Here is a 228,632-nt window from a genome sequence, read left to right as displayed (position 1 = left end):
ACAAAGGGAACATATTATCTTCCATAGACTTGAGTTGTTTAAATGTGACTTTGATTAAGAAATTTAAATTAATGGACATAAACTATAGAGATTGAGATAGAAAGTAAAAAAAACCATTCTACAAAGTAGAAATTTAATCCAATCTAGAAGCATTCTTTTTCTCCCTTCAACTCTTCTGGATAAATTAATTTTCCCATGTAAACCCTAAACCAGTCCAGTTTCTTCTTCCTTCCAAAGGATAAAACCATGGATTCTTTTGACTCTTGAGCTACCTTGAAAGTTTTCCCAAATTTTACTAAATTTTAGCCAATCGCAGACTTGGCCAAATCAAAGTTTTCCATTTAATTCTTCTCCTCCAGAAGCTCCAAGATCCTCGTCCTTGATCCAGCTTCTAAACGTGAATCTCAACATGGCTGAGTCTGACTTCTAGAATCCGAGTCACGATTCCAATACCATAGGTTAAAAAAATCATTTCCGACATTCTGCTCTCACTAAAAGCCGAGTCCAGACTTCGAAGTCGACTTTGTCCATACTCTTTCCTTTCGATTCAGCCATTGAATAAAGTCAAATCGGAGAGGACGGGTTGTTTTGACTCAGAGCTGCCTCGGAAGGAAAAAAATTTCTGCCCAATCACGGACATGGCCAACTCAAAATTCTCCGCGCGCTTGTTTAGCTCTAGAAGATGCAGATTTTCCCAGCTTTTTCCGGCGTTTCATTTTCCGCCGGCGAACCTTTCCATCTAACATGCACCCGGAGGTACTAAAGAGAAGGGAGGATCCCCTCCACCTATCTAACTCTTTTGTGTTTTTCTCAAAGACAATGACAAGGGGTGCTTTCCCTTTGCCTCCTTTTTTGACTACTAAAGAAATGGCAAGCCCCCCCCCCCCCCCCCTAAGAGTTATGCTTAAACTCTAAACTCCAAACCCTTAAACCGATCATGCCCCACAACATGAATGTAACAAAATATCCTTATTATAGAACATATGTCTCTTACAAATAACTAAATATACATTCAAAATAAGGGTATATAGGTAATTTTGATGATTATGTCACCGACGCGATTATTTTAAAACCTAGAAGTATATAAGATAAGATAATAATGTGACAATTAGCTTAGTTTTTTATTGCTTAGTAACATTCATACCAAGGGACATAAATTCAAAGCTTCCTTAAATCTTCCAAGACTATTCATGCAGTGGCCAAATCAAAGTTTTCTATCCTTCCCTCTAGAAACTCAAATGGTTTCTCTTCTTTGTGCACCAAAGAAAGGGGTCAGACTAAAATGCACCTGGAACCCATGGATTTGGCTTGGAAGCAGCTTTTGTAGGAAGGCGATGAGGACTGCTTTTCAGGAGCACTGATTGATTGAGATCAAACAAAAGGTCCGAGTCAAGGTGAGTCAAGTTGGCAATGTTGATTGATTGCAAGGTTTTGATCATTTTATTTAATAACTAATTTTTTTATTATTCAAATAAAGAGATGGATAATTTTTTTCTAGCTTAATTTAATGGGTATTTAATTAAATATCAATTGATTATATGCTTAAAAATATTTTTTTTTTATTTATGATAATTTTAGATGTTACTTTTTAAGTATTTTATTCACTTGTAGGTAATCAAGTTGTAAAAAAGGGGGAAAAAACAAGTTCTGATCATATCCAGTAAAACGAAGTTCGATCGATTTTTCGGGAAAATAGGGTTCGATGACAAGGCCAAACTCGAATTGCTCGAGTCAAGTATGGATTGCCTAAGTCAAGCTCGTGTTGACAAAATTAGATCCCTTGAACCGAATTTACCCACAATAACATTCTAATTAAAGGAATAAGTAGGGATTTAACTATAATTAAATAACTATTTTCTTCTCATTATTATTCAATTGAAAAAAAAAGCATAAAAATATATTTCACTTGAAAATATCTTATTGGGGGTACTTGTACATTTAAGACCAAGTGCAACCATTTTGGTAGGTGGCTTGCAATATCACATTCATTTTTCACATAATAATTGTGATGGTTGCATTAGGTGAGCATTTGGTGATGGTGTATAAAAGCATTGAAGAGTAGTTGTTTTTGAGTGGAGAAAATGATCAATTTGTTGTTGTTTTTTTAAATATCACCTTATTTATTGGATTAATTTTTACTTTTAATTTGTTCATAATTATTTTATTTTAACAATTTTTAAATATAAAATACCAAAAATTTCATATAATTTTTTATTTTATATATCTTTTTCTCACTTATATATTAACTAAAATAAAATTTATTTAAATTATAATAGGGTAATTGGTTAATCAAATATGAAATAACTTTTACTTATTTTTATTTAAATTATTTAAAATTATATAATTTTATTTTAAAAATTAAATAAACCAATAAAATTCGTGATGATTTTAAGTAATGGCATAAGCCAAGAGCCCCATGAAATGGCTTTTGCTAAAGAAGGAGAATATAAGACTCAGGATTTGAATAAGAGGGACCCAAGACACAATAAGGCCTGTTCACCATTAGTTGGAGACACTGATAAGCACATAAAAACCAGACCCACAGGTCACAACATCTTAAGTGACCACTTAATGCCAACCCCACCAACCACATTGACCAAAACAAGTATACCGTTTTATTTATCTCAACATAGTAAATATATTAAATTTATATTTGTATTTTTTACTTAATTTTTATTCAATTATATTTTATCAAATATTATTAAAACTAAAACGACCATCCGACCAGTAAAATGATCGATTTGGTCTATTATGTTTGATTTATTTGAACCGAAATAAGATGTCATCGTAGTTTTAGGGTGTTTATTTTATAATTTCAAACCCGACTGATCTAATGGGTCTAATCTATGGTTAAATCGAACTAATTAATCCGGTCTTGAGTTTTAAGAATCAAAATTATTTATTTATTTTTAATATTATTTTATTATTTTTTATGTTAATTTTTAAGTCTCTTTTTTATTTTATGTAAATTTTTAATGTAATTTTCCTATTTTATTACTATTTAAATAGATTATAATAACTATTCATTTATTTACTTATGGACTTCAACTATGTCTAAAGTTGATTTCATTAGTTTGGTAGCACCCGGCGCATGGTAGCAAAACCGGGAATTCTACTTTTTCCGTCGGTCACGTCCTGGGAAAATTCTGCAAGAATCCGCTGTATGAAAGCACGTGTGCGACCGGACGCACGGCTGAGATTTCATCTCTTAACGAACGCAGAAAATGACACACGAGCGCGGGTAACTGAGCTGGAAATCGCAGAATTTTACTTGAAAAACAGATATTTCGTAACAATAGCGTATCGCACTACTACGTGCCTCGTCAGCGCTGGCTTTGGTTACCGGGTGAGGAGGGTTTCTTTATCCGTGTCTGGCTGCCCTTTTATAAAACGACACCACCGCACAGACGCTCGCCTCTCAACAACCGCTGTTAGCTATCTCTCGTCTTCGTTTCCCTCTTTTACTGTCTCGCCAAGCAGAGCGATTGGATTCGCCATATCTGTGAGCTTCGGATTGTAGTTCGGGAGCCTGTTCGGGAGCCTGTTCGTGACAGTGGTGTGTGGAATTATCCGGATTATTGTCCGTTTCTCTCATCGGTGAGTTTTTTTATCAGAATTGAAAATCTTCGATGCGTTTCTCGCCCTCTTTTTTTTTTTTTTTTTTGTGCTTGCTTGATTTGATTTGATTTGTTAGGTTTGTTTCTGCTGCGAATTGTGTTGTTTTTAATTTTGTGAGAAGGAGACGGATGGATCTTGTGTGGTTTTTTTGTTCTGTTCTGTTCACGGACTGGTTGTGGTGGAAAGATTGTTTGTTAAGGGCCGGATTTGTCGATTTAGGATTCGGAGAGGTTTGGAAGGCAGGTCTTGTTTCTTGTGATTCGTTTGCGAGTTTTTTTTCTTCCGGAATTGTCTTTTTCTAGATGATTCTGAGTTGATTTTGGAGCTGAGACTTAATCTGTGTGCTGTTAGTGTCTAAATATGGGTTTTTATTCTTTTGAAATCTTTGCTTGTTTTGGTAACATCAGAAATTTTTGCTTGGAAATAATATTTTTTGGAGAAATTTGATTCGACTTCATATACCGTCCCGTCCATTTCTCTGTTGATCATTTCTCATTCGTGACTCAAATCTGCTTCTTATGCATCTTTCTTTGTGGCCATGGAGTTTGCTTATCTATATTGACCTAAAAATGTTCTTATTGAATCTACGACTTTCCTTCTTTCTTGCTTGGTCACCAGTTGGAGGAAAATTACGACTTGTTTTACCTCAATCTTTGAATCAACAGAAAATAGATAAACAAAAAGATTAAGATCAACGAATTTGCTTTCTTGATTTCGTGATTTATGATTCTTCACTATAGCCGAAGATTAGATTTTTATGTTTTCTTTTTGTTGTTTTATATTCTTGGCGTGGAAACTTTGCAAAGATGGTTCTTATGAAGTTATTTCTACCGAAAATGACAAAATAAAATATTAAGATTTGATCGGATGATTTCGATCATAGCAATAGAGGTTTCCGCGACTTTTCTTCTCATCGTCTTCCGCGTCTGGTTCTTTCAGTTTTTAAGGACAGCTCACGCACATCGAAACTGAGCCAAAACTGCCTTCTACTCCCGATTTCAGTCTGGTTTCCCACCAGAGTAGGATTAGGTCAGCCTAAAAATAGAGAACTTTACTGAACATCTGTAGAAAGCGAGAAATAGTTAGGAGGTAAATGGTAAAAAACTAAATGGGAAGAAACTTAAAAGCTGTTTTTTTCCTTTTTTAATCTAACTATTTTCCATAAAAAATTCTATTGTTGGTTACTGGCCTTCAAATTATTATATAATATAGTCTTCGGTGTATGAGATTTCTTGTGGGCTACAGCTGATTGGAAATAACCTTGTCAGTGAGTCATAGGTTTCAGTCTTAGGCTGCTAATTTAATGGCTGAAAGCATTGGATGTTGTGCTTTTGTGAAGTATTGTAGCCCGTGTCACCGAATAATCAAGGGACTGTAGCAGTGCATGGGAGCTGACGAACATCCGGCAGGGTTTAGTAAGTACTAGTTCGCTGTATCGGATATCCTGGTTTTATTGAGAACAACAAGTGAAATTTTTTTTATTATATCAAAACAAGGATTTTTCTTTTCTTTCTTGTTTTTGCTGAACGGAAGAGCCTTCCAGCGGGAGCTTAGCTGTTTTTTGTTAGCATTTTTATTGGAACTTTTTTCCGTTGGTTAGATAAAATTCTTCTTTACTTCAGCGATTTGTTACGACCGTTACGAAAACGGACGGCAAAAATGAGGTAAGCCATGAGGCGGCCTTGTCATCACATAATTGGTGATTCTGGTTCTCATGAGGTAAGCCACCTCTTTAGGATGCAACCAGGGGAGAGATATGTTTGCTGCGTTTCAAGCTTTTGGTGGATTCCCATAGTGGGAGAGCTACAGGTTTGAATGCTTTGTCCGGTTGCCTAAGCGATGCTTCGTGGTTTCTGAAGATGCTCAGCCTGTGTCTTTGTCCTTCTTTTCCTTTTGTTGAGAGGACTCGTGGCAGATGCCTCGTCTCAAAACGTGCGGTAAAATGAAAATGTCATACAAGGTCATCCCCACCGCTGAAATTAGCAGATTTTCTGGCAATTGTTTTATCCCTGTTGGCGTGACTTGTTGCTTGATGGCCATTCTTGTGTGTTTTTTTATTGCAATTCCATGCTGCACGGCTTTTGATTTTTCAATTTTTTTTTTTTTGCTAATCTAAGACACCACTTGTGAATATTGTCTATATTATCGGCGACTTGATCAGATGAGGTTGATTACGATTTACAATCTTATCCGCCACATTCCCAGTCCCAGAGACTCACGGCCTCTTATCCATACTAGTCTCTAATTCCTGTTCTGTTTTACAGAGCTTTGAGTACCCATTTCCTTTCATGGAGCAATACCTGCGAGAAATGTTCAACGGTTCACATCATCGGCCCAGTCAAGAGCAGCTCTCCAAGAAATGCAACCCCGACGTCGGCACGGTGACTGCTCCCGATTCGGCGACCGGTTGCTTCGACTGCAACATATGTCTGGACTTCGCCAACGACCCCGTGGTCACACTCTGCGGCCACCTCTACTGCTGGCCATGCATCTACAAATGGCTCACCCACGACCCCTCCACCACACAACAGTGCCCCGTTTGCAAGGGCCCCCTCTCCCAGACAGCCCTCGTCCCCCTGTACGGCCGCGGCAGCGACCCCGCCGGCAAGTCTAAAGCATCCAAAACAACAGCCCTCGACATCCCGCACCGCCCACCCGCCTACCGCACTAACCCCCAGATAAACACCTCCCAGCCCCCGAGCCCTACCAGGCAATCCCAACACCACCACTTGCCGCCGCACCAACACTACCACTACCACCCTCAGTCTCACTACTTATCATCATCCTCCTCCCCTCTGCCCTTCAGAGGTACCTCGCGGGTCCTCCACCCCACGAACGGGGGCATGGCCTACGCGTTGCTACCCTGGGTGCTGAGCTTGTTCTTCGGCTGCCCGGAATCGGGGCTCTACTACACGGATTCATCGTACTATCTGATGAGGAACGAGGAGGGCATGAGGACTCGCCGGCGAGAACTAGAGGCAGGTAGATCACTCAGCAGAATCTCTGTCTTTCTGCTCTGTTGTGTGGTCTTGTGCCTCTTCCTATTCTGATGATAAAAAGACTGTTGGCTCCCCTCTTTGCTTGTACATAGAGATTGGTTAGGCAACGAAGGGGGCATTTAGTGTGTATCGATTACATAGAAGGATTAATGTGTAAACTACTCAGAGACCTGTAACATTAATAGAGAAGAATGAGATATAAAATATGGGAAAAGATTATTGCCTTCCATTTCACGAGTCTTACCCATTTTTTTATCTTCTTCGAGATAAGGATGCTCGCCGATTGTTTTTTTTTTTTTTCTTTTTTCCTCTCTCTCGTTGCTTTTTCCTCCCTTTTGCCTCCCTCTCTCCCACACTCGCTTTCTCATCGGCCTACGCCCCATACGTCGTGTCTGCTCCCTCTCGTTTTAGGCCTCCGTCTCTCGGCTGTCGTTTACACTAACACTCAATTTCGAAGATTTTGAACATGAACTTGTCTACACTAACACCTATTTCGAAGATAAAGATTATGTAGATGCATGAGATCCCCCCCCCCCCCCCCCCAATCTTTATTGGACTCTCATAAAATAAAAATTACAAAAAAATCCAAATCATTACTTGCTTTTGTGAGTGGTCGGAATGGTTTCACATAGATAATTATTAAGAAAATTGCTTGATTATTGTTTAATTTATATAATTATAATTAGAGTAGTAGACACCAATTACAATTAAACTACTCTTGTTCCAATTATACCCAAATTCTAATACTTAAAAATAAGTCATATCATAATTAAATAACTCAACATAACTAAAACACTTTTAAACTGAAACTCTTCTATGGGACCTCATTCCATAATAATTTTGGATTTGTAAGACTTCTTATTGTGAGAGTCAAGTAAGAGGCTTTCATATTTTTTTTTCAAAACTCCCCATAACTGGAGTTTATAACTCTATCTTGCAATGAAAATAATTTTTGGTCTTCAATTTTTTTTCTTGCAAAATTTTCTTCATAAATGCAAAAACTTCAACTTTGTGCTCCCTCTTTCTTGAATATTTTTGTCACATTAAAATTATCACAACATGTGGAATAAAATACATTTTTTTTGTATTTCTTCTTCTACTTCTCCCCCTTAAGTTGGGAGGTAATGGGAATGATCTCAGCTTGAACCAAATAGCATAGCTCCTCCATCATGGTGTACTAACCCGGGCACTGACTCTCAAAGGTAGAAATGGGTGATAAGTGGGTATAGAACTTCATAATCGAGTTGGACCGAGTTGACTCAGTATTGCTAGTGCGGCTCAGTTCGTTGGGTGATTGGTGTGGGTCACTCAATGAGACTCGGCTGAACCAACGCTAGATCAATTGTTTTCCTAAGTTAGGAAAATTAAATTTGCCAATAGTGCCTACCTCTTCCCCACGACACCGAATAGCGATGGAAAAGAGAATGTTTCTTCTTCCTCCCCTTCTCCAAAAGTTGTAATGGACTCGGTGATGCAGAGAACTCGGTGGAAACAAGGTTTTCGGCGGAGGAAATAATCCACCGAGCATAAACAAAAAATAGGACTCGACAGTCTCTTAGCATAGTTGTCTTCTTCGACGACTCTAGCTCCCAAACAAATTGGGATAGCAGGCTCAATAGAGAGGGAGAAAACTTCCCGAATGAAAAATCAATCCAGTAAAGAGTTTCTGAAATGGCAACGACTGCAGGAAATTAAACATCTGTAATGGACTGTAACGAAGCTGGTGTTAACAAGTAATGGAGACGAGCCAGAAAGTTTCTCGTAATAAGAAACCAAAGATGCGCAATGGAGGAGTTTCCAAAACACAACTCTCGGTAAATCAACAACTTGATGAAGCCTGAATAATAGAGATTAATCTAGCCATAGAGACGTCCAAAAAACTGCAATAGATATCTTCACATGGCAGGTAATAATTCAAAAGATCATTTAATCCATAAGCCGAGAAATCAGTAGCGTTGATAAATTTCTATTTGCATATTTATTGTCGACAGAGGGCAGTATTGTAGCAACAGTGTAGAGGTTGGTTTTTGAAACATGATAATAGCTAGACATCAGAAGATTCTCTAGAGTGCATCAGATTGATTCGATCCAGCATAGAGATAAATTCGTCAGCAATGCATTTTTGGAATATTTGACAAAGTTGGAGGGAAGCAATGCCAGGGAAGACAAGAGTGCCTCCCCTCTTCGCTCACGCCTCAACTCTTAGCTCAGTATAGAGGTGACAACGTAAAGCAAACAATGGGTATAGGGACTCAAAAGAGAAAAAAAAAAAATAGATACAAACCTAAACTGCTAGAGATAACAGATCAGAAAAAGATCACAGTCCTTGCATAATTAAATAACTCAACATAAATAGAAGACTAGCATAACTAAAACACCTTTAAATTGAAACTCTTCAATAAAACCTCATTCCATAATAATTTTGGCTTTGTAAGACTTCTTATTATGAGAGTCATGTAAGAGGTTTTCATATTTTCTTTTCAACAATTCTTACTGGAGAAAAGATCTTATAACTTCAAATAATTATTCTATTTGAAAAGAGCCGAACTAGCTTCATACCGGAAAGAACACAACCTCTACCTTGTAGGAGTTGAGATTATACATCGAGGTACGGAGTCCATGACCAATTGGAGTTAGTTATTAATTTATTTTTTAAATATTTATATTGATTTATTATTATTATCATTATTAATCAAACTAACAAAACTAATTTTTATCTTTTTTTACAGTGGCAATATCTGAAAATAACGATAATATGTTAAATAATGCCTGTAACGCCTCTAAAATAACGTAACGCTGACATGCCCACTCATGGAGAGAGACCTCTGGTTGCTCAAGACCCAGAACTGGGCCAGACGTGGTTCATCAAATTCAAGCTTCAGTCCAGAAAAGTCCAAGACAAGGCCCGGCCTGGTTTGAAGTTTCACTGTAGCTAGTTTACTGATAGAGCCCAGTACGAGGTGGATGAGTTTCTTCTAATTCGGGTTCACAAAATGGGAACCCAACCCCGGCTTAAAAACCCAGAGACGTGGTCATGGGGTGAGAACCGTGAAGCTTCTCGCCACCTTCGCGGCCTCCCACGTTATCGAAGATGGCAAAACACCCGGTGAAGTCCCATGCAAAGTCATGATCAGGCATAGGACGCTCACGTCCTCTTGCCTCCTCTCCGGGAACCCTTACCATTAACCTCCACATGCATGGATGCTTCCTCGGTGGTTCCGCCCCTGTAGGACGGTGCAGACTGGCCCCACCTTAAAAACCAGTGGGCTCCATTCCCTCGTGGAGTACCTATCTTTTGCCATACATTTGGTGGGGTCCAACCTGATACCTGTGGGCCCGACTGCCCTGCCGTACAGTTTGTGGGGTTATATCTTAAGTGGACCCTAGTGCGCCGGACCCGTCTCAATAAACATGAAAGGCTTTGAGACTGACTTCTCGTCAACTCTCTCTCTCTCTTTTGTATCCTTAAAAAGTAAAAACTACCCAACGACCGTACAGGCCGCCGTACCATCTCGGGTACCACTTCGAGACAACCGCGTCGAGTTGCAGAGAACTGACGCAGAGGATGAGAATTCTGGATTTGTTTAAATTGAACAGTCCACCGACAACCGCGTACTATCGGTATATAAATTCAGATGATCAGTTTAAGGGGACATATACGGAATCCGATTCCAGACGAGCTTCTCTCCTGTGATCTCTTATCAGTTTCCGAGTTCGAAAATGGCGGCAGTCGAGCTTCTCTTCTGTCTGTGCTTCGTTCTTGAAGCTGCAACCGCAGCTTACGCCAGCAGCGGCTGGCTTTCTGCCCATGCCACCTTCTACGGCGCGAACCAGAACCCCTCCACCCTGGGTAAGCTTCAGATTCATGTGCATACTCGCTGTAGGGATCTAACGGGGCCGCGCAACTCAAGTATTTGATTTTATTCGGTGTGAACTGCAGGAGGGGCGTGTGGGTACGACAACACGGTGCATGCTGGGTTCGGGGTGAACACGGCGGCGCTGAGTGGAGCGCTGTTCAGGGGAGGAGAGGCCTGTGGAGCATGCTTTCTGCTCACTTGTGACGCGAAGATGGACCCCAAATGGTGTCTCCGGCGGACGTCGGTAGTCGTCACGGCCACAAACTTCTGCCCGCCGAACAACCACGGTGGATGGTGCGATCCCCCTCGCCGGCATTTCGATATGTCGTTGCCGGGTTTCTCTCGCATTGCCAGAGTTGGCAGCGAGGGGATCATCCCTGTGCTCTACAGAAGGTATACTGGATGATCTGCACCTTCCAACTGGCTTTTCTTCTTCATCCCTGTGCTCTACAGAATGCTCTTAAGCTCTGCATATACTGCAGTTTTAGAGAATTTAAATCCCACGATCATGCAATTTATAAATCATACTTAACTTTAACTTAGAAACGGATCGAATCAAGTAAGATTATTTTCTTTTTTTTAATCTTGCACTCACCGTTCATGACTAGTTGGCGATTTAAATTGCCAGAAATTAGTTATCTCTTGTCAATTTTAAATTGCGATTTGTATCCGAATCCAGAGATTTCCTTCACCAAGCTATCGAGGGGATCTGGGTTATGCTTTTCATTTGATGATGTATTTATCCGTTTGAGGATTTGATGCAGGGTTTCATGCACAAGGAGAGGTGGAGTCAGATTCACCATGAAAGGCCAGCAGAACTTCAACCTGGTGATGATCTCCAACGTGGGAGGAAGCGGCGACGTGAAAGCTGCATGGATGAGGGGTTCAAGGACGGGAACCTGGGCTCCCATGCAGAGAAACTGGGGCTCTAACTGGCAGAGCACCATTGATTTCCGCAACCAAGGTTTGTCCTTCAGAGTCACCTTGGTTGACGGCAAAACCCTAGAATTCTCTAACGTTGCTCCTCCCAGATGGAGCTTCGGACAGACTTTTGCTTCAAAGCTTCAGTTCCGCTAGAACAAGAAAGAATAAGAAGAAGAAGATGACAGCCGCGTCAGCTCTGACCAGAAATCTGTCTGAGCTAGATTAACTATTAAATTCATTTGTGTTTCTGAAGTTTTTTTTTTCTTTTTTTTTTTGATTGATGATGATTAGTTTGTTGCAGAGAAGACCCGGAAGGAATTAAGCTCTGGTGATTCGTCTTCTGTATTCATTCGATTGCATTTGATGAAGTGTTTGATTATGTGATAAGAAATTGAAGATATGTCACTATTCATTTATGTAATTTGTTCAATGTGGGTTTTCCTTATAAAAAATCCAATATTTATTAATCCCATCATAAGAGTACAAGTGTTGTACTAATGGTAACTCCAAGAGTTCCTCTCTAACTCGGGACTCATGAAAACCCTAACCCTAAGTTGGGTCGAGTCTGTGAGTTTAAAGCCAAACTCAGGGAGAGTTAATCAACTCGGCCGATAATTATTATTGTTTAAAATTCTTCAAAAATCTCACTGAAATTTTAAAATCAAGGTTTTACGACCTATGATCGGGAATTAACTTAGGTTTTTCAAAACTCGGGGTTGGGTCAGCCGGCTGAATTGGGTCGGTTTATTTTAAGTAGGGGGGAGTAAGGGAAGTTTGCCCAAAAACACAATTAAATTATGTAAGTGGTTGAAGAATTTGCTTTGTAATAGAAGAAGTCTCACTTATTCCTTTCTTCAATTGTTTTTCCTTTTGTTTTTCTAAAAAAAATCCATCTAACTCGGCTCGAGATATCTGACTTGAACCCCACATTCAATTTTAGGTTGCCTGAGTTGGGTCAAATCTCTAAGTTTAGAACTCGAACTTTAGGTGAATCAAAGCTGATTGATTCAAGTCTATGAAAAATTTCTTAAAATTCTTCAAAATCCAAGTTAAATTCATGCATACGAAAATATGTGTTAGCCTGTATTGATGACATTTGGGGGACATATCGGTATCATGTATTATACTAGAACCCTTAAATATAATAAAAATCGTGTATTGGATCATATCCCCTTGTCTTGAATTACTTTATAAATAATTTATTTGTTTATTTATTTATTTGCTTCCCATTTTGTATTTCTCATTATCATTTGATATCCACTCTCCAACCAAATGATTTAAATAGTCCTCCTCTTTAAACCTGTTTAGTCAAAAATAATTACATGCACATTAGAACAATTGAATCACATTTACTAGTAAACTAACACCACATTTGTAGACCATACAACCCTGGTTTCAAATACCCCAAAATCAAAAAAATATCGGCCAATACCAATATTTTTGGGCGTATTTTAGGGTTTTACTCGATATTTTAATTTTTTTAAATTATGGTATAGAATTCAGATATGTTAATTTGTATGGACTTTTTACCTCTATTTAATATCTTATTATTTGTAAATTTTATTACTATTTTTAAGTGTAAATATAGGCACAAAAATTAAATTTCCTTTGTAGTGACTACTCAATAAAACCAGGGTTTTTTATTTGAACTCTAAACCTAACTATAAAACATGAAAACGACCAAAATAGAAGAAGGGGATTCGACTCCCCTGGTAAAAAATCTGATACGATTCGTCCAAATTGTGAGTCAACTTGACAAGTTGGATTTTTTTTAATAAAACTAGTTAAAATTTATGTTATAGTAAAAATTTATTAATAAATAATCAGTAAAAATAATTTTTTATCATTTTATTTTTTATATTACCCAAATAGACCCTAAAGTAATTCCATATCGGGCCAAGAATTTATCTTAGCCCGTTTCTCAATGGGCCGGGCCGTAACCCCTAGACCTCGGAGGGTCCACTCTACTTGAGCAGCCGTCCACCTCGAACCGGAAAAGTGTTTCTAATTTTCCATTACTTTCTAAAACCCTAAACCCCACCGAAGCACCCTGTCTTGAAATCTGCAGTTCCCGGTGTAATTCTCAGAAGCTCGAAATCCGCCATGGGCACTTCGTTGTTCTCGATCACTAATCGTCTTCGTAAAACCCTCGGACCGAACTGCACTTATGCTATCAGATGTTACAGGGCTGAGCGAGGACAGGACAGGCTCCATACCAGGCTCAGTCCTCTGGGAGCGCTTAACACCATATTGCCTGAGCTTGATCAGTGGGTCGGATCTGGGAAGAATATTTGCGCAGGAGACCTTTGTTATATCATTCGTGATCTACGGAAGCGCCACCGGTATAGACATGCGTTGCAGGTGATTTGGCTCTCCCTGGACTTTCTTTGTTTGACTGTAGTTTGGAATGGATATCTGGTGAGTCAGGAAGCTAATGGACTTTGGTGGATTGTTTGTTGTATGGATGTCGGTGGATGTGATTACTCTGATAGGGAAGGCTTTTTTTTTTTTGGCATCTTCGATGGTTTGTTTTCGTTTTATGTGCTTCAATTTGCTTTTTATTCAACTTTTTTTTCATTTCTTATTCTTTTATGCCCACTCTGTGGCGTGGCGAAACTTGGTAAGTCAACTTAAAGTGAATGCAGCCAAACCGAGAGAGAAACCCTTCCATATTATTTTATGTTGTTTCTAAGGGAACCTTGACGATTAGAGAAAGCATCTAGAGAGTTCTGGAAAAGAAGCTAGTCTTATTAGCAGCTTTTCGAATAAGGCTTTTGATAAATTTGACAATAATTAGGGTTCAGGTTTGTCTGTCTGTGACTGGGAGGAATTATTTTCAGATTTCATGTATTATGCTACAGAGTTGCTATAACTGCTCTTGCTATAACATGGAGTTTTTTTTATTTTGATGGTGCCATATGCATCATCCTCTCCTAGATACTTCTATGTTGTTGTTATAGTCTTGTAATTGAACAGAGATTTATTTGGGTTGTAAGATTTAGGTATCTGGTGCAGATTGGTTCACCAATTTCTATTATGGGAAAACACTCGGGAGATGAAGTCTGGACAAGCATTATTTGCAGGAAATGCAACTTTCTGTGGGGTAATTGTTACTAGAAAAAGAGGAATATCATGAATCCTGCAGTTCTGTTTGTTGTTCTATGAAACTATGATACTACTCTAATTTGGAATGGCAGTTTCCATTTTCCGAGGTGGCGTTTGTTGCACGCACTGAGAACTCTAGCCTTGAAAGAAATGAGGGAGAAAAATATTTGAAATTGTTAAAATACTTTTCTGAAAGAGATTCACCAAACATTCTATGGTAAAACTTTCTAAAAAAATAAAAATTTTATAGTAAAAGATGTCCAAATATTGAATTAAAAAAAAAAGATGTCCTAATTTATGGGTTCAGCTAAACTACTCAGAGTAGCTGCAACAAAAACACTACTTCTAAGTGGCTAATGAATGTGCCAGGAATGTAAACATGGTTTGCCATGTTGGCATCCAGTTCATATCAGGTACCATGAGTTCAAGTTGGTCAGCACACCTGTTTTAGGCTCTGATATTACAGCATGTCTTAGTGATAGGGCAAACCCTGATATGAAGTGCTGATTCTGTTCCATAATTGTGGAATTACATGGGAATTTATGTGGGATCTAGAAGGTATGGGAAGGAACAAGCTGCTTGTCTTGTAATTGTTTTTCGTCATAAATTTACTGAGATTTTGGGTAAATTTTACAAATGCTAGCAACTTTGCAATTTGGTTAAGTATTATCCCATGACATTTTATTCCAATTGTTTCATGTGTATGTTAAGAGTGTGAAGGGCTGTTATTGCTGCATTCAGTCTATCTGTAATTAAACCTGAAAACAATTAAACATTTCAAGCTTGCAGGTTTTTCATATTTCATGGATTATATGATATATGAATGGTGCCATTGGTAGAGTTTCTTTGAAATTCAGGATTTCTCTTCTAATGTAGTCCATATCTGGTCTCATGTTCCTCAGTCTGCTAATGAGTTGGATGACTCTTTAGCTAAAGCAGGAGTTTTCCTTAAATCTTTCATCGTAGGGGATCCCCCTCTTTGATGTATTTTCTTGCATTTGGGTTTTGTTAATAAATCGTATCTTTCTAAAAAAAAATGATATATGAATGGCTTTTCAATGCAGGCTACTGAGTGGATGTGCTCCAAAGACATTTATAAAATAACTCCAAGTGAACATGCCTTGAGGTTGGATCTGATTGGTGAGGTCCATGGGTCAGGGTCTGCAGAAACCTACTTCAATAGTCTGGAGGAGAAGGACAAAAATGAAAAAACTTATTGTGCTCTGTTGAACTGTTATGTCCGAGAAAAATTAACTGACAAATCCCTCGCTCAGATGCAGAAGATGAAACAGTTAGGCTTTGCTTCAACTTCTGTACCATATGATAACATTATGTGCCTCTATAATAAAACAGGCCAGTATGAAAAGGTACCCGAAGTGCTTGCCGATATGAAGAACGGTCAAGTTGTACCTTACAATTTCAGCTATAGAATCTGCATAAATTCTTATGGTGAAAGATCTGATATAGAAGGGATGGAGAAGGTTTTAGAGGAGATGAAAGCTCAGGATCATATCACCATGGATTGGAACACATATGCTGCTGTAGCAAACATATACCTAAAAGCTGGTCTTACTGATAAGGCTACTTCAACCGTTAAAAAAACAGAAAGGATGGTGCGTAAAGAATCACAAAGAGATGGCTATAACCGTTTGATTTCAATGTACGGTTCTCTTGGAAATAAATCTGCAGTGAATCGGATGTGGAAGCATCTCAAGTCTTCATGTAAGAAGATTATTAACAAGGAATACATGACCATGCTTGGCTTGTTAGTAAAACTTAATGAGCTTGAGAAGGCTGAATCTCTGTTGAAAGATTGGGAAACTTGTGGGAACGACTTCGATTTCCGGATACCAAACATTCTTCTTAGTGCATACTGTCAAAAGGGTATGTTGCAGAAAGCAGAATCCATGCTGGAAAATTATGAAAAGAAAGAAAGGGTTCCCAGATCGAGCTCTTATTTAATTTTGGCAGAGGCTTTTGAAAAGAATGGTGAGACAGGAAAGGCATCAGAGTACAGGAAGAAGGCAGAAGAAACAAATGAGACGAAGGAGGAAGCTTAAGCCGAGGATTAGAATGCTCTTGGTTGCTTGAAAGATGAATGGAGATCATATCTTAGAAGGGGAATGAACACAACATTGAAGAGTGGAAGTCTTCGAGAGTTTTCTGAACAGATGTTTTCTACAGGCAGGAAATGTATCAGTGGATCTTGAAGATATGCTTTGTATCATTTTTTGTGCACCATATGGCAGCTTAACCTGTGTAGCTTTCTGTATTTTTCACTTGGAAAAACCAAATGACCAACTTCAATTTCTATGTTCAAAAAGCCAAAAGTGACTGATTTTTTCATTTTCATTTGATTACTTTTTTTTCTTGTGACTTTTTCTTATGTACTGTTAGTGTCTTTTCCAGGAAAGGCTAGAAAGGCATTTGTAGTGGAAATACATTTTTAGGAACCATTAGTGCCTTATGTTTTCTGGAAAAAAATTTTTAGCTAGAAATTCTTATTAGGAAAATCATATAATTTTTCAGGTAAAATTTTCCAGCCAAGATGGGCCGGAAAACCTTATGGAAATTTTTTGAATAAGTATTTGATAATTGATGATGTAATACTTTCAGCACAAGGCAATGTTTTATGGCAATTTTGTATTTAAAAATTTATTTTATTGAAAATTTATCAGATAAGTATGATAATGTATGAGATTTATTATTAATTTTCATTTATTTTCCTCGAAAAGGTACCAACAGGTCTATTTAATTTTCTGTGGAAAATTTTAAAATATTTCATATAATTGCCTAGTAAATGAAAGTTTCTTGGAAATGTGTATCCTAGGAAAAAACATTTCTAGTTTTTCCTGGGATATAAAATTCTAACTAGGGGCACTAACGAAACCTTTATTACTAAGAAATATTATGTTAGTTACAGATGTGATTCCTGATCTTCTTAAGGGTGAGTTCATTTGGTAAACATGATGTGTTATTGTTTAATGATAGATAAATCATAAGTCTCATAGCTTGAAACTAATTTTATAACTACAAGTATGACCCAAATAACTCCATTGGTGAGAACACCATTATGTCCATTGAGTCCCACTGGGACCCACCACATTGTTGTTATTATTTATTTTTATAATTTTTTTTCTTGATTTTACATATTTGTTGTAGATTTATTCAGTTATAAATTTTATCCGTTTTTTAATTTAGAATTTGTGGATAACACAAATCTGTGAATATATGTATGGACCTGCTAAAACTATTGGTGACACTAGGATGGATACTTTCAATTGTTGATCATTTGATTTTTTTCAGGAAAAGTTGGTGTTCATAGGTGGTTGGTTATCACCAAAGATCCATCATCCATTCCTGATGCAGTGGCTAAAGCTGGTCTGATGCTACAATTAGGTAGGTCTGTTTTGTGTGTTCATACTTGTTCTGCCTATGGTCATGAAATGTTTGCTCTCTTTCTTCCTTGTTATGCAAAAAGTTTTGCTCACTTTGGATGGTTTTTGAACTCTTACTTGACACTTGAAATCATTGGTTGTTTTAATATATAAAAGAGACTCCTTTGGTAATATGTTAATATACTCCTTTGGTTTAATGTTGGATGAATTTACTTATATATTTTCGAATGTACAGAAAGTTTCAGTTAATAATATAAGTTTTACAAGAATAGGAGGACAGAGGCCTGCTAAAATTTCCTTGGAATTAGTATGAAGTACGCCAGTTTGTGCTTAGATCTTTGATAGTTTGCATGTAGGTAAATGACTGTTTTGCCTTGAGGAGCAAAACATCTGCAATAATATTAAAAATTTGATGTGGCCAATTTTTCTACATATATCACCAGATTTTACAATAGAGATTATAGATCTATTGTGCTCTGACGGAGGGCAGTTTTTGTCTTTTCCTGCTTTGATCGATTGGCGCCTCTTGGAAATAGCAACCTAAAAATCATGAGTTGTAGTGTGGATTATTTTCTCCCTTTTGTTTATCTAATTACCCTTCTGATATTCTGTGCCGATTTTGCCTCTAGAGAAAGCTATGAATGGTCACAGGGTTCTATTCCTCTGTTGCAGAACTTGGCTTAGTTAGGAGGCATACACTGATGGATGGCCTTTTGAGGGGATTATGGCAGAAAGTCAGATCCATCATCCCCCAAGCAGCCTTGGACATCTCCAGTCTCCTATTTTGTTTCTTTGTTGTTTTAACCTGATTGATGCCTCTTGCATAACTGGAAGTGGTAGAAAGCAATCCCACTTGCATTTAGTTCAGACGGAGGCGCGTATTAAGGCTGAGGTACAATCGGCGGACCTTCCTCCAGAATCGTTTGAGGGTAAGAAACAATTTACTTTATCAACACCTTTCCTAAATAGTTCCGAAACTTGATTTTTTTTATTTCTTTTCATAAAAACAATCCCCTAAAAGAAGGGTGATTTAGATTTTTGGATTTGGATGTTATTTGAATCTGGGTATTATCCGACTGATTGGATTCAGATATCCAAATTCAGACAATTCTTTGGATATTCTGATTTTGGATATCTAAATATTTGTGAGTGGACCAGATCTGGATTTTCAATATCCGGACAAATCTGGTAGTTTACAGCCCTACAATCCTCGTTGGATGAATTTTCTGTGCTATTGTGTTCATTTTTTTATGGATGCTCTTATTTGTTTATTTCTTGTGTGGATGCCTGTGATGAGTGCACTAGAGTTCATATATGCATATCATTTAGGTGGGGTTTGGGCCATGAGATCATCCGACTAGTTCATGATTGACAGGAGGATGCCTATCACCAACCATTGTCAATTTTTTACTGGATACGTATTGTGTTACAATCCCCCCAACAAATTATTTATGAAAAGCTGTATGTGGAAGACTTTATCAAAAAAAAAAAAAAAAAAAAAGAAAAAAAAGATGTGTGTGGAAGAGGTAAGAAAAGAGTGAACATGTGGCCATGGTGATGAAAGCTATTTCATGTCTGCACCCAAGCAAATCTGGCACTCAATTACTGGGTACAAAGTCCACTTGGTGCTTGTGACTTGTCTAGTTGAATTCATTTTGGAATGTACAGAAAGTTTCAGTTTATGATATAAGGTTTACAAGAATAGGAGGATAGCGACTTACTAAAATTTCCTTGGAATTAGTATGAAGTCTAGTGGTTTGTGCTTAGATCTTTGATAGTATGCATGTAGGTAAATGACTAGTTTGCCCTGTGGATAAAAAACCTACAAAATAATAAAATTTGACCTGGCCAATTTTTTCACATATATCACTAGATTTTTACAGTTTAGATTATAGATCTATTGTACTCTGACGTAAGGCAGTTTTTTTTCTTGTGTGATTGATTGGCGCCTCTGGGAGAGCTGCAACCTGAAAATCATGAGTTGTAATGCAGATTAATTTCTCCTTTTGTTTATCTAATTTCCCTTCTGATTTTCATTGCCAACTTTGCCTCTAGAGAAAGCTATGAATGGTCACAGGGTTCTATTCCTCTGTTGCAGAACATGGCTTAGTTAGGTGGCATACACTGATAGAAGGCCTTTTGAGGGGAATATGGCAGAAAGTCGGATCCATTATCCCCAAGCAGCCTTGGACATCTCCTTTCTTCTATTTTGTTTTCTTCATGGTTTTAACCTGATTGACTCCTCTTGAATAACCAAAACTGGTTGAAAACCATCCCATCACAATCGTTTGAGTGGAAGGAGCTATTTCTTTATCAGCACCTTTCCTAGATAGTTCCAGGAACTTGGGAATTTTTTACTTCTCGTCATAAAAAAAATAAAAAATAAAAAATAAAAATGCCAAAGAGGATTTTTTCAGTTTTTGGATTTGGATGTTATCTGATTTTAGGCATTATCCGACGGATTGGATTGGTCATCAAGATTCAGTTAATTCTTTGGATATTCCAATTTTGAATTTCTAGATTTTTACCAGCGGATTGGATCCAGAATTTCAATAACCAGACTAAGTCTGAAACATTTACAGCCCTACAATCCTCATTGGATGAACTTTCTGTGCTATTGTGTTCATTTTTATGTGGATGCTCTTATTTGTTAGTTTCTTGGGTGCATGCCTGTGATGAATGCACTAAGAATTCATATATGCATATCATTTAAGTGGGTTTGGACCATGAGAACATCCAACAAGGTACTAGTTCACAAGAGGAGGCCTATCAGTCTTCAAAATCTTATTGGATAGAATCCCTCTAACAAATTGTTTATGAAAAGTTCAGTGAATAAGGGGTTAAAAAAATGAGAATCCGTGGCCATGGTAATAAAAGCAGTTTCATGTCTGCACCCAAGCAAATGTGGCACTCAATCACTGGGTACTAAGTCCACTGTGGGTGCTTGTGACTTGCATAGTTGAATTCATTTTGGAAGGTGCAAAAGTTTTCAGTTAATAATATGAGGTTTACAAGAATAAGATGACAGGGGCCCGCTAAAATTTTATTTGAATTAGTATGAAGTCTATTGGTCTTATATTTTTAATAGTCTGCATGTGGGTAAATGACTTTTTTGCCTAAGGAGCAAAACATCTGCAAAAATATTACAAAATTTATGTAGCTAATTTTTTCTACTTATATGACTAGATTTTTGCAGTAAAGGTTATAGATCTACTGTACTCTGAGGTAAGGCAGTTTTTTTCTTTTTCTTTTTCCTACCTCTTGGAAAACTGTAACCTGAAAATCATGTGTCTTTATGTGGCTTATTTATCCCTTTTCGTTATCTAATTTTCCTTCTGATTTTTTGCGCCGATTTTGCCTCTAGAGAAAGCTATGCATGGTCGCAGGGTTCTATTCCTTTGTTGCAGATCTTGTCTTAGTTAGGAGGTATACACTGACAAAAGGCCTTTTGAAGGGATTATGGCAGAAAGTCAGATCCGTCATCCCCCAAGTAGCCTTGGCATCTCTTGTCTTCTATTTTGTTTTCTTTATGGTTTTAACTTGACTAACGTCTATTGATTAATAGGAAGTGGTAGAAAACAATCCTATTTGCATTCGGTTCAGACGGAGGCCCATATTTAGGTGGAGGTACAATTGACAGACCTCCATCTGGAGTTGTTTGAGGGGAAGGAGCTATTTCTTTATCAGCACCTTTCTGAGAGAGTTTCAGAAACTATAAATTGTTTACATCTCCCCCAAAAGAAGGGTGCTTTAGGTTTTTTGGAGAATCTTGGGTATTAATGACGGATTAGATTCGGATATCCAAATTCAGATGATTCTTTGGATATTTGGATTTCAGATATCTGAATATTTGTGAACATACTTGATCCAGAGCTTTGATATCCGGTACATTTACAGCCCTACAATCCTTGTTGGATGAATTTGCTGTGCTATTTTGTTCATTGTTGTGTGGATGTTCTTATTTGTTAGTTACTTGTATCATGTCTATGACGAATGCCCTCAGAGTTCATATATGCATATCATTTAAGTGGGTTTGGGCCATGAGATCACCCAACATTTTACTGGTTCATTGACAAGAGGATGCCTATCACTGACCATTGTCTTCAAAAGCTTATTGGATAGGTATTGTTATACAATCCCCCTTACAAATTGTTTATGAAAAGCTCAATGAAAAGAGGTAAAAAAAGCTGAAAACGTGTGGCCATGGTAATGAAAGTAATTCTACGTCTGCACCCAAGCAAATTTGGCACTCAATTACTGGGTACGTAGTCCACTTTGGTGCTTGTGACTTGCCTGGCTGAATTCTTTTTGAAATGTGCACAAAATTTCAGTTAATATATAAGGTTTACAAGAATAGGAGGATAAAGGCCTCCTAAAATTTCATTGGAATTAGTATGAAGTCTACCAGTTTGTGCTTTAGATCTTTGATAGTTTCCATGTAGTTAAATGATTATTTTAACCTTAGGAGTAAAACATCCACAAAGATATTACAAATTTGACCTGGTCAATTTTTCCAAATATATCACTAGATTTTTACTGTAGACGTTAGAGATTTACTGTTCTCCAATATAAGGTAGTTTTTTTTCCTCGATTAACTGATTTGCACCTCTTGGAACTGAAAATTATGAGTCGTAATTCGGATTATTTTCTCCCTTTTTTAATCTAATTTCCTTTCTGATTTTGTGTTGACTTTTCGTGTAGAGAAAGCTATGTATGGTCTCGTGATTCTATTCCTCTGTTGCTGAAAATGTCTTAATTAGGACTCATACACAGCTGAAAGTCTTTTGAGGGGATTATTTCAGAAAGTCAGGTACATCATACCCCAAGCAGCCTTGGACGTCTCTCATTTTCTATTTTATTTTCTTTGTGGTTTTAACCTGATTGCCGCTTCTTGAATAACCGGATGTGGTAGAAAACCATTCCATCTGCATTTGGTTCAGACGGAGGCGCAGATTAAAGCGGAGGTACGATCGATGGACCTCCATTTGGAATCTTTTGAAGGGAAGATGCAATTTCTTTGTCAGCAACTTTCCTAGATAGTTCCGGAAACTTGAATTTTTTTACTTGTTTTCATTAAAAAAAAAATCCTCCAAATGAAGGTTGGTTTAGGTTTTTAGATTTGGATGTTATTTGAATCTGGTTATTAGCCAATGGATTGAATTCAGTTATCAAAATTCAGATAATTCTTTGGATATTTGGATTTTGGATCTTTGAATATTTGTTTGCGGACTGGATCTGGAATTGCAATATCCAGATCAAGTCCGATACGTTTACAGCCCTATAGTTATTGGATGAATTTTCTGTGTTATTGTGTTCTTTTTTGTGTGATGCTCTAATTTGTTAGTTATGCTTTTGATGGATGCACTTAGAGTTCATATATGCATATCATTTAAGTAGGGTGTGAGCCATGAGAACATCCAATATCATACTAGTTCATTGTTGACAAGAGAGTGCCTATCACTGACCATTTTCTTCAGAATTTTATTGGATAGGTATTGTGATACAATAGCCCTAAACCCCCCCTAAACCCTAAACTCTGAACTCTAAAGCTCATTGGAGAAGAGGTAAAAAAGGTGAGAACATGTGGCCACGGTAATGAAAGCAAATCTGGCACTCAATTACTGGGTACAAAGCCCACTTTGGGTGCTTGTGACTTGCCTAGTTGAATTCATTTTGCAATATCCAAAAAATTTCAGTTAATAGTATAAGGTTTACAGGAAGATAGTCGCCTGCAGAAATTTCTATAGAATTAGTATGAAGTCTGCCTTTAGATCTTTGATAGTCTGCATGTTGGTAAATGACTGTTTTGCCCAGAAGAGCAAAAACATCTGAAAAATATTAAAAAATTGACATGGCCAATTTTTTCACTTACATAACTAGATTTTTGCACTAGAGACTATAGATCTACTGTACTCTGATGTATGACAATTTTTTTCTTTTTTTTCCTGCTTGATCAATTGGTGCCTTTGGGTAGATCACAGCCTGAAACTCATGAGACGTAATGAGGATTATTTTCTTCCTTTGTTTATCTAATTTCCCTTCTAATTTTCTCTGCCAACTTTACCTCCAGAGAAAGCTATGAATGGTCACAAGGTTCTATTCCTCTGTTGCAAAACATGGCTTAGTTAGGAGGTATACACTGATGGAAGGCCTTTTGAGGGGATTATGGCAGATAGTCAGATCCATTGTCCTCTAAGCAACCTTGGACATCATCTGTTTCATATTTTGTTTTCTTCGTTGTTTTAACCTGGTTGATGCCTCTTGAATAACTGGAAGTGGTAGAAGACAATCTCATTTGCATTCGGTTCAGATGGAGGAACATATTATTACGGAGGTACGATTGACTGACCTTCCTTTGGAATCATTTGAGAGGGAGCGATTTTTCTATTAGCACCTTTTCTTGATAGTTCCAAAAACTTGAATTTTTTACTTTTCTTTGTTAAAAAAATCTGTTTTAGGTTTTTGGATTTGCATGTTATCCGAATTTGGGTATTTATCCGATGGATTGGATTGGAATATCCAAATTTAGATAATTCTTTGGATAATCAGATTATGGTAGTCTGGATATTCGTGAATGGACTGGATCTGGGATTTCAATATCTGGACAAAGTCTTGGACATTTAAGCTCTACAATCGTCTTTGGATGAATTTGCTGTGCTATTATGTTCATTGTTGTGTGGATGATCTAATTCGTTGGTTTTGTGTGCATGCCTGTGATGATTGCACTTGGGGTTCACATATTCATATCATTTAAGTGGGGTTTGGGCGTGAGATCATCTAACATTATACCCGTTATTTGGTTGTCTGCAAGCAGACAAATGACTGTGGCCAATTTTTTCGCTTATATCACTAGATTTTTGTAGTAGAGATTATAGATGTACTGTACTCTGACATAAGGCAGTTTTTTTTCTTTCTTTTCCTGCTTGATTGATTAGTGCCTTTGGGAAGACTGCAACCTGGAAATCATGAGTCATAATGCGGTATTTTCTCTATTTTATTTATCGAATTTCCCTTCTGAATTTTTTGGCCGACTTTGCCTCTAGAGAAAGCTATGAATGGTCACAGTGTTCTATTTCTCTGTTGCAGAGCATGGCTTAGTTAAGAGGCATACACTGATGGAAAGCCTTTTGAGGGGATTATGGCAGAAAGTCAGATCCATTATCCCCCTAGCAGCTTTAGACATCACTCGCCTTCTATTTTGTTTTTTACGTGATTTTAACGTTATTAACGCTTCTTGAATAACCGGAAGTAGTAAAAAACAATCCCATCTACATTCGGTTCAGACGGAAGCGCAGATTAAGGCGGAGTTACGATTGACGGATCTCCCTCCGCAATCCTTTGAACGGAAGGAGCAATTTCTTTATCAGCTTCTTTCCTAGATAGCTCCGGAAATTTGAATTTTTTTAATTCTATTCGTCTTAAGAAAAAGGAATCCCCTGAAAGAAGGGTGGTTTAGGTTTTTTGATTCAGATGTTATTCGAATCTTGGTATTATTTGAGGGATTGGATTTGGATATCCAAATCCAAATAATTCTTTGGGTATTTGGATTTTGGTTATCTGGATATTTGTGAATGGTCCAGATCCGGACCAAATCCAGTACGTATACAGGATTACATTCCTCATTGGCTGAATTTGCTGTGCTATTGTGTTCATTTTTGTGTATAATGGTCTTATTTGTTAGTTTCTTGTGTGCATTCCTGTGATGAATGCAGTTGGAGTTAATATATGGATATCATTTAAGTGGGGTTTGGGATCATGAGAGCATCCAACAATATACCAGTCCATTATTGACAAGAGGAGGCCTAACACCAACCAAGTCTTCAATTTTTTATTGGATAGGTAGTATTATACAATTCCCCTAACAAATTGTTTATGAAAAGCTCAGTGGAAAAAAGGTAAACAAAGTGAGAATTAAAGGAGTTTCATGTCTGCACCCATGCAAATCTGCCACTCAACTACTGGGTACTTTGTCCACTTTTGGGTGCTTGTGACTTGCCTTGGTTAATTCATTTTGGAATGTGCAAAAAGTTTCAGTTTATAACATAGAGTTTACAAGAATATGAGGACAGAGGCCTTCTAAAATTTCCTTGAACTTAGTATGAAATATGCCAGTTTGTGCTTAGAATCTTTGATAGTCTGCATGGAGGTAAATGACTATTGTGGCCTAGGCAGCAAAACATCTGCCAAAATATTACAAATTTGACCTGGGCAATTTTTCCACATATACAACTAGATCTCAAGCACTTGCATAACATTAATATATATCACACGGACAAAATGAAACTCTAATTTTTTATGTAAAAGTAACAGAATGATGTTCTGGAATTAGTTATGTTTCTTCTTTAAATGGTCTCGATATGTGAGAAGTAGTCTACCCTACTAATGGTATCATGGTCATAGTCTATTTGGCCCGTCTCTGCAGATGCACAGCATCATTGTGTTGAGTGGAAAGCAGTGTCTGAGCTCTTTGTCTCTGTTAAAAACGTTTTGATTGTGCTGCCTACAATTTGAGTTTTTCTTTTCAAATATCTTGCTCTGGAGCTGCATCTCTGCACATCTCATAGAAGTCATTCAACTAGATTTGCTGTTGGTTTGGATTGAATCTCCCAGTTGTTGAGAGAAGCGGTTGAGATATTGTGGGTTCGGAAATCTCACTGCAATCTTGTATGGAGTTCTACATTGTAGCCTCATGCAGCTGAAAATTTATGAACTCTTTGAATGTTTTCTCTAGCTTTCATTTTGACAATACCAATCTTTTTTGGTAATTTGCTCATATTAGTATCTACTTTGTCCAGTGATATTTTTTAAAGAAAAAATTGTTAATTAGTCTGTATTGGCTAAAACTTTGTTTCAGTTTTGTGGATGGAAGTGCAAAGTCATATGAATTATCTCTTGCTTATGACCACTATCACCATCAAAACTTGAGCCTCCCTTGGTTCTTCAAGAATTTGTCAACCATTTCAAGCATGAAAAAATTAATATAGGAGGGAGGACTGTGCAATTGGAAATTAAGGCAGGTAAAGGTCTTTTAGTTTCACTATCTTTTGTCACCAAGTTTATCCTCAGAATGCTTCTTCTTAAATGCATATTGAGCATGCAAAATCCTTCTCTCCTGAATACAACTAAGTCCTGTATAAGCAAATGAACAGATTTGAAGGTAAATAAGACCAAAACAGATTTCTTGAGGAGAAGAAAACCTTTTCATTAATTTGATACTTGTGTACAATTACAAGAACTAATCACGATAGAGAATACAATAGATTACAGGAAACACTAGTCTTTCCATGTGTATTATGTACAAATTAATACGGGTTCAGTTATGCTCATCAGAGAGGGCACCACCACCTGAAACAATTCAAAAGATTGGTCACATGCCCATCAAACAAACTTTAAATTTCCTCCTGGAGAAAAAGGAAAACATTAAAATTAATCACACAAGACCATTCCAAATGAAAAAAAATATTTGATGTAATTAAAGGGCTTAGAGATATTTTCTTTATAAGTGCCTTGAGGTGTAATATGTATAATTAGCTGTGTGGAGTTGTATACCACTTGTATTGTTTTTGTTAAAAAGTATAGTTTTACATACATTAGTGAGTATAAAGATTTTGTATTTATAAGTTGGAAAAAAATATTTCTTAAGTGGTTAGTCATTTTGGGATAGGGTCTTCGACCTAATTTAACATGGTATTAGAACAAAGTTCTTATATGTGGGCATCCATCCAAAATTATCTACGTACCTATATATGAAGAGGAGTGTTAAAAGATAGTTTCATATATATTAGTGAGTATAAAGATCTTGTATTTATTAGTTGGGAGAAAAGGTTTCTTAAGTGGCTAGTTATTTTGGTTTCTATTTCATTGAGAAATTTTGTGGTATCCAATCTGAAAAACGTGGGTTTGGATTTGTAATTTCACCCCATGGTTTGGGGATTGGGCAAGAAAAAAATCCGTCGGAGTTCGGGTCGGGACAGGTTTTTAAAATTTGACCTGAACCCAACTCATATATGAAACAGATATAAAATGGGGTTTAGACGGGTTGGGGATGGGGTTACAAGCATGGTGATCGGTTCGGGTTCGGGTTTGATAAATCCGTGTTTTTTTTACGGGTAGGGGATTAGGTTCGAGTTAGGATTTTGGTAAATCCGACCCTTATCGAACTCCGATCAGACCCACCATACTGGTGGCAACTATGGTTAATTGTCCAAATCGTTAAACCCTACTAGGAGCCTAAACCCCTCTTGGCTTCCTTTGAGAACTTGTCCGGAAGCCTGGACAGGACGAAGGCAGCTACAGAATCCCCCAGAAACCCCAAATGTCTTCTTCTCTTTTCTCGACCATGAATCGTCTCCGCAGAACTCTCCAGTGGAGCGGTTTCTCTCCCACTAGATTATACGCGTCCAAGCGAGGCGGTCAGAATACTCTCTATGCCAAACTCAGTCCTCTGGGGAACCCGAACATCAGCCTTGTTCCTGAGCTTGATAGATGGGCGTATAAAGGGACGAAAGTTAGCACGGCGGAGCTGAATCGAATCATTCGGGATCTACGAATGCGCCGTCGCTATAAGCAGGCTTTAGAGGTGCAGTTTTTTTTTTTTTTTTTCTCTACTTTTGAACATAATCTCTCATTACTCTCTTGTTGATTCTCTGCGGTGTTTGGTCATTATAGCAGATGTTATGTGCCTTCTTTAATCGAATCTGTTTCTATTTTATTATTCCCCTTGGTAGCGGGAAATATTGAATGAAACACTGGTTGGGAGGGGAGGTTGTTGATTAGTTGGTTTTCTGTATTGAGTTCAATGGGAGGACTGAAAATGAAAACGGTGCAGCTTATCTTTCTCAAAATTGAGCACTGCAACCGCACTTCTCGCTCTTCTCGTTGTTGATGAGTGCTCTATGGAAGGAACACGAGTCCTGAAGAACAGTTTTCTGGATATTCGGAGTATGTCACGAAAGTTTTACTTGGATTGTGGTACTAACACAGCAAAACAAGTCGTTCTGTCTCTCTGTTGAAAAATTTGTTTGGCTGATACTTTAGGAGAATAAGCGGTAAAGAGAGTAATTCTGTGACAGGCTGGTTAAAGCATATGCCAGAGTAGCCGAGTCAATTGTGCACATTGAAATTCTTTTATGTCTATAAGCCTTCATGAAACCAATAAAGGGTCTAGCTATAGAGTAGATAATGGGAAAGACACCCCCCTGTCATTGCACTTGATCTGTACATTTGAGAGGTAATCTTATATGTGGCTGGCTCTCTTTGGATGCAGGTCTCTGAGTGGATGGGTGTCAAATGCAGTCTAAGATCAAGTGATCATGCTGTGCAATTGGATCTGATTGGTAGAGTCCATGGATTGGATTCTGCAGAAACGTACTTCAATAATTTGAACGAGAAGGACCTAAATGAGAAGACCTATGGAGCGTTATTGAACTGTTATGTAAGAGAAAAATTAACTGAAAGATCTCTTTCTCATATGCAAAAAATGAAAGAGTTGGGTTTTGCCTCATCGGCTTTACCCTATAATGATCTCATGTGCCTCTACACTAATACAGGTCAGTATGAGAGGATACCCGAATTGCTGGCCGAGATGAAGGAAAACAAGGTTGTGCCTGACAATTTCAGCTACAGAATTTGCATTAATTCTTATGGTGAAAGATCTGATATTGAAGGGATGGAAAAAGTTTTGGAAGAAATGGAGGGTCAAGCACATATAGTTATGGATTGGAACACTTACGCTGCTGTGGCAAATGCATACCGAAAAGCTGGTCTAACTGATAAGGCTGTTTCAGCCCTGAAGGAATCAGAAAAGAAGCTGGAAGGAGAAACCAAGGCAGAAGGTTATAACTTTTTGATTACACTGCATGGCTCTCTTGGAAACAAATTGGAGGTGGAGAGGCTATGGAAGTGTAAAAAGGCATCTAAGAAAGTGATCAACAAGGATTACATTTCAATGCTAGGCGCTTTGGTAAAACTTAATGAGTTTGAAGATGCAAAATCTTTGTTGAAGGAGTGGGAGACTTGTGCAAACAATTTCGATTTCCGAGTGCCAAATGTTCTCCTCATTGGGTATTGTCAAAGGGGCATGCTGGAGAAGGCTGAGGCCATGCTTGAAGAGATCATGAAGAAAGGAAAAGTTCCAATACCTAATAGTTTTGGGATCTTAGCTGCTGCATTTGTAGAGAAGGGTGACATGGGAAAGGCCTTTGAGTATATGAAGAAGGCGATATCGTCATACCCCGGAAATGAAGGCTGGAGGCCTACACCTACAGTGATAAAGAAACTATTGCAATGGTTGGGAGAGGAAGGTAGGGTTGAAGAGGTTGAGGGTTTTGTTGGGTTGCTATCTGCTGTAATCCCAATGGACAGAGGCATGTATCATACCCTGATCAAGGCAAATATTAGAGAGGGGAAAGAGTATAAAGAGATTTTGGAGAGCATGGAGGCCAATAATATAAAGCCTGATGAGGTGACCAAAGAGATTTTGGGATCAAGGCATGAGTAAGTGCCTACTGCTTACTGGTAATATATATGGATGAGCTCTGCTGTGGGTACACACCCTGCATGGCTGGTTCACTAAACCTTACTGACCTGTGATTATCATTCCATAGTTTTTCCTGTATGGCCTTAAATGGATCGAATTTTCCTGGAGGCTAACAGGGCCTGTATTGGGTTCATATCGGTTTTCTTTCCCCCAATATTTCTCAGGTACCCCTATGGTGAATCTTGGTCATTTCAACTGATATGCAGTAAATTCTATGCATTGTTCAAGTCGATGTGTTTGACTAGTTGGTTAATTGGCTAAAGCTTGTTGGCAATGGGAAGTTTCGGATGATTTGTTGATAACAGTGGTTTTGGAGGTAATCATCTATCAGATTCTATTTTTCCTTGCCTAAAACCTTCACAAATACTATAAAATTTCAACCAGATGAATAAATTTGCTTGACAATAATCATGATTCATGAGTAGCCACCTATAAGGTGATACAATGATATCTTAATACCAAGTTTTAAGAAAAAAAATTTGAAACAAGTTTTAAGATATTATTCATATCTTATCTAAATAAAATTAAAAAAAATGTAGCTCATTTATGAACATAAATGAAAATTTAATTGCAACTTGAATGATATTATATCTTATTTTAAGAAATAATATATTAATCTTTTTACTTTAATTCACAAAAAAATGTTCTTCCAACTTGAATAATTACCAATTTTAATTCCATTTAAAAGATACCCAAGTGTGTAGGGGTGGCATGGATAGTAAATAAAGACAATTTTTATAGATATAGGATAAAATTGTAATTATGCAAGTTAGTGTTTGTCCTCTTATATCTTTTTTCTTTTGTAGCATGTAACTTTAATGGCATTGGGTATTAGGGTTTAGGCTCATAACTTCTCTTTATTTTCCAATCTTATTTTTCTCCTTAGAGAAATAATTTGATAGAATTTGAACTCTGTGATCTGGCCAAACTATTTGAGTATGAACCCTCGCAGTTTGATAGTAGAGATTTATTTATTATGCTTATTTTCATTTTAGAACAGAGAAAAATGAATGAGAATGATCATTAATTGGTTATTTGGGTAGCTCTTTAAAGAATCCATGGTGTCATCTCCAATCCTGATTTATTGATCCAGCTCTTCAAGAGGAGCCTCTTCTTCGATTGCAGCTCTCCAGTCTCTGCTGTAACAGTAACAACATGACAACGAGATTGATGAACCAAAACAACGAAGCTGAGCAGCTTCTGGCTTCGAGCAGAACTGTTGAGTGGAAACTGTGAAACATTAAAAGAGAATCAAACTGTCGAACTGTTTTTAGAGAAGAAAAAAGGGCTGAGAGAGAGGATGGAGGACGATGACAGAAGGCCCCTCTACCAAAGAGATCGAACCAAACCAGAATGTAAACGGTACTAACAGAGATCGAAATGGTAAAGAGAACACGATGAAGTAAACTTACCCGGTGAAGAAAGAAATCAAACTTGCAGCAAACAGAGAAGGAAATGAGACATTTTTAAGGGATTTTGCTTTCGCAACGGATTCGTTTTCCATTCCTCTAAAACTACATGTACCATCAGAATCACTCAAATCCGCAGTCCAAGGAAGGTTAATGATTGAATGAACGAAACGCGATTCGTTTTTCATTCCGTCTTCTACAATCAATGAAATCAGTGGATAATCAAACTAATCAACGAGGCAGCTTTTCAAAACTTCAATGTGTCCGGATTTTCATAGTGTGGAAGTTTTTCAATGACAAACTTTTCTGTTAGACGCATAGAGAGGCCATCCAAGTAAACAAATAAAGACTAAAACCCTCTCGTGTCCGGAAGCTTGCGGAGAGCAAAGGCATTAGCAGACTCCCTCGTGTCTCCCTCTCTCTTCTCGACAATGAATCGTCTCCAACAGACCTTCCAGTGGAGCCGTTTCTCTGCGGTTAGACCATACGCGTCGAGGCGACGTGTTCAGAACACTCTCTACAACCAACTCTCTCCTCTAGGGAACCCGAACATCAGCCTCGTTCCTGAGCTCGATAGACGGGCGGATAAAGGGGAGATAGTTAGCAGGGGGGAGCTTACTTGGATCATTCGAGATCTACGAATGCGCCGTCGGTATACGCAGGCGTTAGAGGTGCATTTTTTTTCCTTCCGTTTGAACAAATCCTTCATTACTTATTGAGTTCAGTCATTACAACAGATGTCATGCATCATCTTGAACCGAATCTATTTCGATTTGACTATTCCCCCTGGTCGTGGGAGAGGTTGAATGAACCTATGTAATGGCATTGGTACAGATTCATTTTTGGAAGTGGTTGATTTCGTTCCACTGATTAGAAGTTGTTGAGTAGTTGGTTTTCTGTGCTGAATTCAACGATGGACTGAAAATGATGACGGTCTCTGAAAATTGAGGACTGCAACCACTCCTTCTCTTCGTTGATGAGTGCTTTTGACTGTGGCAGGAACATGATTCCTGAAGAACAGTTTCTGGGTTTTAGGTATATATCTCGAAAGTTCACCTGGACTATGGTAGTAACAGAATGAAACAACGGTTTATTTTCTTCTTTCCAAAATGTTGTGTGGCTGATACTTTAGGAGAATAAGTGAGAATGAGAGTAATTCTTAAAACAAATGTCAGAGTAGCCGAGTAAATTGAAACCTGAAAACAACTTTTGGAGAGTTAAGCTCATGCTGAATTCCCTTCTTATTGTGCACACTGTAAATCTTTTTATGTCTATGGACCTTCATGGAACCGATAATGGATTTGTTATACAGTAAAAGCCTTCTGTATTTGTATTTGATTTTACATTTTGGTGGTATAGTTGTATGCGGCTTGCTCTTTGGATGCAGGTCTCCGAGTGGATGGGCGTCAATTGCAGTCTAAAATCAACTGATCGTGCCGTGCAATTGGATCTGATTGGCAGAGTTCGTGGATTGGAGTCTGTAGAAACCTACTTCAATAATTTGAACGAAAATGACCTAAATCAGAAGACTTACAAAGCGCTGTTGGACTGTTATGTAAGAGAAAAATTAACTGAGAGATCTCTTTCTCATATGCAGAAAATGATAGAGTTGGGTTTTGGTTCATCGGCTTCACCTTATAATGAACTCATGGGCCTCTATGCTAATACAGGTCAGTATGAGAAGATCCCCGAATTGCTGGCTCAGATGAAGGAAAACAAGGTGGTGCCTGACACTTTCAGCTACAGAATCTGCATTAATTCTTATGGTAAAAGATCTGATGTTGAAGGGATGGAGAAAATTTTAGAAGAAGTGGAGGGTCAAGCTCACTTAATGGATTGGAACTTTTACGCTGATGTAGCAAATGTGTACATAAAAGCTGGTCTAACTGATAAGGCTGTTTCAGCCCTGAAGAAATCAGAAGAGAAGCTGAAAGGAAGATCCAAGGCAGAAGGTTATAACATTTTGATTACACTGAATGGCTCTCTTGGAAACAAATTGGAGGTGGACAGGCTATGGAAGTGTAGAAAGGCACGTATGAAAGTGATTAACAAGGATTACATTTCAATGCTAGGTGCTTTGGTAGAACTTAACGAGTTTGAAGATGCAAAATCTTTGTTGAAGGAGTGGGAGACTTGTACAAACAATTTCGATTTCCGAGTGCCAAATGTGCTCCTCATTGGGTATTGTCAAAAGGGCATGCTGGAGAAGGCTGAGGCCATGCTTGAAGAGATCATGAAGAAAGGAAAAGTTCCAATACCTAATAGTTTCGGGATTTTAGCTGCTGCATTTGGAGAGAAGGATGACATGGGAAAGGCCTTTGAGTATATGAAGAAGGCGATATCGTCATACCCCGGAAATGAAGGCTGGAGGCCTAGGCCTACAGTGATTAAGAAACTATTGCGATGGTTGGGAGAGGAAGGGAGGGTTGAAGAGGTTGAGGGTTTTGTTGGGTTGCTATCTGCTGTAATCCCAATGGACAGAGGCATGTATCATACCCTGATCAAGGCAAATATTAGAGAGGGGAAAGAGTATAAAGAGATTTTGGAGAGCATGGAGATTAATAATATAAAGCCTGACAAGGTGACCAAAGAGATTTTGGGATCATGGCATGAGTAAGTGCCTACTGCTTACTGGTAATATAAATGGATGAGTTCTGCTGTGGGTACACACCCTGCATGGCTAGTTCACTAAACCTTACTGACCTGTGATTATCATTCCATAGTTTTTCCTGTATGGCCTTAAATGGATCGAATTTGGTGTCTGGATAATGAAAATGCTTGGGAATTTTTAGAGATGGTTTGAAGTGGTTCTTGTCCTTCTATCAAAAGTTTGTCTATGCTTGCTAGATTTTCCACAGGCCTGTAACAGTGCCTTATTGTCCATCTCTTCTCTCATACACTAGTCATTCTTATTGTGACAGGTTAATGAATTAAAAGGAATGAATAGTAAAATATGGTAGGAAGGCATTTGTTATTAAGAATGGATTATGAAAGCATATACTGGTATGGATATACTCTTCAGGAAACAGAGAGGTGCTTTGTAATTTACTTCGGATTTCTGATTTCATCTAAATCCCAAGAAGTTGCAAATGACAGTTGACATAGTTGTACAAAAGAAAGTGTAACTGACATAACTAATAGCCTTGATAACCTCTTAATAGAGGAGTCTTGTTCTTGTTTGAGAAACCGTTTTGCTTGTATATAGTATTGATGTATTGGTGTACTTTTTTCAATGCATGGCAAAAGTCTTGATTATTATCATAATGTAAAGGCATCTTCTAACTTCATACATGTGGGACATGTGGAGTTTTAAAGCACATGATGAGTCGGGCTTTGTGGCCAGTTTAGCGTTTTACATTTCTTTTCTTTCTATGAAGTCGATCTTTATGTCTTCATTTTTTCTTCAATTTTGCATCCCTGTCGTTTGTTTATCTTCTTTCCCTTTTTCAGTATTTTCCTTGTTTGTTACAGTGATTTGTCGATAAGATGATTCTGGTGACTCAAGTGAGAAGGGAATAATGATATAAGAGGGGAAGAGGGAGAAATTCATAGAGCAGAGGAGAGATGAAATGGGACTCGTGGGAGAAGATGAGGGAGAGGTAAAAGAAAGAATATGTTAATAAAGAAATTTTCATAATGACATGCCAATGTTCATAAATGATTATGAACCGGACCTAAAGACCATATGAATGAGTAAATGCCAAGTCGTTGAACTGTTACAACGAATCACGTCTCATGTTATATATATTATTTGTTCTTACATCTATTGAATGTCCATTCTTATTTCTATCAACTGATATGGATGTCCTGACAGTTTGTTTGTTACTCTGTTCAGTGTAAGCTTTGGTACTGGAATGTCCAGGCGACTTAGTAGGTAAAACTGTGCCATTGCTATCATGTCACCATTTAGATTCTTCGTGTTAAACAAGGCCATCCATGTTACTCAACAACGAGATGTACGATCTCAACGGAGATGATAAAACACATTAAAGTGAGTATTATCCAAGATGTTCAAACTGTTTCCAAGGCTCATCAGTTAAGTTACAATGATTCACAACATGAATCTGAATGTATTAGTAAAGTGGCTATGCTTTCTGCTTGCTCTTTTGAGAAGTGGAACACCCAGCTTCAACCTTTGCAATTTGCCAGAGCCACAGTTTTGTAGATGGTGACAACGATGATGCCCCTCGTTTGAACACAAGATATCTGAATATGGGATGCAGAGAAAATGAGATAATTTCATCCATTTTCTTCCCTCAAAATTGGAAGAATCTCAATGTGCAGTACATATATTTACCTTCAGCCTTTCTATCTAGTTCATCCACAATTTCAGTACTCTGTCCTTGCCACCGGATGCGACCTTCTCACCATCTGGACTCCAATCCACAGCAAAAACCTTTTCAAAAGAAAAGAAACAAATCATTGAGTTTCCGACGACACACGAAAATCAGACTTAAAGTTCAGGCGTAACAAACCTCATCTGCGTGGCCTGGAAGATCCTGTTTTAGCTTCCGTGTCCTGATATCCCAAACCTGAAGAGATCATCAAATACAGTGAATACAGGAGAAAGAGATCATGTTTTAGCTTTTCTGCCCTAATATCCCAAACCTAGATAAGTCCACCAAACAACCAAGAGAGCATGGAAAACAAAGGAAACAAAATATTTTAGCTCCTTTTTTTAAGGTATCACTTCAGAGGAAGTGGTTGTACAAGAAAATACCTTGAGGTCCAAAACCATTATTTTCTTTATCAAAAATAAAAATAAAAAAAATACCTTGAGTGTTGAATCCTTGCTTCCACTAAGGAGAAGTCTGCTGTCAGCAGACCAGCTGCATGATTAAATGAAAGACCTAAAATTATATGTAAAAAAAGACGAGATGAAATACTAGAAGAAAATAAAGAACACTGTTATTGAACCTTATTTGATATACAGGACCGACATGACCTCGAAATGCTGCAACAAATGTTCCAGTGGTACCATTCCACAATTTGACAGATTTGTCAAATGAAGCGCTCGCAATCCAATGCCCATCAGGTGAAAAGTAAACGTGGTTTACCAGCTACAGAACCGACAAAGAGCAGTAAGCATTGCTTATCTTAATTTTCTAAATTCTTGACGGGTATAAAAAGTGTTTTGAAAAGGAATCTATCAGATCTGGTGACCACCAATTCTCCATTTCAGGTACAAATAAACACTTTCTAAGCAGAACTGCTATAATTTTGAATAAATATAGCTTAAGCTCTGAAGTGATTAGATTTTAAAAAACTATTTGCACAAAACTCCATTGGGCAATAAAGAAAAGTATTTCTATGAGCAACAAGTTTATTTTGAACTTTTTTGGAATTAGCATAGAATTCAGATGTTCAATAAACAGAATTAACAAATGATCATCTGTTTACATTAGAAAGTAATGTTCACTTCTTTTTCTCTTTTCCTTGTTTGAGCTCTCTTTTATTTTGAAAAGTGAAATGATCTTACCAAAACCAGGAAGTAGTAGAAAAGGGGCAACAGACAGGTAGCACTAAAATGGAATGAAGGAGAGACATCTTCACCTGTTGATGACCTGTTAAACGTTCTTTGGGATGCTTGCTGATAGCAGGTTCCCACAGAAACATGGTGAAGTCGTCAGATCCTGACACCAGTCTTTCTGGAGCATTACCTTTCATTTTGTTGTACCTCTCAAGAGCTGCCTAAAATATATAACACACAGATAAAATGTCAGAGATGGGACGCCAAGACTCACTTAATAGCACTATCAATTGCTGCAAGGTGCAGCTGCACTAGTTTACAATAACATTCCTTTTAATAACGATTTACAATGATATTCTAACAACAGCTATGAGTGTGGCAAGGATGTCATTCAATTTACAATTTTTGGAGGGGAAGGTAAAAAGAAAAAAGAAGAAAGAAAGTGTAGATTACCGATTTCATTTCTTCTGGATCAGAATAATGTTTTCTAGTATGATCAAACGCCCCAGTTCGAAGAATATACTCGGTGCTCAGAGCAAGAGAGTTAACCCAATGACCATGCCCCTTGAGAATACAGGGCAGAAGTTAGAGACAGGTAGATACACAAATCCTCTGCAAATGAAATCCAAATGTGTAGAGAGGAAAAGACATTGCACCAAATGATTTTTTAATAGAGAGAGCACAAAATGATAAAATAAAAAAAACAATAAAGTCCATCCTAGTTCAAAAAATAAAAAAAGCATATGTTAGACATAATAACAGGAGACTAGATTCAGGAACAATGCTTCTTTAAACTCCGGAAAAGTCAAAGCCAAGTGGCAATTTTGTCTTGACATAGATGTAGTCACTTTTGGGATGGTTCCAGCAATCCATGGAGGAAATTGTAGAAAAAAGAAGTTTCTTGTTTGGGAATTAACCCATTTTTGGGGTAATATTCCTCATCAATTTGGTGTCTCCTTCTGCTTTCCATCGTCTCCAACTCCAGTAAAGCTGCTTGCATTAATCACTAATAAAAAGATAAATCCCCTACAACACATGTCAAAGCTGTCACGAAAGACACTGGATCAACTGAGCATCACATGGAGTTCTTAGGTTTCTAAAGCAATCTACCTTGAAGCCATTGGAAGATATTCTGAAGGTCAGGAAGCTACGGGCTCCTTTAGTCAATAGGATCCCTAAGCCTTACACTACATCAAGCTTTACTTCTATGCAACACTCACAATTCTCTTATACTTGCTCACTTTTATGAAAAAATAATATAATCATCTTGCCATCTGTTCCTGCTATGCAGTTCGATACCCCAATAAAGAATCTCTATACATCATAAAAGTTATAAATTTTCCATTCGGTAGTACTGATCACTGAAGCGATTCTACTAATACTTTACAATTACCTAAAAGAGAGAAAACTCCATAATCTTTCACAAAATTTTGACCCCAACAGTGACAAAAAAGCACCGTCCAGTCATCTGTATATCTGATGCAGTCATGTTTACCATGAAAGAGTTAAGAAATTCGCTACATGCTCCTAGGTTTCTGCCTTTCATTCTATAAGTGATTTGCTTTTTGGCATTGTTCATAATGATTTGATGCTAAAATTCTTTCAGGAGGTCCTTATAGCATCTTCCTTCTTTAAATTAATTTACACAGTCACAGTTGTGGTAATAGTAACAAAGATAACAATAATACTCATCATCAACACATCTGATATTTAAAATCAGCAAAGAACACTACCTTAAGTTCACGCACTAGCTTGCCTTGTGTAGTTTCCCATACTTTTATTGTACAGTCCTGTGAACTGCACAAGTAGCAGAGAGAATATCAGCAACTAAGATTTTTGTAGGTAAAAAACTCTGAAGATAGAAGAGCTTGATAGAAGGAGAAAGAAGTAAGAAAGAACAATTGGAAAAAGGAAGTTCTCATTACCCTGTATAAATCATTCCATCCCCACCCCACTTCACACAAGTTACTGCAAGTGTGTGGCCAGTAAGGCAGATAACACACTTCCTCAGTGAGACATCCCAAATCCGTGCATCTCCATCTTTACTAGAACTAACAAATCTACGACATGGAGCCTGCAGGTGTACTGGCTCCCAGGAAATTCCTGTAATCCACTTCTTGTGGCCCTGAAATATAGCAAACAATGCCAGTATAAAATCCTGTTATGAAGGAAAGAAATAACAAAGAGGAGTATGAGGGATGCATAACTCATTAGATGACTTGGTCACAGCACAAGGAGCTATATACACAGAGCTTAAATGACTGGATAATTTTACTTTCATACTAGTCCAAGAATACTGGACAAATTAAAAATTAACTGATAGTTTTTAGGATAAAGTTCAAGCTCATTCTTTTCAAACCCAAACAAAAGCATATAATTAATTTCCTGATTACTATTGTTGTAAGAACAAAGTCAAGAACTTCCATGGCCCCTTGACATGCTTTCCAATTAAACATCTGGTGGAAAGAAGCGCCAGCTAGGAAAATTTTTACTGAATTCCTCAAGCCAGAACAGGTTGGAGATCAAAAGCCATTGCTTTATCACAATAGAAAGAGATTTCAGAGGAAACAAGCACAAAACAAAAATTGCAATATTCGGATAAAAAATCACAAGTAACAGAGGGGGGAGAGTGCTGCCCACAACAAGGTGTTTGTCGCGAAGCACAAGTCTAGCAAAGGAACCAGCAAATAGCAATACTATGTGCTGTTCTTGGGTCAGGTCTCCATGCAATAATCAAGTGTGTGATATAGGTCTCCAAACTCGTCAAACAATACAAAAGACAGCAAGGAGGGAAGAGTTTTTAAAGGCCTGGCTAATGACAGTTAAGGAATCCACTTCAACGAGAAGAAGGTCCAAAAAGTTATGGGCATATTTGTTCAAATTTTGAAACAGAGTTATAAACTCAACTTCCACGGAATTGCAATGACTGAAAGGAGCAAAAAAAAGGACCAGTTGCATCTCTCCCATGAAGATTTAATGGATAACTTATTTGGATGAAAAAGATCTACAGATTCCAGATACCTGGTTTCCTCGTTAGTTCAAGAGCATGCTTTAACTATTACAGTGTGAATTTCCAGAGATATGCCATGAAAAATGGAGAAAATCAGTTAAAGCAATGTCAAATGCAAGTGAACACTTGAAAAATGATAAAATGTAAGAACAGAGAAAAGGAATAAATTCTTATGGTTAAAATATGCAGATATAACCTTGAAGGGGTTTCCTGATGGTTTTCCAGTCTGTGGGTCCCAACTTATAATTTCCCCTGTCTTGCTGCCACTCACAAGATGCTTTCCATCTGGGGACCATGCGATAGCAAGGACCCAATTGTTGTGACCTGAAAAAATATTTGAAGGGGCAGGTTTAGAAAAATCTCAAAACATAAAATCTGAATAGAGGATTTCATTTTCTTTGAAAAATCAGAGAAGATTAAATTGAAAGATAAAATTAAGAATAGCTCCAAAAAACCCTATTGCAGCATGCTGCATCAATAGTCCAATACACAAACTTAGACGAACTTGGATTTGAGAAATATATGCATCACAACATGATAGGCTGCACGTAAAGAATGGACAAGAAGCATGCTCATACCTGTACAGGTGTACAACGGAGTTTGGGTGTTGAGGTCCCATAAGCGAACAGTAGTATCACCGGAACCACTAGCTAACTGCTGTCCATCAGGACTAAAAGCAACAGAAAGAACAGCCTCCGTATGACCTATTCAGCAGAAAGACCAAGTACAAAAGCTTAATAAATCTTCACAAAGAAAGCATTAGGAGTTTTCTGTTGCAATTCAATGTTTATATTCACATAGCTGTAGCATAAAAAGTAATTATAAATAGAACAAAGAGCTATACCAGCAATAGTTGCAGAACAACGATTAACTGGACGAATTCTGAAAATGGCTTGAGGTTGGTATATAATTTGGAGTACCTTTTCCACCGATACTGCAGTATTATCAATAAACAAGTGTTAATATCATGGAGTGTCCACCGTTAAACAAGTTATGATCTAAAACAATTTCAAAAAACATTTATTCAAATTAAATTACAAAACATAAATCTTCAGAAAAACCTTTATTCTTCTCTAAATAGGTTCCAAGCTGAAGGAGAAGCTCTTGGTCCGAAATATAAAAGGCATAAGGCAATTTTTCCTCCTGAAATAATAATTTGCATAAAAGTGAACAGGGTATCAGCATTTATATGAAAAAAAAAAACTAAACCTGATGAGAATAATCAAAACAAGATATTACATTATAGAGAAGTTTATTGACAACTTCCTGTAGCTGTTGTGGACCAGCATTCTGGGGAAGATACAATGGAGAACCAAGGGGTGTTCCTTCAGGATCCGTTAAGAGACACAGTACATTAGTCATCCCCTTCTGTTCTTCCACCTCCATCGTCATTAGAGATTTAAGAGGAGCTGTGCATGAAGATATAAATGTTACAACCTTGGAAGAGGTTTAGGCTGAAAGTGAGAGAGAGAGAAAGAGAGAAAGAGAGAGAAACTTAATTTCTCTTGTTTGGATAGAGATAGAAAGTGGAAAAAAAGCTGAAAGTCAATATTGAAAACACCAATATGATGTAGCATAATGTTGTTCATACAGATAGCATAACCAGCTTGTGCTCAATTTCTGCACAATTGAACTAACTTAATAGAATATGCTTTTATTAACTCAATCAACTATAGTGTGAATCTGGAAGTGCTCAAAGCTGAATAAGAAAGAAGCACGAACAGGAAACCCTTAACAAGAAGGGATTCACAGACAGAAATATCAACATTGGGAATGTGCACCCATTGGTAGGCTGAAGAAAATTAAAGAGCATGATACAGCAGACCTGGAACACACTGCCACATGAAAGTTTTAGCAGGAACTAGATTTAAGGCTACTGTGTTGACCAGTGGAAACATAAAAATAGGACAAGGAAATGTTAGTAAAGACAAGAAATAGAAATTTCCAGATTAGCAATTTTTCCCAGATGAACATCAGACAACATGAACAAAATGTGTAGCAACAAGAAAAATGTAAAAGAAAACAATAAAAAGAAAGAAAGAAACAGAAGCCGTAATGCATCACAATAGGAGATGTTCACAACCTCATGTTCTCCACAATAGAATTTTAGACAATTGTCAGTAAACTCAGCAATTGGCCAACAGGCCAATCAGACAATCTTCAGCAAAAACTTCATTATGAGAATGCTAATGAGATGAATAGAAATACTTGACATGAAGCTACAGGAACAAAAGAAAGAGATCCTCTTCTAGGGAAGATTTCTGTTTTCCTATTGCAGATCGAGCTAAATTAGTGTCAGTTCCTTGAAGTCGAAATACACCTAAACAACATCCAAAACAATAGAAAAAAGGTATGTTTAACTAGAATAAGTCTCCATGAAAGGGCTACACATGTGCTTGTTATTGCATACTATGGCCAGCACTAGAGTAAGAACATTGACAGCTTGATTGTCTGTATGAATTTTTGTTCCTTTTTCTTAGCCAAGAAAGGAAACGAGACTTAGGAAAATGCATGAGATTACCACTATCAAGAAGACTCAAAAGAGTATTTGATTGACAGTCAAGAAACAAGAACTAAGGCAGATGATCATCCTATCAGAAATATTCTCTTATGTCCATTAATTATTTAAGTTCAGAAAAGAGAAGAGAAGATATTTTGACAACCTTTTCATACATCCTTAAGTGCAATTATAACTCAAAAGAGGACTTGATTGACAGTCAAGGAACAAGAATTAAGGCAGAAGATCATCCTATCAGAAATGTTCTCTTATGTCCATTAATTATTAAAATTCGGAAAAGAGAAGAGAAGATATTTTGACAACCTTTTCATACATTGGAATGAGGTCTCCCTTTTCTTTTCTTTTTCCCTTTTTCAATAGCAAACTCTTGTTCCAAATTTAATCAAGAAAAGGATATAGGAAGGGTGACTTCTCGCCCAGAAACCCATTTAGAATTAGCTATTTTACAAATAGCCTCCTCTACAAGGAGTTTGATAAATCAATGCTGCATTAAACGTGCCAGGTAACATATGACTTTCAATGCTTCCATATGAAACTAACTTGATATGCATGAAATTATGAAGTACAACAAGTATCTAGCATCGACATTTAGCATAACAAGTATCTAACAAGTAACTAGCATAAACTTGACAGCCATCAACATTTTATTGGGAGACATATGATGTTTCAAACACCTAATGGAAGACCATTTCCAATTGGACTATGCCGGTGCACTTTTCCACTACACAGCCATCAACGTTTTATTGAGAGCCATGTGAGGAATGTTTCAAACTCCTAATGGCAGACCATTTCCAATTGGACTATGCCGGTTTTCTTTTCGACTACAATAGTTTTAGTTGAAAAAGGAGACCTCCACTCCTCCCCTTCCCCCCTCGGCCTCGCCCTCCCCCCTTCCCCATCGGCCTCTCCCCCTCCTCCCCTCCTCCCTCCTTCCCCCCTCAACCTCTCCCCCGGCCTCCCCCCCTCTCCTCCCCTAGGCCTACCCCTTCCTCCCCGGACCTCCCCCGCGCGCGAGATGTCTCCTCCCATTCCCCGCACGAACAAACGCATGAAGACAATGGGACGTACCTGGGGGCAGCGGCGGCAGCAGCAGCGTCGTCCGGCGGGGGCGATGTCTGAGTGGGTTCCTGCGGCGGCGGCGAGAATGAGAGGGAAGACGGAAAGGAAGAAAACTTTAAAAAGACACAAGTACGTAAATTGGTAAACAAGAGGAAATGAAAAAGGAAAAATAAAAAAAGAAGAAAGGGGAGACAGAAAAAAAGGAAAGAAATGAAAATGAAAAAAAATAAAAAGGTAGAAAGGGAACGAGGAAAAATAAAAAATATATAAATTATATGAATTTCCTAAAAAATAAATAAATTAAAATTATAAAAATAAGAGAATTTATTTATTTATTTATTAAGGATTTTAATATTACTAATTCTTATATTAGAATAATTTACTATATAAATTAATATAATTGTATCCATATTAATTACTTTACTCTTAATTTGTTCCTACCTCCTTCTTTTAATAAATTTATTAATTTTGATAGACATAATTATTTATTTTTATTATAAATAAAGAAGAGGGGAAAAATTAAAGGAAATAAAAGGGGAAAAGGGGGAAAAGGAAGAAAATGAAAAAAAGGGAGAAAATGAAAATAGAGAGAAAGAAAAAGATAAAAGAAAAAGATGGGTGGAAAGGAAAAAGAAAAATAAAAAAATGATTAAAAAAATGAGAGAGAAAAAAGGAAACAGAGGGGAGGAAAAATAGAAAAGGAAAAAAGATAGGGAGAAAGGAAAGTAAGGCAAAAGAAAAAAGAAAAAGAGGGGAGAAAAAAGTAAAAAGAAGAGGTGAAAGGAAAAATGGAGAAACTGGGGAGAAAAACAAGGGAAAAAAAGAAAAAAAAAAGGAAAGAAAGAGAATAAGAAAATAAATAAAAAGAGAAAAAATATATGAAATTTTCCTAGCGAAACCTTTCCGCCAGTGAATTTAATTTCATTGTTTTATTGGCAAAAACAATTTTTCATATAGTGGTAGTTTGTCTCACTTGATGGCTAATCAAACAAGATTATAATAACACAAACAAATATTTTACACTGTATTATACATTACGCACACTAACACAAACAAGTATTTTATACTGCACTTTCTATTGCGCACATTAACACAAACAAGTACTTCACTTTACCTCTCACTTTCACTGGGAAAAGTACTTACACTTTCTCCAACACTTACCAACCCTAAGGAGGTAACAATGCAGAGAGATTATTGTGAAAAAATATGACAGTCTGCAGATTTAACGCGGGGATTTATTCTAATTAAAAGTATAAATCTTTATCCTCTTATCTAAAAAGACATAAATATACATATTTCTCTGTCCAAAATGCCTAGATAGAAGTTATATTTTGGTGCATGAGACAACAAATCTGCCATCCGGAGGGATTTCAGTATCGAATGTTAATCAAACAGTTTATCGAATTAATAGAACTCATGGATGAGTTACTAGCAGCAGAATCAGTAATAGAGTTCTTCAGGATTTCACCCACAATACATAACAACAGGAAACCTGAGGATTGAGGGTTAGACCCCCCCAACCCAACCCCGCCCAAATTGAATCAAATCAACAGAGTCACAGGTGGACTCACCGGGACAGAACACCTTTGGTTCAAACTATCATGCAAATGGATATAATTGTACTTAATCTATATTAACAGCCCCCATGCAACATAAATATGAAGAAGTTTCAGTTTCGACTTATGCCTCCAACATCAAACATTTGACTTTATCTCCCAAATCCTCGGTTTAATGGCTTTTACAGGAAACACAAAGGATTTCTCACATACACAGAGTAACTAGGAAATGGTCAAAGTTTTGATTTTTAGGTTTTTTCTTTTTCAAAATGTCTTATGTTTTGAATTTTTGGTAAGCATAATCTACCTATTCGGAGAGAGTAGACTTGAGTTCACCACTACTCTGCAGTTCCAACACAATATCACAACCTCCCATGAGCTCCCCATTATGATATAGCTGAGGAAAAGTGGGCCAATTCGAGAAAATCTTCAGACACTGCCTCACTTCCTCGTCACTTAGAATGTCGAATGACCCAAAACTGACACCCTCCTTTCTAAGAGCATCCACCACTTTCGTACTAAACCCACATCTAGGAGTATCCGGGGTACCCTTCATAAAAAGCATGGTGGGTGAAGAAGAGACCAGTCTTTTTAACCTGTCCTCGAGTGTTTGTTCTCCAATAATGCCCTTCTCCATTAAGACCTTTTCTAGCTCACCGCTCTTCTGCATTTCCAGCACAATATCAGAGCCACCAATTAATTCACCCTTAATGTATAGCTGTGGGTAGCTTGACCAGTTAGAGTACACTTTAAGGCCTTGCCTAACTTCATCATCTGAGAGAATGTCAAAGCTCTTGAATTCGGCTTTCTCTTGCTGGAGTATCTCGACCACCTTGTGACTAAAACCACATTTGGGCTCTTCAGGTTTCCCTTTCATAAACAGAAGCACTGGACTAGAGTTAATAAGTTCTCTGAGTCGAGCAGTCAAGTCTACACTCAATCCATCAGATACAGTTACACCTCCTTTTCCTGCTTCAAGACTTGGTCCATCTGAGACCGACAGGACTCCATGGTCTTGGAAAACTTCCTTTAATTCACCACTCTCATGCATTGCAATTACAATGTCACATCCACCAAGGAGTTCACCCTTGCAGAAGAGCTGAGGAAATGTGGGCCAGTTCGAAAACTTCTTCATACCCTCACGAACTTCATTATCAGTTAATATATCAAAAGTTCCAAAACTAACACCTTCTCCCTTTAAGATCTCCACAACCTTGCGGCTGAACCCACACTTAGGCTCTTCAGGGCTTCCTTTCATAAATAGAAAAACAGGATGAGAGTTTATGAGCTCTTGAAGTTGGTTTTTGAGGGATTCAGTGAGACCAGATGACGGTGCCTTTGCAGATAGAGAAGAGCCATTTTCCTTGCTCAACTCTTTGACCGTTTCAAGCACCACGGGTCCAGCAGCCATTCCAAGGCTAGCAGGAACTGCAGACCCAGAGGGGTCAACAGGCCCAGCAAGTTTTGCAACTTTATTGGCTAAGCTTGATGGGTTTGCACCTTCAAGTGTATCAACAGTTTTTCCATCCTGCATGGAAAAAGAAGCAGCATAGGTTGATAACAGTACCACTATCTACAAACATTTTGTTTTTTTTAGGAGAAAAGAAAAACTTGTCTTTTGCATGTACATTTGTTGGTCTTAACCATAAAACTACAAGAAAAGATGTTTAAGTAGGTTAAGACTACCTTAAACAGGGCAAAATATGGCACAGCAGAAACTGAATAGGCCTCTGAGATCTCAGGCTGCTTCTCAGCTTCTACCTGCAAACACAAAAACATTTAAACCATGAGCATGCAACATGTGAAAACACGAAATATACAATAGAATAAAGCACAAAGAGCAAAGAGTTGAAGAAAATAAGGGATACCAAGTGAGAACAAAGGTTCAAATCTGTGTATCTCATACAGCAGGATTTACGAATCAGTGAAAAGATCTTTTGGTCTTTTGGTTGCAAAAGTTCAAGAAATAGAAAAAATAGAAATATAACTACTTTTCTCACCCAGTCAGATTCTATGAGACCATTGCATATTTCAGGACAAGACATAAGATGATCGAAAACTTCCTCTTCAATTCAAAATTTACTTTAATGCAAAGAATTCCAGTTTCTCTCTTAAATACAAAAACAACTAATATAAAACAGAATGGATGATATAAAGAATGTCTACTAGCATACAGCAATGCATTTTTATTATTATAATCTGATGGGAGATGGACGCTATAAAAGACGTCTACAAGCATGCAGCAGTGTGTTTTTTATCAATGCAATCTGATGGGCATCATTTGAACGTATTAAAAGGGGCAGATAAGGACTGTATCTAGCATCTTTGCTTCTCAAGTACCCTTTTGAATATCGGTAACATATATACACTCTCTTAAGACATCTGTGAGACTTGGCCCAAGACCTCACAGTATGAAACCCCCAACATGACCACTAAGCCAAAGGCTCAATCCATCCTCATGTCCTCTTATAGTGAATATTTCAATGATTAGAAACTTTACAATGCAAAATTTGATCGTATCGTGCTTTGAACAACAAATCAGATTCTTTACAAACGGGCAAGTCTCAAGGGAGGTGGTTCAAAGCATTCTCTCAATATAAAGTATTAGAATTGTTGTTGAATTGATCTGCATTTGCTGATATAACCCATCTCAGTCTCCTCAAGATCAGAGATACACAGCAGCATCATAGCAGCAAGTGAATCATGTATTAGGCACCAAAAAAAGAGTTCCTCCTCATTCATGCATCCGAAGATTGACATGAAGAAGGATTATAATGCACTACCAGGCAACGAAGGAGATATATGGGCACAAATAATGCTTAAGAGAAACACATATGTTTAAGCTTAAACTTTAATTATTTATTTTGTCAAAATCAGCTGTAAGTCAAAATTCTATAGAGATTATCATCCGGGAAAACATAAGATACATATAATTATAACAGCCAAATGGATTATCAATTAAGAGTGATTCCTCACGATAACCAAGGAAATAGATCAATAAAATAGAACAACATGAACCATGACACAAAGCTTAAAAATACAGATGGAATACAACATAAAGCTCAATATCTATACCGAAGAAAGCCAAAAAAAATTAAAGAACAGTAATGAAAACTTAACAAGAGAGAAACCAAAATGACATTCTAGCAGACCTACTCGTAATAAAAGAACAGCACCAACTTTTATATAAAAGAAAAAATAAAGAAGCCAATTTGCAATGGTTTTAGAGCTGCTTGAAGATGCATGTTCAACGCGCTATGAAGAGTTCAAAAATCGGACATAAATACTACAACAGAAACTAACGGTCACCCAAAAATGTAAATAGCATCTTAATACAATAAAACAAATTGCTTCAATCAGCCATACAACCAAAAAAACGCAACAAAGGTTCCATCAAAGACTATTCATCACAAGAACCGGGTAAACAATCCAAAGCATACCCGAATTCAGAATCTCTAAACTAAACAAAAATCACCAAAAGAAACTCAACATACCCTAAAAAAACTAGCATGCGGGTAATCAACAGCGAGATGCGAGAAGACTTGATCCATCTGTTTGGAGGCCTCGCACCAGGACGCCCAGAAGTGCAGGGCAACGGGCCCGCCCTCCCGGAGCACGTTATCAATCTCGTCCTTTGACTCCACATTCCTCACAGAGCCGCCCATCTTCTTCCTCCCTCGCAGAATAAATTAATCTCGAGGAAGCTTAATCGGGGGTAAATGCCGAGCTCAGAAAGCTGTGAAGGCCCCCTTTCGCATTTAAAAAATTAAGCTTTGTTTACGCTACTTTTACCCTTTTCTAAAAGGGTGATCGAAATGCGAGAATCTCATCCGGTTGTGAAGTTACAAAACTAGCCTCGACTGTTTTGTGTATGTACCAAAATGAACCGACTCAATTTTTATTTTATATATAATATGATTGTCTCATTTATGTCCTAAATGTTACATTAAATATATAACAAAATAAGAAATTTGTTCATAATTGGATACTTATAATTGGTTAGTATCATGATTTTTTTATTTGTCAAAGTAAACTCATGACTTGACCTAGTCAAATCAGGTTTGGAATTGAACAAACCGAATGGGGGGGGGGGGGGGGGATGCATTACTCAGTTCATGTCTTGATGTCGTTAGAGAGCGCCAAACTTCATGTCATGTACATGATTATCCATGACTCAGGAGTTCATGTCCCAAGAGTAAACAACGGAAAGTGTTTTTCGCCCGATTTTGAGAATCATGTACATGACTCATGCACGGGGCTCTCTTTAGCGCACACCGTCTCGCTTATTTTTGCTCATTTCGTTCCCGCAGCCCCTTTGTCATCTCCCTAAACCCTGAGCTCTCTGCTTTTTCTCTCGTCTCCATCGTCCCTCTCTACGGCCTCTCCCTCTCGACCTCCGTTGTAGAGTATGGGAAACCGAGAGGCTCTGCAACGGAGGTCGAGAGGGAGAGGAGAGAGAGGGAGGCTTTCCTCCCTTTGGCGACGACTTCTCTTCTCTCTCAACGTTCCTCTCTTCTCCTCCCCCCATCGGCCATCCTCCCTCTCGACCTCCGTGGCAGAGCACGGGAGATTGAGCATCTGTTGTAGAGCTTCTCAACCTCCCTCTCTTCTCCCTCTCGGCGTATTGTTAGAGCGTCGCCTTTGTCGCCGTTGCCCACTGGCTTGTCACCGTTGCCTGCTGTCTCGCCGCTGAGGAATACGACAATGGTTTAATTTTTCCTAAGTTAAGAAAAATTAAACTATCGTCATAAAAATATTAATTTATAAAATATTTTTTTTATTTATAATTACTATATTAAAATAGTGATTTAATAGTTATAATTAAAATATTGTTAAAATAAATACTTGATAAATTATTTTGGCATAATTATCCGATTGCTATAGTTAATTAAACCAATGGTTTTAAAAGTTGTGATAATATATTATTAATTAATAATACATAAAATATATTATGTACAAATATATAGTGTGTTAAGTTATGATTAGATCAATTTTTCTCTTAAATTATTTATTTTTAGGTTAAAGTATATCATATGTTATTAATAAATTAATAACTCAACGTATTACTTTCATTTTTTTTATTTATAACATTGTTTATTTATTATTTGTAATTAATCATGTACATATTTCATTGGCTCTTGTAATTACCATATTAATGTACAATAAAATATCTAATTCAATTAATACATATATTAAAATATTTAATTATACATTAAATAACTTATTCGTGTAGTAATAATGGTTGTTTTACCAAATTTGGGGTTTAAGTATTATGTTATAATTAAGTGTATTGCAAGGGTTTAGGGATTCTCTTGTTTTTTATATTTTTCTCATATTGGGGTACTAACACTGGAAACTGTTTTCTAGTGCACATGAAGTCATCAATACTACAAGTGCAAAAATGATTTTCATGTACATGATTGACATGATTTTCATGTTGGACATGAACTTGAACTTTAAAAATCTATTTGGGAGACTAACCCTCCTGGTGAATCTCAATTTGACTATGTTTAACTCGAATTTTCGTGTTCTCTAGTCGTATCCCGAGTCTAATTGAAGCAAAAAAAAGAAGGAATTAATAGTTTATCTTAGGAGTAGGAAGGTAAAATATTTAATTTTTTAAATACAAGATATTCACAGTTAATATTTAATTATTACCAATAAAATATGTAGTATTAATTAATATACAAATTTAATATTAGTTTTTTAACATGTCACATACTTGGTAACAACATAGTTAACAAATGCACTAAAAATATATATAGAATATATTAATACTAATAGGTTCCCCTTGAGCATGATCCAATAAAATTTGTCTCATCAATTAGGGCATTTTCGTCATTTTACTTGTATGTATGCATGGTACTCATGGACGGGGAAGAATGGTTCACATTGAGACAAATAAAGTAATAAACCCTGCAAATTTATTTAGTTAATTAATAATATTATTATTTTTTATTTATTGCCGTGGAGATATTTTTGATCGGCGGCTTCAGCCGAGCAGAGTTCAAGCGGATAGCTCTCATCCTGGCTTGCGTCACAATCTGTTAATATAGAAACAAGGTAGACTGAAATTCCCTAACCCCTATTGGCTTGCATTAATGAATCACATTTGTAAATCTTTGGTGCGTCTCATAATATATTCCTATCATGGTAAGTTTCACCGGTTGCTAAGTCCGAGACAAGCCGACAGGCAGTAAAATGCCCGAGTCGAGCCGCACGACAACAATTCCTGAAAGCGCCTTCTTTTGCTCCCACTGTCGTAAGCTTAACAAAAACAAGAACCCTTCACACACAGTTCCCTCCCACTCTCTCCTCCTCATACTGCAAGGGTCTAACAGTCTTAGCTCTCCTGTGAACCTTTCTCGCATCTACTTCAACTGCAATATTCTCTTGTGACAGTTTGTAAGAGAGAAGTGGGAGACATGGGGGGTCCGTTGGGGGCTATCATAGGTCGGTATCCTTCGAGTGACGGTGATAACCAAGTCGGGGGGATTATCAGACATAACCGAAAATGCAGGGATGTTACCTTTCTCATTCTCTTCATTGCTTTCTGGGTGGCAATGATTGTGAACTCCAGCTTCGGATTCAACCAGGGAAACCCATTGAGGTAACCGACGATATTTGTTTTTGTTGCTTTTAGATGGTAGTGTCTGTCACTTGCTGACATTTGGGCTTGCTTGAGGAAGGAACTGAAATAGGTTCGTTTCTGTTGTCTTTTAGAGGTTTTCTGTTGCTTGGTTGGTTGTTACGGATTTAGTGATTTGTTTCTAGGTGCACTTGGGTAAAGTCAGCTTTAGATTTAAGGAATGGAATCTTTCAAAATGTAGAGAAGAGAAAGGAGTACAAGGGCAGTATTTGCGTGGTTGATGATTCTGCTTCCGTGATGTGAAAAATGGGTCTTTTTCATCTGCTTCGTCCTCGGAGTTGTTTACTTAGATTTGTGAGTCTACGTGAAGTGATTGTCTCTTGCTCTGTTTTAATTCCACCAAGTGATTCTCTTCGTCCATATTCCGCACTTGCATTCTGAAGGACATATTTTTTTTCATTCCTTTTTGTCGGAAAAAGCCGCTCCTGATGTTTCTGTAGTGCTTTTGTTTTGGTTACGGTACTTCTTTTTCAAACATTAGTATGAGGTACTAGGACTTGCTCCCATGTCGTCCCAGAGTGCCATTTTTGTGGTTAAGGGAGTTACAGATTGAACTCGTAACATATTCACGTGTTTAGGTGCAGAGTATGCAGCAAGCTGATAATTTTCCAAAATTTGTGTTTTTTGGGAGTTGATGTCCATCTGTGTGTTCTGTTGCAACAGTCCCTTTAGATACAATATGCCTTTTTGTTCTAAAGGCGGACATTCAGCTAGAGTCTATCAGGATTTTTGTATTCTTGGTTTAGATCTTACTGTTTGATTTAGTCAGTAGAAATTTGTTTCTTAGTTAATTGCTGGTTTCCACATCAATTAAAGTTTGATTTTTGAATGGTAGTTTTTAAGGACTGATATTATGCAATCGTGGTTTATAGAAATTGATAGTGTTTAGTTCCAGCTGCAAAAAAGTCTGTTTGATATATTGCCTGAAGATTTATATGCTTTCTTCTCATGATGTTTGAAGTTTGCTTTTGGTCTTATAGGTTGAAGTTTTCATTCTTTTAATAGTAACAAAAGAGAAACTCTAGTTTGTATCTAAATACTTGATGTTCATATTTAACTTCTTCTTTGTCTGTTGATGTTGTATATCTAAACAAGGCTTATGTACGGGCTGGACTATAAGGGCAATATTTGTGGGAACAAGCATGCTGACCCTGATCTTCGTGAACTGGAGGTTCGTTACTGGTTGAATCCCAACCAGGTCTACCAAAGTGGAGTAAAACACAGTCAGTTTAAGCTAACTGATGCAAGAGCCATTTGTTTGATGGAATGCCCAACACCATCTGAAGACTCTCTTAACTGGGTATGTGATTATCCAGAGGGTGATATTCGAATCTCTGATGATGATTGGATTGAGAGGAATTATGACTATTACGAGTTCCTTACACCTGAGATGAGGAACAGCTCCCTTCAGCTTCAAGGCCCTTGCTACCCTGTGATATTTCCTAGTGTGAATGGTAAGTGGCACTTATACCCTCTTTAGTTCATGACTAATGACTCAACCAAGTCATTTTACTGCAGCAAAATTGTAGATGTGTGCCTGAAATAGCAATCATTAGTCCCAGAAATTTAAGATTATTCTTTTGAAAGGATGAATAGTCGTACCAGATGATGATTTTGATTGAAAAGAATGAACGCCTTTCTTGTTTTCCTCTTTTTGTGAGATACACACTCTTTCAGTGGGGAAGGGACCATCTTGAGGATAACAAAGCTACTTTTATCCCGTGCAGCATGGGACATGCAGAATTATCTACTTGAAGGCTTGCATGTAGCTTTGCTTTTATTTCTATAATGTGGTTTTACTGGCTTTTGAGTTTTTTTGATTCACCTTTCAGTCTATTGGAGCTGCCAGTTCATAGCTCGTGCTTCAAATGTATCTTTGCGGCATTGGCAACAGATGGGTGGAGTAAATATCAACGAGGATCTTGTTATTGACAAAATAATACATAGGGCCATCAATTCTCGTTCAGCTGTCGTAAAGGTTAGAGAAAATGCCCATCCGAGAAATATATTCTTTTTGACCTATTCGATGTTGTCTGTATCTGGAATTTTGCTCTTCGCCTTGTATGTTTCTGACACTAAGGGAGAATTCTGCCACCTAAAACAAGAGGAAAGCAAGTAATGGAAATTTTTTCCCCATTGTCCAAAATTTCCCTGGTTTTGCCAAGTCTTTCAACTGGGAAATAAAATTGAATTTTTTATTTTCCTTTTCAGTAATAAACAGAAGTGTTTCCAACCTTTCCAGTGGACACAGTTGCAAGCGACAGTCAATCCCCTAGGTGTTTAAGTTGAGACTCAAGGCTTGTGGCTTGTCTTTGTCAGTCATGAAACTAATATGTGGGTGTACCACACTTATACATATTTTTAATTTATTCAAGATGGCCATGTACTAAATTAGGGTTTTTTTTCTATTGAAATATATTTTCTATGAAGTGTAGGTTCCCTGAATTAGTTTGTTGTTAGTTTCCAGTACAAGCAGTAACTGCCAGAGAACGTGTCAACTGGGGAAAAGTTTCTAGTTCAAACTTTTCCAATGGAAAATGGTCAAAAGTGTGTTTTAATTCAAAATGGAATTTCCAAACCTTTAGATCTAACCTGTATCACTGCTCTTCTTATTCAAATTTATTATATTCATTTTGTTTTCAGTAGTTAAGAGCAGTAAGGGCCATTTGGATTACACCCTAATCAAATTGAGTCCGGTTCCGTTCCTAAATGACTAGCCACTTAGGAGGCTTACTGTTCAACCTTATAAATTACTAACACTTGTTAACACCTATCAATGTGAGACTATTCCTATTTAATACTCCCACTCATGTTCAGGCTTTCATATAACGGGTCAGAGGCATGAACTACACACATGGGGCACAAACTCAATGAAGTACAAATTGGGCCTGGACTCAAACACACACCTGTGCTGATACCCACTGTTAGGATTGGGTTGGTTTCCATCTCAAAATGATTAGTCACTTAGGAGGCCTATTGTTCGATTGTATAAATTAGCAACACTTTTTTTGGTTTCCCTCTCTACCAAATAATGTGCCGAGTAGCTTGCTGCATCTTCACCATCGATGGACCTTGATATGGAGTCTTGAACCATCTAATTAATACTTTTCTGGCTGATGTGTCAACTGTGGGAATTTTCACTTGTTGTATAAGTCTGCTAATACACTTGCTTCTTATAGCTCATGCTAGTTCCTTGTCCTTTATCTTGGTTGCCTTCTGAAATATAACTTGTTAATGACTCTTGAGAAACTCCAGTTTAATTATGTGTTTTTCATTATCTTTCAGAGGTATATGGCAGACATTGGGAAGTCATGGCCAGTGTTAATTGTTTGTGGAGGAATTGTTCCACTTTTTCTCTCAGTGATATGGTTACTGATGATTCGCCATTTTGTTGCTGGAATGACTTGGATAACAGTTATTCTCTTCAATGCTCTCATTGTGTCTGTCACTATGTTTTTCTACAGCAAAGGTCAGAAAGAAAATCTTATTATGCATTTTTAATTATTCATTTATATTTCAAAGGTGCTCACTCTGCCTCATACATTGGTCTTTGATGGGGCCATCTTTCTAAAACTAACTACGAATGTTCTGGTATTTATCTTGAGTCATTGAGATATGGCAACAGACCACCTAATGGTGGAAACATGACATAGAATACTTGTGAGCTAAAAGACAGGAAAGTGAAAATGTCTAGAAACCTAGAACTATTGGAGCTGACTTCTCTGAGCTAATTAGTTGATGTGATTTTTTTCGTTCTCTGTTTTGTTACATTGTAAGTATATTAATTTACCAATTAGTTATTTAAATTGAATGAGGGGGGCAAGTTTAAGGTTTAGTCTTTAGTTCTAGTTCATTATTCTTTTAGTAGTTTTATATAAACAAAAGGTTTTGTTGACCTCCGTTACCTATTTTGCAGTCTTTTAACTTTATATACCTCATGTATGCTTTCATGATTCTTATTAGTTAGTTTGCACTTGCTACCAGTTTCTTATTTAATCAGTATGTTTGGTAGTTTACAATTCAACATGAACTTTGACTCTGCTATGTCAATGTAGCTGGATGGATTGGGAACGATGTTGTCTCAGTTGTCATTGGTGAAAGTGATCCCTACTATCACATCAGTGGAAGGGTGGGTTAAAATTATCATTCTACTCCTGTATTAGAAAATTTAGCTTTATTTGAATATGGCAACTCAATACTGTGTCTGCCATTCAGGAAATAAACCACCTGCGAGCTATTGCTGTATTGATGACAGTCATAATGATTATTTCTGTTCTATCATCAATAGTAATTGTTCGTCGCATCCTTATGGCCACGTCTGTTTTGAAGGCAAGTCTAAATTTCATTAAAAATTTATTTTCATTGTGTATGTTGAAAGGAGGACTTTGCTGTTATAGTTATGACATCTTAAACTACCGTAAATTGCAAATGTGTCAACAATAAATTATGACTATGCCATTGAGATGCAAAAGTAGGTGCTGAAAAATATTCACAACTTTATTTTGCCAGTATTTAAGGCACTGGCAAGTAATGCTTTGGATGTGCTTCAGTACAGGTAATTTAGACTAGATGGACTGTCCTATCAAAATATCTCAATCTGTCGATGTTTCTATTAAGAATGGGTTGCCGAAAGTAGAATGATCATCATGTTTCATCCAGTTGAATTATTTGATGGGAACTTACCCTTGTGGTAAATCCAAATCAGGATCTTCCAAGAGAAAGGCCTATGTGGTAGACAATACATTCACATGCTCTAATCAATCTAAATTACTCCCTGGTCTGCTGCAGGTTTGCAGAATATGGCTCCGTTAAGCTATTTTCATTAAGTAGGTTATGCTGCTTTACTTGGCAGTTAATACTGTGATCAGCATATGATGATGTTAAAGTTTTGTGCAGGTGGCTGCAAAGGTCATTGGAGAAGTTCAAGCCCTTATTATATTTCCAACTATACCCTATGCCATGCTTGTGGTATTTTACATGTTCTGGTTTTCTGCAACTCTCCATCTCTTCAGCTCTGGAGAGGTTCTTCAGAATGACTGCAGCAAAGCCAATTGTTGTGCTTATGACCTCAAATCACATAAGGTGAACTGCGACAGTTGCTGTGGATATAGTATCCACTACACACATTATATCACAATAGCAATAATATTCCACCTGTTTGGATGTTATTGGGCTACACAATTCTTTATCGCATGTTCGTCAACTGTGATTGCTGGTTCTGTTGCATCCTATTATTGGGCTCGCGGTGAAACATCGGTAAGCACTTGATTACATTAATGGTAAATATCTAAAATGTAAACAAGTAGGAACTTTTAGGGTTTAAGGATGTAACCATAATGCCACCTATTACTAGTGCTGTTGTTCGTAAGGGCATAGGGGCTTTTTAGGTTTGCTTTGATCTCAAAAATTAACTGTTAGTTGACAATATCTTGTGGTTGAAATGAGAAGTCATGTTAAAGAAGTGGGAAGGAGACTCCTACATTTGATGTAAGGTCTTCATAGGATAAAGAAGACAAAACATTTTCTATGGACAAAGTTTGTATGTAAAGGTCAACAAGCATCTTAGCATTTTATTGTAAACCAAACTTGTAAACTTTTTTCTCAGTTCAGAAAAAATGGCTCAATTGATTGTTCAGATAAGAATTCAGGATCATGGTTGTTCAGTTCAATAATGTTAAATTTTCATTTGTTCTTATTTATTTTGATTCTAATACCTACAGAATTTAATGAATGCAGCAAGAGATTCCTTTCCTTCCAGTCTTTGCCTCAATGAAGCGGCTTATGCGTTATAATTTGGGTTCTGTGGCTATTGGTTCCCTCATAGTTTCTGTGGTTGAATCTCTCAGATATATTCTTGAATCAATTCGCCGACGGTTGAAGCTTATTAATACCACACCTATAAGTATGATAGGAAAATGTGTGTCATGTTCTTCGCAATGCTGTCTTGGTTGTGTGGATTGGACCATTAAATCAGTTAACCGCAATGCTTATATTATGGTGAGTACATTTTAAGAGCCAACACTAGTGTTTTCTAGAATTTACTAACAAGAATATTTTTTAGAATCTCTGACTTGAGAGTAAATCTTCAGTAGTCCGCTGTATGTATGTTGGTGCTTGGATTTAAAGGTCACACTATTGCTAGTCATGAAACATACGGAGCTATAGTCCTTTTTCTCTGTTGTTATTTCTTTTGAATGATGGATATCTGTGAAATGGATTAAGAAGTAGCAGACCAAGAACAACAACACAAGAATAAACTAAGTTGGTTTTAAACTGGGAGTTGATGGTAAATTCCTTGTTAAGTTAGTGGTTCAGCTCTGAAATTGGCTCTACTCCAAAATTTTGCCAACTCACTAACTTATGCAAGCTGTACAGTGGTATAGTTGGATGATTAATGGAAAAATTATCAGTAACTATACCAATTCTCAGTGACTCCCAACAAATTCTGTTTTGCACTTGGTACAGCTGATGTATTTCACGTTTGCCATATATATCTGCCAAAACTACAAGACTGTATGTGCCTTGAAACAGAAGCAAACTTTGTAGGTAGAACATGCCTAGGTTTGGGGGTTCTAACCTTGTTGAAAAAGTTGATGGAGTTTTTCTTCACACTTTGATCTCTTTATTGTTTTTCTTGCAGATTGCTATTACTGGTAAAGGATTCTTTAGAGCTTCTTCAATCGCCACAGGTTTGATTATGAACAACATTTTGAGAATAGGCAAAGTCAATGTAATTGGAGATGTTATTCTCTTTCTTGGGAAATTATGTGTCAGCCTCTTCTGTGCCGTTTTTGCATTCCTCATGTTGGATACTCACAAATACAGATCTGCCCATAACAAAATATCTTCCCCCTTGTTCCCTGTTATGGTAAGCTTTCTTCCTGGCTTTCACATTTTATTGTTTCAATAGTTTTCTTCTCCACAAGTAATTGCGGCTAAAGGAGGGTTCACGGAAGTAGAAGTGAATGTTCAGTAACACACATAAGAACAAGAGATAAAAAAGAGCTGTTTGAAATGATGAAACATGCAGAAATAGGTTTGGTAGCGCACTACTGAGCAGGCTTCTGCCATTGGTTGTTGATGGACTGGCAAGAAGAGTTGGGGGCTGAAAAAGATACAAAAGTAGTATTAAGTTTCGAGGAAGTCCAACCGTAAAACCGGACTATCAAATGACAGATTGAAGTGGAGGATAGGGACCATGTAAGTCAAACCCAGTATAACAGATCCAGCTCTAATGATGATGAAAAGGAACTCAAGAAATCCTGGAAATTGCTAGGGAGGGTGCTGTTCTCTGACTAGATAATGCAGGACTGAGCTAGTATTGCTACTTCTTGAAAATAAAAGGACAATGATCTGCCAACCTCGAAACATCAGCAGATCTCAGTTCCTGTATGCAAATGAGATGTACACTACACCATTAAGATGCTTATCTTCGAATGCTTCCGAGTTTAGTGGAGTGTTACAGTAGAGTATTACAGTCATTTTACAAAAATCACCACACCGAACTTTAATCGAAATTCTCTTCTGATATCAATAAAAGGTTTACTAAACTTCATTGTTGACTCTGTTTCAGGTTTGCTGGCTACTTGGTTACATAGTTGCGACTCTATTCTTTGCAGTGGTGGAAATGTCAATAGACACCATCATTCTTTCCTTCTGCCAGGACGCAGAGGAGCATCAAGGAACTGCCCAATATGCACCCCCTCTTCTTATTGAGACCCTGAATGACCAAGGCGAGATGCAAAGACTCACCCAAGGACCATAATCTCCCATTGAAAGTTTCTTCTCTGTATGCACTCAAAGGGAGAGTAACTGAAGGGGGACAGAAATTGATCTGCTTGCTCTTTCCTTTCCTCTCTTTCAAATTAATTTTGGTCCAGTGGGTTCTCTTCTGTATAGTGTGGCAGTGAACTCCATATATGTATCCTCCAATCACTGTATTGGTCAAGTTGACGACAGTAAATTGAGAAATATATGCTTCAGCCCAAGTTCTGATTCTCCAGTGATTAGAGGGTTGGAAGGTTTTGAAACAGGTTAATTCATATATTAAATAGTTCAATTTAATTATAAAAGTTTAATTTATTTAATTTAATTAAAAATACCAAATTATATTAAAATAATAATTTATTTTTATTATTAGAAAATTATAAATAAAAATTTAAATTTCTCACGAGAACTGAAATGCAATTCTAGAGTTATTGAAAAGTTGGGGCTGGTGCAAACTAACACTAGAATCAGTGCGGACCGGATCCGGTAGCCGGAACGAATCGGGTCCGCCGATTTTTTTCTTTTCTTCTTTGCTGATTGCCTCTTAAACCCTGCACGGCTGCAACGCTTCTCCATTTCCGTGATTGCCTCCAAGCTAATGGCATTCAGCACGATGCGCGTCGCTCTTCGATCGTGTGCTTTGGTTGGCCATTTTCAGAGAAGACCCTTCTGCTCGAAAGAGCCGCTAGTGTCTGGGAGTTCGGTAGTGAATGATCAACTTCCTCCGCCGTCTGCTCCTGCTAACCCTCCACCGGAGGCCGTCGAGAAGAAGTCGCGGGGTTTTCTCAAGCTTGGGGTATTTGGGTTGCTGACAGGAGCTGCTGCAACAGCTGGTTATGCGAGTTACGGTTAGTTTACTGCGTTGTCATTCTTTTTCCTGGTTCCATTTTTTGGAACGGTGTTTAAGATTCTTGTCTTTGTTAAAAAAAAGGATTCTTACGAAATAGTTGGTTTAGAAACGATGAATCATGTGTTGGCTGCTGGAGGAACATGTGGTTGCATGTCGGTTGGCTTCTGGGAACTAGGGAGTATCTGAAGCATGAGTCTGCTCTTTTAGTTATATTGGTTTCGAGTGTAGAGAGGTTCGTTGTGTTGTTTGGTTAGGTTTTACCTCGGAAACTCTTTGTTACAATTCATTTAGTTTACTAAGTTACTTGTGATTATTTTTTCCTAGCTATGCTGCTAATTTGAATGAGCAATGTGTTCTATTGCAATGATTATGTGTCTTGATCTTATGTACAAAATATATGGTTCATAGAAAATTGAAGTCATCAGACTTGCAATTCTCTTGTTTTTTATTTTGAAAGATCGATTTTTTTAACCAAAAGAGAAGATAACAGACGGAAAGCACACCAAAGCACCAAAAAGAAGACAAAACCAAGATAGTCAGGGAGGATAGACCCTGAGCAGCAGCTAGGTGGTCGTGATTTGATTGCTTCCATCCGCAAGTGCATCGGCAATATAATTTGTTGAGCAAGGCAAATAATTCTATTCCAAAGAATGGCCAGCAGCGATGTCTGTGTCTTACTAAAAAATGCAACTATTCCAAGGAAGCTGCTTGGAGTCCCTTGTACTGATGCGAAATAATCTAATCTACCATAGATGCTTCTTGACATAGTTGACAGTTATAGATCCCAAAAATGAGTGTAGTATGAAATTACAGCCTTAATATCTAGTTGGAATTGAACATCTGGCAGTGATATTTATATTATCGAAAGAGCTAAAACTTTAAAAATAGAAAAAAAAAAAAAGGGAAAGAAACTAGGAAGATACTGTTTGGAAAACTGGGAAGTGGTAATTATTAGTTTTAAGTCCTAGCAAACTCTGGGTTTCAACCCTCTCTGTAATATCCTTGATACTGATCGTCATTGACCTAACTCAATGACATTTTTTATACATCAATGTTCAAAGAAACCAAAATATCAACATCCACTTATCCTTCCTCTTTTAGTAACGTATCTGTATATCCTCATGAAAAGCTCTGCAACATGTCTTTCTCTCTCTCTAATTTTTGTATCTTTCATTCGGTTTATGATTGTGTGTGTGATAAATTGTGTCCACTTCCATGTCTTTTGGAGGTTGCCATATATATATATATATCTGCATTCTGAATTTCATGGTAATTATGCACCCAGCATACACCTTAGAAGAAGCGGAGCAAAAGACAATACCTTTACGTGAGTCAGCAAACTATAATGCACCTGATGATGCATCTATTCTTGATGTAGGTAGAACTTTATTTACTTTTCTATGTTAAAATATTGGCTTCTACTATTGGAAGAATGATATTGTTTTTGTTGTTCATTGGACAGAAAATCTTGGCACGCCTTTATTCTGCAGCTATGACAGGTAATGTATCAAGTTATGCTTTAGGTGTCCTGTTTTAGTTTTATGTGGCAGTTTTATCTCTCACAAATATATGCATGCCATCTAAACTGAAAGTAATTTAGATGAGCATGCAACAGTATTAGTCTATATGTTTTGGTGGTTGTGCCTGACATCCGTTGTTTCCTTTACTCCCTAAAAATTCAATTACTTGTACTAACTTTTAGGAACTATGTATTCTTTGTCTTTTGCAGTTCCTGCAAAAAGTGTTGAGCTATATATTGATGTTAGAAGGTCTATTGAGGAACATGTCCGAGTATGTATTAGCCATCTATTGCTCCAAAATTATGTTCCTTTTGTTGAGACCACTTGCTGATCACTTCATCAAACTTTCATTGTGTAGGGATTTACTGAACCAGCTTCTGAGAAGCTTCTACCTGATTTGCTTCCCCAGGAACAACATGTCTTTACGCTTGTTCTTGATCTCAATGAAACCTTACTATACTCTGATTGGAAGGTATAAGTGTTTGTTTATTGTCGTAAAAGTGGTGTTTTATCCTTTAACTTTCAACTTCTTTGTTATTTGTGCTTTATTAGTATATTTATCTGATTCTGCATGTTCTATCTGAAAATAAGCGATTTTGATTTCTTGTTGTTTGTTATGTGCCACTAATAAGGTGAGACTCCTGAATTGATACTGAATTTATATAATATGGCTCCTAAATTTCAAACGAATGGGTGGTTCATGAGAAGGTGTTCAACTGACCAGGCTTTGCACAAAACCAGCACCGATGGTTGTCCACCAGGTTCCCTATTTATTTAGCTGATCTATGTTTGAAACTTACGTTTAATAGCAAATCAAAGGTACCTGGATAGCAATTCAATTGTCTATTGTAGTCCATAGTACAAACATGGTGTCACCTCAATTTGGAAGTTCTGTTCCTTAATTATGCTGCAAAAGATAGAATTTTTAAGGTTAAGCAACCTCTAGAAGAACCAACTGCACACCAAGGCTTCAAGCACAATAGCGATGCCTGCACAGGTCACTTTTTTTGCTCGAATGTCAGCTTGGAGAGCAAAAACAGGGAATTGGACATTCTTTGCATCGAGACCAGAAGTTGCAAAGCTATTCCTTGTTCTTTACCTCATGGCAAAGGAAAGATTAGGGTCACACCAGCACCCAAATGCACATGATTGCAGTCCGGAGGAGAGAAAAAGGAGGGAAATTTAATGCTTTTGGACTCCTCAGGATAGCACTAATCAATGTTCCTCCTCTTGATGGGACATGGAAGGATAAAGGAGGGAAGAAATAGGAAACATGAACAGAAGTGCAGTTAGATCTTCTCTGATACTATGTAAAAAATATGTAAGTAAGAGGCGGATTAAAATTAAAATAGGGAGAAGTCAGTAACTGAAGATTGGCAGAGAAGAAGGCTGAGGAAGAGAGCTATGGGAGTCATTTTAAAAAAGGAAAAAAGGAAAAGGAAGGGAGTCATTTAAAAAAAGAAAAAAAAGGAAAAGGATGGGAGTCATTTAAAAAAAGAAAAAAAGGAAAAGGAAGAGATGACCGAAGAGTTAGAACATTGTTGGGTTGTCAAGCTCACTCGCGTTCATTAGTATTATCTTCAAGTGAAAAATGAAAAAATGACAACTATATGCCTTTCTTACAAAACACAAATAACAACCAAAAAAGTTAGCTGGCCAACTAAATCTATTAATGTCTTTTGATATATTCAAAATAAGGAGATTAGAGGGAAAGAAGAGACAGATACAAAAGGTAAAGAGAAAACAGAAAAAAGCAGGACATGCTACAATGGTTAGGGTGTGAAATAAAATTTTGAGACCTAGGAACTCCCTCATTGGCCAAGCTTTAGGCCAATTTGAATGATAACTTATGAATCCATTTGTAAGAGGTCTTTCTGTTCTCGTTTGGATGTTTTACCTACTCAAGTGCTTTTGGGAACAAACCTGCCTTTTGAGCTCCTAGCTATATAAGTGTTGGAAATATAGTCTAAAAAGTGAGATGGAAGCAAATCATTCAGTAAAAAGAATAAAAAAGGTGTATTAGAAGCACATCTGAATGACCATTATATAGTACTGCTATGTGATGCAAGCAGCTTATTAGATAGTACCTGTATCTCTGAAGAGAATGATCTGCTCTCAGCTGGAGAGGCTTATTGGGTCTCAGGTAATGATGTTTTTAGCTCAAAACATAACTCGGTTAAATTATTGCCGTGAGGGATGGAATTTTTTTGCTGAAAAATCTATTTAGACTTGAAGAATTGTATCATGTGGAATTATCTCAATTCTTTGATGCCTGTTGTGATTTTTCATCATAGTAGCTAATTTGTGATATGTCATTTAATACGCACACTACATGCTCATCAACCTTCTAAATGGATTTTCTTGCTGTATAAAGCGTGATAGAGGCTGGAGAACATTCAAGCGGCCTGGAGTTGATTCATTTTTGGAGCATCTTGCTCAATTCTATGAAATTGTAGTATACTCCGACGAGCAAAGCATGGTAGTACAGTTTATCTTCGTGCTCGATTCAGATTTCCAGTTTTATGCTTCTTTTAGCTGATTGTTTGCTTCTCTTTATCAACTTTATATGTGCTTCTAGTATGTCGATCCGGTTGTTGACCGGTTGGATCAGAAGGGCTGTATACGATTTCGGCTATCAAGAGCCGCAACTAAATATGAAAAAGGAAAACATTATCGGGTATGTGATTCTCCAAGAAAGTCTACGAGTTTTGTAAATTTATTTAGTTCTTACTACCTTTCTACTAAACCATAAAGTTTAGGCCTGTTCTTCCGTTTTCAGTAGTGTAATACTGTATCAGGAACCTTCTTTTTAATATATTCATGGATGCCATGGGATTTTTATTAACTTAAACGCTAAGCTGGTTGTTTTAGTTTTCTTACCTAATTGCCTATATAAGGTGTAATTTTTGTAGTCTTATTACCCTGGTTTTAATCTGCTTCTGGCAGGATCTGTCAAAGCTCAATAGAGATCCTACTCGGATCATTTATGTGAGTGGACATGCTCTCGAAAACAGCCTTCAGCCAGAAAACTGTATTCAAATCAAACCTTGGAAACTGGAAACAGATGATACTACTCTCTTGGATCTTATTCCATTTCTTGAATGTGAGTCATTTTTGTTTAAACCAAATTGTGGATAATGAGTTGTTAGCTTTAAGAAATTACTAAGTTCTTTATGATTGGCTTATCAAATATTTTAGAAGTATTAATATATAAAATTTAAATTAATCATGCTCTTATGACAGATGTAGCACGCCATAGACCTGCTGATATCCGACCCGTCCTCTCTTCTTACCATGGTCAGGATATTGCTACTGAATTCATCCAGCGTTCTAAAGAGCATCAGAGGTAAAAGATTTACCACTTGTAATTCATTAGAACTGTCATTTGGTGTTTTTCTGAGCTGAAGCCTTATTGGACAGCAATGTCCCTTTAGACTTCCTTGTTCTTTTTCCTCTCTCCTCTTTACAATTGTAGCCACTAAAAAGAAAGTATCACTAAAGAAGATCTATGTAATATGCAAGGACCACAAAATACTAGAATGCAGGTAGAAAACATGCCAGACAAATTGAAATCTGTAAATTGGGCATGATATTGCTTACAACATCTCACCATAATCTAAGTTTTTTAGATTATCCACAGACCACATTACTTAGAATCGATATAATATTTCAGAATATGATGACTGACTTATAACTTATTTGATTTGATTTTTTGAGTGTTAGCCTGGTTAGTTGACCCTTTTGGTTAGAAGGGTATTCTATTGTGATCTAATGAGCTCTAATGTTAATCTTCATCAAATCATAAAAGACAATAATCTATTCTCATGTGAAAAATGAATGTTGCAGGAAGATGCAAGAACAGAAGCAACCAGGGCTTTTTAGGCGACGTTGAGTTTGTATTTGCAACTGTCAGAGATTGTAGCTCTTATAATTGGTGGTCAAATGGGCAATTTTGCAGTACTAACTGCGGCTATTTTTCGTAAACCGAAACTACTAAATTTTTTGGAGAAGGAATTGCAGAGCATGTAGCTTATTTTCTTTTGAAGAGTTTTGACATTTCATCCCTATTTTACTCTCAGTCAGATTCATTGTATTGTACATATTGTGGTTCTCTTCATTATAAAATGGCAAACCAGTTTTCACCTGCCTGCAATAATGTTTTTTTGGTATTGAAAGGGAAATCCATATTGATGGTGGGTGAAGTATTAGAGGTATCGAGTTTAAATTTTTTAAATTTTTTTTTTTTTTTTGTGGTTTTCGAACATGCTCTTATCGTTCAGAACTCAACCATGTATAACAGAAAATGCAAATACTAGATCTTCTAGAATGGAAGATGGTTCCTTTGGAGTGCTTCGTCACCGAAATGTCTTAAAATTCTTGTTTTCCTCTTTATGGGACTACTTACAAGTACGAGAATAGGCCCTTAATAGTATTTTCTCTACAAAAGAGGAAAAGTCCAGTACAGAACGAGAATGTTAACAAAATATAAATCTCAAATCACCTCAACACAAGGAACTATCAGCAGTGGAGGGTTCAATATCCAGTGTTTTTTGCGAAAGTCAACTTCCTTGGATCAATCTCATCCACTTTGATTTTGATTGTTCCTGCGTTTTCTTCGCTCCATTTGATACCTTGTTTCTCCAGAAGCTTGATCACCTGTTACAAGCACATTATTAAGGGATCCACCTGGAGGTTTTATGTCATTTTGTCAAATGGACACAGTTTCTTCCACGCTTATGGAAACACGACAGAGAACCGGTGGGCCAAAATTCTGTAATTTTTCTGTAAGGAATGGACTTGAGTTATAATAGGCCGGTTTGGGTTTATATGCACAACCTGTTTCTGGTTTAATTGTTCAAAATATAAAGAACCAGGCTGAGTCTATCTGCTTTGCTATGTTTGAAGCGAACCAAATCAGACAGTACCTTTGGTTCTTATACAGTTCTTTACTAAAGTAACTTGTGTTCCATAAAAAAAAAAAATTCTCTCTAAATTTCTGTCCTAAACTCCTTATTCTTCCTTCTTTATATATGTTTATAGAAAAACATATTTCTATCATTAGATTTATAGAATTCCTCAAGGGTCTATGTTGGGTCTACATTTCTGACCATTTTAATAAAAAGATTGTGTTCAGGTTGACCCATTTAACAACAGGTTCAGATCGATCCAGTCCATCCCTGATCGAACCCAACATGTTAACACCCCAAATTAGGTCACTTGCCCAAGTAATTAGACAGAGCATCCAGGCATCCAAGTGCTCCTTTTGATATTTTCTAAATTTATTTGGAGTGTATTCAACTGTGCCACCAGGCTAGACATTGAGCATATGCTGAACTTGGTAGTAGGCTCCTAAAGACTTTGCTTGTCAACCCAAGTCAAAGATATTTTTTTTAAAAAAAAAAGCAGAAAAAAGTTTAATATTCACATCAGTGTCTTAGATTGGGTACTAAGCAATTTTGGACCAAGCTGATACTAAACAGAAGACAAATTCAGGTTCCTTTGTCACTAAGTTGTGCTCAACTACGAGGGCTCTCATCATTTAGATGCAATTCGGTTTTACACAGAAAAGCTCAAGAAGATGACTTGCTACTCTCTTTATTACTAGACTTTTTAAAAACTAATCTTTTTCTTTCTTGCCAAGCAAACAATCTAAATTCAATTATGAATCCACGGAAGTGAAATTTCACATGAGATCTGACAATGGAACCACGAAACCTTTCTGTCAGATCTCGTTTTAATCCTGATCTTACAAGGATCAGAACAGCCAACACAAGCTTTTCTGTCTTAGGGCTATTTGTATGTTGGCACTTGAAGTCATGGTATCATTTCCTGTAAATTTTCTGTTTGAAAGGGGAGGCAACAGGCTGCATTTATCTACGTTGGTTCTCCTTTCACCCCACTCAAACCTCAGCTGAGTTGGGGCACCTCTTCCAATACCAATTGGAACTGGACATGCCACCTGGTAGTCAATTCACTAAACAAAAAAACATACACTTACAGAAAAAAAATGACCTAACTTTTTTTAAAGGTTGGTTCAGCTCAATTACGACTTACAATCACTACTCCCAACCCACTCCCATTTGGTTATTGAGTCGAGACCTACTCTACTCCTTTATTGCAATTCTTTAATTAATTCTTGAGCATAAATATTTAAAACTCACATACTAGATTATTGTTCCTATCATCGACCTAGGATACAACATACTCATAATATATTTCTGACCGAGCTTTAAGAATATCAGAAAAAAAAGACAAAGTTTATATGGTAGATTGATTTATTGCAAGGTACAAACATGAGCTGTGTGGAACATTCAGCATTAAAAAAAAAAACAAATCGATAAGGTGGAGTACAGGCTTACCAATCGTCTTCGAGCCCCCTTTGTGATGGTATCATGGCCCGAGTCCACAATTATTTTAAGGAAATGAATACCTGACAGTAAAGAAAGAAACAAATTCACATAAGAAACTTTTCATGGATAATGACATCAGAAACTCAAAACAGTGATATACAGTTATGAATAATGGAACTAGACTCACTTGGGATACCAGAAAATGATGAAAGTTGCAGCTTGAGAAGGCATATGGCTTCTCTAGTTTGTTGTTCATGCAAGTCAAGACTCACTACAGTTGAAGCATTTGCACTTCTGCAAAACTAATTCTCATTATGAATCATCACAGATAAGGAAGGACCAGTAAATAGCATTTTACACATATGTGGCAACCAACCTGATCTCGTGTATTTTTCCTGCAGATTTATCATCAGCTTCCCGAGCCTTTTCATTAAAGTGTTTACCCTAGATTCACAAAGACAGATTCAGATAAATCTTATATTAGTTATGCAAGACAACCAAAAATTTTGCCGTACTATATCTACTTCTGCCAAAAAGAACAGAAAAATCAGGCTGGATCAAAATCCTTCTTCTTCGCAGCATCCCGCAGAAAATATTATTGCCACCTTCCTCTTACATATATAGTAAAATGAATTGGCTTTTAAAGAAGTAATATTTTCATATTTGCAACAGACATGCTTTGCCATTGAATATGGTATCACTTGTCAGAAAAGCTATGGATGTTTCACACACACATCCATCCATTGCTGAAGCTTTGGTATCATTAATCAATTTGCCATTGATCAAGTATGTCAAATAGATACAGATAGAGCATCTGAAATACAAATTTCATACTGATTGCAGGTAATGCAATTGCTGAAATCAATCCTAATGTCTAGAACACCTCTCTTAAGGGTGTCAGAAGTACCACTAGTAATCAACGCTGTGCAATTTACTTCAAGGATAAGATCAAGCACCTTTACAATTTTTGTTTGTAAGATAAAACCTTCACAAACATGAACTCTGTTACTTGAATCTAACATGTCTCATGCACCTTCAAAAACATTTACTACCAGTAACTTTCGTGTCAAAGGGTAAGGACAGAAAAACAACCTGTTCTATCAAGTAGTCAACGCGGTCTTGCTCTCCATTAACAAATGCGTCAACAGCCTGATAAGAATATGAGATTTGTTGAACACAACACTTTGGTGATAGTAAAAAAATGAGAGACAGGTGGTCAGCTTCAAGAATCGTAGAGTAAGCCACTCACTGCTTCATAATATGCCTTCATTGCATCCCAGTTAACCTTAGATGCTTTCCGAAGGGTGTCATACTTATCCTCCTTGACTACAATTTCAACAAGAAACAATGTCGATAAAAAATAAATAATAAAATAAATAAATTGTAATCCATGCATCAGGAAAAAATTCTAAAACTTCTAAAATTTCACCTTCTTCAGCACCCTCAACCTGTAGCTCTAAAATTTTTGATGTACTTCCAGTATCATCTGGATGACCTGATACTATTTTATGGCTAGCTTGCCTAATTCTACTTAATTTATAAGTTTCCTCAGGAGAGTCATCATTCGGTATCACAATAGGCTTGTACCAAGCATTTAAAATATCCATAGCAGAATCAGAGTACTTGTTCTTGATTGAAGGGGGTTCCCTTGTAATCTCATCTCTGCATCTATACGGACAAAAGAGTGGGAGGACTGAGAAATGTAATAACTTTGTCACATATTTAATGCACATTTATTCACATTGACAAGCACACCTTCCTCCAGAGTTCTGGCTCTGTGCATTTTGCAACACTATAGAGTGTGAACCTGCAGACTGCAGGAAGGTCAATGTTAAAAGAAAAGAATACATTGGAAAAAGGAGATAATTAATGTGGGCTTAAAAGGTCAAAGTAGGAGAGAAGCAAATGAGCGCCAAACTATTGCAAAAACAAGAGGCATCTTGTGAAAAGCTTCCATTCAACAAAAAGTCACAACATGAGGCAGAAGTTGGAGGGACTCACAATGGTTCCTCTTCAAGTTAAAGAGTGAAGATCTACTCCTAAAATGGCTTAGAGGCCACTCATGCATCCATGATATTTAATTTATCATTGCATTCACTAAAAATTGAAATATCTAATTCAAATTCAAAACATCAATAAAATCAACAAAACATGATTGATGGAAAAAAATCTTTATCCTCAGCCCAAATGGCTACAGAAACATTTGAGGAAAGCTTGAATGTAATTCGAAACTTGGTCAAAACATCAATTAGTGAAGGCAAACAATAGTTCATTTATCATTATCATTGTTAGTCTGGGTGAAGTCACATATCCATTATAGTTAGGGTCCTCATGCATTTAGAAATTGGGTAATAGACCTCTTGAAATGGCTACTCGTACTTGGGATAGAAAGAGGCCCTACTTATCATGGTATTGGAAAAAGGTTGAGACCTAGTATCTGCACATCGTCATAATCCATGTTTGAAGCCCCTTTTTATATCCTCTTTATTAGGCCTAGATGTGAGAAAAGGAGGGTAGAAGGACAGTATGGTGCTACTGTATCTGTTATAGAGATGGTACCTCTTAAATTTGGATAACAGGCATCCTATGGTAAGCTAATCATTTAGGATCAAACCCAACCTAACTTATCAATCATCATCAAGACCTTGCCCCAACTATATAGCCATCAGCTGCATGAGACCTTTTTCTTCTTCCTGATATATCAGTTACTGGAAATCATGAGTAATTGTTCTACTTCAAGTAAAATAACAAAAGAAAAGAGATTCAGTTCCTTGCAACTAACAAAAAACTTCATTCAGAGAAGTCTCAGCAAACTACCTTTTTTTCTTAAAGAGCTCAGCAAACTAATTATTCAAACTTTTAAACTAAGTCATCAAATTAAAAAGGTTGATGGCTGAATACCTTGCTCAAATCATCATCTGTCTTGTTTGATTTAGCACTTGACATTCTCAACAATTTCTCCATACCCTACAAGTAACAAACAAGAAAATAAAAGATGTAGCACAATTAGATCTACTCTAGAAGGCAAGGCCAAAAGATGATATACCAAACATAGTCATCAATCTTTGATTTGTCATTGGTTGTTCAATTGTATGTGTAGACCATGTTTTGATCTATCAGACAGTATCAATCAGTTTCACAAATGGAGATACAATATAAGTTCATATGGCCCAAAACACAAAAAAAGCCTGAAAATGGGGAACTGAGAGCTCTCTGATTTTCCAAAGATCCCACTTGCTTTGTCCTCTTATAGAATAAAGAAAACGGTAAGAATCTATCACCTTGCCAGTAAAATAAAAGATGACCAATAGGGCATGGAGTAAATATATTCTGGACTAACAATCACACTGAGGTGCCATCTCAACAACTTTAAGGAACTATCATCTGAGTGAAAGCAAGAGAATAAAGAAAAAAAAAAACCAAAAAGAAAAAAAATAGACAACTATGTTTAGAAGATCCATTCGTCATAATTTTGTTCTTTGTTATGGAACAGATCCATCCAAGCCTCTCTGTATCATCTCACACAAGTATAGACAATATTTAAGGAAATTTCAGGTACACAAACCTTTATGTATATTTGAGTATCATAGTTCTTCCAACTATAGATAAAGTAACCAGGTACATATTTTTCTAATTCAGATCATAACTACAGTATACGATTATCCTTGTACATCTAATCATATGATGACTAGCTGACCACATAAAGAGAACTGATTCATTTTGAGAGTCTCTGAAAGAGCTTGAGAATCCTTTGAAGTTTGTCTCATGAAAAATTTCTTGACACAAGTTTTAATATGGATGCATGAGTAACTATATGTCCTCTCCCCAGCAGAACTCAGATTCTTCTCCTTCCTGTTTTCATTTCTAAGTCCATGAAAAGAAATGGTGAAAAAGAACAACATATATTGAATGTCTTGTATCTTACAGGCAAATTAAACGGCTAGGTTATTAAGCAAAACTTTCAGCTCAGTGACCAGCAGAAATTTTGTACAAGGATTTTTTTCATAGAAAATGTGCTTAAATGGAACTTCAGTACCTTCTCAAAGAACAAGAAACCCAAAGAATGTTGCATCAGCATTTAAAAAATATATATTTAAAGACTAAAGAGGCTTCTAAACAAACCCACACCATAGCTTTTATTTGTACACAAATAACAAAAAAGCAGCATCAAATGTATCGACACTGAATTTATTAAAGAATATGTAGGTGAATCAATGAAAACAAAGTACCATGCATGAGAAGAATAATGACTGTTACCTTTCTTGCATCATATCCACAGCAACCTGCAAGCACATAAATGCTCCATCATGCACAATAGTAAGCGAGTGTGTGGACTACTTGAAGTAATCAGTTATAGGCTTCTAGCTGAAAAATGAAACAAATACAACAGGGAAACCAGACAAATGACACAAACTATGCTTGAAACTCACTCTTCTGTGGAACTGAAAAAAAAAAGAAGAAGGAGAAAAAGGGTAGCACTATATTTATGTCCATCAATGGAGCACAAAGTGTGAAATATTCATTCCAAATGGTGCATTTTAAGCTCAGACCACCAATCTTTGATGGAATAAGGAAGTATAAGAGCTATATAATATTGTAGTGGCTAGAGAAAAAAATGTTTCTGCTTAGGTCTTAACTCAATTTCAGTTCCAGCTAACTTCCAGGAACTAAATAATGGAATAAGGCCGATGATTATGGGACATAAAACCTTTTATTGAGAGAATTGAACAATGTGTGATCTTTCAAGAATAACTGGTACTAAACTACTACTCAGTTTGACTGGAGACTTTTGCTAGCAAGAAGATCTACTAATCCATCTTCTCTCCTAGGCAAGAAAGAGAGCAACAATAAAATACCTAAAACAAATATTTGACACAGACACGAAAACCAGGTTGTGATATAAACCTGTTGGTGATTTCACCAAGAAAACCAAAATTTCAAGTTACTAATGAATATTATCAAAACAGAACGAAAATAGACTACTAATGAATATCATCCAAACAGAGAAAAAAATAGTAGTGGCTAAAGTGGTATCAGGAACTTCATGCAGCTGATTTTAAACATTGACAACACAGACAAAAGCAGAATTATAGTTTTCACAGGCAAATATGGAAAATAATACTCACGAAGGACGTCTTGAATTACATCCCTCTCTAGCTGAAATCCATCTCCAAGCATTTTGTACAGAAAATCCTCAATATCTTTATTGTTCTGAGGCTTATTTCTTGGTAGGAAATCTGATTCCGCTGCATCACTGACAAGATTTTCGGTTGATGGAGATCTCACTTCCAGTTTCACTATTTTTTTTGCTTTGTATGAGTGATTTTCAGAAGCAGTGGAGCTACAGTATCCCTTTCCAATGACATTTGAAACAGTACCAACAGAAGCAGAAACCTTTCTTGGCTTTGACCCTTTAGAACTCTTTACTATATCAGTTGGCTTCTCATGTCTCTTCACTGACGATGAAGTATCAGTAGTTGAACTGCTCTCGTCTTGCAAGCCATAAAGAATATCACCGGCCAAATCCACATTACGCCCAGCTCTGCAGTAGGCACCCGCTATTTCCCCGAGTTCAAAAGTTGTACCAAAGGCATCAAGCAATGTTGCCAAGGCCTTTTCCTCAGTATCAGATATTGGATTACTTGAACTAAATGAAACCTCCATCTGATGTGCTCCAGGGAACAGGGTAAGGGAGGAAAAACAAAGAGAAACAGAATTAGTGGTAAACTTAGGGATGAAAGAAACATGAAGATAAGAAATATGATCCTGGCTGCCATTTTTAATTTGGTTGTGCATTTTAAAAAAAAGAAAAGAAAAGGAAATAATACATGATCAATCAACACATATTTCTGTCAGGCAACGAATATAAGAACAATTTTCTTTATAAACCATAAGGCAGTGTTTCACCTACAAAAATTCAACAGAAGAATAACAAGCTGAAGAAAAAGGAAAAAAACATAAGAACCAAAGTAGTCAATCTAAACATGATCAACTAGAATTAACCCTGCTAATAAATCCAATCTACAGAATAGTGCAATGCGTGCAAGGAAAAATATAGGTATGTTTACTGCATGTCAAAGCAGCAGCTGAAACGCAACGCAACAAGCTCCTACTTCTAGTGCCCATTGATTCTTGTTTTACAAAATGCAGAGTATTAAAATGTAACAAATAATGCTTGATATATACAACTCCGATCAAGACTAGCAAGCGAGAGTTCCTAAAATAAGTCTTAATGAAATGAAACAAAATCGATAAGCAATGCAGTCCAGAAAAAATCCACCCAGCCTGGCCCACTGTCGAATCCCCCACCGCTACCTCTAAACAGTTCATTTTATCAACAAAACAAACAAAAATACGAGAGAGACAATTAAAAACAAGCAGTTTCCAAGCGTCGTTTTAGCAAGACAGAAAGCCACTTGATCAACATCGATCACTTCTCCCCACCGCTACCACTAGACAGTTAATTTAGTCATTAAATAAAAACTAAATGAGAGAAACAACTAAAACACAAGCAGTTTCCATGCGTCGTTTCAGCAAGACCACTTGATCAACAGTGATCACTCAACAGTTTCCACCTCAATCCACCAAAACTACAGTCCATTAAAATGAAAAACAGAAATACCGCAAATAAAATAGTTTACAGAATTACGGCCATTTGCCAATGACTACAATTCCTCTTTCAAGAGAGAAAAAAAAAAGTTACCTCTACTCACAGAGGGAATAGGGCAGAGAGAATGTGTGATCCGCGCACGCTTCTCTCCTTCTTTTCCTTCCAGAAACACACAGACGTGATGTTCTTGCTTCCAGTGGAAGCTTTCGGGATTAGAGGGAATAAATGATACGAGAGATGATGGATATAAATACAAACCCAAAAGAGAATAACAAATGGTAACTTTTTATCATTTACATTTTCGAACAACAGACGCATTCAACCAAACAGGGCCTCAAGGGGCCCAGTTATATTGTAAGTGGACTGGGCCAAACCTGATCCACAACATCAGCCCATTCCAAATGCTAAATTTGGCATAGGGCAGTAGGGTATGCCACGTAAGCCCTAGCTCTTCTCAGCAAAACTATATAAACACCTCTCAGAACATAGCCAGAGAAACAGCAAATACCCACGACTGCTCCGTTTTTCTTTGCCGTTGCTTGAGTTTTTCATCTAATCGTGAGATCTGCAGATTTGTTCTGATTTGATGCTGCAGTCTTTACTGGTCGGTGTTTGGGAACGATGAAGTGTGGCTGTTTGGATCGATGATGTTGATGTTAAAACTGCGTTATCTTTCTGCAAGCGCCTCTTTTAGAGTGCCTTGAAGACGACTGTAATACGCTGAGATCCTACGCCTCAAGTGCTCCTATTTTCTTTAGTTTTCTTTTTTTCTTCCATGGCAGATCAGGCCACCGAGCTCCTGGTAAATCTGTATTTTTTCCCACCAGCGAAGCCCGCTTTTTCCTTCTATACTTCCTCTTTCGTTTTTTCCAGATCAGATAATCTGTCTCCTAGCAAATGAGCATTTTTTCCACGACTGAGGCCTTGCTTTTTCTTTGTTTTCTTTGGACACAAACTTGACTTTCGGATGGTTTCTATCGGCGAATCTAGAATCCTTTCTAGTGCATCAATTCACTACGCAGTTGCGAGATTTTCTGCCCAAAACTTCTGATGATTTTTCGACGTCTCAACATGCCAACAGTACCCCATCTGCGGGAATTTCAGCTATTTCTTGCTCATGTTCGTGTTTCTATGCTTTACTTTTATTTTTTTCAATTACTTTCACCCGCTGTTTTTGTTTTTCCTTCGTTTCTGCTCCTATAAACACCAAGGATTTCATTTTCCTAGCCGCCATTGCCATTCCTAAATTTGCTTGCCAAGCTTGTCAGTAGACATCGATATTAATAAAAAGAGAAAAGTGAATAGACAGCCTCATAAATTGAAACTAGTAACAGCAGTTGCAAGAATAAAATCATCCCAATACCAGTAACTTTTATATTGTCAACGAAGCTACGCTGTTAGAGGTGTGAGTACAGGTCATTGCCAGTGTAATGTACATGAACTGCTACAGTTGTAAGGTATCACTACGATGAGCCTAGCTGCGGTGTTAAAACTTTACAGAACTCTATGGAGCTACATGGCAGTAGACCAATAGCTGCAATCCCCTTCTTCATGCATGGCTCTGTAGAAATTCAAATGCTTTAAATGGGCCACCTTTTCCTGCGACAAGACCCTTTTTACTTGAATACTTATCTATAGTTACAACAATTTGCAAAAAAATAAAAATTCAGAAGGCTTTCCCAATCAAACCTGACAATTTTCTTCAGACTGGAAGTCGAGGCCTATAGAGCATTTCTGCAGCACTTCCGGGCTTCTCATCCATGCCTTGTGTGCTTCATTTGCTTTGACTTTGTATAGGTACATCTGAAATGGTAGAAATTTGATGAGCAGCTAATGGAAATGCAAAGAAGAAAAGGAGAAGGATAAGAGGAAGACCTTCGAAAGGGGAACTGTTGGTTTCTCTAGTTCATCTCCCTCAATGTTTACGCCGGTACCCTGGCATTCTGGACAAAGTATAGAAAGAATGTCTGTTCTTTTACTGGCCCCATTCTCCTCACCACTCTTCCGGACTCTACTAGGCTTTGGACCCCTCTTTTTCTTAGTCTTTCGACCAGTATTCTCATGGTTAAGTTTTGCATTGATAGCTTGTTCATTCCATATTTCATACTCACAGAGAAGAATCCAATGAATGAGACAGGAAATGTGAAATACATGGAAGGCCTACAATACGAGGAAGGGGCAAACAATATCAGTTTCATATCAGTTCAGATAAAAATTATCAGTAAATGAAGAAAGAGTTCCAGGATTCTCATGGTGAGTTTTGTATTGGTAACTAGACTTTCCATTTTCATTCTTAAATATTCTTTACTACCACAGTCTTCTATCTTTTTGTTTTTGAAAATCAAAGTGTACAACTGACCTGAACAAAAAGCAATTTTCTTGCAAGAATAAAAGAAAAAAAAAAGAAAAACAATTAAAAATGGAATAGTACAGTAGTTTGTAGATGATTACCCCATTTGTGTTTCTACTTCTGCAAGCCACATTTCCAGTCTTACAATTGAAAAGAGTAGCAACATCTTTTCCAGGGAGCATTTTCTGTTGGCACATATCACACATTCTTTCAGCCGCTATCCTCTGTTGCTTCCTCAATGCTTTCCTGACGGCCTTGCTGGATATAATCCTTGAGTGTTGGAGCTGCTGGTCATATTGATTAGTTGTCAATGCAGTCTTGGAGTTATCCTTTTGTGGAACTATAGCCTTCTCAGAGGAATTTTTTGTATCTAGACACTCTTCTTGGAGTTGATAGTCATCATGCACAGAGTGATCTTTTTGCAAAACTATCGCCTTTTCACTGGAATTATTTGAATCCAGGCAATCTTCAACAGCAGAGTCACATTTATCATCTAGATCCTGACTAAAATCCTCAGGCTCTGAAAATGATTTAATCCGTTTTCTCCCACAGAAACTTATTGTCTCTACTGAAGGACTAGAAGATCCCAAAAGGCTCAAGTCACTTGCAACAGGTTTTCTACCCAAATCATAATGGTAAGAGAAAACAACGACACCGAAATCAGAACTGGGTAATGATAGCTTATCATTATCATCAGATTCCCCTTGTCCTAACCAAGCACACCATATCCTGTTAACACAATTATTCATCTCATTCAGCCTTAACCCAATATGCCCCATACCCATATGCTCTACTTCCAGAGAGGAAACTTTGTCATTAAGCAGAACCCCTGGAATCACAATCTGGTTGTTATGACCATTTACAACAAGTCCTGAACTGCCATTATTGGAACTTGAATTCCCATTACTATTCTGCCCAGAATATACGGTTATCATGCTGTTGGAATTGGAGGACATGTTGTTGGAGTCCAGCGTCAACAGCTTTTGGTCTTTCTCAGATGAATTATGGAAGAAAAGAACTCCATCACTAAAAGGCCACGGAATTGGACCAAAGAGAGTTACTTTTGCAGCAGCATACCTTTGAGAGTGAATATATCCCCCGAGGTGATCGTTTAATGCTGAATCACTGTAACACCTAGAAAGACACAATGTGCAGAAGAATATAGGCCTCTTCCCATCCTTCCTTATCTCCACATAAAGATGCCCTTTATTGTGGACTTCACGCAGAGTCGCCAAAGCCATGGCTTCTCTCAGGCTACAACCATTTGTCATACTCAGCCCTAACACCTTTCCTGTTGCCATTCCTGGCAAAGCAAACTCCCAAAACCCCCCTAAACAAATCGTAGCTTCACAACCAAGAATTGCTTCAGTACCAACGAAAACTCGCTTCAACACCTCGGAACCTTCATTTACATCCAAGAAACGAAAATACTTCAAGCCGCCAAAACGAAGACAAAGAACCACCCCAGAAGCAACGACTACGAGACTCAGAATTCAAGAAACATCCCCTGGAAATAACAACCCTTTCGCACCATGAAACCAGATGTTTCAGGACATAAAATTCCGCCGACAAACACAACCGTCCCACCGCTCACCAAACCACACCGCAACCCAAATCGAAAAACCACGTGACGATACCCCCGAACGCCCTAACTTCGATCTCTAGAACGGAAGAAGAAATTCAGTAACCTCCGAAGCATCGACAGCTCCGAGGTATGGTCTTTATGAAAACCCTAAAATTGGCTCGAACACGTCTTCCTCTCAAGGCATTGAGCTCCGGGTTGAGGGAAGCGGAGACGTCGGAAGCGTAATCGGCCATCTTCATGTCCATTTCAGACTGGGAGAATTCGCCGGTGGGAAGAGAACGGAACCGGAATTCGAAATCTGGTTTTTCGTCGCCTACTTCTCCTTTTTCTTCCTTCGAACAAAAGTATTTTATGTCCTTCACAGAAAAAATGCGGGACTTTGTAAGAGCGCTCGATAAGTAGATTCCCAGTCGGTTCGGATTCCGACCGAAATGAATGTACAATTATACCCAGAAATAGTTAGGAGGAAAAACGATTCAGGTGAGGGTAGATACGTCAATTCACTGATGAATCGCGTCAACGACCTTTTCGTTTATCCTATCATCTACTCAGCAATTAAAATGAAGTTAAATGCAAATAATAATTTAATTTATCTTATATTAAAATAATTATTAAAAATTAAAACCCTAAATTTTTCTAGCAAATGACAGGGAAGGGGGGGAACCCTCTCTCTTGTGAGGGAGATCAAGAGAGGGGTAAGGCCAGTTCCATTGATAGACTCTCTCTTTCTCTCTCTCTCGTGACTGTGAGGGAGACGAAGAAGGGCAAAGGCCTGTGTCTCGAAATATTTCACTTTATCATTTCCACGAACACTTGTCACTAACTCCGTGTAATCTGTGAGGCTTACGTGATACCGTTCACTAACTCCGTGTAATCTGTGAGGCTTACGTGATACCGTTTGTTTTGTTCAATTACTCCAATGAACGTAAAAACAAACAATACGCCATCATAAATACCTCGATCATGGAAGATAAGATCAGAAGATTGTTCTTTTCCCTGAAAATCGAAGGATTCGAAGGAACCCAGTAATCAAACCCCACGATTTTTTTTTCTTTCTTGTAAAAAAGATCGCACCGATCCATTGATCAAACTTAGAAAAGGAACATTTGAAGAAAAAATTACCCTAATTGAAGTGTTAAAAGATTCTGTCCAGAGGGAAAATTTCGTTATATCACTTCAAGACATCTCGTAGTTCAGAGGAAGCACAAATTTATGGTACGAATAATCGAAATGATTCATCAAAACGTTCTCCGGCAAGAGCCCCCCCCCAAAAAAACAGCCGTCGCCGGCCAAAAAACCAGGTGACATCAATTCAAGCTATTCTCAACGAAAGCAAACAATTCTGGCAAGAACAATCGAAATGATGCATCAATCCGTTCTCAAAGAACATTTAGAAGAAGAACTACCCAAAATGAAATGGTAAAATCCTCACACCGATGTCACCGGCGAAAGAATCATGTAACATCACCTGAATCCATCTCGTAATTAAAACTATTATTCCTCAATATTTCCCTAAAGAAAACAAAAATAAAACTTTACATATACTCCCTAATGATCCGCTCTACGAAAACCACCAAACCACGACATGAATCGAATCCCATTTACACGGAAAACCAGTCCGTTATCCATCAAACTTTTTTCCCTAAGAGCCGCAACATCCGCACCTTGTACCAGCCCTTCTTGCAGGAATGCCCTACGGCCTTCATCCCTTTCTTAAAGAACGCGTTCAGATCCTTGCCCCGTTTCTTGATTTGATAATCAAAGCCCGCCATTGACGATGGAGAGACTCTGGGGGGCTTCGGAGAAGATTTCACCAGGAGGGATTGAGAGAGACGAAGAAGAGGGAGAGAAAACGAGAGCTGGAGGGGGGCATTCGGTTTCTCCGCCAGAGTATAAAACAAGGAACATCGGTGGCTGCGATACGTGGTGGGAGGTTATTGAAGGAGTAAAAAAGGTGGGAAATGATAAGGATCAGAAAAGGGTGATTACGAGATAATTGATTTTTAAGATAAGGTTTGGGGTTTTGAACGTAAGAGTGTAGGGGTTGCTCTCCTTCTTTGTTTTAAATCCAGTTTACAGTCTGCCTTATTTTTTAATATATTAAGACCCCTTAATTAAAATCATTTTTTAACAAAAATATAAAAAATTCCATTAAAATTAATGGAAATACTTCTCTTTGCTCCTATTGTCATGAAAAAGGTAACGGAATCATTCCTGAAGTGTCAAATGCATAACCAATACAATTCAACAGATCGGTCTGTTAAATTCGGAAAGCCAAGTACCTAACCTATTAATGATAGACGAAATGACCTAACTCAAAAAACCGATAAAGCCAAGTACCTAACCCATCAGCATTGGACGAAACCACCCAAGGGGTACCCCTCATCTTGTGTCACCAACATTACATAAATACCTCTTAAAATGACATAAATGAGTTGAAGTGTTCCAATAAAAATTGCTTTAGACTTGAGAGTAACCTTTCTATATAGAGTAAATGGATCAATGGTCCCAGCGGGGCTCGAACCCGCGACCTTCGGCTCATAAGACCAACGCTCTAACCAACTGAGCTACGGGACCTTGATGCATGAACAAAACAATTGTTTTTTTTCACCCAAAACATTATCGATTTCCCTGAAGTAATAAAAAATTTCGGCTTCATTTATCTCAAGTTCTCAGCGAGTTCGGAGAGATTCATGATTTTACTCGTTCATATATCAAAATCAGAAGTTTGGAGAATTGGAGAAGCTCATCCTCATAATAACTCAGAAAGAGACAATACCTTGGCTGCAGCGGATTCTCATGCTGATGTGAAAACGCCATGAAGTTTCCATCAGAAAAGCTACAGATCGTTGATTCCGGCCGGGAAGAGCTGAACATTCAGCTTGTGTTTTCGGGCTCCGGTTGCCAGGTGACGGAATAATCAGCTCCTCTGGAGGCTTCGCCACCGATTTCTCGAACACAGCAAACATTTTTTTTCCGGCGGTGAGGTCGTCTCCGAAGTAGGAGCTACTTCTAAGCCAACAAGGAAGCACGAAGACGAACGGACAGAGGACAAAAATTCAGAGAGACTTTTTAAAGAACGAAGCTTGCTAGACTCTTCATCCCGGCGTTCCCAAACCCAACCCCACCCGACAGTCTTGCATGATTTAGTGAACTCAATGAGTAGAAGCCTGGTTACTGAGGTAACTCACCTTTGTCACTCAAGTTCGCTTGTTGTGCTAGCCACCTCAAAACTCAGCCGAGTCTTGTGCTGAATCGAGTTACGCAAACTCTGGTCGGTTTTCCATTGATCTGAGTTGACAAAACGAGTTTTCCATCCATAATTTGTATTATTACAACTATATCTTATTATAATATATTTTTATCTTTTATAAAATCATCTACTGACTTAATTTTCTTGTTAGCTTCCTTAATCTAGAGAGGATTCTAATTGATTTAGTTTATATTTTTTTCCATTTTTTTACGGCTCATGAAGGGTGAGTCAACTCTTGACTCGGGGGTTTGAGTTGCACAAGTAACCTCAGGACTCGTCCGAGTCTTGAACAATACCAATTTATAAACAGTTCTGGTCAGTTTTTCCGTGATCCAAAGTTGATGCAGATATTTAGATCACAATTCATTTCATGATAGGATAGTGAAAATGAGAGTTGCAGCATTGTACAAAGAGTGAACAACAAATGAAGATGATACCTTCCCAGTCCAGCAATAAGTGCTGCCAAGAACACAGCCAATGAGAAAAAGCTGTATGAAATTCTCAAAAGAGAGGTGAGCTGCACTGAATATACAAGAACTAATGATAACAGCATATTGCCATTCAAAATTGGAAGAAACAAGAGATGAGAGTAGGAATCCTCTGTAAACAATCTCTTCCATGAGAGGAGTGATGAAGCAGTAGACAAAGAAGCATGATCCTCCAGCAATGGGGCCACTCGAAAAGATCTCTTTCAGTACTGGGTTGTTCACATCCTGTAACAGAAGAGATTAGGCTATGAATTCCTTTGGATTACGGACCATCTGTGAATCCAATGGAAGATGAGCTAAAAGCATTTAGGTCATCTTCCTTGATATGTGCGGGGCACAGGTGGTGTGATTAATGCATGAAATGAATGGAAAGTTCAGTACAGGGCACCATTTAAACATAATAGCAGGAAGGAGGTATTTGGACTGCTTAAATAATAAAGCTGCTTTTGCTCTAACCATCTGCTTCTGGAGAGCCTGAGAGTTTAATTAGCAGCAACCTTTACTGTTCTCAGAATCCAAAGCAAGGGTTACAGAAGGCCAGATGGATCATGAACAGCCACCCAGCCTTGCAGAGGGCCAGATGATCAGCCATCAACATGAGCATGTCTGGTGCAAATGCATATGAAATACAGTGCAATGAAGAATGTAATATTAGTTTTTGGAGAAAAACCTTGGGACCAATTAATCTGTCAGCAACAAAGGAAGTGAGGAAAACCAACAAGATCAAAAGCCCAAATCCAACTGCAGAAGCCACTACCCAGTTCCTTCCTTCTGGTGCCTGTTGACCTGAGAAGATGCTCAGTAGTTTATATGGACGCTTTGCAGTGTAACCCAGCAGTGCCAAAGCTCCCAAAAGCTCCATGGTTTGAATTATAACAAGTGAGACAGCCTACAACATCCAAAACTGACACAGCTGCAACATTAAACTACAGACATCTGGTTCATCAACAAAGCTTTTAAAAATGAAATGAATGTGAATGAGATTAATTGGGAAATACTCGATTCAGATTCTTCTTTTAAGCCTTCTTTTAGACATTTCCTCAAATATTAACCAGACTTGACTCAAAACCTCAGTCACCATTGTTGCTTTTCTTGATGCTAATGTAGTTTAAAAGGTGAACCCAGTTAACTCACCTTTGTCTGTGGATCAAGAGTAGTTTTGTGAAGTATCTGAGAAACAACTGAAAGTCCACCAAAACTTAGAGGAATATGTAGGCTGAAAAAATATGCTCCTGTTGTGCTCCATAAACTCCCACTGTCCCAATGAGTATCGGAAGATAGCACTGAAAAGCCCTATCAGTTAGATATCAAGAGCAGACTAAATCAACATTAACAGCATAGTTTGTCAAATTCGAAAGAAATCAACTCAAGAGAAGAAACAAATGAATTTAAATATCTTATTTGAGAGTAAAAAGAATGAGTAACGGATTTCATCCTCGCTTCTGCGGAGCAGGGAAATGGTAACCGTCTGTGGTGAAGCCTAAGCTCAGTGATGGGGTAGAAGGTCGTCAGTTGATCTCGCGAATTGAGCTTGACTCGATGACTCGATTCAGGTCGACATTAGACCTGTCTTAACTCAATTATCTTCAGGAGTTTGTCCGAGTCCAATCGGTCGTCTCTTGCAGAAGATCCGAATCAATATCCATATAATTTGGAGCTGCTCCGAGTCAAGTCTATATCCTTTCGCAGCTGATCCGAGTCATCTTGGACGTGACTCAGTCAAGTTTCCTGCCGTTATGTAGTGTAAAGCCCGTTACGAAGCCGTCACAATGACTTAATAATGGCCGGAATGCCGTTACAACAGTTCACGTTTGTAACTTCGAATTGGCCTTATAATCGCCGATATATTGGATACCGTAACAAATTTGGTATTGTAACACAACCGATATCGTCCGATATATCGGTTCTTCCTCGATGAATCTAATCGCATTTCAATCTGAATCTGATAGGAGGAAAACGTTAAAGTGAAGTTTTTTATAACAGTTGGAAGAGTTCATATCATGTTCGCGCTCAGCCGTCCATTTCCAAGCTTTTGGCCGTCGCACAACTGGTCTGAAGAGAGAAGAATTTTCGCTGACGGAGAAGATGAAGAGAATCCCTAGTAATCCACTGATTATCGCTTGAAGAATGCACTAAAATTGTTTTTTTTTTTACAGACGATTAGAGTTATAAAAAAACAATTTCGCAAACAGCCGTCCAGTGATAATTATTCGATGAATCCACAGAAACTGGATTTTACAGACGATTGAAGTAAAAAGGTAACGATTTCGCACATAACTGAATGAGCACACTGACGATTGCTCGACGAATGCACAGAAAATGGGTTTTTTTACAGATGATTGAAGTGAAAAACGTCGACTACACGAGAAACTGAAAGGATCCCCCTGATAATAGCTTGACGAGTGCAAAAAAATTGGGTCTTTTACAAACGATTAAAGCAAAAACAACGATTTTTTCGCACGAGGAGAAAGGGAGTTCGAAATCGAGAAGAACCTGAAAGTTTTTGCTTGCGTCGCCATTTCGAGCAGAAGAAGTCTTGAGAGGCGGCCTCGATGAGGAAACAATGGATAAGGTCCGTGACGGAAAGGAGAGCTTCCCAAATCCTCCGCCATTGTTGGCCATGTAAGGGAGCAAAAACAGCCTTGGCGCCACAGCCATTCCGCTCTGCTTCGGTGACTGAACGTCTAAAACCAAGTAAACGGCTGCGACGAAGATGAGATAAACAACTTTTTCCGTATCAGCCGATACACCTCTGGTATCGGCTATATCCACTCAGTTAAAACCCGACACATATAAGCTAATTTGCGACACAGAAGGGTCCGCCAACCCATTACGAGTCTGTTTAACCATGGAAAAAAAATAAAAATTGACCATTATTATTTAAAAAATATTTAGTAAAAAGAAAAAATTGATATTTTTTATTCTTTTCTAAGGTTCCAATTTGGATTTCTTTGGTGAGTGAACACGATGAACTTGGCTAAGATACGTGTTCCATGCCTATCATGGCTTTGAGCTAGTTTAATGGCGCAAAATTTCGTGGATTCTGCATGGTTAAACTTGTAACCAGAGGAGGTTCATGAGAAGCCAGAAATGGACCCCGGAAAATCAGGATACTTCTTTCCTTCATTTCCATTTACAGGCAATGATTCATTCGTGTTGACCCGTCTTTGGTTTCAGCATTTTACCGTTCAAAAGCAGCGAGATCGACCATTTGGCTTTCCTGTTCGCCAAGTCTCAAGCCGGTCGGATCGCACGGGTCAAGGGAACGTGGATCTGATAATCCCCATGATCCCATCTTGCCCCTTCTCCAAGTCTCTCGCCCTTTATAAGCCCACATTACTCGTCTTCGTATCTCATTGGGTTTTTTTTTCCTGCTGTTTTTGTTATTTCCTGCGACAGCAATACAGGCTACTGCGAAGATGTCTGCTTTCCGAGGGAAATACGCCGGTAACGGGAGATTTCCTCTGTTTAGGTCTTTCTGTTTTCTGGGTTTTCGATCAAACGTTATGTTTTGCGCTTTTTTTGGGAGTTTAGATCATGGGTACCATGTTTTATTCATGTTCATCGATTGAAGGATTCTCAGCTTTTCTCTGAACTTGAATGTTGTTCCTTTCTGTTCATCTCTTGATCATTTGATTTTGATGGTTTGGTGTTTTTGGGTCTGGATTATCAATCTGTTTTTAAGTACTCCTATTGTTGTTTTTTTACATCTTATCAATAAAATATATGCCCGGATATATAATTTGTTGTCATAGTAATGAGTTGCCTGATGCTTTTTACTTGTTTTATGATAGATAACTTGGTAAGTGTTCTTATAATTTATCTCCGACTCTACCTGAGGACAAGTTTACTGTTAAACTTAAGGTCTCAAATGTTCTCTAGATTGTTTTCTTTTAGTTGTTTTTGTCAGAAAACTAGTTTCATGATTCCAATCTCTTCATTTTCTTATGAAATGACTATGAGATGTTCAGCATTCTCACGTAGGTGAAAGCAGAATAGATTGCATCTTTCTGGCCTATTGTCATACTTGAACATCATTATTTACTCTTGGCTGATTCCATTCTTTGCAATCAAACTCAAGAGTGGGTTTGTCTGTACTAGTTGATAGTTCTTGCTAGCTTAAGCTCAAATGTGCCTAATGTTGAAGGAAAACAGTATCTAGCTTTATTGCTGATTCTCAGTCTAATTTTTTCACTTTCTTTATTGGTGGTAATTATCAAAATTTACGGTATAAATCCTTCTGTTTTACTGCTATTGTTTTTCTTCTAAAGTTTGCATGCCATGTGAGACTAAAAAGAGAGTTGTATACTGTTTTTTCTTGCAATCTTCCTTTTCTACTGAACATACTTCAGGATGCATATATTATAAATTTCTTTCATTGATCTTCTCCATCAAATCATCAAAACAGTAGTTCTTGTTTTGTTATCCCTTTTGTTATAGAAAACATTGTAAACTGTCTCCCAAATACTCTTCATGTATTTTCTTCAGACGAGCTCATTAAGAATGCTACCTACATTGGCACACCTGGTAAGGGAATCCTGGCAGCAGATGAATCTACTGGCACCATTGGTAAACGGTTTGCAAGCATAAATGTTGAGAATGTTGAAGCCAACCGTCAGGCTCTACGTGAACTCCTCTTCTGTGCCCCTGGTGCATTGAACTACCTAAGTGGTGTCATCCTCTTTGAGGAAACCCTCTACCAGAAAACTGCTGCTGGCAAGCCCTTTGTTGATGTTCTTAAAGAAGGTGGGGTTCTTCCTGGTATTAAGGTTGACAAGGGAACTGTTGAACTTGCTGGTACGAATGGTGAGACCACCACACAGGGTCATGACGGCCTTGCCCAGCGCTGTCAGAAGTATTATGAAGCTGGTGCTCGGTTTGCTAAGTGGAGGGCTGTCCTGAAGATTGGCCCTAACGAGCCTTCTCAGCTGTCAATCAATGAGAATGCCAATGGGTTGGCCCGCTATGCTATCATCTGCCAGGAGAATGGCCTTGTGCCAATTGTGGAGCCTGAGATCTTGGTTGATGGGTCTCATGATATTAACCGCTGTGCTGAAGTGACTGAGCGAGTCCTTGCAGCGTGCTACAAGGCCCTTAATGATCACAAGGTACTCTTAGAAGGTACGCTTTTGAAACCAAACATGGTAACCCCTGGCTCTGATGCTAAAAAGGTTGCCCCAGAGGTGGTGGCCGAGTACACAGTGCGGGCTCTCCAGAGAACAGTTCCTGCAGCTGTTCCTGCCATTGTTTTCTTGTCAGGCGGGCAGAGCGAGGAGGAGGCCACTTTGAACCTGAATGCAATGAACCAGTTCAAGGGGAAGAAGCCATGGGGCCTCTCGTTCTCATTTGGACGAGCACTACAGCAGAGCACTCTGAAGACTTGGGCTGGAAAAGAGGAGAACATTGAGAAGGCAAGGGCTGCATTGCTCTCCAGGAGCAAGGCAAACTCAGAGGCAACTTTGGGTACTTATAAGGGGGATGCTGCCAAGGGAGAAGGAGTGTCTGAGAGTCTCCATGTCAAGGATTACAAGTACTAATTTTAGTGACTCGAAGAGTTTTTGGAATGTTCTGAGGTTTTGCAGGATAAAAGTTTGTTTTCTACAATGAAGTCTTGAAGATGTGTTATTTTTATTTAACTTTCTGGGTACGGTGCTCCTTCCATTTGAGTAGAACCTGGTAGTCAATTTTGTCAGTTAATGACACCAGTTGAATGTTCCCTGCTTTATTTCTGCCCATTTGGTTTGGTTGCATTTGATGCTATATGGAGGGTTTGTAAGGCTGGAAAGTTTTGGTTTTTAATGGGAAAAGATTTTTATGAACACAAAGTCTTTTGTTGGTTCAATATTTTTCTCTAATTATCTTACTGTCTTTCCTTTATGCAATTTGAATTTGGATAAAACCGATAATAAGATGAGAAACTCAAGACAAGAAGCAAAACAGTGTAGGTGGCTGGAGTTTCAGTTAAGGCTTTGTCTATGCTTCCTAAGACCAGCTTTGTTGCTGTCTTAGCTGTAAATAGACAATGGTTCCTACAATGCCAAAGAAGGTTCGCATACCGATGGAACCATGCTGGGACATAATGGTGGAAGAACAAAAAAAAGATATAGTACCAGTTTAAATGGACTGGTAGAACAGAAGAAGGGGTGATCAGCTAAAATTGCCACACCCAAATTTTTTATCCAGCACACATTCTACAAAGATATAGTACCCTGATTGACATTGTGTTTTTCTTTACAGCCTGATTGGGGTTGTAGACAAAGCATCAGACCTGTCATATGCAGTACACCAGTCACTGGTATCAAGAAGATACAAAGTGTTCTACAACAGTATGTCTATGTTCTTCCCTCCCTCTGTAAATTTGAGATTACACCATCATGGTTAGAAGAAACATGTAAAATGAAAAGAAAATTCTTGTATGGATCCCTCTGTACATGTGAAGACTGAGGTACAATTGTGATGATTAGCTTTTTTGATTTTGTAATTATCTGGGCAAAGATGCTGTTCTCAGAATGTCAATTCTTTGAGAATCCATGGTAATTCTTGAAGAAAAAGTAGTTGAGCTACGAAGGAGGGGGGTTCCAACCCTACTAGAGATCTCGTTAGGGATTTGAGATGGTTCAGTGGTAGAATTAGGCTGTAGTTCAATGTCCATGCATGCATCAATTGTAGGCTCCTCAAGAAGCTGCTCTTGTGTGTCCTCAAGTGAGCAGATGGTGCTTGTCTCTGTCCGTATAGTTGAATCATCGGTGATAAAGCCCTGCCTTCTTTTCTTTTTCCTTGTTGCCTTACCCCACCCATGGATCATCTCTCGAATTCTCTGTGGAATTAATGCAGCTTTATAGTTTGTTCCCATCTGGAGACAAAAATTTCAGAGAAGAGTACGTAACTTTTTCTGTCAAACAGTTATGCTAAAATGTGATCTCATAATACAGAAACTAATTCTTCTACAGATTTGGACAAGGTTCTGATATTTCAACTGAAGAAGACGATAGACCCAGAGAGAGAAACATGGTTTCTCTACTCACTGGGTTGATTCACAACTGATTTAGTCAACTCAAATCTTGCATGGTTGACCTGTGACTTGGCCCCGTTGCCTGGATTTGGGAAGGGGAGAGTCAGGTCAGAGAGTTCGACTCGCACCCCCCCTATCCCCGGGAAACCCAACCCCACTCAGGTGACAGAACCTGGATTTCTCCAGGGCCAAGTAACAAAACCATGGCGAAAAGGGTCTTGTTGTTGATCCTCTAGTGTGTTGCGAATTCTACCTGAGTAACCAGCGCATATAGTGGTAAAGTGCTGTAGCTGCAGAGAAACTGACCAGCAAACCTGGTAAACATAACAGTGAAAATTGTATAGTCAACATTAGGTAAAATTTGTAACAGCTATGAACATTTTATTCTTATACTCAATTGTCATCTTGCTATTACTAATTAATTTAGTAAGACATGTAACTGCATAATTTCCACATCAAATGATTACCCCAGTATCAGCCGTATGTACACCAATGTGTGGTTTCTAATAAAGCATGAATTGTATCCAAATTGCCACTGTAAAGAATAAAAAGAAATGGTACTTAGTCCAGTTAGTGAAAACTAGAGACACAAGAGTCAGTAATGGTGGCTAGAGGACAAGTTACAGTGTTTAAACTGTTAATTATTTATTTAGATTTTCTTAAAATTATTCCATATTTAAAAAAAAAACAAAAACAACTGAAGTTTCTGTTGTAAGAGTAGTACCCAAAACCAGAAAAAGGACGCAAGCTCAAATGAATTCTGCAAACATTCGAAACAAAGAGACAACAGGAGTTATTTCAGAGGGTTTTACTTTCACTAACCGAAAATATGTATGACATTTCACATAATGAAAGTTTCCAACCATTCACTCAAAAAAAAAAAAAAGTTTCCAACCTGGAAGAGAATAAAGTGTATCAAGAATAACAGTAATTCTGGTTTCTTGAACCAAAATAGATCATCCCGTGGATTTAACCTTGATCCTCTGAAGAATCCAGTTACTCCGGCATTCTCTAATGCTAAAGTTGCAATCACATGCTGCAGCTTTGTGCCAACCAGAAGAACTAGCTGCATCAGGAGAATAGCAAAAGCATTTAAACGTTGATGACAAATATAGTTTTATTTTTCTCTGAAGAACTGATATTGCCAAAAAAAAAGAAAAAAAGAAACTAACAGTTATAGGAATGATGGCTATCCAAAAATAGAGATTGGATCCTGCAAAGTAGGCCATGAAAAACACAGTTCAGTCAGTGAATTTTTGTTGAGAAAAGGCAGAAACACATACAGTAGTAAAGCAATTAAAACAAGAAAATGACACCTTAATAGAGCCAAGTTACAGCAAGTAAGCATAACCAAATAAATACAAATTAGAGATTGAAGAGGCAAGGCATGCTCACCTTTTATGTTAAATAACATGAAAGTGACAACAAATCCCCACAATGGAGCACTGCATTTCATTTACCAAAAAGAAAAGTGTTAATTAGATTAAAGCAGAGCGTTTTAATTGGTTTTCCTCCAAGCATATTAGAGACAGTTTATGATTCCTCTCGGATAAGGATAGAGATTAAGCACATCGCAGACTTAAGAGTAGAACAGGAAAAGGAGGGAAAGTGTTTTTTGAGCAAGTAGGGAAACAAAGTAAAAGCCAGAACTAAGGATGAGGATTAAAAGTCATCAATGAGAGGTGGCTTGGGCCTTTGGCTTAATGGTCACATGGCGAAGGTTTCTAGTGTGAGGTTTTGGCTTCAAATCTCACCAGGGGTAAGGCGAATGTGTGTGTATGTGTAATCAACATTCAGAAAACAAAAATTATGAATGAGGGAAAAGTAGTTGAAATCTTACATCCAATACAAATTTGCCACAACTCAATGCGTAGGGATGTTGAAAATCACAGAAAAACTGTCAAAGATGCCTAATTCCAACTTTCTATTCTTCATAAGAAAAGACCCAATAATGACTTTGACTCACATTCCAAAAGTTAATTCTCGTGTCCTTCCAAAATTTTACACTTTGCTGAAAAAGAGACCGAGTCTTCTCAAAATGCAGCAGAACAAAGTACGGCATCAAGATTAAACATGATAACATGGTCAGGGGGGCATTGACTCAAACAGTATAAGCAACCAAAGTGACATGAAGAGACAACTAAATCACCACCCACCAGGGAGAAGCTAGAAATAATGAGAAACTTACAACATACCTCACACCAACAATCATTTTAAATTCTTCCTCCATGGAACGAATCATGTAGCTATGAAAATCGTAATTCCGAGACAGGTGGTGGTTCTGCAAATGCACAAGAAGTAGGTTTATATATATCATCTGAGCATTGCAAGGGAAAAAGAAGTTTCACATCAAAGAGGTCGAGGTTCATGTAGTTTTTTTGGATACTACACAAGGGGGTCGTTTATGTTTCTGTACAATCATTACCCTGCGTGTCTTTACAACATATGGGCATTAGATAGAAATCCATACCATGATAAACCCCATGCGCAAAGTCAGGTAATCAGCACGAACAACAGACTGGCCAAATTGGCGGAAGAAACAGGTCTGTAAATTATGAACCCAGTAAGAAATTCAATAAAATATCAACCAAAAACTGAATACTCCAAAGCATGTCCTTGATTACTAAATTTCTCTGTAATGCCTACCACCCAAACAAGAAACTTATTTCTGCTAAAAGGAGTTGATGTATGAACTTTGACAAATGTTGATTGTCTTCTCAGTATCAATTCTCTTGTGATTTCTGTGGCAATATGAGTTGCAAAACGTATTAGAGACCGAAGAAAATTGTTCAACAAAATGAGGAAATCTGGTTGGTTTAAAATCCATGATAGTCACATCAGTATAGAACATCAGAACTTGTGCAACAAAATGAGGAAATCTACTTGTTCCAAAGTCGATGACAGTTGCATTATAGAAGAACAACTACAAGTTATCAGCAAACTAAACAAAAAGAGCACTAGTTTTCTTTTTCTGAGTGATAAGTAGCATTACGTGTAACTAAAACAAAGAAAACTTGAAAGTAACATATACATGAGTCTACAGTTGTTTCAGATCCGTTATTAATGGCCCTGATAAGATTGATTAGCGTACCACTCAAATCATCATGCCGATCCATATGCGCCAGATCCTCCCATCTCCTCCATGTATGTATCTGCCAAAGTACATTTAAAAAGAGGTCACAAGATAGGAGCTAATATGGTAATACACCAACCACAAAATGAATTACTTAAGATATCATCCAAAACCATAATATAAATAGCAGTCAGAAATATTCTTGTTTTCTATCTGACAAGGCTACTGAAATACAAATACTACTCTTTGGAAAATTGGAAAAGAGAAACTCAAACAATAGATTGGTGGACAATCAGCACTGAATTACCAATAAATGAAACAAACAATAAATACAGATTTCTTCCAAATACTCCCCCCACCACTCACACACATACAACAACAACCAACCAACTAGAAGGGTAATATAATAGGTAAGAGTTCTGAGATTTATAACAAGTCAAAGCATTCAATGTTTTGCAAGTCAGTTGCTAAATTTAAAATAGGTGTTGAAGACTTTCTTACCTTTACAATTGCTAACAGCATAGTCAAACAACTATAAGATACATGTGTAATTGCCATGACAAAAATGAACCGGTGCAGTTGCTCCAATCCCTCGTATGAAACGAATGGCTCATGGCCCTAGAATCAATGTCAAAGTTAGAGAACAACCAGCTACCTAGTACCCCACAAGAATAAAAAGCAATTCTTCGCTGAAAAGGAGATTATTTTATAACTTGACAGATCCTTTTATCACAATACCTCCTTGCAGGTATTCTTACTAATACCACTCAATACCCTCCTGAATTGCTGATGAAAGATCAAACCCATCAACAATTTACGATCATGAACTGCACTACCCTCATCCTCTTTCTCTTCTTCCACTTCAGACCTGTCGCATGGAGAGAAAATGCCTTCATAGAACTTTGATTCAATGCAAATGTTTGAAATCAAGCTTGAGGTAGCTGTGAGAAGGAGCGATATAAAGCCAAGCAGCATCAGCTCTGTTCCAAAGATAACAGAAAGGAATGAGAATAGGAAAATGAAAAGTAGTTTCCATCCCAGAACTTCATTGTGGAGTGGCCAGTATGAAAAGCACCTTCTTTCATCTTCTCCACTGCCTCAAATAAAGGTTTTCGGTGGGTTTTGTGCAACCACTGAAAAAATAAAATAAATAAAATCACTTAATTCTTGAAATACTATTGCTCACACTCAAGACTAAAAGCTTCTTCAAACTCTCAGCTCTGAAATATGCAGGGCACAGAGTACAAAATTCTGCATGCTGAATATGAATAACAAAGTAGCAAATAATAACTGAAACTAATTTTTTAACACAAAGTGGTATTTACATTTCTCATCATTCATGCCTTCAACTGCAGCTAAATTATCATATCTCTTACAAACTGCCAATTAGCAGCTATTTCTAGTATTGCATCTTGTTCGTGTGCTACGGAAGATCCATGTCATGCTTCTACACTCTTTACTAACATATCAAATATCAATAAAGAATGAATTTTTTAAAAATAAATTCTTAAGGAAGATAAATAGCATTTTTGTTGTTCACCTTGCTTCTACAGCAGCGAAAAAGCATAAATCTCCTGAAGGTGCTAACCAGCTCAAAATTTTAGATAACAAGGGGTAAATCTAATCAATTAGAGAACAAGCATGCCAAAGATAAGAGTATTGGTACTTACATGACTCAACCGGTGGATAGAGCGCTCCACAATCAACGAAACAGCCACAAAAACAGTCAGTACTGCTGCAACAGACCACGTAGGCGTCAAGGCCAGCGACCGCAATTCCTGTGAACTCTCTGCCATTTCATGCAATCTCTTCCTTCCTTTTCAAAAATTCTGAAAGATCCAATCTCAGCAGTCAAACATACATCATTTTCCAAAATGTTACAAGCATTTTATTCACTACTTGAGAGAGAACGTAACAAAGAAATAGCCATCCGAAGCTCCAATCCCCATGCTTGTCATACGACAAAAGCATACAGAATAGAGAAATGGAACTAGGGATAGAAGAAATTTTAAAAATTTCCCCGAGACCGCTCTGTCACTAGCTTCCAAAACTGTCATTGACCTGTTGCGACTATCTCTATTTCTATCCTCAAAACCACGGAGATCCAGTCAACATATTTTCAGTAAAAGATGAGCTGATAACGGTTCTTTAAATTTAATGCATAACAAAGACAATAAAGATTTCCAGCTATGAAAGATTATAATGTTTATTCAAAATTTAAATTGTAAAAGAATCTGGGCAGGTGCCTTTACCTGTAGAACTAGGAACTCGTTCAAAGGGAACTTCCTTTGATTTTCCTCACGGGTGTCGCCACCGCCATTATAACAAACAGATCTCCAAAAGATTTGTGGAGTTTAAAATAATCTTCCAATTATTTTAAATATTTAAACTCCAGAAATTATTGAACGGACCAAAAAATGTCCTTCCAACCTTCGCAATAGATCTCCCCCGACAGCCGAGAGAAGATGAAACTCTGAAAACACCTCTTCCTGAAGACCTTCAATTCTCTGTCTTTGACACCCGCATTTCCAAATGCTACCGGGAACGATTCTCAAAAGCTGATTTCCGGTGAAAAAAATGCTTAAACACAGTCTTCAACGCTTCTTTTCACAGGCACAAGCTACACGCCCCTTTTCTTCTCGTTAGAACTGGCTCAGTAACAATGAACTGACCCTTTCGCACCGTGTCTGACCACTAATTTTCTGAAAGAAAAACTGACGGAGACCCGCTGATGCTTGGAAGAAGAAAAAGAGTGTCTCATGGCAGCTTTTAGAATGACCATATTCTATTCAACCCCCCACAAAGGACGCCGTCAATCTCGCCATGAAGGCAAATGACAGTTTTTCTTCAGAAGTTTAAGTCTTCCTTCCAGAAAAGGCGGCCTTGAACTCACTCCTCAACTCCAAACCTCGCCGAAAACACACTAACTCCTCGTTTTCCTCCGAAAACTTTTCAGACAAATCATCGCCATAAATTCATTCACCAACAGAGAAGCTTTTCAGTCAGTCACAGCACATTTCTCGCGAAACAGACGTCCATTTCCACCAGAGAAAACTCCCCACTTCACCGGAGAGACAGAAACGAAAAGGGTCTGTCACGGATTCGAATCGGAACTTCTGGAGGAATCAAATGAGAGCAAAAAGTGCCCGTCTTAGTCGGCTACTTCTCAGCGAGACTCGGAATACGAGCGTTTTGGTACTACAAAAATTAAACCAAACCGTGTTGTCCAAAGGGCTCCCTGTATGAAAATGACAAAGTTGTGAATTTTCTAAACTACCCTTTTCCTTTCCAAAAATACCCTCTATTTTTCTCTCCTATGAATAATCCAAATTTTATTTTTTTAACTGACCAAAACATTATAAAATATTTTTTAAAGAATAAATTATAAATTGTTATTAGTGATAGGTGTTAACAAAGTCATGTGGGTTGGTCAAGAGGTTGGACCCACTAACATGGATAGGAATTTTTAATATAAAGTGTCTTTTTCTATCAATTATCTATCATGAGTGATATATATAATATATATTTGAATAAATAATTTAATAAAAAATTAAACATAATTTACTCTTCTAATTAAATAATTATTATTGAATTGTTGAGGCAGGTGAATGATAATGAGGAAAGTAGAGTTCTCTCTCATTTGTTAATATTATTTAATATAATTTACTTATATAAATGATATATTAACCATATAATATATCACATAATGTATATAAAACACCAATTAGGATCAATTGACCTAATTCTATTACACCCGACCTTGTTCATGGTTAGGAATAATTTTCTTTAAAATTTTTAAATTCTAAATTTCTCTTCTTACTCTTCGATAAAAAGGAATATAGTGGTAAGTTATCAAATATATATACGATTTTTTCTATTTCATTTGACATAAAATTAAGCAGACTCATTGATTAAGATCAATACTTAGTCCTAGACCATTTGTACAGACCATATTGAATTTTTCTAATATTTTCATAAAAAAATTATGCTACAAACTCCAGTTATGGTAAAAAAAATTCACCGATAAAATCAAGATAATCGTCTTGTTATGAGCCTAATTTTTAGGCCATATTGAAATTTTCTAATATTTTTATAAAAGAATTATGCTACATACTCCAATTATGGTAAAAAAGATCACCGATAAAATCAAGATAATCGTCTTGTTATGAGCCTAATTTTTATCCCCTCTTTAACCTTAATAGTTAATAGTTAATACTTTAATTATCTTTTATTTTTATAAACATTTCTCTTTGTTTTTATAATCATTATTTGACACAAATGAAAGAACTAACACACTAATAAAAACCACTTTAGTAAATATAATTTTAGTAGAGAGGGCATTTATGGTATTTCAAATAATTACTAAATTCAACATTGACCCATAGGAAAAATGAGAGATCTGCTCCCCACTTTTATATGCAAGTGACAAATAGAGAGTTAACTCGGGTGACTCGAGTTGAATGGTGGGAATAGCCTGGCCTGAGTCTCGGATCGGCGAGTCCCAATACTCAACAAATCTAATTTGGATTGAATTCTAAGTGAAAACAAACCCCATTAAGACTCAGGACATTGTTTTTTAAATTACCTTCTTTAATTAAACATTGTGGGCTAGGAATGATCTGCTTGGGGCCCACCAAATCAAGCAAGTCAAAAGAGGCATTTATTAAAAGCAATTATTCAGTCTAGGAAAAACGACACTTGAGTATGAGTACTGAAGTTGTGAACGAGAATTGGCCATGGCCCCACTATACATTATTAAGGTGCCTAACTTGGAAAAATTGCTGAAATGTTTATTGATCTACTTTCTGAAATTGTTGGCCAATTGGCTATAAGAAATTTCTTTCAGTCACAGTGATTCATTTGTTCCCTTCTGCTGCTCATGTTCAATCCCTTCTCTTCTACCATCTGTTAAAAGAAAATGGTTTTCTCTGCTCTTCAGGAGAAAAAGAATGGTTTTGTTTTGTTACTTCAGCTAGATCCGATAGAGATAAAGGACAGAACGTAATCTTAAAGATATGTATCTCCAAGATAAACATTACAAGATAAGTATTACGGTAAGGACATTCTATCCTTTATCTCTATCAAGATCTACGTGCAATGCCAACAACTGATACAGGGAATTACTCCAACAACAGACCATTACCTTTTTTTTCTTGGTATGCAGCTGACCATTTACGTGATGTAGACAATTCTACAACCCTAGTTCATGGGGCTCTCTTGTTCAAATCTGGTGACTCAAGTGGATGATTTTTCGGTATTTCGAGTACATGCTCCATGACTACTCCAGTTCCTATCCCATGAAAGACAAAGAGAACAAGGTTTGGCCCACTGGCTGATGAAGCCATGTCAAGGTGGTGAGCTGCTGTCAACTATGTTTTTTTATGTTTGCACTGCTGGGCTATAGAGAGACTCATCTTCCTCACTGGACATTGAAGGGGCTTGCTTGGAACTCCCACTTGAACCCTACAACATAAGCCATTATGCAGTTCACAAGATTCGTCTCTTCCAATAATCAACACGTGATTAGATCATAAAAAATCATTGGTTTTTTCTTTTCATAAAGATAGTTTTTGAAGGAGTACCAATCTACCCGCTGAAGAATGAGACTTACTAAAGATTGAAGCTTTGTGATGAATGGTTTAGGATACCATGTACATTTAAAACAAGGATTACTATCTAATCCTATGTACCAAAACCATGTATGTGTACATTCAGAAGTTGTATTCATTAGGTCAAGGTTTTCTTCGGTATCTAATATTAAGTCATCATCTGATTTTGAGGAGTCTAAAGGGGCATTTGGTATACTGACTATACTATATATGGATTCTGTGTCGGACATGTATTCGTCTACTTCTATGAGATCTTGTTGGACATTTTCTACTAAAGTGGATCTCCTAGAGTTAATGTTTCAAAAGTAAGTGTTAATCCCAAATATTTTTTTTTAATTTTTTCGAATCTTCCCTAAGGGGAAAACTTTAGATCTCAATCTGTTTGGGTCTGTACCTTCCTCCTCTAATCCGGGGTTAATCCCAAGCACAAAGTAAAAGCATTGTGATATTCCTCTGATGTTGCACAGTCCATGTGTCCCTTGTCTCTGCCCGTTTATACCCAAGGAGGTTTGAGGGCTTTTGTTTATCTTGGGACTAAAAGCTGGAGCCCGTGGCAAAAGCATGCAAATGCTAGAAAATTGTACACCTCTCTGTGTCTTGGGTTCCCTATACCTGAAGGAGTCAGAATAAAGATCCAAACAGCATTGATCTAAAATGTACCTTTAGGGAATTTACAATCATACTTGTTTTCCGAAACCCTTTCCATGCTTGTTCTTTTTGTTACATTAGGAGTTGTTCTTACGTGTCTGATCCTTACTGCATTTATTGTGTGTTGAGGAAACATACAAAGGTATATTAGGCTGGAAAGTACTGGGTGAGGGTTATGCCCTGACAGACGCCTCTGCTGAGTCAAGCATTACTCCCAGAAGTCACAACGCCGCTGTACTTTTTATGTTTCTCTGGCTCATATATAACTTAATTAGACAAGTTTTTAAGATAGTCCTACTGTTCTTACCTATTTTCTATATATACTTAGCCTTGTTTTACAAAGTTTTATATTATGGTAAAAGCTTTAAAATATAAGAACTTATTTGAGCATCCTGTTCTTAGGAATATTAGTTTTAAAATTATTTGAGTACTTTGTTTTCTTTCCTGAACAATTAAAATATATTTTAGAATCCTGCATACTTTTGATAGTTAATATTATAGCAAGAATTGTAGACGCATAATATTTGTTTTTAAAGCTCTAGTGATAGTTCTTTGTAATCTCTGTATATTTAGTTTTATTTGCTTTACTTTTCATTATATTCCTATAGAAGACTAGTAGAAACCCCAAGACAAAGACCGCAAAGATATTTAAATACTCGAAATTAACTAGTACCCCCCTCAAAAATTGGTATCAGAGCCCTAAGATCTGGAACCTTTTAAGAAATTAGATTACTTAGACCTTAGAATTTCTTTTAGATTAGACATCAAATTTGTAGGACCCAACTCTCTTAAGTGTCACTTTAATAGTGAAGAACACCTCTTACACGGTAACACCTCTATTTTAACTTTGAATCTTGTTATACTTGAACAAGTACATCTGCCTAAAAACCCAATGCTTAGTAAAAGGTTATTTCCTATAAAGGATTCGTCTGGATGCCTATTTTGATGTATTTTTTAAAATCTTAAAGTCCTATAAAAAAATTTGGGGAACAATAAAATATTCCTCCATTTTGGTTCATATCTACTTCAGTAATTCTTAGCATTGTCTTTTTAGGATCTGCCCATTTGTCATCATAGATACTAAGAAGGGTTTTAGTTCCTAAATATTTTCTTCCTAATCCTTTGACCCCTATAACAATTAAGCCTACATGTATTAAAGTACATAATTTCTTGATTTCCTTAAAAGCCTGTTTTTCTATTAAGTTTATATTTACGGAATCTTGTCCTACACAGTTGATCTGGATTTCTCTGTAATGTCTAAATAATCCAGTATTAAAATCCAAAGGTCTTGTTCTATATAAGTATCTAGGGTTAAGAAGATTTAATTGGTTATTACTGAATACGGTAATATCTTGATCTATATCTATTATTTCATCTAGTTGTATGTCTCGTTCGTCTATACGACTTCTTCCTGTTATTTTGTCTATTATATTAAGGTTTCTGGAAGAATTACCTATTTCTGAGGTGTTCTTCACTATTAAAGTGACACTTAAGAGAGTTGGGTCCTACAAATTTGATGTCAAATCTAGAAGAAATTCTAAGGTCTAAGTAATCTAATTTCTTAAAAGGTTCCAGGTCTTAGGGCTCTGATACCAATTTTTGAGGGGGGTACTAGTTAATCTGGAGTATTTAAATATCTTTGCGGTCTTTGTTTTCTATAATATTCTTTTTGAGATAGAAGTAGGATCGTATTAGGAAACAAACCCTTTTTGGTGCTCTCGAAGTTGAAATCGATCCTGGTTATTAACCTGTTAACGTCATTCAATCTGCAGAAAATCTTGGATTCTTAGAGACCTTAGATGTAGAAATAATTAATGTTGGAAACCGAGTCGAGCTCAAATTCTTAAATCTTTCTACTTCTTTAGTGGGGATCTCGGCTTCTTTGATTTGGTTTTGAATACAGAGAGTTTAACATATTATCAGGTTTCTAATATATTATTTAAAATTTAAATTTTTCATAATATATTAGTGAAATATTTATGTAAATTAAATAGTATAATTAGAATTTTTAAATGAGTGACTTGATTAGATAAAGTGAAATATATTCAATAATTTAACTTATTAATTTAATAAATAGAATATAATTAACTTATTTTAAATTTATACTGTTGTTTATTATTTAGTAAATAAGTTAGTAATATTTCAACTTAAATTAATAAATTTATTAAAAATATTTTTAAAAAATAAAAATATTTATTCTAATTTGTCCACTCGGTTAAAATATTCTCTTTTTTGTTTACTGTGTTTTCTTACTATAAAAGCAACAGATCTATGAGGACTAATTGATTTCCTAATAATTCCTAGATTTAGTAGTTCTGTGAAATGAAGTTTAAAGTTTAAAGCCGGGATGAACTACTAATGTACCCCCTCTGTTCTGCTGCTTGTGTCTGTCTCGGAGGCTGCGACTCCCGGCTTCCCCTCTCTGGTTGAAGTCCTCTCTTTTGCGGCGAAAACCTCTCAGAACTTCTCCAATCGCCTCTGAGTTGTCTTTCTCTCTCTTTATATCCATTTATCTCGCGTAGACTGTGAAATATAATTATGTTTGTGTGGTGGCTGGAGGACAAATCGCGTTCTGCAAGCATTTGGATTGTATTTCACGAGTAGGTTCTGTCTTTTCCTGTTTTACTCATGTCCTTTATTAATGGTGTGTGGGATGTGGTAAGGATATGCTCGGTCATGTTTAAAGGACTAAGAGAGCTTTGCTCAGCTCACGTTGCAGAGAGAATCTCGTTGATACTGCAAATGTTAATCCTATAAAGTAATCACTCCGTTCAGATTTTAGTCTGTTAGTCCTATACAGTAACTTCGTGGGTGATGAAGAATCTGTGTGGTGTCTATGTGCTTATGTGTTTGTTTGATTCGGTAAAGGAACTTCTTTTATCATCTGTATCGCTTCTATCTGAGGATTGTTATTGCCCGCATGAGATAATCTTAGATTGCGTTTAACAGCCTCCCACTTTCTCTTTTCGATTGTGCTTGCCTCGCAGATTAAAGAAATAAGCAGCCCGTGTTGTAGATTATTTGTTTCAGATGGCGCTTTAAGCAATTTTTTCCTGTTTTCTTTTTCTTAAGACTGTTGTTTTCTTACCTTGGTTGAGTATTGTTTTTTCTTCTTCTTTTGCTGATAAATGATCTCTGTTGAGTTAATTTTTTATATCACTGCTCTGAACCTTTGTTACTGTTACATATATATCTCTCAACACGCTCTGACAACTTTGTGCAGACTGTTCTTGTTATATGAGGAATACAGTGCAATATTTTTTTTGAGAATATCCAATAAAACAAACGCTTTCCGTTTCTTTCTGTGTGGTACGCTGTCATCCTAACCTATGGTGTTGCATTTTTGCTTCTTACAGATTTAGATGGCAATATTCGCCAGATCAACATTCTGCTGTTCGGTGTCCAGTGCCTGCAATTATAAGACGAAGGAATCTTCCAAGACAAAGTCATAGAAATACTTACTTCTTTTAAGAACATGGCTGCTACAGCTTATGTCAGACAATTGAACCTAAACTTGGTTTTACCACATAGACCATGCATCAGGAACTTACTTACAGAATCAAGGGCCAGTTCCATCTTGTGCAAAGATCTCATTGAAAGAAGCACAAAACTTTTAACTCAAAAGTTCCTGTCAGGTAACCGTGTAGATCCATTTGAAGCAAACGCTCTCATGAAGCAGCTGATCAACATTGGTCAATTAAAAGAGGCACGTTCCTTGTTTGACAAGATGCCTCAAAGAGATGAAATCTCTTGGACAACAATAATATCAGGCTACATCAACACTTCAAATGCCTCTGAAGCCCTCATTTTGTTTTCATCTATGTGGGGCGATGACAAAATTCGTATTGATCCATTCATTTTGAGCCTAGCATTCAAGGCATGCGGAAGTCATTCTGACCTAAAACTAGGTGAATCTATTCATGGGTATTCAATCAAAACTGGCTTTGTAGATTCGGTATTTGTGGGAAGTGCTTTGTTAGATATGTACACTAAAGTAGGAAAGGTCGCCATTGCTCGTAGCATATTTGATGAGATGCCTATGAAGAACGTGGTTTCCTGGACAGCAATAATTAGTGGGCTAGTTCGTGCAGGTCAAAATGTGGAGGGACTAAGATACTTCTCTGCCATGTGGTTATCGGATGTAGAATGTGATTCATATACTTTTGCAAGTGTTTTAAAAGCTTGCGCAGACTCCGGTGCTCTGACCTATGGGAAGGCAGTACACACCCAAACAATCAAGTCGGGATTTAATACAACCTCTTTTGTTGCTAACACCCTGGCCTATATGTATAATAAGTGTGGAAAGTTAGACTATGGGCTGTGCTTGTTTGAGAGAATGCAGACCCCTGATGTGGTTTCATGGACTATGATCATTGCAACTTACGTTCAGATGGGTTGTGAAGAAAATGCACTAAAATCATTTCTTCGGATGAGAGGATCAGGTGTTAATGGTAATGAGTTCACCTTTGCAGCAGTTATCTCAGGTTCTGGGGGCCTCGTTAGAATCATGTGGGGTCAGCAACTACATGCTCATGTTTTTTGTCTTGGGCTTGACAGGTCAATGTCTGTTGCCAATGCTCTTATGACCATGTATGCAAAATGTGGATGCTTATCTTCTGCTTCCATTGTTTTTCATGACATGGCTAGTCGAGATGTGGTATCATGGAGTGCAATAATTGCAGGTTATTGCCAAGGGAGCCTAGGTGAAGAAGCATTTGAACTATTTTCAGAAATGAGGACGGAAGGAATAAGACCAAACGAGTTTACTCTTGCTAGTTTAATGAGTGTCTGTGCTACTATGGCTATTGTTGAACAAGGAAAGCAAATCCATGCCTACATCCTCTCCATCGGAGTAGAACATGATCCTATGATAAATAGTGCCTTGATCAACATGTATTCAAAATGCGGCAGCATAGGAGAAGCCAAAAACATTTTTGATGCTGGGAGTGATGATTTGGTGTCATGGACAGCCATGATAAATGGGTTTGCAGAGCATGGTTGTAGTGCAGAAGCTATCGATTTGTTTGAGAAGATGTCTGCTGTAGGCCTGAGACCTGATTCTGTGACTTTTATTGGTGTCCTTAGTGCTTGCAGCCATGCAGGCCTGGTTAACCTTGGTTTTCAATACTTCAACTCTATGAGTAGAGATTACCAAATTAATCCCGGGAAAGAGCATTATGGATGCATGATAGACATTCTTTGTCGAGCTGGGATGTTAAGGGATGCAGAGTCTTTGATCAACAAAATGCCATTCAAGCCTGATGATGTTGTTTGGTCTACATTGCTTAGGGCATGCGGACTTCATGGTGACGTTGAACGTGCAAGACGAACAGCCAAACACATTTTGGAATTGGACCCTAATAGTGCTGGAACCCACATCACCATTTCTAACATTTATTCCTCAACTGGAATGTGGACAGATGCTGCATATATGAGAAAGCTAATGAAATCAAAGGGAGTAAGGAAGGAACCAGGTTGGTCTTGCATAAAGGTTATAGGTAAGCTTTCAGCTTTTGTAGCAGGGGATAGATGCCATCCACATGCTGATGAAATATATGAGATGTTACGGTTACTAGCTTCAAGGGCTAATTTTTCCAGCGACGATCCATAAACACGCTCATTATCCTTTGATCTTGAAGACTAGCGAAAGATGCATGGAAACAAGCCTAAGTAGTGAAGATTTACTGTGCAGGTGTGAATCCACATTCTTTTTTTAAACTCTTCGTATTAGAAGATAACATGAGCTCGGCAATCAGGAGTTCAAACAAGGATATACTTTATCATCATTACCTCGTATAGTAATGACCCATTGAAGCCTCAATTTTATGTCGAGGACTTGAGCGACTCTAAACTCTCCTAACAATTATGGTGAAAGAACTGTTGTTATATACAGTCTGATTTATTGGTACTTGAGTGTACCAAATAAGCAGAATTCAGGTTATTCATTTACCCGATAGTTAAGAGGAATCTTGTCCTATAGTAAATTCTCCTTTTTTTTGTAATTGACTGCAGAATTTGCAGTTGATCATGCTTAGTGTGTGGAGTAATAATGTGCTTCTTTTTTGAAGAATGATTTAGTTAATTCTGATTTTGCAGTTTCAGTGTTTTTTTCTTTTCTTTTCTTTTTAGAGGCTTATTCATTGTTACAATCTGGATGTTGATGTCCACCACAAATAAATAAAGATAGTCAGGTAATGGAGTCAGAATTTATACTCCATTACAGTTCTGCATCCGATTACATCTCACTCCCAAAAAGAGTTTCTTGACAGGTTGAGCTTCAAATTCTTGATAAGTTGGTTAGTTTAAGGAGACAAAGTAGTGAAATTTTTGAATTTCAATCCACATAGGTTTAGATACCTACAATCCTCTCAATGGATCCATGACCAGGATTTCTGTAAATTTCTACCGCATAATTTATCTACATATGCAATATTTTCAGAAGAAAAAGAACAATTTTCAAATGCTTTTGTTTAAGGAAGCTTGTTTTCTTTCTTAGTAGCACTTGCAGGGAGTGTCCAGGAGTGTACTCACAGACATTTCCTTATCTTCTGAATAACAAGTGTGTATCCCATAGAGATTTTATGACATCCAGATTCTCACATTGCTTTAACTACTGGAACAACCTTTAAAAATTTCAGTCAGTAAGAAAAGGAAGGCAAAGATAATGTGTGGAAGCAAGCAAAAATTAGTTCTCGAGTTCTGGGGTTGTCAGTAGAACAAGGTTGCTGCAACAATGAAGAGGAGACTTGATCTTGATGCTGTCCAGTGAGATACCAAGCAACAGGTTTACTTCATCCAGATGTTATTACTGAAAGTCTTCATCAAATATTCAAAGACAAATGCAAATGCATTTAAGTTGATGCTGGTATGCCAATGAGAGAACAAAAACGAACTTTATTTAATAGCTACAGAGTTATTTCTGTGTTGCATATGAGTGCTTTATAGCACTTAAATCAACAAAATAAGAAACTCTAGAATAGGAAATAGACTCAAGTTAGGCCTTTCCAAATCTTTATCTACTTGCTAGGAAAAAAAAAACTTGAAACAGGAAACAATTTTTAATGTATAAAGGTGCTAACATTAGGCCTCCCTAGTTTAGAAACAAAGACCCATACGATCACAACGACAACACTTCAAATACCTCTGAAGCCATCATTTTGTTTTCATCTATGTGGGGCAATGACAAAATTTGTTGAACCATTCATTTTGAGCCTAGTATTCAAGGCTTGCAGAAGCCAATCTGAACTTAAACAGGCAAATCATGTATTTGTTTCATCACGTTTCTGTATATTCTGTACACTGGGAAGATGCTGCAATTTTTTGCTTCATTGAAGAATTTTTTTTCATTTCCATAGAATCATCTTGAGATGATTCCGTAAATAAATAACATAATTCATCGACATACAAGACAAGCACCCTGTTTTGATTGCCAAAACAGAGCCCATCTAAAGTTATTAACAAATGATTTGTACAACCAGCTACAGTCCAGAGGAATGCCTGAAATAATCACACCAAAAGACTAGTAAGAGGATCGAAATAAACTTACTAAAATCAATACGTATAAAATAACAATAGTAATATTTACCTTCTTGTCAACCACTTATTTTGCAAGGATCGGAACACCACAAGCAGATGGGGCATGTTTCCCTTCACTATAAACAAGGTTCCCTCTCACAAAAGTAGCGAGAACCTTTCCTGAGAGTCTTTTACCCAGGTATGCTGAAATATTCTGCAGGGAAGAAGTGAATAACATATTAAAATAAACAAAAAAAATCATTTTTGGTCTACAGAGAAGAAATATGGTTGTGCTTTCCACTGTCGGCAGCCAAATGCAAGTGAATTTTTACTGGAGAGATAAGTATGTTTTGTAAGTGGAGGAAGAAAGTCATACCCGGTGCCTGTGGTATACAGAATGGTTTTCATCAAGTTCAAAATCTGCGTCAGGCTCCCAGACAACAATATCAGCATGATTTCCACTTAGAATAGCTCCCTGGATCAAAACAAAAGGGAGTTGCTCAACATTTCTCGTACAATGATTGCAAAAAACATAATACATCAGCATGCAACAGTGTCTACTATATAGTCTGATATAAGGGTATGATTCTCTTAGCAGGCAATTTATTGTAAACTAGTAAATGTGTTACATCATTGATTCATTACAGCATTGTCTTTTCCTTTATTATTTCATTATACAACTCTGACAATGTTGCAACAAAAGAAAGATACAAAAGTCGAAGCAAATTACCTTCAGTTCTTGCCCTGCAAGTTTTGCTGGTCTCTCACTCCACCAAGATGCTAGTTGGTTCAAAGTGATCCCGTATTGTCTCCCATATGACCATGTGGCAGGAAGAACAAACTGCAAGATTTTCCCATAGGGAGCTAATCAGTTTCCTTGTGCTGAAAGGGTTATTGTTTGAAGAAATTTGTATAGTCCTCATTACAAAAGAAAGAACCTGCAAAGAAGATATTCCACCCCATGCTCTTAAGAAGTCACCTTCATTAAAAAGTTTAAGCTCAGGTGCAGAAGGAGAATGGTCAGAGCTTAACATATCAATATGATCTTCCTGTAATAATTTAAGTCGTTAGTAAAAGATGAAGCATTGCAATACTATAATTCTGTCTGTTAGAAATTAAAACAAACGAAATTACAAAGTACCTTCAAAGCCTTCCACAGCTTCTCTTTATTAGCTGCATTGCGTATTGGTGGGGCACATTTATAACGAGTATCCCCATCTTTGATTTCTTCTGCTGAAAAAGCCAGGTAATGCGGACAGGTCTCAACAGTTAAGCTTGCACCTCTACTTTTTGCCTCCTGTAAGAACATATGCATGTAAGGTCAGACAATTTATATCCCCCCCCCCCCCCCCCCCTGCCTCAAGAAGGCCATTGAGTCAAAGGCCCAATCCACAGTATTATGTTTGAACTGAAAGGGAGAAGCACACAATATGGTTCTAAGAATATGACGGCTAAGACCAACTCTTAGTGCTCTTCAACTTTCATCTGGAAAATATGTGAATATTGCGTTCCTAGATTCTCTGAAGCCAAAGAAGAGAATCTCTCAAATACCTTGATAAGATCAAGTGATGCTTTTGCATCGGATAAATGAACAACATGGAGATGGGCGCCTTCTGCAGTTCCACCCAACCTAGTGTCTTCTGCTACATCTAGAAGCTCCTTTACAGCAGCCTCTTCCCTGGCAAGATAGAAAGCGAGACAATATAAGGTCAAATTACACCTGGAAAATTGCATTCTCAAAAGCATTTACGCTGCTAAGAATCTTGCTTACATAGAAGGTGGCCTCGTCTTAAGATATGTCATATATGACCGGGGGCTATCAAGACTATCTTTCAGTTCCAGAGGGCTGTCAGGATCTAGCTGAAGCTCTGCATGTACAAGTAAAGGCCTTTTGTACTTTGCCAGTGTCTGCAGTGCCTCCTGAAAATAAATGAAAGAGAAAGATCAGCCATGTAATATAGAAAAGAAATCATAACAGTCAGAAGTAAAGTCAACCTAAAGTCTGCTACGGGATTAAAAACCATCCATGTTTGGGTCTGCACAGAGCTAATCTGATACTCCTAACACTAAAAAAGTGAAAAAAAATGGAAGAAGCAACTAAAATAGAAAGCTTCTATAAAACAAAGATAAGTGAACGAACCTTGATGTGGGTTTTATTTGTCATGGGGAAGTCATTTATTCCTGAAGGGCACATAAAAGACTATGTACACACAAAAAAACTGCAGTGAGTCAAACTGACATCTTCCACAAAATACTGAGCTTGTAAAAAGGATAGAACAATATATCACTAGAAAAATCACAGACCTTGAGACCAAGAACTCCTGCATTTAAAAGTCCTTCGAGTGCAGTCTTATTGAAGGCATTTTCAGGAACCAGTCCTCCCCAGAAGCCTGTATACACCAAATATTGCCCATGTTATAACACGAAATATAAACAAAAGAAAATTCTTCAGGACAATTCATTTGCAAAAGCCTTTCCATCTTCTGCTACTAAATGCATTCATGAAATCAATTTGCTTGAATTCTAATACCATTGACTAAGAAGAGAAAGTGGCAAGGTAAGACCCTGATCACACGAATTCCTTTGTCAGAGAACTACAAGGGAGCCAATTCCATTAATATTTTAACAAGTGGCAGAGAGAATAAACTGTACATTGTGGGATCAGGGTCTGGCCAAGCCACCTGGGCACTGTTAAGAATACTATCCTGACATGGAACAGAATCTGAGCCAAATTTTAGCACCTCCAACTGACTACTCAGCTAATAAAGTTTCAGCATTGAAATTATTACAGTATGTATACGTGTGATCAATTGGGGGTCAGAGGCCAGTCATCTTTTCTAATTCTTGATTCCAACTTAGGGTCAGAGGTCAGTCATCTTTTCTAATTCTTGGTTCCAACTTCCAAGATCTACTCAACTGAATTTGTACACTTAACAGACATATGGAAAACCTGGAACTCACCAACATCAACATAGATTTTATGCGGCGCTGCATCGACCTGTCACATACAGTGAAAAAAAAGTTTCCAAAAGAATATTAGTGTAACGAAACATTAATAATATCATTGAAAGATTCATTTTATTTTTTTGAGAAAAAAAATCATTGAAAGATCTCTACTAGATGAAAATTCATCACCAACACGAAATCAGTAGCCAAAAGAATAAATTGATGTTGTCTTGTTATTGAAACTTATCAGAAAAAATAAATAAATTGACCTCAATTCTCTAAAAAGACCCAATCCAGTAAGCAAATCAGGCCAAAAAAGATTAAGCAATCGATGCCATGAGTGACCATAATCATGCCATATGCAAGAGAAACATCCACTAGAGTGAAAAAAAATCATGATAGAATGCAACAAAAGTATCCATAAGACTGAACAAAGTCTCGAACTGAGCGAAATGTTTACCTTGAGTCTTAGTGCTTCTTCAGACACTGTAGAGGGAACACTGTTTAGAGGCATGTCAATCAGTGTCGTGATACCACCTGCAAGGAGATGAATTGTACCTACTCTTTCAGTTTTTTTTTCTTTAGTACAAATCAGAAGAAGATATGAATAGGTATAGACAAGATCCATAATCATTAGAATACTAGAATATAAATGACTATACCAGCAGCAGCTGCTTTAGTTCCTGAAGAAAACCCTTCCCATTCTTCCCTCCCTGGTTCATCGAGGTGTGCGTGTCTGAGAAGAAGTTCACATGATATTAAATCAGTATTCATTACTAAACGATGATTTTTTTGCTGAGAAAGCAAATCGTTATCAGCGTATGTTATCCACTCAAGGAACATATATGGTTCGATTTTAGCTTACACATCAATCAATCCAGGCATTACGACAGCGTCCCCATAATCCACGACATTTCCCTGGGGCAGCTCCCCTGCTTGAACTCCTTCAATTACGGAGACAATTGTTCCTCCTTTAACCTCAACTGATCATTTGCAAAAGAAGAAAAGAGCTTTAGCTAAAGCTAGGGAATATTTCAATTTGAGATGGCAGTAAGAAAGATTGATTAAGCGAACCGGAGACAGTGGTGCAAAATGGATTGAGCCCAGATGACATCTTAAACAAAGTTACTGGGTCAAAGCATCTTTTTGTTACATTTACTACAACGCTTAACGCATAACCTAGAAGTGTGGAATCTTAGCCAAATGGGCTTGAAACAGAAACAAAGAAGCACAACGCTACAAGTTCCCTTTCATGTCGAAGACCTCTATAGATATGACAGGACCATATGATTCTTGACAGCAGCTTTTTCGTAAGCTCTTGAAAGCAAATTTAGAAGATAATAGTCTCATGATACAGCATAAAAAAGATATTTATTTATATTAGTAGAAAATTCATGTTTAAAAATTATTATATCATATTAAAAATATATTGGTAATTTTATATTAACAGAAAAGACTATGTTTTTTTCATAAAAGTTACTATACGAACAAGTGATTTTCTTTTTGTATTCCTGTTGACCAATCTCCACCACCAACCTGCACCAGAAGCGACTCCTTGAGGGGTAACAATTCTCTTGCTATAGATCCAGTATTCATCATGGGGAAGAAGGCTGCACAAACTGTTTGATGGCTGTAATATATAACTGTAACATGTTAATTAGAGTGAAAAATTAATACATAAGAGACGATTTCACCAACATATATAAAAATATATATATATCCTTTTAATATAAGATAATAATTTATTAAAACAAATGAGAAAAAGGTACACCCCGATAATTTCCCAAAATGATGTAATCCATCACAATAAAAAAAATAAAATTATCTTACTAATAAATATGTCACAAGCGTACAGTTCGCACAAGTTTTTTAGGCTTCAGAGTAAGACCAACGGATTCGTAATCCAACCTAACCGTCTCTTCTGTTTCCTAGGGGACAGGACCCTCCCCAACCCCTTTCCCTTCGAGATCGCAGGAGGAGCAGGAAAAAGACCCTCCCCACCATCTTTTTCCTGCTTCGGCGGGATCTTCTATGTCTGCTAGAGAAAAATAAAAATGGGCACGGCATACACTACACTACACGACACTTTCACTTCTGGACAAGCTTTCACTTCGTAACCGTACTCGCCAGTTGGACCACATCATCTCACGGAACCAGCGAGATGGATGCCACACCAAATCGCTACAGGGAATGGACGGTCCCAGAAAGTCGCATGTGGCTGCGGAGAGTGCGTGCAGATTAATAGGTGAAAAAGGCTGCCTTTCTGAAAAGTGACTCATGTGACGGAATCCCATCGTACCACTTCGATTTTGATTTAACAAAAACCAGAGGATATTCAGCAGTTAGAAGAGATTGAATTACTGAACAGCAACGAGATTAGTGAAACGAGGAGTCTAAAGCAACGGAACTCTTCCAAATCCTTTTGGGAGCAAAAATAAAAGATTAAAAAAACTCTGATGAAGAAAAAGAAAAACATCTGATTACCTATTTTAAATCAAAATTAAGACAAGGCAAAAAAAAAAATTGTTCAGAAAGTTTAACAAGCATGCATGGAAACAACAGAAAAACAGAAGAACCAAAATACCAAAAAGTAACTGCAGGAAAGTCAATCACTATTGAAACAAAAAATTTCAAGGACCAATAAATTTAATATAAAATCTTATTTATAAATGGTTAAAACATGATTAAACCTTTACGACTAAATTTTTAGAATCTCCGGCTTGTCATGAAGTACTATTATAAACACATAAGAAACGTATATCTGAAAAAAACGTTAAAAAAAACTACTTAAGAAAAGTCCTCGAGGAATAAAGCTACAAGAGAACAATTGACTGGTTGAACGTGTTATAGTAGCCAAGTATAAAGCAAACAGAGAGAACAGCCAAAAAGCGTCAAATCGAGTCATAGGAAAGTTAAATACTCGTTGAAAATCTCGATGCTTTTTAGCGGAAAAACAAGACTCCCTTGAAAAAACGAAAAACTACTAAAAATTTTCAAATACTAAATGTGCGGAACAAACGAATCACATCTCAAACAAATTGATCAAATCAGAAAAGAAAGAGAGAGAGAGTTGTTGATGAATCCTAAGAAACAAAAAATCACCGCATTTTAACAGAACTCAAACGAGGAGAGAGAAAGAGAGATTCAAAACTCATACAAAAATAAAACATAAATTAAAAACCGCACAACTTCAGAGAGAGGACGACGAGTAAAACATCTCAATAAAGCAAAACGATTAACAACAAACGCACAGACGAAAGAACGTCACAGAAACAGACACAACAATCAGCAGCTCATCACTCAGAAAAAAAAAAATCAGCCAAAATAGAATGACGATTACTATCGCATCATAACTAAAAACGACAAGCGATAAGAGAGTAAGAGACTCGAAACAGAAACAAGTTCAGAACCGCTCAAACTCTTAACCACAGAGCCTCATTCCATCCACACAAACACACAAAACTCAGCACTCGATCTCTCAAACCACACGAAAAAAATCTATCAACCTAAAAAGAAACCAAAGACGAGAGACAGAGACTCAAAACAGTAACAAGTTCAGAAACGAACGCTCCTAACTCTTTACCGCAGAGGTTCGTCCTGTCATCCATACACCGAAATAACAAAGATCCAAACTCAAACTAGCAACAGAAACAGAGATCTGACCTTGGAGGAGGTCCTGATGTAGAGCAGCAGAAATGAAGCCAGCAGGGACAGCAGAGGAAAAATCCTGGACCGGAGAAACTCCATGAAAGCTCCTGAGATCCGAACTCTGGCCTCTCTACGCTGCGGTTTTCTCGTCGTCGACTCGACTCCTTCATATAGCGCTCGTAGCGCTCGTAGCGCTCTCGCCCGTTTTGTTACGTCTCCTCCCGAAGAATCTTCCAGTAAGCTTACTGTGCCCGTCACATAAACCACCCAATCAAAAAAACTCCACGTGGATAAATAACCACGTGTGTGATTTTCATTGGAAGAGAAGACGTTCCGGGTACAGGGAATTGCGACTGTTACAAGATGCGGATTCACCGAGCAAATAAAATTATAAAATAATTAAGATTCCACGTTGTGGAGCCCAGACGGGTCAGAAAAAGGCGGAGTTCAGTTTCGTCAGCGCAGGTGACAATTGTAGCAAGTGGAAGATTTGGTTCATGCGAGGGGACATCAGGAATCTTATCGAACGTGGGGCCCACGGCAACTGGAAGGGAATATCCCACTTGTAGAATCGTGGTGATTTTGATGACGGCCGGCTCCAGGAAAGGACTCTACCCTAAATGAGTACACAAGACATTCGTACCTAAAAATGTGATATTTCTATTTGTAAGCCCTGCCTTTTGGTGAAATTTCATTTGAGGTGTTTATAAGTATCATATTTGCCTCACCAGGGGCCTAAGGTAACTACATTTATCAGAAATCCAATACACCTGCAGTGACCTACCCCTTTTTATTATATTTAAATTTAGGGGCTTATGTCACTCTATGAGACAATCCAAAGGAAAACTTGAATGAGAAATAAATTTTCTCACCTGTTGGGGATTTGGCTGAAATTTAATAAGAATATGATAAAAAGGTAGGCCCACCACCTTGAATCCTGCTACCATGAATTGACAGCTTTTGGAATCCTGGCATGGATTCAATGGAATCCTGTTATTTTACAGCCATATTTCCTAATAAATAAATAAAATATTTTTGCAGCCACGACCTTTCTAGAGAGATGGTTAAACCAGTGAAGCATGAGAGCGAGAGTCGTGACCTCGTATGGCGCGTTGGGCCCCATGAAAGATACCTCCAAAATAGCGGCCACCACAACCCGTGAGGGGTTTACTTTCCGCCAAATCATGGTATTCCTGGCCAGTGGGAGTGTCGGCGGCCGTCCCGTGATCGTGGGAAGTCCTGAAAGCACGGGAAGTTGCTCCGAAATTGCGGCGCCGTGGTCCGGTTGTGTCGCGTCGCTCTCCGTGGACCCGATGACCCACTCAGACCGTGGAGAGGAAGAAGCATGGTTGAAAATTCGGCGAGTTGACTCGTGGATTGAACGAGTTGAGTGGCCATTGGAGGATAGTGAGTCAGTGGGGCGTGGAATTTGCCCATTCTATTGTGGGATTCCACTTTGTAATTAGGGGTTAAGGCTATTGTGTTTCTATCTAATTGAACTCAGTCAAGTTTAAGATTTTGAAACAAAGGGATGGGCGCCTTGCTAATCTCGAATTTTTAAGGAACTCGAGACATTATTTACTTGTAACAAACACGGGTATGTTACATTTTTCAAAATTTTAAGGTGACCACCCCTACTAAGAAATAAGGAATAACTAATGGAAATTCGTCTCTTTTTATTTAGCATACATAAAAACATAATGGGTAGTTTTTATACTCCAATTTCGTGTTTTAAATATTATTAAAATGAAACTAAACATTATTAGGGTACATGTTCAGTATAGTATTTGTAAGAGTGGTTTCATCCACTCTTGTGAGTGGTGGCTTTCCGCACTTAACCGACTAGTCTTTTAGGTTTCATTGGCCAGCCTCTTGACAATATTACCATTATTATTATTTGGTACTTGTTGCATAAGTGGACTAGGATTTGTGAGTTCAATAATTAACCTAGAATAGAAGAACCGACTCTATCATCTCAACTCGACTCGCCCTGTACATTCGAAATTGACTCAATGGAGTCGAATCTATGCATAGATGTCTATAATTTTTTATTCTTTAAATCTATCATGTCTTATGCCTAACTTATTTTAAGTTAGGAAGAAGCTAAGGTTTGATCCTACATTGACCATTATATTGTATTGGTGTTTTGGGACCCATAAGTATATTCCAAGCTAGGGGGAGAGCAAACATTTGGGACATGGTGGAGAGTGATGAAGTGTCATATGTCACTAAGTCCAATTTAGGCCATGGGTCAAACTGATCGTCTCCTATTCTAGCAAAAAGACACAATAAGTTGGTACGAAATGTTTTTGGTTTAAATTCTATGGAACAATATAATATCATTATGTTTACGTAATCATGCATATAAGGTGGAAATCAGGCGAGCTGAACCCACCTTTAATAATGGATGTAACTTTGACTAGGGTCACGTCTTCTCTGCTAGACCCATGACTTGGGCCGGGTTTACGACCTACTTCGCACTTTGCAATCGATGGCGACCCTTCCGAGAATCCTCGAGCTCGAGAGGGATTCCAAAAGCTCAGAAGTGATCGAAGAGATCGTAAAAATGGAGAAAAAGATCTTCCCGAAGCACGAATCTCTGGCGAAATTTTTCCACGAAGAGCTGCGGAAGAAGAACGCCGGGTTGATGTATTTGAACCTCGGCGGCGAAGTCGTTGGGTACGTCATGTATTCTTGGCCATCGTCCTTGTTTGCTTCCATCACCAAACTCGCAGGTAACTGCTTCTTCTCCAGCGTCTGTTTGGGGCTTTTGTGATGTTATGTTGCATTTACTTTGATTCAAGTGTTTCGATGTTGGTGGTGGTTTTGGGCACTTCGCAGAGCTTTTATTGGAAATTAATCTAAATGGTTTAGTAAATGTTTCAAACATGATGAATTTCGGAATTCTTTAAAGTATCCTTATTTTACTTCTCCGAATACAGTTTTTATGACTTTCAATTTCTTGAACTTTAAATGGGTTCAACATTTCTACAGTGGCTTATCTATTAGCTACAACTGTGAGATGGATACCTAGAATAAGTATTGGAGTTACAGAGATTTTTTACTTTGTATGTACATAAAAAGCTACGGTTTTTCTCAGGTTTTTCTTCATGATTTATAGTCATGAATCTGTATTTGTTCTGGAGCTTCACAGTAAGGGATGAACTATTGACATTTAGCATAGTCCAGGACACCCTAATTTTGGCCAAGTTACATACAAGTTGGCATACTCTGAGTTCATTCAAACGATTTCAAAACTTGATTTTGTTTAACAAGAATATTGACTGTGTTTACATGCTATACAACGTTGTTCCATGCATGACTAGTGAAGGAGAACCACCGAAGGCAAGGTCATGGAGAATCTCTATTAAGAGCTGCTATTGAGAAATGCAGAGGAAGAAAGATTCAACGCATATGCCTTCATGTCGATCCTTCAAGGGGTTCTGCCCTGTCTCTTTACCAGAAGTTGGGCTTTCAAATAGATAAGTTGGTTGAATGTTATTACTCTGTAAATAGACATGCATACAGAATGTTTCTGGACTTTGATCAATAATAAACTTCTCCATCTGTTGTTTGACTTGAATTATCTGTTCTATGGGTCTATACTCAAGTGTTAAACTACTTGAAAATCTAATGCAATGTATAATCTGTGTATGCAGTATGAATTAAGCCATATTAATAGGAGACAAACTTTTTAGCCAACCTTCAAATCTAACCAAAGTTATTAGACATCATTAATTTGCTGAGTTCTTTCTGTAAAATCTGTGCAGGAGCTTCAGTCGGTACTTTCATGGTAGGCATTTCAAGATATCAAAAGTTTGTAATGAGTCTGTTGCTTTGCATCATATTCTGAGACATCTCAACCAGGGATGGGTTTAACAGCGATAAGATACACATATTGTGTGATATTTCTTGGATTTCGAAAGTGTTGATATTATATATAATATATAGGTGTATATATAGAGAGATATATATTTAAATCGAGACAGTTGGTACCTCCTAATATGTGTATCATATCAGCCGATATGTATTTTAAGGGCCCTAATATGACATGTGATACCAAGACACCTACCCCTGATCTCAATAAAAAGATTTGTCTGATGCATCAAAAGAAAGTCCATTCTAAGTAATCACCAGTGACTGTGGTGGCTTCTTAAGTTTAATGTGTTTTGAATACAAAACAGCCAACTTAGAATGTATTTCTATGGGCTTAGAGGTTACTTTATATGCTTGCTTCCCTTTCTTTAATTGGTTCAGTAAGCCTAGAACAGTCTGGTACTCATCGCATTCTAGCATTCTCATGAATTAACAAGAACTCTTATCCTATTCCTGATGCAATATTATCCATCCAAAAACATATGATGATGAGGGTGAAGAGCCTATCCGACTTTTAAACTGGTTGAATGGATAGCTTGTCCAAGGAACTTCAATGTGAGGCTCCCTTCTTTGTAATTTCTGTTGGAATTGTCTTAACCCACTTCAATTGGCCAAAATCTCTGGGAAAAAAATTGATACCTGAGCTAAAGCTGTTCTTGACATGCTCTGATACAAATACCTGGATTGATACATCTGCTCCTGCTTGATTAATTCTGTTAATTTGGTAGATAAAACATGCATAGGTAAATGTTATTTCTGTATTTAATTTACTTGTTTACCCAATTACTTACAACTGATCAGGTAAAATTCTGTTTCGATTTGGACAAAAAATATTTGGTAACCAGAATGAGAGAGAGAGAGAGAGAGAGAGAACTACATATGTCACAAGATCTTAATCTCAACATCACATTAAGAAATAGTACAAATCTCAAATCCCCTTCTAGTATTTGTTTTTGCTTTTTTTGAGTTTTGCTTGTCAAATCTGACTTACCAAGCAAAAAATGAAACACATCCGCACAAAAACAAGAAAAAAAAAAATCTTAACAACAAATCCACAGGGAACTTCTATCCATCTCTCATTCATTATTCTTTCAATCTCTGGCAAAAACTATCCTTCTTCGTCATCGTTCTTCTTTGCAGGCTTGCGATATGTTCGCTCGACGAACCTCACCAACTTGAACCCCGAGGTCGCCAGAGTCTTGACATTGGGGAGACTGTAATTCTGAGCAGTGTAGATGCCGAAGAGTGATCCCATGATGAAGGAGAAGCTCACCCTGAATATCCCCATTAAACAGTGCAGAGAAGAATTAATCTACCTGGGATGCTGAAATCCGTTTCAGAGAAGAAGGGCTAGCTTGAATCTCATTGCAACGGGGATAGAAAACTGTTTGGAGAGAAGACCGGGTAATTCTTTCCAAATATGGACAACATCTCAAGGAGCCTCTGCCCCTCCCCATGCCATCTGGCCGCATTAGTGCCATGTCAGTGACACATAAGCACCAGCTCACGTGTAAAAATTTCACACCTGGTATATACGCCTAGTCACCAGAAATCTTATTATATTTTTTCTTTTATAAATTTTAGTAATTTAAAAATATGAGGTGGAAACATGTTGAGGTATCAGTTGGCGCCATCTTCATCTAGTCACCTCCCTATTTTTTGAATTTTGGCGTCAAATTGCAAACCGAGAGAGTACCCAATTCGGTGGTCATCCCTTTTGTGAACAGAAGATGCATGTGATAATAGATCAACTCCTAACCGTCCATTAGTGGGCCCAGTAGCCTCTAAGACACCAATTCGGTGATCGCGAGACACTGCATTGAACCCTAGCCAAAACGAGATCTCTAACAGGTTGCTAAATTTTAGAGAATTTCAGGGAAGGGCATGAATTTGTGGTTTTTATAAAAACATCCCTTACTTAACTGACATTTTTTAAATTTATCTTATTATGGAGTCCTTCAGCTTTTGTCTTCTTTTGCAATTCTTCCTAAATTGGAGGCCGACTTGCAAAAAGAGCTGTAAAAATAAATTAATTAATTGACAGCCGTGATTTTGATTCGCAAATTCCCTTTTCGCAGGCTGAATAAAATCGAGGATTTCTAAACTGGTGTTCGAGAATTGCAGAATGCAGAGTCTCTAATTCTTGGCCAAAAACGAAGCCTCGTGGTGTTGACGGAGGAGTTGTTGATACAGAAATTCGGGTTTTCTTGCCATTGTTGCAGATATTTTGTTGTGGGTTTCTCCGAAATTTTTGATTTTTCGTTCTGGGAAACAACCCAATGGGGCGAATTTTGAGGAGTTGTATTCAATCCTTGTTGAAACTAGTGAACTCGATAATTGGAATGGTTGGGGTTGGGATGGCTCTCTACTCTTTATGGATGATTAGGGTGTGGTACAAGAACCTTGATGGCGACTTTGATTCTCAGATTCCATGGTAAGATTAAGCTTTCATGGAAACATGGGTTTTTGAATTCTTCGCTTTTGGGTGGAATGTTTCGTTTTGTGTATCTTTTATCTGATGTTCTGTCATATTATATATTTCGCCATTAATATATTTACGTTTACATGATTTAGAGAGACGAACTGTTTTTTTCTTTCTTTCTCAATATAAGTACATAAATTCGTTTTTCGATCTGCAGAAAGTGAAAGTAGGTGTTTTTTCTATTCTCTTTTTTTGGTTTTGCGTATCGTCCTTTCTCTATCAGGAAACAAATTTATTCATTTCTTGACCAAGTAGAAAGTAGCATATTTCTTTTCTCAATATGATCGAGACGTGCATGATTTCTTTTTTATTCGACTTAGGTGAAACAGAGAAAGGATTCCTTCAAATAAATGAAAAATGGAAAAGGAGAAACAGTTGTTTTTAACTTGTTGCGGTTGGTAGATTTTTGGCCGCATGATGAATGCCTTTGTAAGTGGATGTATGAAGTATTTTGATCTCGTTGATGGGAGCTTTCGTGCTTACTTTTATAACGTCTCCTCAATTTGCTTTTGAAAAGCTTTCCTGAGTTTCAGAACGGTTGCTTATGTGTCAAAGTTCAGACCTTTCAATTGCCGTTCTGATAAAAAACTCCACAGTATCTTTTTTTGCTTTGGAAGGAATAGACCCATGTGCTCTATTTTGAAGTGGGCTTCCTTTTGAATTTCCTTCTTAAAAAACTTTTGGTGCAAATCGGTTTTTGATTTGATCCTTTCCCTTTGTTTTTTTGGAATCACTGGCTCTGATTTTCTGGAGGAAAAAGCACTGTTAGCTACTTGTTTGGATGAAGGATTAAAGTTTCTCTTTGATCATGGAGAACTATGACATGTAGACGTAGAAAGTGCTGCCAATTGATGGTGGTTTAATTGGAATTGCTATTGTTGTTAGCTACCTATTAAAGATAATCAACGTCTTTTGTTTCTTGTTGTATTGAGGAGCTTTTGTTTCTCATCATTGGGTACATGTATGTCTTTGTGTTCTAAGTTTTGCCCCAATTTTTAAGTGATTTCGTTTTTGTTGTTTTCAAATACATTTTCAGTTTTCTACTTCTCTCTAACTGCCAAATAGGAATTTCAGTTAGTTCTGCATGATTTGAAACATTAGGAAACTTAAAAAACTGCTGATGGTCTTTATTACTCTTTAATATAACCTTTCTTCTCTGCAATCTTAAGGTGATGATCTGTTTGTCCTTTTCTGTTGCAGAAGCTAATCTTTGAATTTCTTGCATTCAAGCTTCCTTTTTTTTTAATGTTGAACTCTTTATACCTCACATTAGAAACACCTAATGTGGCTAATGTGGCAAAGGTCTAAGTTGACTCATCTTTTGAACCTTCATTCTTTCTTCGTACCTTTAAAATTTTTTCTCTAGTTAGCTAAAGAAAGTTTTATTTATTTTTATTTATGACACTGCTACTATAAACTGAACCATTTTGCGATGCAGGTTTATTTATACTTTCCTTGGGTTGGGGGTCTCAATTTGTGTCATTGCATGTTCTGGTCATATTGCTGCAGAGACTGCAAACGGTCATTGCCTTTGTTGTGTATCCTGAGATAAATTGTTCTTTCACTTTTTCTTTAATTATCTTTCAACATAATTCTCTAAGGTGCAGTTTCCCTAGCTTGGATTCAGTAACACTATGACATTGATTAATTTCTTACAAAGAATAAAACATTAGTGTGAAAGTTGGCATGTTCAGTGAGTTCCTCATTGACTCTTAGACTGAGGAAAGTATGTTTTCTGCAAACATAAAATAAAATCTGATGTTCTGAAATGCTATGGACAATATCAGCATTGTGAATGTAAACACTCAGTTCAAAGTGTGAAAACTTCTCTATTAGGAAGCAAGAACGTTGGGCAGGTATACCTTTTCACAACTGTTGACACATTCACAAACACTTTGGAGGATTCTTTGTTTTTTTGTTAATATATAAATCCTTTTAAAAAAAATAAAAAATTCTCCACCTTTAAATACTCTGTTCTTTTACTATCAAATCTAATCTGGGATGAGCCTTATGTTGGTCTTAAATGGAGAAACAGTATACGGTGTTTATCTTTGTCCTCGTCTTGCTTGAGGCTGCAGTTATTGCTGATGTTTTTCTAAATAGCCATTGGGAAGAGGTATTATTACCCATTTCCTTTTACTTTTTCCCCATGCTTTTCATTCAAATATTATTTAAGATGACTTTCGAATTACTACCCTCATTTGAATTTTATTTATTTCAGGACTTCCCAGAGGATGCTACTGGGAGATTGTATGAGCTTAAGAAATTTGTGAAATCAAACTTTGATTTATGCAAATGGATAGGTTCATTGGTTGTTGCTGCGCAGGTCTTTCTTTCTCTCTCTCTCTGTCCTCTTTTTTTCTCTCTCTCAACAAAGAATGTTTTCTGTGCTATTTTCAGGGAATATCTATTATCTTAGCCATGATTCTCAAAGCTCTTGGACCATATCAAAGAATATACTATGACAGTGATGATGAGTATGCTCATGCCACAGTTCCCCTCCTGAAAGATCGAGTTCATTCCTCTCCCTATGGTTTGAACCCTTCATACCCCACAAACAATGAGCCGTGGAATGCAAGAGTATATGAAAAGGTTTATCCTCTCTCCTTCTCTTCATGAAAGTTCTCAGCTGTATCCAGTCATTTTGCCGTAGTTATCTCACCCTTCATGTTTGATTAACCATCTTGTTCATTGACAGGTAAACAGGTAATATCAAACAGACTGAAACTGGTATCAGACAGGAGAACTGTTGCCCTTCTGGTCAATCGGAAGCCCATTACTGGAATTATGCAGACTTGCATTGAACAGCAAATTGGTCTTCATGGGCGCAGTGTGAAACCTTAAATACCTGGAATGTGTTGTTCTGAAACTACTTTTTTCTTCATACTAAGATAATATATGAGATCACATAGTCAGGGTGTTGTTATTTAATTTACGAAGATATGGTGTCCATTGTGGCTAGTAACAAAAATATATGTGATGATTAATGATGTATATAGCATCTTCGCCTCATATCTTTGTCCTCAATGTCTACTGATTTGGTTTCAGTTCCAGGACCATGAATGAAGTACTCAAGAGGTGATGATACACTCTTCTTTAGCTCTACGTCAGTGCCTGGAGTGGATTCAGGTTTCCTGTCAAGCTTGGTGTATTTGCAGTCTATAGGTGTACTTGCTCCATATTTCAAAGCTTGTAGCTTGAAGTGAGAGTTGTTAGGTGCAGGAGAATAGTCTTAAATTGGTTTGGGGCTGAAAGGATACCCATTAATTGGGAAGAAAAAATAAACCTTTTTTTTAACTCTGGTTATTCATTACGGGAGGAATTGATTTAAATTTAACATATGGAAATTATATTAATAGATGTTGTTTAACTGATTTTATTTTTCACTGTGATAACTTTTTGAGTGACAATCACTCAGAAAAAAAAAACTTCAGTTCAAGGAAGTTGCTGTTTAAGAATTTCTTCCCTGTAATTTAACCAGGATTAAAATTGAAACACGGTATGATTTTACCTGAATTATCCTTCTTGCCTTTCTGTAGTGGTTATTCTGTCAGTAAGATTTAAATTTCCTTCTTTTTCTCATCAACATTCATTATAAATCTTCTTGTTCTGTTCCCTCTTGTGCCTTTTCCACAGACCGATTTGGTTGTCAGGGTTAACTAATCCATTGCTCCAGATTGTAGGGATGCCAACGGGCAGGTTGGCAAAGATTCCTAACCAACGGTTGTAGAGTGGGGTTGAGAAGGCAAGATTATGGCTTGAGTTCATGAATTGCAAGGAAAAGGTTGTGGTTGGGAATGGAACCAAAGAAGTAGGCCACAACCAACATTTTGAGCCATCCAATCCAGCATTGTTGAGACAACAGGCAGTCCAGTTGAAGCAGAACAACAAGAGTAATCTGAAGCAAGAAATAAGAATGAAAACCAACAATTAAATGTAAAATAAAAGTACATTAAAGCAAAAGGTGATTATAATCCTTTAGCAAGTCTCCTTTTTTTTTCTTTTTTTTTTGGACAAATGACAAGAATTTCAACGACTATGATCTTTGCCTCTCATCAGCTCCCTCCTGGAGTTCTACTCATGTTATTTTTTTATGATCTTGCAAATTGAAAATAAGTCTCAACCTGTTTCTGCAAGTGAAGCCTTTTAGTTAAAAAAATAAATAAAATTATCTTAATAAAGTTAAATTTATCAGAGTATTATATTAATAAACTCAATCTCCACTTTCCACTAAATTTTCCGTTTTGTACTAACACAAGAAAGTACTTGAAGATTAACCCAACTCTGTTGATTACACAATGAACAACAAATTTCCCCTTGAAGCTTTGAAACGAACCAGAGATAATCAAATCATGAAGTTTCCCTCAAGAGTAAAACACAGTCCTTACTGCAGTTTGGTATCTTTGGTATTTGAAGAACATTTTCATCAACAGCTCTCATGGCCATCTCGTACTGGGATCATTCGAGTGACAACAGCATATGTGTGGCTATTTCTGTAGAAATCTGGAACATCTTATCTGCCTGTTTCAACTTCTTCTCAAGTTTTCAAACAGTACTGATATTATTCTTCAGCATGTCTAGTGATATAGCCAAGGACTTTTTCCAAGCCAGAACCTTCCCTTTCAGCCACTAATGGCTACAGAAGTTATGTTAGTCTGAAAATCAATTAGCTTAAAGAAGTATCAATTGATGTACTCAGGAATTTAGAAAAAAAAAAGAACGGATGCAATAAACAAGCTATGAGGTAGAGACTCTGCTCCAGAATTTGGTCTTGTTGAGCTCCAAAGAGCTGGGAATTCAAACTCAATCCATAAGGGCTCGAAATTTTACTCGTCTTTTGATACATCCCAATCTTTCATATCCTATACCAATCCTGCTGTGAACCAATTTGATTGCCAAGTCTGCATTACCAGCTTTCCTCAAAGCATTAATTAGAAGTGTCCGTACTCTTCCTGGAATCTCACGGCCTCTATCGACAATCCCGTCAGCTAACTTGCATGCCTGTTCAAAGCGACCAGCTTTGCAGAGAATATTGATCATATCTTCAAATGCTGTTTCGGGGATAACTCCCATTGGGGCAAGCTCATCCAATATCTTACAAGCCCTTGAAACTTTTCCTGAGAGGCAAAGGCCAGCTGAAAGAACCCTAAAAGAAGCAGGAGTGGGAGTGATGCCCTTATCGATCATCATCTCCCACATCTTCAGTGCTTCCTCATTTTTATGTTCTTTGAACAAACCATCTATCAGTATGGTGTATGTGTATACTGTCTGATCACAACCTTCATCCTCCATTCTTTTAAAGAATTTTAGTGCCTTCTCCATCATTCCTGCCTTAACAAAAGCATCGATTACAGCATTGTAACAATACGAATCTTGAACACATTTCTTCAGTGCCATTTCTTCAAAAACCTTCTCTGCATCATCCACCATCCCCGCCTTCCCCAGCCCATCAATAAGGCTAGAATAAAACACAGCATTTATCAGTATACCCCTTTCTTTACAGAACTCAAAATACTCCCTGGCTTTCTCTACTTTCCCAACTTTACACAAGCAATTAACTATCACACTATAGGTGACTTCATCAGGTTCAAATCCCTCCGCCTTCATTCTCTCAAAAATTCTCATGGCATCCCCCTCTTTCCCACTTTTCCCAAAAGAATCTATCAGAGCTGTATAGATGGCCACATTTGCTTTATAACCTTTTTGAATCATGTTCTCAAAAATGGCAAATCCTTCAAAACATTTTTTTTCTTTACAAAGCCCACCAATAACTAAACTGTAAGCATGAGGGGGGATTTCCAATCCTATCTCCTCCATTTCATGGTAAAGACACAAACACGAATCATAAGAGCCTTCTGAATAGTAGGCCTGCATCAAAGTCAAGTAAGTGATTTTATCAGGATTCACAGATTTTACCTCCATCTCCTTGAATTTCTCCACTGCTTTCTGTGTTTTCCCAGACTTACAGTATCCCTTGATAAGAGTATTATAAGTAACAATATCAGGTTGGATTTTGCCCACTTCCATTGCCTCAAAAACCTTCTCTGCGGATTCTATGAACATGGAATTCACAAGCCCGTCCAGTAAGTAATTATAAGTAAACAAAGTCGGCTCAATCCCACTCTCCTTCATTCGACGCCATACCCAGAGCAATTCCTCCACCATCCCCAGAATCCCCAAGCTCCTAATCATAGAATTACAAGCAGGAACAGTCATAACAAAATCCCCATCTCGAATTTCCGACACTAAAGCCCGAACCCCATCCAAATCACCAGCGGAAGCCAATATATCAACGAGCAACACATAACATTCCAGCTTATGCGAGTAACCTTTCTGTTTCTCAGCCCAACGGAACACCCTCAACGCAATTCGAGGGTTTTTTCTTAAAAAATCGAGGGACTTGAGAACGAACGAGACGAAATTCGGAGAAAGTCGGATAAGAAACTTGCCACAGAAGTCGTTCAAGTCGGTTTCCAGCTCGGAGGAGTTCCGCAACAGGTCGGATATCCGGTCGACCCAAGGGGACGGCTTGCGATTTTCGGGATCATGAGCGAGATCAGAGACGTCGAAAAAGGGTTCTATCCATTCGGGAGGAGGAAGAGATGTGGAAACGAACCTGAAAGAAAAGGAAGCAGTGGCGCCATTGTTGTGTGGGCTGCGAGGTATAGGAGGCTGGAGAGGCTGGAAACTTTGAGGAATCCGAGCAACTAAAGAAGAAGATGAAGCGAGGACAGTTATCCTCTGAGCGTTTCTCATGGAAGAAATTCCCTCCGCCGCGGTGCCAAACTCGCTACTGAAGATTTAAAACTTCCTCCATGGCCGATATATTTGTATCAAATTTTGACACGGTACGTGTCAGCCGATATGGCCCGACACAGAAATATTAGAACTTCATACCACTAAACATTGAAAATCCAGACGACTTTCATGATTTGAGAAACCCTGCAAAATTTCGGGACAGGGATGGAGTCAGCCCTTCTCATCTTCGTCTTTCCGTGCTGCCACGGAAAGAAATAGGAGGATGAAGCCCCCAAGAGAGGCACCCCCCTCCTCTCTACAAAAACAGAAAGAGGGTGGGACACCGCCCCTCTCATTTTTATTTTTTTTTACTTTTATAACTCTTGCCACTCATGAAGGGATCATTTAATCGATGAACAAGCAAGAGAAAAATAACCCATCAATTATACTGCAAGGGGTCTGCATGATTCTGGCAAATGACAGTCAGAGAAACTATAGTGAAAGTCCTTAGAGAAGGACAAGAACCGGAGAAGAAGACAATCCAGATGTGTACGTTGTAACAAGAAGCAGAAGAAACTGCAGACTCAGCTTTACCAATATAGACATTATTATTTACAGCACCGGTCCTGGATTACAACAATTTACAGACTGATCTTTATGTTGTTTCTGGCACTAAATTGAGCTGCTCTTAAAGAAGAAGAAAAACCAGCTCTGACGGGCACACCGATCTCAAGCTCTATGAATCTAAATCAGGGAAAACAAATTCCGGTTCGAATTGTTGCTTTCTGGGTTTCATTTGACATGGGAATCATAGGTCTCAAAAACAGGATCGGGGACGACCACAGGCAACTTATCAATGTAAAAGAAGAGCCTCTTCAGGTTTTCTCTCGTCAGTGTTCCCATGTCGACTATCTCCCTGGTGTCAGTGAAAATCCAGAGATCACCAGAGTTCACTCTCTTCAGGCTGTCCCTGCAGAAGGGGCAGGATTTTGACCTTGAATGCCTGTAGAACACCATAGCAATGTCAGTCTTCTCCACTTAACATCTATTGATATAAAAACAGGCAAATACATTAAGAAACAGGAACGGAAATGCCAATGATTTGTGCATTAAAAAATCAACAGAGCCACTGTTAATAGAGCTTGAAGATCTTAAGAATTCTAGATCTTCGGTATCCAAGAAGTCTACGAACAGCAAAGTCTAAACTACTAAAAAAACCAACCAAACGAGTAAAAACTTCATTCGCAAGCTTTATCATCAAAACATTCTTCACATGGCACAAAGAAAACGTAAACATTTTACAAAGACAGTATATGAACAATCAGACACAAAAAATACTTGGTATGATTTACAGACTCAAATGGGATATTATTAGGCAAGCAGCATTGCTGCTGGTGCTCCAGTTCTTATGAACCCCTGCTAGTACAAGACACCATGGCAGATTAGGAGAGCCAGAAAAAAACAGTATAACCTAACCAGCCTCCGCTCATTAACAAACTGCCTTTCCAGAACATCAATTAAGCAATAAAACTACATAAATTGGAAAGGTCAATAAATTCAACAACAAAGACTCATGGCACTTAGGAGGAAAAACTAGGAAAATGGAGGTGCGCTACGTCTGAGCTTCCATTACAAAACAATGACAGCAAAGGTTTTATCATGAAAGAATGAAGCAGAAAAGGGAGGGGGGCAGTACCATTCGCGGTAGCACTTCATGCACATTGAATGGCCACAGGTAGGCAACACAATTTTACTGTTTAACTCCATGCAGATCCCACATTCTTCTTCTCTTTCAAAATCTGTCTCTGAAAATTGCCTCATCTCATCATCATCTCTTCTCCTATACCTCTCCATGCACACTGCCCTTTGCTTCTTATCTTCCATATCCGTGATCCCCTTTTGGAGTTGCACCAAAGACGGAAAAATAACACCTAGGCAAGAAAATTCTCATAATAAGAACCACCAGCTACCCATGTGGAAATCTTAGAAAAATGAATTGCCCAGTACCATAAAATTCTTTAATACTTGCTTTTCTCTCATGGACTGACATGGTGGTCGAGCCATCCACATAAACCTGCAGCATAACATGTTCGCTGAGATGATCGACCTTGTAGTCTGTATATAATAAACTTGAAGATAAAGAAGTAATAAGAGATGTTATTCATATTTTAACCTTATATATAAGAATTCTCAGCAGTCCAAGGGCGCCTGCAAATTGGTAGTCAGTCCATTGCACAAGAAAAAGGAGAAAATGTGCAGCTGGACTGTATGACATTCTCATCTGGAGACAAGCACCATCATATTCCCTCGAAAACTCTGAGGCCCTATACATTGCCAAAACTATTCAGTAGTTGCAGAAGAAGGACAAAAAGTAAATCGTGTGCAAGTGCTCAAAAAGCATTTCACGGCTCAAACGATCAGTAGAAGACAATATTTTGGCACTGGAGGGGAAGATTTCATTCATCATATCTAAAAAAAGAAAATTTCATATCTTCAAGTCTCAGTAGCTATGAAAGAGAATTTTTTGCTCAAATTGAAAGCACATTGCATCAGGCATCCATCAAAATACTCGTCTGCACAAACAAACTTACCTGAAACCTACCATTTATGTATCAAATTATATTATCTGCCGGTATCATTTTTTCTCGTTCATTAAGACACTGTAGCATCTATAATAAAAAACCGCCATAACAAAAACGATCAGGACAACAACAACAACAAAAACCCATACAAAAGTTCTGTTTCAATTTCTCTACCGGCCTTAGGTACACATGAATTTTAGAGAAAAAAAGGGATAAAATTGGCAAATTTCGGATGTATCAAAAATTAAAAAACCATAATCATCACATAGACGAAGGCCCCCCAAAAAAATGCTGAACAAGAAACAGAAGCTCCTGCACTCAACCTCTCCTGCTATTCTTAAGCTCCTGAAGAAAAATCAGATTTTTACAACATCTTAACCACAAACATCGTTTCAAACCAAAAACCAGTGTCAAACCTAAACAAAAAAAAATAAAAAAAACTTTTCTTACAAGAACAAGGGAAAAAAAACCCATAACCCAAAAAGGCCATGCTTACAGAGTATTAGCATGCTGAATGTCGGCTTCCAGAACTTTGAGTGAATCCTTGAACGACTTCCTCATAGGACTCAGGTACATCTCCCTCTTCTCCGAAGACACCGCCACAAATCATCCACAAACACTCCCCTTCAAGAACCCGAATTCTCCCCCGAATCCTTTTCCCCCTTCTCTCTCTCTCCCGTTCTCCGTTTCTCAGAGTGGCGCGGAGGCGAGAAAACGAGGCGAGTCCGGCCGATGACACGTGGACAAGGAGAGGCGTCGGCTAGGCGTCAACATAAAGCGTCGTAGTGGATTTACGCACGACGCCCTTATCCACACGCTCGCCACTTTTGGTAGCTTTGCCACCACGCTCGAGCCACTTGGAATATCTGAAGAGGACTAGGAAGTTTGACACTGGTTTTGAAGGAAATAACGGAAATGCCACTAGACCAATTTTGTGACTTATTCACCATAAAATATTGTTTTTAGTTGTTATCTTATTAAATTAAATAAAATACTTAGAACAAAATTATGATAAAAAAATGTAAAGAGATTATTTTTCAAAAAAGTTTTGAAAATTGTAAATAAGGATTCGAGTTAAGGGTAAAATTGCCATTTCAGGGAATTTGGACTTTGGCTCTTACTCTCATAAAGTAAAAGTGGTGGGCTCTCTCAACCGCGGTTAGTGGGGAGGTGGCATAATTAAGATATCCAAGACAAGAATACAAGATAAGGTAATGATGATCTCCATATAGGCTCATGATTCCATTAATTTACATGAGTACCCTTCATGTGTTAAAGAAGATCAATTGAAAAATATTTGAAAATTGAAGCTAGCATTCACATGATATTAAAATTTTATAAGTTAATAATATTAATAAATGAGTTATATGGTTAAAAAAGAAAATATGGATTATTTGCAAGTGTCTTCAATTTCGCGACAAACCTTTCCCATGTTTAATTATTCTCACCCCTGTAAAAAACATTGTTCAATCGCTTTTAATCGGTTTGAATTTTAAACCATCGATAGCCCCTGGTTCACGAATTTGTTCACCCCTCCCCTCCGCTCTCTTCGCTCTTGTTGTCACGGGGAAAGGGAGGGGGTGTACTTAAAAAAGGGGAAGGCAAGAGGGTAATCTCAAACTTTATTTGGTGAAGTAGGGATTAAAATAAATTAATTGAATCAATTAAAATTAGAGTCCTACTTTTGATGTTAGGTAGAGTTGTTAGGGCATTGTGGACACCAAAGTGGTAGTTAGAAATGAGGTGACTCCTCCAAAAATAAAAACCCCTTTCATGGGACCCAATTTACCATAGTTTGGCATGTCACTAGCATGGGTGCACTCCACTTTCACATTGACTCTCTCTCTCTCTCTCTCTCTAGGGTCTAGGGTAGACCAAACACCAAGTCTAATACTCAACTCTTGCACCTGGCCTTAGGGAAAATAGTGAAATTTAAAAAAGAAACTCTTGATAATAATTTAATTTTGGTTGGTGAAGGAAAGTGTCCATCAATCAAAGTTCTAAGTCTTTGTTGCCTCCAATTTGCAATTGAAAAGGCTATTTGGGTGGCATGGTATTAAATGGGGTCTTTCTTTAGACTTTGTCACATCTTTCTTAACATGGGCAAAAATTAAATGTATTGAATAGAGAATAAAAATTCTATATTTTGAATGCATAAATTTATATAATTTAATAAAAAATACAATTTTATCAGTGTAAATTCTTATAATATACCTAATTATAAACTTATTATTATTATTTTAAGTGCATGGTAGAGGTATGAGCATAAAAAAAATCCTAACTTGTGCTATGAGATATTCAAAGTGGTCTCAACTCTCAACCAATTCCACCTTTCTTCTAATCCCTAACATTTGTGATTACTTTTCGTGAATAAATTTTTAATTTTTGCCAATTCAATACGAGTTTAGGGTTTATATTTATCATATTTTAAGTTTTTTTATAATTTTTTTGCTCGAGGCAAGCCGATAAGGCTCGAAATATTATATGTTCTAATCAATTTATCAAAATTTAAAGGTCCCAATATGATAAATAATACTAAGATATACCAACCCCTAAATGTTTGATAATCAACTTTTTAAGTTTCAAAATTTACATTTTTGTTTATATTTATGACATAGACTTATGGGCCTCATAATATGTCACATGCTTGGTATGATGTCAAGTTGGTAATCAACTATTCCAATGTAAAACCCATAAGATAGGACCCTATAACTCCATATAGATAGTTCCAATTAAGGCTCATAAGACAATGTCCATATAGCATTCATGTGTTAGGGCACCTGAGCTATCTCACTACCTTTGAAAAGGTAAAGAAGAAATTTTTTCTTATTAGTTATATTTATGAAATTTCAATTTAAATTATAAATGTTGTCCATGTTTGTACAAAAACCACTCAAAGTACTCATTAAAGTATTTTTGTGATCAACTTTACATTCACTAATCACATTTAATCTACACTAAATTGTATAAATATGAAAATACATTCCCAAGTTACACAATACAAGTATTACGTATAGTATTCCCCATATCATCAATATCGATGGGTCTAAACACAATCAGTTAGTGAAAACCCAAACCCAAATCCAACGTGTTCAAAAACGGGTATCCAGTGGGAGTCTCCTCCGAATTTGGACACCTATTATTTAATGGGTCAGTAAAAAAAAAAATTAGATTTTAAACAAACCCAATAACATATCGAACTCAGCAAGTTATAATTGATTCATTAACATTTTTTTGTGTGCTAATAGAAATACTTGATTTTTTGTACTTTGAGTTTTTTTTTTTTATATATAGACAATATAGATGTTATTCCTATTTATGTGTGACAATCAATTTTAAAACTTAAGTTTCAATATTTATGATAATCAACTTCAAGTTTCGAAGTTTCAAAATTGATACAACAAATCATATTGTGGCAAAATATAATATATTGACCTTAGAATGTATCTTCAAACTTAAAATGTCGTTTTACACTGAGGAATTTTCCCAACTAATTTTGCATTCATTAATCATACTAATCTCTCATGTACATTGTACAAAAATAGGAATAATATGACAAAATTTGATATGGATGATACCATGTTTTCTATTTTTATTATCTATTTATCGACAAATACCTGATACAGGACCGACACACAATTCTTAGCTATAAATTTATATAAATTTTTTGTTAGTGGCCCTGATAAGATATTCATTTTTCCAAATCGAGTCAAGAGAAGGAATTATTCTTCCTAATTAGAAAATAGATCACAAAGCAAAGAACATGATAAAAAATAAAAAAATAAAAATTGTGACTCTCTATCACATGACAAACTGTCTATAAAGAGATCTCAAACATTTCCATCCACCCACCCTTTTTGTGTTGACCCAACAATTCCCTCACTTTCCTCACTACAAAAGCCCTAACTTTGAGGCTTTTAAGAAAAGTTTCCTTCTTCTTCTTTCCCTTTTTCTTTACACTGTTTTCTTTCCACATGCCTATCTGGGAATTAGACTAATGGTGTTAAAGATTGAGGATAGATTGTTTTATGGTGGAAAAGAATCAAATCCAGACAATGTCAGATTGGAATGAGGAGGGTTTTTTTTTTTTATGTTTTTTTGTTTTTTAAGACATTTGAGATCTTGGGAGACTAAAAGTCTGAATCTTGTACCTTGCTGATACTCAAACCCTCGTAATGGTAACAATAACAACAACAATAGGAATAATATGACAAATTTTGATATGGACGATACCACGTTTTGTATTTTTATTATCTATTTATCGACAAATACCTGATATAGGACTGACACACAATTCTTAGCTATAAATTTTTTGTTAATGGCCCTGATAAGATATCCAATTTTCCAAATCGATTCAAGAGAAGGAATTATTCTTCCTCGTTAGAAAATAGATTACAAAGCAAAGAACATGATAAAAAATAAAAAATAAAAAATGTGACTCTCTATCATATGACAAATTGTCTATAAAGAGATCTCAAACATTTCCATCCACCCACCCTTTTTTGTGTTGACCTAACAATTCCCTCACTTTCCTCACTACAAATGCCCTAACTTTGTTGCTTCTTTCCCTTTTTCTTTACACTCTTTTCTTTCCACATGCCTATCTGGGAATTAGACTAACGGTGTTAAAGACTGAGGATAGATTGGAATGAGGAGGTTCTTTTTTTTTTTTCTTTGTTTTTTCTAATTAGCTATGTTTTCTTGACTTCTATTACGGAAGGGTGTTTTTCGTAATTTTTTGTAAAATTTCTGAGTGACGAAACTACCCCTTGTGTATGAAAAAGCACAAGAAAGTTAAAAAAAACATAGCTAATTAGAGATAATAGTTCTATTGGTGACATTATTTAATTTTAATAGTTGCGATGACTTGCATAATTAATGAAAAATAAAATGAAGCAACCTAGATTTGGTTATTTATTAGTGACCATTAATGAATATAATTGTTTTTTACATCGACTGATTCGATTCTTATACCAGAATACAAATGTATGAAAAACTTGTATCAATAAATAGATATCGGATTTATGAATAATCAACATAAAACTTCATAAAATAGTAACATGAGAAAGGTTTACACTTTAAAATGTATTTTTATCAAAGAATAATTTTTCCTTATCATTCACAATATAGACATATTAAAAAAAAATTGAATCATTACATTATTTGTATCATTATCTTCTTTATTTTAATTTTTTTAATAATTAGACATTATTCACCAAATTGCCCTAACTTGACCTAAACTTAGGTTCCAAAACACACTAATTGACAATCATACATATTTTTTACACTCAATTATCTAATTTATGAAACAATTTAATCCATTCAAATTGATCCAATAACAAGGTTTCCATGTTAGCATTAGTGCCCAGTCCAAGAGTTAATTTACTTTTAGTGGAAGAGAGGCTCTTTTGGTGAAATGAAAAAAAAAAAAAAAGTACAATCCCATCTTAGCTTAATTTAATCAATAATATCTTTAATGAGATTCTGGCTATCTCCTTTCCTTTAACTGCCAAATGGGTACACCATTAAGGGCACTAAGTGCACAAATTTCTTCCATGTGTTGTCACTAACACATTAGATGAAGTTAGAATTTTTGAGTAAATAATTGAGGGCCCACTATGCTTCAAAGATAAGATAACACTAGTTTGATACTTTAGTTTAGTTATAATATTATATTTTGGTTTCTTAGTTGAGATCAATTGTGGGTTTGAACCTTTGGGTGCATAGTCATGATCCTGCAAAAAGTGGGATTCAAATCAGACACATGAAAATCCAAGTCAGATAAGTTGAGTCGAATCAAAACTCAGGATCTAATGACCGGAGTCGAGGCAAGTTTAGAGGGATTTGAACAAAATAGAAGAGTCGAATCTGGTAGTCCATTCTAAAATCTAATCCGACTTGCTGAGTTGATTCGAAAACCATGTTTTTATTAAAGATTAAAGTATAAACTTTCTTTGCCAAAATTAAGGACTTTTAGACTATTTTAATTTCAAATTTTAATATATTTATTTTTATAAAATAAATATTATTTAATTTAAAATTTTTAAAAAATATTTTCTCACAATATATTAAAAGTACCCCTTAAGACATCAATTTAAAAAAAAATAAAAAATTCCAGGAACAGGCCAGCTGAAAATCTGCACGAGTGCACCTTCTTTACTTGTCATCTCCATAACAAGAGATTGATCTGACGGTGTAAATCACTCGGTAAAGTACTACTGTGGGGCCCGCTAAAGAGTGTCTGGTAGGGACATCTCACAAAAGGTACTATTGTCGCCCATGCCTCACAAGTCATTACGACCAAAATGGTCCAAATCACGCGACAGGGGCCTTTTCGGCTTTTTCATCCCTCAAAAGCGGCGTACGTTAGTTAAAGTTAACGTCCACTCTGCCGCGATTCTCTCCCCTCCCCGTCCTCGTTCGCCGTGACAGACAATGACCCCGCAAATCTCGGACACGGCCGCGCATTTTAGCTCTCCTCGCTATTAAAACGTGCCGCTCCACCGACACAATAGTCAAGAATACTGGCCGAGACGTTTCATACACAAGGGGTAGTTTCGTCACTCAAAACACCCTTCGGTAACAGAAGTCAAGAAAGCCGGCCGAGACGTTTCATACACGAATGGCAGTTTCGTTATTGCGGTTAAAGAACCAAAGAAGGTGCAAGCCGTGCAACGGATCACCCTTCCCAATATATGCCTCGATTGAACTGTCCAGTCAAATGGGTTATTTTCGAAATTATATTATAAAGAAAAGGGTAGTGTCGGGATCTGAGAAATATTAAATAATTACGCTTCTATAACTCCCGGGAAGATGGGAGAATCGGAAGAGTGTCGGCAAGGTAGTTCCAAATGTTAAGGGTGTTCTGGTCATTTACTACCAGATGGTCCCACGTTGTCAGATAAGATCATAATCTTGACCACATAAAACCTCATAGAAAAGTCAAATCTTTGGCCCACGATCTCTGACAACCAACGGATGGAGTTGGATCTTTCCCTTTAGTTTTGGCTTATTTTGCGTATAACTCCCTGAAGTATGACATAATTATTTTTGTCCTTATTTGTATATAATCTCTTTATCTCTATTAGTTTTGGCTTATTTTACTTAATAAAAAAATTGAAATATTTAAAACTAAAAAAATATAAATGAATAGAGATGGGAGATCCTTTATTTTTAAAATATTGCGATATTATCGTGCACAGTAAGGGTAGGGCCACTAAGTGAACTCGACACTCCTTCCTCTCCCCCCACCCTGATGTCAGTCTTAGTAAAGGGTTTGTCTTCATTTGTGTCATAACGAAGAGAGTAATAAGTAAGGATGTTAACCTTGTTTCTTTGACGGGTGAGACGACAAACCGATAAAAGAGTAGGATTTGATTGACACAACTCAATTGGTAAATTATACGAATTTGTGTAGATTATTTAAAAATAAGGATACATGGGGAAGATCCTAATTTTATATTATGAATTTATTTATGTCATTTGATTGAGTTTATAAATTTTTTAGTATCATGTATTAATATTAGAGTTAATGGACTATTTAAAAAGCAAGGAAGGTAACATTAACAGGAGTTGTATGAGGAATAACTTAAACCTAAGAGTGTATTTGTAGTTACGAAATATTTGAAGGGTGTATGAGCAATTAACTGAAATGGGAAGCGACAAACCGACAAGGGCACCGGCGGGGAGAAGTGACTGAACCCAAAATCAGAAGGGTAATTTGGTCAGAAAGAAGTTGAGGCGTCCCTGTCCGTCGTCTCAAGTGGTTTTTTCCGTTGGCAGCCGCTTTGTTCATTTATTTATACACAGCAACTCGTCCTTCGAAAAGCCACAGAAAAGCGGAAAAAGAAGCCCAGAGAGAGGCCTCAGTCTCGAGTCTTCTCTCCACCCTTCCGCCTCCCCCTCTCGCAAGTACAGTCGACAGTCGGCCTCTCACTGGGTGGTGGCTGGCCGCTGGAATCTGAATCTGACCCGCAAAATGTCGGACAGGGGGACGAGGCACTACCGGAACTTAGTGAGCTTCTTGTTTCTGATCATCATCTCTTGCTTGCCGGTTTCTGTTCGATCGGCATACTTGTCTGACCCACATTGGCATCCGGCGACCGCCACCTGGTATGGCGAACCCGATGGTGATGGAAGCGACGGTAGGCTCAGATGACATTTTCTAGTTTCGTCTAGTTTAAATCGGAATTTCTCCTGCATGCATTGGCTTGTTGTCTTGATTTTGGAACTTTGGATTCGCTTTCTGAGTTTCGTGTTTGAAGTACTGTTAAGTCTGCAAGCATTGCTTGATCTTGCTTCAAGTTTACGTGATTCGTCTGTTGGGTGGGTCGTGCTTAATTAGTTAGCTGATGCTGCTCCAGTATTACATTTGAGAGAACAATGTGTGCGCGTCGAAGCTGTTCTAGTCTATAATGCAGGCGGAAACATGATTAACGAGGCCACGCGGCTTGCCATTTCGGCTTAATTTCACCTAGCTCCGGCCAAAAATGGCTGCCTTCTGCTCCATCTTGTTCTGGATTTTCTTAGTTTTTTTCTGCCCGGTTTTAATGACTGATGATTTAATTCCTCTGTAACCGTAACTGTTGTTGCTCCAATGTAGACTAGAGAAAACAACGTGTTTTAGTCAGTAATGCAGGTGGAAACATGTTTCCGGTGGCCGCGCAGTCTTCCGTATCTGCTTTAATTTCACCTTTCCCCAGCCAAAAATGGCTCCCCTGCTTTTTCATCTACAGGATTTTTTAGTTCGTAACACCATTACCCGCCTGTTCTTCTGTGCCCATCGAAGCTACTTTAGTGTATAATGCAGTTGATGATTTGGTGGAAACATGTTTTCCGGTGGCTGCCTGGCTTTCTCTCCGGGCGAAAATGGCTCCCCCTGCTCCATCTTCTTCTGAATTTTCTGTGTTCGCCGTTACCCGCCTTTTCTGCCCGTTTATGACTCATATATGGAAAAATGAAATAACATCGATGGGCATGCATGGTTGTTGTATCAGGCCTAACCGTAGCAGGCTTTCAGTCCTTTTTGTCGGGGTATGTATGTGTGTATATGTGAAAGCTCATGGCAACTGATGAAGCATGTATGTATGTGTAGGTGGGGCATGCGGGTACGGCTCGCTGGTGGACGTGAGACCGATGAGGGCGAGGGTGGGGGCGGTGAGTCCCGTGCTTTTCAAGAGCGGCGTAGGCTGCGGCGCCTGCTACAAGGTCAAGTGCCTGGACTCCCGCATCTGCTCCCGGCGGGCCGTCACCATCATCGTCACCGACGAGTGTCCCGGCGGTTACTGCGCCTTCGGCCGGACGCATTTCGACCTCTCAGGGGCCGCGTTCGGCCGCATGGCCGTCGCCGGCGAGGGCTCCCAGCTCCGCAACCGCGGTGAGCTCTCCGTCGTCTTCCGCCGGTTGGTCCACTCTATCCTTTTGTTTGTTCTAATTAAATTACCAATCTACCCTTGAAAATACTAAATCTGTCGCTCTGTTCCTCCTCTGACATTCGAGGAAAGAGGAGTTTGTGTATGGGTAAGTCTGGAAGTTTAGATGAAAATGTGGGACCGAGATTAGAATGGGCCTAGTAAGTTACCCAAACTACCCTTCGGTTCTTGGCGGAACTGTCAGATCTGTTCCGCCAACTCTAGAGGAAAAAGTAGCGTTTGTGCAGGGGTAAATCTGGAAAAATATAGAAACTGGTGGGGCCCTGCAAAGCTAGCATTAGGGCCACCAATCCAGTGGTCCACCAGATCACCGTTGCAGAATTATATGTCTGAGCCCACACGGTATTTAAATACTTTTCAGGTGAATTATCAAAACTACCCTTTCAGTCCTGGGCAGTCTGTCCGGCTCTGTTCCCCCAACTGTAGAGGAAAAACAGAGATTATGCATGGTCAAATTTGGGAAAAAAAGGGGGCCAAAATTGGTGGGACCGGATGGAACCGTTCGCATTCAATTGAGGAGGTTGTAGTGGTGGAGAAGGAATTTAAGTGGTCAATCTGACTACCGCAGGGATGATTTATGTGGTGGGGCCCACACTCTGCAGGCTTGGTTGTCCTGCTCTGAGCTGCCCACACATGGATATTCTTTACTTGGTCCCTTTCAGCGTTACTGTGTTCTGAATCCAGGCCTGTGACCACTGAATTAATTTTGATTTTTCTAATTTGTATGGTGCAGGACTCCATGCAAATATCCAGGGAAAAATGTTGCTTTTCATGTGAACGAAGGGTCCACTGAGTACTGGTTATCACTTCTGGTGGAGTTTGAAGGAGGAGATGGAGATATAGGCTCTATGCATATAAGACAAGTATATTTTTCCTTCCTAATGGGCATGTTTGGGATAACTTTTTATATTTATAAATATATGAACTAGCAAAACTGAACCCAACTGATCATAGATGTGAGCCAATGGTTGCACCAAGCTTATATGTCCCTTCAATTATGTTTTTACTTTGTTCTGCTACGTGTGATTGAAAGAGACGAGCCCAACTATAAGTATAACCGATCATAGATGTAAGATGATGGTTGCACCCAGCTTATATGTCCCTTTGAATTATTATTTTTTCTCTGTTCTGCTCAGGTAAACTCTCCAAATTGGCTGGAGATGAAGCATCTATGGGGAGCTAATTGGTGCATCATAGGGGGACCATTGCATGGTCCCTTTTCAGTGAAGCTCACCTCACTGTCAACACAGAGGAGTCTCTCTGCCAGAGAAGTGATCCCCAGGAACTGGTCTCCAAGAGCCACTTACACCTCACGCCTCAACTTCTCCCCTTAAAGCAAGCTGACCCCAGAACAGAGAGAGCACCAAAGAAGGAAGTTTTTCTTCTGCTTTTGGTGTTTTTAAACTAGTTAAAGCTGTTCCCACTCTCCAAAGTCAAAAAGTAGCTGTTGGTGGGAAGTGTGTTTCATTTCCCCTTTTCTCCATTGGATTGCAAAGGCATCCAATGCCCTATTTCTCCATTTGTTTATGTATTGTTCCACTTCTTCTCTGTAAATGTCTCTACAGATAGGCTTGTGGTGGCCCTCTCCAAAGTGGAGAGAGAGCTGTGCTAGTGTAAGGTGAGCTTGTCTGGATTGTGGTATGTAGACCCTTCTTGTGTTTTTTCTCATGGATGGGATTGTCGAGGCTTGAGAGTGGGTTATTGGGTTCAGAAGAGCACATGTAGTGTTGCCCTACGCCCAAAAGCTATTGTGGGTGGTCCTGTTTCTGAGTTTGTAATTTTTTTTTCTCATTGTCTCCCTCGTGACCTAAAATGATATGTATTGTTATTGGGAATTCTGGGTTATCTTCCTTCTTCCATTTCTGTTCTCTGAATGAACCTTAACTCCAATGAAATGATTTGGTGGCATTCATCTGAGTTCTATGCTTTTTTGTTTCTTTAATGAAAAAAAAAAAAGGCGAGAAAGAGCCTGGCTTTAGGAATACCATGGCAAGAGATTCAGTCGGAGTTAGTTTTTTTCTACAAAATCTGACCTGATGCAGACCCTTACTCAGGCGAGACTTGCAGACCTTGGTCTTGATTTTCTTTTCGATTTGCGGTATAGCTGAGGAAGACGATGCTCCTGTGAATAAACATATCGCATTTCGAGGAATACCTCATGGATCACCTACGAAATTTTTATTTGTATTTAAATAATAAATTAAGGGTAATATAATGGGTTTTATGATTTTTTACTTTTTCTCGTTCGAAATCATTAACCAATACAACCCAAACGACTAGTCCGTTAAGCGTTCAAAATCATTAACCAATACAACCCAAACGACTAGTTTGTTAAACGTAAAAAGTGAGCCTACTCAAGAGAGTCAGTTATATTTAAAAATAAAGGTTTCGTAATTAGAAATTTGAATTTTATCATTTTGAGGTCATGAAATAATCCTTTATCCCTTGATTTTTTATTTAAAAAAAAATTATAACCAGAGAAAAAGAATTAAAATTTAATGGAATTTTTTAAAAATAGGGAGGCTGGAGCTCAATTTATAAAGAATAAATTAAATCAGTAGCCAGGGTGGATAAATATTTAAATCGCGTAATTAAAATTTGGTCAAAATTTATGTCCGTTTTAAGGCAAAATTTGACTCGCGTGGAATTGTATCCCGTCCGTCGGACGGGCCCGGTTGCAGGCTGCTTGAAATCCGGTGGAGGAGGACAGCGCCAGCTCCGCTCCTTCGGATCGCTCAAAACGGTCTCATTTCTTTGAACGCCCTTCCTTGTCCTTGATTTTCTCTTTCGTTTTGCTCCGATCTGGTCGAAACTGGAAGGCTTTTAGGGTTTTGGGACTCTAGGTGAGACATCTTCTTCAGATCTGATTGCTTTTCGTTCGTTCTGTCGCGATCTGATTGCGTTTACTGGATAATGGGTTGTATTCGATTGTGATCGAACTCAATTGCGACGCGACCATGGGATTTTGTGTTGAATTTTCGTGTCTTCGTCGGTTGGACGTTAGCTAATTGGTTGCTATCCTGGACTGTGAATTGGTTGATGGGGTTTGTTGTCTTAATTTGCTCTCATTTTGGTCTCTGCCATAATGTAAGAATTTTGGAACTGAATTTGGCAATTCTACAATGCCACGGACGGAAATGCTGTTTTTCTCCTTTCGTTTACATGTTGCTTTTTGTTGTTTTTCTTTTTTCTGATGTTTCCTTTACCGAATTGTTTGTGTGTTAAGTAGGTGTATTTGGTTCCTTCTCTGTTTTCTAGTTTTTGGTTTATTTTATATAGGTGCATTCTTTTTTCATGTCAAACTTTTATTTTGAATGATTAATTCATAGATGTGAGACTCTGTACGTGGAATTTTCTTATCTATGGTGGAAGGTTAATGTTTTTGACTGTTTTCTTTTTCTTTCAATACTTTCCTTTTGTCTGAATCTCCGGTAAAGTTAGATTTCAACTACACCGTCAGAGTTCAACTGTTTTCTTCAATTTTACGCCCGTGCAATTCTATAATATCTTAATGCTATCTAATGGAAATGGATTCGGTATGCTTGTTTTGACTTGGAACGCTGATTGTTTATATTTTTCATTTTTTTGTGCAAGGAGGGATGGGGCATGAGTTGATTGACAAGAGTATAATTCTGGACATAACTCCTTTAACGTTTATTCCTCATTCCATGTCTGTCACTTTCGAGGGGTTGGTGACTGAATACCTTCACATTCTCACTGTATACATTATTGACCCTTGCAAGAATTCAGCTTCACTGTAGTAATATGTGTACATTCTAGAAGATCAGGACTTGATCTGTTTCTAATTTTCTTCACCTTAGGTGTGAAGGCGATGCTGTCTTTCTCCTAGCTCTTCAATCAGTTTTTTGCTAGAAAATAAATGCTTTTTGTTATAGTTGGTCTTCATGCCGCTGCTGGAACCATCAATTTTTACAAGATCAAGCTGGGAGAGATTGTGACAGCCTCCACTATTGGTATGTCTCCACTTGAAGAGAGTGTCCATTTTCTTTTTGACATATGGACTCCGTAGAACTCTTAGCTGTCTTCATTATCTGTATTTCACAAATTGTTCGGTTCTGGTGCCTGAAATTAATTCTGGTAGTTAACTCTGCATCTTATCCGACCTTATCGAGACCAGAGCATTACTTTTATCGTTTTTGTGTTGTAAATTTTATGATAGTTATGAAGTTACTTTTAACTGGTGATTATTAAGAATTAAGAGAATATCCATAACCACTCCAATTATGCATGCATCAGCTCTCAAAAACCTAGTTGTTACGCTCTTCTCAAAACCTACTGGCTGCCCTCTATCAATTCTCCATCTCTTATCTCTACAGGAAGTTAAGAGTCACATTTTGAGGGAGATCCCCATGGTCTTGACTAATAGCATGCATACTTAGGTTTTCATCAGGTGATTTTTGAAGCTCAAGCATGTTGATGAGTTGGCTGGAACCATTGAAAATATCCAGCAGTTGAAGAGAGATGCATGTAACAGACCTTCAAAGATAAACCCATTTTCTGTGGTGTATAGCCATAGGGAAATCCTTACCCTCGATTAGTTAAACTGTAGAGGTCTCCACTTGGATAATTTAGCAATTTAAAATCTCTAATAATGTAGAGGACATCATGGACCATCTCTTTCTCTACTGCCTCTTTAGGGAGGAAGGGACAGAGGGAGGGAGGAAGTGAGGGGGGACTGCATTAGTGGGTTGGTGGGTAATCCTCCACAAATTGCTGCCTGTAGGGGTGACAATGGGGTGAGTTTGGGTTTGATTATAAAGTCTACTTTACCCCTAAGAAAAAAACAGCTGTACTTTTGACGGTCCTGCTAGATCTATTGGAATGATTGAGAATCTTTTGATTAGGCCTATTTAGGGCCAACAAGCTCTTGAAGAAGCTTGTGGCTTGCCCTTGAACCTTGCCATAGGAATGATGATTAAAATTAAATTTTTATGGTAGCTCAAGAGGTAACAAGAATCTGACAAGGGGTGGCGTAATCCTTAATAAACTGTGGAGGATCACACTTATTTATTTTTCATTTTTGGATTCATTGACTCAGTGATGGTCGTGAGCCTTCCTTCAAGTTTGAAACTTTTTGTGATCTTTCTGTGGTCTCTTCGTGATGGTGGTTGACTTTACAATATGATTACTTGGACATCTAGGCGCTCCACCTATACAATCTGCAAAGCTAATCATTTGATTGACTCTCTTATGAGGAGCAGAGCAGTACGTTGTTGTTGGAGACAAATGCCTTGGAATTCTACTCAGATTTTTTCCCTCTGAATTTGTATGTTTTGACTTTATATATTTATTCTTGTTGCTTCTTTTTTCTTATTGTATCTTCCCCCAGGGGGCCCTCTATATTATTTTTTTCATGAAATTTCACTTTTCGTTAGGACCCCAAAAAACAAAAAAAAAACAAGGCAAGCCCACTTTCCTTTTTCTTATTCTCTTTTCCTGTCACGTTTTTTTATAGCAATTGCATTTCCGGTTTTCTGTCAGTTATTGCTATTGGATGAAGAAAGCCTACATAATGATCATCTAATGCTGAGAACGCAATGAGTGTTCGAGAGGTATGTGTCAATGGCGTCTGCATGCCAACTTCCGAATTGGAAGCAAAGCTTGATGAGGGAAATATTTTGGAAGCAGAGTCTGCTTTGCGTGAAGGCCTCGCACTCAATTTTGAGGTTAGACAACAAGCACTTTGATTTATGTATATGGCTTTTTTTTTATATTTCTCTTGTAAATCAATTTGATCATGGGTGCTTGCAAGAATGAAACTGCTTTTTTTGTAATCATCAAAAGACTGTTTCTCTTCCAGTACGTTGTTTTTATCAGGTACTTGTCATAAAAATTCTAGGATTTATTATTCTTTATATTTTTAATCGAAAACTGACTTTAGGTTATAAGTTGAAATAATTGGGACTCTAGTCTTAAGCAAACATTTCGTTGACATGAAAACTGGAAGTGAGGAAATGTAGTTGAAGCAGGGGACTTCATAAATGCTGCATAGACATTGTTGGGACTTGCACTAAACTAAGGCATTTTTACCAATTACATATTCAACTTCATTGAATTCACTTAGTGTAAATTAATTTTTTGGTATCAACTAGTCATGTATGCTGGTAACTTTATTGCGAGTTGATCAACACTTTTTCTAATTACAGGAAGCTAGGGCCCTTCTCGGGAGGCTAGAGTATCAGAGAGGAAACATAGAAGCTGCTCTTCAAGTTTTTGAGGGGATAGATGTGCAAGCTGCCATACAACGTCTACAACCTTTTATCATGGAGAAACCAGCACCGAAGAACCGTCGTTCTCGCAGTGAATCTGGTCATTCAGTCTTGCAGCATGCAGCCTGTCTGGTTCTTGAAGCCATATACTTGAAAGCCATGTCCCTTCAAAAGCTTGGAAGAGCCACTGGTATGGAGGTTGTCTTTTTCAACATTTTGTTGATACTGGTAGCTAGCAACAGGGTTTGCACATCATAATAGGTTAAAAGACTGGCTACTGGACATTATAGCCTACAATCGAGAAGCAGAGGAAACATACTTTCTGTCATGGGTGTTAATCAGCTAATTTAATTTCTTTTCTTACCCTCAACTAAAGGTTTCTTTTTTTTAAAAAAAAATGTTTTCTAACTGCAATTGTTGTGGGCTAATGTGGATAAATGTACATTACCATGGATTTAGCAGTGGTATTGCTATAGAATATTTCACACAAGCCTCCAACAGATATCTGTTGATCGATCCACTATAAATAGTTATTGTATTTCTAAAATATTTTGTTACTGAAGCAGGATTTTTGGGCTATTGCAGAGGCTGCCAAAGAATGTAGAAGTGTTCTGGATGCTGTTGAGAAAATATTTCCTCAAGGAATACTAGATACATTGGTGGATAATAAATTACAAGAGACAGTTAGTAAAGCTGTGGAGCTCCTTCCAGAACTTTGGAAGCTGGCTGGGTCCCACCAGGAAGCCATGGGTGCCTACAGACGAGCGCTCCTTAGCCAGTGGAATCTTGACAATGATTGCTGTGCAAGAATTCAGAAACGTTTTGCTGTCTATTTGTTGTATGGAGGTGTAGAGGCCAATTCACCTAGTCTAGCTGTTCAGATTGATGGATCATTTGTTCCGAAAAATAATATGGAGGAAGCAATTCTGCTTTTGATGATTTTATTGAGGAAATGTTACATTGGGAAGACAGAGTGGGATCCAGCAATAATGGAACATTTTATGTTTGCACTATCTCTATGTGGGCAGACTTCCGTACTGGCTAGGCATTTTGAAGAACTTCTACCTGGAGTGTACCCACGCTGTGACAGATGGAACTATTTAGCTCTTTGCTACAGTGGCATTGGCCAGAATAAAACTGCCTTGAACTTATTGAGAAAGTCTTTAAACAGGCATGAAAAGCCCAATGATCCCCTGGCTTTGCTATTGGCTGCCAAGATTTGTAGTGAAGATCATTATCTTGCATCTGAGGGGGCAGGTTATGCGCGGCAGGCATTGGCCTGTTCTCAAGGAATGGATGAACATTTAAAGAGTGTTTGCCTTCGCTTGTTGGGGCTTTGTTTGGGGAAACAAGCTAAAGTTGCTTCTTCTGATCTTGAGAGGTCATTTCTACAATCAGAAGCTTTGAAGTCTTTAGATGAGGCAATAGCTTTTGAGCGGCACAACCCAGATGTGATTTTTGAGCTAGGTGTTCAATATGCTGAACACCGTAATGCAAATGCTGCATTGAGGTGTGCCAAACAATTTATTGATGCAACAGGGGGATCAATACTAAAAGGGTGGAGGTTGCTGGCTTTAATTTTATCCGCTCAGCAGAGATACTCAGAGGCCGAGGTTGTTATCGATGCAGCTTTAGATGAAACAGCTAAGTGGGATCAGGGTCCACTGCTAAGGATGAAGGCAAAGTTGAAAATTGCTCAGTCTTTGCCTATGGATGCAGTGGAAATGTATCGCTTCCTTCTTGCACTGGTTCAAGCTCAGAAAAAATCGTTTGGTTCATTCCAGAGCACAGCTAAGGTTAGCTTAGTTCGCTTACAATTCATTCTTTCTTTCTCTGTATCTCAAATTCACAATTTGCATTGCGCCAATGGAGATCATTTTGAGACGAATGTTTTGTGGTGTAAGAATGGTATAAAACATTAGCAACCATGATACTGGGTTCTTCATCAGTATTTTGATTCAACCCTCAATGGAAGATTGTAATATGATTTTCTTGCAACTTTTGAAATGTTTTTGTAGTGGTTGTCTATCTATCCTTTTCTCTTTATCTTTTTTCTATTTGATAGTTTATTTCATGATAAAATAATTTAATGACATATACGTTACTCTCTGATCACTTACTTTTGAAGATAAGGCGTACAGTGGTTGGTACTTGGTTGTTTTCGTAGCTTTGTTTCATAAATTAATTTAGTTATGAAAAAATCAATAACCGACATTTTTTTTCATTTTTTTCTCTCAGGGCCAGGATGATAAAGTTGGTGAGTTTGAAGTTTGGCAGGGACTTGCTAGCCTCTACTCAGGTCTATCGCATTGGAAAGATGCTGAAGTATGCTTGGAGAAAGCCAGAGCTTTGAAGCAATATTCTGCTGCTACACTGCATATTGAAGGTGAGTATTAAATCTTCTGAGTTAAAAGAACCATGTATCCAACTTAATGGGTTCAGTAGATATGAAACTGTGCTCTCTTCGATATTGCTGTAGTCTTTGAGTCTGACCTCTGTAAACTGCCTATTGTAAATAAAAGGTATGGAGCCATTTATTTTGATTTTCTATTCCGACCTTTGTCAGAGATTTCCTTCACTTTATTAGAGAAGCTCACGAAAGGTCCATCATGATTTATTCGTTATCTTTAATTCTCACTAGGTCTTATGCATGAAGCACGTGGGCTACCCAGCAGTGCTTTAGTGGCTTATTCCAATGGGCTTGCTTTAGATGTAGACAATGTGGCTTGTGAAGTTGCACTTGGAGCTCTGCTTTGGAAAATGGGACCAAAATCCTTGCCCGCGGCTAGAAGCTTCCTCTCAGATGCTTTACGGCTTGAACCCACAAACCGCATGGCCTGGTATTATTTGGGAATGGTCCATAGAGATGATGGAAGAATGGCTGATGCTTGTGACTGCTTTCAGGCTGCAGCTATGCTTGAAGAATTGGATCCCATTGAGAGCTTCAGTTCAATCCAGTGAGTCTTCCAAGAAGATCCTAATTTTTTATCTCTCCCTTTCAATATACATGATTGGATTTGAGATGTAGTAATCAACTTCCTGGACCTGCTGCTCATGTCAGTATACATGTAGATGATTGACAATGGAGCACGGATTTGATGAGGCTGGTATTTATTGATCTCCTTCTGGTCAATTCTGTAATTAGAGTTTCTGAAGCTAATTGTTTTTTCATCTCTCCAGCATTGTTTTAACCACTGGACATAGTAATTTAGAAGTGGAGAAGGATTTCACAATGTAAGTTCTGTTGGTTCTTGAAATCGTAAGCATGTGGTATTCTTAAGCATTTCATCTTCTGTCTCATTCAGAGCACGATAAACCCTAGTTTTTTTGTTTAAAACCCTACCGAAAATCTCGGTTGTGAACTTTTGAGATGAAAAGAAAAAAAGACAGGAAGTTACAACAACAATCTGCTCCTTTAGCAGATAAATTTACTATTGTTGGTCAAAACGAAATGCTTCACGTATACAGCTTTTGGCAGATCTCCAAATCGGGGCAGCTCTAGGCTCGAGTTTGAGATTTATTTTCTTCTATTATTTGAGTAAACCTTGTTTCAGCCAGTGAACTTTGCTGCATGTATGAACTAATTGAATTATTTGGAATATGAAAGTGCTCCAAATTGCTCTTGCACTGGATGTAAGGGGTGGATGTTTGGCTGAGATATCTTGGATTTTGAGGGGGTAAAACTTCTAACTGTGCTAAACTTCTTCCATTTTACTAACTCGATATGTGCTAAATAAATTGCCACTGAGGTGTTTAAGCTTTGGTCCAGGGTTCACTGCTTCTCTAAGAATCCCTTGCCAAAAGCCTTCCTGGAGGATGACCTAAATGGACCTTATTAGCTCAATTATGAGTATTCTCCACTTTCAGTGCTTCATAAATTTGCCGAAACTATTTCATGGGCAATGTTGGAATCTATGAATTGGATTTGCCCCACTGATGGTTCTCGTTCGCTTACATGAAATGAGACCTATTCATGAGACAGACCTGATTATCGATCGAGATAGACCTTTACTGCCCAATACGCTGATAAACATAAAAAATTTGAAGGGTCTGTCTGTAACTGGAGATATCGAAAACACCACCTCTGTAAGAGTCTCGATGGATACGTCAGGAAACTGAGAAAGGGAACATGCAGCTTTGAACATAAAAGTGCTTGCATAAGTCGTAAAAAAAACCAGTCTTACATTCAAACATGGAGCACACAAAATGGTAAAAGAAGTAAGAAAATAGTGATGAATTCATTGTCAAGAATATGGAACACTGAAGCTATATATGTTCTATCTTTATCTGAAAAAAATCTAGACACTCTCAACTTACAGTAAATACTAGCCCTGCCTGCTCTTGAATTTGGAGGCCTTAACTCACAAGCCAATGCTGTAAATTACTTGTTACCCAATTCTATATCCTGGCAATTATTTCAGAGAATTACAAAAATTCTAAATCTGATTCCTCTCACCCCGATTCACTGCACTTTGTACAGGATCTGTTTATGGCCTGGGGGCTAAAGGAAAACTTGTGGAAGCGAAACCTGCTATCCAACTCTAATACCTTCACTATGAGATTCAGAAATTTGAAACATTGTAAATACAAATTTCCACTCCATTATATTAATATTGGATTGGTCCATCCAAATTTCCAGAAGCAAACTGCAAAAAGTTACAAAGACTTGTCAAATCTCATATTGTGTAAACTTCTTATTTCAATTTCAAAGATCTTTTTAACCAATTGATTATAATGACATTGGAGCTTCTACCTGTTTCACTATAGGGTTTGTTGATGTGGTGAATTCATCAGTCCTGCCTTCCCATACAATTTTTCCCTCATGTAGAAACAACAACCTGCATCACAAAGGTAATTATAAGCAATTTTTAGTGGAGGCTGGAGCTCGTGCTTCCAACACAAGAGATGACTTGAGATGAGTTTTGCCTATCAACTGCTCTTCTTATGGTGCTGTGCTGATGAGTGACAACGACATAGGAAGCTATCTTGCCAGGCTTCCCCAAAGCATCCTTGCCTTTCACATGGACTGACCTGATCAGATCCTCAACAACAGTAGAAGCTATAGGGTCAAGCCCTGCTGTTGGCTCATCATATAAGAGAACCTATCCAGAAAGGAAAACTGCTTCCCTTAGCAAACAATTTGAAACATACCATGGTAGTTACAACATCTAAGACTCCCAGATGATTCTCTTAAAAAAAAGGTATATTTTGAGCATACCTCTGGTTCCACAAAATTCTTGGTGTTGTCATTTATTATAGAGCGAGCCAATGCTACGCGCTTTTTCATTCCACCAGATAACTCTGATGGTAAACGATCCTCGACACCCTGCATGGTGGCAAAGTAGGTGAGAGAGAGAGAGAGAGAGAGAGGGCTTTTCTTTTCTTTTTTTGAAGAAGAGAGTTCAACTAGCTTAAAAAATGTAGCTGCAAACTATTTAAGCAAGCCTCTGGGGTCTGGGGTCAACCAGTCGAAGCAGCAACAATCTAGAAGTTGCTGTCCTAGAAGACCCATATAGAGCCAACACAAGTCATTTAAAGATTTTTTTTTTATGTGCAAACTTATGTAGTTTTATTGAATACTGATTCATAAAACACAACAATTTCTTTCTTGTGTCATATTTTCCAAGGATATTGTATCAAAAAGGAAATGGCAGATCTATCATTCTTTTCAGAGCAACAGCCTCTGCAATAAGGTAATAGAATTCCATCAGCAAATCACTCAGGTAACTGATTAGTTGGACTAGCACTTTAGCCCTAGCCAGTGTCTGTACGTGATTGTCTATGTGAAAACTTAGTAAACATATTATATGTTAAAAAATAAGTATGAAAGAGTCTTACATGACTTTCGCAACAAGAAGTCTCACAAAGCCAAAATTATTATGGTAGTCTTACTGGAGTCTCACAAGAGGAGATTTCACAAAAGAGTCTCAGTTAAAGGCGTTTTCATTATCTTAGTTTTTTATTTATGTTCAGTTGTTTAATTGTTCTAGGACTTATCTTTTAGTGTTTAACTTTAGGTATAACTGAGACAATGGTTGTTTAATTGTAATAGGATTCAACTTGTTTCCTCTATTATAAATAAAGGCTCATTGTACTCAAATTATAATAAGTCAGTGAAGTTTTTATCTTTTCCAAAAATTCAACATTACGTATTAAAGTTCATGTTGAAAGCCTCTAGAACTAAAACTTCATAGACAATATGCAGTAATCCTTTTCCATAATTCACATCGTAGCTATTGCAGTCGCTGAAGTAGCTATTGGCCCTGTCTTTTGTCGATCCATCATTACAGAAAAAGAAACTTGTAAAAATCAATCGAATTTTGGGCCAATAGTAAAAATCTTTCTATTTTGGGCACAAAATAGGAATAGTGGCAACCACACTTTGCTCACTGGCATTCATGCTTGAAAGCTCGCAAGCTCGCTTTGTCACTTACTCGCTTTCGCGGCTTGAGCACAATCAAGGGCACAAGCCCCTTGTAGCCATAAGCACTTTATAAGCTCTATTACTAAAAGAGCCTCACCCAAAGTAGCAATAGGTGCTTCAAGCTCTATTATATCCCAAATTTATGATTTTCCTAATTATGAACAGAGATGTTCCAGATCTTCAAAATATTAGTATTTGCAAGTCTATTGAATTCAACAACATCTTAGCTTCTAAGATCTAATCAACTAACAGTAAGCAACAGAAGTTTGCATTCCCATTTCTCAAGGACATAAAATTCACCGTATTTCATTTCACCATGAACGACAAAACAATCGCATCCTTTTCTATCTCCCTGATATTTTGCCTTCAGGGACTGACAGGTTCTTACAAGAACTAGGAACTAATGGAACACTCAGGAATCTCTACAATTGGTTCAATGGTTGGAAACCAATGAAGATGCAGGTGAACAGTAAACAACATCCATTCCAGTTTTACCTTCAAACCAACAGCAGCCAATGTATCTGTTACAAGTTCTGCAATTTGATCTTCTGGCATATGAGAATGTTCATACCTGAAAAATATGCCATAGTTACACGGGCCATGCCGTTGAAATCCACAAACATAAGGCCAATAAAGAAACAAACTTGTCCAAAGACATCTAGAATCTCTTACAAAAGGAAACCAACATTTTCACGAACAGTTAGAGAATCAAAAAGTGCCGCACTCTGAAATACCTGTTCACACAACCACTAAAAGAAAGTAAATAAAGATTCTAATTTATAGCATAAACAAAAAGAAAGAGTCAAAACATACCAAGCCAATACGAAGGCCAGATATCTCCTCATCACTGACCAAGCCTTGTCTCCGTCTTCCACAGATAAGAACCTCTCCCTGGTCAATTGACAATAAAATTCACTTTGGTGCCTAAAAAAAGCTCTTCCAAGGATACAATGAAAAAAGTTCTTCTGAAGATGAAGATAATTTAAAAAAAAGAAGATAAAGATAATATTCGACTCTTACCTTGTCTGGAGCAAGTAGGCCAGATACGATCTTCAACACTGTAGACTTCCCAGTACCAGAGGGACCAACTATTCCAACTGCCTCCCCATGTCTGATCTGCATATGCATATTAAGAATTAGGAAAACACTAAACAAAAGGTGAAATAGTTACAGTTGTTTTATACAAGAAGTATCAACATTAAAAAGCCGATCGAGATAGTAAGTTGCAAAAGGTGAAATAATTACAGTTATTTTATATGAGAAGTATCATGTAAATCGTCACAACTGTCCACAAAGTTTTCTCAAAGAAAAAATATTGAAAAAGCAACAAAGAAGTAGCAGATCATAGAGGCTTAAAGCAGTCTAAATCTATATCATTAATCAGGTCTTAGTACCCAGGAAACAAAAATAAAGAACTTCACTACTCTGCTTCAATAACATGTGCATCAAAGAAAAATCTCCCACCACAAGTGGCTTTTGATTCTAATACACAAATGATAGACCCAAATAGAGAAATGATATCCTGCCTATATCTGGTAGGACATAGTCAGAAGAACCATTTAAGGTTAGTTTGCTGATTCCCAATTCAACCACCAAGAATTGTTGTCTAATGAAAGCAAAGACACTAGTTGCAAAAACATATTTGCAGAAAATGGTAGCCTAAACATTGGAGCCATAAACTGAGGTATTGACCATCAATTGGGCTCCAAAAGGTTCTTCTGTTGTTGAAGCTACATATACCTATGGCACCTCAGCTGAAAACCTGCTAAAAAAGAAAAGAAGCAAATGAAATTCTAAATACTGTCATGTGGAGTTATTCACATAACCTACCTGAAAACTAACTCTACAGACCGTCATGAAGAATTATTAACATAAACAAGAAGAGACTAAAACGAAGTTCACCTTGAAGCTTACACCTCTCAAGATTTGTTTTTCCCCAAATGATTTGTGGACATCTCTACATTCAATAAGAACATCGGCTTCAGCTTCCATCTCTTTACCCATTCTGAAATTTTCATGCACGGATGACTCCTGAGGATACACTAACAAAAAATCCATCAATATAGAGATTCCAAAAATCTCCCTCCAAAATGAACTACTGAATTTGCACCCAAACGTTGGTAAAAAGCTGATCATAATGAAAAACTCTTCTGGATACACAACCAAAGTAATCCAGGACTAAGAAGGGTAGAAAGACAGAAAAAAAAAAAAAAAAGACTTTTCAAATTTGAAAGAGAAAGTACTTGAATATCAAAACCAAAACCAAAAAAAAAAAAAGAAAAAAAGAAAAAAAGGAAGATCAAATCATAGTCAATTTCATGATCCTTAATGAAGTTCTGAGAGAAAGTACTTGAATATCCACAGCAGTATATGGCCAAAAAACTATTCTAAGCTGAATAATAGCTCAAAAAAAGAAAAAGAAAAAAGAGAGCATCTCTGAGAGTTCACAAGAACTGCAATTAAAAAATCAGAAAGGCAAATACGATAAAATAAGCTTACGTGATATTTGAAAGCTGGAAACCCATCTCCCCGATTCCTCGAAGGAGCCGAACAGGCACAAATAATCTTCCTCCCCTTTAAGCAGGAATTGAGTCTCTTCCAAGTGGGCCTAACAAATACACGAGATGAACTCCGGAACCCGCTTAAAGGACATAAAGGGGAATTTATCGCAGGAACCGCACAAACAGACATTTCCAAGCTCGACAAGGAGAATGTCGAGTAAATGGCACCCACCCAGATCGAGTCACAGGGAGAACAGCTAGCAGTTCTCTCAATAGGAGACCATTAGAGGAGGATGAGAAGGAAGATATACTTTCACAATTCGGAGCTGGTCCCCTCATGACAGAGAATCAAAGAAGAATCGAAACAGGAATTCGACATGAAATTCGCGTGCCGCGTGGATTTATCTGACCCATGGGACGCTTGTGTGATTTTCTACCTGATTTCCATGACCCTGTCTCTACGGTTGAACATGGGTCGTTGGCTGCTGCAGAGGCTACCGACCTACCATGGTTGGTCGAAGCCTTGAGGGAGAAATTTGGGAGAAAAGTGTCGACTGGGGGGTAATCGTGTCACTTCATCGAAGAAATAACTTTTCCTTCTGCGCATTCTTCATTTCCATAAAGACAAGGAGCCTTGTGGAATGACAGATTAACCTTGTTCTTGTAAACAATCCCAGTTGATTCATTGCTGCAGCTGCGTCCATCAATGGAATATCTGAAAAAAGATTCTGAGAAGAAGAGTGCTGCTGAGGGAAATGTGGAATCTTCAGCCAGCTCAGATGAGGTAAAGTGGACTGAAGGAGGTCATGCATTTGCCTGAAGAAAGCATGTCTCTTCTGCATCACTTTTTCTCTTGATATAATGGTTGCATATAGAGCATTTCAACTGAAACAAGATTGCCTCATGTTTTGTTTATTTACTAATCTCCGAAACAATCAGTGTTTGTTGTTTTGACATGAAACCACTGTTTAAAGTTTTGCAGCTCTAAGGTTTCATGGTTGATACATTCTGTCTTCTTTAATAAAGGACTTCTTTGAGCATTATATCTTCCTATTGTTGTTTAGCAAAAACCAATTTATACAATACAAGCAGTTACAATCTATAGCAATTCCAAATGACATTCTGGAAAAGGTCTTCCTCCCAAAGTTCAGCAATACCATCAACAATGTCAAAAGAGACTCAGGAAGCTCTCCCCAAGGCACCAGAAGAACTTTTCAGTATTCACAAAGTTTGCAGGTAATTAATGTTCCAGTTATTTTGTGCAGACTCGTGTAATTCTGAAATTTCAATGAGATTATCATATACAAACATAAAGCTATCTATTTCGTAGATATAAAAGTACATTTTCAGAATTACTCTGTTGTGATTATTTTGTTTTTTCTGCAGCTTGCAGCTGATTTGTCAAGTTTTACGGGATATGGCACTGGAAGCTTAAGAAATCACATATGCGCAAGAAGCTTAAGAGGCTAAAAAAGCGATGCCAAGCTTTCATGAAGTAAACATCTTGCCATGAGTTCATATCTAGGCACCGAAGTCACTGGAGAAGACAAGGAGCTTTGTTGGTAACCGAAAGCAATGTAGAGAGGTGGCGGGGTTTTGTTTAGCCATAAAATCTGGTGGTTCCTTGAAGCTGAGGCTCTTTATCGTAACGGAACTGGGAACTTTCGACTAGACCTTTGATTCTTCTCTTATGGCGGCCAAGGACCCGCTGAGCAGAAGGAAGAAAAGAAAGACGCTTGCGTCGAATGAAGGGAGCGGCAGACCAAGGTCCAAGAAACCAAAAAAATCCTTCACTCTAAACGCTCTAAACTTCCGAAAGAGTATTCGGAGAAGCCAGTAAAACCCACCAAATTAAAGCCGCGTAAGATCTCTTTTCAAGAGGTTCCCAGCTCTGTTATTTTGGTAACGAATCAGGTGCACCTGATTAAATCTGAGAAAAAAAGGTGAGTTAAATGCCTTGAAAAGCCTTGCACTGATCGTATATTCTGTTCTCATTTCACCCGATTTATAACTTGCTCTTTGTACCTTTTTTATTTATTTGAGAACGAAATTGTATTCTGTATCTTTCACATACCAAATAATCTATAATCTTCTTCAAAGCTATAACCCTGGAACTGAAATCAAAATTGTCAGCTGACCACTGAAAACATGGTTTTAGTGTCAAAAAACAGTAGATAAGAAATACAATTCCTGAGCAGGTCAATCAGGCACATGCTTATAATCTCTTCAACAACATCAATAAGATATATAAAATTTTCGAGCGAAACTCGATTAGCAGATTAGACAACACAAAGATAGATGATGAGATCATGTTTGACAAGCATGGGTGATGGGCATTGAGGGAAGTTAATGGGGGTGGAGGAAGACGAGTTCTCTAGAATCTTGACTCACAATCTTTCCTTGGCAGCAGGGCTGATAGGAATAACACCCTCTGGAGATACTAGAGCATCGACTGGAACATCCTGAGCAGTAACAGGAATGAGTGCTTCCTCCATTATCTGTACCGAGTATGATAGTGCAACTGCAGATATGTAAAAGCAAACTTAAAGTGATTAGCCAGGCATATAAACATAAATGGCTAACTGCCAATTGAGGCAACGTGTCTTTATTGGTGCAAATTCAACATGGTTTGAGTAACTAGTGTAATAAGCATCATAAATAATATGATTCAGGGTCATTGAAGTTCATTATATGTGCTACTTGGCCGATAATGGCATTCTGGAGCAATGGATTCATGAATCTTTGAAAATGCACCTAAATTTTTGAACCTGAGAAATGGTATGAAGATCGATGAAACTTACCTATAAGAGGCTGTTTCCATTTTTTCTTGGTTACAAGCTCCTTGTATTTGTTCAAGAATGCATCATAGTATCTATTGAATAGCCCATAGTAAGAAAAAATAGAAATTTCGTAAGTGATGTAGAAGATAATGACAAAAAAAGACTAATATTGAAATTTAAAAAGAAATAGAGTATCACTGCATTGAGCAAGTTATCATGTCTCAAGATTCCAATCTAGGGTATCAAATTTTTTCTAGTAATGAAAGAGGACATCCTATGCGAGCATCTTGGAGTCCTTGCCAAATCTGATTTCTGCTTAACCAACTTCAAATACCCGATATCACATTAAAAAAGGAAAGGAGACATACCCTCCACCACGACCCAATCGGCTTCCAGATCGATCAAAGGCAAGTCCTGTCACCAAATATGCTTAGGTGTTATTTTAGAGGGATTTAGTTTCCAAAGTTAAGAACAGAAGAAGTAGAAGAGTCACCTGGTAAGAGCAACAAATCAACAGGTTGAGTTGCCTCCATCACTGCAATAAAAGACAAATCCTTCAAATACCTAATACAATGAATTTGTCCATTTCCAACATCACATGTCACATCTTTTCATTCTCTTAATAGGGGAAAATGTGTAACAGGTTCGGACCAAAGAGCTCTTAGGTACTTAATATAGATTTTCCAGGCATTTTCAATGAACTCTCAATTGATAAACAAAATATATAAACAAGTTACAACCTTGACATCCAGTCTGTGATAAAGTGTCCATAAACAGAAGTTACGAATCCTTTGGGGTGCATCCATTGTGCCAGTAGATTTATTGGAACCACATCAAATGCTACTTCATGCAATTCTAACGATAATTACTAATAATGGTGACAAAATGCTTACCATAGATGCAGGACATTGGAATCAAACATAAAAATATTTGATTTGGCTTAGGACTGTAATCCACCAATAGGGACAATAATTCATTTAAAAAGAGTTTGTCAGCATAAATGTCACTGTTATCACATAAAGTTGGATCTTAATCACTGGTTGGTAGACTACTTGTCTAATCCAAGGCCTATTGATAGTCTTTCTTCAGAAGCTAAGCGATCTATCAACATAATAGGACCCCCCCAAAAGTAGTGTTTACATAGATCAACGATAGCAAGATTTTTTCCCTCTCAAAATGATAGGAGATTGAAGTGTCGAGGACACAAAATAAAATTAATGAAACAGATCCACGGATCTTTTTGAATGGATGGAAACTAGTGGCTATTAGCAACATAACTGTATAGCATCTACTTTCCGACAGTTAAAAAGTCCCATTTTATTAGAACAGAAAAGATACAGATTTTTAGGTTAAAGTTCAATCATGCTCTTGATATTTTGACCATGGTGTTACGACTCGGCAGTGGGACCCAACTTGGGCCCCTGAAATTCAAAGTCAGGGTCTACTTGGGCAGACTTGGCTCTGACTTGGAACAGGTTGGTCCATCGCAGAAAGGTTGAGTCTAACCCCCTGAACCAACCCGCTCAATCTCAAATCTGAGTGAGTCTAACCCCCTGAACCAACCTGCCCAAACTCTAGTCCACCCAGCAGAGTCGTAACACTGATTTTGACACACTTCATTGAACCTACTTACGATTTTGAAATAGTTGAAAGTGATGTATTCGCCTCACAAATGCTTATAAATGCAGTTTCCTACACAATATATAGAGAATGAGGCAGCAAATATGCAACCATGACATTAAGGCTTATATAAATGTAAAACTTTTGGAAATCCAAGCATCCATTACAAAGAGATTCTCAGACACCATAGCCATTTGAAGGATCCATTCTCAATAGTGTCATGATACCATACTGGATCGGCCACTTGAACCAGATCTGGTCCCTTGTCTGGATCATACACACTTAAAAACAGAAGAGATAAGAAACCTGGCTGACCTGGCCGGGTTTTCTGAGACAGGCGACCTGGGGGCAGCCTGGTCGCACTAAAGCACAAGTGTTTCTCGACTCTCAACAGGTCTCCCCAATAGCAGGGGAGGAGCGGGGAGGAGCCACTGCTCTGCTTGCCATTGGCCATTGTCCGATGATGGGGAGGGCGAGGTTCCCACCACACCTGCAGCTGCAACAGGGGGAAAGGCAGCAACCCCCTTCCCCTTATCCACAGGCAACAGGGGAGGAACCTGCCACCCTCCCCTATCACAGTGACAAAATGGGCTCCCCTCCCTCTGTCTTCCAGCTACTTCGCCCCTTTCTCCCCCAATCAAAAAATATTTTCTTAATTTTGTGACTGACTGACATCAGCATGATCTCATCCCAGTTCAAGAGGTAGTCGAACCTGGTTGAACCTCATTTAACCGGACCAGGTCACCTCTCTGGGTCAATGACTTGGTCGGTTTCATAATATTCATTCTCAACTAGCCAAAGAACATTACAACTGATCAACCATACATGGCATATTCCAAAGGATGTTGGATGGACAATTAGCAGGAAGCAGTACAGCTTAACATTCATTCAACCAATACATCTCCGGTTTTCAGCTTATTCCTAGAACAAGAGATATTTATTGAATTTGCATACTACACATTGATGTAAAGGCTCAAAGACTTACCCGTAATGGAAGAGGAAAAAATCAGAAGCAGATTTAATGCAAATTTATATAGCACCCACAAGAACATGAACCAGGATACCAGGAATGAAATAGATAATATTTTTTTTAAGAAACAAAAGAAAAGAAATACCGTCTTCTCTTTGATTTCCAGCAGCATCCAGAGGAGCTGGTTCCAAGATATTCATTGAATTTGCAATTAGATCATCCATACTTGAAATGTTGAGCATTCGCATATGGCTATTCTTGTCCTCCACCCGTGGAACATAAAGCTTTTTCTTTGTTGGTGTATCACAGCCTTGACTTGAAAATTGGATAATGAGAACACAAATAAGCATATACACAATACACTTAGATTTTTATTTTTATTGAAAACAAAAAGAAATTGCAAACAACTTCAACTTTTGTTTCAAGAGGAAAAGAAGAGCCAAGTAATGAAGCACATCAATGTACTTTGTTTGGTATGAAGCCCCCTAAGTTCAACTTCATGATAATAAGAAAAATAGTTCTATTCATTTGGAAACTTGGTGTGAACTCCTCAGATGGACTAATTTAAAATGATGATGAAAATCTCAAGCATAAAATGACAAATATCAAACAAATAGTCAGAGCACCTAGAATTTCTGCCAGTAGCTTTGATGTGTCCACTTCCCTTAAGGCTTCACAGCTTATATAAGCACATAAGCTATTGCAAGACTGAAACCATGGAGCTTCTACAACAAAATTCTGAACTGCTATATCTGGGGGAAAAATAAAATTTTGCATACAAGTAAGACTAGAGAGGAAAAAGGGGAGTAAACAAAGAAAATCGGGAATTAAGTAAAACTCAGTTAAATCTCCAGTTAAAAAGTTAAGGTGTTTAGATGGTCATACAGGAACAATTAGAGAAGAGATGATAAATTCTACTATCTCGTACGTAGTAGTCCGCCGGTCCCTTCATTGAGAGAAGATAATGGAGAAAGAAAAACAAGAGATTATTTCTGTTAAATCATGCTACACAATTCACACCTTCAGTCCTTAAGATTTCCATACAGAGACGTCGTAAAGATGGAAATTGAACGTGCATTCCAAATAACAATAAGGAAAAAAAGAAAAAACACTACAAAGATCTAATGAAGTGAAAGAGGTAAAACCTTGTTGGGTTCTTTCAGAAGCAGTCATGGCCTTGAGTTCCTTTCGAACTTTGGTTCGGAGTACACGCTTCTGCTGAGCAATGGGATCGTTCTGCATCATGACGTTGGAATAGGGGCGCGAACTGCTGAGAAAAGACGCCTTAGGGTTGTGCAAATAAAGGTGTTTGCCACCGAAAGCTTGAGCTGCAGGTGCTATAGTTGCTGGAGACATGAACAAGAACTTCAGTTCGCGAAGGCCATTTCTTCTCATTCTACAAAATACAAAGCTCAAAAGGTTAAAACCCACTCTCGTTTCTCTCCCTCCCGGCTGAGCAGAGACCTCGAACCCCAAATGCGGACCTCCAGCCTTCGTTTCCTATGTTATTCTCTCTTCGTCGTTCATCTACCAACGATCGAGATCTCTCTGTCTCTCTTCTCCGTTATCCTCTCCCGAGCAGGCGAGCGCAGACCGCAGCAGGTATCAGGCATACAATATAAAAAATGCTAAGCATTTGCTGGAGTTGGTAAGTGCACTTGCTGGGTGGAACGCCATCTCACCATCCACATCAGCAGGGAAAAAAAAACATTTTTTTCCCTTGTTTTTTTTCCCTCTTTGCTAGACTTCTCAATTCTTTCCCGGAAGATCCTGCACTCGACAAGGGTCCTCCTCACGGTTGACTAAGCCCTTAGTCCTCTTTCTACCTGCATCCTCATCTCAGGATCCATCGGTCCCTCTCTCAATACTCAGCAAGATATCTTCGCCACCATCCAAGATAACTATTTGTTTCTGTAGCTTCCGCGTAAAGGGAGTGTGGGAGAGCAGAGGACCATTCGTTATAAAAAAAAGACATGTTTATTTCGCCTATAAGCATCATTTGTAGAGGAAATAAGGTTTATTGATCGACCTAAAGGTGTGACAGAGCGAAATGATCTCGAGGACTTCTCTGTGTTGAAAACTAATCTCTCTCGAGGATGCCACATTTCCTGCTTTGCTCATAATCGGTTGAGAGGTTTTTCACCATTATACTTGTTGGAGGAAAGGGTCTTTGGAGATCGATAGGGTGTCGTTTACATACTCAAGTGAGAAAAGATCAGAGGTTTTATGGGGTTTGAGAGTAGCTCTGGTATATGGAATTGAAGGAAAGAAGCGGTCTCGTTCGTGCAAAAGCAGGGTAAGATTACATAAAAAAGATGACGACATAAAAACAGGAGGAAACAAGAATATGAGGAGAAGGAAATGAGGGCAGAGGATTTCTGGGAAGAAATGGTAGTTGCAGGCAGGAGGTCATTCGTCAGTGACGACGGCCGTACCGTTACAGCAGTAAACAGGAATAAGGAAATATAATTTGTTTCCCCTCTTTCCGTTCACACCTCGATAGCTCTCCTACTATATCTCTTCCACAACCACGTTCGGCGTCGGCGTCGCCAACCACCAGGTCCACCACAACGACGGCCACGAGTACTCTTGCCTCAGTGACATACGGGTCTGCCACTGGAACCACTACGTTCATTACAGCTCCGGGCTTTCTCTGTTCTTCATGAATCTAACTGAGTTAGGACAAGTTTCTTTGCACCTCGGAACTACCATGGCATCAACCAGATAATCACGACACCAAGAATGGTTGCATTGCAGAACATGGCAATAGATTCACAGAAACAGGTTTATCTATGTGGTCTATATGTAACTGTTGAATTTCGTTCAAGGACAGATTTCTCCATGAGACAAACCAATGATAATGAAGGTCCCCTAAAATGCAAGCATTTCAAAGCAAAAGGAAACCCAGTGCAGTAACCAAAGGAACTTCATCAGCATTTAAGCATTTTCTCACTTTTGTTTTTCTATTTACCTCAATAAAGTTGCAGTAGGATCTTACCATTATGGATGATAATATCTCCGAAGCACTTTCCATGGCTGCTCTTTTCTGTTTAAATTGAACTAAAATTCTTAAACGACAAATAACGGTTCCATATGTCACAGAGCAATTGCTTGCCACTGGCAAAAACTCACCTTCCACCGCCGAGGAGAACGACTGATTTTGATCTCAACCTTAACATAGCAAGAGAAGGCACTTTCTATTCGATTTTCTCAAAATACGACTTTTCGGTCACTGCTTCGAACGATATTTGCGGCAGCTGGAACTACACGTAAATGCTAGCTCTCGACGAGCTTTCCGGCTCGGATGAGGGATCGATCGAGAAACAACGATCGATAAATAGTGAAATATATGAAGTTTCTCATGTTGTCTGTTCCAAGCCAACTCGAATAATGACTCGGTCGAGTTTCTTCCTGTTATGTTGCAGAAAACCCGCTAGAAGAAGATGAAAAGTTCAGGACCTGGTTATTTTTTTAAGAGAGAAAAAGTCACCTTTTCATTTTTTAATTGTTTTTGGAATTTTGAGGTTTTCGATACGATTCCGATACGAGATGATCATCTGTGATAGATAATTTATTTACATTTCTGGTAGTTCGTACCGGCCCCGCTACAGCATGCAACAGCAAACTGTAGTTGAAAATTGCAATTCGGGAGCCACGAAGTAAGAGCTGGGAGTTCTGTTCTATCCCTTTTTGCTGGTCTCCAATGGAGAAAATCCTAGTATTTTGAACGTCCTCTGCTCTTCAAGATACCCCTTCTCCCCATTTCTTCCCAAGTTCAATCGTCTCAGAACTTCTGCGCTGAGAAACTCATTTTCTCAACGTTTTCTTCGACAAAGATGCGTCTTGGATCTCAAGCAGCTGAAACTTTTCTCAATACGTGCTTCTTCCGCCTCGATTTATGGCGGATGGGAGGATCTCGAGTCCTGTTCAGGTTCTAACACTTTCTTTGAGTTCGTCAAGCTACGTGACTTTCTCGTTTCTATTGGTATCGATGACCCAAAGCATGCATTCATGTTTTTTTCTGGGCTTTTTTTCGAGGGACCAATATCATGGTTCTTGTTTTTGTTGAATTACTGCCACGAGTTCTGATTTTGGCATTTCGTTTATGGTTGAGGTTTACATCTGGTTCAACAGCTATAGCTTTACAGCTCCTTGTTTGTCACAACTTGATTAAAATGGTCTCCTTAATGTCACTCCTGCCGTTCACTTGAAGCAATGTCAGGGCTTATAATGTGGTTTCAGCACTTGGTTTAATTGAACTGCTGCCACTTTAAGGATTTAACTTTGAAGAGCATAGGAGGCTTTAACCAACTTAAATTCAGGTAATTTTTAGTCCAGTTTTGTTTGATTTTTTCCTCTTCATTGCATCCATTTGTTCCTCTAAACAGAGTGAAGAATTCCAGAAGGACCTTAAGTACTTTCTGGCTAACCCAGATTGACCATTGCACTACTTAGCAATCAAAAAAGCTGATGCTAATGATCTGAGATTCAATATACTATTAAAATTAATATGCACAGAGGAATAGAGGAAAATTGCTTAAAACAGGTGACAGATGTTTTCATTTGATATGTGTCACTTTTCTTTTGGTCTTGGATTGATGTTGCTAATTTCAGAAACAATGCATAGTCCTCTACGATACTGCAATCATGAAAATGAAGTAGGTTTACTGTTAAAGCTGTGACTGTATCATTATGGTTGTCCTGGGTTATTTGCCTTCAATTTTTTGCATTAACATGCTGGGTAAGATGGTCTCTACACTTGCTGTTATCATTATTGGTTGTAGAAATCCTTATCAAGTATGCACCTTGGTTAAAAATCCTTATCAATGACTGTAAATTAGCTTTGAACTACATAACAAATCGTGGTGGTAGAGAATTGTCTAGGAAAAAAGATACCTGGTTAACATAACGCAGACTGCCAGATATGTTTTTAATGGATGAGAAGATAGAACAATCATGGAACAACATGTTTCAATGTAGATAGTCAAACCTTAATCAATGTTTTTAAGGATAAGTTTTTGAGCCTTCTTATATGAATTTTAAAATAAAAAAGATTTGAGTGCTGACCAGGAAAGCATAGTGGGAAGTTCTGGGCTCAAGCTATCTTTTTGTTTTGCTTTTTACTTCAGATGATTTATAAATGAACATCTGGTAAGAAGATAAATCCCAGCAACCAACAGTCAGGCTTGGGAGGGGAGAAGTCTGAAAGCTGTGAGAGAACTCACAATTCTAATTTTTTATTTTTGTCGTATATGTTTGCTTTCTTGGTGACTGCATTGCAGTGATCTCTCACTCTCACTCTCTGAACTGAAGTTGTTATTCAGCATTTCTATCCAAGTAATGCTATCTCTGGATTTCTGAATAAGCCATGGAGGAATAACAAGTCAATTCTGCTGATATCACAAATGGTCGCAAATACCAATTTCAAAGATGATTTTGTTGATAGCAAGTTTTCCTGCTTCCCTATCAAATCTCTCTTCAGATTCAATTGTGTCAAAAGCATGGTGCAGCCTAATATCCGATTACTCGAATCAAGCAAGTGTTCTGTCATCTCTCTCAGGTTTATTCTATGAAACCCATACACTGGATGAGAATGACCATTTTCAGAGGATTAAATACAGTTTTGCTTGTTTATCAGATGAAAAAGTTTATGCCAACAGCTACACTGAGACCATATACATGAGTCTCAGATTCTTTCCATTTTATCCCTACAAAAATGTGGTTTTTCTGTAATGGCTTGTTGCTTTGCCTGTTTGGGAAGACTAAAGGTTTTGTCTTCTATGTCTGTAACTCTCTGTTGTAGAGATAGGTTGCTCTGCCTAAGCCTCAGAGGAAATCTAAGTTGCCAAGTGCACTCATTTATGATCCAAAGGTCTCTGCCCACTTCAGCGTCTTTCTCCATTCAAGCTACTCATACGCAGGACCCCTCCATATCGCAATTGAGGTTTTCGACTCTACTGCTGGCAAATGTATAGAGAAGAATGGATCAAAATGCATGAAATTTGCAGCAAAGACTTCGCTGAGAAAATTCTTGAGGCCGGTGGATCCCCCTCTAGAAATCATCAATCGCTTTCAGGGTACACTTGAGCTTTGGCTTTTGGACTAGGTCTTAATGTTGCCTCTTTCGCAGATCAGCACAAGATATTTTCTTGTGATCTTGAAACCATGGAAGAGGAGGAGATTTACAGTTTGGGATTAGATGATAATGGCAGACACTGCAGTTTCCGTTTTCACCCAACTATTTACTCACCTTGCTTGAACACACTGGAGGTGGCTTTTCATCAGCTGCAATGCCAAAAATGACAAGATGGTGGAGGTGGTTAACTGTTTGTGAATTCTTATGGTCATAGAACGTTTAGCTCTTTGTTTAACTTGTATTCTTGCTGTAATGCTTGGCTTCCATGATTCAGCTTGCAAATAATATACCTATAAATATGCCTCTTTATCAAATGTAGTAGTTTGTGATGGAAGCAGCAACAGCAGTGATAAGAATATATCCATAGATGTAAGTCTTGATTTTCTTCCCATCTATCCTGATTTCATTTTTGTCCATTGCTGAAATAGGTTGCTTCTTTTTCTCAGTTTCTCCCAGGAAAGGTCTCATCTTCTATGTATGTAATCCTCTCATGAAAAGCTGGGTTGCTCTTTCCAGGCCCTGCACAGGTGTCTCTTTTAGATGATTTGTTGCTGTACTGGGTTATGATTCTGAGGACTCTGCTCAATTCAAGGCTGTTCTATGCCCTCGGGATTTTCTCATCTTGTACTGGAAAATGGTTCAGTCAAAGTGTTCTATCAATATAGTACTGACTTCTGGCCATGCAGTGGATATATCGTCTTTTGCAATGAAGCTCTCTAGTATCTATTGTTCCCATTTCATGTCATGAGAGTTGAAATCAAGGAAGGGAACCACAGGCTCATAGAGTTGCCACACAAGGAGCCACTACTCTCTCAAGGAATTCTCTATGAGTCTGAGGGGCATATCTACTACATCAGGGTCACTGCTATCACCATTTGAATCCAAGCTATTTCCCGGTATGGCTGCTCAAGGATTGGAATACGAACAAATGGGTTTTGAAGCATGACATCTGTAGCAAAACCTTGTATGAGAATATTTCTAATGTCAGCACAGGTTGCCCTCATGGAGATGAAGGGAGCAGCCAACCTCTGGCTTTTGGGCCTGGTTTTAGTGTGGTTCACTTTAGCAAGATCCATGACTGCGATCTTGCCACCATGAGAGTGAAGGAAGTTTACAGTTTGAGAAATGAGGAAACTTGTTTATACCGACTCACCATATCTGAACTCATTTAAGGATGCCCACAAAGAGCTGCAGTCTAGACATTGAAAGGATCACTTCAGCTGAAATTCATTGTCTTCTTCTTTTGTGGAAGCTGGTTTCTTGTGTATGATTTTTCTTTCTTTTTCTGTTGCAATGTATGTCAGTATGTCTCATTTATTTTGTAAGCTCTGTTTCTTTTGTCAAAATTGTAAACTTACTGTCCAGGGTATGCATTAAAACAAAATAACTGATAGTTATATTTGTCTTTGAACAGACCCACAATGATGAGAAAATTATGGCAAAATATGTTTAGACATAAGAAAAGAATTAGCAAAATAATGTCTGGTTAGTTTTAATCTTATCTTCAACTAAACACCATAAGCATCCATGGCTTCTTAAGGTAAATTATGGAATTTTTATTAGTGAATTCATTAAAAGTAAGAGAAATTTGGTAAAAAAAAAAAATTAAAGAAAAAGGAAGGTTGAAATTGATGAGGGGACAGTTATGTTTGTTTATGTTTATAATGGAGTCCTTAAAAAAACAGTAAAGGTTTTGTTACAATGAAAGCTTCAAATCTCAGAAGTATCCCATGGAAGGAGATGATGAGCAGAAAATCTTCAACTTTTTGAGTGCATAAATGAAGTTTTTTTGTGGATCAGATAGGGTTCACCATGATGAGAGAAGGAAGAATAAGGCCAAAACAAGGTTAAAAATTTGTTTGTGGCAATTTAACACAAAAGCAACAGTCAACAGTCTCATCATGACATTTTCTCGCCGACGGCGGCGAGAAAACTTTGTGCTCCTGTCCCTCTTTCCTTGGTTTTTTCTGACTTCAGGACTCTTGAGCCTTGCGCATCTCAGATAACCTCCACAAACATGTCTTTGAAGGAATTCTATTATTGCACGGAGATTGGACATGGACTGTTGCAGGTAAAGACAGCGATTTGTTCGAGCAGACGTGAACCCGTGTAACCTTAATGTCCGGAAAAATTGTGATCAGATGGGAAGGAAAAATGACTAAATAGGATTTTGGTTTATTAGTGGAAAAAAACGTCTTCTGACCCACCGCCCACCTCTGCTGGAAGTCCAGAATTGCTGAAAGGTACTTCTCTACGACTTCTTAAGTAAGAGGATGTCTGTGTTGCGGTTAGCTGCTCGGCGACAGACTTCCGTCGCTGCTTCCAGCAGTTTTTTGCTTCCGGGTCTTTCCTTCTGTGAGGAATGAAGAAGAGGCTGAGTGGTGAGATCAACTGTGTCCATGGCGGCAGTGACATTGGTTTTTGTGAAGATTTGGTGATGGAGATCTGCTCCCGGTTGCCGCTGAAGCCTCTCTTTAGACTTAAGTGTGTCTCGAAAGGATGGTGCAGCTTGATTTCTAGATTCTCCAAAGAGGGAAGACACTTGGAGTCTCTCTCGGGTTTCTTTTACGAAGTTATCGCCATTGACGACAATGGTCGTTTGAAGCGGTCAGAATACAGATATGCTTGTATTTCGAATGGAACAGTTTGTGACAGCAAAAACAACTGCAGCAGCGATTCTGTAGATATGGGTCTCGATTTCTTGCCGCTTTATCCAGATTTCACCATCATCCACTGCCGTAACGGCTTGCTGCTTTGCCTCAGCAGCGAGAGTAATGGCCATGTCTACTATGTCTGCAATCCTCTTTTGAAGAAATGGGTTGCTCTACCGAAGCCATGTACAGAAGTTTCCCTGGAGAATGCTCGACTGGTGTATGATCCAAAAGAATCTCCCCATTTCAAGGTCATTCTATGTCCAAGATACTTTTCCCAGGCGCATGCTCATTTCATGTTTCAGGTCTTCTCCTCCAGCAGTGGAAAGTGGGTTGAATCCAAACTGGCTTACAAATCAAGTTTCAGACCTTGGCCATACCAGGGACGTCCAGTTTTGTTCTACGAAGCTTTGTACACTCGGTTATTCCCGTTTCATTTCATGAAAAATGATGCCCACAAGGACAATCATGGTGTAATTCAATTGCCTCAGGAGCCATTACTTTCAGCAGAAGGGATCTTGTGCGAATCTGATGGGCATCTCTACTATATCAGAGGCCACAACTATCATCATCTGAATCCACGCAATTTCCAAGTATGGATGCTTGGGGACGGTGACAGAAACGGGTGGACCTTGAAGCATGAAATTTGCGGCAGAGCCCTGTATGAGAAAATGTCTCAAACAGGCTCTGGATGTCCTCGTGCAAACTATAGAGATCCAGAATGCATTAGATTTCTGGCTTTTGCGCCTCGTTACAATGCTGTTTTCTTCAGGGAACACTGCAAGATTCTCTATTTTGATATTTCCTCCATGAAGGTGGAGGAGGTTTACAGCTTGGGATGTGAGAAGAATCAAATGTGTCGGTTCTCTTCCTTCCTCTACGCCCCATGCCTGAACTCTCTGGGCAGTATCCTTGGATATCTACAATGCAAAGACTGAACGTTTTAAGATCTTTCAGTCATCACCATTTATACTAGAGCTTTGGTTTAGTTGGAAACAGCCATTTTTATTCCCTGTTTAGATTTGCATAGCTTTTTCCGTCTTTTTGCCCCGGTGCAGGTTGCTACAAATACAAATCTAATAACATAAATCGTAACGATAATTAAGTTTCCAGGTTACAGTGATGATGAAGAAAATGGTCATCAAGTAAACACCACAGAAAGCTCATGCCAAAACAATCGATAAATGGTAGCCCTTGTTGGAAACTAACCTTGATCCACGAAGCCCATCAAAAAGAGAGGTCGGCAGGTCGGCAAGAACCATGCTCTGGCAAGGATGTCGGCAAAGGAGGTCGGCAAGTTCAATGCGCTGGCATGGAAGACGGTAGATCCAGTGAATGTGTTCGGCAACGATGAAATTTGTATACGGTGTAGATTGATTCATAATGTCTATAAATAGGACCTTAAACTATGTAATCTAATATCCAGAAATAAAAACGAAAGTTCAGAGAGCTTCGTTGTCCCGAGCGAGAGAGAGTTTATTTTCCGTAAGTGACGAGAGTCGATTATTTCCAACAGTGGTATCAGAGCTGGTCGGAAATCATTTCCGAAGGAAGAGCAGCCAAAATTCCGGCGAGAAATCGTCTCCGGTGGAAGGATTTTCATCGGAAGAAAACCCAGAAACAGAGACGACGGCGTCTCTGTTTTTCGGCCGAAGGAGGAAGACGAAGGCGGGTGAGTTTTTAAATTTTTAAGTTCCGAGTCGACTCGTTCCGAGTTCCGCACGTTCGGCTCAACTCGTCTCGCTCGCTCGAGACTCGGTTCGGCTCAACTCGTCCAGAGCGCCGAAGCTGCGCACGGACAGTTTCGTCCAACCCGGCTTGACTCGGCCGGTTCAACTCGCTGAGTTGACTCAGTAAGTTTCTGGAGGCTTGTAGAAGCTCATCCGACGTCCGATCAGGGTGATTTTGGAGGCGTTGGATTCGTATTTTCGAGGGCTTCAATTTGATAAGGTAGAACCTCGTCAAAAATATATCAGTTTTTTTATTTTGGAAAAATGGCAAATAGTGTGATATCTTTCCAAGTTCCTATTCTCAAAAGTGATATTTATGATAACTGGAGTATCAAAATGAAAGCTCTTCTTGGAGCACACGATGTTTGGGACATCGTCAAAAATGGCGTAAGTGAGCCAGAAAGAGAAGATGCTCTTACACAAGAGCAAAAGACGTATTTAAAGGATTCAAGAAAGAGAGACAAGAAAGCTCTCTACCTCATCTATCAAGCATTAGATGATGATGGTTTTGAAAAGATTTCTAGTGCAACCTCCGCCAGAGAGGCGTGGGAGAAGTTGCAAACCTCTTATAAAGGAGTCGAGAAGGTGAAAAAGGTACGACTCCAAACACTAAGAGGTGAATTTGAATCTTTACACATGAAAGCATCCGAGAATATTTCGGATTATTTCTCAAGAGTAGTAGCTGTTTCTAATCAATTGAAAAGAAACGGTGAAAAACTCGAAGATGTGAGAATCATAGAAAAGATACTCCGTTCGTTGGATCCAAAATACGAGCACATCGTTGTGACAATTGAATAAACGAAGGACTTGGAAGAAATGGCGATAGAGCAATTTCAAGGATCGTTGCAAGCCTATGAAGAAAAACACAAAAAGAAGAAAGATCTCTCTGAACAACTGTTCAAGACACAGATCAAAGAAGATGATGAAAAACAAGGCTACGCAAGAAATGAGCGTGGTCGAGGAAGAGGCCGAGGCCGTGGACGTGAAGAGGCCGTGACTCTGGAAGAGGTTGGAATAACAATTCCAACAAAAGCAATGAGAGAGGTGAAACCTCAACAAGAGGTCGTGGAAGAGGAAACATGAATTCCAGGTATGACCACTCTCATATTCAATGTTATAATTGCCAGAAATTTGGGCATTATGCTTCAGACTGTAGAGGTCCCAAGAACAAGTTCGTTGAGGAGACAAATTATGCTGAAGCAAAGATAGAAGAAAAAGAAACGCTGTTATTAGCATACAAAAACAACAATGAAGAGCAAGAGAATACTTGGTATCTTGACTCTGGGGCAAGCAACCATATGAGTGGAAGAAGAAGCTTGTTCGTCGATCTCAATGAATCGATCAGTGGAAGTGTCTCTCTGGGAAATGATTCCACCATGGCGGTACAAGGAAAAGGTAACATTCTTATTCGAGCAAAAGATAGTAGTCATCAATTCATTTCAAATGTCTACTATGTACCAAATATGAAAAATAATATCTTGAGTCTGGGTCAACTCTTAGAAAAGGGCTATGACATTCATATGAAAGATAAAAGCCTTTTTATCAGAGATGATAGAGGAGATTTGATAACAAAGGTACATATGTCGAAGAATAGAATGTTTCCTTTAAATATACAAAACGATGTTGCCAAGTGTTTACAGGCTTGCTATAAAGATACATCATGGCTGTGGCATCTTCGATTTGGGCACCTAAATTTTGAAGCTTTAAAGCTATTGTCCAAGAAAGATATGGTGAGAGGCCTACCAAGAATGACTCACCCGAATCAAGTGTGTGAAGGGTGTCTATCAGGGAAGCAATTCAGAAAAAGCTTTCCGAAAAGATCAGAGTCAAGAGCCAAGAAGCCACTTGGGTTAATCCACACAGATGTGTGCGGACCTATCAAGCCAAACTCTTTAGGTAAGAGCAACTACTTTCTTCTCTTTATTGATGATTTTTCAAGAAAAACATGGGTATATTTCTTGAAACAAAAATCAGAAGTATTTGAAGTCTTTAAGAAATTTAAAGCTTCAGTAGAGAAGGAAAGTGGTAAAGAAATCAAAGCCATGAGATCTGATCGAGGGGGAGAATTTACTTCCAAAGAATTTCAAGAATTTTGCGAAGTAAATGGAATTCGTCGACCACTGACAGTTCCTAGATCTCCCCAACAAAATGGAGTGGCAGAAAGAAAGAACCGAACTATTCTCAATATAGTTCGAAGTATGCTTGAAAGCAAGAAATTACCTAAAGAGTTTTGGGCAGAAGCTGTGGCGTGTGCGGTTTATTTATCAAACCGATCGCCAACAAGAAGTGTTTGGGGAAAAACACCACAAGAAGCATGGAAGGGAAGAAAGCCTGGTATCTCCCATTTAAGAGTCTTTGGGAGTATAGCTCATGCACATATACCAGATGAAAGAAGAACCAAGCTTGATAACAAAAGCGAAAGTTTTATCTTTATTGGTTATGATGCACATTCCACGGGCTACAAGCTGTATAGTCCGGCCAGTAAGAAGACAGTAATCAGCCGAGACGTGGTGTTTGACGAAGAAGGAGTATGGGATTTTGGATCTCATAACGGTGACTTCAATATCGCTCCTCCATCTGACGATGGACCCATATTGGTCGAACAGAATGGAGAAATGCAGCCTACGACTCCATCTACTGCCGTTACACACGAAAATGAGTCACCTTCGTCATATTCCAGTGGGAGCCAGAGAATTGCGCCACGGATACGAAGCCTTCGAGAAATATATGAAGAAACCGAGCCATCTGGTAATCTCACTCTTTTCTGTCTTTTTGTTGATTGTGAACCAGTAAGCTTTCATGAAGCTGCTCAAGAGAAGAAATGGCAAAATGCTATGGATGAAGAAATTAAGGCTATCGAGAGGAACAATACTTGGGAACTTGTTCCACTCCCAAAAGGGCATAAACCCGTTGGTGTCAAACGGTGTACAAGACAAAGAGAAATGCCAAGGGAGACGTTGAAAAACACAAGGCCCGATTAGTGGCAAAAGGATACAGTCAGAGAGCCGGCATTGACTATGATGAGGTATTTGCTCCTGTTGCTCGTTTAGAAACTATACGACTAATCATTTCTCTTGCTGCTCAACACAAATGGAAAATACATCAAATGGATGTAAAATCTGCATTCCTAAATGGAGTTCTCGAAGAAGAAGTTTACATCGAGCAACCGTTAGGATATAAAGAGAAGGGAAATGAAGACAAAGTTTTTAAGTTAAAGAGGGCTCTTTACGGGCTAAAACAAGCACCAAGAGCATGGAATAGCCGGATTGACAAGTATTTCCAAGAGCATGGTTATACAAAATGTCCATACGAGCATGCCCTCTACATCAAGATCAAAGAGGAAGATGTGCTGATTGTGTGCCTATATGTGGATGACTTGATCTTTACAGGTAATAATCCAAACCTGTTTTATGACTTCAAGAAAGAAATGGCCAAAGAATTTGAGATGTCAGATATCGGGCTTATGGCATATTATCTGGGCATCGAAGTGAAGCAAGAAGAAGATGGCATTTTTATTTCACAGGAGAGCTATGCAAAAGAACTATTGAAAAAGTTCAAAATGGAAAATTGCAAGCCAATCAACACACCGATGGAATACGGAATCAAGATATCCAAGAATGAAGAAGGAGAAAACGTAGATCCAACTTTTTTCAAAAGTTTGGTAGGCAGTCTACGGTATCTCACCTGTACAAGGCCGGATATTCTGTATGCAGTTGGACTGGTCAGCCGCTACATGGAATCTCCAACCACCACTCATTTTCAGGCTGCAAAGAGAATTTTTCGCTATTTACAAGGTACTATTCACTTAGGCTTGTTTTATTCAGTGTCTAAAAATTACAAGCTTATTGGATATAGCGATAGCGATTGGGGTGGAGACATTGACAACCGAAGGAGTACTACTGGCTTTGTATTTTTTATGGGAAATACCGCCTTCACATGGATGTCAAAGAAACAATAGATTGTTACATTGTCGACTTGTGAAACAGAATATGTTGCAGCTACTGCATGCGTGTGTCATGCTATCTGGCTCAGAAATCTGTTGAAAGAAATAGGCTTAATACAAGAAGAGCCTACCAGAATCTATGTTGACAACAAGTCAGCCATTGCTCTAGCAAAGAATCCAGTATTCCATGATCGAAGCAAGCACATCGATATTCGCTACCACTATATACGGGAGTGCATTGCAAGAAAGGATGTGCAAGCTGAATATGTGAAGTCACAAGATCAAGCTGCAGATATCTTTACCAAGCCATTGACAAGTGAAGACTTCATAAGGTTAAGGACTCTACTTGGAGTTACAGGATCAAGTTTAAGGGGGAGTGTTGGAAACTAACTTTGATCCACGAAGTCCATCAAAAAGAGAGGTCGGCAGGTCGGCAAGAACCATGCTCTGGCAAGGATGTCGGCAAAGGAGGTCGGCAAGTTCAATGCGCTGGCATGGAAGATGGTAGATCCAGTGAATGTGTTCGGCAACGATGAAATTTGTATACGGTGTAGATTGATTCATAATGTCTATAAATAGGACCTTAAACTATGTAATCTAATATCCATAAATAAAAACGAAATTTCAAAAAGCTTCGTTGTCCCGAGCGAGAGAGAGTTTATTTTCCGTAAGCGACGAGAGTCGATAATTTCCAACAGCCCTGTCGCAAGGGTAAGCACATCAGAAGCCATTAATTTATTTGACAGTACCTTCTGGTGTTGTGATTTGACTCGTAGAAAGCCAATCCAACAACCATTTCTCAAAGAAGACGCAACTACAGCGATTGAGTGCAGTCTCTGATCTACCACATCTTAAGTCATTTCTGACAGCTTTAGCTTTTCAATCCCACCCGATGTTATCGACGCGTTCGTCGACTGAGAAAGTAGTGGAGGAGAGATTATAGCCTGTTCCTATGCTGCTCATTTCTTAAAGATCTTCAAAGAGATGTGTTTTTCGACCGGAAGCGAGTGATTCTAACTAAGATCGAGCTTGTTGTTCGAAGCAGGAGGGAATTCAGGTGGGAGTTGAAGGGGAAAGAAGAGAAGTAATTGAAGATAAAATAACTGTTCTCTTGACTGTGACGCGTGGCAATCGTTAGGGCAAATAATAATTAAAAATATCATGTAAGAGGTAACTGGTAGGTGCAATACTGTTCTCTCAACTACTTACACGTGTCAGCGGAATCGTGTGAAGATTAATTCCCACGGGATGAGGATTTGGCGGGAGTTGGAACCGCAACAGGTCGGGCTTTATCCTTCTTCAGGGATTCGAACAGAGACGAATTCAATGCTCTGCTGCTGAGCCAGTCTGATCCCGCTTACGAAGCCGCTTTTCTTTCCGACGATTCCTTGTGATTCGGCCAATCATTCTCCATCCTTCTCTCTTCGTCTTTCCTGTTCTTGCCAAAAATGCCCAGGCCGAGCCAGCTCAAAAGCTCCAATTCTTCGGGGGGTTCACATTTCCCCCAGAAAACAACGCTTTTCCCGTGCCCGGAGGCCCCAGATCGGTTGGATTTGCGCCCCTCCATTTACTACGCTTCCCGTCTTTCCCCAATCGAAATGACGCTTTCCTTGTTTCTCTTGTACCAGGTTCAACTGATGTTTTGATTACCCTTTTCTGGTAATTGTCTTGTCTCTCTCTGTATTTGCTCTGATTCGTTGCAGGTTTTTAATTTTCTGTGTTTGCGTGTTGTTTGGAGATCAGACGATATCTTCTTTGGGAATGAAGTTGATGAATGTGTATTTTTAGTTAATTACCCGCTTTTGATTCCATTTTGCGTTTTTTTACCCTTTCTTGTAAATTGTCTTGACTCTGTTGTTTGATTAGATTCATTTCAGATTATTTTTTTTTATGTTGCGTGTTGTTTGGAGATCAGATGACCCGGATTTTGAAGGATTTTTTTTTTGGGGGGGATAACTGTCCGCTTTTATTCTGTTTTACTTTCCCAATATTTCAGAGATAAGGTTGCGGCTCTACGGTGGGAGCATCCGTCAAGTTGCCTATCCATGTGTTCATCTGTTCTGCCTTGATCGTCGTGTTCGCTTTATTTTTCTCTTATCCTGGGTACTGAATCTTATCTGTTTGTCACTGTGGTTTTTATCCGGCCTTTGTTCGACTTTTCCGGCGCTAATAAGTTTACGAGTTTTACGCGTCTGGGTGTAACATGTGAAATCTGAGGAAAGTTTAATGTTTGAAGTCTGTACTACTTTTTGATGGTGATTACATTGGTTATGCCATTTTTGGAAAAGATTGTTTATGCAGAGGGATTGGATTATCTTAAGAGATGTAAAGAAAAAAACAAAGGCTTTAACGAGGGTGACATTTATCTGTCTGTTCATTTGACATGATGTTGTTGGAACTGTCACTTCATTCTTCCTGAAGATATTGACTCTGTGGTTTTGAATCTCTGAAGAAGTGATCGGGAAGAGATCACTGCTGGCAAAAAACAATGCGCAACGCTGTTGTCAAAGCTGGAGTTGGAGCCGCATCTGCTATATTTATCGCCAAATTGGGATTCTTCGATGGAACGGCGTTGGCAAGAGACAGATCGGAGATTGAACTGGTGAAGGAGAAAATTTTATCGAGGAATGGAATTGTGCCGAGCAGAGGAGAGCAGGAGCTCGCATTGTCTGGGAGCAGTTTGGAGAGACCTTTTGACATGCTCGTTATCGGAGGAGGTGCCACTGGAGCGGGAGTCGCACTGGATGCGGCGAGTCGAGGACTCCGTGTAGGACTGGTGGAGAGAGAGGATTTCTCAGCGGGTACATCGTCCAGGTCTACCAAGCTTCTTCATGGAGGTAGCGTTAGATGATACAAATTTTTTCTCTTCTTTAATGACTGAATATTTTTTAATCTAAGTTTCATGGTCAAATTAGGTGTTCGTTATCTGGAGAAGGCTGTGTTCAATCTCGACTATGGCCAGCTGAAATTGGTTTTTCATGCCTTAGAAGAGCGAGAAAGAGTTATTCGAAATGCTCCACATATATGTCATCCTTTACCAACTATGACTCCTTGTTATAGTTGGTTTGAATTAATCTACTACTGGGTGGGATTGAAGGCTTACGATCTTGTGGCTGGTCCCAGAATCTTGAGGTTATCTCGCTATTACTCCATTAAAGAGGCCCGTGATGTCTTTCCCACTCTTTCAGAGGAATCTAATGGCCGTAAGTTGAGAGGTGGTGTTGTTTACTACGATGGGCAAATGGATGATTCAAGGCTCAATATCAGTTTAGCTTGCACTGCTGCTTTAGCTGGAGCTTCAGTACTAAATCATGCAGAAGTGACATCTCTTCACAAGGATAAGAAAACTGGTCTCGTCATTGGCGCCCAAGTGCGAGACAAGTTGACAGGTATACTGTCATTATACATGTATCATTTATTCCTCTATGAATGGCATAAATGAATCCATGACAAATTGTTACAGATCTAAAGTTTCAAGCAGGTTAAGCTTTTTGAAACTTGGATGTTCTCGAGAAATTATTAACCATGAAAGCCAACTTCTCAATAGTTTTGCCTTCATGTAAGAGCCCAGTATTGTAGGTTAGTTTTGAAACTTTATGGTGATTTGGTGTGCATTAAGTTCATTTGTTTGCCTATGACTTATCTGTGATTGTGTCTAGAGAAAGATATCCATATATATGCCAAAGTAGTTGTGAATGCGGCTGGACCTTTCTGTGATTCTGTGAGACAGATGGCTGACAGTAGTGCTGCAAACATTATCTGTGCAAGTAGTGGAGCACATGTCGTGCTACCAGATTATTATGGTCCAGAAGGCATGGGCTTGATTGTTCCTAAAACTAAGGATGGTCGTGTGGTGTTTATGCTACCTTGGCAAGGGAAAACATTAGCTGGAACAACTGATTCAATAAGCAAGATAACTTACCTCCCACAGCCTCGTGAAGAAGATATTGATTTCATCTTGCAAGCAATCAGTGACTACCTGAATATTGAGGTATGATGCTCGGCATGCCTTGGCTGGTTCTGAAATTTTTGAGTGATTCATGCATGATATTTTGTTTCCCAGCTTTTTTCTTCGTCGTATCTGCAGGGGTCCTCACCTTCTATTACCGAAAAGTCCTGGAAGCTGGCTAATAACATTTTCATGGTTTAGTAGATTATCTTTTTTTTGAACTGTGAATAGCATTTTTTGAGCTGGCTAATAACATTTTTTCGTGGTTTAGTAGATTATCTTGATAACCACTAGAAGTTAGTCTCTACCTATGTTTAAGTATGATTGTTCCCTTGTCCTCTCCATGATTTGATCTCATACAGAAACAACAAGAGTTTACCTTCTTCATTATCTTGGTTGCTTTTAGGTTCGCCGCTCAGATATTCTATCAGCATGGAGTGGAATACGCCCCCTTGCTACCAATCCTTCAGCAAAGGACACTGCAAGCATTTCAAGGGATCATGTAGTGCATGTTGATTCCCATGGACTTGTCACCATTACTGGTGGAAAATGGACAACATACCGGAGGTAAGCTTTCATGCTCTTATCCATTGTAGAAAGAGCTATAAACAGATTGATTGCCTTATTTTCTTTCCCACCTCTGTTTCATTCTTTGACTACTTCGTATGTGAACAAGTATAATTGGAGATGCACCTTTTGTTCTGTTTTCTTTTCTTTTTTTTGGTGTTAAATTAAGATTGGAGATGCACTCTTATGGTCCTTGATGGAATTGGTAAGAAGAAAAGATATGGGAGTGATTAGAGTTTTCAAACCCCTCTCTCCTATTTATAGTTTAAATTATGAAAAATTGCATCCATGTCCCTACAGCCTATAAACCCTAGGAAATTACATTCTATAAGAAACAACTTTTCTAGAAAATAAAAATAAATTAAATTAAATCTAATCTTACCTTTCAACAGTCTTCTCAAACCTAGAGCATAGAGCTTCAGTTTGTTACACTATTTCTCTTAATTCACACACAAGTATAAAAAAGAAAATACAAAATGGTCTTCAACAAAAAATTGGTTTTAAACATATTTTTGGGCGTCAACAACTTCAAAATTTTTGGCTTTTGTGGTCTTTAGCTATTGGGCTTGTACTAGGCACATGTATTCTTCTTTCTTCCCTCAAATTGGGGAGTTATAAGTGGTTAATGGTCCCAACTTGAGCATAAACAAAATGACAACAGTAATCTTCTTCCTTCTCCTCCTTAATGACAGACTATCTTGAAGTGTTCTAAAAATAAATACTAAAAGTGCACAGTGATTCTGACAAAACTCATGTAAAAGGGTAAAAGAAATATGAGTGACACAAATACAAAAACTTTAAAACTGACGAAATGGATCTCAAATACAAAATAGTAATAATAATCACTAAGAAAGAAAAGCATATTGCTCAAAGGATGACTGCAGAAAACCCACCATAGGGAAAGAGGAAACGCATTTAAGGGCAATAAAAAAACCCACTTAAGACTACTTAAAATGTAAGAATGGAGAAAATAACCCATATATAGTAAAATAAGAAAACCAAGGAACTCAAAAAAAGGGACTGACACACAATTTCCAAAGCATGAGAAAAATTTTCTCGGCATAACATTTGAATCACACAAATGAAAAATCTGAACAGAAATAAAGAGTTCCAAAACCAAAAATAAGGAATTAGTCTAAAAAAAGGAGAGTCCACATAATAAGAGATGACACAGGAGGATTGAAATGAACATTAGTGCAGTAAACATGACGAATCAAAGATCATAACAGTAAGACACCACAATGATAAATGCACCAAAATTATTCATCAAAATAATCACATTTTTTTTTTTTGGAAATAGTGTTGAGTTATATTAGAAAAATAATCACAATTGATCAGCAATTTGAACAGAAAGATTAAATACTATGGAGAAAATAATACCTGCCCCCTCACAACTTCAACAGTTTCAGCATCATAACTAGATAGTCGCACAAACATTCAGATTCTGCCTCTTAAATCCAGACTACTTCTTTGTCCAACTCAAGCATCGGCTTTAAACCGAGCCCAGGTCAATGCAATGTTCACAATCACCTCATCTGTTCAGACACTTTTAACCGGCAGTTTTCTTTCTCAAAGTTGCAATATTGTGATGTTGTAAACAAGGTGGCAGCGGCAAGTGGGCAGCAGGTCTGTAAAAACAGAAAGGAAAGACAAAGCAGAAAGGACTTGCTCAGCTCGTGTGAAGCCTTTAGCATCTCAGACTTCACAACCAATTCTGCTCAAACCCATTCACTTCCTTAATTTTGCCCATACATATTCCGTGCCCATGGCTGACCGTTCCAGCATAGGCTGGATTTTCTTGTAGGTTTGACCTATTAATTTCTGAAGATAAGTGCTCAGCCCTAAGCAGATCATTCGGCCACATTAAGATCTTCTTGATGGCCAGACTTGGAAGAGATCAGCTGGGGAAAGTTCGGGATACACTTTGATGCGTGTGATAAAGGATGTGGGCATGAATGGAGGTGGTCTCTCACATTGGATGAATGGAGGTGGTCTCTCACATTGGATCTGTCCTAAAAGTTATTCCTCCGCCCTACAAGACGACCAAGTTAATAGCACAATTCGAGCAGAATTGACAAAAATTACAGCAACGGACTTTCCAACACTGATGAGAGACATGCGATTTGGATAGACCAGATTTGAGCTGCCTGTATTTCTGCTTCTTACGGATAGGAAGCTGGTGGCTGAAAGAAATGCAGGAGATGATTGATTTTGCTGGAAAATACAATAAAACGGACGATGTCAAAGTTATCCCGATGATTTATCTGAACACATCCACGGAACAGCTCGCCAAAGGAGATGTGAGATTGATATTGAAAATTCCTTGAGTTCTGCTCTGTTTCACTTCGCCTCCGAAAACTCTGTATCATGTGATAACAGCTGCTCTGAACCACTCTCGATCAAGGGAGAGCTTCGAACTAAAGCAACATTCGGTATTGTGACAAGCAATCGGGTCATCGCAAAATATTCCTAATTCCAGCTGAATTTCAAACAATACAAATCCTAAGGTACAAACTGGTCATAGCAGAGGAAGCCGAGTAGATATTGGAGGGAAGAGAACATGTGGGTCTGGTGCTGAAGAATAAAGAAGAGAAAGGAGACAGTTTTTTAAATTGGGGAGTTTGAACCAAACCATCAGGACGACAAACAGGATGAAGATGGTGATTCTAGTGCATAGTGCTAACAGGAAGACAAGTAAGCTGATAAAAGATTGAAGAAAAATAACAAAATACAGCCTAAACAATGAGAACAATAGGGAAAATTTGATTCATCGTCTCTGTGAATTGATGGCAACTCATAGACCTTGCTTTGATACTATATTGGAATTTACAGGAAGAAAAGATGTGGGAGTGATCAGGGTTTCCTGATATCTCTCCCCTATTTGTAATGTAAACAAATATAATAAACTACAACCATGTCTCTAATAAATTACATTTTACACGAAACAACTTCCCTAGAAGGTAAAATAAAAATTAAATAAACTCTAATTTAACTTCCAACAGTCCTAAAACGTAAATCGACTCTTAAAAGCTAGCTAAAGGTTTGGCCTAACCTTTTCAAGAAGCAAGATTGACAAGGAACTTGATTCTTCTATAACAATTGCATCCCTTTCTTGTAGATTGGCTCTTTTTGTTCCTTTTCCAACTCTGCATAGTGAAAGTGTAAACCAACCAATCTTTTTTGCAAACACTCATGCATTTTGGGTCTATTTATTAAAATATGCATATGTTGTATGCTGTGGTGTAATCTGCTGAAGCTAACCATTATATTTGTAGCATGTTTCAGATTCAGAAATTTGGAATTTTTCTATTTCTTAAATCCTGTGTTGTTCTTGGATTCTTATTTTTTTCCAGATTATTTGTGCTAATGCCAGTTTTGCAGCATGGCAGAGGATGCAACCAACGCTGCCATCAAGCAGGGGAAACTCAACCCATCCAATGGCTGTGTGACTGATCAGCTTCCTGTCATTGGGGCTTATGGGTGGAATCTATCATTTTATGCCGAGCTGGCTCAGTCATATGGGTACACGAGGAGAACCAGTGAAGGGAATATGGTGGCAGGGACAATAGACACAATTACAGCTAAATATCTCACTTCGGCATATGGGAGCATGGCCAAGCATGTCGCAGCTATAACACAGGTGCGAGGCACTATTCCATCTTTATTAAGATTGGTCTTTTGTAGTACATTTGCCTGTAGAAAGCCTGGCCAAGTCAAAATTAGCTTGGTCTTTTTTTTAAAAACTGCCTTTCAACTTGACCTAGTCTTTGCAAACTGTCCGTTTCGCTGATAATCTGTGCTTAGAAAGCTTTGTTGCCTCTAGAGAAGGGGGAAGGTAATGGGATTCGGAAGTGATGCTTGCCCTTATTGACCTGTATTTCACAAATGGCTGTAGGACTACTTTGTTCATGACAGGGCATTTTTGTCATCCAGTTAGAGTGGTTACTTTATTGACTAAGCCACAGGTCTTGTTTATTCTTTGTTGATTTCTGAATGCTATCCGCCTGTCTACTCTATTTGGTCATAAATCTGGTTTGAGTCTTGTTTATCTTTAGGCATATCCAATCAAAGCTTTTTAACAATCTAATGCAAGCTCCCCGTCCACAAAATTGCAGGAGGAACATCTTGGAAGAAAGCTTGCCCATGGCCACCCCTACTTGGAAGCAGAGGTAGCATACTGTGCAAGGAACGAGTACTGTGAAACAGCAGTCGATTTCATTGGCAGAAGAACAAGACTTGCCTTTCTGGATGCAAATGCAGCTTCAGAAGCTCTCCCACGAGTGATCGAAATCCTTGCAGCCGAGCATGGATGGAGTCAAGAAAGACGAATCCAAGAGATAAGTGAAGCAGAAGCCTATCTCCAAACCTTCAAAACTCGCCGACACGAAGGACCCCGGTGTCATGAGGATGAATGGCACCCTTGAAATAATTTAACTCTTGTTGATTCCTCCAAATTGAGTTGGTTGGAATCCAAGACTAGAACTCGAAAAAACCTAGAATAATATGGTATATAGAAGAGACGACGGATTATCGTGCCGGTGTAGTTTGGCTGAAAATAAATAGCATACTTGGGAGACTTCATGAAGGATCTCCAGCTTCTCTGTTTCTATTTACTTTTACCTGATTGTTTGCTCCGTTCAGCATTCCGAACCGGAAAAAGCTTTATTTTTCTCTGTTCCTCCCCTCTCGGATAGAAGCATGGATAGATGAGGAAAGTGACAATGAAAAGTACTGGTAATTTCCAAAGAAATTATGATTCGGCTCGATCCGATTCAGGAGACTGATGAAAGTCGGTCGACTCCTAACGCCATTCATTTCGATCGACGGCCGACGCAAAATCCTGGTTGGGCGCTCCACTTACGATGATTCGATCGTAGAATCTCCGTATAGGTACGGGCTCCTATCCTGATTCTGATACGAGCGGGTGGGCTGTCACCACGTGACGTGGTAAAATTAGCGGATGTGAGAGATGGGCGACTGGAAAGAAAAGCGCGGTGTCTTATCCTGGCGGGCGGGAGATAAGCGGAAGGACAGCTCTGTCCCATCTGCCGCTTATCACGTGGCGGCTGCACCCATCCCTGACAAAGTGAAATGGCCATTTTTTGTCGGTTTACGAAAGGTACGGATAGAGCCAGCTAGACGCTCCACGTGGTGGGCCCTCTGGCCAGGCTGGCGGTGTTGACTATTGACTCTTGGCAGGCACCTGGTTTTAGAATAAAAAATTTTAAAATAAAAAAATAAATTAATTTATTAATGAAGCTGCGTTCGTTCCCTAATCACTAAACTAAACACATGTCAATGTCTTTTGCAAGTGGAATAAGCATATCAATTTGATGATAGCCTATCAAGAATTATAATAATTAATTGATTTAGTTGAAATATTTTTATTATTTAATTCTTAAATTTATTTGGGTCCATTATACATCGAATCTTAATTTTTTTAATATTATAATTACTCGCCTAGATTTAATATAATTCTTTTAATAAAAAGTGGGTACAAACCACCAAATATTTGGTATTAAAAAGAGACAAGTAGGCAATTCTGACTCAGCTTCATCATAGAATAATCTTAATTTATTTAAATTATTTTTAATAATTATTATATTTACTTGTATTAGATTATTTAATTGAAGTATAAAAATACCCTAATTAAGTTCAAGCTTTTTGCTCCTAATATATTGGATCCTCATGGGGTCCACTCATGTTGCATGTAACATGGTCTTGTTAGATACTACTGATGTGGTCCACCCATGCTATAACATAGTCTTCTTAACTTATGCTAATAAGCATCTTTTTTGTTAATATCCCTTAATGTGATAAATAATTACCCTAACAATATACCTTATCCTCATCATTTTTATATATTTAAGATTATTCTAATGTCGGTAAATACAAGTCGGACCAACTTAATATGTGGTACAAAAATAACAGGAGAGTGGGGATGTAGTTATAGGTTCATTTATGTCGGTGCCACATAATTTATGTGAGCTACAACAACCACTTATGTGCATATTAACTAATTTTGGTCGGAATATATATTTATCTATCATTACGACATAAGGACAAAACTATGGTGAAGATGATATTAATAATAGCCAACTAACCTAATATTAAATATTTTTAAATATATTCCACTTAATTTAAGGGAATAACCTCACCTTGTAATCAAAGGGATAACCAAAATGGAGTAAAACTAGTCAACAAAAGTGACTATGAAAACTACCTTACACTCTTAAGTGATGGGACCTAAAGGACCCTTCTAATCTTTTGGATGGGTATGGTTCTTTTTGCCCATTTGTCCTATTTAGATTTGATCATGGATGGATAATGAAACCCTTATTTTTATTAAAAGAAATTCATAATTTTTCATGCAATTTTTTTTTTAAAATATATATTTGATGTTGAGTTTGTAACATATTGTTTATATTGTATTTGATACCATCAATTATACCCTAATTTATTTGTTTCTAATCTAACCCTTGTTTAATTATTTGATCAACTTTAAACTTTTGTAATTGTCTTTTTTTTTTTTTTGGGTCAAATTAAACAAATTAGGTAGTAGGTCGATTTGATATCGTGAACCACATTTTTTTTAGCCTTTAACCAAGTTGTCTACTAAAATAGCCAAATTGTCTGGACTAGTTTAGGAGTCAATTTGTCGAATTTTGAAATTATAAAAGTAGAGAGATATTGTGAATACTCACGTCTCCCTTTGTGATGGCAATGGAACATAAGAATGTCTATCTTTTTTTGTCAACAAATTGAAACTCATTCCCCCCTTTTGCAACTCTTTGTCAGACTTGGGTACCCAATATAATGCTCAAGGTGACAATCCATGTCTCCGTTGACTTGACACTATTCGAAACTTTAAACTTTTGTAATTGTCTTTTTTTTTTTTTGGGTCAAATTAAACAAATTAGGTAGTAGGTCGATTTGATATCGTGAACCACATTTTTTTTAGCCTTGAACCAAATTGTCTACTAAAAGAGCCAAATTGTCTGAACTAGTTTAGGAGTCAATTTGTCGAATTTTGAACTTGTAAAGTAGAGAGATATTGTGAATACTCACAATCTCCCTTTGTGATGGCAATGGAACATAAGAATGTCGAATTGTTTTTGTCAACAAATTGAAACTCATTCCTCCCTTTTGCAACTCTTTGTCGATGGGAATCCTAAGCTTACAAAAGCAAATAGAGCCGACTTGGGTACCCAATATAATGCTCAATGTTGACTTGACACTATTCGAAATAATCTTGTTTAATTATAAAGGCCGAGTTAGATTAAGGGAAGTATCATTGATAAGAGTATCAAATTTGCGAATGTTACACACAACTTCGACATCTAAAGTTTCAATTTATTTGGAGTAAAAGTGGACAAAGCTCAATAGTTACAATTTTGTTACTAGAGGAAGAATCTATAAATTGGAATGTTATACCTAACTTTTTGTTAGGTAACCAGTTTGAGGAAACCATGTCACTATTGTTGCTTCCAAGTATATTAAAGAAGAGAAAAAGTGGTCTTTGGTCATATTGTCAAGTTCATGAAAGTGTGACAATTTGTGAAACTTGGGTTTGTTTCTTTTGTCTTCTTCTTTGGTGGGATCTCTTCTTTTGTGATGCTAAAGTGGGGAAAAGAAATCATTCTTTCTCCCAAAAGGGAACTCAATTTCAAAATAATTGACTTGAATTCTTCTAGTTTTTGGGTTCTTAAAAGAATTTTAATAGAATTAGTTTTGATCAACCATTTAATACATACCCAAGTAGATATATTAATTGAGCATTTCATAAATCTAATAAATCATAATATTACTCTTATAATCTATTTTCTTTGGTTTTTATGTCACAATTAATAGTACCTCCTTACATGTTGTATTTCCAATCGGATATCGTACCTATAAATTTTATATATGATACGTACTATATTTTTATAAGGCGTATTATAATATATAAAATATTTTTTTAAATATTTAAATCAAGGTAAACCTATTTAAGGGGAGGGGGTCCTGTCAGACTCCTTATCGACTTAGTCGTTATACAAATATAACCTATATAGCCTGATATACATATTTCGTCGAATTTTGATAGTGTATCAAGCTTTAAGATACTAGATCCATAATATCGACATGTTCCACCCCTATAAGTACACATGTGTATCATAGGAATACGGGTATTTTCACATATATATATATATATATATATATATATATATATATATATATATATAATATAATTTAAAATGGAATTTTATGAATTATATGAAATTTTAAAATTGGTAAAAATCAGCTATTATTATTTTTTAGCTACCTACTATTTGGTCATATATATTGTGTGTACAGTACAAAAATGGGATACGCGTAGGTTTATACGCCATGCGGTAGACGGAGCCGCTTTGTCGTGGCGGTTATTATTGAGAAGCGGCCAAGATTGATTTACCAAGCCGAGCGACGTCACCCCCGCCCGCCAGGTACCAGACATGGCTGTACTTGCTCCGTGTTACGGACGCGGGCCCCACTACTCATCTGTCCACGTGGTGGGTCCATTTTCCGATATTCTTCACATTATTTATTTTGTTTATTTTTTAATGGGTGGCTTCGTGTCTTCGACTCCGATAAATGCTTCGAAGGCTAATTCGGCGCTGAAGCCGAGGCCCTATGGAAGCGAGTACCTAATTTAGAAACCTAATGCCTAATTTTAATGGATAAAATAATTAAATTATAGACGTATGAGAAAAGTTAAATAAATTATTAAATTTTAAAAATAAATAATAAATTAGGGATAGAGTGATAACAGCTAGCCAATACACCCAAAAAACCGATATGGTAGGTATGAAAAGCTACCGCCTACAAGAGTAGACGGAACCACTCTGACATAGAGGTGGTGAGTTTATAAATTATATGGAGTCAGTAATAAATAGAATATATGTTTAATATTATGTAAAATTATTAAATAAAACAATCTAAATGGTCTGAATTAAATAACCATTTAAATACTAATTTTATTATGTTAGTAATTCTAATTTAGCAAATTTCTTTGACTTAAATATAATAACAAGGTACTTGTATGTCTGTTATTAATATATATATATATTGATACTTTAAACTTTGAAGGATTATACGGGTGGATTTTAAGAAGCATACGTGCATGCACAAAAGCCTTTAGTTTCCACATGGTGGTAGTAAATACAACTAACAAAGATTTGGGAGAGTATTCATCTTAAATGCGCATATATGTCTCTTATGTGGTCCGTGTGGTCCGTTTTTGTACCATAAGATGTCATGGTTCATAGGTATATACAAGGAAACCTTTAATTTTGCTCAATTGTGTGATTAGTATGTACAACAATTTGAAATATATGTCGGGGTATTTCGCTTTAAATGCATGCTACATTTACCTTGGAAAAATTGGGGTCAATCGACTCCATATTTATTTATGTTATATTGTAAGTTAAAAGACTTAACAACGATCGATAAATGTTGAAATATTTTAGATGAACAAAATATTTCTTTTTTTTAGTTATATTTATAATATGATTAAAATTACCCTCTAAATATGAATTATTTTTCTAATTTTTGTCCCCTTGAAAAAGTATCCAACACATTTGTTCTCTCTATCAATAAATTTTGTCATTATAACAAAATTAAATTCCAGCGCAAGTTTACAGCTCGAGCCGGCTCATCTCAAGCCTAAGTAGAGCCAAATTAATTCTTAAAAAAAACATTTACACTGTGGGCCCCGCTGAGAACCAGAGGCTGTTACATGCCCACCTACGGGCGGGTCCCACGTACGATCGTGTAGAGTCCCAGTGGTCGTCATCCTCGTCTTTGTTTTTTCTTTCCTTCTATGAAACCAATTCCTGAGTAGCAGACTATAAATAAGCCCCTCGGGAAACCTTTTTTTCGTACTTCCTTTCCCTATCGTTCCGCTTTTCCTCAAAACACCTCTGAGACAAAAGCGCCCTTCGCCCTTTTTCCCATTCTCAGCAGCGATTTTCCAAGGTTAGTGTTTTTGCTCCTTTGTTTTTTTTTTTTTTTTTTTTTGTTTTTAGGATTGTTGGCTAGCTCCAGTTTTGTGCGATTTGTCAGGTTTTACTTTGTTTCTGGATTCTGGGTTTTTTTTTTTTTTTTTAAAATCTCTGTTGCGGATTTGCAGGGTCGTGATCTCTTTGCATGGCAGTGGGTTTACTTTCTTATGACATCTCCGATCTCTGCCTGGGAAAACCGGCGATCAAATCGCTGCCTAGCTCTGCTACCGTCGGCGACGCGCTTTCCGCGCTGAAGAAGACCGGCGAGCATTACCTCAGCGTATGGGACTGCAACCACGAGAAGAAAACTGAGGGCTCCGGGGACTGCCGCTGCGTCGGCAAAGTTTGCATAGTCGATGTTGTTGTTTACCTCTGCAGAGAGGATAATTTATCCGATCCGGCTGCTGCTTTCCAGGCACCCCTCTCCCTCCTCCTCCCGGAGGTCCCGGGCCTCGTCCGGCATGTTGAGTCCAACTGCAGGTAAGCTTTCTGGCCTTTCCACTCTGTATAATCATACAGGCCTCGATATTTCGTTGCTGTTTTTTGGTTCTTCTCTCGAATATTCGATCTCTGTACTCTTTAATGAAAATTTCCTTTTCGATGATGTCCCTTTCTTCTGTTCGGAAAATCGTTGCTTTTTTTTTTTGTTTGGTTCTTATTTCGATTATTCGATTCCTATATGGAATTCGATCGTGAATATGTCACTGTTCATCCTTTCTACCGAGCTAATTTCAGTAAAACCTATTTCTCTGCTGGAATATCGTTTCTCCTCTACCCCTGATTTTTTCTGCGAAGTCCCGTCTCTCCCACTGTATCTGTTTTCGTGTGATTTTTAAATTCCTTTTTTTTTTTTCTTTTTTTGATCGACCTGTTCTGACATTCAATGGCGTTAGAAGTCGAAACCGTCGAATTGATCAGTTATAACTAATCACCAATTTCGCCAGTAAAACAATCCTTTTCCAGGTTATTGACTGGAGGAGTTTTCATTCCATCTTCTACTTGTTGTTGTTGATTTATGACGAGTAATTTGGAACTGGTTTTCTGTCTTGCAGTTTACTGGAAGCTCTGGACTTAATCCTCGACGGTGCCCAAAATCTGGTTGTTCCGATACAAACCCGCCGGAAAAAGCAGCCCAAAAGCCACCTCTCGCACGCGCACGGTCGGGAATTCTGCTGGATCACGCAGGAAGACATAGTCCGTTTCCTCCTCAACGGCATCGGCCTCTTCTCTCCCATCCCCGCCCTCTCCATCGATTCCCTGGGCATCATCCGGTCCGATATCCTAGTTGTTGGGTACCACGACCCCGCCGTCTCCGCCGTGGACTCCATCGCCCTCGCGCACGCCGAACAGACATCCGTCGCGGTGGTCGCCCCGGACGGTACCCTCATCGGCGAGATATCTCCCGCGACCGTCGCCGCCTGCGGCGAGACGGTGGCGGCGGCCATACTAGCGCTATCAGCAGGGGACCTGATGTCGTACATCGACTGCGGTGGACCGCCGAGTCACCTCATCTGGGCAGTGAAGGCGAGGCTGCGGGAGCAGAACCTGGAAGGGATGATGGAGCTGCTGGGGGAGCTCTCCTACGGGTCGTTGTCGTCGTCGGACGACGAGTCGCCGGCTCCCGGCGGTGCGGAGTCACCGATGGGTCCCCTGCGGACGACGCGGTCGATGCGGTCGAGGATGGTGAGAAGATCGGAGGCGATAGTATGCCAGAAAGGGAGCTCCCTGGTGGCGGTGATGATCCAAGCGCTGGCGCACCGGGTGAACTACGTGTGGGTCGTCGACGACGAGTGCGGGTTGGCGGGAATCGTCACGTTCTCCGACGTTTTGATGGTTTTCCGGGAACATTTTCAGGCGTACGAGTAGACAATGAGAAGCGAACAAAACGGGGGGACTGCTTTGTGAATATCTTAGAGTTCTCTTTATCCAAATATACGTTTCTCTGGAAAAAGGGAAATTAGACGAGAAAATTCCGAAATCGTCGAAATCCTTCTTGTACTGCATTTGTCTAAGAGTTATCTATAAACGGGAAATGTGGGTTCTCTCCGGCAAGAGAGACTTTCTGAAACAAACTCAAGAAAAGAAAAAAATTTGAGTATTATCTTCGTAGCACATCTCTCTGCAGAGCATTTGTTTTTCAGATCTTTAATTCCCCTTTTTCAATACTTTCAGATTTTAAAGGTTCATACTAAGGGTAATAGCCAAACCTGCTACATATATATCATCATCAGATTTACTCTCCTGAGATTTACTCTTTCTTACATCCCCAATGTTATCTCCAAGATATATGCCCGTTCGTATATAGATCTCAGATTTTACCAACTCTGGTTTTAAAATAGGGGTTGCAAAATGATTCAGGCGTCTACTTGGAAGTATTTAAAGGTTTTAAGATAGGGGTTACAGCAACCATCTTTGATTCAAGCAAACGGGGAGACGTTACAGTTCCCTTAGTCAATACTCTTCCAAATTATTTATTGGGGCACAATCAAATCTGTAACAAACCAACTAATAAAAGGGGAGTTATGTTTAGAGTCGGAACAAGTTACTTCTGTGACGGTTATAGAGTTATTCCTGATAAACAGTATAAGAAATAAATGCGATCACAAGTTTATGAAAGATAAAAACAGCTTCAATGAATGTGAGATTATTGGAATTAATTAAGAGGAAAGCATTTCACTCAAAATCCTACAGCCTTAATCAACAGTTAAATCTTTGATAATAAAAAAAAAAGTGTTATAAAGAGAGAAGTTGCAAATATAACAGAAGGTTGTTCTTTATACCTTTCTACTTCTGGCATTTAATCCCAGGAGGAGACCTTCACATCAGTTTACAGATGCTAAAAAACACTAAAGTTTCTCCATATGGTGATGAAGAAAGCATTTCACTCTTCTGCTTTTTTCTACGCGCTTTCTGCTTCAACAGCAGTAGCCTCCCTCATCTGTAAGACTATTTCAGTTGGTTTCAGGCATCCTCTTAATGATTCATGTCCGAGTTGGGCCCTTTCGTTGTCTCCAAATCCAAAGATCAGCCCTTTGTTGGTGACTGCCACTGTATGGTACAGACCAGTGCTTATCTGAGAAATGTGGTGGGTCTTCAGGCTATCCAGAATTTGAGGCTTTGTCACCTTGTCCGAGGTGCCTCGGTCTGGAAAGCCTAAGCTTCCGAAGCCCATCCATCCACATGCACACACAGAGCCGTCATCCAAGAGGAAAAAGGTCTTCCTCTTTCTTGCACAGACCTGTGTATTTGTCAGTTACCAAACCCTCCGTGAGCAATAGCAATTCTTACCACATGACTTTATATGACTTGAAGCATATTAACCATACCAAAACAGTATGAAAGAGAGAGGAACAATCATGCAATATTGAATGAAACAATACTCCTACGTAAACTTGAAAACATTCAGAGACCAACAAGACTTGTATGGATTGGAACCATCCTTAAAAGTTATCTCCAGATCTCATTTTTTATAAAAATCTAGATAATATATAATTAAACTTTAACAGTTTTTACAAAGTTAAAATGAAGAACATAATTTTGGTAAAATTATCCCCTTACACTTCAAGTTAAAGAAAAAAAAAACACTAATCACTAACTAGCTTGTGTTCTCTTGATTATTTCCCCATCCTAATGCATGTTTACAACAACAACTAATAATAAAGACAGAAATGAAAGCTTAGACATTAAGGGAGTACCTGAACTGCAAGGTAGCTGCTAAGGCTGGTTAATAAAGCTGGACTAGTCTTGTCATTTTCATCTCCATGTCCAAGAGCACCACAGTAGCCTTTGCCCCATGTATAAACCTACGGACACCATACAGGTAGTTGAGTGTCACTCATTAAGAAGAGAAGGCTGAGATGGTAGCACATAACAGAAAGTCTACACTATTCTCACTATGAATTTTAAGAAATTAATTTATTCTAATATTAGACATGGAATTTCCAGATCGGCCAATATGTTACCCCCCCCACCCCCCCCTACACACACACACACACGAATGGGCATATTGGATACGTACACCTAAATCCTATATGTATCAGCCGATATGCTCCCTGTATCAGCCGATACACTCTCTGTATTAGAGGAGCACACACAAAAAAAAAGTTGCACTAAGTTCTTTAGGAAGTTTCTAAGGTTCACAGATGTGCTCCCCGAATCAGCCAACAATCGAATAGCAAGTGAAAATACAAGATGGCTGATGACTACAGAAACTTACCAATCCACTGGAGTCAAGGGCAACTGCATGTTCATCTCCAGAAGACACACGAACTACATGGATGTTCTTCCTCTTGAAAGATAGGATAGCACGAGGATGAAGTTCATTATGCTGGTCTCCATGACCTAAACAAAAGTTGGTTCCTGAGCCAAATGAATAAACAGTTCCATCACTACTAACAACTAAGGTGTAACTTGCACCCGCTGCTATCTGAACCACGGACCCAAGCCCTTCAAAATGCTCAACAATTTTAGGAGTGGGCCTGTCTAATGTATCACCAAGACCAAGCTGGCCATGGGTGTTAGTTCCACATGTGTACACGTGACCTTCCCTTGAGAGAAACACGGTAAAACTGAGACCCGTCGCAACCTGAGAAAAAGAAAAGTGTGAACATGAAAATCAGAAAACTGAGTATGTTTCAAAGACAACAGGATCAATCACCAAAATACGCTCATTTCTCACTGAAAGGGTGTTTGTGATCAAAGAGACAAGCAAATCAACAGCAGCAAAACCTTTGTATTAAGGTTCAAGCTTGTAAGGAAGCAATTATGTCTTTTAGCATTTCCTCCTTTTTTATTTAAAAAAAAAATGCAGCTGGGTTTGCTTGTAGTGATAACTAGAGCCATCTGACTCCAACACAGTCAGGACAAGGCTCTGATGATGATGATTGATAATTAGACCTAAAAACTTGAACAGATTCAAATGTCTCCCGCAGACTTCAAATTTGATATAGCCTACGAACTTCAGATACAAGATTGGGCACCTGAAATGGAATTTGAATGCAAATATATTTGTCCTCTATCTGACCTATTTACAGGCCGAGAAACAAATGTTAGAATAAGTGAAACCGAGATGATCATAACATGACCAAAGATCTAGAGACAGAATTGACCATAAAATGGGAATAAATACAGATATCATACAACAAGTTAACAAGCAATGTCTAGTTTAGTTGTATAACAAGCAATGTCCAGTTCAAAGTAGAACAAATTTTAAAAGAAAAAACTACCGATACCAAAAATGAAAAATTACTTTGTTGTTAAATTGGAGCAAGACACTAGTTCAAATGTCAAATATCTTTGGGATAACTTTTCAAAACAAAAAAAAAAACTTGAGACAAATTATTTAGTTCAGTTACTTTTGTGTCCAAACTCCAAGTCTTGTTAAAATGTATTACTGACATGGCAAGAGTATCGGGCATAAATCTTAGATGACATACCTGCTTACAAGGAATCCCAGCCAATGCCTCAACACGCATAGGCCTGAAAATTGCACGGCCCACCTCCCCATGACCGCAACAAAATGATGAATTATCTCCACAGGTAAAAACCTAAGTAGAAACAACAGAAATCAAAATAAGGACAATCACTTTCCAGATTGCAAATGTAATTTAACAACATTTAGAATATTATGGCATGTCAAACCTCTCCAGACTGCATAACAAAAGCTGCATGGTTGTGGGAAGCAGAGACATGAACTACACGTGATAAAGATGGAAACTTGACTAGTGAAAAGTTATCACATCGCGTATTATCGGGACCATGACCAAGAGCTCCACATATACTTGAACCACAAGAGTAAACTTCAGAATCATGAATCAAGAGAGTATGGTACCTTCCTGTAGTAATCTGCATCTGCTGACAAGAGGATTTACTTTATTCAGTGACCACAGGGAAATATAAAATGCAAATTGTTCATACATTTGAACTATCATTTGGATCACCTTCTAAATGAGGTAAAAAAAATACAGTCACAAAGACAAGAAACTTGATTCCAGACATTTATTTCGATATGCTTACAAGAAACGCATTAAAGTATGCATAAAATATGAACAGGAAAATGGGCTTCGTTTTGGACCAGCAACAAGTAGATGATAAACAATATGAAAAGAAAGTAAAGAAATCTTCAACTGAAAATTGTTAAAAACTTCCAAATTTCTTTAAAAAGGGAAACATAATAAATTTTTAAGCATCTCTAGCATTAATGTCAGATGGGACTGTGTTCTGCATTGCATAAAATCAGTAGGATGGGCCTTTGGAGGTTTCAACTGAGAAGTCCAAGGTTCAAGTCTCACTAGGCTGTAGGTCCCCCCCCCCCCCCCCCCCCCCCCCCCCCCCCCCCCCCCCCCCCCCCCCCCGAAGAAAAAAGAAGAAGGGTGAGGGTGCATATGATGACATTGTTGCGAAGATGTCTTCTTGTGAATCATATGCAATATGATATCTAACCCTCTGAATCTATTTTGACATACCCTGCAATGTTTGCCTCTTGGTTTAACACTACAGGAAATGTAGCTAAACGCCTCTTTTGGTTGGAAAAACTTTATTGAAGTGGACAAGAAATCTAGTTTACTCCAAACAACTACCTGTTATACCAATAACAAACTTTTTTTTCACCAAAAAGGTACTCAACTGCTCTTAAAGAAACTGCGCCATAAAGTATGAAAAAAAAATCCCCCATTAAAGGAGCAATGATCAAAAACTCTCAGAAACCACCTTAATGAAAAAATCATTTCTCAAATCTTATAAAGAGGCATCTTCCTAACAATAATGATAACACATCCTCCTAGCAACCACATTATTCCTCAGTGCAGAAAGGTCTCTTTGCAAGTGAACTTTCTTTAAAAATTTATATTTCAAGAGGAGTTGCTCATAGGTATCTCCTCGCAAAAGGCATCTCAGCAAGGGGCAAAATCAACCTTCTCTACCAAAATATTCCTCCACAGTACAGGTTATGGATTTAAACTGTAGCTACAATTTTCAATCTCAAATAGAAGCAACTGCATTTCTGGAAGGTAACTCTTTTAGGCAAGTCTACAAATAACAAGTACCTTTTATGGTAATAGATAACATACAGAAACACAATCGAATCGAAGTTCAATGGAGTCATCCACATGAAATTTAAAAAATTTAGAAGCCAACAAATAACTATTCCTGGCAAAGAAGATAAAGCTTTAATACATGAACTAAATGGGTAACCAGAAGCCATCTCATTTAAAACAGGTAGCTTAAACTAAATTCACACTCAATTTGAAGTTTTTCTTGTACTTAAATTTAATATGTAGTTAATATTGAACTCTTTCAAACGAAAATTAAAATACTACATGTATTTGATGTGACTCCTAAACAAGATGAGAACGTACAGAATTAGTAAAAATCAGCAGATTGGACAAACATGTCCACCGAATCTAATAGAAAGACAGCATGAAAAAGGTAGAGAAGACTAGTTTTGAAACTCTGACAGCAATATCAAAGAAATAGTACATTGCCTGCTGATGTCTCGACAATCCCACATGAGCGTTCTACTGACTGCAAGAATCGTAGCACCCGCTTCCAGATTCCACCACACCTATCAAAGAGTTCCTTTTGGGCATTTGGAGGCAGACAAGAAAATATCGAATGAGCCTTGCAGAGTTCAAATGCTGCAAATTCAGCCATGGATGGGTACTTCAGAGGGTACAACCCATGACAACCCCGAAACATCCGACAGGAACTTTCCAGAGAGGCAAGATCAGCCGCACATAAGCAGCCTGAAGTCAAAATATCTAAAATCAAATGAGATGGCAATTCTTCAATTGAAAATGAACGGTTACGGTCTGCCATTTCAAAATCCTTTTCCTCTTTTCCGCAGGTGTGGAGCTCTGTCACCAGAAAAAAAAAACACCAACAGCTGTACCCGAGTCAATTGGATATCAGGAGGCTGAACCCAGGTGACTCTTTGTATCGAATTTTAGAGGGCATTAACGACAGAAAAGAAAAAGGCTTTAAATGCAGACAAATTGAATTCTGAAGCAAATTCTTAGGCTTCCGTATCAAAGAAACATCAGATGGATAATCCAGACCCGAACTAGAGGAACTAAGAGGTCGTTTTGAAGCAAAATCAGCAGGAATTTGATACAAAGGGAAGTAAAGAAGCATCTGAGGGAGAATCATACGCACAAAATTCACTGAAAACAAGACGACTCTACAAGAAGAAGCAAAGGCAAATTCAGATATTCACATTAACCGCACTAAGCAAACATTACCCCCTCCAATTCGATCAAATATTCCAATTTCTCAACCAAAATTCCCACAATTCGACCAGAAAAAGATCTAAAAACTGGTCTCCAATCAACTACCAGTGACAAAAAAGTCCAAAGATAAAAAAATTTCAACTAAAGACACAGACAATTCATACAAGTAAAGAAGTCAAAATGACAGGAAATACAGAAACCCTTGAATAAATAAGGCCCCTTTGAGCAAAATTCACATCCGACACAAGGAGAGGAAAGAAAGAAGCGTGGAAGTAAGGGAACTCAGCAACGATTGATCGGTGAAAAAGGCCAAACGCCCGTCCTTTTCCGCCGGCCGATCCCCACCTTTTCTGCCGAAAAAACCTGGATAACGAACATAAAATAGAAAAGCAAGCAGAAAGACGGAGAAAGACAGGCACAACAGTTGGCGATGAGAAATCTTCCACTACCGAGAGAGAGAGAGGAAAGCTTTTGTATTTAGGGCTTTGCCAGTGGCGACTTTTCCTTTCCGCCAAAACGAAAGCCGGAGAGAGAGAAATCCGTTTACAGTTGTCTAATGTAAGAAACACATCATTGGGGGTTCAGTAGCCGTTCATTAAGAGCGGACCCCTTTCCGTTTATGCATCTCGGCCGTAAACGTTTTAGATTGATTCGCGTCTAAGTATCTTGCTCGATGGCAGTTTTGTAATTTAACTAATTCAAGTTACCGGTACGATAACGACCGTAGGATCAAACGTGACGATCATTGGAAGTGTCCACAATACATTGGGAACTTTCTAGACGAATCTTTGTTAGGATTCTGGCATCTGTGATTTTGTCGCGGTCTGAGACTCTCTGCCGCGAAAATATTTCAAAGCAGAGCCGGCAGGAAGAGGAAGGCCACGGACTCATCTCGGTCTCGCAGTGAGAAGCTGTAAGGTTCTTTAACAGTTTTCTGTTGTTTTTGGTTCTGATTTTACTTGTTTTTTCGATGATTATGTGATTTTGAATACGTAGTGAGTCGCCAACAAGGTGTTTGAAGAAATTCCTCACTGGATTGGGTTCTAGTGAGACTCCCCCTGCGTGTGATAAACAAGTTATACCCTTCTCTTTTTTATTTCTTTCTCGTGGATGCGACCCCTTCTGTAGCTCAGGTGCATGTGCTTGCGTACGTTGCGAACTTCATAGGTATGTAAGTGCACGTGAGCGCGGTCATTACTTGCTCAAGCTGTTTCTCTGCACGCTCAAGACGAAATAGTTCGAGGGGATGGAGTTTCTGTCCCTCTATGAAGAAGCAGAGGGACGTGTTTTTGTCCTGGTTTGACTGGCGGTGATACTCTTGCAGTGATTCTGTGAAGGAAATGGATCCGGGTAGTAGGCAAAATAATGATGTTGAAGAAAAGGAAGAAGAAGAGTTCGTCTTGCTTGATCTTGATGACGTTTGCAGTCAGATTGACGTCCCGGCAAATTGCCCTTATGTTCTCTCTGTAAGTATGTAATGGTTTTGCCCATTCTTACTTCGAGCCTAACTCTTAGGCTTCTTAGTCTCGGTGTGTTTCATCCTGATTAAACTTTTCTTTGGAACGTTCATCTTACTCAACTCGCTTTGATATGTATTGTTTAACTTTGCATCCTTCTTTGTTTTTCTACTCGTGTTACTGTTCAACTTATTTATCAAAACAAGTTTCTCCAAATGATGGTCATGTCTTTTGATCGATTTATTTAAATTTCTATAATATGCACTTTCTGTCTCATATATCTAGGATTTGAATACGAGTACCCATTCCTGGTAAAATTTATTTTTCTTTTACAATATGAAATTTCTGTCTTGTTTATTTAGGATTTGAACACGAGTAACCCAATCCTGGTCATTGGAAACAAATTGAAACTGGTGAGTAAATAATTTCCAAACTCAAACTTTATTTTTTAGGGGAGTTGTTGTTATCGATATGGTCTGTGGTTGCAGTCTCTAAATCCTTCATTTCCTGAATTTTCATGGTGGAACTATGTCATTCATCCCTGGTTGGGAAGAAAGATTTCATGATCTTATTGTACCTGCCGATTAGGGATTGATACAAAGAGACAGTGCCTAATTTTCTTTTGCTCTGTTCAATTTGACAGATTGGTGAGTATCAAGAAACAATCGGGACAGGCTATGCATTCTCTGAACAAGGTGAGTGTATGCACCTTGATATACTCTGAATGTGTCCATTTTAGCTAGAAAATAATGGAGTTCCATATACAGATCTGCACTTAAATGCCTATGTATGCTATGAATTCTTTAAGAAAATCTTTTGTTTCTTCTACATTGCTTTCTTTTGATATACTAGTTACTTTTTGCGTAATTTGCATACAGGCAGGTGAGCAAACTGAGAGTCTCAAAAAGAAAAAGGAAAAGAAAGCAATATCAATTTTTTTTTCTTTTGGGTGGGTGGGGGTTTGGGTTGGGGAATGAAACCATTTAAAAGTTGAACTATGGAGTACATTTCTTCTTTCTTTTAAATGTTATCTCTTGGTGAGTGTCCGGATAGGTTTGTAATTGCTTGCCCTAATGTTAAATCTTTTTGGCTGACAGATGTTGCTCCCATCAAGCATGGGGAGACTGCACCATCTGAGGAGAACCTTTTCGTGGGAAAGTGCGCTTTTGATGCAAGTCAAGCTTCACAAAAACACGTTAGACCGATTGCACAACTTCACAAAATTCTGAAGTTTCGTTTATTTTCTGAAGGCAACGATAATAAATCTGAAGAAGAAGGGAAATCCAGCTGACTAAAAGGGTAAAAAAGCTCAAGTCTGATTTGGATGATGAGACTCAACGTGGGTAGTTTTCTATGCTTTGGTCTTGACATTGCAGCCTGATGCATCTACACTCAGAGGAGGAGTTTACAGGAATGTGAGTTTTGAAAGAAAAGGGTTTTGTGGAATTCTTTTTCCATGATATAAAATCTCAGGGTGAGTTTGTTCCTGTAATTCTGAATAGAGAGAGGGAGAGAGATAAGAGGGTGATCTGAGGAAGAGGGAGAAAGTTGTCCATGTGTATTCCTTCCTTTCTTCTAAAATTTCCAATAAATGAATACAAGTTATGAGAAAAGCTGTCACTTTTGATTGTTGCAGTAATCATGCTCTTAGTATCATAACTACTGCTTGGTGACTAAAGAAATTTTAAAAGTTATTATAACTACATCGAGCTCCTTTTCAGTTCTTAGAAGCTATCTGGTGACTGTGTCTGGTTTAATCTGATTTAACTGTGTTATTTAAACCATGATGATGTTATTCATTTAAAAATAAAAATAAATATATCACAAAAATTTCTTTTTCCTACTTAATGTTTGGAACTTTTTAAAAGAAAAAAATAAGAATTTAATTATTATTATTTCTAAAAATAGTTAGTAAAAATGAGATAATAATCAAATTCTCCATTACACTAACTATTTTTAAGAATAATAATGATCAAATTCTCTTTTTTTGTCCCTCTGCACTTACCGTTTGAGAGGGGTTTATCTGTGTTGTCGATGGTTCCGGAATTTTAAAATTATTTAATTATATTTTATTTACTATTTATTTATATATGTCGACTTGGGTGGTTTTTTAATTCTATCTATTTTTATTTTTTTTATCTCCCTCATTTATTTTTTTAATTATTAATAATTTTAAAATAGTTCTATGTATGAAAAAAATTGACACTTAACCTTCAACACCATGTACCTGTTCTGAAGTTGAATTTCAATTTAGAGTAATTCCATGAAAAGATACCTTATTTAAAAATCTTTTTTTTTTTTTTGTAGCAGTATATAGTCGTAGGGGTTGGCCGCGAGATGTCAAACTCTTGTCTACGTACAGCTCGCGAACCCAGTAGGGCGTTCCGTGGCTATGGAAAAAAACGCGAGGACCCACTGTAACTGAAAGAGTTTGACGCTTCCGAGGCTACTAGGTGAGTCTTCGATCTACGTTTAGTTACTGGGAGTTCACTCAGTTGATCTCCGCTCATTTCTGGTTATCAAAACCTTCAATCGATGCTGTAAATCAATTCCTCATCGTGCTATTTCGACTTGTTAATGTAGCATATAATACTGATTTGGGTTACAGTGGAACCTCATAAGAAGCTAAGGCTCGGCTTGTGAGAGCCGATTCAGCTGTGAAAATGTCTGGGTTGGAGAATCGATACGAAGTAGAGATTGATGGAGAGAATAGGGATTTTGATCGAAGCAGGGGACTGCATGGTGGATCTTCTTCTTGTGACGGACACGATGGTCGAGGAACGGTTGTAGAGGTATCTTCTTTTCTCTCTCTTTAGCTGGTTGTTATCGATCTTTTGTTTCTGTGAATTCAAAATGGTTTTGATTTGGGCGTTAGTGGCTTTAGAGTGTACTCTTTGTGCACATGATGGTGGTTTTCTTGTCCATCTGGTTTTGGGCCATTTCTTTTCCGAAGGTGATTCATTTCCTGAACATAGAAAGCCAGGCTTCCAGCCATTAGAGTTGAACATGTAGTACCATCTCTTTATTATTATTATTTTTTATTTTTTTATATGAAGCGTGATTCTTTCTTTTTCAAACTTGATGGCATTGGAGTCTTTCCTTTTTTACGCTTCGCGTTTACCAAATGTTTTACCTCTTGAGTGTAAAGAACGAAAGCTTTTTATGCCCCTCAAGGTTGTTGGTTGACTGGAGATTATTGTTTAGTTGGGTCTTTTTTTTTTTTTTTTTTTTTTTTTAACCCTAGAACAACTAGTGAATATGGAAACGTAAAAGCAATTGTTCCCTGCTGTGTTGGAGATAATAGAATTCTCTTGGAGCTTCCTGCTTTATTGGAGTGATAAAATTCCTCAGCTTTTTTATCCCATCAGTCCTTAGTGTATATGGCATAAAGACAAACGGGTATGGATACAAATGCCTTGGTGTTCTGAAAAATTAGATTAAAGTTTAATCTTCCTTACACTGCATAATTTCGTCTACTTCACAATGCTTTGTCGAGGGGCACCTTCATTGACATGATAACTTTGTGTAATTTGCATTAGCGTATATGTATGTTTAGTGGTTCTGTGGCTAGAAATGTGTTTATGAGTAATGTAAGCAGCACTGTCCTGAATCTATCTCTTGGGCATGTGATGAGCAAAGCTTTAATTGATTCAATTCTAAACTATCTCAGAGCCAATCCTGGGGATCTGAACTGGAGAGATCTAAGAATGGAGAGAGGATCCGAGAAAGAGAAAAGGATCGTCATCATCATCATAAAGACCGTTACGATGACAGGAGTGGGAAAGACGAAAAAAGAAGGGACAGATCCAACCGCCATCGTAATCATGACTATGAGGATCATGATCACTATCATGGTCGTGGTAGTGATCGTGATAATTCTGATCGTTATCACAACCGTGGCCGCAGTTATGCTAGGTTAATATGCTACTTTTTGTGGCTTTCGATATGCATACATGGTTGAATTTGGTACTGTGTTAATTGTTTATATGCTTTAACATGGTGGTGTACTAACTGTAGATTTATTTTTTTGTTTCTCTACGCTTCATTAGGTTGCTCTATGTAGATGCTGATCTGATGCATCTTGCTTACTGTAATCAGAAACTGAGTGCTCACTATAGTACTCTAAGTCTGATTTATTAATGGAATTTAGGATTGAGACATTGATAGGTGTACTTGGAAACATCTTTGCTCTTCTGTGCGTGGGCTAATTTGTTACATGTTTACTCTGAGCAGGAAGAGCGAGTTTGATGGAGACAAAGATAGGACACAGGGACAAAGATCATGGTCAGATTCTAAGAACAAAACTGCCCATCATTCTAGATCACGTTCCGGTTCTCGCTCAAAAAGGTACTATACACTTCCTCAATCTAAGTGACAGCTAATAATTTGATCCACTCAAATTGGGAGGACTATATAATCTTCTTATCTTGTTCTGCCTTTACTCAATTATTTCTTGGTGCAAAAACCAGAAGTGTTGGGGTTTACATGTTAGTTGTCATTTTTTTTTTTTTTTAGAATGATAGTTGTCATTTCTTCTTAACATAATAATTATAGAGATGTCCCCTTTATGATTGTTAGTAATAAAATCATATTCTCTCTTTAGTAAAAGGACAAGCGGCTTTGACATGGCTCCACCTGGTGCTACTAATATTCCTGGTGCTGCTGTTCCAGGTATTCTACCCTCTTTTTGTATTTAAATGGCAAGCTTCTCTTATACTTATTTAATTAGCACTGTTTACTCCTACAGATAATGGTATTCTGTTAAGGAACAGTCTTACTAGAATTTATTAGATGTTTTTTACTCTAGACTTAATTTTCTTTTATTCTGGATTTTTATTCTATTTTTATTAGTGTTTGTACTGAGACTGAGGATCCTTGTTGTGTTGTTTGGTGTTGTGTGTGGTTGTTTGTTTGTGTATGATTTTATCATTTGGGTAAGAAGGCAATGTTGGGCTACCATGTCCGGATTTTATGGTCAACGAGGAACCAATTCACCAGTTTGCTGGATCATGTCACCTTCAACCGGCAGCACTATTGCCCTTTTGGTAGACCTACAAATGATTCCCCTCGCTTGCAGTCATGGATTTTATTTTCTGATTTTGTATTTCCATTACAATTGTGTGTAAGTTATTTCAAATTGAACTATGTAATTGTAGATTCTAGTATAAGCTGATGAATAGGTTCCAACTAGATCTCTAGAGTTTCAGTCCTTGTTTCGATAATCAAGATTGACTTTATTACAATTTTGCTACTCCCTCCAGGGCAAGCTCCTGCTGTTGCACCCGCCACACCTGGAATTCTTCCAAACATGTTTGCTTTTGGGAACTCACAGGTACTCTTGAATAAGTCTTATATTTGGTTATCTGAAAACCTGCATCTAAGTTCTATGCTTGATAGGGTATGTCAAGATGATTCAACCATGTCAATGATTGATTTTTCAGGATCTGATTGTTTTTTCACTGAAGTATTTGGGCTTTTCATTGCCTTTTTGAGACTTCTGTTGGCTTATTATTTTTGCTGGTTTCAGTAGACTTTGACTCACCTTAGGAAATGATTAAACATGCATATTTTGAACATCACTGGAGGATTTCTGTGTATGGTAATCAGTCTAGGCTGTTGCTTTTCAGTTTGGTGCTCTACCTTTGATGCCAGCTCAAGCAATGACACAACAGGTATATATTTTTAAGTTCATGGTTTGTCTGTCTTTTCTTCTTCTTCTTCTTCTTCTTATATGTTTCTTCGGCAGGCAACAAGGCACGCACGTCGTGTTTATGTTGGTGGTCTTCCTCCTATGGCTAATGAGCAGGTGGACTCTGAGTTTTTCTATTGTATCCTTAGATTTGGCTTAGGTTACGTATAGCCTTCTCTAACAAAAATGTAGCTGAAACCTCTGGTGTATCTTTTTCTATCAGACAATAGCAACATTTTTCAGTCGTGTCATGTCTTCTATTGGAGGAAATACTGCTGGTCCAGGTTGCTATCATCTCTAATTCGTGGTTTACTATCTTCTCTTATGCTTAATATATTTGGTCGATGGCCTGAGAACACTGAATCAAATTGAAGTTTTTTCAGGTGATTCTGTAGTCAATGTATACATCAATCATGAGAAGAAGTTTGCTTTTGTGGAAATGAGAACAGTTGAAGAAGCCAGCAATGCAATGGCCTTAGATGGTATATTGTTTGAGGTATATTGTAGATGGTACATTTTGTGTACTAAGTGGGACATGTTTTCTTAATGGTAGCCGTAGTGTTTTTTTTTTCTTTTGAAACTGTTTCAATAGAATGGTTTCTATCACAGTCAGAAGGTAGTTAATTTAAAAAAAAAAGGTCAAAAAGTCAAGAAGTAGGTTCTCTCTTGGATGACTAGCTGATTCCCTTTCAAAACTGGTGAGCAGCAGATCAACTTTGTTAGTGGTCTTACATTCTCGACCATTACTAAGACCCTCAATCTTGAAATCTGTTGCTTGAAATTGATATATTTTTTTTTTTTTGCCTAACGGAGTTTTGGTTGATAAATCAATCTGGTTGAGGATTTGATTTTGATAATTCCTAATCTTCTTTTCAATGTTATCCAGATTTTGAACCTCTTAACAGGGAGCGTCCCTTCAATCTCTTGTTGTTAGGGACCTGTTCCCTCTCCCTTTGTAAATTTTCTCTTGTTAATATAATACATCTTTGTAAAAAAAAATAAAAAAATTGAACCTCTCAATATGGGCTGCAAAATCTACTGTTTTCATAGCAACTTTCACTCAATTTTGAAAAAAAAGCAAAAAGAAAAATAGTCTCAAACTGATCTGAGCATCTATAATTTCTCATGCAGGAGAAACAATGATTGAAAGCTTACTGCTAGACATTAGAGGCGTGACTGTTTAACTTATGTTTTATAAATATGCACTAGATGCCTGATACTTCAATTCATTTAACATTTTGTGTTGTCTCGAATAGGGCGTTTCAGTGAGGGTTCGGAGGCCCACTGATTACAACCCTTCTTTAGCTGCGGCACTTGGACCCAGCCAACCTAACGCTCATCTCAATTTATCTGCAGTTGGTCTCACAGCAGGGTAAGTTGACATGTGTTACTTTTGAGGGGGCTTGTGTGAATATGCCTTTTAAGTAGAAATTAACCTGACACATTACCTTACATTTCATTTTACATTTTTGCATAAATCTTTTAAGCTTGGTTTGACTGGTTTATCCAGAGGTTGAGTCAAGTTCTCTTTCCTTCAATAGATTTTTTATCTCTAACATTTATATTCATTTTTTGTTTTAACTGCTAATTGACATTTATAGTTTTGTTATCATTTTTTTGAAACAATATGTTTTTGTATCTTCTTTTTGAAACACTATGTTTTTCATTTTAAAGTAATGATTTACATTTTAAAACAATGTTTTCTATCATCTTCATAAATCATCTGACTCAAAGTCACTGGAGAGTGTATAAGTTACTAATTGGTTTTGGATGTCAGTGCCATTGGTGGAGCAGAAGGGCCAGATCGTATTTTTGTGGGTGGCTTACCTTACTACTTTACTGAAGCTCAGATAAAGGAACTATTAGAGTCCTTCGGGTAAGAAAACAATCATCAAATTTATTTTCTCTTAGCACTATAATCATTTTCTCTTAGTTTAGTTTATAAAAATACACTGAGCAGTTTTCAGTACTACATTTTAGAGATTTTGCCTAAAAAATTATTATGAACTCGTTTTTAATTTGGTTTCAATATTTATTTCTCTTTTTTGAACTGTTACAGGCCTTTGCGAGGATTTGATCTTGTTAAAGATAGGGACACAGGGAACTCCAAGGGTTATGGCTTTTGCGTTTATCAGGTGGGTACATCTTTCAACAAAGATTAAATCCTTGTTTACTAGGCAACTGTTTTCTTGAATAGCTTCTGGAATTCTAAAGGAAAACCTTGCCACAGTTTTAGCTACAATGTCTCTTGGTTTCATATCTTTCTAATCAAGTCCCATGATAACTTTTTTATTTTCTTTCTCTTTCAGAAGGTTATCAAAACTAAGTCTTAATTTAAAAGCCCAATAGTAAGGGCATATTGTGAATAATGAAAAATGACAAGATGAGATAAAATGCAGAGAGCAAAGGTGAAGCCGAGCTATTAAAAATATGCTATGAAATAGGAAATTTTAACTGTTTCTTCCAGATTTATCTGAAAGCTATTTGCTTAAATTCCATGTTCATCCAGGAGGGAGGGAGGGTGAAGGTAGTTGAATTTTCTCTGTGATCGCAACTCAGCTCTAGTGAATTTCTAGAAAATAGAAATACGTCACTAACTTGTTGTAATTTGAGTACAATGAATATTTATTAAACTACCATTATCATAGTTATATCCAAAATTAAATACTAAAAGATAAGTCCTAAAACAATTGAACAACTGAACATAAATAGAAGACGAACATAACTAAAACACCTTTAACTAAGACTCTTTTGTGAGACCTCCTTCTGTGAGACTCTTGTAAGACTCCACCATATTAATTCTAGCTCTGCGAGACTTCTTATTGTGTGAGTCATATAAGACTCTTTCATATCTGTTCTTCAACATGCCCATATTATTTTTCTTATTTTAGTTGTGGAGGTAGGTAAATGTGAAGAGGACAAAACAATGTGGAGAATTTTTTGAAGAGGGGTAGACCCCAAAAGTTCAGGCAATTCTTCCGTACACCACTGAACTCTGATCTCAGAGTGATGGAGTCTGCATCTCTTAACACTTCACAAAAAGAAGTTACTGTTTGTTACTGCATTCTCACTGATTGTGTATCATTCCAAGAGCTTTGTGTTTGGAGCACTTCCCGAAGTCTTTGTTGTCTATGCATTTAATAATCACTTTTCTGTTCTTTATGAATTTGGTTAATCACTGAGCTCTTGTTATTTGAGTCTTTCAGGATCCAGCTGTGACTGATGTTGCTTGTGCTGCTCTTAATGGCTTGAAAATGGGTGACAAGACTCTAACTGTACGCCGTGCCACTGCCAGGTTACTATTCCTAAATTAAGTGATCTGGAAATACATCATTTTGAGAATAATTTGAGGATAGCGTTGAATAATTGGATATTCTTAGATTGAGTATAATATGTGATAGCGGAAGTTATACCTCTGTTTACTTTTTTCCTTTTTTTTTTTTTTTTTTGAAGCAATGCCACTGTTTAGTTTTTGTTAATGCAGCATGCAACATGTCATTAAGTGCCATAAATTGTTTTACCTGCTATTTGTATAGATATCCCTAGGAGGCAAACACTATATGATAACTATTTAGATGATCAAATTTGCTTCTTTGTGGTGGTTCTTTTGGACTCTCACTATCTGCTATATCCACTTCTACAGCACTGGGCAGACAAAACCTGATCAGGATAACATTTTAGCTCAAGCACAACAACACATAGCTATGCAGGTAATTTGATTTTTCTGGATTTAGTCATTTGTTCATTTGTCTATTTTGGTTGACTGATTTAAGTGCTGTAATGAAGAAAATGGTGCTGCAGGCTGGTGGAACAACTTTGCCTGGAGTTGGTTTTGTACATGGCTGGCCCATTGAGAACCCAACGAAAGTTATTTGCTTGACTGAGGTATTAGCTGCCTTATGTGAACTCTAGATACACTTGCCTATTGTCATTTGGCTTGTGTTTGAAAATGCTTTTATAAGATTTTGTCGCCCACCTCATCCTTCATACTTCTTTTATTATCCTTCACAAGTTGGGGGATAAAAAAGGTCATAGAGATCCAACTCAGACAAAACAAATATGGGAAAAGAAAATCACTCTTAGTCGTATGACAAAACTCCATACCACAGTCAAAACAGTCATAGTTTGAAAAAAAAACTTCGCTCAATTTCAAAGGTAGAAGAAAAGGTCTTATGTAAAGCACGAAAAAGTGACTTCACTTTTTAAGGGTAACTAAAAAAAATACCTCTTGGATAAAGAATAAAAGACTTGACTTAAGTTGGATATTGGGCTCACTCTTATACTTTGTAGGCAGTGGGTCTAAGTATTGCTTTGAAGTGGTGAAAAACAAAAGATAATAAATTAAAGAATACTAGAGGAGAACAATGATAAGCAAAATTCATACTTTAATCAGAAGGAGGGAATTATGCAACACTCATACTTCTAAACAAATCTAGAAACTTTAGATAGAAGGAGGCGACAATGCGACATTCTACTTCAAATCGAGTTTTTAAAAAAAAGAATAAGAACTTGATTATCAAATAGGGGAGATTGTAAGGTAAAAATATAAAAATAACAAACAAGTTGGACTGAGTATGACCTCAAAGAAGTTTCTTGAGGGTGAATATAATTTTGAAGAGATGATGGTAGAGAAGATATGCAATCGATGTAGACAAGCCAGCCAACAATATAGAGGAGACCCCGACCAAAATGCCCCGTGCAATCTGCCCTCAAAACCAAATTAATAGAAGGGAGTGCTCAAGTCTGACAAAAACTCTCTTATTAGAAGGGAAATATGTCTAAAAAACTACGACTTTATGAGAAAAAGAAACTCAATTCATGTCAATGCATGGAGAATTAATAGGAGAAAAAAATAGGGAAAAAGAGAGATTTTTGGTAGAATTGACCCTACTACTTCAAATATAGATATTTCTTAAAATATAACTCAGAATCACAAACGGCTTATTTCTAAAGAAATTAGACTCAAAAAACTTTCTTTAGAGATATAATTCTCCTTATAAAGTCTCATTTTTGCCGGCATAAAACGCCTCTAAAAATGAAACATTATGCTTTCGCTTGAACATTTCCTACTGCTTGACCTTTGCTGCTTCAGTTGTCGGTTTTTCTTTGTAAAAAATTCTGATTGACTAAAATCTTTTTGCATTAGAAAATAGAGTCAAAATCCTTTCCCTCAATATATAATTTGCCGTATGAAAATTGTATTATGAAGGTATGAATGTCAAGGGAAAATTGGGTATTGGGACTAGAAAAGATCAATGAGGAAAAAAAAGAAGAACACAAACCTACACTAATGGAGATGACTATTAAAAAAATGATCACATTATCGGTGTGGGTTGATCAAGTCAACTCACAGAGCCTGATTTGATATCATGTCGAATTTTTGGAAAAGATAAATAATTTATTGACTTGATTATAATTGAGTATAGTAAGCCTCTATTTATAATAGAGGAAATAAGTAGAATCATATTACATTTAAACTACCCATATCTTAATTACATCCAAACTCAAACTCTTAAAGATAAATCTTAGAGTAATTAAACAACTGAACAATAATAGATGACTAACATAACTTAAACACCTTTTAACTGAAATTCTTTTGTGAGACTTCTTTCAGTAGAGTCTTGTAAGACTCTATCATATGAGTTGTTGCTCTGTGAGATTTCTTGATGTAAAAGTCATGTAAGACTCTTTCATACATGTTCTTCAACAAAAATGCAATTAATGTTTGATTTTTTATTTTATTTTTTTGTTAGAGAAAGTGATGTAATTTAGTTTCTCTTCCTTAAGCGGCCAATAGGCATTCTTCTAATTTATCAAGACTTATCAATATAAACTAAGGTGAGAGGTGCTTGCCCTAATTACAACCTAAGGGTGAAAGCTCTCAAGCTCGTGCTCATTCTCTCCTTCCCTCTCTACTAGTCCACTTTCTTTCCTCTTTCTTTCTTCTTTTCTCTTCTCCTTCTCTCTTCTCCTAAGCCTCTACAATGGATTAAGCCCTAAAATTTAAGATGGTATTAGAGCAGGGATTTTAGGGTTTAACATCTAAAGCTGTTCAAAAGTTTCCTGCAAAACTAAAAAGATAACCTCAGCCATACAAGCTTTATATGCAGAATTTTTCAAATCTGCCAATATGATTGAGAAATCTCTTCTTCAGCCAAGATAAATTTTAGTAATCCTTGTTCAATCCTTCCTTTGTCTTAATCTGTCAAATTATTCATTGCTTTGAGCAAGGCATAATGGTTGTATTCTTCTTGCATGCTCATGAGGTCTCAACTTACTAAAAAAATCTCAATTTTCATTTTGGCTCGAAACCATGCCAAAACCAGCATTGTGGGTCTCTTTGGATAGCCATTCCAATAGAAAACTCCCTTTGGAGGGCTTTTCAACTCTCCTTTTAGTTTGTGAAATTTCATAATCGTTTTTTTTTTTTTGGCTGAAATTCTAATTTAGGGTTTGATAATTCCAGCTACTGAATTGTGTTTCATGTGGCTTCAAACTTCTTAATTACTTGGTCTTTTTCAATTATGTTTTAGGCCATTATATTTATGAGGTTAAGCTTGTCCTTTTTATTGGAAAAAAAAGATTTTTTTTTGGCTGCTCATGAGGTCCATGAATTCAGCATAGCCGTATAATTTGTCTCTTTTCAAGTTCCTAAGTTGTTCAATAAGGAACTTATTTTCCTATTTGTAAGTGTTTGTATATAAACTTGTTTCTTTGTTTTCAATTGAGTTTCTTCTCTTTGAATTCCTCATGTCCAAGTTTTGATCATGGCTGAAAGTTCTCATTATTCCTATGATTTTGGGAAATATAATTCTTTGAAAATTACTACTATTTCTTTAAAAGGTGTATCTAATTATTTGTGTTGGTTTCAATCTATCAAGAGATTTCTCATCACACTTGACTTGGATGATCAAATAGCAATTCAATTGGCAGATTTGAAAAATTCTAAACCCTGAACCCTAAACCATGTCACCTCCTTCTATTGATGAAGAAGGTATTAGCTACAAAAAGTGGCTAAAAGAAAACATCTTGGTGATCAATAGTATGAAAGAAGACACTTTATTGTAACTGTTATCAACTAGTTCATGCATAAACCTCAATTTTCTCATTGACAAACTCTTAAAAGAATATTGAGGTATTTGAAGAAGAGTCTAGGGTAAGGACTATTGTATGAGAACCATGGGCATTTTAGAGTTGAAGGATTTGCAAATGTAGACTAGGCAGAAATCTACCTTTGGTTTTTGTACAATGCTTGGTAACAATTTAGTGGCCTAGCAGTAAGAAACAAATTATCGTAGCTCAGTCCAGTGTAGAGGCTGAGTACAGGGCTATAACACAAGTAGTTAGTGAGATGTTATTATGACTTCAATCCTTACAGAACTTGGTTTTCCCGTGGAGACCTATATGCAACTTCATTGTGACAATTAAATTGCAATTCACATTGCTACAAATTCAATGTTTCATTAAAGGACAAAACACATTGAGATTTACTGTCATTTAATTTGTGAGAAACTAAAGACTAGAGTTATTAGTATGCACTACATTCCTTCTAAGCAGTTGTAGTAGGTACACTTCATCATTCAAGTTTCAAACTTGGGGTATTTGATGCCTTTGCACTACTAGCTCGAGGGGGAGTGTTGAGAGAATGTGATGTTACTTAGTCATCAAGCTCATGTTATTTCTCTTCCTTAAGTGGACAAGGGCCACTCTTGTAATTTTATTAAGACATCAATATAAATTAAGGTGAGAGGAGCTAACCCTAATTACAGCCTAAAGGTCAAAACTCTCTTTCACTAAAACTCGTGTTCACTCTCTCCTTCCCTCTCTCTTCCCCCTTTGTCTATTCTTCTCTCTTCTTCTTCTCCTTCTCTTCTCTCCTCTTACCACTAGCCTCTCTAACTGGTTTAAATATAAGTTGCTTCAGTTTTCTTAAATTTTTAGCTTCAAGCTTATAGATTTGAATCTAGTTTAAAAAATAATGCAGTTCTAGCCTCTTCTTTTCTGGGATGAAAACCATGCATCCCTGAGCTGCAGGGTATCTTTTCAACTTTCAGTTGCCATGCCAATGCTTAGGTTCAGAGCTTTTACACTGCCACGGTTTATATGATAAATGATCACATTGCATACTTTTGGAGAGTTGCAGCTTCCTAAATGTGAATCACATTTATTATCAAAACATTAAAGATTGTAGGACAATCCATAGTGGGCCTAACTCTGCTGGCTTGAATCTAATTGTGGATACAATTCCAGCCTTAGATCTTTTGTCTCAACTCATATTTATCCTTCCAGTCAGATGTGTAGGCATCGTGGAGACACAACTGGGATAAGATTTGATGGAGAAAAATTATCGGTAGCCTAGATTCTTGGTAATATTTATGACAGCTCATTCATTGTGAAACTAGTTAAACTGCGGGTCTTGTTTAGCTATTACTTATCAATTTCTTTGTTCTTGTACTAGTGGAAAGCCTCCATTTCTATATGAGTAATTATTAGTTTGATGAAATGGCTTTGGCTTCACTACTTTCCTGGAGTAAACTGAGGAGACCATTATCCTATTCTAATTCCCATGTGTTCTGAATAGGCTACCTAGAAGTCAAATCTGGGTTGCAGTACTTTGATTGGTTCATGTGGTGTAATCTACAAATAGATATCATCAACCATGCAAATGTCAAGCATTCATCTTTGGGTTAATGATGAGGAGAAGAGCAACAGGCATCTTGCACTGATGGAACATTATAAAAAGCAAAGAGTAAAGAGGGTTGAATGTATCCAAAACATTACAAAATCCTTGACTAGTATCATTAATATTATTAAGAAAAAAAAAATGCCATCATGTACAGTGACTTTTTTATTCCTTTTGTTTTTCTTGGCAATTTCTAGTCTCAATTTTTTAATTTTTCAGTATGCATATCCTGGTGTTGTTGTCACTGGCATAACTGCATTCTTTTCTTTTTTAAATGCCTTTATTCTAGTCCATGGATTATATATTTGAAATCGTAATCTCCTCAATGAATGGCCTTTTTCTAAGGTCACAAGTGCTGATGAACTCAGAGATGATGATGAATATGAAGAAATATTGGAAGACATGAGGGAAGAAGGCGGGAAGTTTGGTATGCTTTTCTCATATTGCATTTAGCAATACTCTTATATTCTTTTAAAAACACAATCAAATTTAGGAGTGAAAAGTGGATAGTTACATTACATGTGCTTATCGTCAATATGTCAATGAGTTGGGTTGTGACTGAGCTCTTACATGTGTGAATTAGGGCTGCTGGTCAATGTGGTTATCCCTCGTCCAAGTCCCACGGAGTATGCACCCGGAGTTGGAAAGGTATTCGCTTTTATTTGTACCTTTTTTCTCAAACAAATGAGTGCTTCAAACATTTCCACCAGCACTAAGGCCTCAATCTACGAGTGACTAAATATATATGGTCCATGGCATGGGAGCTGTATTTTTGGGCTGTTATAGAGATTGGGGCACTGCACCCACGAATTTTGGTTTACAAGCGAGACAAAATTCTCATGGGCTTATTAATATGAGGCTGTTGTGTTTTCACCTTTCAGGTTTTTATGGAGTATGCAGATGCATCAGGCTCTGCACAGGCAAAGGCTGCTCTAGATGGGAGGAAATTTGGAGGTAAAGTCGTTACTGCAGTTTATTTTCCCGAGGACAAATTTTATCGCAGAGAGTATGAATGAGAAACAATGTAAGAGGGGGATTCTCCCCCACTCACTGTACAGCGTTCCTTAATAGTTGTCATGCTTCATGAAAACGATTCCTTGTGAGAGGCAACTGAGTCTTTTGTGGCAGTCAATTATCTGTGCGGATGAAATAGGAGCTAAAAATATACATTAGTATCTTGTTTATCATGAAATGTTCCAACATGAATTGCTGTAAATAAAACAAGATTTTTTTTTTTTTTTTTGTTTCCTTCTTTTCGAAAGAGAGATTTGTGTACCTTCAGCTTGGAGAAAGGTCGAGTCTTTCCCTATAATTCGACTGGTTTAGTTTGAAATCTGATCTGATATATCGACGGTCTTATAGCCGGACTCAGAACAAGTGAAAAGAGACTCGACAGGAACAGAGAAAGGTCGAGTCTTTCCCTATAATTCGACCGGTTTAGTTTGAAATCTGATCTGATATGTCGAGTTACGAGCTGACTTAGTGAGTTGAAAAACGGTGATAAGGGTGAACATCTTAATGTTCTATTTTAATATGGGTTTTCGGAAAGAACAGGGTTAACTAAAAGAACTTATCATATCGGTAACTTTCGAATCCGATACATAGGAGTGTATCGTATCGGTACTTTTGGAAGACGAGAGAAGTGCTTATCGGTTCCGTCTCTGCAGCCGTCGCCTACCCACAGAATCTTTAGGTTACCGCTTTTCCGCTCTTTTGGACTTTATAGGTTTTTTTACGTGGTTTGATTCTCATTTTATGCTGACTGGGCACTCCGTCACTCTCTGACGCTTCTGGATAAGACTCCATCCCATTTTTTCTTTATCCGTTTTCCACCCCGCTCCTCCCTACCACCTCAATCTCTGCTCCCGCGCCTCCTCTTCCAACTCGGTAAGCCCTCACTTAACATTCTGATCGAATAAATCAGCATGATTTATTATTGTAGTAAATTTTAACTTCCAATTTATTATATTTAAAGTAATTATATTATAATCTATTTTTAAATAGTTACAATGTCCTCTTCCTATATTTTGATAATTAAATAACATAATAACATGATAAATATGTTGAATATTTGAGGATGCTAAAGAAAAAACTCTGTTTAACGACAATTTTTTTGGTAAATCAGTTTCTTTTTATTTGTCTAAGTGAATTTAAATAAACTCTTTATTCATTTGACTTATTAATCCGAGTTACTTAACTCAACTGACTCACCGGATCGGAGCCGGAGCACCCTGCTTTAAGTCTTAATAACCAACACGAGTCGACTCAAGAGAGTATTGAAACTGATAATCCGCGAGTGCACATCTCTGACACGGCCTCCGAGGCTGCTCCCCACGTCGCTGCATTGGGCACCGAAATTAGAAATAACGCTCGTCCGTCCGATCTTAATCCCACGGTTGGTTTCCTTCCTCGTATATTTCGTTAACGTGGCATCTAGAAAGCAAGTCTCAACTTCTTATCTTCGTTCTGAAGCTGCGTTTGGTGATCCCACGCGCCCCACAAAATGATACGCCCCTTCCCCATCCTTCGCTCCCCTATAAATACCTCAGAACTCTTCTTTCCCCAACATTCCTTTCTTCCATTGATTGTAAGAAAGTAGAGAAGAGAACGAAAATGTTGGCGATTTTTCACAAGTCTCTGAGTCATCCTCCTCAGGAGCTTTACAGTTCCTCTTCAGCGTCAGCTTCTCCTGAAGAGATCCTCCAAGGCTTCCTTGCTTCTCAGCCCGACGATTCCTTCTCCGCCACCTTCGGCCGTGGAGCTGCCATCGCTTTCGCCCGCCCCCTCCGCCACTTCTCCATCCATCAGAGGTACTGTATTGATCTTTTTTTCTGTCTATTAATTAAGAAGCTAACAGAATTTGAGGAGTTCTCTTGCTTCAGTTGGAAATCTCAGAAGTGTTTCCATTGTAAGCTCCTCGTAGGTTGTGCTTTTTTTTGAGAAATTTGTGCTTTTGTTACCTATTGATCTAGTAGCAAACATGTTTCTTTGCATTAGTTCGAACTCGAATAAGACCTTCGTATACAATAGCGTCTCTTAGGTTTTGCTGTGGATTGGATGATATTCAGTACCTTTATCTGTCTGATTTGTTGTGTTCATCGAGAAATTGGAAATGGAGGAAAAGTTTCAGTCTGAGAGGAGATCGTATGTGTTAATCAAGAAGCAAACACTAAAGTATTCCTGTATTAATTAGTTCGAAATCGTTGAAGTGTTTCCATTTATAAGCTTCCTGCTTGCAGGATGATATTCATTTTAATTTCTCTGACTTGTTCTGTTGATCCAGCAATTGGTACTGTATTTTATTTCCTATTAATCTAGAAGCAAACGCGCTTGAGGATTCTTAAAGCAATATTAAATGAATCGAATAAGAATTTCATATACAATAGGTTGATTCTTTGCCCGATGCAATGGATAACATTCGCTTTCATTTGTCTTATTTGTTGTGTTGATCGACAAATTGGTAATGAAAGTAGGACTTCCATATATTACATGAGATCTGACCGACTATTAATCATGTTTTGGTGGTGGATGATTAGGTTGTACTGTGGATTGGACGACATCAATTGCTTGTTCTACGGGAGCTTGAACAATCTGAGCACGCTGCTGAGGCAGTACGGGCTGTCCAAATCGACGAACGAGGCGATGTTGGTGATCGAAGCTTATCGGACGCTACGAGACCGTGGCCCTTACCCAGCGGATCAGGTCATCAAGGACTTGAACGGCAGCTTCGCCTTCATCGTTTACGACGACAAGGCGCAGACCGTCTTCGTCGCTCTGGTTCGTCCTCGCCGCCGAGTCTCGCCTCTGGAATTTCTATACAATGATTTGAAAATTAACGAGGGCTCATTTGTGTGCTTTTCTGTGCTCTGTGCAGAGCTCGGACGGAGGAATTGCGCTCTACTGGGGAATGGCTGCGGATGGCTCCGTCGTAATTACCGACGAGTTGGACGTCATTAAGAAGGGCTGCGGCAAGTCCTTCGCTCCTTTCCCTCCTGGTAAGCGAAAAAAGTCGAAACTAAAAAGTTCAATCTTTTATTTTTGGAAAATATATGACATTAGTATTTTTGGGTTTTAGATTTTTAATTTTGCGATATCATGAATTTTGTTTCACAGTAATACATTAATATCTGAAGAATTCTATATCACTATTAGATAATCATGTAACTCATGTACAAAACTAGAACTAAATAAAGACTTTTAATAAAATTATTCAAATCTTCATTTTATTACGTTTAGTGATGATACGTAAGGGTAAGTTGACAAAGAGATCTAATAAATAGCCTCATGTTAAAAGGAAAAAATAAAAGCTGACGATAGAGATTTTGACAAAAAAACAGTTGTTCACTTAAAAAAAAATAATTCATCAAAAGAAATAAAAAGATAAAGAATGGACGGGTGAACTTTGATCAAAACAATGGTATAAGATGATTTTCCGTTAAATTATGTATATTTGTGACGAATGAATGATGGGCGAGATGTGATGTGGAACCAGGATGCATGTTCCACAGCGAAGGAGGGCTGAAGAGCTTCGAGCATCCGATGAACAGGCTGAAGGCGATGCCGAGGGTGGACAGCGATGGCGTCATCTGTGGGGCCAATTTCAAAGTAGACAAATACTCCAAGATCAACAGTATGCCACGTGTCGGAAGCCAAGCGAACTGGACTAGCTGGTAGGCTCTCCGCCGTCGCCGCTCTCTAAATCTCATTAACAACTCCACCCGAACACAGAAGGTCTATGGGATTGACTCTGGCTGTGATCTGTATTTTATGTGTTTTTTTTTTTTTAGCTTTTCAGCTTCGGTTGAGTTTCTGCAAAAGGGTTTGCGTGACTGTAATTAAAGTTAGAACTGCTTGTTGTCTGTAATATTGACAATAATGAAAAGAGGATAGGAAGCAGATGATGAAAAAACTTTAATGACTTGAAAATTTCATTTTCGAAGGAGACTCCATCGAGTGTTGAAGAAAAACTCGTGTTGGGACCTATTTAAGTCGCATGGGTCTTAAAAGATCCCAATGCCTAATTATCCTTTTTATATTTTTTTCTTAAAAAAAACAAATATACCCTAAAAATTATAATTTATCAATTTAAAATAACGGAATCTATATTTAGGAGATGAATTAAGTTCAGATCGGGTTGGAAGAAAAAAAGCATCCGGACGGAGTGAGGGGAGGAGGCATTCGAATGTTAGATTATCAATTGATTATATGTGACCTTTTCCTCGATGATACTTGAACCCACTACTTCATAGTATATTCAAAACGTTTATCTCATGTGGCCATTAAATATCTTTAAATTAATTAAAAAAAAATCTTATTTTAAAAACATGAAGAAAATAGAAGGAGCATAAAACAATTTTGAAATGGAGCAACAAACTATTTTTTATTCCTTCACTTTGGGATGGTAGTTATTTTGCTTGAACAGAATGTCTTGTTTGTATTAGGAAACTTCTCAATAGATTGAAAAACTGTTTTGGGAATTAGAGATTTTGACTTGTGTCTTACTGCTCTCTTCCTTGTTCCTATTTCTCTCTAATCTTATTGAATTAGCTTTTCATTTTTTCTTAATGAAGTTGCTGCTAGTGCTTCCGGTCCTGTTGTTCTCGTCATCCTCATTGGTGGTTCAGTTGATGCTTCTTTCGTTAATGGAGATTCGAAGATCTCTAATGATATCTGGGCTGGTCATCCTACTGAAAGAGGTGGCCGTGACATCGCCGATGTCATCTTCGGCAACTACAAATCCAAGTTAAATTCAGACTTCTTTCTGCATAAAATCTTTTCATGGTTAATGAGGTTTAAGACAGACCCAGACGACGTACCCCACCTTCCGCCCCTATGACAGGTAAATAAGCTGGTTCTTCTACAGCGATCAGCCTGCCATGACTCTTTCAAAATCGTACTCATTCTCTGATCTGTATAGAGAGTCCTTTTTTATTTTCTTCTCAAAATTATTTAGACCGACAAATCACATTAAAGGACAAGTATTTAGACTAAATATCCACCACAGAAGGGGTAAAAAACAATTGACGGTCATGATATAACAAAAGTGAACGTCCTTCCTGACCGGGTCATCGCATCAGAAGTACAATTTCCATGACGGGAAGACGGGAGGGAGGACTGAGTAGTCTGTAAAATGGAAGTTTGTGTTCCCATTTGTACATAGCGACCGTGTGGGACTTCTGGCAGAATCAAGTTGTTGACGGAGAGATAAGCGACGGAAAGTAAAACCCCCCCAATGAGTACGTGTCTGGGGCTACTTCTTATTTAATGGCGCCTCATCCACCAGCTGGTTAATCAGGAAATCGTGTATTAAGGTTTCAGCTGTTATTTATTTCTATCGCATTGACGTGACTTGGTTTTCGGGGCTTGGGGATCGAGATTTCAACTATCTGGTGAAAGTTTGTCTGTTCTATCTCAGGTCTGTAGGTGGGTTTTCGATTTTTTGTGGAATTTACCATAGTAGCATAGATGGGTAACTGCGTCGGGTTTCTTTTTGTTGAATTCGGTGTTTTGATCGGTTCCCTTGTGCTCTCATTTTAGAATCGAATCTCTGGAATTTTTTCGTTATTTATAATTATATATCAAATTTTGCTTTATTTTAGTCTCTGGATGGATGGTGTTTTTCTTCTTCTTTTCTCTCTCTTTTTTTTTTTTTTTAATGGAAGAAGCTGAGGGGGCATTTTAAATTTCAATTTGCTTTCCAAGTGAAGCATAGAGTTACTGATTTTTTGTGTTAAGCTGATTTTGAATTGACAAAGCGGAGATTTAAGGGACACTCTCCTTTTTCCTCAATTCAGCATCACTTCAGAATTTGCTGTAATGGAACAGGCTTGTAACGGGAGAGTGTCCCTATATCTGTGATTTCATCTCAATTCTAAATTCTGTCCCCTTTTACGGCAAGGAGAATAACAGTGTTTAGTTCAAGTGTTAGCTAGAAAACTTTACAGGAGATTAATGTGCAGTCCATATATATAGCTGTATTTCTTTTGTTTTTAGCGGTGAAAATGTAGTCAGTTCAATGAAATGAACCAAGGATTTCATGACAACTATATTGCGTGTGACAAAGTGCTCTGAAGTTGAAGAAGAAACTTCTCTGAGAGCCAGCGTACAAGTTTTCTTTTGCCTCTTTCTCAGTGATAATATCAAATTCACACATGCATTGTAGCATTCTTCTTACATTTGACGCATGAATTAGAAATATGTATGGAGTCGCATGGAATTGATGGATTTTTCTCTTTAATCCAGCCCAGCTTTCACAGACCAATAGAAAAATTAAGATGAGTTTTTGTTGCTTCAGTGCATCTGCAGCTGGGAGAGGTCATCCCTCTCAACAAGATATAGATGGTGAGAACTTTCTAGCATGCTCTGTTTGTCACATCCACTGAAATTTGTGGTATTACAGAATCTTGATAATATTCTTTCGTACTATACTTGTTTATTTCTTTAACCACTTATAGACTCTATGTGGAAGCGTTAGTCTCTGTGGAAACATGCAATATTGATGCAAGCTGATTGCTCTCATCCTCAATAGTTTATCCCTGCCATTCTCTAAAAAGCATAGTTGATCCCCTGCCTTAAGCATACTCCCTCTTGCATTAGACTTTTCTTTCAAAATTCGAGGGTCTTCCTCATGCATAGGTGGTTCTTGACTTGGTTGTCATCCTTGTTTTTTTTTGAGTCTAAGGGTATAAACTTTTTCATTTGGATTGGTCTTCTCGGAGGGGGAGAAGCATGGCAGAGCGGTGATGTTGGGGGTTCTAATGCAATGTCTTGTGTTCAAGTTTCACTGCAGGACAGGGTGCAGTTTGGTTATAAAATAAAATAAAATAATAGACAAGTCTTTCCATATTTTAAGAAAATAAATAAAATAAGATAATAGACAAGTCTTTCCCATAATTTAAGTGCTTAGGTCCTGATAGCTCGACTCCACTGCTGATCAAATACCAAATAAACTGTATCCAGACTAATTTCAGATCAATTCCAGAGTTATGTGAAATAGGCCTGAATATAGTCTATTCTTTTCAGGTTCCAAGTGCCCAGGTCCAAAATTTCAAAATCATGTACATATAAAAAAGTTGGCATGCATATCAAATGTCATCAAGAAACTTTTGCATCAAATAATTCTCTAGATGTTTCTTTTGATATTTTTGTTTGTACATTTTTATTGCATATACATTTGTATTTATGTGTACACATATAATTGTGGCATTCATTTGAAGGTAAAAAAGAAGTAGGTCTCTTTTTTTCTGTTTGGTATTGCAGCCGGCTTATGCTTAGCTCTGCTAACTTTTTCTTTATCTATGAGCCTCTCTTATCCTAAGAACCTAAAATCAAGTGTTTGGCATTAATCAAATTGTCATGACTTAAGCTTGATTATAGTCTGGGAAACAAGTTGAGCGTTCTGAAGTCTATCCAAGCGGATATCATAACCTGATTCATTTAGTGGAGACAAGCCAAAGCACCTTAGAAAATGTACACTCATTTTGTTGGATTGCCGCCGAAATTATTTCTTGGTTCAAAATTTTAAACATGTTTCAAATAAGACCCCTAGCTTACACACGAAGTCCTCCTGTTAATGAACCGGTCCAACATGTAAAATGGTGGGTGTCCAAGACTAGGGATCCAAATATCTCTGCGCTCATATTCTATGAAACACGAATAATCTGTCTAAACTTAGTGATCTTGTTTGTTTCACCTGTAAACATTGTTGATCAACCGTATATCCAGTGTTCATTGTCAAAGTTTGTGGTAATACGGTAATGCCATGATGCTGTTCTTTCTTCTAACTAGGGCTAGTGTCTAAATTGTTACAAAATAATAGTTCATTTTCAAGTTGGATCTAATTTCCTTTTTTGTTTTTTTACCACTTTACAGGATCCAAGAATGTCATGCTCTTCTCCTATAATGAATTGAGAGCTGCTACAAAGAACTTCCATGCAAGCAATAAGATAGGTCAAGGAGGTTTTGGAACAGTTTATAAGGTATCTTTACTTGGGTTACCATATGCTTGAATTTTTCCTATAAAGCTCTGTCAATGATCTTTTTGACTGTCATGAGTAAAAGTTTGACCAATTACTCTGTAACTTTACAGAGAGAAGCAAGAATCAGTCTAGTTTGCCTGGGATATCAGTATCTATTAAACATGTAATGTGTAGTTACAGAAAATAATTTGTTGAGGTTTTAATTTAAAATTAACATAAGGAGGGTCCTTGTTTGAACACTCTGGACATTGATTTGGGTTTTGTTGCTTCATGATCCTAAAAGATGTAACGACTCTCATGATATCTTTGTAGGTTCTATAAAGTTTTTTTAACTTTTGATTTCCTTTTGTCAGGGTACGCTCAAGAATGGAAGGCAAGTTGCCGTGAAAGCACTTTCTACTGAGTCAAGGCAAGGAATCCAGGAATTTTTGACTGAGATTGATGTGATCACAAATGTCAAGCATCCAAATCTTGTTGAACTAGTTGGTTGCTGTGTCCAGGGAAATAATCGAATTCTGGTCTATGAGTACGTAGAAAATAACAGCCTTGATCGTGCATTACTTGGTGAGTTTTTTTTTTTTTTTTCATTTTGAATTGAAGAAAAATAGATAGTTAGTTAATAGTAATAGCCAAAGGAATAGTACTAGAATATGATCATCTTCATGTGGCAGGTTCAAAAGATAAAAAGCTCAAGCTAGATTGGCACAACAGATCGTCTGTTTGTATGGCAGTTGCGAGTGGATTGGTGTTCCTTCATGAAGAACTTGATCCACATATTGTGCACAGAGACATCAAAGCTAGTAATATTCTCCTGGACAAGAACCTTTTACCTAAAATTGGAGACTTTGGTTTGGCAAAACTTTTCCCAAACAATGTCACTCACCTTAGTACACGTGTAGCTGGAACGACGTAAGTAAACATCAACTGCCCTTGGTCCTTTGCTTGTCTATTTATGCTGTTGATCCACCTTCCTAGCTTCTCTTTTGAACTAGAATAGCATTGCTTCTTATAGTATTACTCTGCTTTACTCCAACTCTACTGTTACATGCAGTGGCTATCTAGCGCCAGAATACGCAATGCGAGGTCAATTGACAAAGAAGGCTGACATATATAGTTTTGGTGTTCTTATACTTGAAATAGTTAGTGGAAGAAGTAGTGCCAAGTCAACACGGTTAGGGGTGCAGAAATTTCTTCTGGAATGGGTAAATTTTTTTTTCCCTTTTTCTTAATTCAGTGCAATTTAATCAGAACAGACCAAGTAGCAGTCTTCAATGTGTAACATACTGTATCATCTTTATTAAAAAAGAAAAAAAAAAACATAGTGTCACCTCTCTTTGAAAAAAATAAATAATAGTGTCATCTCAGCACTTTGGTTCACCCAGCATGTTCAAAGTTGTAACAGAATTTGATAAAGATTTCACAAAATTCAAAAAAAAAAAAAAAAAAAAAGTTGTAACTAAATGTCTTTAGACTGGAGTGCTACTGGCTCAAAAACTTGATGCACTCTTTCTCCCTTAGGTGACATTTGCTCAGAGCCTCTTAACACTAATTAATTAGTGGGAGACATTTATATTTCTTTATGAACAAAATCTCATCATATTTCAAGTGATACATTTTACATATAGGAGCTTAGATTTGTTTAATGCCTGCTTAATATTACTAAATCTGCTAATTAAATATATTTCAATGTACCAATTGAGTCCCAGAATCCATAATGTCTTGTTACATGGATCACAGGACGCCACATATTAAGTGGTTTCTACTGAACTAGTTACTAATTGTCTGACTGCATTTAACAGGTTTGGCAGCTCTACGAGGAAGGGAATCTGATAGAGTTGGTTGATCCAGAACTAGAGAAACCCTACCCAGAAGAAGAAGTCCTAAGATTCATGAAAGTGGCACTTTTCTGCACCCAAGCGGCAGCCAAGAAGCGTCCCAATATGACACAGGTTCTGGCCATGCTTTCCAAACAGAGACGACTCAACGAGAAGCTACTAACACCTCCAGGCATCATCCAGGATATGATGGCAATCGGGAGAGGAGGGTTGGAGAAGACAAACACTGACGACTTGCAAACCCCACAAAAGACTTCCCCATGTTTGTCATCCCAGCAATCATCAGCTCAAGCAAGTTCAGCACCCATAACTGTTACAGAGATGCTGCCTCGATGATAAACCCCTGCCTTCTCCTCATCGATGTTGTTGACAATTCCACCCTTGTAAGAAATACACAAGCCTTGGTAATAGTTTCTCCTGGTGGTGTTAAGACGGGTACCGAGACGAGGACTCTGTGCTAGGTGCTGTTCTCACTGTGTAACATTAAAGCAGCCATTCTTCAGATGCTGGAGCTCCAAAGGGTGTTGCTGGTTGTAAATGAGAGCCAATGTTCCCCAGATTTGTACTATTAAAAAAGAGGTCGTTGCAGACAAGAAAATATCCAGATGCATTACAATTTACAAGGGGTCTCTTCTAATTCCCCAAGTGAATTTGGAAAGGGCTCTTTTTAGGATTGACCCATTTTTGTGTGATTTTAGAAGGAAGATGCCAACGTGTAATAAATTGAAAAAAAAAAGTTTTTATATGCCAGTCAGACTGATGGCTTCAATGCACTAAATTCACTAAAAAAAAGAGTCATTTTTTTTAATTTAAAAAAACTCCCAGAAACTTTGGCAAAGCTTTGAAGGCTGCATTAATCATTGAAGCCGAAAATAATAATATCCCATCAACTATGGAAGCTTTCGCACAAAAATGTTTTCTACAAAGTTCAAAAAGCCGCAAACCACTGGGAATGTGACCCAGAAGCAGTATTTCTCAGAGTACTCGCTTATTCAAGGAAAAACGTCATCTACTCGCTTTGACAGAGTGATCCTATCGAGCAATTTGCCATGATTTCCTACTTGGTCTCCGCCATGTGACGGATCAGATCAATTACACGGGAACTGCCAAAAGCAAATTAAGGGGGAAAAAAAACAGGTCAAACGACAACTAGCAACATCAGTTACTAAATTATGGAGAAAGTAATGTAGAGGATTCAGAAGCTTTTACCTGTAGCCCCACTCGTTGTCATACCAAGCTACGAGTTTGACGAAGTTGTCATTGAGAGCAATTCCTGCCTTGGCGTCAAAGATGCTGGACCTGAAACAAACACAGCCAGAGGATTATGTGGCGAAGATGTTACAGCCTTACAGCCTTCTGACTTCAAGGACCACTCTTGTGGCTAGAGATCACCCAGAGAGTTTTTCCAAAGAGGAGTAAATGCACCAACCATTTGAGAGAGTTGGGAAGGGAAAGGCAACCTCAAACCATCATGATGGAAATGAAATTATGGTGCCAATTTCAAACAAATAAAAGACATGAACGAACATGCAGACTTGACTTACCGGTTGTCAGCAAGGAAATCGGTGGAGACCAAATCCTCTTCAGTGTAACCCAAGATTCCCTTCATTTTACCTTCAGCCTCTTCCCTGTGAAGCCAGGAAAAAAAAAGATAAAAAAGAAACCAAGAAACGTAAAGAAATTATGAAATATTCATCTTAATTTAAGGAAGCTGTCTTTGGCCCATGCAACCTCAGATGCCCACTTCCAGTAACCAAGATGACTATCTAATCTGACAGAGATTCACGTATAAGATTTGTTTCCTTACTTGATGGCAGCTTTAATCTGATCATAGGTGGCCTTCTTCTCAAGTCTCACAGTGAGGTCCACCACTGAGACATCAACAGTAGGGACGCGGAAGGCCATTCCAGTGAGCTTACCATTCAAAGCTGGAAGCACCTTTCCAACAGCCTAAAAAATGACAAAAAGTTGGATCATTTAGGTCATGATCTTTTTATTTTTTAATGAAATTGAGAGATATCAACTTTCCCTCATGATCTAACCACCCTAGGCACTATTATGCTAGGGAAACTTTTGCACATTCTAGCAAGCAAACATGAATAGCAGAATGACTACAAGTTCATCGCCATAAATTGACAACTAAAATATGTTTATACCTTGGCAGCTCCAGTGCTGCTTGGAATGATGTTAAAGCTGGCAGCCCTTCCACCCCTCCAGTCCTTCATGGAAGGTCCATCAACAGTTTTCTGGGTTGCTGAATCACCATACGTGAAGAAGACATATTCAAAGCGGTGTCATAAAACAAATCATAAAGCTACACGTAAACACCAGTAAATACCAGTCATAGAGTGTACAGTGGTCATAAGTCCCTCAATAATCCCAAATCTGTCATTGATAACCTGTCAAAAGACAAACAGACATGAAGCAGATACAGATAATACCTGAATCGAACTTTATGTTCGAAAAATCACATAAATAATTAGGCATTGCAGCAGTAAATAGGTGTTTTCACCTTGGCCAATGGAGCAAGGCAGTTAGTAGTGCAGCTAGCATTGGAAACAATGTCAATGTTTGATTTGTACTCAGTTTCATTAACACCGACAACAAACATGGGAGCATCCTTGCTTGGAGCTGAAATAATCACTTTCTTAGCACCTCCCTGCTTTGTCAGAAAATCTTATGAGATAAAACCCAAATATATATTTTTTTAAAATGGCAAAAAATAGAAAACCCAAATATGACTAAATCAATGGATGGTTCTTGCATCTAGCAACAAACAACAGAAAATTAAGAAGTAAAAACAAATGAACAACATCGGTAACTGAATCAGGCAATTGATTTATTAAAAGTTAATAGATAGAACATGTTCTTTTGGGAACAAAAACAATATACAGGGGGAAGAAAACTCAAACATAAAGCCTCATACAGAAAAAAAGCTGAAACATAAAGCTAATAAAAGCAAAAACATCATGGGAGTGTCAGTCACCCAACCATGAGTGAGAACACAATCAGTAGGCAGACAGACACCCAAAGATTTGTCCATCAAACCATTTAAAAAAATAAACCATACTTCACAAAAAAAAGACCTCTATTTGTACTTGGAAACATAAAATCCTTCACCAGGAAACGAATAAGCTGTACTTTGTTGAATCATTCAAAACAACAGTGTTAAAAAAAAACAAAAAAACAAAAAAACAAAATTATCAATTTTTATATATCTCTCCAACAATTAGGAAAAAACAATATTATGCATGACCTTGAGATGGGCAGCAGCCTTATCCTTGTCAGTAAAGACACCAGTTGATTCAACAACAAACTCTGCACCAGCTTCAGCCCATGGGATCTCTTCAGGGTTCCTAAAATTTAAGAGCTTATGTTGTCAGTTTGCTATCAACAAAATTAAATAAAAATAAGGAGAGAGAATGCACCTGAAGCCAAAAACAGTAACCGGCTTCTCACCAAAGAGAAGAGTCTTCGAGTCCTTCACCTTGAGTTCCTGGTTCTTCCATTGGCCGTGCACAGAATCATACTTGAACATGTAGGTCTGCACATACAGATTGGTTAAATAAGTCCTTTCAGAAGACAAAAAAGTTATAAACTCTGAACAAAATCCAGGCTCAATATAAACGAAGAGCATCAAACCGGATCAAACCTATCTGGAGCCGAACTACTAGACATATATGATACATACCATATAATCAGTCGTAATGAAAGGATCGTTAACTGCAACGAGTTCAACATCATTACTCTGAAGAGCAACTCTGGCAACCAGACGACCGATCCTTCCGAAACCTACATTTGCATATCCATCAGTTAGCTACGTAAGAACATGACAAAAATGCACTAACAACCAGAGAGAAAGAAAAAAAAAGACAAAAAGGAAGAAGTATATAATGAGATCATAGTACCATTGATGCCGATCTTAATCTTGCCAGAAGCTGAGACAGAAGAAAAACGGAATGTGATCAGATATGCTCCTAACTGCTAAGAAATGGAAAAATGTTAAACGGGGACAAAATGAAGAGAGCAGCACTCACCCATTGGTTGCAGAACGGAGTGAAGGGAAAAGGATGAAAATGAAAAAACAAATGAGGAAGAGACGAGAGTGCGTGGAAAGGACTAGGGTTTATGCGATTATTTATTTAAGAAAGAGTGGCGCTGCGATTGGCCGAGGGCGTGGTCTCCAACGTGATAGGCGGATCGTCCAATTTCCTCGCTCTCTCTGACCATTTATTACCAAATCAAAGATTGCCATGGGAGAACAGTTCAGCAGGAGAGGCGGACAGTTGAGATTGTTGCTTCCGGCTGTACTGGTCACCAGGAATCATAAATTTATGAGCTCCACTTGAGGAAGTTTGAATTCGTTGTTTTCGATCTTCATCTTTATAATAAACACATCATAAATTTAAAAAAATAAATTAAAAAGAGAGAGATCAGGAATCGATTATGCTATAAATTCTTACCTAAATGACAAATTCGGAAGGCTCAAAGGACAAAGCTAGTACTCTCAGATTAGAGAAACACGTAAAGTAATCGACTAACTACATCCTTTTGATCGAATGTGATCTATTATCATTATCTGTTAACGTATCTGAGAATCATGCAACCAATCACAGCAACAAAATGCTGATCAAAGCACTCTTTATCAAATGCGACATTAATTATCTGATCGAGACTCATCCTCTGTTATTAGAAAGTATGACGGCGGCAGAACCAATCGACGTGGTGATGGAGATCCCTCCAGGCTCGATTACTCTGGCCAAATCATCAATGCCTTCCTCCTCTTCTGCAACCTTAATCCTACTCCGGAAGTAAGTAAAAGCATGAAGCTGTATCCGTACTGCAATGGAATAGCATTCGTTCACACGATGGTGGATTAGTTTTCTTTTTCCTCGTCTGTTCTGATTGTGATGTACTGTGCATTGCAGAACTGTTTGCGACGCATCTCGTAGTGTTTTCTGGGTATAGTCGGTGGCCGTGAACAAGATATATCGATCGGTGACCTTTCCCGACGTTTGCCTTTATGGCTATAATCTATTCTACGGTCACCTCTCCGGCGCCCATTTCAACCCCGCCGTCACCCTCACCTTCGCCATTTTAAACGCCTTCCCTCTCAGTCTCTTTCTGTTTCTGCCGAGGAAGACGATTTTTTTTCTGAAATTCGATACGAAAATGCAGGTAGTCCTGTCCTGGCGAGCGGAAGACTGAAGCTGCTACTGTCGTCGCAGACGGATCATTTCTTGGGAACACTTCCAGTGGGATCAGATCTTCAATCACTCGTCACCGTAATCTCCGGCGAATCAGCAGATGACCGAGTTGTGAGTACTGAAATTGCTGACCATCTTCTATGAAGATCAAATAGTTAATTTGTTCGTGACCCTTTTAAGTTCACGGATCGGAGAGCTCGGAGGAGCGGCAGTCAGATCCACCATTACTGTGAACGTGTTTTAGCAGGGTAATTATTTATCTCACAATTCCGTCGCCGTCCTTATCGAAACCAAGATGGGTTTTGAAGCTTTTTTGCTGTTGTGTTGCAGGCCTTCACTGATCACTTGACTATTCTTCACTTCTGAAATTTTAATTTTTCATTTTTTGTTAAAATTTCAACACATTTTCTGAATGTCAACCATTCAAAAGGAAACCAACGGAGAACGGGGGACAAGAAGAATAAAGAACTGCGAGAAAAATTCACTGCATAGTAGAAAAGTGGTAAGAACTATGGAGATGAAAATGGATTGCCACTCTAACAACTATTTCGCAAGTCCATTTAGAGGAAAGAAATAGCTAAACAAGAATCACATA

General features: G+C 37.9%; 33 protein-coding genes and 4 non-coding genes across 52 annotated transcripts; 23 read left to right on the top strand and 14 right to left on the bottom strand.

Moving 5' to 3' along the window:
• Positions 1-3,433: 3,433 nt before the first annotated feature.
• Positions 3,434-6,838, top strand: LOC137944402 (E3 ubiquitin-protein ligase RMA3-like). The gene is made up of 2 exons (XM_068790080.1): positions 3,434-3,597; positions 5,883-6,838. The coding sequence occupies exon 2, from the start codon at positions 5,907-5,909 to the stop codon at positions 6,666-6,668; it is 762 nt and encodes a 253-aa protein (XP_068646181.1). The 5' UTR covers positions 3,434-3,597; positions 5,883-5,906; the 3' UTR covers positions 6,669-6,838.
• A 3,499-nt stretch (positions 6,839-10,337) lies between these two features.
• On the top strand, positions 10,338-11,551 carry LOC137944455 (expansin-A12-like). The gene is made up of 3 exons (XM_068790141.1): positions 10,338-10,467; positions 10,558-10,867; positions 11,239-11,551. The coding sequence occupies exons 1-3, from the start codon at positions 10,338-10,340 to the stop codon at positions 11,549-11,551; spliced, it is 753 nt and encodes a 250-aa protein (XP_068646242.1).
• Positions 11,552-13,413: 1,862 nt separating this feature from the next.
• LOC137944420 (pentatricopeptide repeat-containing protein At4g21705, mitochondrial-like) lies at positions 13,414-16,922 on the top strand. Its single transcript, XM_068790100.1, has 2 exons — positions 13,414-13,759; positions 15,568-16,922. Exons 1-2 carry the CDS (start codon positions 13,502-13,504, stop codon positions 16,561-16,563), a joined length of 1,254 nt encoding a protein of 417 aa, XP_068646201.1. The 5' UTR covers positions 13,414-13,501; the 3' UTR covers positions 16,564-16,922.
• A 1,652-nt stretch (positions 16,923-18,574) lies between these two features.
• Positions 18,575-18,672, top strand: LOC137945076 (small nucleolar RNA U19). Its single transcript, XR_011110896.1, has one exon. It is a non-coding gene; the product is annotated as a small nucleolar RNA U19 (small nucleolar RNA).
• A 6,455-nt stretch (positions 18,673-25,127) lies between these two features.
• LOC137945078 (small nucleolar RNA snoR138) lies at positions 25,128-25,296 on the top strand. The gene has a single exon (XR_011110898.1). It is a non-coding gene; the product is annotated as a small nucleolar RNA snoR138 (small nucleolar RNA).
• A 2,853-nt stretch (positions 25,297-28,149) lies between these two features.
• On the top strand, positions 28,150-30,741 carry LOC137944292 (pentatricopeptide repeat-containing protein At4g21705, mitochondrial-like). The gene is made up of 2 exons (XM_068789935.1): positions 28,150-28,480; positions 29,168-30,741. Exons 1-2 carry the CDS (start codon positions 28,217-28,219, stop codon positions 30,398-30,400), a joined length of 1,497 nt encoding a protein of 498 aa, XP_068646036.1. The 5' UTR covers positions 28,150-28,216; the 3' UTR covers positions 30,401-30,741.
• Positions 30,742-32,237: 1,496 nt separating this feature from the next.
• On the top strand, positions 32,238-35,481 carry LOC137944287 (pentatricopeptide repeat-containing protein At4g21705, mitochondrial-like). The gene is made up of 3 exons (XM_068789930.1): positions 32,238-32,519; positions 33,236-34,461; positions 35,320-35,481. The coding sequence occupies exons 1-3, from the start codon at positions 32,280-32,282 to the stop codon at positions 35,336-35,338; spliced, it is 1,485 nt and encodes a 494-aa protein (XP_068646031.1). The 5' UTR covers positions 32,238-32,279; the 3' UTR covers positions 35,339-35,481.
• A 247-nt stretch (positions 35,482-35,728) lies between these two features.
• On the bottom strand, positions 35,729-43,992 carry LOC137944247 (notchless protein homolog). The gene is made up of 15 exons (XM_068789868.1): positions 43,915-43,992; positions 41,568-41,737; positions 41,390-41,471; positions 41,173-41,262; positions 40,907-41,032; positions 40,525-40,652; positions 39,244-39,443; positions 39,052-39,115; positions 37,772-37,882; positions 37,402-37,539; positions 36,766-36,908; positions 36,623-36,677; positions 36,324-36,380; positions 36,146-36,244; positions 35,729-36,054 (listed from the first exon to the last, which is right to left on the bottom strand). The coding sequence occupies exons 2-14, from the start codon at positions 41,718-41,720 to the stop codon at positions 36,161-36,163; spliced, it is 1,431 nt and encodes a 476-aa protein (XP_068645969.1). The 5' UTR covers positions 41,721-41,737; positions 43,915-43,992; the 3' UTR covers positions 35,729-36,054; positions 36,146-36,160.
• A 1,527-nt stretch (positions 43,993-45,519) lies between these two features.
• On the bottom strand, positions 45,520-49,205 carry LOC137943917 (monothiol glutaredoxin-S17-like). Its single transcript, XM_068789359.1, has 3 exons — positions 48,956-49,205; positions 47,148-47,222; positions 45,520-46,989 (listed from the first exon to the last, which is right to left on the bottom strand). Exons 1-3 carry the CDS (start codon positions 49,124-49,126, stop codon positions 45,769-45,771), a joined length of 1,467 nt encoding a protein of 488 aa, XP_068645460.1. The 5' UTR covers positions 49,127-49,205; the 3' UTR covers positions 45,520-45,768.
• A 2,523-nt stretch (positions 49,206-51,728) lies between these two features.
• On the top strand, positions 51,729-60,112 carry LOC137944543 (choline transporter protein 1-like). Of its 2 annotated transcripts, XM_068790225.1 has the most exons (10): positions 51,729-52,071; positions 53,206-53,564; positions 53,943-54,088; positions 55,396-55,579; positions 56,166-56,239; positions 56,326-56,439; positions 57,007-57,366; positions 57,847-58,107; positions 58,751-58,978; positions 59,684-60,112. In XM_068790225.1, exons 1-10 carry the CDS (start codon positions 51,887-51,889, stop codon positions 59,873-59,875), a joined length of 2,103 nt encoding a protein of 700 aa, XP_068646326.1. In that variant the 5' UTR covers positions 51,729-51,886; the 3' UTR covers positions 59,876-60,112. The 2 variants fall into 2 exon arrangements, with proteins under 2 accessions (XP_068646326.1, XP_068646327.1); XM_068790226.1 differs by lacking the exon at positions 56,326-56,439.
• A 359-nt stretch (positions 60,113-60,471) lies between these two features.
• On the top strand, positions 60,472-66,418 carry LOC137943919 (mitochondrial import inner membrane translocase subunit TIM50-like). Its single transcript, XM_068789361.1, has 10 exons — positions 60,472-60,725; positions 62,013-62,101; positions 62,190-62,226; positions 62,457-62,518; positions 62,606-62,719; positions 64,622-64,726; positions 64,826-64,924; positions 65,194-65,350; positions 65,491-65,593; positions 66,094-66,418. Exons 1-10 carry the CDS (start codon positions 60,476-60,478, stop codon positions 66,137-66,139), a joined length of 1,062 nt encoding a protein of 353 aa, XP_068645462.1. The 5' UTR covers positions 60,472-60,475; the 3' UTR covers positions 66,140-66,418.
• Positions 66,419-66,602: 184 nt separating this feature from the next.
• Positions 66,603-75,436, bottom strand: LOC137943918 (putative nuclear RNA export factor SDE5). The gene is made up of 12 exons (XM_068789360.1): positions 75,301-75,436; positions 73,724-74,261; positions 72,855-72,880; positions 71,499-71,564; positions 70,353-70,411; positions 70,027-70,265; positions 69,847-69,923; positions 69,690-69,746; positions 68,974-69,041; positions 68,785-68,891; positions 68,607-68,677; positions 66,603-66,903 (listed from the first exon to the last, which is right to left on the bottom strand). The coding sequence occupies exons 2-12, from the start codon at positions 74,259-74,261 to the stop codon at positions 66,781-66,783; spliced, it is 1,431 nt and encodes a 476-aa protein (XP_068645461.1). The 5' UTR covers positions 75,301-75,436; the 3' UTR covers positions 66,603-66,780.
• A 406-nt stretch (positions 75,437-75,842) lies between these two features.
• LOC137945077 (small nucleolar RNA snoR27) lies at positions 75,843-75,939 on the top strand. Its single transcript, XR_011110897.1, has one exon. It is a non-coding gene; the product is annotated as a small nucleolar RNA snoR27 (small nucleolar RNA).
• A 562-nt stretch (positions 75,940-76,501) lies between these two features.
• Positions 76,502-79,487, bottom strand: LOC137943916 (uncharacterized). The gene is made up of 4 exons (XM_068789358.1): positions 77,659-79,487; positions 77,083-77,367; positions 76,897-77,010; positions 76,502-76,806 (listed from the first exon to the last, which is right to left on the bottom strand). The coding sequence occupies exons 1-4, from the start codon at positions 78,856-78,858 to the stop codon at positions 76,720-76,722; spliced, it is 1,686 nt and encodes a 561-aa protein (XP_068645459.1). The 5' UTR covers positions 78,859-79,487; the 3' UTR covers positions 76,502-76,719.
• A 2,158-nt stretch (positions 79,488-81,645) lies between these two features.
• TRNAI-UAU (transfer RNA isoleucine (anticodon UAU)) lies at positions 81,646-81,719 on the bottom strand. Its single transcript has one exon. It is a non-coding gene; the product is annotated as a tRNA-Ile (tRNA).
• Positions 81,720-82,745: 1,026 nt separating this feature from the next.
• LOC137944748 (uncharacterized) lies at positions 82,746-85,601 on the bottom strand. Of its 2 annotated transcripts, none has more exons than XM_068790484.1 (4): positions 85,377-85,601; positions 84,018-84,176; positions 83,554-83,772; positions 82,746-83,108 (listed from the first exon to the last, which is right to left on the bottom strand). In XM_068790484.1, the coding sequence occupies exons 1-4, from the start codon at positions 85,539-85,541 to the stop codon at positions 82,764-82,766; spliced, it is 888 nt and encodes a 295-aa protein (XP_068646585.1). In that variant the 5' UTR covers positions 85,542-85,601; the 3' UTR covers positions 82,746-82,763. The 2 variants fall into 2 exon arrangements, with proteins under 2 accessions (XP_068646585.1, XP_068646586.1); XM_068790485.1 differs by lacking the exon at positions 85,377-85,601 and adding an exon at positions 84,309-84,337.
• Positions 85,602-85,926: 325 nt separating this feature from the next.
• On the top strand, positions 85,927-88,702 carry LOC137943888 (fructose-bisphosphate aldolase 1, cytoplasmic-like). The gene is made up of 2 exons (XM_068789310.1): positions 85,927-86,330; positions 87,372-88,702. Exons 1-2 carry the CDS (start codon positions 86,303-86,305, stop codon positions 88,418-88,420), a joined length of 1,077 nt encoding a protein of 358 aa, XP_068645411.1. The 5' UTR covers positions 85,927-86,302; the 3' UTR covers positions 88,421-88,702.
• Positions 88,703-89,025: 323 nt separating this feature from the next.
• Positions 89,026-96,111, bottom strand: LOC137943908 (MLO-like protein 11). The gene is made up of 16 exons (XM_068789343.1): positions 95,221-96,111; positions 94,639-94,797; positions 94,044-94,101; positions 93,707-93,948; positions 93,470-93,586; positions 92,987-93,047; positions 92,542-92,636; positions 92,366-92,440; positions 92,091-92,176; positions 91,291-91,340; positions 91,068-91,108; positions 90,791-90,961; positions 90,620-90,655; positions 90,363-90,430; positions 90,149-90,209; positions 89,026-89,736 (listed from the first exon to the last, which is right to left on the bottom strand). The coding sequence occupies exons 2-16, from the start codon at positions 94,762-94,764 to the stop codon at positions 89,365-89,367; spliced, it is 1,659 nt and encodes a 552-aa protein (XP_068645444.1). The 5' UTR covers positions 94,765-94,797; positions 95,221-96,111; the 3' UTR covers positions 89,026-89,364.
• A 2,124-nt stretch (positions 96,112-98,235) lies between these two features.
• Positions 98,236-104,836, top strand: LOC137944454 (putative pentatricopeptide repeat-containing protein At3g47840). Its single transcript, XM_068790140.1, has 3 exons — positions 98,236-98,286; positions 100,194-100,254; positions 102,861-104,836. Exons 1-3 carry the CDS (start codon positions 98,236-98,238, stop codon positions 104,834-104,836), a joined length of 2,088 nt encoding a protein of 695 aa, XP_068646241.1.
• A 1,717-nt stretch (positions 104,837-106,553) lies between these two features.
• On the bottom strand, positions 106,554-113,516 carry LOC137943998 (allantoinase-like). The gene is made up of 16 exons (XM_068789484.1): positions 113,350-113,516; positions 111,223-111,329; positions 110,552-110,669; positions 110,349-110,422; positions 110,147-110,223; positions 109,702-109,738; positions 109,045-109,130; positions 108,881-108,940; positions 108,512-108,660; positions 108,292-108,418; positions 107,882-108,037; positions 107,679-107,789; positions 107,471-107,581; positions 107,117-107,215; positions 106,811-106,954; positions 106,554-106,722 (listed from the first exon to the last, which is right to left on the bottom strand). The coding sequence occupies exons 1-15, from the start codon at positions 113,502-113,504 to the stop codon at positions 106,826-106,828; spliced, it is 1,596 nt and encodes a 531-aa protein (XP_068645585.1). The 5' UTR covers positions 113,505-113,516; the 3' UTR covers positions 106,554-106,722; positions 106,811-106,825.
• A 2,252-nt stretch (positions 113,517-115,768) lies between these two features.
• LOC137944682 (uncharacterized) lies at positions 115,769-117,078 on the top strand. The gene is made up of 2 exons (XM_068790399.1): positions 115,769-116,069; positions 116,661-117,078. The coding sequence occupies exons 1-2, from the start codon at positions 115,826-115,828 to the stop codon at positions 116,885-116,887; spliced, it is 471 nt and encodes a 156-aa protein (XP_068646500.1). The 5' UTR covers positions 115,769-115,825; the 3' UTR covers positions 116,888-117,078.
• Positions 117,079-118,058: 980 nt separating this feature from the next.
• Positions 118,059-122,704, top strand: LOC137944050 (tetraspanin-19-like). The gene is made up of 7 exons (XM_068789551.1): positions 118,059-118,738; positions 119,289-119,644; positions 121,131-121,230; positions 121,728-121,808; positions 121,914-122,018; positions 122,093-122,284; positions 122,391-122,704. The coding sequence occupies exons 2-7, from the start codon at positions 119,490-119,492 to the stop codon at positions 122,400-122,402; spliced, it is 645 nt and encodes a 214-aa protein (XP_068645652.1). The 5' UTR covers positions 118,059-118,738; positions 119,289-119,489; the 3' UTR covers positions 122,403-122,704.
• A 1,208-nt stretch (positions 122,705-123,912) lies between these two features.
• On the bottom strand, positions 123,913-126,653 carry LOC137944254 (pentatricopeptide repeat-containing protein At1g03560, mitochondrial). Its single transcript, XM_068789880.1, has one exon. It carries the CDS (start codon positions 126,446-126,448, stop codon positions 124,496-124,498), a length of 1,953 nt encoding a protein of 650 aa, XP_068645981.1. The 5' UTR covers positions 126,449-126,653; the 3' UTR covers positions 123,913-124,495.
• A 350-nt stretch (positions 126,654-127,003) lies between these two features.
• Positions 127,004-129,702, bottom strand: LOC137944319 (E3 ubiquitin-protein ligase AIRP2-like). The gene is made up of 5 exons (XM_068789970.1): positions 129,509-129,702; positions 128,604-128,754; positions 128,438-128,504; positions 128,127-128,361; positions 127,004-127,433 (listed from the first exon to the last, which is right to left on the bottom strand). The coding sequence occupies exons 1-5, from the start codon at positions 129,586-129,588 to the stop codon at positions 127,223-127,225; spliced, it is 744 nt and encodes a 247-aa protein (XP_068646071.1). The 5' UTR covers positions 129,589-129,702; the 3' UTR covers positions 127,004-127,222.
• Positions 129,703-136,836: 7,134 nt separating this feature from the next.
• Positions 136,837-140,351, top strand: LOC137944343 (expansin-B16-like). The gene is made up of 4 exons (XM_068790002.1): positions 136,837-137,156; positions 138,107-138,413; positions 139,177-139,306; positions 139,580-140,351. The coding sequence occupies exons 1-4, from the start codon at positions 136,991-136,993 to the stop codon at positions 139,775-139,777; spliced, it is 801 nt and encodes a 266-aa protein (XP_068646103.1). The 5' UTR covers positions 136,837-136,990; the 3' UTR covers positions 139,778-140,351.
• Positions 140,352-141,096: 745 nt separating this feature from the next.
• LOC137944152 (protein NPG1-like) lies at positions 141,097-147,956 on the top strand. Of its 8 annotated transcripts, XM_068789706.1 has the most exons (9): positions 141,097-141,286; positions 142,038-142,131; positions 142,265-142,417; positions 143,666-143,730; positions 143,946-144,130; positions 144,611-144,863; positions 145,259-146,469; positions 146,912-147,059; positions 147,315-147,956. In XM_068789706.1, the coding sequence occupies exons 5-9, from the start codon at positions 144,002-144,004 to the stop codon at positions 147,632-147,634; spliced, it is 2,061 nt and encodes a 686-aa protein (XP_068645807.1). In that variant the 5' UTR covers positions 141,097-141,286; positions 142,038-142,131; positions 142,265-142,417; positions 143,666-143,730; positions 143,946-144,001; the 3' UTR covers positions 147,635-147,956. The 8 variants fall into 8 exon arrangements, with proteins under 8 accessions (XP_068645807.1, XP_068645805.1, XP_068645803.1 ...); XM_068789704.1 differs by lacking the exon at positions 143,666-143,730 and having other exon boundaries at positions 142,041-142,131; XM_068789702.1 differs by lacking the exon at positions 143,666-143,730.
• Positions 147,957-148,840: 884 nt separating this feature from the next.
• On the bottom strand, positions 148,841-154,239 carry LOC137944318 (protein TRIGALACTOSYLDIACYLGLYCEROL 3, chloroplastic-like). The gene is made up of 10 exons (XM_068789968.1): positions 153,597-154,239; positions 153,000-153,128; positions 152,118-152,213; positions 151,911-151,988; positions 151,770-151,831; positions 151,593-151,668; positions 149,892-149,999; positions 149,600-149,775; positions 149,427-149,511; positions 148,841-149,319 (listed from the first exon to the last, which is right to left on the bottom strand). Exons 1-10 carry the CDS (start codon positions 153,786-153,788, stop codon positions 149,281-149,283), a joined length of 1,041 nt encoding a protein of 346 aa, XP_068646069.1. The 5' UTR covers positions 153,789-154,239; the 3' UTR covers positions 148,841-149,280.
• A 1,423-nt stretch (positions 154,240-155,662) lies between these two features.
• LOC137943946 (5-formyltetrahydrofolate cyclo-ligase, mitochondrial-like) lies at positions 155,663-162,002 on the bottom strand. The gene is made up of 8 exons (XM_068789392.1): positions 160,400-162,002; positions 160,114-160,314; positions 159,595-159,720; positions 159,114-159,278; positions 156,872-156,913; positions 156,747-156,792; positions 156,400-156,470; positions 155,663-156,119 (listed from the first exon to the last, which is right to left on the bottom strand). Exons 2-8 carry the CDS (start codon positions 160,211-160,213, stop codon positions 155,986-155,988), a joined length of 684 nt encoding a protein of 227 aa, XP_068645493.1. The 5' UTR covers positions 160,214-160,314; positions 160,400-162,002; the 3' UTR covers positions 155,663-155,985.
• A 5,464-nt stretch (positions 162,003-167,466) lies between these two features.
• Positions 167,467-168,693, top strand: LOC137944452 (F-box protein At5g07610-like). The gene has a single exon (XM_068790138.1). It carries the CDS (start codon positions 167,467-167,469, stop codon positions 168,691-168,693), a length of 1,227 nt encoding a protein of 408 aa, XP_068646239.1.
• Positions 168,694-174,779: 6,086 nt separating this feature from the next.
• On the top strand, positions 174,780-182,543 carry LOC137944308 (glycerol-3-phosphate dehydrogenase SDP6, mitochondrial-like). 2 transcript variants are annotated; one of them, XM_068789957.1, is made up of 7 exons: positions 174,780-175,087; positions 175,884-176,265; positions 176,344-176,817; positions 177,088-177,419; positions 177,784-177,944; positions 181,326-181,584; positions 182,060-182,543. In XM_068789957.1, the coding sequence occupies exons 2-7, from the start codon at positions 175,917-175,919 to the stop codon at positions 182,366-182,368; spliced, it is 1,884 nt and encodes a 627-aa protein (XP_068646058.1). In that variant the 5' UTR covers positions 174,780-175,087; positions 175,884-175,916; the 3' UTR covers positions 182,369-182,543. The 2 variants fall into 2 exon arrangements, with proteins under 2 accessions (XP_068646058.1, XP_068646057.1); XM_068789956.1 differs by having other exon boundaries at positions 175,881-176,265.
• Positions 182,544-187,853: 5,310 nt separating this feature from the next.
• Positions 187,854-190,063, top strand: LOC137944298 (CBS domain-containing protein CBSX5-like). The gene is made up of 3 exons (XM_068789941.1): positions 187,854-187,937; positions 188,092-188,443; positions 189,016-190,063. Exons 2-3 carry the CDS (start codon positions 188,109-188,111, stop codon positions 189,827-189,829), a joined length of 1,149 nt encoding a protein of 382 aa, XP_068646042.1. The 5' UTR covers positions 187,854-187,937; positions 188,092-188,108; the 3' UTR covers positions 189,830-190,063.
• Positions 190,064-190,649: 586 nt separating this feature from the next.
• LOC137943937 (ultraviolet-B receptor UVR8) lies at positions 190,650-196,720 on the bottom strand. 2 transcript variants are annotated; one of them, XM_068789379.1, is made up of 6 exons: positions 195,440-196,720; positions 193,604-193,816; positions 193,399-193,509; positions 192,180-192,548; positions 191,659-191,766; positions 190,650-191,201 (listed from the first exon to the last, which is right to left on the bottom strand). In XM_068789379.1, exons 1-6 carry the CDS (start codon positions 195,776-195,778, stop codon positions 190,863-190,865), a joined length of 1,479 nt encoding a protein of 492 aa, XP_068645480.1. In that variant the 5' UTR covers positions 195,779-196,720; the 3' UTR covers positions 190,650-190,862. The 2 variants fall into 2 exon arrangements, with proteins under 2 accessions (XP_068645480.1, XP_068645481.1); XM_068789380.1 differs by having other exon boundaries at positions 193,604-193,813.
• A 298-nt stretch (positions 196,721-197,018) lies between these two features.
• On the top strand, positions 197,019-199,232 carry LOC137943907 (uncharacterized). Its single transcript, XM_068789342.1, has 6 exons — positions 197,019-197,101; positions 197,185-197,355; positions 197,513-197,654; positions 198,008-198,058; positions 198,289-198,340; positions 198,743-199,232. Exons 3-6 carry the CDS (start codon positions 197,529-197,531, stop codon positions 198,934-198,936), a joined length of 423 nt encoding a protein of 140 aa, XP_068645443.1. The 5' UTR covers positions 197,019-197,101; positions 197,185-197,355; positions 197,513-197,528; the 3' UTR covers positions 198,937-199,232.
• Positions 199,233-200,007: 775 nt separating this feature from the next.
• LOC137943905 (splicing factor U2af large subunit A-like) lies at positions 200,008-213,260 on the top strand. Of its 3 annotated transcripts, none has more exons than XM_068789340.1 (19): positions 200,008-200,098; positions 200,254-200,437; positions 201,316-201,560; positions 201,879-201,992; positions 202,249-202,316; positions 202,907-202,977; positions 203,273-203,317; positions 203,392-203,451; positions 203,558-203,618; positions 203,718-203,830; positions 204,591-204,706; positions 205,112-205,210; positions 205,394-205,469; positions 206,541-206,629; positions 206,978-207,044; positions 207,121-207,219; positions 212,363-212,444; positions 212,601-212,665; positions 212,899-213,260. In XM_068789340.1, the coding sequence occupies exons 2-19, from the start codon at positions 200,309-200,311 to the stop codon at positions 213,031-213,033; spliced, it is 1,734 nt and encodes a 577-aa protein (XP_068645441.1). In that variant the 5' UTR covers positions 200,008-200,098; positions 200,254-200,308; the 3' UTR covers positions 213,034-213,260. The 3 variants fall into 3 exon arrangements, with proteins under 3 accessions (XP_068645441.1, XP_068645442.1, XP_068645439.1); XM_068789341.1 differs by having other exon boundaries at positions 203,709-203,830; positions 207,136-207,219; XM_068789338.1 differs by having other exon boundaries at positions 203,709-203,830.
• Positions 213,261-214,603: 1,343 nt separating this feature from the next.
• Positions 214,604-216,926, top strand: LOC137944467 (stem-specific protein TSJT1-like). Its single transcript, XM_068790153.1, has 4 exons — positions 214,604-214,827; positions 215,554-215,794; positions 215,892-216,012; positions 216,510-216,926. Exons 1-4 carry the CDS (start codon positions 214,631-214,633, stop codon positions 216,689-216,691), a joined length of 741 nt encoding a protein of 246 aa, XP_068646254.1. The 5' UTR covers positions 214,604-214,630; the 3' UTR covers positions 216,692-216,926.
• A 1,205-nt stretch (positions 216,927-218,131) lies between these two features.
• On the top strand, positions 218,132-223,634 carry LOC137943910 (cold-responsive protein kinase 1-like). 3 transcript variants are annotated; one of them, XM_068789350.1, is made up of 7 exons: positions 218,132-218,328; positions 219,260-219,358; positions 220,889-220,995; positions 221,349-221,559; positions 221,667-221,904; positions 222,047-222,197; positions 222,795-223,633. In XM_068789350.1, the coding sequence occupies exons 2-7, from the start codon at positions 219,292-219,294 to the stop codon at positions 223,164-223,166; spliced, it is 1,146 nt and encodes a 381-aa protein (XP_068645451.1). In that variant the 5' UTR covers positions 218,132-218,328; positions 219,260-219,291; the 3' UTR covers positions 223,167-223,633. The 3 variants fall into 3 exon arrangements, with proteins under 3 accessions (XP_068645451.1, XP_068645450.1, XP_068645452.1); XM_068789349.1 differs by having other exon boundaries at positions 218,132-218,432; XM_068789351.1 differs by having other exon boundaries at positions 218,268-218,440; positions 222,795-223,634.
• On the bottom strand, positions 223,609-227,413 carry LOC137943913 (glyceraldehyde-3-phosphate dehydrogenase 2, cytosolic-like). The gene is made up of 13 exons (XM_068789353.1): positions 227,294-227,413; positions 226,868-227,140; positions 226,739-226,768; positions 226,522-226,622; positions 226,259-226,374; positions 226,087-226,186; positions 225,343-225,489; positions 225,169-225,229; positions 224,987-225,084; positions 224,638-224,780; positions 224,375-224,458; positions 224,040-224,129; positions 223,609-223,933 (listed from the first exon to the last, which is right to left on the bottom strand). Exons 2-13 carry the CDS (start codon positions 226,869-226,871, stop codon positions 223,888-223,890), a joined length of 1,020 nt encoding a protein of 339 aa, XP_068645454.1. The 5' UTR covers positions 226,872-227,140; positions 227,294-227,413; the 3' UTR covers positions 223,609-223,887.
• Positions 227,414-228,632: the final 1,219 nt, after the last annotated feature.

The sequence above is a fragment of the Aristolochia californica genome, unplaced genomic scaffold (assembly GCF_029961685.1).
Source record: "Aristolochia californica isolate CCGP_79_NKW_82.1479 unplaced genomic scaffold, dmAriCali1.0.hap1 SCAF_11, whole genome shotgun sequence".
NCBI lineage: Eukaryota > Viridiplantae > Streptophyta > Magnoliopsida > Piperales > Aristolochiaceae > Aristolochia > Aristolochia californica.
The sequence above is the reverse complement of the archived record's forward strand: the minus strand, read 5'-3'. Positions and strand labels throughout refer to the sequence as shown.

What these genes read in the sequence shown, in the direction of transcription:
- LOC137944308 (XM_068789957.1), top strand. Translation starts at nt 175,917, where the DNA reads ATGCGCAACGCTGTTGTCAAAGCTGGAGTTGGAGCCGCATCTGCTATA. An exon ending in TACCAAGCTTCTTCATGGAG is followed by an intron (nt 176,266 to 176,343) that starts GTAGCGTTAGAT and finishes TGGTCAAATTAG; the next exon opens with GTGTTCGTTATCTGGAGAAG. An exon ending in GTGACTACCTGAATATTGAG is followed by an intron (nt 177,420 to 177,783) that starts GTATGATGCTCG and finishes GGTTGCTTTTAG; the next exon opens with GTTCGCCGCTCAGATATTCT.
- LOC137944343 (XM_068790002.1), top strand. Translation starts at nt 136,991, where the DNA reads ATGTCGGACAGGGGGACGAGGCACTACCGGAACTTAGTGAGCTTCTTG. An exon ending in CGATGGTGATGGAAGCGACG is followed by an intron (nt 137,157 to 138,106) that starts GTAGGCTCAGAT and finishes ATGTATGTGTAG; the next exon opens with GTGGGGCATGCGGGTACGGC. An exon ending in GCTCTATGCATATAAGACAA is followed by an intron (nt 139,307 to 139,579) that starts GTATATTTTTCC and finishes TGTTCTGCTCAG; the next exon opens with GTAAACTCTCCAAATTGGCT.
- LOC137944254 (XM_068789880.1), bottom strand. Translation starts at nt 126,448, where the DNA reads ATGAGAAACGCTCAGAGGATAACTGTCCTCGCTTCATCTTCTTCTTTA.
- LOC137944748 (XM_068790484.1), bottom strand. Translation starts at nt 85,541, where the DNA reads ATGGCTGTGGCGCCAAGGCTGTTTTTGCTCCCTTACATGGCCAACAAT. An exon ending in ACGCAAGCAAAAACTTTCAG is followed by an intron (nt 84,177 to 85,376) that starts GTTCTTCTCGAT and finishes TCTAACTGATAG; the next exon opens with GGCTTTTCAGTGCTATCTTC. An exon ending in CTCTTGATCCACAGACAAAG is followed by an intron (nt 83,773 to 84,017) that starts GTGAGTTAACTG and finishes TGGATGTTGTAG; the next exon opens with GCTGTCTCACTTGTTATAAT.
- LOC137943910 (XM_068789351.1), top strand. Translation starts at nt 219,292, where the DNA reads ATGAGTTTTTGTTGCTTCAGTGCATCTGCAGCTGGGAGAGGTCATCCC. An exon ending in ACACGTGTAGCTGGAACGAC is followed by an intron (nt 221,905 to 222,046) that starts GTAAGTAAACAT and finishes TGTTACATGCAG; the next exon opens with TGGCTATCTAGCGCCAGAAT. An exon ending in AGAAATTTCTTCTGGAATGG is followed by an intron (nt 222,198 to 222,794) that starts GTAAATTTTTTT and finishes TGCATTTAACAG; the next exon opens with GTTTGGCAGCTCTACGAGGA.
- LOC137943905 (XM_068789338.1), top strand. Translation starts at nt 200,309, where the DNA reads ATGTCTGGGTTGGAGAATCGATACGAAGTAGAGATTGATGGAGAGAAT. An exon ending in TAGATGGTATATTGTTTGAG is followed by an intron (nt 203,831 to 204,590) that starts GTATATTGTAGA and finishes TGTCTCGAATAG; the next exon opens with GGCGTTTCAGTGAGGGTTCG. An exon ending in GTACGCCGTGCCACTGCCAG is followed by an intron (nt 206,630 to 206,977) that starts GTTACTATTCCT and finishes CCACTTCTACAG; the next exon opens with CACTGGGCAGACAAAACCTG.
- LOC137943913 (XM_068789353.1), bottom strand. An exon ending in TCATTACGACTGATTATATG is followed by an intron (nt 226,375 to 226,521) that starts GTATGTATCATA and finishes CTGTATGTGCAG; the next exon opens with ACCTACATGTTCAAGTATGA. An exon ending in GCCTTGCTCCATTGGCCAAG is followed by an intron (nt 225,230 to 225,342) that starts GTGAAAACACCT and finishes GTCTTTTGACAG; the next exon opens with GTTATCAATGACAGATTTGG.
- LOC137944298 (XM_068789941.1), top strand. Translation starts at nt 188,109, where the DNA reads ATGGCAGTGGGTTTACTTTCTTATGACATCTCCGATCTCTGCCTGGGA. An exon ending in CATGTTGAGTCCAACTGCAG is followed by an intron (nt 188,444 to 189,015) that starts GTAAGCTTTCTG and finishes TCTGTCTTGCAG; the next exon opens with TTTACTGGAAGCTCTGGACT.
- LOC137943908 (XM_068789343.1), bottom strand. Translation starts at nt 94,764, where the DNA reads ATGGCAGAGAGTTCACAGGAATTGCGGTCGCTGGCCTTGACGCCTACG. An exon ending in TAGCCATCATTCCTATAACT is followed by an intron (nt 90,962 to 91,067) that starts GTTAGTTTCTTT and finishes CTCCTGATGCAG; the next exon opens with CTAGTTCTTCTGGTTGGCAC. An exon ending in TATATGCGCTGGTTACTCAG is followed by an intron (nt 89,737 to 90,148) that starts GTAGAATTCGCA and finishes TTTTGTCTCCAG; the next exon opens with ATGGGAACAAACTATAAAGC.
- LOC137944682 (XM_068790399.1), top strand. Translation starts at nt 115,826, where the DNA reads ATGGCGACCCTTCCGAGAATCCTCGAGCTCGAGAGGGATTCCAAAAGC. An exon ending in TTCCATCACCAAACTCGCAG is followed by an intron (nt 116,070 to 116,660) that starts GTAACTGCTTCT and finishes ATGCATGACTAG; the next exon opens with TGAAGGAGAACCACCGAAGG.
- LOC137943907 (XM_068789342.1), top strand. Translation starts at nt 197,529, where the DNA reads ATGGATCCGGGTAGTAGGCAAAATAATGATGTTGAAGAAAAGGAAGAA. An exon ending in TTGGAAACAAATTGAAACTG is followed by an intron (nt 198,059 to 198,288) that starts GTGAGTAAATAA and finishes TCAATTTGACAG; the next exon opens with ATTGGTGAGTATCAAGAAAC. An exon ending in CTATGCATTCTCTGAACAAG is followed by an intron (nt 198,341 to 198,742) that starts GTGAGTGTATGC and finishes TTTGGCTGACAG; the next exon opens with ATGTTGCTCCCATCAAGCAT.
- LOC137943888 (XM_068789310.1), top strand. Translation starts at nt 86,303, where the DNA reads ATGTCTGCTTTCCGAGGGAAATACGCCG. An exon ending in TTTCCGAGGGAAATACGCCG is followed by an intron (nt 86,331 to 87,371) that starts GTAACGGGAGAT and finishes TATTTTCTTCAG; the next exon opens with ACGAGCTCATTAAGAATGCT.
- LOC137944287 (XM_068789930.1), top strand. Translation starts at nt 32,280, where the DNA reads ATGAATCGTCTCCAACAGACCTTCCAGTGGAGCCGTTTCTCTGCGGTT. An exon ending in GGTATACGCAGGCGTTAGAG is followed by an intron (nt 32,520 to 33,235) that starts GTGCATTTTTTT and finishes CTTTGGATGCAG; the next exon opens with GTCTCCGAGTGGATGGGCGT.
- LOC137944455 (XM_068790141.1), top strand. Translation starts at nt 10,338, where the DNA reads ATGGCGGCAGTCGAGCTTCTCTTCTGTCTGTGCTTCGTTCTTGAAGCT. An exon ending in CCAGAACCCCTCCACCCTGG is followed by an intron (nt 10,468 to 10,557) that starts GTAAGCTTCAGA and finishes TGTGAACTGCAG; the next exon opens with GAGGGGCGTGTGGGTACGAC. An exon ending in ATCCCTGTGCTCTACAGAAG is followed by an intron (nt 10,868 to 11,238) that starts GTATACTGGATG and finishes GATTTGATGCAG; the next exon opens with GGTTTCATGCACAAGGAGAG.
- LOC137944543 (XM_068790225.1), top strand. Translation starts at nt 51,887, where the DNA reads ATGGGGGGTCCGTTGGGGGCTATCATAGGTCGGTATCCTTCGAGTGAC. An exon ending in TATGTTTTTCTACAGCAAAG is followed by an intron (nt 55,580 to 56,165) that starts GTCAGAAAGAAA and finishes ATGTCAATGTAG; the next exon opens with CTGGATGGATTGGGAACGAT. An exon ending in GGGCTCGCGGTGAAACATCG is followed by an intron (nt 57,367 to 57,846) that starts GTAAGCACTTGA and finishes TAATGAATGCAG; the next exon opens with CAAGAGATTCCTTTCCTTCC.
- LOC137943916 (XM_068789358.1), bottom strand. Translation starts at nt 78,858, where the DNA reads ATGGCAACAGGAAAGGTGTTAGGGCTGAGTATGACAAATGGTTGTAGC. An exon ending in GAAGTAGAAACACAAATGGG is followed by an intron (nt 77,368 to 77,658) that starts GTAATCATCTAC and finishes CTCGTATTGTAG; the next exon opens with GCCTTCCATGTATTTCACAT. An exon ending in AGTCTGAAGAAAATTGTCAG is followed by an intron (nt 76,807 to 76,896) that starts GTTTGATTGGGA and finishes GTCTTGTCGCAG; the next exon opens with GAAAAGGTGGCCCATTTAAA.
- LOC137943918 (XM_068789360.1), bottom strand. Translation starts at nt 74,261, where the DNA reads ATGGAGGTTTCATTTAGTTCAAGTAATCCAATATCTGATACTGAGGAA. An exon ending in GGTTGAGGGTGCTGAAGAAG is followed by an intron (nt 69,924 to 70,026) that starts GTGAAATTTTAG and finishes TTGAAATTGTAG; the next exon opens with TCAAGGAGGATAAGTATGAC. An exon ending in ATCATTTTCTGGTATCCCAA is followed by an intron (nt 68,678 to 68,784) that starts GTGAGTCTAGTT and finishes CTTTACTGTCAG; the next exon opens with GTATTCATTTCCTTAAAATA.
- LOC137944467 (XM_068790153.1), top strand. Translation starts at nt 214,631, where the DNA reads ATGTTGGCGATTTTTCACAAGTCTCTGAGTCATCCTCCTCAGGAGCTT. An exon ending in AGACCGTCTTCGTCGCTCTG is followed by an intron (nt 215,795 to 215,891) that starts GTTCGTCCTCGC and finishes TGCTCTGTGCAG; the next exon opens with AGCTCGGACGGAGGAATTGC. An exon ending in CTTCGCTCCTTTCCCTCCTG is followed by an intron (nt 216,013 to 216,509) that starts GTAAGCGAAAAA and finishes ATGTGGAACCAG; the next exon opens with GATGCATGTTCCACAGCGAA.
- LOC137943937 (XM_068789379.1), bottom strand. Translation starts at nt 195,778, where the DNA reads ATGGCAGACCGTAACCGTTCATTTTCAATTGAAGAATTGCCATCTCAT. An exon ending in TTGTTATGCAGTCTGGAGAG is followed by an intron (nt 193,510 to 193,603) that starts GTTTGACATGCC and finishes GTTTCTACTTAG; the next exon opens with GTTTTTACCTGTGGAGATAA. An exon ending in CCCTTGACTCCAGTGGATTG is followed by an intron (nt 191,767 to 192,179) that starts GTAAGTTTCTGT and finishes TGGTGTCCGTAG; the next exon opens with GTTTATACATGGGGCAAAGG.
- LOC137944402 (XM_068790080.1), top strand. Translation starts at nt 5,907, where the DNA reads ATGGAGCAATACCTGCGAGAAATGTTCAACGGTTCACATCATCGGCCC.
- LOC137944452 (XM_068790138.1), top strand. Translation starts at nt 167,467, where the DNA reads ATGAAGAAGAGGCTGAGTGGTGAGATCAACTGTGTCCATGGCGGCAGT.
- LOC137944420 (XM_068790100.1), top strand. Translation starts at nt 13,502, where the DNA reads ATGGGCACTTCGTTGTTCTCGATCACTAATCGTCTTCGTAAAACCCTC. An exon ending in GGTATAGACATGCGTTGCAG is followed by an intron (nt 13,760 to 15,567) that starts GTGATTTGGCTC and finishes TTTTCAATGCAG; the next exon opens with GCTACTGAGTGGATGTGCTC.
- LOC137944318 (XM_068789968.1), bottom strand. Translation starts at nt 153,788, where the DNA reads ATGTCTGTTTGTGCGGTTCCTGCGATAAATTCCCCTTTATGTCCTTTA. An exon ending in TGAGAGGTGTAAGCTTCAAG is followed by an intron (nt 152,214 to 152,999) that starts GTGAACTTCGTT and finishes ATGCATATGCAG; the next exon opens with ATCAGACATGGGGAGGCAGT. An exon ending in GCCTACTTGCTCCAGACAAG is followed by an intron (nt 151,989 to 152,117) that starts GTAAGAGTCGAA and finishes TCAATTGACCAG; the next exon opens with GGAGAGGTTCTTATCTGTGG.
- LOC137943917 (XM_068789359.1), bottom strand. Translation starts at nt 49,126, where the DNA reads ATGGGCGGCTCTGTGAGGAATGTGGAGTCAAAGGACGAGATTGATAAC. An exon ending in CGCATGCTAGTTTTTTTAGG is followed by an intron (nt 47,223 to 48,955) that starts GTATGTTGAGTT and finishes TTGTGTTTGCAG; the next exon opens with GTAGAAGCTGAGAAGCAGCC. An exon ending in CATATTTTGCCCTGTTTAAG is followed by an intron (nt 46,990 to 47,147) that starts GTAGTCTTAACC and finishes TTTTCCATGCAG; the next exon opens with GATGGAAAAACTGTTGATAC.
- LOC137944319 (XM_068789970.1), bottom strand. Translation starts at nt 129,588, where the DNA reads ATGTACCTGAGTCCTATGAGGAAGTCGTTCAAGGATTCACTCAAAGTT. An exon ending in AAGTATTAAAGAATTTTATG is followed by an intron (nt 128,362 to 128,437) that starts GTACTGGGCAAT and finishes TTTCTTGCCTAG; the next exon opens with GTGTTATTTTTCCGTCTTTG. An exon ending in ATGAAGTGCTACCGCGAATG is followed by an intron (nt 127,434 to 128,126) that starts GTACTGCCCCCC and finishes GGTGTTCTACAG; the next exon opens with GCATTCAAGGTCAAAATCCT.
- LOC137944247 (XM_068789868.1), bottom strand. Translation starts at nt 41,720, where the DNA reads ATGACGATGGAGGTGGAAGAACAGAAGGGGATGACTAATGTACTGTGT. An exon ending in TTGTTCTGCAACTATTGCTG is followed by an intron (nt 41,033 to 41,172) that starts GTATAGCTCTTT and finishes TCTGCTGAATAG; the next exon opens with GTCATACGGAGGCTGTTCTT. An exon ending in ATCCAGAAGAAATGAAATCG is followed by an intron (nt 37,540 to 37,771) that starts GTAATCTACACT and finishes TATATATTTTAG; the next exon opens with GCAGCTCTTGAGAGGTACAA.
- LOC137944454 (XM_068790140.1), top strand. Translation starts at nt 98,236, where the DNA reads ATGCTCCATGACTACTCCAGTTCCTATCCCATGAAAGACAAAGAGAAC. An exon ending in TGAAAGACAAAGAGAACAAG is followed by an intron (nt 98,287 to 100,193) that starts GTTTGGCCCACT and finishes AAAATCTTAAAG; the next exon opens with TCCTATAAAAAAATTTGGGG. An exon ending in TTTGGTTCATATCTACTTCA is followed by an intron (nt 100,255 to 102,860) that starts GTAATTCTTAGC and finishes AGTTCCTGTCAG; the next exon opens with GTAACCGTGTAGATCCATTT.
- LOC137943998 (XM_068789484.1), bottom strand. Translation starts at nt 113,504, where the DNA reads ATGAAGGAGTCGAGTCGACGACGAGAAAACCGCAGCGTAGAGAGGCCA. An exon ending in AAGAAGCACTAAGACTCAAG is followed by an intron (nt 109,739 to 110,146) that starts GTAAACATTTCG and finishes TGTATGTGACAG; the next exon opens with GTCGATGCAGCGCCGCATAA. An exon ending in CTGTATACCACAGGCACCGG is followed by an intron (nt 106,955 to 107,116) that starts GTATGACTTTCT and finishes TCTTCCCTGCAG; the next exon opens with AATATTTCAGCATACCTGGG.
- LOC137944292 (XM_068789935.1), top strand. Translation starts at nt 28,217, where the DNA reads ATGTCTTCTTCTCTTTTCTCGACCATGAATCGTCTCCGCAGAACTCTC. An exon ending in GCTATAAGCAGGCTTTAGAG is followed by an intron (nt 28,481 to 29,167) that starts GTGCAGTTTTTT and finishes CTTTGGATGCAG; the next exon opens with GTCTCTGAGTGGATGGGTGT.
- LOC137943946 (XM_068789392.1), bottom strand. Translation starts at nt 160,213, where the DNA reads ATGATGCAGAACGATCCCATTGCTCAGCAGAAGCGTGTACTCCGAACC. An exon ending in GCTACTGGCAGAAATTCTAG is followed by an intron (nt 159,279 to 159,594) that starts GTGCTCTGACTA and finishes TTTCAAGTCAAG; the next exon opens with GCTGTGATACACCAACAAAG. An exon ending in ATGGAAACAGCCTCTTATAG is followed by an intron (nt 156,120 to 156,399) that starts GTAAGTTTCATC and finishes ACATATCTGCAG; the next exon opens with TTGCACTATCATACTCGGTA.
- LOC137944050 (XM_068789551.1), top strand. Translation starts at nt 119,490, where the DNA reads ATGGGGCGAATTTTGAGGAGTTGTATTCAATCCTTGTTGAAACTAGTG. An exon ending in TTTGATTCTCAGATTCCATG is followed by an intron (nt 119,645 to 121,130) that starts GTAAGATTAAGC and finishes TTTGCGATGCAG; the next exon opens with GTTTATTTATACTTTCCTTG. An exon ending in CATTGGTTGTTGCTGCGCAG is followed by an intron (nt 122,019 to 122,092) that starts GTCTTTCTTTCT and finishes TGCTATTTTCAG; the next exon opens with GGAATATCTATTATCTTAGC.
- LOC137944152 (XM_068789709.1), top strand. Translation starts at nt 144,002, where the DNA reads ATGAGTGTTCGAGAGGTATGTGTCAATGGCGTCTGCATGCCAACTTCC. An exon ending in GCCTCGCACTCAATTTTGAG is followed by an intron (nt 144,131 to 144,610) that starts GTTAGACAACAA and finishes TTCTAATTACAG; the next exon opens with GAAGCTAGGGCCCTTCTCGG. An exon ending in TGCTACACTGCATATTGAAG is followed by an intron (nt 147,060 to 147,314) that starts GTGAGTATTAAA and finishes AATTCTCACTAG; the next exon opens with GTCTTATGCATGAAGCACGT.
- LOC137943919 (XM_068789361.1), top strand. Translation starts at nt 60,476, where the DNA reads ATGGCATTCAGCACGATGCGCGTCGCTCTTCGATCGTGTGCTTTGGTT. An exon ending in AGCTGGTTATGCGAGTTACG is followed by an intron (nt 60,726 to 62,012) that starts GTTAGTTTACTG and finishes TTATGCACCCAG; the next exon opens with CATACACCTTAGAAGAAGCG. An exon ending in TTATTCTGCAGCTATGACAG is followed by an intron (nt 62,227 to 62,456) that starts GTAATGTATCAA and finishes TGTCTTTTGCAG; the next exon opens with TTCCTGCAAAAAGTGTTGAG.